The sequence below is a fragment of the Vidua chalybeata genome, chromosome 24 (genome assembly GCF_026979565.1).
Source record: "Vidua chalybeata isolate OUT-0048 chromosome 24, bVidCha1 merged haplotype, whole genome shotgun sequence".
NCBI classification, from domain to species: domain Eukaryota; kingdom Metazoa; phylum Chordata; class Aves; order Passeriformes; family Viduidae; genus Vidua; species Vidua chalybeata.
This window is the reverse complement of record NC_071553.1, coordinates 2,933,134-3,183,301: the sequence shown is the minus strand read 5'-3', so window position 1 is coordinate 3,183,301 and position 250,168 is coordinate 2,933,134. Positions and strand designations below refer to the sequence as shown.

Sequence of the window (250,168 nt, the reverse complement as noted above, 5' to 3'; positions counted from 1 at the left end):
TTTTGGGAAGGAGTTCTTCCCTGTGAGGGTGCTGAGGTCCTGGCACAGGGTGCCCAGAGCAGCTGTGGCTGCCTCTGGATCCCTGGAAGTGTCCAAGGCCAGGTTGGACAGGGCTTGGAGCAGCCTGGGACAGTGGAAGGTGTCCCTGCCATGGGACATGAGATGGTCTGTGAGGTCCCTCCCAACCCAAACCATTCTGGGAACCCTGCTGGTTGCACCCCCTCTGCTCTGAAATGAGAGGCCTTTGGACATCCCCCACGTCCAGCACTTGGGGTGCTCCATCACCACCATTTCACACCCAGTAAAATCCCAAAACTAAAATCTCCCTGGGTTGTTCCCCACCCCGATGGGGTTTTCCTCCTCCTTGCCCTTGTGCTGAGGGTCCTGCTGTTTCTTTTGCTTTGCAGAAGGTCGGTGACAGAATAGAGAGGCTGAGGGACACATGCAGAGACCTGTACAAGGCCCTGGACCCTGATAATCCAAAATTTCCCTCCTGCTCCTGTATCATCCCAGCATCTCTCCTCCACCTCCCCCACAGCCACGTCTCCTCCTTGCCTTCTGGCACTTGGCTGACCCATCCTGGGCGTCAGTTCAGTTACCAAAAGGAAAAAAAAAACAGAAAGAAATCCTTTCATGTCATCTGCCATTTACATAATGAAGTAAGAACTCACTGCCTCTTCCATTGTTTCCTCACCCTGCTGGGTGTGCACCGGGCTCCCGGGAATTCTACCACTTCCTCTGCTTCCAGCAAAACTTTTGCTGCAATTCCAGGCAGCAGCTCCAGGGATTTGGGGGAGGATTAACAGCCCAGACCCCTCCAACACCTCAGCCAGGGCAAATCCAGCCTGCTGCAGCCTGGGCCCTGCCCTCGGGCCGATTTCCAGCGGGGTGAGGGAGGCACGGTGGGCACATCTGGGGCACTTCCAGCAGCCCTGTGTGCAACAGCCTGACTAGCCTGGGCAGAAAATCCATTTGCCTAGTGACAGATCTCCGCTCAAGACTGAGCTTGGTTATCAATAAATTAATTAGTCACCCAGCAGATGCGTGCAGGACAGCCCTGGCCCACAGGCACAAGGTACACCTGCACTGCAACAGGGACACGCTGGGGCTGCTGCTCCAGGAGCCTGCTCCAGAGGCTGCCTCTGGCATTAGAGGGGTGACTTTGCCACCCCAGTGCCCTCCAAGTCCAGCTGGCCATCCCTCCTGGTCCCAGAAACTCCAGGGAGTTTATTTAGCTGCACATTTTTGCTTGTAGACTGAGTGAAGCCCTCTCCAAAAAGGGGTTGCAGGAACATCCAAACCAACCTCGGAGCCAACGGCACAGGGGCCTGGGGTTTGCACCAGCACTGCCACATCCGTGTGACAGCGTGCCCCAGCTGACAAACCCTGGCTCCCTGGGGACAGCCTGGGGCTGAAATGCTGGGAGGAGAACGTGTGTCTGCTCCTTGGCTGCACCAGTTTTGCTCAGCAGGGAAAGCTCGTGGTGAGGTGGTCACGGATGTCACTGTGCCACTGGGCAGGGGGCTTGGGAAGGTGTCAGTGGAATTTCTGTCCTTCTGCAGGGTGACAGATGTGGATTGATCACCTGAATCCCCTCTGACCCTGGAAACCACCTCTTCTGCCAGCAGGGTGGGAGCTGTGTCCTCCAAAACCCCTGACCTCGTGTTTCTGTGGAGATGATGGAGAAGTGTCCAGGAACCGAGGAGATTTGGAACAGCATTCCCTGAACCTGGTAGTAGGATTCCTTGAATCTGGGACCAGGATTCCCTGAAAGTGGCAGAGGAAGGCCACTTGTGCCAGGACGATGATGGACTTGAGTTTCACTTGCCAGAAGTCCTGGAGTGTTGGGACCACTGGCATCTTGTGGGGTGATGCCACTGAACTTCCCACATCCCAACACCTCTGTGAGGAGCTGGGAATGGCCCCTCTCCAGGAGGGGATTGCCAGCATTGCTCCATGTTGGGGCGTTTTGGGGATGTGACCACAAGGACGGTCCCTAATTTTGGGATTTCACATCCCTCTTCCCAAAACAAAACCCACGCAGTGATGCCAGAGTTCCCGCCTCCGTAGGTGAGGGAAACACCTGTGGGAGAGAGAGCTGGTCCCTTGCACGAGCTCATTAATTCAGCAAATTGCAAAGGGAAATACGTGCTGGGAAAAGCAAGAAAAATCCCAAAAGTTAATCCAAGAGTTATTTCCTCCTGGTACGGGATAAAAACGCCTCCTTCGGAGCTCTCCAGGCCAGATGTTGGTGAGAGAGGTGAACCCACACCAAAGAGCAAGGTAAGATACTGAATTTATCCCTTTGCTCTATGTCCTTTTGGGTTTTCCCTTGCATTCCTATCTCTGAAATATTTTTTTCATTAGCGACCTTAATTTTCAGTGCTTACAAAACTTGTGTTTGACTTATGCTATTCCAGAGGGAAGCTGGTTTCTTTTGGGATAAAACTTGGGGATCTGTTACTTTCAGTCAGTTGCCTCCTGTTGCTTCTGTGTCATTAGACTTAAAAATTTAATTTCACTGTATTTGTTTTTCTGATAACATCTTTTCAGAAGATCTCTGTTTATTTAGATGCATTTTAAACTGATATTTATTTTTCCTTTTCTTTTTGAGCTCTTCAGTTAAATATTTGATTTTTTTCTTCTCTTGCTCATGGGGAGCAAAAAGAAGTGGGTAAGAGATAGCAATGAATATGGGGTTTTTAATACAGGTGTACAAGTTTTAAATAAAATATGTGTATTTTCATATGGATCATATGGAGTTGTGTTATTTAGGAAAATAAGGAGGAATATTCTCTTGCTTGGGCAGGTCTCCCAGGCAGCCAACATGAGAGGATCCCCCCTGTTCCTCTGCCTCTTCTCCGTGTCCTGCTGGGTCAATTTGATGCCGACAGCTGGGGACAAAATCTTCCACTTTGGAGCCTGCAGGGTTTCCATAAGCATGACAGAGATCAGGGCTGGCTTCACAGCAATTAAAACCAATATTGTGAGTATTTCCCAGGCTCCTGGGGGGCTGGGGGAGCCCTGGCAGCTCCTGGAGCCCCTCTGGAAGCAGCAGCTCCACGCCCATCTCCGTCCTCTCCGCAGCAATCCAGAGACCCCATCCGGACCCTGAGCATCCTGTCCCACCCTCACTCCCTCCACAAGGTTAAGGTAGGTGGCCCTGGCTGGGGAGCCCTCCCAGGATCCAAAAGCAGGTGAATGTGACTTTGAGAAGTGCAATCTATCATAAATCAGTAATTTTCAGCTCTCTCACACCACAAAGCCCTGGGCAGGAGCCACTGTCTGGGTCTCAGCCTCTGATACGCAGCTGCAAAATCAGCTGGTTTTATTTTGTGAGACTTGCTGAGGATGGATCTCCTGGAAAATCAGCCTAAAATGATTTCCCATCTATTTTATCAGCTTCAATCAAGCACCACTGAAGAAGCTTTCTCTGAGTCAAACTGTCCTGCTGTGCTCAGCTACCACGAGTTTCCTGTCAGAGATGCTTTATCCCAGAGAGCGACTGCAGGTTACACCCCTTTGGAAGAACTTTTAATCATTCAATTAATTTTCTAAGTCTTCAGACAGATGCTGCATCACTTATCAGCTCTTCACCTTCTACGTGGACAAGGTTTTCAAGCACTGCAGGACCGAGGACTCGTTTGTGAACAGGAAAATCAGCAGCATCGCCAACTCCTTCCTCAGCACGAGGAGGAAGCTCGGGCAGTGTGTAAGTGCTGGCTTCTGCTCCAGTGTGCATCTCTTAATATTTCACCTATAAACCAACCTGGGAGATTTATAAAGCTGCAAAATCTCTATTTCTATAAATGGTTTTTTAATGAGAATACGAAGCAGAGTGGTGTGAAGAGCATTCTGTCCACTGAGAGAGTTTTATATTTGCCCACTCACCAGCAAACTCTCCCGTTGGTCCTAAAGCCCAAAATTTATCCTGTCCTTGTGTCTGTCAAGTGAGCTAAAGCCTGATGTAGGGACCTGCAGCCTTTCCCACAGTTCCACAGTGTCTCAGTCTATGATCAAAAAATCAGCAGCAAAATCAGAAACTGAAATCTTATTTTTTAAAACGAACTACCCAGACTAATGAGTGAATCTTGGTTTTCCAGCGTGAGCAGAATAATTGCCTGTGTGGGGAGGAATCCACGGAGAAATTCAAGCAAATACTCGCAAACTATGAAGGGGTGAGTTGGTGACTGAGCCCGCTAATTAGCACAGATATTTAAATTCTCTTTATGTTGCCTTGTACTGACGGTGTCTGCTTACAGCTCATTCCTTTGTATGTAATTTCAGCTGAATGTCACATCTGCAGCCATGAAATCCCTGGGGGAGCTGGACATCCTCCTGGACTGGATGGAGAAATCTCGTTAGCGGGCGGCGTTAATTACCCACGGGCTGATGCTGAGGAGCTGCAGGGGCTTTGCAGAGATGAGAGGGACAATAAATCACTGCATCAGTGCAGCTCCCCAGCAGTTCCAGCTGCATCCAGGCAAGCGTGGAGAGCTTTGCCAGCCAGGGACATCAGCAGAGTCTTCATTAAGACGGAAATAACGAGTTTGATTAAATCGGCATCGCCCTCGCTGCTACCAAAGGATGCTCCCAGGGAAAACCCACAAGGGTTTATATTGCTGGCAGACATAAGCTGTGATAATGTCATAAAATTATTGTCTAAATTACAGATGTTTTGTCTAGGGAATGTGGGGAATGAGTGCTGAGAGCTGGCTGGGAGGACTCTGGTGCAGCTGATGTTGCATAAACCTGGGCTCGGTCTCAGTGCTGCTGCCACCGATGGATCTATCTGAAATGAGAAGCACAGTGTGGGAAATGCTTCCAAGAATAGGTCCTAGCAGGTATGTCAGGCCTCAGAAATCTGTGTTTCCTTTTGAGATGATATTTTCTGCCTTATCAGTAAAAAAGTTTCTGTGCAAGATATGTGGTTGCTGAATAGAAAAAGGTTCTTGAGTGTATTGAGCAATTTACTGATACTCAGTAGTGAGTTTTGTGGAAATTGGTTGTGATGACCATAAATAAACCCAACTTGAAACTGTGCTGAGTCTGTTTGTCAAAATTCTGAGGAATTGTATGATTCTTGCTGGTGAAACTTTCTGAATTCTCTGTGGTGTCCTCTTACAGCAGATGCTGTCACTCCAGCATGCCAGGGCTGATGCATCCTCCTGGGCATGCCAGAACCACCAAACTCAGACCTCAGTGCTGCTAAATCCCCTCAGTTTGTCCCCCAAACTGTGCATTATTTATAGCTCTGGTCTGTTCTCTCCCATTTTGGGTGTTGCTGGTAGCCACTGTGTGCCCAAAATCCCAGCTGGGGGACAGCACCAGCATTTCCCTGTGGCACAAGTGTCAGGCTGGGTGACATTTGGTGATTCACTTTCAAAGGAAAGACCTCTGCTCACTGTCCTCCCTCAGATATTTGCTGATGCCAAAGGAAAGCTTCTCAGGGCTTTGAACGTGTTAATTCACTTTCCCATGGGTTTCATTTGTCCAGGTGTCAGGGCACAGACAGGTGAACACATCTCGCCACGCTCTGGCAGTGCCCAGGAGAGCTGATTGCTCAGCTCCATCACTCTTTCAGGAATGACAGGTGTCTGGCACATTCCAGGATTCTCTGTTGAAGAACAACCCCTGGGAATGACGCTGGGATGCAGTGAGGTGCCACAGCTCGTCCCTGGGCACAGGAAATCAGCTGGCACCCGCTGAAGGAGCAGGAGCTGCTTGGTGAGTTCCTCGTGGATCTTTGTGGGCTCTGGATGACAGCTTGAGGTTTTATTCCACACCTTCAGCTCACGTCACAATCATTACAGCTCATCCCATCCATCGACCTCACCCTGTGCGCTGCACCCCTCAGTCCATGCCTGCCTCAGTGGTTCACCTAAACCAGGCATTTTACACTTCTGTCCCCACTGCAGGGCACGGCAGCAGCCCAGAGCCATCACCCACTTGGGATGGGTAAATATCAGATACCCAGGGCTCTATTCTCTGCTTCTAACAATATTCCTCCCCCCAAAACCATTTCCATTCCAAAATACTCCACCAAAGCTGAGAGTAAGCCCCTTGCTCTCGGTGTCAGCCTCTCCTGCTCTGTACTGGTTTCCTATTTATTAAGATAAGTCCCTGGAGCAAGAGCTCTGAACTTGATCAATGTCAGAGTCCAGGACATCCCTCTGGCTGCCCTGGCTGTCTCCAGACCCTGGCAGGGGCTCGGGGACCTTAGCAAGAAGTCAAAACCACCTGTGGCTTCGATTCTAGCCCGTGGGAGAGGCTGCCAACTCTGTATGAGGAATTACAAGCCAAAAGGGTTTGAGTAGTGTGATAGGTGAATCGACACAGGGTGGAAAAGTAGAATTTTGGGGTTTTTAGAATGTGATTCAGGGGTACAAGATGGAGGAATCTGGGCATGTCCTAGCCTTCTTTCCCTTCTTCTTGTCCTCCATGTCCTGCTGTGATGGTGACACTTTTCTGTTGGTTTAAGGTAGAGATTCACTGTCTGACATAGGTGGTGGGCATTGGCACAGAGCTGTAAATGGGCAACATGTAATTTTGAGTTTGTAATGTGGGAGACACCCGGGACTCGGCAGATACTGCTGTGGCTTCTGTACCAGGCGGACCTCGGCGGGTCAGAGAGAGAAAGTTTTAGATAAGGAAAATTAACAACCTTGAAAACTCGACTTCACACATTCCAGACCTCTTCTTCAGCTGCTGGGCTAGGGGAACAAGGACATTTAGAATTTTGGGGCAAGCAGGCTCCGACAGATCAGTTCTTCACCTGGAAGGTGCCAGATGTTGCCTAAACTAAATGATGCCACACATTGTAATAGGAACAATGAAGTAAGTGGCAGCAGTGGGAAGGAGGGGGGCACAGCAGGCAGTGAGGGCTGCAGGATGCTCAGCCCACCCCGTCTGCCAGCCCCTGCTCCTCTGCCGGGGTTCAGCTCATCCCAGCTGCTCCCAGGGCAGCGAGGGAGGAGCGGAGCTGGGGAAAGGACGCCGTGGGGCAGGCTGAGGAGGAAGAGGATTTACAAAGGGAGAGCGAAAGGGGTTTTCTCCTCTCAGAAATTTCCAAACCCGAGCGTTCTCCTCCCGCTGCTTCCCGCCGGGGATGCTTTCCAGGCTCACGCCTTTCCTGGTGCACCTGAGTCAGGCATTCCCTCCCTTCCAGCGGCTCCGGGCGGGCGCGGACCTGTCCCTGTCCCAGCACGGACCTGTCCCTGTCCCATTATGGACCTGTCCCTGTCCCTACACGGACCTGTCCCTGTCCCATTATGGACCTGTCCCTGTCCCTACACGGACCTGTCCCTGTCCCAGCACAGACCTGTCCCTGTCCCTACACGGACCTGTCCCTGTCCCATTACGGACCTGTCCCTGTCCCTACACGGACCTGTCCCTGTCCCATTACGGACCTGTCCCTGTCCCAGCACAGACCTGTCCCTGTCCCATTACGGACCTGTCCCTGTCCCTACCCGGACCTGTCCCTGTCCCATTACGGACCTGTCCCTGTCCCAGCACAGACCTGTCCCTGTCCCTACACGGACCTGTCCCTGTCCCAGCACAGACCTGTCCCTGTCCCATTATGGACCTGTCCCGGTCCTTAAACGGACCTGTCCCAGCCCCTCTGGACCTGTCCCTGTCCCAGCATGGACCTGTCCCTGTCCCTACACAGACCTATCCCTGTCCCATTACAGACCTGTCCCGACTCCTCCAGACCTGTCCTGACTCCTCTGGACCTGTCCCAGCCCCTTTGGACCTGTCCCTGTCCCATTATGGACCTGTCCCAGCCCCTTTGGACCTGTCCCTGTCCCTACACGGACCTGTCCCTGTCCCAGCACAGACCTGTCCCGACTCCTCTGGACCTGTGCCGGCCCCTCCACGCCTTTCCCAAGACCCAAACCCTTCCCACGGCGCTGCTGAGGGGGTGCAGCCCTGGGCATGCGGCAGGTGAGCCCTCACTCCCTTGGAGGGCTGGCAGGAAGGTGCAATGTGAGAGCTGGTGAGCAGGAGGGAGATGCTGCCCTGCTCATCCCAGCACCAAAAGTCCACAATTCAGGAAATATTTGTGTTTCATCCTCAGGGAAATTCTGGAATGCAGAATTCAGGAATAATTTGTGTTTATCCTCACTGAAATTCAGTGTCAGCCAGATAACCCAGCCTGCCATTGTCACCTCTTCCTACACTGCTTTATCTGTGGAATATTCAACTTTTCCCACCCTTTCTGTGCCTCTCTGGGTGGGCTCTCCTGTGATATTCCACAGAGCCTGAGTTCCCCAGTCTGCTGAAAGCCACTGGATTCTTTATTGTTTGTGCACACAAACATTCCAGACGTGTCTGGCTTGCAGGTGTTGCCCTCAGGTCGGGAAAGCTTAGAGGACTCAAAAGCATCAGACGCTGTTCTAAAGGGTTTTCCAGCTGCCTTTAAAAGAAAATGGGATTTTTTTTTTTTTTTTTTTTTTTTTTTTTCACAACGCTCCTTCTGGCCTCTGAGAGCCCAGTGTAGGAACTGGGGCTGCTGGTCAGATGAGCCACTCGAGCTCCTGCTGTTTCCCAGCACCACCTCCTCACTCCGACCTGCACTTCCAGCCCCCTTTGGCATCGAACCATTCCTCCTAAATCACCACTCGAAGCTGAATTTAAGCAAAAAACCAGGTGAAGCTTTAGCAAATTGTTGGAGCAATGAGCAGTGTTTGCTGACACTGTGATCCTCAAGGTAGAGCCAGTCCCAGGCGCTGCCACCTCCCCTCAGTCCCGCTCCGGGGGTGGGGACAGGTCCAGGACAGCGCTGTCCCCCCCGGAGCTGCCCGGGGCGATGCTGCTGGAGGTGACGAGGAAGGAGGAGTAGGCGAGCTCAGCGTCCTCCTTGGAGCTCTGGGAAGGACAGGAGGACACAGTCAGGGGGTGGGGATGGGCAGCAAGGGAAAGGCAGCACTTTGTGGGTGCCCCAGGATAAAACAGGGACACTGCAGGAGTGGGACAATCCAGCGGCTCACACTGGTGCCGATGTGAGCATCAGCCTGGGGAGACCCCAAAAGCTTTTAGGTTTGGGATTCCTTGGCAAGCCTGTCCCTGGATGTTGGCATCCAGCTCCCCTGTCCTAAAGCTGCTGGGCTTTACTGGTGTCCTGAGAGTTTCCTTGATCGCTCCAGCTCAGCCCCTGGCACTTACAGCACCCACGCCTCTCCTGTTGGTAGGGACTTAGAAAAGCACAGGCTTGAATCTGGCACCTGCAGCTACTGCCAAATGGGGCCACTGCACCACGATCTTACCCAAGGGCAGGGGAGGGGAGGCAGAAAAAACTGGGGAAAGGCAGAGATCACAGCAAATCTTGGCCCTTGCAATGGCAGAGCCCTCCCTGCCTCCCTGTGCCCCTGAACCACTGAGAAGTGGGGTGTGATGTTTTCCAGCCATCTGCTTATCCCAGTGATTCATATTTCTGGTAACAAACCCAATCTTCCTGACCCTGCCTGGGGCTGCCTTGGTTTATTTCTTGAAGCAAAGTGGCTGCTGTTAATGCCTCTGCTAAAACAGGGAGTGAGGACAGGGATGAGCCTCCCCCACCCACGGGGGCTGGATCTGGGTAAAATGGAGAGCACCTGGGTATAAATAAAGCCCCTGGGAGGAGACAGCCCCTCTGGGGCAGAGTGCAGGGCTGTGGCCACATTTCCCAGGTCAGTGGCCTCTCTCCTGCCTCCCCTTACCCTTTTTGCCTTCGTTGTGTCAGCAGCACTTTCCGGAGTGTCCGTGGTGGTGATGAACTCTGCAGGCAGAGAAAGGAAGGTGTTGGGGAGGGGGCAGTGGCTGGCAGGTGCTTCTGGGGCTTTTGTGGGGTATTTCAGCAAGGAAGGGCTGCCCCTGACCCCGGGGCTGGGCTGGGGTCAGCCACTCACCGTCCCCTCCCATGGGGGTCTCCTGGCTCTCCTTCACGCTGTTGCTGGCACTGAAGTCCCTCACGCTCTCAAAGTCTGACATGCTGATGTTCGTCCTGTAGCTCCCCACGGACACCAGGTCTGGTGAGAGGGAGGAGGAAAATCCCTCAGGTCTCGCTCAGAGTGGGTGGGAGCACATTAAGGCCCAAACCCTCTGTGCCAGGTGATGCTGTGGCACAATGGGCAAAGCCCACGGAGGGCTGGGCTCTGTCCCAGCCTGGACACTCTGGGATGGAGCTCTCTGGGTGGGTCAGTGTGAGGAGCAGGGGTTGGAGATCTCTGGGTGGGTCAGTGTGAGGAGCAGGGGTTGGAGCTCTCTGGATGGGTCACAGGAGGAGCAGGGGTTGGAACTCTCTGGGTGGGTCAGTGTGAGGAGCAGGGGTTGGAGCTCTCTGGATGGGTCAGTGTGAGGAGCAGGGGTTGGAGCTCTCTGGGTGGGTCAGTGTGAGGAGCAGGGGTTGGAGCTCTCTGGGTGGGTCAGTGTGAGGAGCAGGGGTTGGAGATCTCTGGGTGGGTCAGTGTGAGGAGCAGGGGTTGGAGATCTCAGGATGGGTCACAGGAGGAGCAGGGGTTGGAGATCTCTGGATGGGTCTGGGTGAGGAGCAGGGGTTGGAGATCTCTGGATGGGTCAGTGTGAGGAGCAGGGGTTGGAGATCTCAGGATGGGTCACAGGAGGAGCAGGGGTTGGAGCTCTGTGGATGGGTTTGGGTGAGGAGCAGGGGTTGGAGCTCTCTGGATGGGTCAGTGTGAGGAGCAGGGGTTGGAGCTCTCTGGATGGGTCTGGGTGAGGAGCAGGGGTTGGAGATCTCTGGATGGGTCACAGGAGGAGCAGGGGTTGGAGCTCTCTGCGTGGGTCACAGAAGGAGCAGAGGTTGGAGATCTCAGGATGGGTCACAGGAGGAGCAGGGGTTGGAGATCTCAGGATGGGTCACAGGAGGAGCAGGGGTTGGAGATCTCTGGGTGGGTCACAGGAGGAGCAGGGACCTCCCTGCCCATCCTGGTGTGTTACCAGGAGAGCAGCTCAGCCCAGCACCTTTAACTCAATGCTGCTGCTGTTTCTTGAGAGCCCAGAGAGGCAGGGACTCACCAGATCTCTTCAGCTGCCTGTATTTGACAATGGCAAAAGCTGTCACAACAACCAGGATCAGGCCAGCAAGAGGGCCCAGCACTAAGGCCAGAGTGTTGGAGCCATGGCTTTCATCAGAGCTGGAACAGAGGGAGAGAGATCTCACTGAGAATGATGCACGTGAAAATGCAGCAGGCTAAATTTGGGTAGGATGGTAATTCTGAGTGAGCATGATGCAATTCAATCAATTAACTGGATTCCAGCACACAGAATAAAACAAAACCCAAATAAAAATATAGGCTTGAGGTTGGGCTGAAACAACTACATCAGCAGCTGGGTTATAAATATGTGAAGGAAAATTCTCTGATATTAACAGAAGTACTTTCAAATAGTTATTTTGTACCTGGAATTTCTAATAATTTCCTTCTGATACTATTTTCTTGAATTGGAGATTAATTGTGAGTCATCTTGCCCTTTGCTGTCATTTTTTATCTTCTCTGACATTTAGAGCAAAGTTCTTTGGGGACAAGATTTTTTTTTGTGTGTTGCTAAACAACACACACAGGGTGTAGAAACACAACGGGTTCATATAAACCCCACAGAAATGACAAATGGCAGGGGATGGAGAGAACCAACCTTTCTGGGGCAGCTCCTTTTCGCACCTCAGCATCGCTGTGGGCTCCTCCTGGGGGAACAGCTCCGGGGTCACGGCTGGAATCAACATCCAGGAACTCCGGGCTGAGCTTGGCATCTCTCCCTGTGTGTCCCAGGGAAGGAGGGGGGTTAGAGAGCAGCAGCATGAGAACTGCACACAAAAACTGCCGGGATGTGTTTGGTGGACATGGAGCTGCTGTGGGTTTTGGCTTTCCATGAGAGGCTCTTCAAAAGGAGGCCTGAAATGCTCTCACACCAAATAATTTACTGCAAAAATCTCAAGTAGGATCTCTCTGCCTATGAACTTTTGGAAAGCTCTTGCGTTTCTAAGTTCTGCCTCGAATATTTCCAGATCAAATCTTGCCTCCTTGCTTTGCTTTTATCCCTGGCTCTTTGCCCACCAAAGGCAATGAAATGGGGCTGGTTTACCCTGTTTTCACTTTGGCCATCACCCACTTAGGGTGGGTAAATATCAGATACCCAGGGCTCTACTCTTTCTTTGCTTCTAACAATTTTCCTCCCCCCAAAACCATTTCCATTCCAAAATACTCCACCAAAGCTGAGACTAAGCCCCTTGCTGTTGGTGTCAGCCTCTCCTGCTCCTTACTGGTTTCATGTTTATTAAAATAAGTCCCTGGAGCAAGAGCTCTGAACTTGATCAGTTCTTCACCTGAAAGGTGCCAGATGTTGCCTAAACTAAATAAATATATTATAAAACAAATAATATATTATAATAAATTATTATAGTAGTATAGATTATATTATTATAAAATAATATCAATAATAATTGTTAAACAATAATATAGCAATAATTATATATAATTAATTATATACTTATAATTATAGATTATTATAATTAATTATATAATAATTATATATAATACTATAATAATTATATATAATTATATATAATAGAATATAATATATAACGATATGCTAAGTATTATTATTTATTAAAAATAAAATATTATAAAATAAGATATTACATTGTAATAGGAACAATTCATCAGCACGGGGTGTAAATTCATCAGTAAAACTGATGAACAATTCATCAGTAAAACTGCTGTGGAAAGAGGTGAGGTTTAGACTGAAAGAGGTTTTTTTTTTTATGAGTGGGAAATCAGAACGGAGTGAAGGAAGACGCTGAAGGCAAAGTGCGCGAACCGGGGCGCTGCCGGCCCCTCGCCGGGAGGCTGCGCGGGGACAGCGCTCCTGTTTTGAGCTGCTGCAGCCTAGCGGTGATGGAGAGCCCTCCCAAGGACGAGCAGGGACAGCCCTGCCCGGAGCTCACCTGCGCTCACCCGCAGCTCCACGGCCATGGATTCCCCGAAGACCCCGTTGCGCTTCAGCCCGCACCAGTACCAGCCTTCATCTTCCTCCGTCAGCGGGCCCAAGCTCAGCACCACCGTCCTGGTGGTTGGGTCGCAGGTGTCACCCGGCTCTGGCAGCCCCTGCTGCTGCGCTGGCAGCATGGCACAGCCCGTGTCGTTCCACTTGCACCAGTACTTCTCGTAGGAGGTGTACGTGCAGGGGTAGCAGCAGGTTAAATTCACCCGCGAGCCCACTTGTGCCTCCACTTCCTTCTTTCCCGTCAGAGCAGGTTCTCCTGCAAGGGCAAACAGGACATCAGGGCTGCTGGCAGAGGTTTCAGGGGTGGCAGTCAGCAGGCAGGGACGGAGCTTGGAGGGAAAGTGCTCCTTGCGTTGCTAAATTAAAATTAAAGATGCTGTTTATGGTTCTTTTCTTGCAAGGCTTAAGCAATACTTCATGAGAATTTTCTGTGAACGCATTCCCACAAAACTGAAACTTTCTGTCGCAGTTTTAAAGCTGCTGGGGTGAGTCCAGGCTTGGAGCTCACGTCTGCTCCCAAAAAGCCAGACTGCTTGCTTGGGGTGGTTCTGTGCCTCCTGAGCAGGCAGAGAGCTGCCAGTGCACGGCTCTTACCTGCGACAACCCTCAGTTCTGCTGATGACTGCTGCTCCCTCAGCTCATTTGACATGCACCAGTAAATGCCCTCGTCCTGGTACTGCAGCTGGTTCAGGACGACAGTGACGGTTTTGTTTTTGGGGTTCTCGAACGTGGCCACTCTTCCTTTATAGGGTTCGTCCACAAAGCCAGTGTTGTCTATGATCCTTGTACATTTCCTGCCATCCCGCTTGCACCAGAACCTCGTGGCGGAATTAATTAGAGGCTCATAGGGGCACTCGAAGGTTGCTGAACTTCCAGTTTTTGCAGTTATGTTGGTCTTTAAGTGAGGGAAGTTTTTGTCTGTTGGTAAGAATGAAATGAGCAGTTATGAGAGTCTCACTCGTGTCCATGGGGCACCCACCCAAGAAAATCAACATTATCAGATCAAACAAAGTTGCTGCGGCTAAAGGAAGGCCAGGCAAAGCTCAGGGGTGCAAACATCAGGAGATTGTCCTGGCACTGGTGGGAATTCATCCTAAAGGGTCAGTCAGGCCTTGCTTTTTCCCAAATTCACTGAGTGTTGTTGGCTTTGTGGACAGATATTCCAAAGCTTTGTTCCCTTTGCTAGAGGGACCATCTACCTCTGTCAGTTTGAGATTTAAGGAACTGGGGGCTTGAAGAGACAGCTTGCTTGCCTCAGACTGGGGGAGTGGAATTTGTCTCCTGGGCTGGGGAACAGAGCTATCCACTTCTGGGAAGGTGAAGTCTGGACACAAGCTTTATTTGGTGATGGTTTAGTACGTTAAAGGTGGTTAAATTAATTGAAAGAAGTCTATAGATGAGAGAATAGGATAATAGCAAAGAGAAATTCAAATTCTTGCTAAATAAAGTGACAGTGCTGGTGATGCTTCTGAAAAGCAGGAGAGAGGAAGGGGAAAACAGCTCACCCTCGTAGATAAACACGTCCAGTTCCTTGCTTGTTTTGTCCTTCCCATATTCACCGGCCCCACAGTAGTACACGCCGGCATCTTCCCAGTCCATCTGAGTCATCGTGACACGGAACGAGCCTGGAGGGTCCTCAAAAGTCAGCAGAATCCTCCCTAACTCCTGATAGCTGTTAATAATGTTCCGGCAGCCGTCCTTCTCCTTCTTGCACAGGTATTTCTTCATGTCGGCTGTGTCCTCCCCAAAGCCGCAGGTCACGGTCCAGGTGCTGCGGAGCTTCACGTAGAAGAGCTCAGGTGTCTCAGGAACAGGTGGGGCTGTGCACAGAGACAGTCAGGGGCTGAAATGAACCTTTAGGGCAACAGGGCTGGTGAGGGGCTTGGAACACAAGCCCTGTGAGGAACGTTTGAAGGAGCTGGGGTTGTTCAGCCTGGAGAAGAGGAGGCTCAGAGGTGACCTCATTGCTCTCCACAGCTCCCTGAAGGGAGGTGCAGACAGGTGGGGTCGGTCTCTTCCACCAGGCAGCACTGACAGAACAAGGGGACACAGCCTCAAGCTACGTCAGGGAAGGTACAGGTTGGATATTAGGAAAAAAATTCACCAACAGAATAATAAAGTACTGGAATTATCTTCCCAGGGAGGTGGTGGAATCACCATCTCTGGATGTGTTTAAAAAAAGACTGGACATGGCACTTGGTGCTGTGGTCTAGTTGAGGTGTCAGAGCACGGGTTGGACTCGATGATCTTAGAGGTCTCTTCCAACCTCATTATTCTGTGATTCTGTGATTCTCCCTGAAAGCACCTGCAGCTCTCACACACCAGACAGGCCAGCGGTGGAGCTTTGTTTAGAAGGGAGAAGGGGGAAAACTCAAAGAAAATGGTATTTTAGGGAGTCCCAAGGCTGTAATTACCTTCAGCAACACTGAGAGTGACTGTGTAGGAGAGCCCTCTGCCATTGACCCCCACGCCGCACTGGAAGGTGCCAGCATCCCCCAGCTCCAGCGCTGAGATGTTGATCTGGAAGTGTTCTGCCTCGGGGTGGTCGGTGAGGGCGATTCTGCCCTGGTAGCCAGGAGCCACGTACTGGGTGGACACCACGGTGGGACAGCCGGAGCCCGCCTGCCTGCACCAGTACTTCCTGTCGTGTCTGTTCACCGGGGTGGGTGGGTAGAAGCATTTCACGGTGACCGAGCCGCCCAGCACGCCGTAGACCTGCCGGGGGCCGAACACGGGGCTGGAGACTGCGGGGAGAACAGGCTGGGTCAGCGCCCTGTGTGCCCCCAGGGCTCTGTGCCAGCGCGTGCCCGCGAGGTCCCGGGGCAGCGAGGGGCACCTGGGAGGTAAAGGTGCTCCCCACGATGCCTTCGGGTTTTAGCTTTTCTATTTCTCAGACCCTGCACTGCGCTGGTGTGGAACTCTGAGCTCCACACGGAGTGTTAGAAGCTCTCTTCACATTTTGGTCAGATAAAACAATCCCTCTGGGCCTGCAGCTCAAGGACACCCTCTGCCTCAGGCCCCAAAAGTATCAACAAAAGTGAATTTTGGGGGAGCATTCTGGGGGTATCTGCCTTCATTACCTGAAGCTGGAATTGCAGAATTAACCCCTGATGTGCAAATGGACCAAACTTATTTCAGTCTGAGAAACTTGTGACTATTGTCCATTTTGGGTGTAGCCTCCTGGGAGGCTTTGTCTGCCCTCAATGTTCCTGAAGGCCCTTCATTAAATACATCCACTTTTACCTTTTTAACTTTTTGTCTGGCCTCTGTTTTGAGAAAAACGTGACCACTGTCTCTTTTGGGTGTAGCCTCGTGGGAGGCTTCATCTGCCCTCAATGTACCTGAAGGCCCTTCATTAAATATATCCACTTTTATATTTTTAACTTTATCTTTTTATCTTTTTAAGCCTGTTGCAGACCAGACACAGATCCTCCTCCTCCCTTCCCAGGGCCACCTCTGGTCCTTGGCCACCCCAAAACCCGTGCCCCAGGCAGGTGACACTCACTGGCTGCCTTGGGGAGGTGTCTGCCTCTTGCAGACTCGGCTGGGACCACGGCGAGCAGGAGGAGGAACGCCAGTAAAGTCATTTTTCTTGCATTCCCTGGAAAACACGTGGAAGATCTTGAAGAATAGCATTTGCAAAATGTTAATCATCTAATAATCTTTGTGCTTGGAGGATATGAGGGTTGTGGCTACGTGAAGTAGAGAGAAATGTGGTTTTTAATTGCTCCTGTTGAGGAACTGGATGGGAGAGAGGGAGTTGGTGTCTCTGTTCTTGCCTGGGTTGCTGCACAGGAACAGGACTGCCCATGGATCTCATCCCAGCACCCCAATATTCCCTCTGTCACAGAATTCCTGACTGCAGCCTGTATTTACTGACTCTCTTTGTTTCCCTGGCCTCTCCAAGGACACACGAAAGAGAAAAAGGATGATATTTTCACCTCTACTTTTTAATTCTTTCCTCAGCTGCCGAGTAATTGAGTGAGCTGTAGGGATTTACCTCAGCTCTGCTCCTCCAAAAATCAGATTTTATATGCATTTCCTGAGCACACATCTTGATCTCCCTGCCTGTTCCAAGTTCATAGAAGACACCCACAGGAGCTGATGAGGGGTGCCAAGGAAAACCCTTATAAACAATCAGAGGAATTTGATTTCAGGGCATCAAGTGACACAATTTTATTAAGGGTAATTCCCGGCAGAAGAAAAAAGCTTTTATTTCCCTGTTAAGATGAAAGGTGCTCTGTTTTGCCTCTTCCTTGTGTTGTGATTTCTCTTTGCTCAATGGCCACTTGTCCATGGCTAATAATTAACTTGCTGAGCATGAAAAATTCTCTTTCAAACACATCCCAGGGGTAGCCAGCAAGGCAAACATAACAAATTCTGCAGAAAGCAAACAACGTGGTACAAAGAGGGCCTTGATGTTTGCCCCTGGCTGACAGCAGCTCCTCTGCCTCATGGTCACCTCACTGCCCTCCAGCCTGTGGTGCAAAGCAGGACCCAGCTCAGCCTTGCCCATTTTGGCAAAGCTGAAATAATCTCTTATTCTGATTTCTTTCAAAAAGTTCAGCTGGTTTGGGGGTACAGCCCACGTTGTTCTGTCAGGTCTGGAAGGGTTACTGAGATCTCTGCCCACCCAAACCTGTGGTTCCTGTGCTCTTGCACCACCAACACCTACAGCTCCGAGTTACCTCCAGCCCTGTTTTCTCAGACGCTCTTAACATGTAAATGGAAAAATTACAACATAATGACCTTTCCTCTTGCTTTTCAACTCAGGACAGATAATTTTGTTGTTGTTGTTGTTGTTGTTGTCTTTGTGTGGTTCTGAGAATCAATAACACTCTTTTGATTTGGTGCTGGGCTCTAAACCTCACTGCAGCTCCACTGGGTGACAAGGACATTTGAGTGCTGTGTGTAAAGCCCTGGGGAGGGCAGACCCCCCTCAGCCAGTCCCTCTTTATAGATGTGTTTTTAATGTCTTTACCCTTAAAACTGGCTGATGGTCATTTCCAGGACACTTCTCTGGACCTGGCCTGGGACCATTGCCTTCCTCTCCAGCGTTATTTTATGCCTACATTTTAGTATTTTCCAGGTTTCCAGCAGCAGTGCTCTGTGGCCAGGCTGGCTCTTCCAAATCTCATCCATTACAAGACTTTCCCCATGTTTCTGTTGTGCTTTTGGGATCCTGTCAGTCCTAGGGAGAATTATCTTCAGATGTATGATGATTTGGAAGAGACCAGGACCTGACACCCAAGTTGTACAAACCTGAGCCTGCAGCTGCTCTGTCTGGGTATGGAACACCAGAGTTCAATCCCCAAATTTGGCTGAATTCCTGCTGCAGGAATTGCCAGAGATCAGCCCAGTCCAGCCCATTAGATATTAACTACTGCTCCTGACAATGACCAGCATCAAGGCCGTGCCATGGGATGGACAAAACACCAAGGTTTAATTGTGACATTTGTCACTCCAGCCCGGGATCCCTTCTGGCTTTTGGTGGAATGTTTGCTGCTATTCAAATACTTGAGAGATAACAACATAGATGTAATATATTGCATACATTCTATATATTTTTATATATAGGTAATATTTTCTCCCTCAAATCCTTTTGACCCATGGGGAAACTGTGCAGATGCAAATTGTTGTAGAGAGAGTTGTGCTGTGAGGAGGTGCTGGAGGCTTCTGTGCCCAGAAAAGGGGCACAGCAACAAATTTCATCCTGGATTATTCACATCTTCAGCTGCCCATCAAGGTCACTGCTGGTCTTGCCTTGCCAAGGGTTTTATTTGCTGCAGTGGAATGGGGAAAAGCCATTTCCATGGGGTTAAGGATGAGTAATCAACTTCCAGATATAAGATCGAGCTGACCCAAACACGTGCAGAAAACAAACTTTTCCAGTTCCAAGCAGATGCCTCCTTTACAATAATGAGAGAATAAATAAGAGGGGCTCGTCTGGTGATGCAGCGAGCAGAAACACTTAGGTAGAACTTGCTGAAGATTATCAGGATTTACCAAGAAATCAGCAGCTTTTAGGAATGCCTGCAGTGCTTGGGACCCTCTGGACTAAGAATGTTTGTGTCAGTTAAACATATGAGCAACATATTTCAGAAAAGAAATAAGGTAGAATGAGCAGGCAGCTCTCATGGCAGTGACTGAACTCCCAGCTGAGGTTGTGCTGCTGGCCCAACCTCCATTTTATGCTCCTTTCAGCTGTTGGATCCACTCTACACTAACCTGAGACCTGATTTTATGTTCCTTTCAGATCCTCCATGCACCCACTTGTTGCTTTTCAGATCAGACCTTCACGGTTCATTTGTTCATTGGGCTGGAAAGTGAAACCAACTTCAGCACCAGTAAATTATTTTCATTTCATTCTCCTCTGCCTGCAAGGGGCAGGAACATCCCATGGCCCAAGAGCACATGTTCACCTCAGTCTGGAAGGATGGATGGTGCCACTGTGGATTCATTAACAATTGCAATTAGATGATGTTCATTTGTACTTCAGAAATGTATTAAATCTATAGGGATGTTCCCTCTGCAGAGCAGGAATTCAGGTGTGTGGGACCCACACCTTCACGGGCCTGAGAGGGACAGGGCTCTGCCAGGCTCCTCTGATTGCACTTTTAGGACACCACATCCAGTCCATTCATTGAAGCTTCAGGTTCTACTTATCCTCCTGTAACTGTACAAACTTCTCAGGGAGCTTCTAAAGCAGCTCCTTTAGGACACAACTGCAGCAATTCTCTTCTAAAATTTCAAAATCTGCCTGTAGGGGTTCAAAAGCCAGTAACGACCTCAAGCTGAGTCGCAAAATTTAGATTACTACAGTAATAAATACTAACTTTTATTTCCTATATTAAAACTTAATGCAAATATTGTAAGGATAATTAATGTTGGGTTGTTTTTTTTTTTTTTCAGAAATTAAATATTAAAAATTCCGCTGTGGAGAAGAAACCATAACTGCCACAAGCTTGTTCCCATGGTTCTTTCAGAAGAAATCAGCCTCCCACCAGTGAGCTCTGAACATGAAATGGCTCCAAATCGCTGCTTCCCTCCCATGTGAGGAGGGCTCCTCAAAAGTGGCTCAAGACTCGTGTTCTTCTCCTTCCCCATCCCAGCATGGCCCTACAAAAGGTTGTGCACTCCCAGAGATGCCAAAGCAGCTTTACTTACACTCCAGGCTCCTCCTGGCACTTCTCTGTTTCCCTCTCAGGCCGGCCCAGGAGCTGCTGTCCCGTGTCCCCGTGGGGCTGTGGCAGTGCCAGCCTGTTTAAATAGTCCCTGCACCTTCAGCCCTGCCTTTCCACCTGTTGTGCCTTAAAGGAACAACATCCAGCAGCGCTGCCAGGTGAGCTCTGCACACGTGGGGCTGGGAGCCAAAGCCCGGCCACTGCCCAGCCAAAGCCCAGCCAAAGCCCGGCCACTGCCCAGCCCATGCCCAGCCAAAGCCCGGCCACTGCCCAGCCCATGCCCAGCCACTGCCCAGCCAAAGCCCGGCCACTGCCCAGCCACTGCCCAGCCAAAGCCCGGCCACTGCCCAGCCACTGCCCAGCCAAAGCCCGGCCACTGCCCAGCCACTGCCCAGCCAAAGCCCGGCCACTGCCCAGCCAAAGCCCGGCCACTGCCCAGCCACTGCCCAGCCACTGCCCAGCCACTGCCCAGCCAAAGCCCAGCCACTGCCCAGCCCATGCCCAGCCACTGCCCAGCCCATGCCCAGCCAAAGCCCAGCCAAAGCCCGGCCACTGCCCAGCCACTGCCCAGCCACTGCCCAGCCAAAGCGCAGCCACTGCCCAGCCAAAGCCCAGCCCATGCCCAGCCACTGCCCAGCGAATGCCCAGCCACTGCCCAGCCACTGCCCAGCCCATGCCCAGCCACTGCCCAGCCCATGCCCAGCCACTGCCCAGCCCATGCCCAGCCATTGCCCAGCCCATGCCCAGCCACTGCCCAGCCACTGCCCAGCCACTGCCCAGCCACTGCCCAGCCAAAGCCCAGCCACTGCCCAGCCCATGCCCAGCCACTGCCCAGCCACTGCCCAGCCCATGCCCAGCCACTGCCCAGCCACTGCCCAGCCCATGCCCAGCCCATGCCCAGCCCAGCTCTGCTGGCCCTCCAGGGTGTCCCCTCCTGATCACAGCCACCCCAGGGCTGGAGGACTCCCAGGAAAGGTCCAGGGCTCCTCATCCTCCTCCTTTGGGAAGGAGCTTGGTGGCTCTGTGGGGTCAAGTCCATGGAGAGTCTTTTGGGTACCTCTGTGCCAGCTTTTTGCCTGGGCAGGACCCGAGCAGCCAGGGCAGCTGTGATTCCTTGCTTTGCTCCATTTTAATGATGCAAAAGCAGGAATTCCTTCTGACTGGAGCTGTTCTCATCCACTCAGTGCAAACTGATGTGTTTGAACAGGATGGCAGCTCCTGCATTGTCTGGGAGAAGCAAGAGCCTCATCCAGAATTGGGATCTTCAACAGATTTGTCACATCCTAAAGCCAGCTTTGGAAGTACCTTTCATTTAGCTGAGGGTGTTGAGCTCCATTTTTTCCATGAATGTCCAGCTCTTGGGGTGAGGAAGGATCTCTTGGGGTGAGGAAGGAGCTTTTGAGGTGAGGAAGGATCTCTTGGGGTGAGGGAAGAGCTCTTGGGATGAGGAAGGATCTTTTGGGGTGATGAAGGATCTCTTGGGGTGAGAAAGGAGATCTTGGGGTGAGGAAGGAGCTCTTGAGGTGAGGAAGGATATTTTGGGGTGAGGAAGGAGCTCTTGGGATGAGGAAGGAGCTCTTGAGGTGAGGAAGGATCTCTTGGGGTGATGAAGGAGCTTTTGGGGTGAGAAAGGAGATCTTGGGGTGATGAAGGAGCTCTTGGGGTGAGGAAGGAGCTCTTGGCTGTCGCTGTGCTTGGCGGGGATCTTGGCCTGAGAGAGCAGCCTCCCCCACCTCTCTTCGATGGGAACAAGCCCTGATCCCCTCCAATTTCCCACCAGTGCTGCTTCCCTGGGCATTCCAAACATTCCCCAGGCAACGCTGGCAGGACTTCACTTGCTCATGGCCACCAGTTGTGCTGCCTGGGCCAGGGTGGACACAGCTGTGTTTGCTCTCCTGGAGCTCCCACTCCCGCAGGCCCGGATCCCTGGGGATCAGCTGCCCTGCTGGATCCTGCACAGGGATGGAAATGTGGTTTTAAGACCTTGCAGAGGAAGGTGGGATGGCCACGGGCAGAGGAAAACCTGGCAGAAATATGGGAACCTCTACCTGCTGGTGCATCTCAAGGAGCAAAAATTAATCCAAGGTGAATGAAGAGGTTTTTTTTAACCAAACCCCCCTTTTCACCCTCAAGGTTTCCAGTAAAACCAACCCCTGCCTCATGCAAATATATTTGAAATGTGTTTCCTTGCTTCGGCACACGAGGAAGCGTTTCCCTGCCAAGTCACAGGTTCCAAAGCATTTTGGCATCCCCAGAAAACAAACAACCTTCGGATTGCTTTTATTTGGGGAGTGCAGGTTGCAGCATGGGCCCCGATCTGAGCGTGAAACCAACGCTGCAGCTCGGGGCTGGGCTGCCTTTGGGCTGAATTTCAGCTGGTTCTGAAGCTGTGGACATCCCTGCAGGAGAGGTGAAGGAAAAACAGCACTTTGGGAATGTGGGTGTCTGAGAAACTGAAATGAGACGTGCTTTATGTGTTGGGAAATGACTCCATGGATCAGGATTTAAAAAAAAAAAGAAAAAATAAAACCACAGAAAATCCTTATTTTTTGAGCAGCCTGATCCTTCTCAATTCTGTGATTCTCTGATATGAGCAACGCTGAAGCCACAAAGGTCCTTCCTTCCCCAGCTTTACTTTTCCCTCAGAGAAACAACCCACAAATAGGTCAGGGGTGTTATTTTATTCTCTCTTCTGCAAAACACGGAGCAATTTGGGCAGCGTGGGGGTTCAGCTCTCAGTAAAGGGGATTTGGGTTCTGAGGAGTGCAGTGGGAGGTGTTGGGGGCTTGGCTTTCCACAAAGAAAATTCCCAGCTCAGGTACCCAGGGGCTTTCACAGAAGGTTCTGGCTCAAGTCTTCATCAGGCACCTTGAAAAGTAATTTTTCCTCATAGGGTAACTGTAAAATAATGAAACAGAGAGAAGCTGTGATCTGGCGTAGCCTCTCTGTGGCATTTGTAGAAGTAATTTCATAGGTATTTCTGGGTTTATGCCAAACTTGGTATTTAAAATGATATTTTAAGGAGTTTTGAGAACAGAAAGGTGGAAAAACCTGGGTCCAGAGGGGACTTCTGGAGTCAAGCTCCTGCTTGGTTTAGAGAATTATCCCAGGCTTTACCCCAGCCCAGACATCTGGGAAGAAAAGGCACAAATAATTTCTGGGTTTCATTCTCCCTTTTTGGAGTTTTTCACAGAATGTTGATAGTTTAGTTGATTTTCAAGGTTTTAGGGGAAGTGTAATTTTTCTTTCTATTATTTATATTTAGGACCCTGTTGGCTCTGAGTGCATTGGAGTGAGAACATGAAATCACCAAATTTCTGAGCCACTATTCCACTAATTTTTTTTTCAGTGGAGTCCTTCTCACTGGTGCAAGTTCCTACAGATTAGATACCCTTTACAATATTTGCTCAGACGATTTTTGCAGCTTTTCTCTAAAAAGCATCAACATTCTGAGACTCTTACATAGAAGTTGGTCATGCTGATATTTCCAAGGATAGCAGAGATTGCCCTGCACAATAGAACAAAAGAGAATGACATGGTTGCAACACAGTGAACAATAATTACTTCTGTGTAATGCTGAGACAGGTGATAAGAAATCAGAATTTACTGAAAGAGGCAGGAAGTGAGATAACAGCTTTACTGCTTACAATCAAAAATTATAATCGGCCCTGCAATAAATATATAATCTTGATGTAGGATTTAATCCAAGTCTTATGAAATCCATGGCTTAAGGTTTCTTGGTAAGGAGTAAAGGCAGGAGTTTGGCAGCAGAATGTGGTTCTTGGGCTGTGGGCTGTAATTCCTGGACTTCAGACCTGGTGCCTCTCCTGTGGAGGTGTTTTCCTCACTAAGCCACAAATTCCCTGCTTAAAATGTGAGTTTATTCTCTTCTATCAAGGGAGACGACACTTGCAGTGCCAGTTTCAGCAAACACCCACCTACATTTGCCAGAGCCCATCCTGAATTCCTGCTCCTCTCCTGGGCTCGGGTTCTCCTCCATCCTTTCCTCCTTTCCAGGGCTCAGCCCAGCACGGGCCAAAGCTGGCTCCAGGCTCCCCGTGGGGTTTCTTTCCCCTCCTTTAAAACAAAACACACGGATGCACTGCAGGGAACACCCCCACTAGCACCTCTTGAAGTATTCCAGCGTGTCAGACACCAAATCAGGCCATTATTTCACAGTTCCCCTTCTTGTGAATGACGTGTTTCCCCTCACCGCTGCCATGGCCGAAGGTTTTCTGTCCCTAAATTTATTTCTATGGATATAACATGGTCTGGATTAAGATAGATGCATGAATCTTTGCAGATTACTTCTTAGAAGGGATTTTTTGGGCCTGTCCTTGCCAGCTTTGCATGGAATGAGCTGGATTTGGCCCCAGAAGCTGCCCAGAGTGAAGCCACTCACACCACACAGGTCCCTCCCTCCAGGATTTTCTATCACCCACGGAGCCACAAATCCTCTATACACAAAAACCCAGCCTTGCTTTCAGCAGGGCTCCAGGATTTCCATTTCCTTCATTTGCTTTGCCTTTGACCAGGTTTAGAACAAAACCAAACAACCTCTCGAGGACTTTGCTTGCAGGTCCAGCCACGCTCTGGGGCTGCAGAACGGACACGTGTCTGGGAGATGGAAATACTGCACGGGTCAGACTCCAGCCCTTGGAAATCACAAGCAAAGCCCTTGCAAAACAACCACTGCAGCCCCAAAAGGCGTTGCCTGGCCAATTTACCTGTCTGCTTTTGAAGCTTGATTTTGGCCAGGGTGAGGATGGTGATGGTGATGCAAATCAGCAAAAGCAGAGCTGGTAACACAACTGGGAGCAGCTGTGGTTCACCTGAGGAGCTGGGAAGATGAAGCACCAGGATTAAATTAGGTTTGGAGTCACCTTTGTGGTGCATGTGGTTGTTTTCACACTGAAGAGTACCAAGGAGCTGTAAACTCTGAATCAAAGCAAAGTCAACAGAGTCAAGGAGCGTTGAAATCATTTGATCTGGAGTTTGTCTTATGAGGAAGTGATTTCTACAGCTGCTGTGTGGGATTTCTGCTGCCAGCTGAATTCGCCCCTCCAAAGGGAAAATGAGCTGTTTACACAACACAAATTCACAAGCACAATACCAATTCACAAGCAATACATCCTTTTGGTGAGTTGTTACAACCCTCACATGTTTGGAAGGTGTCTTCCCTCTTTCTGCCAGGATGCTGTGGCTTGGGGGAAGCTGGGGATGGGGAGGATGAGGGTGGATGAGAATCCGAGGTACTGAACTGGATTTGTGGACTTTGCCCAGCTGGGTTCTGGCTGGCCCTGCAATTCCTGGTGCACCTGATCCCTCCAGCAGGCCTGGCTGGTGGCCACACCTCGGGGAGAAGTTGGAGCTGCTCACAGGAGGGAAATCCACTGGGAAGCCACTTGCACTGAGGTGAGACACAGGAACTGGCTTGGAGAATGACCAGGGAATAATTCCCTGGAGAATGACCCTGGAGAATGTCCAGGGATATGTCCAGAATGTCCAGAATGCCCTGAATAATGTCCCTGGAGTATGACCAGGGAATAATTCCTGGCCAAAACCCTCCCAGCCTTCGGATGAGCCTTGCCCAAAGCTCACTCCTGGTTCAACAGCGAGCTCCCAGCAGTGCCCGTGGGCTCCTGGCTGCTGCAGGGCTCGGGGAGGGCTGCCCTGGGCTGTGCAGCAGCCACACGTTCACCAGGGCTCTTGCTCAAACCTCAGCAACATTCCCCAAGGTCCTGGCAGCGACCTGAGCACAGGGAATCAGGCAGGAGCACGGCTGTTGACTCTGGCATCTGCTCCACAGGAGCAGCCAGCACCAGGAGGGTCAGAGCCAAGCTCCAAGTGTGCACAGACATGAGGTGATCTCACCACCTTCTCTCCCTCCTCGTGTCTCCTGGAGGTGTTTTCAGCTGTGCACAACTTCCACAGGGCCCTGGGAATGGGGCAGCCAGGCTGTGAAACACCAGGGGTGTGGCTGTGCACTCACCTCTCCTGAAAGGTGTCACCTGGGGAGGCTGCAGAGGTGCCAGGGGTGGCAGTGAGCAGCGGGGAGCTGGTGCCCTTGGGGACAGTGCCTGTTGTGGTGTCCTTGGGGACAGTGCCCATCACGCTGCCCTTGGGGACAGTGCCCATGGTGGTGCCATAGGTGACAGTGCCTGTTGTGGTGTCCCTGGGGACAGTGCCCATCTCGTGTGCCGTGCCGCGGTGCCTGGCTGTGCCGTGGGCAGCAGGACGTGGCGCCGTGGCTCTCACAGGAGTGGCTGCTCCAGGGCCCCGTGAGGAGCAGGTTTCTACAGAGAACATTAATTTGAGGCTTTACTACCCAGCCTTTGGCAGGGGCAATGTGTTTGTTAGATTTAGCACAGATTTACACATTTCGCCTGACATCTTGTGTGAAAAAACACCAGAGTCAGGCGTTCCTGCTCTCCCTGGAGTGCTGTAAAAGCACTAATGAAAACCTGGATACCTGGCAAACATGCCTGCTGTAACCCCACTCGTTCTGCCACTGCCAGAGGAGCAGTTCCATGGATCTGTCTGTTTACACTCTGCAGTTTCTCAAACTGCAAGATAACCTTCAGCTTATCTTCAGAGCCAAACACCTCCCTGTGCTGCATTTGGCAGGACCAGGATGTCACATCCTGGGGGTTTGCATCATAACTAATCAATAATATCACCCAAACCTATTACATTTCTTTGGAAAGTTCAGCTCTCTCACCCCTGAAAGCCTTCACCATCACACCAGCTGCTTGCTGATAATGAAAGGAAAATGCAGAACAGTTTGGGGACCACCCAGGTGTCCCAGACTGCGGGGCACGATGAACTCCATTTCCATCTGTAGGGCAGCTGTTTTCTGTTCAGTGAGCAGCTTTCCTTAACTTCCACAACCCATCCTCCCCCAGGGGAGCCATCTGCTGATAAAGTGACTGCTAAGAGCGAGAACATCCCATGGGGAATGCTGCGCCCAGGGGGAGGAGCCGAGCATTCCTGCCTGGATATAATCTGGGGCATGGGACACCAGACTCAGGCTTTTCCTGCGCTGCATTTCCCAGAGGAACAGCTGCCTCTTCCACCGCAGGAACTGCACCCTGCTACAGGAACTGCACCCTGCTACAGGAACTGCAGGAACTGCACCCTGCTACAGGAACTGCACCCTTTTGTATTCCACAGGAACTACATCCCTTTCCTACAGGAGCTACACCTTTTTCTACAGGATTTACATATTTTTCTGCAGGAACTACACCCTTTTCTACAGGAACTACACCCTTTCCTACAGGATCCAACAGAACCACACCTGCCACTCCAGGAGGACTGCAGCCACAATTCCCAATTGGACTGCCACCAACACCCTGACCAACAAGGTGTCAGGTTGTATTCTGCCTCTGGCAGTGTTGTTTTGCTTCACTGCATTGTTTATTTTATCTTTTTATTTCCTTCCCTAATAAAGAACTGTTATTCCTGCTCCCATACTTTTTGCCTGAGAGCCCCCCTTAATTTCAAATTTATAACAATTTGGAGGGAGGGGGTCTACATGTTTTGTTGTTTTTTTTGGTTTTTTTTTTTTTTGGGTTGTTTTTTTTTTTGGGGGGTTGGTTTTTTTGGTTTTGTTGTTTTTGGTTTTTTTTTTTTTTCCATTTCCAGGGAGGCTCCTGCCTTCCTTAGCAGACACCTGTCTGTTCAAACCAAGACACCAGGCCATGCCACCACCTACCCTTGCGGACGAGCAGCTTCAGGGAGGCCGTGAGCTCAGTGTCCCCACTGCTGGCCCCACACCAGTACCAGCCTGCGTCCTCCTCCCTCAGCTGCCCCAGCACCACCGTGGAGCTGCCGAGCCCGGGCTGGCTGCTGGACATCCGCGCCCGCCCTCGGTGGGACTCCAGCACGAATCCCTCGTCGTCCAGCAGCACCGGGCAGCTCCCTCCCCTCCACCTGCACAGGTACTTCTTCTCGTAGGTCCCCTTGGGGTCGTGGTGGCACTGGAAGGACAGCGAGCCCCCGACCATGCCGCTGAGGAATTTGGGTCTCCTGGGAAGGGCGGAGGCTGCAGGGGAGGGCACAGAGTCAGCGTTTCATGCCCCTCACCCAGCACTGAGCCCCCCATGCCCTGTCCTACCTGTGGCCACCTGCAGAACCACCTCCTGTGGGTTGTCCTGACCCCTCAATCCTTGCGTCCCACACAGATACAGCCCCGAATCCTCCTCCTTTAAGTCATTTATCAGGACTTTGAAAGCTCCAGAGCTCTCCGGAGGGGTGATAACGATCCGTCCTTGGTACCTCCTGCCCACAAAGCCATCAGAGCTGGCGATGAGAGCGCAGCTGCTTCTGCCCACTTTGCACCAGAACCTCTTCTGGTCACTTTGGGTGTCCCCAGAGGGGCACAGGACTGTGACAGAGCCGTGGAGCTCCCCTCGGATGAGCTGGGTTGGCCTCGACACCGTGGTGTCTGTAGGGAGAGAGCAGGACAGGGACTCTCAGCACACAGAGCCCCCCAAAACCTGTCCCATCCTTTTGGCTCTACAAGTTATCTCAGGCCGTGCTCCTGAGCTCTGCTCTAGGATAAGAAATATTCATCTTTTTAGCTTATAATAACTCAAAAATAGCCACACATATAGTTCACACTCTGCAATTCCATCAGTTATTTCCTTTACTTCTCCATTCACTCAGACATTTCCCCTGTGCCCTTCCCCAGAACCTCTAAAACCTGTGTTTCCAACAGGCAGGAGAAGGAGAATCCTTTCACATTTCTGAACAGCTGATTTGGCGAAACCTGCGTGCTTTTACACCCCAACATTATAAATATCTGTCTAACAGAAAAAAGCTGAGGCACCTGATGCCAAACCTCTCCCAAAATCCTACCTGCCAAAACAGTCAGGTTGAGGCTGGCGTAGAGCCCTTCGTTGGTGCTGCCAATGCCACACCTGTAGGTGCCCGAGTCGCCGCTCCTCAGCCCCGTCATTGTCACCGTGAAGGTGCCGTTCTGGGGGACATCCCCCAGGGCCACCCTGCCCTGGTACTCGCTGGAGGTGAAGCTGCTGGAGATGATGGTGGAGCAGAGCCCGTCTGCCGCTACTTTGCACCAATATTTCCGCCCGTGTTTGTTGGCCGGGGTGGTGGAGTAGAAGCACTGGTGGGTGATGGACCCTCCGAGGCCTCCTGCCACAAACCTGGAGCTGTAGAGGCTGCTGGCAGTGGGCTCTGAGGGACACACACAGAAGGGTTTGGTTACTCCCAGCCAGCCAGCAGAGCCCAGCACGGCTCCTTCGAGGCAGGGCTGTGCTTCTGAGGGGCACCAGGGGACACAGGGCTCAGAAAATCTGCTTTGGGTGTGGTGTTTCCTCTCCCTCAGTGCCCCTGGTGCCACAGAAAATCTACGTGGGGTGTGGTGTTTCCAACACCCTTAAACATCTCCAACCACCCCCAATCATCTCCATTTTTAAAATTAAAAAAAAAAATTAAAAGTTTTGTTCCCTGCCATTTATCTTTGCACAGATTGTTGCTGCTGCTTTTCAGATCTGACCTGAGTGCCCCTGGTGCCACAGAAAATCTACTTGGGATGTGGTGTTTTCAACACCCTTAAACATCTCCTACCACCCCCAATCATCTCCTTTTTTTTTTTTTTTTTACATTTTTATTTTTATTCCCTGCCATTTATCTTTACACAGATTGTTGCTGCCCCTTTCCAGATTTGACCTGAGTGCCCCTGGTGTCACAGAAAGTCTATTTTGGATGTGGTGTTTCCCCCACTGAGTGCCCCTGGTGCCACAGAGCCCCTGGCACAGATGGGGGGACCCCTCACTGCCCCTTACAGGACCCCCCCAGCCTGAAGTTAAAGGTCAAGGGCAGAAATAAATGGAAAATCCCTTTGGCATTTGCAAACTCTGCCTGACCTGGCAGCATCCTTCTCCCTGGGGATGCTGCTGGGGCTCTGCTCCCAGCTCTCCCAGACCTTGCTGCTCTCTGCAGACAGGGGGAGGTGGGACTGGCTCCCACACCTGCAGCTGTGTCAGAGTCCAGGACATCCCTCTGGCTGCCCTGGCTGTCTCCAGACCCTGGCAGGGGGCTCGGGGACCTTGGCAAGAAGTCAAAAACACCTGTGGCTTCAATTCTAGCCCATGGGAGAGGCTGCCAACTCTGTATGAGGAATTACAAGCCAAAAGGGTTTGAGAAGTGTGATAGGTGAATCGACACAGGGTGGAAAAGTAGAATTTTGGGGTTTTTTAGAATGTGATTCAGGGGTACAAGATGGAGGAATCTGGGCGTGTCCTAGCCTTCTTTCCCTTCTTCTTGTCCTCCATGTCCTGGTGTGATGGTGACACTTTTCTGTTGGTTTAAGGTAGAGATTCACTGTCTGACATAGGTGGTGGGCATTGGCACAGAGCTGTAAATGGGCAACATGTAATTTTGAGTTTGTAATGTGGGAGACACCCGGGACTCGGCAGATACTGCTGTGGCTCCTGTACCAGGCGGACCTCGGCAGGTCAGAGAGAGAAAGTTTTAGATAAGGAAAAATAAACAACCTTGAAAACTCGACTTCACACATTCCAGACCTCTGCTTCAGCTGCTGAGCTAGGGGAACAAGGACTTTTAGAATTTTGGGGTCATTCCAAGCAGGCAAACCCCGACACAGTGGAGGTGTTGGGGGTCCCACACCGCTGGTGGAGGTGTGGGGTGTCCAGGGGAGGGTTCAGCCGTGTCCCCAGTTCCAGCTCTACCTGCTCCTCTCAGGGGCTGGGACTCGTGTCCTGCTGACTCACCTGGCAGCAGAGCTGCTAAAAGGAACAGAAGCACCATGTCCAGCCCTCCTGAGTGTTCTCTCGGCAATCCTCACAAATCTCACGCCGGGGAGGGGATTTTGCTGATTTCTGTGTTATCAAGCAAAAGGGAGAGATTGTGGCAACCGCTGGAATGCTCCGCTGGCCACTCAGGGCAGGGCGCTGCCTCCCTGCCGGCCCCGCGGCTCTGACCTGTCCTGGGCCATAAAGAAGGGAATTTTAAAAGGAAAAAAGGTGCTGATGGTGCTCTGCAGATCCCACTCCTGCTCTGAACCCTGTGCTGTGGGGATGGGGGGCTGGTGAAGGCATTGCTGGCAATGAGGGGTCAGTGACAGCCAAAAGGTGTGAGGGACCTGCCGTGGCATCAGACCTCCCCTTCTCCCTTCTCCCTTCTCCCTTCTCCCTTCTCCCTTCTCCCTTCTCCCTTTTTCCTTCTCCTTCTCCCTTTTCCCTTCTCTCTTCTTCCTCCTCCCTTTCCCTTCTCTTCTCTTTTTTTTCATCTCAAGAAAATACAGCAGAAGCTGCAGATCTCAGGGTGCCAACACCCTTTAACAATTCCTGCCACCCTCCAATCATCTCCTTCTATTTCTATTTCTATTTCTATTTCTATGTATATTTATATTTTATATTTATATTTATATTTATATTTATATTTATATTTATATTTATATTTATATTCCCTGCCATTTATCTTTGCACAGATTGTTGCTGCCCCTTTCCAGATCTGGCCACAAACAGTGCCTGCACGTTCCCGTTTAAGACAGGGATTATTTCCTTGTTTGAGTTCAAAACTTTGGGTTGCTGCACCTGAAATTTTTTTGCCTGAGCTTTGCCTCAGCCCCGGTGCTGCTCAAATGTCCCGTGGTTCATTTCACACTTGGCCATGCACTGGAAGCTCTTCAAGCCCTCAGGAAAGGGGAACAAGGACACCCCAAAGGCCATCAGGAGCCTGATTCCTGCTGAGTCCCGGGCTGGGTGCCACAAACCCCACTGCTGGTCCCCTCCACCCCGAGCTGGTGGGACACAGAACTCTTTGTAGTCCTTCATTAACGAGGTACAAAATGGTCAACCATCTCTTGTTAGAAGGTTTTTTTAAGGTTAAACTATCTAATTAAGAAATGACACTTAAATTATTTTCACTTTTAACTCAGTAATTAATTCTTTGAAGTCCGCAGTGTAGACTTTTCTGTCTAATTAGAAAATAATATTCAAACTTACAAAGAAGAAGGAGGAAGAAAGTGAAGAAGGAGGAAGAAGGTAAAGAAGAATAATTGCTTCTGCCTTAAAATATTTAACTTGCTGTATTTTAAAACTCTTTGTTATCTTGATAACTTATTATATTTTAAAACTCTGAACTTTAAGTTTTCTGCTTTGTGATATCACACACTTCTAATTAACTACACACTTGTAATCTCAGTGCTATTAATCAAATTTGGATGTTTCTTCTATGGGAGAGGGCACAGCTGCAGTCCCCCCAGTTTGGGCTGGTTTGGGATATTGGGCACAGCTCCAGTCCCCCCAGTTTGGGCTGGTTTGGGATATTGGGCACAGCTCCAGTCCCCCCAGTTTGGGCTGGTTTGGGGCAGTGGGCACAGCTCCAGTGTCCCCAGTTTGGGATGGTTTGGGGCACTGGGCACAGCTCCAGTGCTCCCAGTTTGGGCTGGTTTGGGGCACTGGGCACAGCTCCAGTGTCCCCAGTTTGGGCTGGTTTGGGATATTGGGCACAGCTCCAGTGCTCCCAGTTTGGGCTGGTTTGGGGCACTGGGCAGAGCTCCAGTCCCCCCAGTTTGGGCTGGTTTGGGATATTGGGCACAGCTCCAGTGTCCCCAGTTTGGGCTGGTTTGGGGCAGTGGGCACAGCTCCAGTGTCCCCAGTTTGGGCTGGTTTGGGGACACTGGGCACAGCTCCAGTGCTCCCAGTTTGGGCTGGTTTGGGGCACTGGGCACAGCTCCAGTGCTCCCAGTTTGGGCTGGTTTGGGATATTGGGCACAGCTCCAGTGTCCCCAGTTTGGGATGGTTTGGGATATTGGGCACAGCTCCAGTGTCCCCAGTTTGGGCTGGTTTGGGATATTGGGCACAGCTCCAGTGCTCCCAGTTTGGGCTGGTTTGGGGCACTGGGCACAGCTCCAGTGCTCCCAGTTTGGGCTGGTTTGGGGCACTGGGCACAGCTCCAGTGTCCCCAGTTTGGGCTGGTTTGGGGCACTGGGCACAGCTCCAGTGTCCCCAGTTTGGGCTGGTTTGGGATATTGGGCACAGCTCCAGTGTCCCCAGTTTGGGCTGGTTTGGGATATTGGGCACAGCTCCAGTGTCCCCAGTTTGGGCTGGTTTGGGATATTGGGCACAGCTCCAGTGTCCCCAGTTTGGGCTGGTTTGGGGCACTGGGCACAGCTCCAGTGCTCCCAGTTTGGGCTGGTTTGGGGCACTGGGCACAGCTCCAGTGTCCCCAGCTCTGCTCACTAGGGCAAAGCCTCAGCAGTTCCCTCGCTGGAGTCAACAGAGACAGAATAGGTAAAAAATGAGGATTTTCTCTCAAAGTCACAATTCCCACCAGACTGGAGGACTTGGAGCAGTGAGGAGCTAACAAAAAATGCCCTGTAAAGAGCTGAAAGAGCTGAATGGCTTTTTTTTTTTCATAAAAACAAACAAACAAACAAAAAAAAAAAACAAAAACACAAAACAAACCAAAAACAACAACAAAAAAAAAAGTAAAAATGTGATTCCTATGCTTATTTAATCTTTTCTGATGTCCAGCAGTGCAAGCCCTCTTTTCCTTATTTCTGCTCTGCAGGACAGAACCCTCAGCTCCATTTTAATCTCATTTAATGTTAGTTTTTAGGCAAGGAGTTGTTTTTTAATGCTGACCCACAAATAGGCATTCAATATAAAGCAGAAAGAGACAAGGAAGGGCCAGAGAAATCCCAGGAGTAAAACCATGTGTGGCTGGGTTTTTCCTGTCTTTATTTCAGTCTTATATTGTGAAAATGTTTATAGGATCCATTTTTGGCACCTGATTAAACCATTGTCCTGCCACCATCCAGAACTGGGGTGCATTTTACCTTGTCCATGTCTTTTTTTTTTTTTTTTTTTTTTTTTATTTTTTTTTTTTTTATTTTTTTTTCTTGGCCAAAAAGGGCAGTAATTCAATTTATAGCTTTAAAAGGAAAAAAAAAAAAAAAATAAGGGCACAGTGGGGAGAAAAATCATCATAAGTCACTACCTTTATTTTTATAGAAATAATTATGTTGAATTTCAGAACTGTTACATCCTGTAGGTGAAATCTCTCTCCTGTAATCACTCTACAACAGCACTGTTCTCAAAAAAACAGTATTTTAAGGGCAAATTGAGACTCACCTACCTTCGATTGTGATACTTCTGGTGCTGGAAATTTTCTCTTCCTCCACCTCCAGCTCGGATTTTGTTTAATGAAGTTGTTTTTGCAGCTTGCAGCTCAGTTAGTCTTTGCTTTTCTCTTGACGTCTAATTCTTCTTTTCATATATTGATGTGTAGATCTTCAAATGGGCACACGAAAAATCTTCTGAGGTCTTGCTGTGCGTTGCTGAGCAAAGAGGAGATGGTCAAAATGCTCAGAGGAGTGGCAGAGATGTCATCAAAAAGACTCAAAATGGTCTTTTTTAGCTATCTAGGGATGTGATGGCATCATAGAAGGGGGAAAAAAAAGGGGTGAAGAGGCCAGGAGAAGAAATTGCAGAGTTTGAGAGGAATTCCCCTGCTCTACAGACAAAATGCTTTACTATAAAACACGGAGTATGCCATGAGATGGTGTTTGCTGTGAGCCACTTCCAGGCAGAACTTCACATCAAGAACTTTGTGAAAGGTTCCTCAGACACCTGTGGTTTGTCTGGCCCTTCACTGAGCTCATGTCTGTGTTTTGATCCTGTTTTGGGGTCAAAAAGATGATTTCTGCTTCCATTTTGGCCCTAAACCAGTCCCTGCAATGTGAACAAGGTGGGTTCAGGCCACAGGGTGTGAAGGTCTGAAGAACAAACAGGGTCTGAAGAACAAACTCAGGGCAGTTTGTTCATAAACACAATTCCTCTTTTGCATGAACCAAAGAATTGAGAGGACTTTGGAAGTGCTGACAGCTCCAAAGCTACGGAGGCTTTTCAGCTACTGCCAGGGGCTTGGGGCTGCTTTGCCTTCCATTCAAAATGATTGATTAAAAACCCACCTGTGGCTCCTCTGAGAGGCCCTGGGCTGGCTCCAGCCCCCTGAGCGTCCCCAGGATCTGCAGGACAACATTCCCTGGCTGAGGAGTGTCAAGGCTTCAGAGGGAGATTTAGGGAATTATTTTCTTCTCAGTCCTCTGGGGTCCAGGGCCTTGATCTCCCGCTCCGGGGTCAGCCAGGGCGTGAAGAGCAGATTGTTTGGTGTGTAAAACAATCCCTGAGGCACTTTGGAATCTCCCTGGCTGGGGATAAATCTCCACGGAGCAGTTTTGTGCCGTTAATGGTGATATGATTAATTTTGTATTGCAGTAATTGTTGTGTTTTGTACCAAACCCGTGCCATGAATTCCCCACTCTTGGCTGGGCTCCAGCAGAACTGAGGGCATTTTTTTGCCCTGAGAGCAGCAAAGCACCAGGATTGGCTTTGTGTGAGCAATAAAATGGGATACAAGTGCTGGTGGGAACCCCCTGGCAATACTCAGCGTTATTTCAGAAAATCATAAAAAAATGGAATTACAGGAGAGCCTCCTGGGCAGTACCACTGCCTCGCACCTAAAGGAGAGTTAAATTTAATTAAAGTTTAAAAAGTTTAAAAGTTATATTTAATTTAAAAACTTAATTTTAAGTTTAAAATTAAATTTAATGCAGTTAATTAAAGGAGACTTAAATTCTCCTGGGCTGTGCTTGTAAAGGAAATTCCTCTTCCTTCCTCTGACAAAGGTGCTGGAGGGGGAATCTCCTCCCTGGGAGCAGCACCAGGACAGGCAGAGGCTCCATCCCACGAGCTCCATCCCTGGGCAGATGTGGAGGTTGCTGCCAGCACCTCAGCCCAGCCTGGCTGTGCTCAGAGCTGTAATTAATTAATGAGAACAACCCCTGGCCGCTCCTCAGTGCCTGATTAATGATTAAACTCCTGCTTGGGGCCAGCCAGGGATGGTTTTGGTGCACACAAACCCCTCTGCAAGGAACAACACTGCCCCTGTCTGTCTCTTCCTGGACTTCCAAATCCGAGCTGGAAGAAAAGAGCTGAGATCTCGGGGAGGTGGAGACCCTCACCCTGCCCTGCAGGGTGATCCCAAACCCACGGGGGTTCTAAGAGCAGGAACATCGGGTCTAGCTCTGGTTTAAGGTATTATCAGGTAAATTGGCATCACTGGCAAATGGAGGAAAGCAAAACCCAAGGCAATAAAGCCTGGCTGCTTTAACTCAGCAGCAAGAGGCTGCAATGCCCCTGGTGGGACTCCTCTTTGCAGGTTGTTGGTTCTGTGGGGCCAAGCAGGGCACGGGTGGGAGCTGCAGCGACGAGGTTGGGCCTTTTTTCATTTGCAGTTCCATTAGGAACAAAGAACAGGGGCACAAAAAGAAAAAAATTATAACGGAGAGAAGCATGGTGGGCTTGGAGAGGGTCCTTGTCTCCTTGTGAGCAGGGAAAGGGCAGAGCCTCAGCTCCTGGTTATTGCTCAAACCATGTTGGAACGGGGTTAAAAAGCCTCAGATATTTCCAGCATCTTCCCCAGAGCTGCAGTGAGCCCAGCTCAATCCTGGAGCCCAGCTCGATCCTGCAGTGAGCCCAGCTCTATCCTGCAGTGAGCCCAGCTTAATCCTGCAGTGAGCCCAGCTTAATCCTGCAGTGAGCCCAGCTCAATCCTGGAGTGAGCCCAGCTCAATCCTGGAGTGAGCCCAGCTTGATCCTGGAGTGAGCCCAGCTCGATCCTGGAGTGAGCCCAGCTCAATCCTGGAGCCCAGCTCGATCCTGGAGTGAGCCCAGCTCAATCCTGGAGCCCAGCTCGATCCTGCAGTGAGCCCAGCTCGATCCTGGAGCCCAGTTTGGGGTTTCCCAGGTTGGCTCAGCAGCATCCAAGACTCCTTCCCCACTCTCAGCCCCAAGGCTCCCCTGATGCCACCCCAGAGGCACAAGAGCTGTTATGAACACAAATCATTTCAGTTTTCTGCTGTGGCCTGGTGCAGCTGCTGCTCCCTGACACTGCCAGAATGCCACCAGCCACTGCTCCTGAATTTGATGTTTGTAATGAAAGATGTGCACGAGGATGTTTTTAATTGACACAGGAGGTCTTGACGGGCTCATGTAGACATGGAAATGACAGGTCTGAGCCAGGGTGGGACTGATGGTTAGGAATTAGATGAATATTCTGTGCAAAATGCAAGGCTGGGTGTTTTCTTTGTTGTTTTTAACATTGTTACCACATAAACTCAGTCTGGATAATCTGCATGAAGACACTGAGGGTGCATTTACCAACCCTTCAGAGACTTGCTGCTTCTGCAAGGCTGTGATCTCTCTTCGTGGCTGTTGTGTCTGGGCTCTGCTGGGATTTTGCCTTCCGGGCACAAATCAAGTTAAATATGCCCAGAATTAGATTCACAGAATCACAGAATGGTTTGGGTTGGGAGGGCCATTAAAGCTCATCTCATTCCACCCCCTGCCAGAGTATGAAGCCTGATTTTGATTTCAGGGGTCCCCAGACAAGAACCCAGGAGTTCTGCTGGGCTCTGCCTGAACCTGGGGGTAGATTTTGTTTGTGCTGCTCCCACCCAGACTTGGAGCAGGCTGGGATAGTGAAAGGGGGATGAAACTGGAGGAGCTTTAAGGTCCCTTCCAACCCAAACCATTCCATGATTTTATGATAATGACAAAGCAAGAGCCTTTGTTCCTTACAGGCAATTTAATTTCCAAACTAATGCAGGCTTTCTTTGGAGAGAGGGGCTGACCCGTGGAGGCAATTGCACTGAACAATTTGCTGATGTTAATTAACTGCTTGCAGCACTAAGCTGCACTCAATCCTTTCCATCCCTGACCTTGCAGCAGCTGCACCTTTCCAGGACAGTCTGTGAATACCAAACAGGCTCAGGCTGGCACAGTCCACAGCCAGGCTTTCAATCCCTCTGCAAATACCCCTGGAGCTGCTCTGCATGGCGAGAAGGGCAGGGCATCCTCCTGAAGAGCTGCACCACAGGAAAGGTGTGCACGAGGTGCTGGCCCTCAGAAGGAATCCAAGGAATGCGAGGCACTGAGGCACAGAAAGAAGCAGGGAAATGCTGGGGTTTGAGCAGTTCCTCGAATTGTCCTGGGGCTGGCCAGCCCGATGCAAACCTGTGCATCAGGAGGAGAGAACTCTGCAGCAGCAGGAGGCAGAGGGGGCAGCAGGAAGGCACCTGCAGGTGCTCCAGGTGGAGCTGAGGTGGCCTCGCTCCCTGCAGGAGCAGGAGCAGGGCAGGAGTAGGGCAGGAGCAGGAGCAGGGGCAGGATCCCTCTGCCAGCAGCAGGAGCAGGATGTCTCTGCCAGCAGCAGGAGCAGAAGTAGGGCAGGAGTAGGAGCAGGAGAAGGAGCAGGATCCCTCTGCCAGCAGCAGGAGCAGGATCCCTCTGCCAGCAGCAGGAGCAGGATCCCTCTGCCAGCAGCAGGGCTCAGCTCTGGGTGGCACCAGGCACAGTCATGGGCCTGCTCTTGCATAAGGTCCCAGCCCTGGGGCATAAACAGCTCAGTTTCTAAGGGCTACAAACAGATCCAGCAGGTAAAATTCCATATTCCCCTGGCAGGATGAAACAGCAATGCCTGCCCGTGGTGAGTGATGCTCTGCCAGCCCAGAGCATCTGGCGGCTCCAGGAAAGGCACAGAAATGTGGAGCTCATTCCCGGAGGAATGACCCTGCTGCTCTCTGGCTGTTGTTTTAATTTGTTCTCTTTTGTTCCCATTTCATACCAGCTCCTGTTTGTGAGCATCACCACATCACAGATTGATAAGGGATCTTTGGGAGTGAGATTTCTCCTTGGAAATCTGAACAAAACTCAGCTTTCATGACACCAGCACACAATGGTTCTGACTAAAGCCAAGGATTGGAAGAAAAGCCTTTTGTTTCCAAAACAATCTGGTTTTAAGAGATGTCTAGGTTCTGTTTCAGGGCAAAAAATGCTTTGAGAGAGTCCTTAATGCTCTCCTCCTTTCTCATTAGATGAACAAGGTGAGATTTCCCTTGGGACTTGCACCGTGCAGGTGCTGAGCAGTCAGAGCAGTGAACAGCTGGAATCAGCCCTGGCTGGGACACAGTGGTCAGAGGAGAGGAGCACAGGGATGAACACGCAGCTTTAACCCAGGCAGGGCTTGGCTGACCCTTTTATCTCCCCCTCCTCTCCTCACGGTGCTCTTGCTGCCTTTAAAGTCGAACATTTGCACGTGGAAGTGCCCAGGCGAGCAGCTGGGGCTGGGTGGAACCTCTGCTGCTGCCTGGCTGCACACGGGGCTGCCTCAAGCCTGCCAGCAAACACGGGAGCACCAGGAATTCCACATTCCCTCTTTGTGCTTGCAGGGAGAGCCGGGAATTACAGAACCATGGAACACTTTGGGTTGGAAGGGACCTTAAAGCTCTCCTTGTTCCTCCCCTTCTCACAGGCAGGGCCACCTTCCACCATCCCAGGTTGCTCCATGGAAGACTTTGCCTGTGCTGATCAAATAATTCCATTTTCTAGGTGGGACAGACCTGACCTGGCTCATCCTTTCTCTCAGAACTCTTTGTTTTAAACCCCCCTAATTAGGGGTATATATTATTTACCACATAAATCTGTACCACACGGCACTTTCTGATCACAAACAGGTTTATTAGGGACATCAACCACCTCTGTTCCCCAAGGTGAGCAGCAAGGTGCTGGCAGCACCAGCTGGGCCTGAGAGGCGCCAGGACAGCTCAGAAGGGATGAGTTGGAGCTGTCCCAGCCTTGCATCTGCCCCACTTTGGGCAGCACTTCTGGATCTGACACCAGCACAGCCTCTGGCCTCCTCAGCTGGCACTTCCTGCAGTTCAAGCCTCTTCCAGGTGCTGGATGCAGGTGGTCAGGGCTGGGTGGGAGAGCAGAGTGTGGCAGTGGGATGTCTGTGCAGCCCTCCAGCCCACCCAGCAGGCAGTGGTGGTTTTGTGAGGCACTTCCATGTGGCAGGTGAGTGCTCAGGCCTCAGAGGCTGTGATAAAATGAACAAAAAAACCCCCAGAAAAATCCTAAAGGAGCAGCAAAGTCCAGCAGTTCTTCCCAGAGACACTTTATCCACAGGCAGCCCCTTTGAAAACAAGCCAAGCCCCTAATTCCATGGCTTCCCTGTTTTGATGAATCCCCAAATGCATTAAAGCCCTTGCAGGAGAGCACACCCCGTCCGTGCTGAGGTGATTTGTATAAATAGCTCATGTACATCTGCTATATACAAAATATTCTGTACACGCGGCGTTCCTCCGTTTGGTGAAGCTCCCAGCACCCCTCCCGAGCCGCCGGGGCAGCAGCTGGCAGCAGATGCTCGTGCCCAAGGCCCCAGGCAGTGCAGGCCGCTGCGTTTGGGGTGAAAAGCCCCTTTTCCAGCAGCCCCACGAGCTATTCCTTCAGCAGCCCCAACTTCTTGAGCGCCTCGCGCCGGTTCTCGTCGGCCGCGCCCTTCGGGGAGATCTTCACGCTCACGGCGGAGCGCGGCGGCCTGGGGAAGCTGGGCAGAGGGTGGGACCTCCTCTTGCTGCTCTTGTCCTTCTCCTCCTGCTCCTTCAGGCCGGCAAAGTCCTTCCCTGCCCCGAGGGAGGCGGGCCGGGGGCGGCTGCGGAGGAAGCTGGGGGCCAGGCGCTCGATGAAGGACATCTTGCCCAGGGAGCTGCTGCTGCTCCGGGCGTTCTGCTCCTTGGTGCTGCCCATGGAGCTGCCCAGCCCCACCCCGGAGCGCTCCAGGGTGTTGGATTTGAAGGTCATCTGCCGGATCTCCGGCACGGAGCCCTCCCCAGGCTGCCCAGGGACGGGGAGCGGCGGCTCCCTGGGGTGGGGATGGAGGTGGGCGCTGGGCTCCCTCCTGTCCTGGGACAGTCCCAGCTTCTCCAGGGCCTCCCGTCGGGCTTTCTCCTTCTCCTTGGGGTCGAGGTGGCCTGAATTCCCCTTTTCAGCAGTGCTGTCGCTGGCAGGGCTGGGGTGGGAGGTGGCTGAGGCTGGAGGTGCTGCTTTTACCTTCTGGTTGTGCTCCGGCACGGGGCTGTTCCTGCTGGTTTTCAGGATGATGTTTGGTGGCAATTTCCGCGGTTTGGGGGCGGTTGGAGGCCCACGCTTGGCATCGGGCTCCTGAGGGGCCTCTTCCAGTGTGGATTTCTCCGGTTGGCCCCACGCAGTCCGAATCTTGGTCTCCTTGGCCGCCTCCCCCTTGGCATCTGAGCGATGGCTGCGCGACCACTCCAGGTCATCTTGGAAGGGGTCTGGAGGATGGATCATCACGGACTTGGTGTGGCTTCCTGCGCTGCCTTGGTCCAGCCTGCCCTCCTTGGGCACCTCCTGTGCAGGTTTTCCTGCTGGCACAGTGTGGACACCTCCTGTGCTGCCAGAAGCTCCGTTGGCTGCAGGGACGCTCCTCGGAAGGCTGGAACAACCTGGGCCTGGAGCAGCTGCCGGGGCCAAGCCGGACGGGGCAGAGATGCTTCCACCACTCCTCTGTTCAGCCCCACGCTGCTGATCTCTGCTTGGAGGGGGAGTCCCGTTCCCCAAATCTGGGAAGAGAGGGAGTTGAAGTCATGCTCTGGACACAGAACACCCCTCAGAATCACAGAATCACAGAATCATGAGGTTGGAAGAGACCTCTGAGATCATCAAGTCCAACCTATGCCCTCACACCTCAACTAGAGCACAGCACCAAGTGCCATGTCCAGTCTTTTTTTAACACATCCAGAGATGGTGATTCCACCACCTCCCTGGGAAGACAATTCCAGTATTTTATTATTCTTTTGGTGAATTTTTTTCCTAATATCCAACCTGTACCTTCCCTGACGCAGCCTGAGGCTGTGTCCTCTTGTTCTGTCAGTGCTGCCCGGTGGAAGAGACCGACCCCACCTGTCTGCACCTCCCTTCAGGGAGCTGTGGAGAGCAACGAGGTCACCTCTGAGCCTCCTCTTCTCCAGGCTGAACAACCCCAGCTCATTCAAACATTCCTCACAGGGCTTGTGTTCCAAGCCCCTCACCAGCCTTGTTGCCTCCTCTGGATGCTCTCAAGCATCTCAACGTCCTTCCCAAACTGAGGGGCCAGAACTGGACACAGCACTCAAAGTGCTCACCCCTTCTGGGCCAGCACAGGGCTCCCCCAGCTCCTCTGATCCATCACTGCTGGGGAAATGGGATCCTTTGGGCCTGACAAAGCCTCGTTAATCCGTGTGGTTACTGACACCAAGCACGATCCCTGCAAGGTATTTAGATATTGTAGAATTTTGAAGCCATTGAGTTGTGGTGTCAGAAAATTCTGTAAAATATTCATGCCTAGATAGGACGTGTATTGTACATATCTGTACTTGAGAACATGGCCTGATTTTTATATTTTATATTAAAATCTTATCTGCAGAAGGATTTCCAGCTCACCCCGGGGCACAGGGCCTTTCCTGGGCTTGGAGGGCTCCCCGTAGTCGGTGTCATCCGTGGACACCCCACTGTCCCCCTCTGCATCCAGGGAGCCAATGGTTTCCTCTAGGAACATCAAACACTCTTTCTCTTCCACAGATAAATAGTCATAGCTGTTGTCACTCTGGAAAAAGGAAGATAAAGATAAAAGAATATATCTATATATCTATATATCTATATATCTATATATAGATATAGATATAGATAGATATATATATATCTAGATATAGATATAGATATATAGATATAGATATAGATATAGATATAGACAGATAAAAGATACAAACTACATATATATTTTTATATGCTATATATTTATATATATACATAAAATATATTTTAAAATATATATTTCTATTAAAATATATTTTATATATTTATATATAAATATATATATAAACATATACAAAACATATATGTAGTATCTATAAAAATATATCTATGTGGTATATATTATATATAAATATATAAGTATATGTATATATTTATTATTTATATATAAATATATAAATATATATGAGAGGTTTACCTTATATTACATACATACTATATATATACATATATAAATATCTATGTCGTATATATAGTATATATAAATATGTATGAAAAAATATATATATTTATAAAATATATGTGTATATAAATAGATACATAAGAGGTTTACTTTATACTCTATATATGAGAAGTTTACATTATACTACACATATTTATAACTTTTTATATATAACTTTAGATATAGATATATAAATACTATATATATTTTAATATATATAATTTTAATAGTTTATATGTTTATATTTAATGTCCAAGTAGTTTAGAGAGCCTGTGACAGCTGCTTGGCCAGTGGCTGTTCAATAATGAGTATTTAGAGCTCCAGAAAACTAGACAACCTCCTCTAAAAATAAGAAATATATATATATATACTTAAAGCCTTTTTTATATTACCCTACTCTGTGGGTCAGAAGGTGGATTATTCTGAACTTGGGAACTTGGCCTCTAACTTTCAGTTCTTTAAATTGAAATGTGAGCAGATGGGTAACAAATCTGTAGGTACAGACACCTGTCCTGCTCAGCAATGCTGAATCTTAGAAAACTCCACAAACACTGAAGGTTTCTGTGCACGTGATGAACTCTCCTTGTTCTCCCATTCATTCCTGAGCCTGAGTTGTTTAATTTTTGTTATATTTGGAGCACCAGGAGATGTGCAATTGCAATATCAGATGTCAAGGTGATTCCTGCAATCTGTCATGAACAAAATGAAGCGCAGGACAGGATGGAATGTGCATCAGATCAACAAGCACGGGGCAGGAATTATCCCAGGTGGAGTTGTTTTGCAGAGACACCTTATCCAAATCTTTTACTGGGCAGTATCACAACCAGTTCTTCCATCCCCATTAAACTCAGAGGGTTTGGTTCTGGTTTGCAATACATCAAATGGAAAAGCTGCCAGGACTGAGCTGCTCTCACACATATCAATTATGCTCCAAGTCAGGCAGGATGTAATTAACCCATCAATCTTGGGATCGGTGTTGGGAGACAAACAACTTTAATGGAGAGATAGTGAAAAATTACACATCTACACCCATGGTCCAAACTCATCCCTGCCTTAACTGGGGAATTCATCTGGTGCCAGGCAGGAGGAGCTCAGCCCGCTGTCTCCTCCAGGTGTTGTCACTCTGCTTGGAGCCAGCGTGACCCAGTTACCCAACTGGTCTGATCCCTGCAGCCCCGGCAGCACAGGAGCCTCTCCAGGGAGAGGGTCCCCTCTGCAGGGATCCCCTCTGCAGGGACAGGATCCCCTCTCCACAGATCCCCTCTGCAGGGACAGGATCCCCTCTGCAGGGACAGGATCCCCTCTCCAGGGACAGGATCCCCTCTGCAGGGACAGGATCCCCTCTCCACAGATCCCCTCTCCATGGATCCCCTCTCCACGGATCTCCTCTCCAGGGACCAGATCCCCTCTCCACAGATCCCCTCTCCAGGGACGGGATCCCCTCTCCAGGGATGGGATCCCCTCTCCAGGGATGGGATCCCCTCTCCAGGGATCCCCTCTCCAGGGACAGGATCCCCTCTCCACAGATCCCCTCTGCAGGGACAGGATCCCCTCTCCAGGGACAGGATCCCCTCTCCAGGGATCTCCTCTCCAGGGACCAGATCCCCTCTCCACAGATCCTCTCTCCAGGGACAGGATCCCCTCTCCAGGGATGGGATCCCCTCTCCAGGGATCCCCTCTCCAGGGATCCCCTCTCCAGGGATCTGTCCTGGCCCAGAGCAGCCCCTGCAGCACCAAGGGCTCTCCACACACGTGGCAGGATGGGAAGGCTGGGAGTACTCTGGGGCAGGAATTCAGGAATTCACCTGGTCCTGCTGCTCTCTCAGGACCTCCAGCTGCCCCCAAAGCACGGCCAGAGAGCAGATTTGGGCTGACATCTGCCCAAAATCCTCCTCCAGCTCAGAGGGGCGAGTTGGGCTGGGCACCCCGGGGTTACTCACCCGCTGCGAGTGGTTGGAGGCCGTGCTGACCATGCTGTCACAGCTGCCAGAGTTGCAGCCAGCCATCCCCAGCTCCTTCCTAGGCATAGCACGGGCTGCCCTGGAGGCGGGCACGGCGGGAATATCCCGGCTGGAGCAGGAGAAAGGAGAAGCATTAAGTTGTGAGGCTCCCCCGGGGGTGACTCAAGCACGCTGGGAGGGAGGACAGGCAGGCTCTGAAGCTGCTGGATGGAGGAACTGTGCTCCATCTTCAGCTGCTGTCCCCAGGAGAAGGCACAGCTGGGCTTTTAAACATCATCTTTGAAGTTTTCCTCAAAATAATTGGGAATGGGGTAATCTCTGCAGAGCCAGCTCGTGTTGGTGGCTCCCTGCTCACCTCAGAGGGGTGGATAAGAAAAGCTGTAAGCCCAGCTCAGAAATCCCAGCACAGCCCCAGCCCCGACTCATGGGACCTCTTTCCTCTGCCACACCCCGTGCCAGCCCTGCAGCTTGAACTTGTGAACGTGCTGGCCCAAAATGCTGCTGGTTACTCACATCCTCGCTCTGTCAGGAGCTTCCTCCTGGCAAGGAGCTGCCTCTGCCACCCTTCCTTGGGGGCCCCGGGGAGGTGTCCCCAGGGAGGTGTCCCCAGGGAGGTGCCCCCAGGGAGGTGCCCCCGGGCCTTTGGGGCACGCCTGGGTGTGTTTGGGCACACGGCTGGCACAGCCTGTGGGGAGCAGGGCAGGCTGGGGCTGTGCCCAGGGGGGTTCAAGCAGCACCCCAATGTCCCCTCTGCTCACAGCAGTGTCCCCCTGATGCAGCCCAGACCTCCCATCACCAGTGGGACCCCAGTGTGGCGGCAGCTGCCCGACAAAGAGCCTGGATTTGGGCTTCCCACACTGGGGCAGGGTGCCAGGTGGCAGAGGGGACAGTTATCCCTGCCCAGAGCTCTGCTGAGCACCCACAGAAGGTGTCATTACTGATGGATGCAAAGCACCGAGCTTCCAAAATTCCTGGCACCAACAATTAAGTCTCCTCCACATGCACCACCCTGTTCTTGGGAAGGGAACTGGGCCGTGGGGGCGAGAGGGAGCAGCAAAACAAACACCAACACCCCCTGCAAGACACACGGACCCACGCGAGAGGATTTGCTCCTCGGGAGACAGAGGAGCCCTTTGTGCTGTAACCTGCAGGCAGGAACACACTGCTGCTTTTTTTTTTCTTGTAGCAGGATCAGGGAATTAGATCCAGCGATAAGTGAGCAGAACTGGCTGCTTGTTCAGAGCGTTAGACCCTGAAAGAATTCCTTTGTAATTGGAATACGCCGCAAAAATCAGATTGCAACACCCACGCCCTGACAGGTCTAATCCCTCCACGCAGGAGGAGTTTAATATTTCAGTCTCAGCTTTGCATTATTTACTGCTTAAGTGACGTTGAAGTAAGTGGTTGCTTTGGAACAGCAGTTCCCTGGATTCTTTGAATTCAGATCTCTTCATAGCCAGGGATTTGAGCTGTCAGGAAGCAGAGCTGAGCTTGGCGGACTTCAGGCCTCTGCAGGGTTTTGCTGTGTGCTGGAGCATCCACAACGTGAAATTTAGATTGATATCAAAACTAGAGATATAGATTTCTAGATTTACATCGACTCCTCAGTAAGAGGAGGCTTGGCCATGGTTGTTGTGCTGCTCCTGGCTGCCTCCCTCCCGAATTTCAGACAGCAGAACCCTCCTGGGGAAGTGAAAGCCTTGCTGGAACTTGAGTGTGCAGCTGGTTGGGGCCAGCAGGGAGGCATTTTCTCCATGAGGATCCCCCCACCACCAGTCCACTGAAGAAATCACCTTCTCTCATTCAAACAGCATTTGCAGGGACCTCAAGCAGCTGCCATGGCTTTGGCACCCACTGAGCCCCAGCTCACGGGAGGCAAAGTCCAGCCCGAGCCCGCCGGGCGCTGCAGAGGATCTGCACCGAAACAAGAAGTTCCTTTTCCTGCCCATTAGTTCTCCGATGTGATTAGAGCTCCAGCACACTCATCCAGCTCGGGAAAGGGGAAAAATCAGTGTTGAAACCCCCAGTTTTAATGATTCAGAAGGATTTTAGTTCCTTCTTTGTGGTGAGTAACAGCCACAAACTAAAAACGCGACTGAGCGTTTGATTTAAAAGACAGGGTACTCCAAAAGCTGTTTTATAGCTGGGTTTCAGTGGTGCAGCTCTCTTCCCCAACTGAAAACATATTTGGAAGAAGCTATTTTTTACCCAAATCCAAAGGCCAGGTCCCTCAGCTCTTGTGGCCGTTGCCATAACTGTCCTTTAAAAGCCATCAAAGAGGTGCCGGCTAGCAATTAATGCTAATTGCTTAAGAGAAGAGGCTACTTTCTTTCAGCCAGCACCACTCCAAGCTCTTCATCCCCGGTTAGAGCACCTCGGTTTTGCTGTCTGGGGCAGAGCAGCCAGACCCCTCCTGCCGGGGAAAGGCTTTGTCCTGGCCAGCCCCAAACACAACCCAAAGCAAACCCCCCTCTGCAGGCACCGGCCCAGCTCTGAGCAGCCCAGGGGGACGGATCCCAGCTCAGGGGCAAATCTGAATTTCCTCCTGTCTCAACAGGTAAACGAAGCACCACAGCAGCTGCCTGAGCAGTTTGCTGTCCCGAGCACAGGTTTCCCCAGCTTTCCTCCCCCCACCACCACCACCACCACCTCCAAACCACCTCGTCCAGCTTGGCTGGTGAATCCCCCACCACATTTCACCCTTGCAAAGCAGAACCCTGCAGGTACCCAGAGCCCCCCACCCCTCACCCGCAGCCTGTCCAGCAGGAAAAGCACAGAGAGCAAAGGACGAGCAGGAACAGAAATTATTATTAATCTGTTTTGCAGTTTTACCAGGCTGTCTGTCGTTCCGTGCTGCCCAATTCCTTGTCCCGGCCGTGCCTATCCCAGGACTTCTTTGCTTTTCTGGGCTAACCAAACACAGCCGGGTTACACATTAACTCTGCTCCCGCTGCAGATAAGGCTGCGCTGGCCAGGTGGGTGCTCTCAGGTACGTCCTGACAGGTGATCCCTGGCCCCTCACCTGCAGCCAGGGCGAGTGGAATTCATCCTGCAGCCCTGCCAGGCACCTTCCCTGCTGCTTCAGCCCGGGTCCCGGCGTGGCTGAGCCCCCAAAAGCGGTCCGTGCCGTGCCCCAGAGCGCTGGCTGTGAGCTGGCAGTGCCCGGGAGCTGCGGGCAGCTCTGCTCGGTGCCACCCAGCTCGCTCACTTCCCTGCTGTCCCCTGCTGTCCTGGGCACGGCTTTGGCCGGAGACTCCTTAATCCGACATCCTGTTCTGCCGCATAGCTGCTCGCTGACAGCGGAGCGCCCGGCTGAGCCCCGAGCCGAGCCTTGCACACAATAATTACGTCCCAGGCTGGGCGTTCGCACCCAGGAGCGCGTCACCCGCAGCAGGTTTCTTCTCTCGGGTGGTTTGTGCGGGGATGCCGGGAGCTGGTTCCTGCTCGGCTCTGAAAGCAGCCTGGGCTGGGACAGGCTGGTACTTGCATTTCACCACAGCTTCCCAGAGGCCAAAGGTTTGCTGCTTGCAAAGGTTGTAAGGACAGGCAGAAAGTGTTTTGGGAGGGAAGCTTCGGCACAGATTTATTTACGTGCTGCAGGACGGGGTGCCCAGGTCTGCGCAGCTCCGAGGCTCCTTCTGCCTGTCCCGACCTGCAGCTGCTTTTGCCCCAGTTGGCACCGTTCCCTGTGGGCACCAAAACCCTCTGCAAGCTCCTTCCCCGTGCTGGGGACTCCTTCCCCAGGCAGCCTGAGGTCAGTTCCTGGAGCTCTGGTGAAAGCTAAAGCCCCCCAAGATGCCCATCAGGCTCATCCTCACACCGACACCTTCTCAGAACCTCGCTGGGGCATTTCTCCAGCAGCATCTCCTGCTCTGAGCCCCCGGGACCCTCTGCTGCCTCCCCCAAAGAGGGGCCCAGATGTCCCCACCCTGTGCAGGGTGACAGCGACCCCCAGTCCGGGTGGAGCTGCAGGGGCAGGCAGAGAACAGCAGAGCCTCCTTCTTACCCTGACTTTGGGCTCTGTTATTGAAATTGGAGCTTTTCCTGCTGATTAACAATGCTTTGGCCATTCCCCACGCACAGCATGGACTTGTACCTGCTTGACAAGGTGCCGCTCACTGCAAATCTACAAACACCCTGCAGGAAATTTCCAGGGCTGACACAGCTGCCGGATTCATTCACATTTCCATGCTCCAATGACTTTTTTTTTTTTTTCCTTTAATTTGTATTTTTAGCAAAAGGCTGTGTTGCCACACATGTTCCCTGCTCCACAGAACGGGGAAGTGGAAACATCAGCTAATTAAAGCCAGGGGAAGACAGAGGGAGAGCAGATGAGCCAGAGGCTCCCACTGGCAATGCTGAGCCCAGCCAAGTGCTGTTCCAGAAGGGAACACGTGCTGGAGAGCAGATCAACAAAGCAGAGGCTGCTGAGAGCCCCAGCTGCAGCAGGTGAGGGATGGGGATGTAGCCAGAGCTGCTGGAGCATTGTTACGACCAGGGATTGAGGGCAGGATTGGTGCCAGTGCTTCAGGAGCTGTGCTGGATGGCACAGCATCGACAGAGTTTAAACGTGGCATTAATTAATGAAGTGGGTCTGATTGTAAATTAATGAATTCATTTCAATTTGAAGTGGAAGCTTTAGAGCTGTGTGGGTTTTGTCGAGTTGTGCCCGGTGCTGAGGCTGCTCTGAGAGAGGGAGGAAACCAAAGCTGGGGTAATTTTGTTATTGCACTGGCAGCAGGGTGTGAGTGAGCAGCAGCACGGGGCAGGGGTGTCCTGACAGCAGCAGGACTCCAGTCTGGGCAGTCCAACAGGCAGAGCTGGCTGCCAGCAGCCCCGTGTGGGTCAGGAAAGTGTCAGGATCCATTAGGAGAAATCTCGAGCTCCTCTGAATCAGGAGCCCAGAAAGAACCTGTTCTTTTTCCACATTCCTCTCCCTCCAACAAATATAAATAGCTCCAACCCAAAATAAGGTGTGATTTCACATAGATGGCATGAAGGATATGCGAGGAGTCAAATGATGCAGAGAAGACTTCCCAGTGCCCTGGAAGGACTTTGGCAACTTCACAGCCCTGCTGAGCCTCACCCTGTTCCTAAACACGAGGGCACAAGTGACTCAGGCCTGGGCCCTAAAGGAAAAGCATCCACACGGTGTCACTGATAAGATTCCTGTCGAGGTAAGGACGTTTATTTGACTCTGTGGGACTCTTGGGCACTTTCCTTCACCCAAATTGCAGGCGCAGCCTGTGTGCTGGCAGCTCAGTTATGGCAAATAGCACGTAGTTAATGCCTCCTGTTGCACAGCACTCATTAAACCTTCCTGTGGCCAAGGAGCTCTATTTATTATCTCTGTTGCACAGAAAGGAGCTAGAGGAGGGAGCTGAAGTGTTCCCATAGCTTGCTTCCCATTAACACCAGAAGTGAGAAGGCAGCTCTCAAGCTTTAACAGTTCCCCAACATTTTCCTCAAGACTTTAATTAAAAATAATAGACAAGGGCAGTGCGATCTTGGACAACCTGACTTTGTTAATTCCTCTGTTGTATTCCTGTTTCAGGGGGGAGTTGGTGCTCAGACAGCTGAAACAGCAGGAGTGATTTCACCCCATTTGAAGGAATTTTATTTGGAGCAAACCTGACAGCAGCTTTCGAGCTGGATGCAAAGGTTGATTTAAAATGCAGGCAGACATTTAATTGCATGGCAGCTGCAATTTTCCAAATAGCAAGCTGACAACTTTTAGTTCCTCTTCTGGAGAGTTTCCTTGGCAGGGAGAGGTTCCCAGGGCTGGCCCATGGGTGGGTTCTGCAGTGAAATCAGCCACACACAGATGATTCAGCACCCGTGTGTCAGTCTGATTTCTCAGAACCTCCCCCAGCCCGAGGCTCTCAGTGCTCCAGGCAGCAGCAGAACTTCTGCTCTCTCCTCATTCAGCCCCAGCCCCTCCCCAGAGGTGAAGGGCAAAGCCAACACTGCAGGCTCAGAGAGGTTTCTGCCTCACTGGGGCCTGGCTGCCCCAGAACAGATCCCAGTTCCAGAGCTGGGATATTCTCCAGGAGAGCAGGATGGGTACAGGACACTGTCCCCAAACTGTCACAATGGCACCCTGTGACTGTGCTCAGGGAAAGGAGCTGATTTGACATGTGCCATGGCACAGGATGTTCCTTTTCTCAGTGCTCTCCCCAGAAACTGCTCTTTGGATAGAGTTTGCTCAGAACTTTGGAATTAGGTTTGTCCTTCAGAAATTCCAGTTATTACTGATTTTCTCCCCAGCCTGCTCTTTCAGTCTATTGCATCCATGGAGTAGATCTGTGTAATGCTGGACACAAATATTTGTGAAGCCAGCTTAATCATTTGTATATTTCAATGCATAGAAGATTCTGGAGGGATGCAAAACTCTCTTTACAGCTGAGTCCTGATATCTCAGGTACCATATTTCACAGAATCCCAGATTTCCAATCATTTGGCTTGGAAAGGATCTTGAAGCTCATCTCATCCCATTCTGATATTCAGAGTTCATCCCACCACTAGAAGGATGCCATTTTTGGGATAATTCCCTAACTGTGTCATTAAGGGCAGGAAAATCCTAGTTAAAAAGTACTAAAAAACACTCTAATAAGAATTTTTAAAAAGAAAAAGAGTTGTACTTTAAATCTATCCAGACTTTACATTTTAAATAATGGAGATACTTTTTGTTTGGGAAAATTTAGGAGTAAGGAGAAATTTTTCTTGCAGTCAAGGACTTGTTCTTTGTCAGCCTGTAACAATCCCAACTTTTACAACCACGAATTACAGGTATATCTTTTTTAATCAAAGAGATTTTATTTTCTAGGCAACAGAAGAGAACATCGAAGCAGTGATAGTGACACACGTCTCCCTCCAAGGGAACTGATTCTCTGTTAGCAGATTCCCAATGCAAACATGATCTAGCAAAGCTCAACACTCTGGATTAAATAAAGCTCATTTTTCAAATACTGCAACTGAGAAATACCAGGAAAAAAAAAAAATTACACACTTTGAGAAATCCATCCAGGGCACAAAGCTAAAATCTAAGGGTTGCTCCCCAAAGTCAAGGCAGACAATAAATATGGATCTTCCACTTGTGTTTCAAAGACACCTCGTGCACCTCTCTGAGGTAGGTATTGTGTCCATGTGACAGATGGCAAAGGGGAGGATCAGCTCCTTGTCCCAGGCATGTCCCCGCTTCCCTGGGAAAGCTGAGAGCACACCTGGGGCTTGCCAGTCTCTTGGTCTCGTTCCTAGCCAGTATTTCAGCTCAAGTAGTTATAACACAGTGTAATCTTCAAGTTCCTTTGAACTGTCAGGTATTCCTGGAGGTTTTTAAGCATCAGCTTCTACAGGGCTGGGTTTAATGTTGGGTTTTGGGGGGTTTTTATCTTCTTTTCCTAATGACAGGCTAAAAGCAGAGTGGGGTTTAATACTGGAAGCTAAGTGGCTTTCTATAGGGAACTCCCAACAGTGCTAATGTGTGTTTTAATACTGAATTAAAAACAAACCCAGTCCATAGTGCTCTGAGTGATCCTAGGCTGTTTAATTATTCATGCCTTAATTCAGCAAAGCACTTAAGTAATTATGTTCTTTCTTCAATAAAACCCTCCTGTATTTCAAGATCCAACTGAGCCTCTGCTGAGAACTAGAAATATGATTTTTGCAGAAAAAGTGGTGTTGTTGCTGCACCAGTTTGGTCAGGTGCCTGAGGGAACAGAGCCCTTTCAAACTGGGTTTTAGGTTCCACCTGGAAAGTGGGTTTATTTCTGCCTCAGCCCGAGGACACCCCTTCTTGTTCCCCAGTCTAAAAGTGCAAGGAAGGTCACTCAAAACAGTAACAGAAGAATGGCAGGCAAAGGATATTTTAAAATTCAAGAAACAAGGACGTGTTGCAGGCATTTCAAAGAAAAAAAAAACCCAAGATAAATCCCCTTCAGTAATATGCACCTTTACAGCACCTTTTAAAAGCCCTCGAAAGCACTTGCTGTTAAGCTTCACAACCCCACTGTGAGGTAAGATATTCCAATTAAACCAATTTCACCTTCCCTGATTCTGAACAGTCCAAGGAGTGGGGCACTTTTCCCAGCTTATTTTCATCTGCATATTCAGCTGCACCTTTCATTATCACAATGAAAGTCTTGCTACTCCACAGTCAGCGGTGGCAAATCAAACACATTAAGGCAGAAAGCAGATGGAATTTCAAGCCTCCCTTCTGGCTCTGGCCTCCAGAGGGCAAAACTTTTTACCAGCAAAGAGTGAGAACTCAACCTTAAAGTGCTCATTCACAGTATTTGGAAACTGGAACAGCTTAGTAACACCATGGCCATGATTGGCTCTACTCAAGTAAAATATTCAATGTATTTAACAGATGCTAATTAAGTCACTTCCCTAACTACTCACTTCCCTCTTGCAGGAATTTCCAATGCTACTATGAAGAAGAATCCCAAGTATTCCAGGAAACATGCTTATGCTCTGATGCAGTGTAAACACCGGGGGGTTGAGAGTTATTTTTCAAGCAACTAAAAACTACCTACGGAGGATTAATAAGTTTTATTCAACACTTATCCATCTACTCATTAATTTAAAGGCTACCTTAAAGCTTAGAGGCCATTGCTTTCCCTAAAGTTCTCTGCACACAAACTACAGTCTATTCCTGATGGTACAGGGCAGCTCAGAGATCCTCTTTCCACTACAAATTGTATTTTGCTATTGTACTTGATATTTCCATTACAAATCATGCACCACACGAGCAGTTTCACCTCTGAGAGCTGCTCAGCCTAATTCTCAGTATAAGTGTGAATGCCTAATTCACTCTCAGTATAAGTGTGAATGCCTAATTCTCAGTGTAAGTGATGCTGATTTGTGTGTTTCCCAAAGCCTCAGATTAACTGAATTACCCTGAAAATGTACATTCAGCACCTCAGAGGTGGATTTTACAGCAGTGTTGGACAAGCCTGGCTGTGTCTGTCTGCTCAGATCACACACACACACAGAGAAGGTGATGAAATCAAGGTGTGGCTGCCACTGTCCACCACCTGCCCAAGTGCCATCCCTATTCCCAATCCCCTATTCCCAAACCTGCGCCTTGGCCGCCACGAAGTTAATTCGCTTTTCAAGCTCTGTGAACGGAATTTTATGATTACAAACAGCTTATCTGAGACTCCAGAATTTGATTCCGGAGCGCTGAGGTAGTCGATGGCACCCTCCTGCTGCCGAGCTCACACCTCCCCGAAGTTGGTGTGTCCCGTCTCCCTGGCGTGCTCCCTGGCCTCCAGCTGCCCCGTCAGTCCCTTCTGGCACACCATGCAGCGCAGGGCGAAGCGATTCACGTCCGTGAACTGCCTCTTCCTGCGCGCCTCGTCCGCCAGCTCCAGCGCCTGCGCCAGCACCACGTCGTCGCTGCTGGGGAAGATGGTCTGGGGGGGAAGGTCCGAGCCGGGCAGGCGCCGCTCCAGCGGGTCGTAGTGGATGCCGTCGTAGATCAGCAGCACGCGCTTGCTGTAGCCCGCGTCCTCGCCGAAGCGGTCGATGCGCACGGTCTGCGTGTCCACCACGCAGATCTCGCACTGGTAGAACTTGGACAGGATGGACACCTCGATGGCTCCTCCCCAGGTCTCCTCCCTGCGGATCCAGTCACAGTATTCCCTGTTGGTTTTGCCCAGCACGGCCTCGCAGTAGGACTCGGGGTCGCTGGCCACGATCTGGGCGATGAGGCTGCGCATCTCCGGGGCGCAGCCGGGGTCGTACACGCCGCCCTCCACCACGTAGGACACGCTGGTGAACAGGCAGGAGTTGTCTGCTGGCACCACCCTCCTGGCCAGCACAGGCACGGCTTCCCTGACAGGCTGGGACATTGCTTTTTTGGCGACCGCCGGCGAGTCGGGCTCGGGTTTGGATGTGTCCTCTTCCACTATGAGAGTGTCACCTGCCAGACGGGAGGAGGGACGGGTGAGAGGGACGTAAAGGGGACGCTGCTCCTCACACACAACAACACGGCCGCGCTGTCACTGCTGAGGATCACGGAGGAGAACCACGGAACGGTTTGGGGTATGAAACACCACCCGGTCCCACCCCTGCCAGGGGCAGGGACACCTTCCACTCGCCCAGGCTGCTCCAAGCCCCCGTCCAGCCTCCGCCCGTTTCCCCCGGCTCGGCATCCCGCCGGGAAACAGCCTCAGCCAACAGCCGCTGGCACCACAACGGTCCCCGCGGGACTCACCTGGCGTGGCCCGGGCCCCGTCCCCTCCAGCCCCGCGCGCTGCTCCCTCCGGACCCCCGGGACGCAGCCAAAGCACCAGCGGCACTTGCGGCGAGCAGGAAGCGCTGCCGAGCCGGGCGCCGCCGCCTCCCCCGGGAGCGGGAACCGGCCCGACCGCCGGCTGATGAGGGGCGTGTGTGCCACGGCCTCTTTAATTAACGTAATTGCAGCCGGCGCGGCGGCAGAGCCGGCAAAGCGCCGCCCCCCGCCCTCCTCCCGCCGGGGCCCTCACCCGAGTGGATGCCGAGCTCGCCGAGCCGCCGCTCGCCGTCGCTGAGGTCGAGGCTGCGCGGCGGGAAGCCGTGCAGGAGGCGCTGCGCGGGCGCGGGCACTCCGGTGAGCGCGGCGAGCGCGGCCTGCATGTCGCGGAGGCGGGAGTGCGGCGACAGCCCCGGCAGCGCGTGCGAGCCGCTCCGGGCCTTGCAGCGCAGCCGCAGCATCCTCGGGGCCGCCGCCGCACCGGCCGCCGCCGCTTCCGCTTCCGGCCCGTGCCCGCCCCGCTCTCGCGAGAGCACGCCGCGTCCCACCCCCTCCCCGGCCGGCGGCCAATCGGAGCGCGCGCGGCTCCCCTTCATTTGCATAGCGCGCGGCTCATTTGCATGGAGCCGGGCGCCGCGCCCGCGTCATCGGCACGGCACGCGGGGCGCCTGATTTGCATAGAGCAGGCGGCGCCGCCCGCTTAGTTTGCATGCAGCCGGACACCGCCTGCCATCTCATTTGCATAACGCCAGGCGTTGCCGTGAGTTGCTGTCCCCTCCCTTCCCCGATGATCACCTCCCATGTGATTTGCATAGCCCGCCTGAATTTGCATAGAGGCGCGAGCTCCGTTCCCCTTTCGTCACCGTCCATCTCATTTGCATGGCGCGCGTGCTCCCGTTCCCCTCTCGCCCCGCCCACCGCCCTCCCGGTCTTATTTGCATACAGCGCGCGGCTGCCCCGCCCTCCCGGTCTTATTTGCATACAACGCGCGGCTGCCCCGCCCTCCCGGTGTCATTTGCATACAGCGCGCTGCTGCCCCGCCCTCCCGGTGTCATTTGCATACAGCGCGCAGCTCTCCCCCCTTCCGGTCTCATTTGCATACAGCGCGCGCCCCCGCGCGCGTGACGCGGGCCCGTTTTCCCGCCCCTTTTCCCGCGTGTGCGCTCCCCGGGACCCGGTTTCCGTCCCCGCTCCGCCGTGTGCGAGCTCCTCCGGTCATTTGCATGCGATTTGCGTACGGCGGGGCGCGGAGCGGCGGCGCGGAGCCATGTCGGCGGCGCCGCGGGGCTGCGCCGGGGCCCCGCGGGGCAGGGCCGGCGAGAAGCAGTGCTGTGAGTAGCCCCGGCGCGGGCGGTGCGGGGCAGGATGCGCGTTCCGTGTCCCGAAGAAACGGGATCAACAGCGGGAAGGGGGGGAAGGCTGCGCGGGTTTGCCCCGAGCCTCGCGTCCCTCCGTGCGCGGATCCCGTCCCGCTGCCTGCCCTGGCTGTCCCCTCCCGCCGCTACCCTGTCCCCAACCTCCCGGCTGCTGCCTCCATCCCCATCCCGTGCTTTTCGCCCCAAATCCGCCTCTCCGCGGGCCCTTTCGGAGCTTGCTCGGGCCGTTTGCTGCGAGAACGTGACCGTTTTGTTAAAAACATCTTTCGTTCGCCCTTGACGGCGCCTGCCCGGGCGGTAAATGCTTTTAACACTAAAAGCCCCATTAGGCAGCGGTGCTGCCGGTCCGCCTCATTAGCAAACACCTGGGAGACCACAGAGTGATCACAGCAGCTCATTAACGGCAAGGACACCACGCGAGCCCGTCCTGGGATGAGCGGAGGTGCTTTATCCACCGGGAGATGGGATGACGCTGTGCTGGGTCTCACTTCATGCTCTGCAGCGCCCCTGATGCTGTTTTGGGGTGGTTTTGGGGTTGGTGTTTTTTTTTTTTTTTTTTTTTACAGCATGGGCTTCCTACATGACCAACTCCCCGACCCTGATCGTGATGATCGGGCTGCCTGCGAGGGGCAAGACCTACATGTCCAAAAAGCTCACCCGCTACCTCAACTGGATCGGGGTGCCCACCAAAGGTGGGTGTGCACGTCTGGGGACGTCCCTGCCCGGGCTGTGACGCCTGCCACTGGAATGCCCTGACCCTCTCCTCTCCTGTGTGTGAAGTGTTTAATTTAGGGGTGTACCGGCGCGAGGCAGTGAAGTCCTACAAGTCCTACGACTTCTTCAGGCACGACAACAAAGAGGCCATGGAAATCCGCAAGTGAGTCCCTGTCGTGGGCTGGGTGGCTCCGTGGAGGGCTGGGGACGCTGGGGTCTTGGCAGGCTGTGGGAATGAGGAGCAGAAAATAACCACGAGTGCCCGGGGAAGGAAGAAGGAACAGCACAGCCTGTGCAGGGATCCTGCCAGGCATGGGCGTGGGAGTCTGGGGCTGCCACAAAGCTCAGGGTCAGGTCACAGTGGAGGTGCCCCAGGATCTCTGGGGCTCTTAGAACAGTGCAGGGGTGCGAGGGAGGTGTTTGAATCCCTCCCTGCTGGCTCAGAAGCTTTGCTGTGGGAATGCTTTCCATTAGCTGTGACCATCCCTATTTCTGTCCTGCAGACGCTGTGCCCTGGTGGCTCTGGAAGATGTGAAGTCTTACCTCTTGGAGGAGTGCGGGCAAATAGCTGTAAGATCCTCTGCACTAAAAATAGTTTCACATCAGGGCAGTTCAAAGCTGCCTGGAGCGCTCGGGGACCTGGTTTGGGGCTGGAGTTTAAAAGTCTTAAGATAAACTTGCTCAGTGCTCATTCCTCGTTTTCTGCCAGGTGTTTGATGCGACCAACACGACTCGGGAGCGCCGGGACCTGATCTTAAATTTTGCTAAGGAAAATGCTTTCAAGGTAGTGCTTTAATTGTGTGTGTGGTTAATTGTGTGTTCAGTTTGCAGTCGCTGTGGCTCCCTGGCACAGGAGCTCAGGAGTTTTGACTGAAATGTGCTTCCTTGCCTCCTCCCCAGGTGTTTTTCGTGGAGTCTGTCTGTGATGATCCAGAGGTCATCGCTGCCAATATCCTGGTGCGTGCTGCCCTTCCCAGGCTGGGCTGCCGAGGCAGCTCAGGCTCTCAGTGCCAGGTCACAGGCTCGGGGAGCTCGTGGGGATCTCTGCAAACGCCTCCCTCTCGTGTTTCACCTGGGGAATAGGCAGCTGGGATTTGCAGGTTTATTAAAAGCCAGAGATGCCGTTATGTGAGAATGTGGAAATCAAGTGGAGCCGGGGAATGGGTGACCTTGAAGCGCTGTCCTGGCAAGGGAGGGAGGGGCAGAGCTCTGAGCCAGCGGTGTCTGTCAGGGCCAACCCCTTCAGTGCCTTTAGAGTCGCCCTTTGTTTTCTCTCCAGGAGCAGGTTTTTCCTCAGGGCAGCGTCAAACAATGTGGATTTGTTTCAAAAGAGGGGAATGTTATTCATCGTGGCTTTTGTTCCCTCTTGAGTTTGCTTAACTCGGCTGTCTGTTGGGCAGGAGGTGAAAGTTTCCAGCCCTGACTACCCAGAGAGGCACCGGGAGAATGTGATGGACGATTTCCTGAAGAGGATCGAGTGCTACAAGGTCACCTACCAGCCTCTGGACCCGGATGCTAAGGACAAGTAAGCAGATCCCTTGGCACATCCCTTTGTCCTTGGGCACATGAGCTGCTTTGCTGTTGGGATGCTCCAACACCTCTGCTCTCCCCAGGTGTGACTGTGTGCAGGTGAATCACAGGTCCCAAGGGAGATTTGAAGGGATTTCTCTCTATGTGCTGCAGAATCACAGGATGGTTTAGGTTGGAAGGGATCTCAAAGCCCATCTCTAAGAGCCATGGGCAGGGACACCTTCCACTATCCCAGGCTGCTCCAAACCCTGTCCAGCCCAGCTTTGGTCACTTCCAGGCATCCAGGGGCAGCCACCCTGTGCCAGGTCCTCCTCTCCCTCCCAGGGAAGGATTTTTAAGCCCAGCAGTTCAGAGCCTGTCCTGCCTTTCCTAGAGGAGCAGTAGCTGGGTGACACCCGCAGGTGCTTGTGCCTCGTTTTTCAAACCACCCACGTGGGTGTTCTTACTTTGTGTCCACTCCAGAGATCTTTCCTTCATTAAAGTGATCAACGTGGGCCAGCGGTTCCTGGTCAACCGAGTCCAGGACTACATCCAGAGTAAAATTGTCTATTACCTGATGAACATCCACGTCCAGCCACGCACCATCTACCTCTGCCGGCACGGCGAGAGCGAGTACAACCTCGTGGGCAGGATTGGTGGGGACTCTGGTCTGTCAGCCCGGGGCAAGCAGGTACGTGCCCAGCAGCCCCTGGGGGCTGTGGCTGTGCCCTGGGAGCCAGGGCTGGTGCCTTGGAGTGGCTGCCCAATACAGATGATGCCTTAAGTTTTAGCTTTCGTGTTTCTCAGGTTCTGTGCTGACTTGGTGTGGGACTCTGAAGTTTGTACTAAGTGTTGTAAGTTCACTTCACAGAATCACCAGGTTGGAAGAAACCTTTAAGATCATTGAGTCTAACCCAGCCCCAACACCTCAACTAAACCCTGGCACCCAGTGCCACATCCAGTCTATTTTTAAACACAGGGCTGGTGACTCCACCACCTCCCCAGGCAGCCATTCCAGAACTTTATCACCTTTCTGTAAAAACTTTTCCCCAACATCCAACTTAAATTTCCCTTGGTGCAGCTGGAGACTGCGTCCTCTCATTCTGTCAGTTGCTGCCTGACACATTCAATTCCTTCAGAATTCCTGACCTTTTCTCAACACTTCTATCATCTATCCTTTTCTCTCTAAACCAGTATCTCCTTCATATTCTGTCCTAATCACTGCAGAATCATCTGCATTGGCTTTCACTACATATGCATCACCTTTTCAGTCTATACAAATTATTGCAGCAAATTCCTCTTCCTTGGCCAGGCTGATCCCCTGATATTCCTTTCTGAAGCCTCACATAACTTATACTTTCAAAATAAGACTCAACTGAAAAATACAGCCCAATAGAATCAGAAAATGCTCCAAAGTACAGTTGAAAAAGCAAAACAGAAATACTGGAAATAATGCCACTAGAACATAGGTAATACCTTAATGAAAATATATTCTGATGTAAACTGTATCTAGTTTTCAAACAGTTAGACAAAAGAGTCCTTTTCCAGCTTGAGAATCAAGCACAGCCATTACCCAAAAAGCATAAACCACAGTGAATTGAGGGGAGCAGACCAGCAGGATGGGACCTCATCACCTGAAGCTGTAATTGGACAATTAACCCCAATATGGAAATGGACCAAAACTTAAAACCAAAAGTGTAAAAACTCAGAAATCCATCTTGAATCCATCCTGGGTGTAGCCCTGGTGGGCCTCTTGCACTGCCCAAGGTGTATCCTTTAAAGGCCTCTCAATAAATACCCACTTTATTGTTTTAACTCTGTTTAGTCTCTGTTCCAGATCAGCCTCTCTAAGCATCACAGAGGCTGGGCAAGACTAAGAGAATAAGAGCAGGTATTTATTAAAGGCCTTCAAGCCTCCCAGAGGCTGCACCCAAGATGAATGATGGTCATGAGTTTCTCAGACTGAAATAAGTTTGGTCCATTTGCATACCAGGGGTTAATTCTCCAGTTCCAACTTCAGGTAATGAAGTCAGATACCCCCAGTTCACTTTTGTTTCCACTTTTCTCCTTGTTCCAAGCCCAGAGGGATTGTTTTGCCTGACCAAAATGTGAAGACGGTAGTTAACACTTTATATGGAGTTTAGAGTTAGGCACTAATGCAGTACAGGATTTGAAAATTATAAAGGCATCTAAAATCTGAAGGCATCAGGGCCCCACATCCCCCAAGGATGCTCTGGGCAGCTGCAGCTCCCCCTGCCCCCTGGTGCCTTAGGATTTTAACTTTTATGTATTTCATATATTTGTAACCCTGCAGTTCTGTAGTGTATAACTCCAAACTCCACACACAGTGTCAGCTGCTGCTTTCCCATTTTGACAAAACAATTCCTCTCCAGGCCTGGCAATCAAGGACACCTCACTGCCTCAGGCCCTGAGAGATGGAAACAAAAGTGAGTTGGGGGGAGCAAACTTGGGGTCAATGCCTTCATTACCTGAAGCTGTGATTAGAACATTAACCCCCAACATGCAAATGGCCCAAACTTATAAAAGTGTGAAAACCTGTGAGCCCTGGTCCATTTTTGGGTGTAGCCCATGGGGGGCTTTGTCTGCCCTAAATGTACCTGAATATTTATATTCAATAAATATAGCTGCTTTTTATTCCCTTGATTCTGCCTGCCCTGTGTTTTTAGTGGTCCCAAAAAGGCATCACCCTCCTCCTAACCTCCTGGAGCTTTTCTCCCCAGTTTTCCCAGGCGCTGAAGAAGTTCATTGAGGAGCAGGAGATCGTGGACCTGAAGGTGTGGACGAGCCAGCTGAAGAGGACAATCCAGACAGCCGAGTCCCTGGGGGTGCTCTACGAGCAGTGGAAGATCCTCAACGAGATCGATGCTGTGAGTGAGAGGCTGCTTAAAAACCTCAGCTTTTCTAGGTGGGAAATCGTGTTTAAAGGCAAATTAGATCACCACGAACGCAGCTGTTCTCTCTTGATTTAAAGCCATGTTTTTGTATCACGGACCTCAGCCTTCCAGGGGCAGGTTTGGGGTGCTTGGGTACAGGGCTGAGAGTGTTCAGAGCTGCCAGGTCTTGCTGGGGACGTTCCAGGTGGTGTGGAGGTGGAAAAGAACACTGAACATCCCAGACATCTGTCACGCCCTCCTGGCTGGGCAAAGGTTGCTGCTCCCACTCTGATTCTCTCAGGAAATTGCAGGGTGGTTGCTGGGGAAGCGAGGGCTCATTTTTCACCCCTGGCAAACACCAGGGATGTCATCCTTTCTGGTTTTGAGATAAAACCAAAGCCCAGCCTCTTCAAACCACCCTGGAACCCACACTGAGGGCAGGGCTGGGTCAGATGCAGCACCTAAAATTTCCATGCCATAAAGGGAACCCTGATCTCAGCCTCTGCTTTTCCTTCCCTCCCTGCTGTGGCCTCCTTGGCCCTCTGATGAAATGAGCTTTGTGGTTTGAGTTTTTCCTTCCCTCAGGGGGTCTGTGAAGAAATGACCTACGCAGAAATTGAAGCCAAGTATCCAGATGAGTTTGCCATGAGGGATCAGGAGAAATATCTTTATCGTTATCCTGGAGGGGAGGTGAGGACCCTAAAGAAACAACAACTATGCACAGTGCAGTGAAACAAACATTTCTGTGTGGGGTTGGAGTTAAAACTGACTCCAGTTGAAGTTACTCTGCCAATATTTGTATGCAGAATGGCAAATTTGCATCCTAATGAAAACATTTAGGATCTCCAGTTCTCTTTTGGGGGGAAATGTTTCTTGATTTCCCTCACGGGGGTGTGCAGATGGTGCTTTTCAGTCCATTCACTTGGCCACGTGCTGGATGCTGCCCTCAGACACGGAGGGGGTTCTGCATCCCGGGCCTGAATTGTCACTGAGAATGTCTGGGAAACAAAATTACCATGGGTGTGGCCTGGAGTCACTTCTGGCTTTACTTCACAACCCGTTCAAATGAATCATTTACTGTTTTATTTGGGTTTTTTTCCTGACTGCACTCATTGAGTTACCTGTAATCTGAGCCCTCCCACGGTCTGAGGGTTCTGACACTGAAATTCACTTTCTGCTGTTGCCTTTTTTGGGTCCTTTTTTACTATTTTTACCACATCACCCATAACCCCCTTTAGCTTTATGCTGCTTTAACTGATATTTCCCTGAATGTGACGCTGTTAATTGCCACCTGTGTTTAACCCTGTGTTTACACAACCCCTTGACCAATTCCTGTTTGGTTTTCCAGTCCTACCAGGACTTGGTGCAGCGCCTGGAGCCAGTAATTATGGAGCTGGAAAGGCAAGGCAACGTCCTGGTTATCTCCCACCAGGCAGTTATGAGGTGCCTCCTGGCTTATTTTCTTGACAAGAGTGCAGGTACAAAAATAAAGGGATGATTCTGGGGCTGGCTCCTCTCCCTGCTTCCCCTCATGGGTTTTTTTGGGAGGGTGGTTTGGAATGACTGGGTGGATTTTTATTTATTTTTTTTTAACAAGGTGAGTTTTTTTAACAAGATGTTTAAAAACGGAAGAAAGGAAACGTTTGAGCAGTGCTTTAACCCTTGCACTGCAGCAGTGCAAGGAGCTCCCTGGGGATGTGCTGCTCTTTTGCTGCCCAGATGTTGTTTCTGGAGCTGTTTTCAGCAGTAGTGCGTACAGAATGTGTAGGGAACTGGTTTTTAATGTAAAGAAAAATAAAAATTCGTCATTTTCTGATAAACTAAAGACCTTAGTGGCCTGGAAGGGTTGGCAGGAGTGCTCCATCCCAGGCAAATGCTGATTTCTTGCACAGCACACACACTGGAAGGTTCCAGTCTGCTGCGAGCTCCAGTGAGTGGCACTAGAGCTTCATGAAACTTTTAATGACGTTAATAAACTTCTAACCAACTTCATAAACTTTTACATGCAGCTCTGAGTAACTCTCCTGTGAGCCCTGGCAGCTGTTGCTGAGGTGCTTTCCCAGCCCTGTGCCCCTGGAGAGGTTTCCTCTGGCTGGCCCTGTGCACTGGAAATGGAATGATGGAATTGTTTGGGCTGGAAAAGCTCTTTTAGAGGGTGGAGTCCAACCCCTCACCCAGCACTGCCCAGTGCTGGAGGGCCCTGAGCCAGCTGGCCCAGCCAGGCTGGGCCCCACTCTCATTTCCAGCTCCTGTATTTTGATTTTCTGTGTCTCACTGCTGGCATCAGTGAATGTCTGGGTGCCATCCACAGGCTCTAAATCCCAGGACAATTTCCATTCAATCCTAGGATGGTTTGGGTTGAAAGGACCCTTAAAAGGGTTTAGTCCAACCCCTGCTGTGGGGCTGGGAGGGGACAGGGGGGCTGTGGCATGCCAGGTGACCCCATAACACCTTTCTCTGCCCTAGATGAGCTGCCCTACCTGCGCTGCCCCCTCCACACCATTCTCAAGCTCACACCTGTTGCCTATGGTAAACAACTGCTTTGCTTTAATTTTTAATTTTAATTCCTGCCCTGGTTTGTGCGTGGGGATGTTATGGGCAGGTTTGTGTCCGTGTGTGGCAGCACCTGGCCATGCTCTAGAAGCTTCTGGTAATACATAAAGAGGTTATTTCCTGGTTAACATGTGAAAAGTTAACACAGGAAAGGGTTCTGGAGGGGTGGGGGTGTTGGGGGAGCAGATGTGGAGGTGCAGGCTCTTCTCCCCTGGCCTCTCTTTTAAACAACTGGATTTTCCCTGTGGGTGAGGAAGGCTGTGCCTCCAAACTTGGGGTGCAGTCAGCTAAAATTGGCTTTTCTGTGCAGCCCAAATAACTCAGGGCTGTGCTCTCACACTTAAAAACCACCAAGTGTAAAATTCTGTTTGTGGGGTGAAGCGTGGATTTATGAGCTCTGTTATTTTTATAAAGAAGAGATTTATTCCTGTTCATTTTCCCTGCTGGTTTTTTAATAAATTACTCACACAAACTTCTCTTTCTCGTGGGTGAAGGCTGCAAGGTGGAGACAATTACCCTGGATGTGGAAGCAGTGAACACCCACCGGGACAAACCCTCCCTGAACTCAGTGAGTTTTGCTGCACCCCTCTGGCTCCACCTTTTCCAAAATAAGTCACAAACCCTCTTAAACACGTGCTAGAGCTGCCTGGTGGCTTTCAGTGCACAGAAGGATTCTCTTCAGAAATAACCCCCAAAAGCAGAATTAATTTTAAGGTGCATTAGTGCTTCCCAGGCCAGGGGGGATATTTTGCAGGGCTGTTGTAGGGAGCAGAATGGGCAAATTTAGGGCATAGATTTTAAACTCCAGGTCTTGTTCTCAGCCCTCAGTGCAGTGTTTGTTGCTGATGATTATTGGTAATTTCAAAAAGACTTGGCAAAAGGGTTGAAGCGGGTTTTTCTCCTTGTCTTGATGAGTTTTCTCTTTCTGAAATCCTCTCTCTGCTGTTGTTTAAATTACTGTTGACCATCTACCTTGTAGCCACCTCCTAAATCTGGGGGAGCTGCTGATCTCTGAGGGCCTTGATTTTGCAAACCCTGTTTTCCAAAGGGACTGTCAGGGAAGGCCTCAGTGATTGCCTCTAATTAATTCCCCCAGTTAGAGAGCACAAACCAGCTCTGCTGGCTCACAGGAAGTGTGAATGCATCTGATTTTAGGTTTTGTACATTTAGGCCTTTTGTTGTATTTTATGAAGATCCCTTGGGCTGGGATCTGATTATTCCTTTTGTGCCGAGGGACTGGGGAAACTGGGAACCTGCAGCTGTGGCTGGAGGCTTTGTGGAGCTGTCAAATGCCAAACTGAGGATATTGGGCATGATTTGTGTGGTTTCCAGCATGTCCCTGCTCACGGCAAGGGCTTGCATTGGGTGATGTTCAAAGGTTCTTCCAACCCAAACCACTCTGGGATTTATCACTTCTCCAACTTCTCTGTGATCTCTGCATGGAAATCATTGCTGCCCACTCGGAGGCTGCTTCTGTTCTTTTTTTGCTTGGGTAGCACAGCTGCTGTGGGGCAGAAGAAACAGGAAGAAGGGAGAATTTTCTATTTGCTTGTTTCTTTTTCCCCCTAAATTGATCGTGCAGAGAGGAAAAAACCTAAAAAAACTAAAAAAACAACCCAAACAGAGCCACCTAAGCAAAACAAAAGTCCCAAAGGGAAGTAAAACTGCTGAAAAATCACTTTCCAGTTGTCTCCAAGATGGATGAAGTTGTTTCCCAAGCTGGGGAAGGCACAGCTCGATGCGGGGGCACTGGGACACTCAAGGTGGGGTGCTGGAGGTGTGTGGCGTGGCTTTAAACTGTGGTTCCCCCTTTTCATTCCTGGTGATTCCCTCTGTGTGGGATCAGCACGACCTCCCCAGCAGGCAGAGCCCTGTGAGGATGAGGAGGAACAGCTTTACCCCGCGGGCCAGCGCCGACACCGTAAAGCGCCCGCGGCACCACAGCCTGGGCAGCAAACCCCTCCATCTGCTGGGGCCTCTCCCATCCCTGGAAGCTCGAGGGCCTTTCCCATCCCTGGAAGCTCGAGAAGGGGCTGAGCAGCCACAGCTGGAAGTCACTGTCCAGGTGGTACCTCCCCTCTGCTCCCCCTCCCCGCCGTCGCCCGTGGTCCTCTCCGAAATCCAGACCCTGCCCAGGATCTTGAGCAGGGTCTCTGTTTCTGCATGGAAATCATCCAGCCTGGATTGGATTAAAGAAAAAAAAAAACAGCTGAAAAACCCCCTCAAAACCAACCCCAAAACATAAAAATCCCCCCTGTCCAACTGGAACTGTGGTGCCAGTCTTTCAGAGTCAGGCTCCACGCAGGCAGGTGTCCATCAGTGCCACAGGGTTTTGGCAGGGGGCTTAATTCTGGATAGGATTTTGCTTCTGGGCTAAAACCTGATTGGAAAAGTTACAAATACCCTCTTTGTCCCAGTTTTTTTACTGCTGTCCTGCCTTCTACCACCTCCTGCTGCGACACAAACCTGCCCTGGGCTGACACGAAATTTTGGGGCTGCCTCACTCCTCCCCTCATTTGCTTTGCTGCTTTTCCTATTTCAGTCTCCTTTAAGATGCACTATGAGCCCTGCTGTGCTTCTCTGTTTCCTTTGCAGCCTCCAGAGGGAAATGCTTGCCTCTGAGTGCCACTGCAAGCAGCTTGGGTGTGCTCTCTTTGGGGTTAGTAAGTCGGATTTCTCTTGATTCGTGTTGCATGGAAGCCACTCTGTGCAAAGACAAACCTGTGGAGCAGAAGGAATCTTATGCTGGATAAAAGCTGAGATTCTGGGGGACCTCAGTGGGGGCTGAGCCTGCTGATCCAGGGGCTCCAGCTGGGCTTGAGCTGGCTGCTGCAAATCGTGGGTTTAGCCCAGCTTGCTCCATCCCTGGATCAGGACATGGGATGGCTCATGGTGCTGAGCAGGGCACCCAGGACAAGGTGTGGTGACATTGCTGCTCTCAGGGATTCTGCAGAGTCACTGGATCGTGGATTTATCTTTGATTTTCACTGAGTGTGTTCCTGGTGTCTGTTGGGCCCTGAGTGAGGCAGAGGAAGGAGTTTTATCAAAGCTCTAAGTATTCATTGTGGTCAGTTTGCAAGATGGTCACTGTGGTGGCTCTTGGGTGGTTCTGGCAGTGTGATTCCCCACGGAGAGGGCAAATAAAAGTGAGCAACCCTGAGTAACCAACCTCCCTCCTTACTCCTGAGCTTCTCCACCTCTCTGAGCTTGTGTGGGCTCAGGCTGCGATGGGAAAACCCTTCAGGGGGGCTTGGCAAGAGTGGAACAGGTCTTTGTGTGTCAGACAATAATACCCTTTTCTGACCCAGAGATGGGGCACCTGAGAGGTGTTTTAAAAACTTTTATTCCATTTTCAGTCTCATTTGAAGGGTGAGACAATGTTACAATTCACACCATCACAATCAGAAGTTAACTATTTCCTGATTACAACACATTGTGTTTCTTGGCCTATCAGCTTTTGCCACACTGTGCTGTAGATGCCTTAAAGCCAAACATCTAAAACTACCCCTCATGGGTCCCACTGCACACAATTCCCACATTTGTGTGCTGGGATGGAAGGGATGAAGCAAATCCTCGGGTGGCTCCTGCCGTGGGCAGCAGCTCCATGGAGCTGGATTCACCTCTCCAAGAGCTGAGCTGTCTCCAGCTTTACCCTCTGCTGCCTTCCTTGCTGTGACCTCTCCTGTTTCTCGTTTCCCTGCAGAGAATGGCCACTTTAGCAGTGTAGGGGTTCCTGCTTTCACCTCGCATCCAGCTGGGAATTCCAGGGCCAGGAGGAGCCGGGACTGGAGCATCCCTGGAGCACCGTGAGCCACCCTGGCCAGTACTCGCCTTGAACTGTGATTTTAGAGCCTGTCTGTGTCTTTTCTTTCCAAATGCTGCAATGTCTGTCCACGGGGCTGGAGAAGATTTCTTGTGGAGATTTTCCCAAGCTGCTTTTAACGCTCGTCGGCCAGCGCGTCCCGGGTGTTGAAATCGTGTTCCACGTCTTTCCTTCTGGCCAGGTGCCAAAATTAACCAGAGTGGGAGGACAAAACAATCATGTTTCTACTCGCTGAGGCAGCTTTTCTTCTGAAGAGGCATTTCCAGGCCAAATCCCCGAGGTTTTATTTCTCCATTTCCACGTTATTTCCAAGTTCAAACTCCATTTTTTCTGCTGTTCAGCCGTCCAGGGAGCTCCAGGTAGGGTTTGACTTTCCCTCCTTGAGTGCTGCTGTGAATCCCCCAGTCTGAGCCAGTTCCTTTGCCCTGGGAAGGCTTTTGCTTGGATGTGACACCCAGGTCAGCACATCCCTCCCAGGGGCTGCCTCCTGTGAGGGACAGATGGGAATAAACCCCCCTGCCCCTCTCTGGAAGCAGCACAGCTCCAGTGCTTGAAATCCCACCTCAAGCCCTATTTTAGCTTCTCCTTCCTACCTAAACTCCATCTTCTCACTCATTTTTCCTGCATTTTGGGGCTGTTTTATCCATTTACCCCAGAAAACGGGAGCATGGCTGGGACCAGCAGGGCTCCTGGGCAGGGTTTGCAGGAAGCACAAGGTTTTTACCAGTTTTCTTTATTTTACACCCAATTTTAGACCCGCAACAAGCTTTTAACTTGCCTATGAATAAGCTGTGAATGTTCCCAATGCTGCCTTTCACAGTTTTAAGCTGTTGTAGAGTTTGGAGCACAGGTGGTGCAGCTCTTGTGTGGCCGTGTCTTAACTTAAATCCTTCCCTTAAATCCCCACCAAACCCCAAATTTTCAGTTCTCTCCCACAAGTCTTGACTTGCATTTTGCCAAACTCCATTTTACCCCACTCCAGCTGTTCTTGCAATAAGGGCAGGACCCTCAGGTTGGGTGAAGAAAGGAACATTTGGGTACAGAGCAGGAGGCTGTTCTGGACCTGCTGTTCCCAGGTGACTCCAGGATTTATCTGAGCAATTCTGGGCCCCAGAAGTTGCTTATTTTAAATGTGTAAATAAATGTTGGATATACCCACAGCAGGGAAATTGTGCCCTGGCTGTGCAGGAGCTCAGCAACCCCAGAGCCTGAGGCTTAACCTGGGCATTTTGAGCTCAAACTTGGTTGTTTTAAACACTCCCAGGGCTGTAATTTGATAAAACTGAGATAGAGAGGACCAAGGCACTAATCTGGAGCCCTCAGGATTTCTGAGGGGCAGAAAAATGTATTGATCTAAAGGGATTGTGCCACAGAGGGGTGAAATTTGGTGGTGAGAAATTAGTTTTTTTCCCTCAGGGTTCTCCCCCCCCACCCCACCCCAGGTCTGGTTTTGGGTTTTAAATGTTTTTGTGCTTAGAAATAAACCAGAAAAAAAAAAAAAAAAAGATGAAATGTTGAAGGAAGAGATTTAGAGCCCGTCCATGGCAGTCCTCACTGTCACACTCCAAAATGCTCTGAACGCACAAACCCGTCCTTGTCAGGCCAGCTCTGACCAAACCCCTCCTGCTCTGTGGAAAAGGAGTGGAAAATGTACTGTAGGATGTTCACGCACAAAAATGCTGGGGTAACTTGCTGAAGAGTTCATTATGTTCATGTCACTGAGCAGAAAATGATTGTAAGGAGACAGAAATCTATATTTTTACCTGCAGGGATTTGTGAATGTCGCTGTTGATGTGTTGGTGGTCGTGACTTTTTTTTTTTTTTTTTTAATCACTGCTGAAAATCAGGGGTTTTGCAGTTTGGGTCAGTGGCTGGGGGTCCCTTTTGGGGGGCTGTGGGAGGGAATTTCATCCTTCTCCGCAGCGTTTGTGCCTCAGTGCTTTAATTCAAGCTTTTTCCTCCTGCATTTTAGCCTTGAAAAGGTTTAAAGCAAACATGTCTGGAGCAGAGCAGCAGCAGATTTGGGAGCAGATCATTGCCCTGAGGGTCCTGCTGAGCCCTCGGGGCTGCAGGGCTGGGGTGATGCCAGTGGGCATCTCCTGGCAGCTCCCTGTGCCAGGGATTTCCTCGAAACCACCTGATTTCCTTGGCACTGGGCGTGCAAACACCCCAGAACAAACAAACGTTGCACAATGGGGTTTTGAGATGGTTTTGGTGGAGCAGCTCAGCAGCAGCTCGTGCTGCCAGTGGGATCAGTGTCGTGGGCAGGGCAGGTGGAGGTGGGTTTGGAGGTGTGGATGTGAGCCTGGCACCTTCCTGAGCATTTCCCCAGGACTGGGGGGGGTTCTGTGGCCCCCTGATTTTCTGTGCCTCTGTTTCAAGCAGCACAGGTGGTGCTGGCTGCTGTCACCTTCAGTGGGACCTGCCTGCCCCTGTGTGTCACTGCAGAGAAAAGGGAGCACTTGGGCTAAAAACTGCTCCATCTCTGGGAAAAACTGAAAAATGGGGGAAAAGAGTTAAACCCAGCCTGGCTGGCTGATCTGTGTACACTGGCTGTGACCTCAGAGCTGTCACCTCTGCCAGGTGTCCCCTTCCTGGCAGCTCAGGTGGGTGACAGTTAAACCCAGCCTGGCCTGGCTGCCAAGGGGCCAAGGAGCAGCTGAGGGAGGAGAGGCACCAGCACCAGCCTGGCCAGAGCCACCAGCCCTGGGGTGTCCCCAACCTCGCCCCGTGCCCCTCTGAGGGGCTCTGGGTGAGCAGTGCCAGTGCCACCCCCGCTGTCCCCCCACTGTCCCCCTGCTCTGTTTGCACTGCAGCTCTGTCTGGAGTGTTTGGTGAGAGGGATCTTGCCCAGCTGCTTGTAAACTTTCCTGCTCTGCTGCCTTCTAAGTGTTTTTTTTTTTTAGGTTTAAAATGCTGCAGTGTCTGTCAGCTCGTGCTGTGTGTTGTGTGCTCTGTGCACTTGAGCATAAATATCTGTCAGCATTTATTTACAATAAAGAGACTTAAAAAACCACAGATAATTCCCTCTGTTCTTTTCCATTGTTTGCTCTAACTCTCCACTGTGTGCTGTTTTTCTGAGGAGCTCGGGGAGTCTCTGGGGTGTGTTTGGAGGAAGAGGGGCTGCAGGGGAGGGCAGGTGTCCTCTGGTTTGGGAATCTGAGTTGAAAATGGGGGCTCTTAAACCCTGCTGCTGTTTCCCTTCTCAGTTTTAAGGGTGTTTTTACTGGAGGTCAGAATCTCAGGGTTTCTGTGGAATTGAGCTTTAAGGTCCTTTCCAACCAAACCATTCTGGAATTCTCTGCGTGTTCAGCTCCGAGCGACGCTCCCGGGTCCTCCTGTGCTGCTGAGCTCCAGCTGGTGCTGCTCCCGTGGGATTGGGTGGGGCTGGCTGAAGAAACCCCTTTTGGAACGCTGGCCATGGCTTTCTGAGGTCACAGGGGATGGACTCGGGGTGTCCTTGCCCTGGGGTGAAGCAGCTCTGCTGAGGACGCCCCTCAGTGTGCCCGAGGTCCCAGTGGAGCAGCTCAGCAAGGATTATTTCAAAGACTTGGCACCTCTACACATAAAAAACCAAACAATTTCAACATCTGCTTGGGTTGCATTCAGTTTTGTAGTGTTTTGCTCTGGGGGGTGGAATAAACTTCCTTCTTGCTCGGGAGGAGTTAATGATTTATGGGTCAATGAGCCAGCTCTGGTTTCTGCAGAATTGAAGCTTCTCTCTGTGGGGCTAGATCTGAGCATCTGCTATAAAACTCCTCCTTTGCCTGGAGCTGGAGCCTGGGGGGCTGGAGGAGAGCAGTCCCTGTTCCATCCTGCAAGTGCTGAACGCGCCAGGGCTCTCCATCTCCTGCCTCCAGAGCTCCAGGTAAGACAAATCCCAGCCTGGCAGCTCCAGGTGCTGCTCCTGTGCAGCTCCAGCAGGCACCCAGGTCAGGAAATGAAATCAGATGAAACCAGGAGGTGTGGCAGGGGTTGAAAGAAAGGCAGAGGAGTGAAACAGGCACGGGAGGTGTTGGGTTTGGGGCAGGGAGCGGGACCCTCATTTCCAGGAGGGAAGCAGGCACTGGGGGATTCTGGAACTTTGGGAGGGTTCAGGCTCATGAATGACCCTGGGTAACACAGGGAGGGCTCTTCCAGCTCCCTAGGGGTGCCAGGTGAGTGCAAATTGCACTTGAACTCCATTTTGTAAAGCAGTTTGGTTTGATTGACCTGTGAGCTTCACAGCTTGAGATATTCCCTTTACTCAGGGAATATTTGCACAGACTGATGGAACTTTTTGCTTTGATACTTCTCTCTCTCCCTGAGGGTGATTCATTGTTAGGGAACTCTTCTGGTGACCCCAGCAGGATTTCTTCTGACTAGGAATTTACTTCCAAGAGATTTATTATTACAAATAAAGTGGTTTAATTGTAAATTTCCAGAAAAGAAATTCAGCTCCTGCTCCTTCTGCTCCTCTCCTGTGACTGTAGGAATTGCTCAGGGGTGGAGAAATCAGACCTGTGCATATAGCTGAGTTTAAATACCCCCAAATACCCCTCTGCTTTCTTCACAGATACTGGCCCAGGACGGGAATGTGGTGACATCTGTGGGACCTCCAGGCAGGAATAAACATGTCAGCTTTGGAGCTGGGGAGGCTGAGGAGCTGTGCAGCTGTCCTTGGGTCACTCCTCGCTGCTGCTCTCATTGTGACTGTCCACAGTAAGTGAACGAGTCCACCAGGATGAACTCAGACCCCCTGGAGGAAAACCTTCTCCTGGGTTTTACATGACTTGGGTCCTTCTGTTTTCCTCACTGCCTGTGCATTTCAAGGGCTCTGTAAATCTTTGTGATCAGAATCCATCTTCCTTTGCCTTTTTTTTTTTTTCCCTTTCTGTGGGAAGCAGGTACAAAACTATTTTAGCTGAAAAAGGGCAATAATTTATACTAAGTGGGGAGAAGAAATGCTTCATCTGGACTTTGTGTCCAGCCTTTGAATCTGCTGGGTGAGGTGTGAGGAATGGGACTGGAGGGGGCAGAGCCCTGCCAGCCACAGGCTGCACTTCTCTTTGCTTTGAGGAGCCTTTGGGGCACTGAGGGGTCCTCCCCTGGAGCTCTGGGGTGAATCAGGTCTGAACCCCCCCTGCCTTTGCTGGCAGCATGTTTCTGATGGGGTGTGAAAAACACGTTCACTCCGCTGTGAAAATGTAAAAAGTTTAATAAAGGACAGTGGGAGACAAGGACCACAGGACAAAGGTTATTAGGGCTGGCACTCAGCCAAGAGCACCCCGTTCTCTTCGGGGACACCCCTTCAATACCTTCCCCTTACATCAGCCTGTTGCACATTCACAGACCCTTATGCACAGTAAGCTTTTCCCCAAACTAGTTTACATTTATTTCCAAGAACTGTTTAGCCTGGCTCCTCCTTGGATCCACCTTTTCAGAGTGTGTGTATTTTTTGGTTGCGGTTTTAGTCCATTCTTGGCACCTCCACTTTTTGGGCCTTGGTCCACACTGCCTTCAGGCAGTGAGTGCTGATGGTTGGCAGATCTGTACAGGTGTCCTCATCCTGTGTTCAGTGGATGTTTTCCCATCCAGGCAGGCATTTTAACACAAGCACACTGATATCAGCCACTGTAGTGAAGAATGCCAGAGTATATCCACTACTATGCAGTGAAGTGTAAGAATTAAGCTTATGCCTAAGCTTAATTAACAACAGAAACAAAAACTATATAACAAAGTTACTTTGACATCACACATCTAAACTCCATTTCCACATCTGTGAGAAGCCAGTATTCCAGCACGTGCCTGTGACACGAGGTCTGTGTCCCCAGGTCTCTGCCGCGCTCCGCCGCGGTCGCCGTCGGCAGAGCCCAAGGAGTGGCTGGAGGGCATCGAGTTCTTCCCCTCTGGCTACAGGATGGAGTTCGTGTGTCGGCCAGGCTTTGGGAGAAATGCTCGCACTCCAAATGTCCTCGTCTGTGGAGCGAACGGGCTGTGGCGTGGATCGAGTGAAATCTGCATACGTGAGTGTGTTTTGGGTGTCCCTGCCCCTGGGATCTCCAGGGTCCCCCCCAACCCAAAGCATTCCGTGGCTTTTGGTTTTGATTGCTGATGCACTCAGCTCCTTCTGTTGGAGCAGTATCCAAAGTGAGCCCTGGGGATGGTGGCAATGAGTGACCTGAAGGGAAGTGTGGCAGCAGCTCTCTGGCCACAGACTTTCTCGGGATTTCCTGAGGAAAGCAGAGAAGAGAATCAAACCCATTACTATCTCACCCATTACTATCTCTGCTCCTTGTTGTTCTCACCTGGAATGTATTCTGGGCATTGTTTGCCCAAGGTGATTGCTTGATTGGATTCTGGTGATGGTGTTTGTGTATAATGACCAGTCAGATGCACAGCTGTGCCAGGTCTCTCAGGAGGCAGTCACGAGTTTTTCTTGTTTGCTAGTTAGTTGTTAGTGAGAGCTGTTGCTACTGTAATATAAAAATATAATATACTATAAGAAGATATAATAAAGCAATTGATCTAGCCTTCTGAACCATGGAGCTGATGCTGATTATTACCCAGCTGAGGACCTGCAGCAACAGGGAAGCACTGGGTTTGTTCCTCTGGGGGCTGGCAGTGATGGCAGGAGCTGAAATCACCTCTGGTGCTGGCTGTGCCTCACTGCTGACTCGAAGGATGTCCTTCTGCTCAGGCACTTTGAGCCCCTGTGTCTGGAGAAGCATTTGAGCTGCACAGGGAGAATCCTCTGGCTGGGAAGAGGCTGGCACAGGTCACTGCAACCCCCAGAGGCAGCAGCTCAGCAGGCAGGTCTGGCCAGCACCAGAACCACGGAATGACCTCGGGTTGGAGGGGACATCTGGAGGTCTCTGCTCCATCCCCTGGCTCAGAACTGGGGGACTCTTTGGCTCTCCTGCCAAGAAGCTGAGCTGGGAGCTGAGTGGAGCCCTGCTGTCCCCAGCCAAGGCGTGCAGCTACCCCGGGGAGCCGGCCAATGGCAGACTGCTCTTGCCTGGAGCGTTCACTTTTGGTTCCACAGTCAACTTCACCTGCAACACCGGGTAAGCCAGGAGCACCTGGGCCACAGGGCTTCTTCCTCTCCAGCCAGTTTTCCAAAGGGTTTTCTCCCCCTTTGCTGTCAGAGCCTCCCCCATGTAGGTAATTGCAGACCCTGACTGAAACGCCTTTTAAGCTTTCCTCTGGGAGCTTTAAGGCTGACTGTGAGTGTCTTAATCTGCTTTGAGGCAGTTCTTCCCAAGCTCAGGTTCACCCTCCTGGCTCTTTTCAAGCCATTCCCAATGTTTCAGTGTCCTTTTGAAGGAAAGATGTGAATACTGAGCTCAGAGCTGTAAGTAGTTTATAAAGTACATTCATTTCCTGAGAAATGTGTCATTTTTTTAAATTAAAAAATGTTTTTGTCAAAAGCCAGCATGTCCTTGAGAAAGTGACACCAATGACCAATTTCTGATCTGCTGGAATTCTGACAAAGGAGCCCAAACCTTGCTGGTGGTGATGTGGGTAACACATCAGGACTGAGTCTGTGGAGCAATTCCCTCTCCCCTGTCTCACACAGGTACAGACTGATTGGACCCTCTGAGATTGAATGTGTGCTCAGAAATGAGGCTCTTACATGGAACAGAGATATTCCCACCTGTCAGGGTAAGCAGAGTTCCTTAATTATCTATTGTTTAATTATCTGGGATGTGGCTGGGGCTGGATAAAGAGCCTGTTGTGTTGTTCTGCTGAGGATTTTGGCATCTCAGTGCATGGTGGAGCCTAGAAAGACATTTTTAATCTGTGTTTTCCTTCCTGCAGAAATCTTCACTCACTCTCTGGGAGTGATGCAGCTGCATTTGAGCCTGGGATATCCCAAACCCTCTCAGTGCTAGCCAGAACTCGGGGCTGGTGCAGCTCCTCAAGACCTACCTTTGATTTCTCACCCTTCTGCTACCTCCTGTTTCCACCTTTTTCTGGCCAGATCTTTGGTTTAAAACAAATTAACTTTTTTTTCCTCTTCTCCTTATTCCCATGATGATCTTCCTCTTCTTCCACAGCAATTCCCTGTGCACCCCCTCCAGAAATAGCAAATGGGCATCACAGTGGGATGGACAAGGAGCATTTTGAGTATGGGGACTCTGTCACCTACCAGTGCCACAGGTCCAGGAGGGGAGAGAGACCTTTCTCCCTGGTGGGAGAGGCCTCCATTTTCTGCACAAGCAGGGACAACCTGAACGGTGTGTGGAGCAGCCCAGCTCCAGAATGCAAAGGTGAGCTGCTCCCACATGGCAGCACCAGCCCCTGCACTGCTGCCTGCTCCTGCTCTGCCGTTTCCTCCCTTGGAACCCCCTCTCCTCTTCATCCTGCTGGAATGGAATCACCTCTTGCAGATGGGACCCCCTGAGTGTGGCAGCTGTGACAGGAATTAGGGTCTCCTCTCACGGTCACGGTGTCAGCAGGGACGTGGGAGTGGGATTTTACTGTGCTCACAGGGCAGGTGATCCCTCTCACCTGCTGTGAAACAGAGCAGCTGCAAAGAACTCCCAAACCTGCTCCCCTGGGCTCTCTTTATGCTCTGCCTCAGAAAGCCCTGCTGTAAGATGTACAAAACCACCACGTCACCCTGCTGCTGTCCTGGCCGTTTCCAGGAGGCAAAAGGCGATGGGGGCTTTTTCAAAACCCTCACCTCCCCTCTGGAGCCTAACTGCTGCTTCCCTGTGTGCTTCCCCTGGCACAGTGGTGACCTGCGAGCAGCCAAGGGTGGAGAACGGGAAGCTGCTGAGCGGGCACCGGCCCGACTACAGCTTTGGGGACACGGTGGTGTTCGACTGTGACTTCCGCCACAGCCTCAGCGGCAGCGGCGCCTCCAGCTGCAGGGACAGCGGCCTCTGGGAGCCCCCCCTGCCCCTCTGCCAGCGCAGTGAGTGTGCAGGGGCAGCAGCCCCTGGGACCCCCCCCTGCTCAGGGAGTATCGGCTCGATTGGAAATGACAGCTTGTTGTAAGGGTGAAAATCGCCGTGCGGTCCCAAATCATAGTCCTGGAATGGTTTGGGGTGGGACAGACCTTAAAGCCCATCCCACCCACCTCCTGCCATGGGCAGGGACACCTTTCACTGGCCCAGGGTGCTCCAAGACGTGTTCAGCTTCTCCTTGGACACTTCCAGGGTTGGGGCAGCTTCTCTGGGCATCACCCTCATAGGGAAGAATTTCTTCCCAATATCTGATCTAAACTCAACCTCCTTCACCTTAAAGCCCTTCCCCCTTGTCCTGTCACCCCATGCCCTTGTGAAAAGTCTCTCTCCATGGGAGAAAAACATATTTGTATGCCTTCATTAGTCTCCTTTGCATTCCCTCTTTACTCTCCTTGAACCTGGATGATTCAATGCCTCTCAGAATGAACACTGTGAGCCCGTGGCTTTTTACCCACATCTCCTCCATGCCAGGCCCTGTGATGCAGCGCTGTCCCTAAACTGCTGTCTCACCCCCAGGCAGCTGTGATGATCCCCCAGATGTGAGGAATGCTGTGAAAGCCAGGCTGGCTGGCAATCTGTTCCCCGTGGACACCGTGGTCACCTACGAGTGCGAGCAGGGCCACCAGTTCAGAGCGGGGAAAACCACCTGGAACATCAGCTGCCTGCAGGATTTTGTGTGGAGTGAACCCCCACCTCCGTGTGAAAGTGAGTGCCTGGGGCTTACTTGTGGCTGCCAGAGTGTGTGAAGGAGCTGCACGTGGGGTGGGGACAGCCTGGGGGACAGGGGGATGCTCCAGGGCCCAGCTTGGTCTTTGCTGACCCTGGAATTCCTTTGATTTATTCCCCAGCTGCAGAGTTTGCTTTGCTTTCTTTGCCAGCTCTTTTTTTCCCGGCCCCTTGAACCTCTGGGAAACATCTTGAGGGTGCACCACAAACATTCCACCCCCCAGGAAAGCCCAGGGATGCTTTTGGGGCAGATTTTATGTCACAATATGTCTGTGCCCTACAAGACATCCATCCTCGTCTTCACAACAAATTTCCTGTCACCCACTTGGCTTTGCTGTGGTTTCACCCTCGCTGATGTTTGGCATTTCCCAGGAATTCCTTGCCCAGATCCACACATCCCAAACGGGAAGCCCTTGCACCCATGGCAAGTGAAAGAGGTTTATGAGAGCGGGGACAGGCTGGAAGTGGAGTGCAGGGAAGGATTTGCTTTCAAAGGCCGTGGCAGCAGCGTCACCCTCCGCTGTGGCAGCGATGGTGGATGGGATCCAGCAATGCCAGAGTGCATTCCAGGTGGGACAGAGTGGAGGGATGATCATGGCATGTTGTTCTGATTTTTAAAAGTGTTAAGTTTTCTTTTATAGCTTTTTTTTTTCCCCTGGTAAGTTTAAAAGAGAAAAAAAAAAAAGAGTTTTATTCAAACATCTGGTATTTATAAAATTCCAAAAGTGACCGTGGATTGGAGGATGGAATTACCACCCCTCCAGCCACACTGGTCCAAAGATCAATCCATCATTTCTCTCTACCCACAGAGAAATATGGAAACTATTCTATTTCTACATGAAGTTGTGTAAGAACCCTAACTCTCAAATATGTAAACATCATCAGAAGGCTAAAGAAGTTTTATGAGAACTTTAACACTTTCAAAAGAACTATAAAAGAAAACTCAACACTTTTAAAAATCAAGGCAGCAATGGCAGAAGCCACGGAGAACTTTCCCCCACTCCAGGTGGCCCCAGATCTTCTTCTCCTGGGTTCCTGTGGAATAGACAGGCAGCAAAAGGTCCAGATGGGCCCCATGGAAAAAGGGCAGAGTTTTGGCAGGGCTGAGCTGGTGTCTGGTGCTGTGTTGGAAGCTTCTAGAGGCTTGGGAGGTTCCTGAGGAACCCTGGGAGACATTTACCCAGCTGGAAGGGGATGTGGTTTGTGTTTGGGGCTGCTTTGCTGACACGAGTCTGGGGAGCAGAGCATGTTCCCAAGGCATTTCCCCTGTCAGGAGAAAATGAGTAAATAACTGACACTGCTCCAACTCCTGAGCCACCACAGCAATATCCACAAAAACTCAGGAAAACCTTGCCAGGAGGGAAAAACCTGCTCCACCTCCCAGGGCAGGCAGCATTAGAGCGTGGACAATTCCCTGTGCTGACCCCTCAGGGTTACAGAGGCAGCCTGAGACCTGCACTGGGCGATGGTCACTTTTCTGCCATGGTTCAGATTTGTTGGGAGCTCTCCTCCATAGAAAACATCACTGGAGTTCTTTTTGGAAACACACAACATCCTTTATTTCCCATTATTTCTAGAACCACGTTGCCCAAAGCCAGGCATCCTTCATGGAGAAGAGGTTTATAAAAGCAGGAGTGACTACACAGTGGGGACCCGGGTGAGGCTGGCCTGTGAGGAGGGCTTTGCCCTCAGGGGCTTGGAGACCATCACCTGTGGGGCTGATCTGAGCTGGGAGCCCGTGATGCCCTTCTGTGACAAAGGTACGTGTGGCACACAGGGGACAAGAGTTCTCCTGCCACCACTGGGTGATCTGCTGCTGGGGACACCAGCTGAGCCAGGTGTCCCCTCCCCAGAGCTGGAATTAGAATCATTAAGGTTGGAAAATACCTCCAACATCATCAGGTCCAGGCTTTGACTGAATCCCAGCGTGGCCCCCAGTGCCACATCCAGTGTCTCTTGGACACTTCCAGGCGTGGGGAGGCCCCCAGTGGAAATATCCTGGTATTTCTGGAGCCCTGAGCTGCTGTAAGAGGCCAGAATCCAGGCAGCAGCTTCTAGTGAATTTGCCTCACACCAACCATGAAATGAGCTTTGTGCTGATTTCACAGAAATGCTTTTGATTCTCAGCTGAAGATGCTAACTGCACGTGCCTTTGTTTCTCAATTCCCTTTATTCCACAGTCTGTGGGCCCCCTCCCAAAATCCCCTTTGGGCAGCACTCTGGCAAAGGTGCCAGAGAGTTCCCTTATGGCACCAAGGTGACCTACAGCTGTGCAGAGGGGCTGTCCCTCATCGGGGACAAGTCCCTCTACTGCACCTCCGAGGATGGGGAGAACCTGACCTGGAGCGGACCTGCCCCGCAGTGCAGGGGTGAGTGCTTTGGGGTCAGACTGTGGGATCAGGGCACGGGACCAGGCTGAGCCGGGCCCTGGGGGCAGTGTCAGCACTCAGAACAGCGGGGTGCAAGCAGCAGGGCTGCCTGCAGATGCTGCTGCCTCCACAGGAGGGGGGATGATCCATCTGGCAGTGACAGAATCACAGAATCATGAGGGTGGAAGAGACCTCCAAGATCATCAGGTCCAACCTATGCCCTCACACCTCAACTAGAGCACAGCACCAAGTGCCATGTCCAGTCTTTTTTTAACACATCCAGAGGTGGTGACTCCACCACCTCCCTGGGAACACCCTGGTTCTCCTCGCTGGGGGCCCTCAGGGGGTCGGGAGGAGCAGCCCTGCCCGGGTTCTGCTGCCCCCAGAGCCCACGGCCAGCTCTGCTCTGCCCCGCAGTGGTTCGGTGCCCCAAGCCCGTGCTGGAGAGGGGAAGGATGACCCCACAGACGTTCACCTTTCCCTACGGGCTGCTCCTGCACTTCTCCTGTGACCAAGGCTTCGGGCTGCGTGGCGCTGCCCAGAGCCAGTGCCTGGCTGATGGCACCTGGCACCCGCCCCTGCCCACCTGCCAGCCAGGTGAGTGCCAGCCCTGCCCTGCACGGCCCGGGGGCTGCTCTGCTGGGCCACAGGGGCAGTTTGCAGGGTGTTTTCTCCTCCATCTCCTCCCATTATTGGAAGTTTTGTGTGTGTTTCCCCTTCAGTTCGGTGCCCCAGGCTCCCGAGGCAGGACGACGTCGTGGTTCACTTCAACCAGCTGTGGTATGAGGTGAATGAAACGGTGCCCTTCTACTGCAAACGTGATGGGGCACCCTCCAAAACCACCTGCTCAGCTGATGGCACCTGGACACCACCACCCACGTGTGTAAGTACCACCAGCTGCCCCGTTTTTCCTATTTCTTGCCCCATTTATAGCCTGGAATAGCTTTGGTCCAGCTTCAGGAGGGGCGGTGGTTTTGTCACCCCGCACTGGAGTCTCACTCTGCCTTTGTTTTGGTTCTTTTAAAGAGGAGGAGTGATGTGTGTGAGAGGGTTCTTCGAAACAAAGCAGCTTTCCAGTGTGGAATTCCTCTGTCAGATCTGAAAACCCAGCTGGAAGTCCAGAAGCTCCTCCTGGAGATCCAGAAACTTGAAAAGGAGCTAAAAAGCACCACCTACAGCTGACTGGTGGCACTGGGATTGTGGGAACCATCCTCTGTGTGTTGGATCGTGATGCTGACTGAGGATTTTTATGACTTTGTAGTTTGTGCTAATGCTGAAGTAGCCAGGACAAAATTCAACAATTGGCCACAGATTTGGTCACATGAGGAGTCAATGACTTGTGGGTCAGTTTTTAGAGCTCACCAGGTTCAGTTTGCAGATCACTTTACGCCTTTTAAAGCTTCACATTTAGCTCTGTTTGCTACACTGGCAGTGCACAGTTAGGAAGGAACTGAGTGGAAAGTGAATTTTGGTGGTAGGAGCAGGGATGAACGTGGTGAGAGCCACTCACCTGCAGCTGCTGCACCTCTCCAGTCTACCCCAGTGCTGCCCAGTTCACCCACGCTGCACTCATTAGTGGGAACAACCCCTTCACTGCCTAATTACTTTTCTCAAGACCAAGAAAACCTCAAAGGTTCTGTCCTAGCAAAGCGAAAATGCCAGGTGTTCTTCCCAAGCAGGATGGAAGTGCCACATCTCTGTGCGTGCCCCAAGGACAAAGAACGGTGTACAGAAAGAAATGAATGGGTTTGAATTTTTTTTTCCTACAACATCCAGTGAAGGAGAAGAGCTGTGAGGGCCACATGTCTTGTGATGGGACCAGAGATTGAAATAAACCTGAAATTGTACTGACAGCTCTGTCTGGGTTTTAATACTCTGTCCTATCTCTAGTAAAGGGAAGTATTTCTATAATACGTATGATGTACAGATAATATATAAAGTGTATATAATAAATAGGTTTATTTGTAGTGTATGTAAATAAACAGCTCAATTAGGTGCTGTTCCATGAGTGCAGGGATGGGGGGGGGGTGTTTCCACAGCAGCCTGACCCCCCACCCCACCTGCCCTGGGTGTAAACCTGCTTCAGACACGAGGCCAGGCTGCTGCAGAGCAGTTTTAGCTGTAAAACACCTTCATTCCCTCTGTGCCCTCCCCTGCCTTGCACATCCCAGGGTTGGGGGTGGTGTCAGTGGCGTGTTTGGCCTGTCCCCAACTTCCCACTGCTGCTTCCCCTTCCCTGGCGGGCTCTGGGGCAGAGCATCTCTCCTTCCCAGGGCAGCTCTTGTCCCACACCATGCCCAGGCTCCTCGGGCCAGGGCAGCTCCTGGCACTGATGGTTCTGGTGCTGCAGCCCACGGGGACTCAGGGTGAGTGTCCTCCCCTCCCTCCTCGGGGTCTCGGCTTCTGGGGCTCTGCTTTCCTTTCACAGGGGCTTTGGGAAGAGCTGATAGAGCCTTGCAATGCCTGAAGGGGCTCCAGGGTGGCTGGAGAGGGGCTTTTCACCAGGAATGGCCTGACAGGGAAAGGGGAATGGGCTTAGGGTGAATTAGGGCAGGGTTAGACTGGGTGTTAGGAAGGAATTTTCCCTGGGAGGGTGGGCAGGCCCTGGCATAGGTGCCCAGGGCAGCTGTGGCTGCCCCTGGATCCCTGGAAGTGCCCAAGGCCAGGCTGGATGGGGTTGGGAGCAGCCTGGGACAGCAGAAGGTGTCCCTGCCCAGGATGGGGTTTAATGTCCCTTCCATTCCAACTTTAATGTCCCTTCCATAATGTCCCCTGGCTGATTCTGTGATGCCTCAGCCCTGGGCAGCCTCCAGAGCTGCCCAAGGCAGCTGGGGCATGGCCAGGCATCCCCCAGGCTGACCTCAGAACTGGAGAAGTGCAAATCTGCTGAGCACTGAATGTCTCTGGGAAGGGGAACAAGCAGCAGGTTCTGTCTGGAAGTTCGGGGTTCAGTTAAACCCAAACCTCTCCAGAAACTTCTCCAAGGTGCACAGCCCTGCACCAGCACTGCCTGTGCACACTGCTCTTATTCTTAATATTTATTGCTTCTACTTCCTGATGCTTCTCAGCTCATTTCCCAAAGCCAAACATTGCTAATGAGGTGCCAATAATTAATGTGAAGGAGGTGCAAACAAGATATTTTCCAAGATATTTTCCATGGGGATGGCACCAAAGGCAGCATGGGTGGCACTGCCCTGGCACGGTGCAGGTGTGGGATGCTGCAGCACCTGGATGTGGACCAGGATGTTCTGACATGTTTTTAACTCTGTCTTGGTGACCTGCCAGCATTTCCAGGCATGAAGAAACCCCAGTTAGAGCTGCTGGAGTTTTGTTTTCTCTGTTATTTGTGATAAGCCCCCAAATATTTCCCATGGGAGACACGGAAAGAGGAGTTTTTGCTGGGACATGAGTGATGTGACAGAGGTCGTGCAGTTGTTGTAGAGGCTCTTTTTCTGTCAGGCTGGAGGGGGCTGCTGCAGCTGGAGTCACCCCCCTGAGCTGAATCACTTGTTCCCTGCAAGGGCTCCAAGGGAAGGGCGGGAAAGGTGTTTGGTTGTGCAGGAAGGGAGCCCCACATGTTTGGGGTCCTTTGATGGCTGCTCAGGATGTTTATCAACCCCAAACCTCTGCCTCAGTTGCTGCAGTCATTACACAGCTCTGTCTCTGATAAACTTTCCCAGGAATTGTTCTGGGGAGTTTTGAGAAGGCTGAGAGAAAGAATTAAAACAATCTTGCCGCTGGTGTTTTGAACAGTTGTTTTCTCGTAAGATGTTTACCAAAGGGCATCTTCTTAATTAGCCACTGGTGATGGTGCATTGATTAAATGACCAATCAGGTCCACCTTTATCAGAGCAGTGTATAAAAAGGGATGGGTTTCTAATAAACTTGTTACTAGCCTGCTGAAGAGAGTTAGAGTTTGTGTCACCTTCACTTCTGTTCCTGACTCAATGCTGACATGTCTCCTCTCACCCCCAGACAGCGCTGCCGTGACACTTGGTCACCGTGGTGGCATTATGCAAGAACACCCCTGAAAATCCCCTTTTTTCTTTTGGTGATCCACAGAGGCGCAGTGTTCCATCCCTATCATTGCAAACGGGCAGCTGAGCTCTGCAGAGAACTTCACCTACGGCAGCACAGCCACGCTGCAGTGCGACCCCGGCTTCGTGGGCACTGCCAGCACGGCGCGCTGCATGCCCGGCGGCAGGTGGCACCCACGGGTGCCCTCCTGCGTCCCAGGTGAGCCCACATCCCCCTCCTGCCCTCTGCCAGGTGCAATCGGCTGCTCCCATTTCCCCAAAAGCACTTGCAGGGGGGTTTGAGGGCGGGCATCACCAGGAGCGCCGCTGGATTCCCTCTGGGATCGCCCCGGGGAGCGTGGCAGGGCTGTCCCTTCCTGCAGGGGACACCCACGAGGTACCACCTTTCTTCTGAGTGAGAAGAAAGATTCTCACTCAGTTCACGTTCTCTGGTGAATTTTCTCCACTGTTCTCCCCTTTCTCTTCACCCCTCAGCCAAGCTCAGGGGTGCTGCTGCCCCTCACTTATTTTTGGGGTTTTCCACCAAGGAAAAGCTCCCAGTGCTGAGGCTCTGTGCTGTCCCTGCTCCGTGCTGTCCCTGCTCTGTCCCCAGGGCAGCGCTGAGGTTCTGTCCTGTCCCTTTGCTCTGTGCTGTCCCTGCTCTGTCCCCAGGGCAGTGCTGAGGCTCTGTCCTGTCCCTGCTCTGTCCCCAGGGCAGCGCTGAGGCTCTGTCCTGTCCCTGCTCTGTCCCCAGGGCAGTGCTGAGGCTCTGTCCTGTCCCTTTGCTCTGTCCTGTCCCTGCTCTGTCCCCAGGGCAGTGCTGAGGCTCTGTCCTGTCCCTTTGCTCTGTCCTGTCCCTTTGCTCTGTCCTGTCCCTGCTCTGTCCCCAGGGCAGTGCTGAGGCTCTGTCCTGTCCCCTTGCTCTGTCCTGTCCCTGCTCTGTCCCCAGGGCAGTGTCGCCACCCTCCCCCTGTGGAGTTCGCCGAGTTCCAGCACCGGCGCGAGTTCCCGGTTGGGAGCACGCTGTCCTACTCCTGCAGAGCCGGCTTCTCCCTGATCCCCGGGGTGTCCCCAACCACCACTTGTCTTCAGAACTTCACGTGGTCCCCGGTGCCGAGGCTGTGCCAGAGTGAGTACATCCCAGCAAAGCACCGATGGAGCGGCGCCGTTCTCGCCCCCTGCCCGTGCTGCTGGGCCAGCGGGGCTTTCTGCAGCAGCTTCGGCTCTCCCCGGCAATCATTTCGCTGCTCAAAAGGTGGCGTGCCTGGATAGGAGAAGCTGCAGCTCCCCCCGGTAATTTAGCGGCTCCAAGAAGGATTCAGGGATGCGGGCAGTGACGAGCCATCCCCCCAGCGCGATTTCTAGCTGGTCACAGGGCTCTCGCGTCCTCCTGCCTTCCAAGAGAAACGCTTGTTATCCTGTAATTGCCGTCCCTGAGCCTGCCAGCTCTGCTTCGAGGTGTCTGGCAGCGCTGCCCGGCAGCTGGGCTGGGTCAGGACAGCACTGCTGCTGGGAACCCTCCTGTGCAAACCTCTCCTCTCTGATGCTGCTGTCCCTCAGAGGTGCAGTGCTCCACGCCGGTCATCCCCCACGGGACAGAGGTCAGCCCCAGGAGAGCCGAGTACACCTTTGGGCAGCAGGTGGAGTTCCAGTGTGACCACGGCTACATGCTCCGGGGCAGCAACAGGGTCCAGTGCTCCTCTGACGGGATGTGGAGACCCCCCGTGCCCTACTGTGACAGGGGTGAGTGGGGACAGCAGCAGCAGGGCTGGGAATTCCATCCATGAGGAGGGACAGCAGGGAGAAAACCGTGTGAGGTGTGAGGGGAAGGTGCCCAAGCCACAGCACTGAAGGCTTTAGCATTTCCATCTTCTACCAAAACTGTGATTGGTGAAATGTGTTGGTTAATGGGACTTGCAGCCACTTCTGAAAGGATTCTTCAAGGGGTTTATGATATTCACCATTCCCTGACCTTGCTTAGGAGCAGCATCGTTCCTCATGGAAAAGAGGAGGGGGTAAGGAAGGGGAAGGGGGCAGGTGCTGCAGTGCTGGGGCTGTGCTGAGGGTGGGTTCATCAGCTGGGATGCACTGGGATCACTGGTACAGCCAAGGCCAGAGCTGGCCAGAGGCAGGGAGGACTGTGAGGAGAGCAACACTTGGCACGAACACGGAGAACCAACCTCTCCTGTTACCTCCCTGCCCTCTGCCTCCCTAATGGAATGAGGAAAACCTGACTTTTCCCTTTACTCTCACACAGTCTGTGGTCTCCCTCCCAAAATCACCAACGGGAAGCACTCTGGCATGGAGTTTACACAGTTCCCCTACAGCTCTGAAGTGAAGTACAGCTGTGCAGAGGGGCTGTCCCTCATCGGGGACAAGTCCCTCTACTGCACCTCCGAGGATGGGGAGAACCTGACCTGGAGCGGACCTGCCCCGCAGTGCAGGGGTGAGTGCTTTGGGGTCAGGCTGTGGGATCAGGGCACGGGACCAGGCTGAGCCGGGCCCTGGGGGCAGCGTCAGCACTCAGAACAGCGGGGTGCAAGCAGCAGGGCTGCCTGCAGATGCTGCTGCCTCCACAGGAGGGGGGATGATCCATCTGGCAGTGACAGAATCACAGAATCATGAGGGTGGAAGAGACCTCCAGGATCATCAGGTCCAACCTATGCCCTCACACCTCAACTAGAGCACAGCACCAAGTGCCACGTCCAGTCTTTTTTTAACACATCCAGAGGTGGAATTGATTCCACCACCTCCCTGGGAACACCCTGGTTCTCCTCGCTGGGGGCCCTCAGGGGGTCGGGAGGAGCAGCCCTGCCCGGGTTCTGCTGCCCCCAGAGCCCACGGCCAGCTCTGCTCTGCCCCGCAGTGGTTCGGTGCCCCAAGCCCGTGCTGGAGAGGGGAAGGATGACCCCACAGACGTTCACCTTTCCCTACGGGCTGCTCCTGCACTTCTCCTGTGACCAAGGCTTCGGGCTGCGCGGCGCTGCCCAGAGCCAGTGCCTGGCTGATGGCACCTGGCACCCGCCCCTGCCCACCTGCCAGCCAGGTGAGTGAGCATTTTCTCCTCCACCTCCTGTTCCTTGATTTTTAATGTGCATTTTCCTTTCAGTTCAGTGTCCCAAACCCCCATGGCAGGAGGATGTAGTGATTCACTAACAAGCTGTGGTATGGGATGAATGAAACTCTGCCCTTCTACTGCAACTGTGATGGGCATTTAGGGATGCTTCCAAAATGTCCCTGCTCAGCTCATGGCCCCTGGGGCAGAGCAGAGGGCTTGGGGTGCAGCATTGCCTGGTTCTGTCTGTCCTTGGGGCTTCCTGAGTCCTTCCCCTCTTTGCAGAAGAAACAACATTCCCAAAGCTGGTGTTTTCCAGGTAATAGTTGAGTTTTTATCGACAGCTGTGTGTCAAGGAGGCTCAAAGACAGGTCAGGAGTTCACTGACTTTCCCTTCCCTTATTGCCAAATGTCCACCCCCACCCTGGGGATGCCTGGATCGAGACACTGCCAGAAACAGCAAATCCATAAGGAATTCACAGCACCTTGCAGGGGCTGCTCTGACCTTCACCCTCTTCTTGAAGAGAAGTATTTTTGATTTCGCAGCTCCACAATTTTAAGTTCCTCTGCACTGGCTCAGCCTTCCCAAATTCCTTTCTGACCTCTGGCTGAGCTGCCTTCTGCCCTGGGCTTTCCTTTCAGTCCTGTGTCCACAACCACGAGTGCCCTTTGGAAGGCTGAAAAGCCCTTTGGGTGGCAGAAGTTGGTACCAGACCAACGAGACTGTCACCTTGGAGTGCCTTCCTGGGTACCAGTTCCCAGACGATGGAATGATGGAAAATGCTTGGACAGCCACGTGCTTGCCTGATGGCAGCTGGACACCACTGCCCAAGTGTGTGAGTACCACAAAATTTCAGCATGGCTGGGGTTGTGGGGAGCCCTAAAGACCATCCAGTTCTACCCTGCCATGGTTCAACCTTCCCAGGTGCTCAGAGCCTCAAGTTACTGAGCCTGGCTGAGTCCCTGGGTGGGTGCTGCCTGATTTCTAGCATGAAAACTGTTTAAACTTCTCAAAAGCTTTTCATTTCTGGTTCTGAGGAGGATGCAGCCCCTGCTAGGACAGGGCAGCCTCGCAGCTGAGCAGTGGGTGGCTCTGCCTCTGCTGCAGTCCATCCTTACAGGGTTTTCTGGGGTTTGTTTTTCTGTTTAACAGATGAAAGAAGGTGATGCTGATGTGTGTCAAGAGGTTCATTACATTAAATCGACCTTTGAATGCGGTGTGCCTCTAGAAGAGGTGAAAAGTCTGCTGGAAATACAGAAACTGCTCCTGGAGATTAAAAAACTAGAGATGGAGCTAGAAACCTAAAATGAACCTGGACCCCTGTAAAAGCTCACCTTTCCTTTGCTGAACTCACAGTTTGTGCAGTCACAGCATCTCTGAGAAGGTTCTGGGTGATTTTATGTTTTTTTGTTTTTTTGGTTTTTTTTTTGCATGCCTAGAGCCGAAAAATAATCACCAGTGCATGGGAGGCTGCTTCTGCTGTGCTGGATGCCAGAGCAGGGAGTGGGTTTTGCTCTAACCTACAAGCTTGATTTGCTCTTTTACTAATAAGTTGTTTCATGTTTCATATTAGGAAGACTAAAAAGAGATTAAATTTAGCTTTTTGAAATCACTGTCTTAACTGTGGTAAGCTGAGGCAAAAGGGAGTGAAGTCCTGAAAAGCTGAGATGAGTCCAGAGTTGGCTCTGAAGGTGATTCTGCTGCCACGGTCCAGCTGAGGCTTGGGTACATTTGCACCCTGCTGCAAATGGTGATGGCAAAAAGTATTAAAGCTGATTTCTGTTCATCCAGCTCCTGGTTTCTGTTCATCCAGCTCCTGGTTTCTGTTCATTCAGCTCCTGATTTCTGTTTGTCTGGGTAAGGGCAGCTCACAAGAAGTGTATTGTAAAGGCCGCCTCACCTCATCCCTGGGTTCAAACAGGTTCCTGGCCATGCCAAATATCCCAGCTGGTGTCATCTTCCACATCCCAATTTTTGGGGGGCAAATGCTAAGAATAATTGTTGGTCAGTGCTCACTGCCAGCCTCAGCACAAAATAAGAACGAAGCAACACGAATAAGGAGCTTGGGGCAGGAGGACCAGGAGGCTCTCCCGGAGCCTGTGAGTGACAGCTGTCCCCACCCTGGCTGTTCTCCGTGTTCCTGACGGAGATTTCAGCTCCTGATGAAATCCTGGGAAGGTTTCCACAGCTCCAGAGGTTTGGTGGAGCCTGCAGTGCCTCCCCTCCCAGCCCTGGAGGGGCACAGCACTCGCTGCAGTGAAGGCTGGAGCACCAGGATGGGGGGGACCCCCTGGCCCCCCGGGCTGTGGGGCAGCCTCTGGCCACTCCGTGGGACCAGGGACACCTGCCTGGATCCCAGCTCCGGGGCTGGGCTGGGGGATGCCACCCCCCAAGCCTGGGGGTCACTGCTGTCACAGACCCAGCCCTGCCTGGTGCCTTTCCTGGCTGGGCCATCCCAACCACGCTCCTGAGCCCAGGAAGGGGCCAGAGAAGGGGCTCCTCACCTGAAGAGGTGTTCTCCTGCCGCAGGTGACTGCGGGCCCCCTCCTGCCATGACCCACTCCAGGCCCTCCAGCAGCTCCAGCAGCTTCCCGGTGGGATCCAGGGTGACGTTCACCTGCTCGGGGGGAGCCCGCAGGATCCCGGGGCTGCCGGACACCGTGGAGTGCCTGCCCGGCGACATCTGGTCCAGGCCGTAAATACCCTCCTTTATATCTGAAACACGGCCCCGGGGCAGCATCCCTGTCCCTCCTGCTGGCTGCCCTGTGCTGGCACCGTCCCTGCCCAGGGGACAAACCCGCTGGGCTGGCACTGTCCCTGCCCAGGGGACAAACCCGCTGGGCTGGCACCGTCCCTGCCCAGGGGACAAACCCGCTGGGCTGGCACCGTCCCTGCCCAGGGGACAAACCCGCTGGGGTGGCACTGTCCCTGCCCAGGGGACAAACCCGCTGGGCTGGCACTGTCCCTGTCCCCATGGGACAAACCCGCTGGGCTGGCACCGTCCCTGTCCCCAGGGACAAACCCGCTGGGCTGGCACCGTCCCTGTCCCCAGGGACATCCCTGTCCCCAGACCTGGACATGGCCAAGGCTCAGGTTGGCCGCTGGCTTTGGGCACCTCTGCGGACAAGGAGCCAGGGCTGTCCCCTCGCTGTCCCCACACTACAGCTCATGACGACGTGTCCTCTCGCTCGGGGCTCCTGCGGCACTCCCTGCACCCCAAACTCCTGCCAGCAGCCCGTCCCCAGTCTCCTGCCCCATCCCCGCGGCTCGGGGGCAGCGCGCTGGGTGGGGCACGAAGGGGTTAAAGCGCCCGGGGCTGGTCTGCGGGGAAGGAGCAGCCTCCCCTCCCTCCCTGTGCACATCTGGATGCAATAAGGGCTGGGGAGGCCGGAGCATTCCTGAGCACTGAGCTGGAGGCTGCTCTGCTGCCGGCCATGGGGCCCTGGCGCTGCCTGCTGCTGCTGCCGCTGCTCGCCCCGGCCCTGCGCGCCCAGCAGCAGCAGTTCATGGAGTACGTGGAGCGCCGCATCACCCTCCTGGAGGTACAGCCCCGAGCGGGGCCCCACACCCGCCCCGCACCCCGAATCGCCCCGTGGCGGGGCTCCCGACCCTTCTCCATGGTGGCCGGCGGGGCTGGGAGCGGGGCTGGGCGAGGAGGAGCTGGGATGGGGACGGAGCAGGGTGTGGGGTGCCCTGGCAGCCCCTGCCGGGGTCCTGCACGGCCCAGCAGGAGGATACACCGGGGCAAGATGGGTGTGGGAGCACTGGGGGACATCACAGGAGAAGGGGCATTGCAGGTCTGAGAACCATGGGGGCATCACAGGAATGGCAACATCAGAACCATGGGGACATCACAGGAGAATGGGAACATCACAGGAGAAGGGGCATTGTAGCTCTGAGAGCCATGGGGGCATCACAGGAATGGGAACATCACGGGTCTGGGAACATCTTGGGAAAGCAGGGGCACTGTGGGTCTCAGAGAACCATGGGGACATCACAGGAATGGGAACATCACAGGAGAAGGGGCATTGCAGGTCTGAGAACCATGGGGGCATCACAGGAATGGCAACATCATGGGAAAGCAGGGACATTGCAGGTCCAGGAGAACCATGGGACATCACAGGAATGGCAACATCAGAACCACAGGGACATCACAGGAATGGGAACATCATGGGAAAGCAGGGGCATTGTGGGTCTGGGAGAAGCATGGGGACATCACAGGAATGGGAACATCATGGGAAAGCAGGGGCATTGGGGGTCTGGGAGCTTCACAGGGTCATCACAGCAACGAGGGCATCAAGGATCTGGGAGCAGTGTGGGAGACGGGGGTGCACTGTGAGTTCAGGAACATCATGGGGGCATCCTGCGGGTGTCACAGGAGAGCAGGGCCTTGCAGGTCTGGGGCAGCACGGGAATGGGGGCATTGTGGGTCTGGGAACATCATGGGAGCATTGCAGGAATGGGCATCACGGGTCTGGGAACATTGTGGAAGCAGCACGGGAGCATCGTGCGTTTGGGAGCACCACAGGAATGGGAACAGGGTGGGATGGGACCCAGAGCCACGAGCCCCGTGTGGCTCTGGGGGCTCCCCCAGCCCGGGCAGGCTGGGACGGCTGCCACTGGTGGGCTGTGAGGTTTGGAGACCTCACTGTCCCCTTGGTCACCCCAGGAGAGGATCTCACAGTGGCACGACCAGAGCAGCCGCTACTCCACGGAGCTGCGGGACTTCAAGAACCAGGTGCTGGGGATGCTGGAGGCGGCTGAGAAGGAGCGGGAGGCGATGCGGGCGGAGGCCGAGAACGTGGCCGTGCGCGTGGACCGGCTGGAGCGGGAGGTGGACTACCTGGAGACACAGAACCCCGCCCCGCCCTGCGTGGAGGTGGATGAGACACTGATGGACAAGCAGGTGGCCACAGCCAAGCAGAGGAAGAACGAGAAGTACACCAAGCTCACGGGTGAGGCGCTGCCGTGGCTCCCCGGGGGGATGGTCCTGTCTGAGGGTTACCCCGACCGTTCCCAGCCCGCCTCAGTCCAGGTGTCCCCCAGCCATGGGCTGGGGCATTTGTCCCAGCAGGGCATCTCAGTGGCACGAGCTCCTGCATCCCCCCTGGCCCGGGAGCTGCATCCAAGCCCCAGCTGGAGCCCTGTGCGTCCCCAAAGCCTCTGGGGCAGGGCTGGGGTGAGGGTGGCTCCCCTGCCCATGGCACGGGAGCACTAGGGGACTTCTCAATGCCACCAGGGATGCACTTAAACCCCTTCAGTGAATTTCCAAGGCAGTTGCCTGAGGACCGGGGTGGGACAGGGTGAGAACCCAGCACGGGGCAGCAGCAGTCCCGCTGCAGGGCCGGGCTGTTCCCAGGCTCTCACAGCCGCCCCTCTCTCGCAGATTGCAGCGACACCATCGCCAGTGTCAGGGCCATGAAGATCCTGAAGCGTTTCGGCAGCGCCTCGGGGCTCTGGACCAAGGACGCCGCGGGGAGCTCGGAGAAGATCTACGTGTTCGACGGCACCGCCAACGACACTGTCTACGTCTTCCCCCGCATGCGGGAGTTCACCCTCTTCTCTGCCACCCGCAAGGCCGCCCGCATCAAGCTGCCCTACCCCTGGGTGGGCACCGGGCACCTCGTCTACGACGGGCACCTCTACTACATCCGCCAGCAGGGCCTGTCCTTCCAGGTGATCAAGTTCAACCTGGCCAACAAGACGGTGGTGGACAGCTCGGTGTTCCCGGCCGAGGAGCAGATCCCCGTCTTCGGGCTCTCCCCCTCCACCTACATCGAGGTGTCGGCGGACGAGGAGGGGCTCTGGGCCATCTACGCCACCAAGGAGGACGAGAAGAACATGTGCCTGGCCAAGCTGGACCCCGCCTCGCTGGACATCGAGCAGATGTGGGACACGCCGTGCCCGCGGGAGAACGCCGAGGGCGCCTTCGTGGTGTGCGGGGCGCTGCACGTGGTGTACAACACGCGCCTGCCCAGCCGCGCCCGCGTGCAGTGCGTCTTCGACGTCAGCGGCACCCTGGCCCCCGAGGACGCCTCCCTGGTCTATTTCCCCAAGCGCTACGGCTCCCACGCCAGCCTCAAGTACAGCCCCCGCGAGAGGCAGATCTACGCCTGGGATGATGGCTACCAGATCATTTACCGCATGGAGATGAAGAAGAAGCTGGAGGTCTGAGGGGCGCTGCCCTGCCCACCCCGGCCCGGCCCGCAGGACGGCGTCTCTGCCCCTTCTCCCATCACTGTGAAATGAGGAAATGCTGGATCCCCACCCCAGCCACCCCCCGGCACCGGGTGTCCCCGCCTGGGAGCACCCAGCAGAGCCCTGGACTAATTTAATGAGGTTTTCTTTTCTGATCTAATGAATAAATACTACGCAGCGAAGTGCAGCCGCCTGCCTGGGGGAGCGTGGGGCGCTGGGCAGGGCTGTCAGAGCCCTGAGCTCCACCTTGCCCCTGAGATACCCCAAAAAACACTTCCCGAGGGTGGGGTATCCCTGCAGGGCTCAGAGCAGCGAGCACAGACAGACCTTGGGTGGGTGCCTGGGCAGGGGGGCTGGGGCTTAGGGCAGGGGTTTATGTTGGGGGCTTTTAGTGAGCGTTTTGGAAGGGCTCAGGGCAGAGATGGAACACGAGGCTTTGGGCAGGCTGCTGGTCAGGGCCAGCTCGTTTTGCATGTACAAAACTGTGAGCAAACAGCAAAATCCTTTAATCTAGGAGGACAGCAGGAGATTTCCCTCCCCTGCTGGGGCGGTGCTCCAGCCAGCAGGCCCCAGATGTTGCTGATTTTCTGAATTTGTTCCTAATGAAGCACAGGCCACTTCCCCTGCAGCCACAGAATCTCCACTTTATGTAAGGCCCTGGCTTGCCCCATCCCTTCCCTTCTCTCTTCCTCTGGCACTGAGTTCCTGCACAGAGCAGCCCCAGAGGGGATGGGGCAGGACAGGGCAGGTGCTGGGAGCCCCTCAGGGGCTGGGGACAGCCCCAGTTGTCCCCTGCTGTGTCCTTCCTGCCCCAGCAGAGACTGTCCCCCGTGCTCCCCCTCACCCCACGCCCCTGCAGGGTGCAGGATTTGCCCCATTTCTGTCCCTAGAAACCCAGGATTGCTGTGGTTTGTTCCCATCACAACATCCTGAGAGCACAGACGATGGATTAGGAGGCGTTTCAGTGCCACGAACGTCCCTTTTTCCCATCAGAGGTCAGTTCTGAGGACAAGCAGTGAATCCATGGGCCAGGCTGGCTGGGTGAGGGTTGCACCCTGCTGGTGCCAGTGCCAGGCTGCCTTTGGGATGAGAGGCCAGGAGCTGCCTGCACACCCCGGGAGGTGCCAGCCCCGTGGCGAGCACCATTGCCAAGCACCTGAGGGGGCCCACCTGCTCTCCCAGGGCTGTGGTGTGGCCATGCCACCCCCCTGCCACCCCAAAGCCTGTCCAGCATCCCTCTGTGCCCAGCTCAAGCCAGACTGTTCTGTGACATGGAGGGCACTTGGTATTTGCCTCGAGTTCTTTGGTATTATAATCAAATTTGTTGCGTAAGAAAAATCTTCAAATACACACTTTGAATGACTGTAATTGGCTGGTGCTGAAAGTTCAACACACAGTGCAAGTCAAGCAGAGAAATTATCCAAGTGTGAAGGACTCTGTGAACTGTCAAGTTAATTTATGGCCCTTTTCAAGATCAATAAGGGCAGTAACAGAAATATAATTTTCAGAAATCTCACAGTAGTAAATAATTACACCGTTGATTTCTCCAGCTTGAATTAAATTTGATGGGGCAGTAATGATTGTGCACCAGAAACCGTCTCGTAGCCTGGAACACGCCCTGCACAATCAGACCTGCACTTCCCTGTGACACCTGGAGCCTTCTCTGCTCCAGGGGAGCACCCCCAGCTCTCCCAGCCTGGCTCCAGAGGGGCTCCAGCCCTGCAGCAGCTCCGTGGCTCCTCTGGGATCTCTGCAGCCTCCTCCCTGTGCTGAGCACATGGGCAGAGGTGCCACTCACTAAACCAGGTCAGTCAGGGCCCCTGTGCTTCTGGGATTTGTTCTGTACAAACACTCTGGGAACGAGGAGGAAAATGAACAAAAGGGCTGCAGCACCCGATGGGCTCCTAGAGCACAGCACTTATCTCACACTCCACATCTTCAAAGTACTTCAGGAAACATCAACTAATTAATGCTTGGAATAACTCCCATCGAGCAGAACAGCCAGATCTCCATCTGCTGACAAACAAGAGACAAACCCCACGTGTTTGATCAGCAGGGGTGGCTCAGCTCTGAGCTGGAGGCACACTGTGACACGGGGTGGGGACCAGGGCCCTCCAAGCTCTGAGTGCTCCCAGCTCGTGGGATCAGGGATATCCTGAGCTGGAAGGGACCCACAAGGATGGAGTCCACCCCCTGCCCTGCCAGACACCCCAAATCCCACCCTGGGCATCCCTGGAGCGCTGTCCCAATGCTCCTGCAGCTCTGGCAGCCTCGGGGCTGTGCCCATTCCCTGGGGAGCCTGGGCAGTGCCCAGCACCCTCTGGGGGAAGAACCTTTCCCTGAGATCCAACCTAAACCTGCCCTGGCACAGCTCCAGCCTTCCCTGGGTCCTGTCCCTGCTCACAGAGAGCAGAGATTGTGCCCAGGCTGTCTCCAGGATGGGGTCACCCGTGTCACCCTGCCAGAGCTGGGTCCCTGCCATCCTCCAGTGCCACGGAGGAGTGTGAGGGACCCCGGCGAGACCTGTGTGCGTGCCTCTGCTGGGGAGACTGGTGGAGGAGAGGAGCAGCAGGGCTGCAGGTTCCTGCTTGCCATGGGAGGGACATCCCCAGGCCCACGGAGCCCTGCAGGTGCCAGAACTCCTCATCTCCTGCCGGGGTCATCGATTCCTTTTTTAACTTCTTTAAGTATTTATTGGCCCCATTAGGAGAAAGCAAAGGCTGTGCCACAGCTGGGGGAGTTGTTGTCAGAGCCCTTGGTGCCCTCAGGGGTGTTGATTGTCCCCACCAGCCACCCTGGCACTGCCCAGGCCCACTCAGGAGCCCCAGTGGGACCAGCAGCACCTCCATGGGACCCAGGAATCCCTGGTGGGATGCAGGGACCCCAGAAGGATGCAGGGACCTCCAGCAGGTTCCAGGGACCCTGGTGGGATGCAGGGACCCTGGCAGGGCTGCCTCAGCTCCCTCTGTCCTGAGTGGAAGTGGATTTTTGTGGCTGCTCCCAGCTGCCCTGCCCTGCCTCTGCCCTCCCAACCATTCCTGCTGCACTGACAGATTTTCGGGCAAACTCAGCCTTGACTCAGGGTCACCAGTGGCAGAGACTGCCTGGTCCTGTGCAGGTTACCTGGGGCTGGCACGGGCAGCCTCTTCCCCACAGAAGGTTGTGGAAAACCTTCATTCCTTCATTCCCCTGCCCGTGGTCCTGTTCAGCCCCCAGTGGGGGCAGCTCCGGGGCCAGGATTGCTCCTGTCCCCCCTGCCAGGGCTGCAGCAGGAGCTGGCCCCACACCCAGCCCGGGCAGGGGCACTGGGATCGTCCTTTCCAAAAGGAGGGGTCGGTGGAAAAGATGCTAATGGGGCTGCTCCAGCCTTCCCTGGAGTCTGCAGCTCCCTGTGCTTTAATTGCCAAATACTTTATCTCTTTAGAGAAGAGCCTCTATAAGTAATAATCCCTTTCATCTCTGCTCCTCTTGAAAAATACTCCTCTTTTGCAAGGCAATTTGGTCAAGTAAATTGAGAAGTTGTGTTATCAGTGGGAAAGAGAAACGGAGATCTTCGGGCTAATTTTTTCTCCTTTGTCTCACTCTCAAGGATATTGACTTTATTCCCCTCCCTGACTCTTTTCCAGTTCACAGGAGCTATTGATAAAGTGAAATGGCTCTGCGTGTCCTGTTGGAAACGGGGGAACTAAAATTAAAACCAGGCAACTTAAACAAGTGCATTATGAAGCTCCCATTGTATTGAAACAGGAAGAGGGGGATAATTCTCCATTTAATACTTTCTTAATGGCTGGTTGGCAACTCTAATCACTGGCTTTTAACTCCAAATAGGTTCTCCTGCCCACGGAACATCTGGCTGAGGTGTAACTCATCACACACGAGTCGGGAGGCAGCAAAGGGAGGCAGCAAATCCCAAATCCCTCCCCAGGGGTTCCCAGCAGGGCTGGGAGGTCTCCAGGGCTTGGGGTGAGCCTGGACACGCCGGGAGGGACAGGGAGAGGCAGCAGCTCCCTGCCACTCCTCGGCATCTCCTAACGGCAGTGCAGAGCAAGCAAAACCAGATTCACCCCAAACGCTCCCTGCCACGGGCATCATCCCTCTGGCAGTGGGATCTGTGGTGGGTCACGGGGGTTTGGGGTGTGTGCTCCAGCCCAGCTCTGTTATTGCTCATTTTGGCACTGCCCAGGCACCTGCAGGGCACTGTGTGCCTTTGGGGACAGAAGGGCCCCGGGGCTGGGGGTGCAGGGACAGCACTGTGGGGTGCCAGGGGAGGTTTCCTGCCACGTGTGCCCCTCACCTGGAGCTCTGCCGGGGGCAGAGCCCTGGGGGCCCCTCACCCACAGCCTGGTGGAGATCCTGGTGCTCTGCTGAGATCTGAGGACGGGCACATTGTGCCCCAGCCGGGCCCAGGCTGTCCCCAACTGCCCCTGCCCCACTTCTCCTCCTCAGACACCAAACCCAGCTCCTGCCAAATCCTCCGTGGCAGGAATTGAGCCCTTCAATATCAATATCAGTGTCAGCTGCCACCTCCTCCCATTGCTGACCTGGGCTTGCCTGGGACATTGAAATGTTCAGCTTGTTAGAGAATAAACGAAGAAAGAAATATAATTGAATCAAGAGACATCAGTACCAATAAATGCCATGGAATTTTGCACAGCTGGGGTGTAGTGTCATCATCAGCTCCCCTGCTCCCTCCCCAGCCCCCCAAACCCTCCAGAGCACTCACACCCCCTGCACTCCCCTCTTGCAGAGATGTGCTGCACCTTCCCAAAGGGAGCAACACAAACTGAAATATCTCTTTAAAAGATGAATTTTGCAGAATGACAGGGGCCCTGCAGATCTGGATCCCCGCTGTCCCAGCCAGCCTGGGGATGCCCAGGCTCCTCTCACCCTTCCCACTTTTGTCTACTCCTTCCTTCAATAAAAATAAAGCCTTCAAACTGGGAGCTCACAGCACTGTCAGAGGAGCGCTGGCTTGTGACGCACCAAATTTCAAGATTTTCTGGACAGTTTCATTTGCTAACAGATTTTTTCTGCTATTTTGGTTCTTTGATCAAGATGGATTATTTTCCCTGAGCTGCTCCCATTGCTGGTAATGTGTCTCCATCCCCTCCAGGAAGGATTTTGCTGACACGAGGAAGGCCCACGCCGTGCTCGCCCCATCCCAGGGATTTCACACACTCTGCAGTCTACATGATTTCACCAGGATTTTCTTTGGGGTGTTATTATTACTAATACTGTTATATCAAAGTTGTTTCCTGAGGACAGAAAAATACCAGCTCAGCTATTCAGCTAAGCAGTTCTTTAATTTCTTGCCTCTCAAAATCAGCTCCCCAGTGCCTTTTTGGAATGGATCTGAATTTTCTGCTTTAATCCCTCTTCCTGAGGCAAAAGTGCTGAGGGGTGAAGTGACTCTCCCTGGGAAAGGAGGGTTGGGGTCACTTTCCCAGTGCTGCAGCTCAGGGATCCTCAGCCAGCTCCAAGAAATATCAGGGAGAGATTTTTTGTCTCTTTGCCCCTGAATCCCTCATCCCCAGCTGGCAGGCAGCAGCAAATTTGGGTTTCCCAGCCCTCTTGATTTTCCATCTGCTGGCTGGGGAAGGGTGAGTGGTGCAGGCAGGGCAGGGGAGGCTGGAGTGGCACAAGGATGCAGAATTTGGCGGGGCTGGAGCAGTTTCCCCCCAGCACAGCAGCCTTGGCTCTGCCATGCTCCTGCTGCGGGTGGCCAAGGTCCTGGAGGGAGATATAACCATGGTAACTGGGATTATCTGGGAAAATTGCTGCCATTGCTGCAGAGGTAGGGTCAAAACAAACAGAAATTATCAATTTTTCTCTTTCTAATAAAACGCAGAAGTGTGTTATTGACTCGCTAATTGCTCAGCTAAATGGATTTCTCCTAAATTACCTCCTAACCCTTGTAAATGAAAATGGTGCAAAGATTAGCACTTCCATGGATTTGCTCAGGGGAGGAAAAATGAAAGGTCTGATTCCCTGCCCATGGCAGGGGGGCTGGAACTGGATAATCTTTATAGTCCCTTCCAACCCAAACCATTCCATGATTCTATGATTCCCTTTTAACCTAAACTTGCTCCAAGCTTTGCAGCCTGGGGGATTCTTGGCACCACACAGGCCATGGAGCCACACTCGGCTTTGTGAGCAGCTCCCGCAGGAGATGGCAGCTCTCAGCTTCAGCTCTGAATTGTCAATTCTCCCCTGAGTGCAGGTTTTCAGGAAATCAGAGGTTTAAATGAGAAGTATTCCTCTCCAACTGAGCCCCCTCCAGTATCAGTGTCAGCTGCCACCTCCTCCCATTGCTGACCCGGGCTTGCCTGGGAAATTGAAATGTTCAGCTTGTTAGAGAATAAATGAAGAAAGAAGCATAATTTAATCAAGAGACATCAGTATCAATAAATGCCATGGAATTTTGCACAGCTGGGGCTGTAGTGTCATCATCCCCTGGGATGCTCAGCTGCCTGCTGGCAAAAACCAGGCAGCTCTGAGCCCGCTCCTCCATTCTCCTCTTCACTGCAAGAGCCACTTCCAGAGGCTTGCAGGGACACGCAGGCTTAGGAAATAATTATTTTAATTGCTTCATCAGCTCCATTCCTGCTGCCAGGAACTTTTGTTTGCATGCAAGAGAACCCCAGGGCAGCACGGCCCTCAGGAGCGGCATTGGCCCGGAGGGATGAGCTTGGGAAGGACCTGATCCACGGCAGCGCCGCCCCTTTAGTCTGGAGAACCCCACACAGCTGGGTCTGCACTCCCGGGGTGGCACCTGAGCAGCCCGAGGCACCTCAGGTGATCCCAATGAGCAGCCCGAGGAGGAGAATCCCCCACATCCGTGCGGGATCCTGGGGAAGGAGGGGAAAATTCCCTCAGCGCTCCAGGAGCAGGTGGAGCATCCCTGCGGAGGCAGCAGCTCCCGAGGACCAGAATTAGAGGTCAAGAGGCAAAGCCGAGGTCAGGCAACAGGCAGGAAGGTGCTCCTGCTTCCTGCAACCATCAGGTCCCAGAAAAACCCCATGAAATCATCACCGGGAGGCGGGAGCTGCTCCCGGTGCAGCTGCCTTTGGAGCAGAGGTGCTCAGGGGGGTTCCACAGCTCCTGTGGCACCGCGGTCCCCCCTGGGCTGGTGCAGAGCAGAACAGGGACAGGGACACCTGGTGGGGCATCCCCGGAGGGGTGGGCAGGGGGGTCTCCAGGAAATCAGCAGCAAAATCCTCCCTCGTTTCTCTCAGACATCGAGAGGAGCGCCGGCAAAGCGACTTAATTAAAAAATTACCGCTCCTCCACTCGGTCCCTGCCGACAGGCACGAACCCTCAAGCGCGGCAATCTGAAATGGAGAGGGATGTGCAGCTGCTAATGGGAGATTAGGAGAAATCTTCCACTTTGGAAGCAATTAACGAGCCAGAAAAGTATTTGCATGCGTGAATTGGATGGCTGGGTCGCGCTCCCATCCCCCGCCCGGCTCTGGGGTGTTTCCCTGCCGATGCCCGGTGCTGCCCAAATTCCTGCCAGGCTGCCCCACATGGCATTCCCGTGGGGCTCCAGCCTTGGCATCGCCACTCGACCGCTCCCGACAGCTCCTCCAGCCCCGGGAGATGGGATCTGGCACAGATGTGCCACATCTGGCACCGCAGCCGGGAGAACGCCGCTGGGATTCGGGCTGGTTCGTCCCCTAATCACATTTCCCCGGTATTTCGGACGCGGCTGCTCTCGGCTTGGAGGCCGGCCGTTCCCACGGCAACGGAGCAGGCTCTGCGTTTGTCCTGGCCCATCCAGGTACTTCATTAGCTTTAAGCAACTGCATTTTTAATAGAAGCCTATACTGGATTTTTGAGATGTACGTGCTTTAAATACCATGTTTTTAATTAAAAATTACACAGGAACGTAAAATATATAATTATATTTGCATGACTAATGCACTGTCTTAAATATATATATATATAAAGCTGTAAAATATAATTACAAATTATCTTTGGGAAAAGTCCAGGGAAAAAAAAATACATTTCTTATACATTTAAGTAGCACTGCTGCTGAAGGCTGGCTGCAGGGTTTGGGAGCCAGGCAGGGCTCCTGGGATGCCTCTGGCTCTTGGACAGAAATCCAGAATATCCAAGCCTGTGCATCTGCAAAGAGGAGACAAATTCCACTTCTCACAGGCTCACCTGCAGCTCTGGCTTCTTGTCAAAGCGGATTTTGGAGTGATGCTCAGCCCAGCAAAGGAGCAAACTGCATCACCAAAAGGATCACGGACTCACAGGATGGTTTGGATGGGAAGGGACCTTAAAGCTCATCCAGTTTCAACCCTGACACCTCCCACTGCCCCAGGCTGCTCCCAGCCCCATCCAGCCTGGCCTTGGGCACTGCCAGGGATCCAGGGGCAGCCACAGCTGCTCTGGGCACCCTGTGCCAGGGCCTGCCCACCCTCCCAGCCAGGAATTCCTTCCTGCTATCTAAACTAAATCCACCCTCCTTTAGTTTAAAACCATTGCCCCTTGTCCTAATCCGGCTGGCATCTCCTGCCCCGTGCAGAGACAGCCCAGCTCTCCTGGGATATCCAGTGCTGGGAGGAGAATCCCACCCCCTGTGCCCCCCGGGCTGGCTCATGCAGCAGCTGAGAGTCCCTGGAAATGGCAGAAGGGTTTGCAGTCCCAGGGAGAACATCCTTGCGTGAGGCACTGGAAGCAGAGAAGAGCTCCTGACCTGGCATTTGAATAAGTGCACAGCTGTACTGATGGATAATCTTAATGGCAGGAAGAACAATGGGGGCCCTGGGGGAGAAAACCTCTGGCAAAATGAGATTGAGAAGTCTGGGGTTGCCTAATTAGAGACACAATTAGGAGAGCAAATAACAGAAGTAGTAAAAGTGAAGAACAAACAGAGGACTGAGATCAGGATCTCGAGGATCAGGGCTGTAATTTTCTCCCATGAGCTATATATATTTTTTCTGTCTAATTTATTATCTTGCAAGCAAAGATAAAATTATCTGGACTGACAGTGCTTGAACTAAAGACTGAAGGAGGACTGGGATGTGTTTGGGACTGAGCCCATTGATTGAATGCTCTTTGCAGGCTAATCAAGAATTATGTGCAAATAAAAGGTTTGTGAAGAAATAAAACAAAATTGAAATCAAAGCACACCAAGCTGCTCCTGCCAGAGAGCTGGGCCCAGGGAGGGGGCAGGGCAGCTGGAGTTGCCCTGTGCCCACAAACCCGTGTCTGTCCCCACTGTGTCCCTGCACTGCCTCTCTGCTGCTTCCAGCATCCCACCACGCTGCACAGAGCTGGGTTTGCAATCCTGAGTCCCAGAACCCCCATCTGTCAGCCCCTGCCTGCAGCTCCTGGCATCCAGGTGGGTTTGGCCACTTTTGTTCCCAAAAACTTCCTGTAGAATTGGTGATTCCCAGCCCTGGGGACAGCCTTGCTGTGGCAGCTGTGACACACCCCCCTTCAACATCAATATTGAAGTTACATTTATTTCTTAGCTGCTATTTTTCCCCCTAAGATAATTAAAGACCACGTTTGTTTATTTCTTAAACCCTTATAAACCCCCAGTTGTTTTCTTCCTCACTGTTTTTTTCTTTTTAGTGTGTGTGATTTGCCAACCTGTGAGTAGCATTCTGTAATTAGCAATTAAAGGCCACATTTGGAGACTAAATATAAATTGTTATGACAAGATTCTTCACTTTGCCAAACAAATGTGTTGCTGATGTATGAAGAAAACCCCATCACACAATAATGGGATCATTGGGAAGCCAGTAGTGGAGAATATCACCCTGGCTGGATATTGGGAAGGAATTCCTCCCTGGGAGGGTGGGGAGGCCCTGGCACAGCTGTGGCTGCCCCTGGATCCCTGGCAGTGCCCAAGGCCAGGCTCAATGGGGCTTGGGGCACCCTGGGATAGAGGAAGGTGTCCCTGCCATGGCAGGGGGTGGAATGAGATGGGTTTTAATGTCCCTTCCAACCCAAACCAGTCTGGAATTCCGTATCTGGAGCTCACTTCCCACTGGATGTTTCCCATCTCTTTTTCTCAGATACAATTTATTTTGTTGTCAGCTTGGTGGGAAGGAGCAAGGCTGGGACAGTTCCCAGCCCTCTGAGCCCTTCCATGAGCTGGACCCGTGGGATTTCCCTTGGCCCCGAGTCCCCACATCAAACCAACCACGGCCACCCTCCCTGCAGTGTCCCCTCCCCTCCCTGCAGCCCGCCAGTCGCTGCTGAAAATGGAGACTGGGAGACTAAAACTGAACAGAAAGGAGGGGGAAAAAATGAAAGGAAGGTCTGGGAATGCTCCATGTGTTTGTTTTGCTTGCACTACTCAATAAAACAGAGTATTCATTTGTGGCTGCTTGCAGCAGCATCCTCCCCTTTGCAATGGCTTTCAAAGGAGCCCCAGCATGGCCAAGGCTCCTGTGGGACGTGGCCCTGGGGTGACCCTCCTTATTTTGCTTGGAAATAATTGAAATGTCTCCATGAGTTGCTATTACAGGGTCAAGAGCAGCAAGTGAGGAGCAAGAAAACAACTCAACAAATCTTGGCGTGGCACTTGTGCTGGGCTCAGCTCCTTCCCAGGGTTCTAATTCCCCCCTGGATGAGAGGGAAGTGTTTGCCCTGGTGTGTGGAGCTCGTCCCCATGAGTGTGACCAATCCCCCCGAGTGACAAACACACAATGGGCTGATTATCCCCTGGCTGGGGGATGTGGCAAAATCTCAGCATTTAAAATATAAATTAAAGGAGGGGGGGGGGTTGAGCCAACCAGGCGTGGGTGTTATTCACTAACATGAGATCCAGTTTTCCAGCAATGCAAGTGACAGCCAGTATTGAGAGGAAATTGATTATCTGTGTGAAGCAAGGATTAAAAATAGCAGCTTTGTGTCAAACCCCACGTATGTTTTGACTAAATCCTCGATAACAAGGAGAATGGATAAAAGATGGAGATTATACAGAGAACGCCAAAACCCAAAAAGCCTGGATTAGAGAAGAAAAGGATTTGAGTGGGTTGCTGCAATTAATGATTGTCAAGTGCCAGCAGCTGGGGCTGCTGTGGCTTCTTCTGGGGACGTCTTGTCCTTTGGTTTGCCAACCTGCCAGAGGCACTGCCAGCTCATTGCCCTGCTCCCCTGAGGCTCCTCCAGCTCAGGCAAAGGTCCAGGGGCTCGTGGCCAGTGTTTGACCCACCCAGCCAATCAGTTTTAATGGCCAGAAACTCATCCCCTTAATTAAACACAGGACATTCCCAGAAAGGATGATGGTCTCACAAAGGTTGTCCTCCCCTTGTTCCCCAGCAGCAGCTCTCAGAACACTCTGTGCTGGGAAAGCAACGCAGTTTTACCACTTTTCTGTGGCAGTGTGCTTGGAATACACTCTTTGCTGCTGCAGCTGGTGCTCAGGGGCTGTCCCTGGGATGGTGTGGCTGTCCCAGCCCAGGCAGGAGCTGCAGAGCTCCAAATGACACCGTGTGCCCCTGCCCAGCCCCACGCCGTGCCAGGCTCTGCCATTATCACATTTTATGGCACCCACTGTGATCACTGTGCCCATCCAAAACCACACAAAGCACAATTCCTGCTCCCACAGGAGGAAATATTCCACCAGACAGGGCAGCACTTACAAATCAAATAATTTTATTGAGTTTCTGCTCCTATAGCATGTGGCACATAAAGAGAATTAAGACACAAGGTGTGATGAGGAATGACGTATTTACCCTTCACTGAACAAAGGATTCATCTCACCCAGGAGCAATGCAAACACCCCTCTGTGCCAGCCCTGATGTGCAGCCAGGGGTGACGTGGTGACATTTGGGAAAATGGAAACTGAAGTTGATCTGAGGATTGTGGCTGATGAGCACAGTCCTGCTAACCTGAGGGGAGGAGAGCCGGCTGCCTCGCTCGCAAATTCTACCTCCAAACCAAAATATTTGCTTTTGCCTGATTTAATTAGGGTGGAATAAACAGCACTAACACACTTCTTAACTCAGAGAAAAATCCAGGATGAGAAAGTGTCCAAAATCCACAGCTGGCTGATAAAGATCAGCTGATTTAGCTGTAAAGCCAGTGCTTGGGATATTCTAACTTCATTCTTGGCCTCTGCAGCCAAGGAACCAGCAAAGCTTTGTTGTTTTTTTTTTTTTTCCCAGAACCTGACCTTCCTTCAGGGCTTGGGCTGAGAAACTTTATTCTTTAAGAAAGTGCTGACAGTCTTTAGAAAAAAGTTTGGAAGCTTTTTTTAGCATCAGTCATGTTTCTGTATTTCCCTTTGCCCCTTGGGTGACCCTTTTATTACTTGGATGAGATAAGAAATAGAGACCCAGTGGTCATGCAGGGCTGCCACCCATTGCTGTAACATTTTCCCCTTTTTTCTGAATCCCACCTGTGGCCACGCCGTTCCCTCCACTCCAGATAACGCGGGGATGTCCTGGGGGATGAGCAGCAGCTACAAAGGGGGCTGAAGGAACTGTTCATGCAAATAGCTCTGAGGAGATTTCAGATACAGGGGAAAAAAACCTCAGGGTTCCCCTCCTGAGGAATCAACAGCATTGTTTTCATATATGACAAAAAGAGTTATGGGGTACACGCTGCACAAACTTCTAAGAGCTCATGGACACCTCTACATGAACAGGAAACCCGGGGACACTCTGCAGGGCTGGGGCTGACCACGAGGACGGAGCTGGTGGTGGCTTGGAAGAGTCTCTTCCATCTTCTGCCACGGCTTTCCAGTGGCCACTGTCCCCTGTCCCGGCCACCTCTGCTCTCTGCAGACACCTCCTCGCCCCTTTCCAGCCTTCGCACACACTAAAAACTATTTTACACATTATTTTACAGACCAAACTCCCAGCACATGTCTCAGTCCACCTTCTCCCTCTGGAAACAGATCCGTACAGCAAAAGCCACAAAAATAACATCACCTTGGGAGACATATTAGACAAAAACATATTTGACCACAAAACGGGTTTCTACCTTTACTTACGCAGGAACAACTAGACCGGAAAGTCCCGCTGCTGCCACCGCCCCTCAGCAACCACTGAGACTGAAGGCCAAGTGCAAAATTTACTTGGTTTAGTCCCATTTTGCTGTCCCTGCTCCGGATCATGGTGTGGGGGGTGGTTTGGGGGAGGGACAGGAGCCCTGGCTGTCAAAGCTCGCTGCCCGGCCGTGCCACTGGGGGAGAGAGGAGAAATCAAGTGAATCAAACAGGAGAGACTGTCTGGGATTATTCCCCATCCTGCATCGTGTTGTCCATCTCCTCTTCCTCAGTAATCCCATCCCATCCCATCCCATCCCATCCCATCCCATCCCATCCCATCCCATCCCATCCCATCCCATCCCATCATCCCATTATCCCATTATCCCATCCCAGCCCTGCCCAGCTCCTGCCCTGCTGTGCTCTCATCTCCTCTACAAGTTCCAATTTATGCAACGGCCGTGTTTAACCACTCAGGAGGAATTGCTGAACAATTTACTTTATTGCTTTGTAAATCAATTCCCAATTCTGAGGATTCCTCACAAAAAAAAACAAAAAAAAACAAAAAAAAAAAAAAAAAAAAAAAAGGAAAATAAACAGTGTCTTTGTGTGCTGTGAAGACAAAGTGCTCTCAGCTCTTCCCTGCTTTATTGCCATTGTCTTTTTGGTTTAAAAATACTGTCTAAGCTCAGAAGTACTTGAGTCTTTCCAGTCTGGTAATTTTACTCCACAGCAGCTCTGTCCAGAGCAGCAAAGACATTTCTCAAAGGGAAAATCAGATCAGAGACTCGGTGGATGGAGCAAACATTTTTTTTTTTTGCCATATTTAGGGGATCATAAATTATTTGTCATCTGCCTTGGGGGCTATTATCATAATTCAAACCCATTATTCCTGAAGCTTTTGAGCACTTGCCCATCTCACCATCTTGCTATATTAAATTCCAGTGACAAATGATAGACATCTCCCAGAGACAATGGGAGGCAGGATTTCCACTGCCTGGATCAATTCCCTCCCCTCCCACATCAGCAGAAACTCTTTGCTGCCTGATATTAATGGTTAAGCATGTATGAACTTCATTTCTCTGGGTAAAAACTCACTTGGGGAACCAGACCTCACCCTTGCCTTGGCAAAACCATCTTAAATGAAAACAAGAGAGCAGCAGCCTGGTGCCTGGTGCTCACAGGGAGGCTTAGCAGGGCAAGCAGGTCCTTGCAGATGCTCCATGGGTTTGGAGTGGTCAAAAATTTGGCCAATTTCCTTCCCCAAAGAGACCAGTTAGTGTAAAGTAACTCACTGCACAGGTTTGCTTTGAACTGCCTCTGTTTCATCAGGGCTGAGCAGAAATTCATGAATGAAGAAGATGAGAAGCTCGTCCTGCCTAACAGCTGCCTTAAGGTAAGGAAACACTTTCCTCTATGTTTCTCATGTCAAAAAAAAATTGTCTAAAATCCCTGAGGAATTGATAATACGGGTAAAACCTCCCCATGAGAATTGCCAGTGAACAGATTGCAGAAATTACAACAGAAATGGGCTTTTGGCAGAGCCTTCCCCATGCTCTTTGCCTCATGCTGCCTGCATGACAATGACAGCGTTGCTGCTCCAAAAATGTGATGAAAACTCCTCCAAGGACAGGTCCAAACAACCAGTGAGGAATCTGGAGATACTTTTCCTTCATTTAATTAGAAAAGGTGAACCATGCATTGTGTAGCCAACAGTCAGAAACCGGGACCAGTTCAATCAAAATCAAACAGGCCCAGAAGTCTGGAAGGGCTTATCTTTAAAGACAAATGATTACTCTTCGTTATGGGCATGACTTGGCTCTCAGGAGAGTTACCAGCTTTAATCTGGAGCAATGTTTTAAACAAATAAATGTGGAACGTCAGAGGCACTTGGCAGCATCAAAGACCCATTTTGCATCGTGCTGATGACTCGACTCCGCGATTCCAGGGTTTGTCTTTCACAGATCACAGGGAAAATCCCCATTTTCAGAAGTTCCCTTCAAATCCTGGAAGAACGAGCTGTAATTTTCTGTTTCCCTTTGTGCAAACCCCCCCTGAACCTGGCTGATGGGTGGAGGAATGCAGGAGGAACACGGGTGGGGTGGCTGAAGGACCCGGGGAGGGAGCAGCTGCCAGCGGGGCCTCGGGGCTGAACACTGGGAACAGCTTGTGCTGAGGGGAAGAATTTATTGTCAGAATAACCCCACAAAGAGGGATTCTCCCTTTCTGCTCAGAAACTCGCCTTCTGAACATCTGTGTGAGGAGGATAGCGCTTAAAAGCCCATAATTAATGATTCATTTGCACATGTTCTCCATGTTCCCTCTTTAATGATGATGGTCATTAGAGAAGTGCAGTCATTATGGTTTGTTATTCACTGTTGAAAAATATGGAGCAACCAAAGACATGATGTGCATCCGAAGTGTTTCCCTTTTCACTGGAGCCTTTTCCAGCAGCGAAAGCAAAGAGGGAGTGGCAGCAGCTCGTGGAGGAAGGGTCAAGTTGCTGTTGGCACAGAAATGAGGGGCTGGGCCATGTTAGCCCAGCACTGTGGCTGCTGGGACAGGCTGGAGCTGCCCAGGTCCTCATGGTGGACAAAGAATCATGGCCCAACACTGGAGGAGGCTGTTGGTCCAACACCACGGACACAACCATCCATCCATCCATCCATCCATCCATCCATCCATCCATCCATCCATCCATCCAACCATCCCTGCTGTGGCAGGGTAAGGGGGTCAGGGCTGGGCCTGCTCTTGAAGCATCACAGCTCTGGTGACATTCTCCTGGTGAATTCACCAAAAATTGTGACTCTGATCTATAGTCAAAATACGGTGGGACCTCCTTCTCCCGGCCAAAGCTTTTCCAAGGCGCACCAGGCAGGGTGTTGGTCAGCAAAGAAATTCCATATTCCCACACTTTTCTCCCCACTGAAGGGTGAGCAGGAGGGTGGGACCCCAACCACAGCCAGGGGAGATGGCAGTGCCTGGGGCAGCTCTGTGTCCTCACACACACCGCTCCAGTTACCATCCCTCCATTTAGACATCAAAGACACAATTCAATGCCGGCTCCCTCGCCTTGGTTTGAGGTCAAGCACTCAATCAGGAAGATTTGGATGGAGCCAGAGGCTGTTACTGATGGTCAGAGCACACAGAGACCGTCACGAGGATCAACCGGGAAGCAAATGCTCCATTTGCTGCTGCCCGGCACAAACGCGCTCGGAGATGAGGATGAAGAGGAAGAAGACAAAGAGGAAGATGGAAATGATAGCTCAGGATGCCAGCACAGCCCGAGTTCACCCCCACAAAGGTGAGGAAGGCATGAAGGGCCAGCAGTTCTCCCCTAGCATCCTCAGGACAGATGGACAGACAGCAAGCAGCCCATGGAGCCTGGAAGGATGGAGCAGCTGCACAGAGACCCAGAGCTGGGATTACAGGACCAAAACCCCAAATTTCTTTTCAAAGATACCCAAACACAAATGGAAAATATGATACAATGCCCTGAAACCAACAAACACCATTTCCCATTAATTTTTCTCAAGGAGCCTGTGCCTTTTCTGTTTGGTTTTTCTTTTAGGCTGCACTGGGGATTTGCAGACAGCAGTGCTAAAACCTAAAAGGGCAAATAAACACAGGGACCATTTGCTTGCTGGCTCTGTGCACCAGTTTGTGGCAGAAATATCAGAACAGATGATCAGAGGGTTTTTTCTTTTCTTTTAAGCAGAGCTCCTGACCTGTGCATTGAGGGGTGAAATGATTCACTCAGTTTTTTTCCAGAGTCTTGGGGGCTCAGCCATGGCTTTCAAAGTATATTTTAGAAGGTGAGTCATTTTCCATGTCTTCCTTGGTTTCTCTGTGTTTCATCATAACAATAATGCCTTTTTTAACTTTTTTCTTACTGATTTTCAAAAACGTTACAGGAAATTCTCTTTCAAACCCCACCTGCGTCTGAAAAATAGTGCAGAAAAGCCATAAAAATTGCAGCCTGGAGAAGGAACTCCTGCTCTTGGATCAGCCATGGCAGCTGGTGTCACACTGTGAGGTGCTACAGACGCCAAGAGATCAAATGAGAGATCAATTCCACTTCTGCTGAAACCTTGTGGCTGCTGGTCCCCAGCTCCCCGTGGCAGTGGGAGGTGACACACGGAGCCTGCCCAGACGTGGCTCCTGCCCAGGGCCAGCAGGGGAGGGGGAATGAAGTCCTGGTGCTGCTCAGCACCCAAAGGCAGAGCTAGCACTGCACACAAAGTGTTTAATTCTGCTCTGACTCACCCCAGCCCTGCACAGCTGATCCCTGTGCTGATTCAAGGTGAGCTCACAGATCACCTCAAACGAGGGAGGGTGAATTTTCAGGTGTCCATTGTCTGATATATCCATGTCTTAAGCTAAAATATCAGCTGCCACGTTTTCCTTTGTGTGTAACCGACCTGGGCTGGGACAGAGGGCACTGAGCACAAACTGACTTCTTAATCATACAATGGTTTGGTTTGGGAAGGACCTTAAAGATCATCCAGTTCCAAACCCCTGCCATGGGCAGGGACACCTTCCACTATCCCAGGCTGTCCCAAGCCCTGTCCAGCCTGGCCTTGGGCACTCCCAGGGATGGGGCAGCCACAGCTGCTCTGGGCACCCTGTGCTAGGGTCTCCCCACCCCTTCTTGTTGGAGGAAAGAGCAGATTTCAAAGAAAGACAGGGTTTATGCAGTAATTCACACTACTGTGGAGTCTCAGCAAGCCCAGTGTCTGCCTTCCAGCGCAGCTCAGCACTCAGCTTCAAGGGGAAAATGAGATGCTTTTTGTTAAGTACTTATTCTGTGGCTTTGAGGGAAAATACCTCCTCAGCCCCAGATACAGTGGGAGGCTTTATTGCCTTTATTATCGTATCACTGGCCTCAAATGCTGGTGCTTTGTTCTCATACTCGAAGTGTCAAAGGCGTGTGTGCCCTTTTCCACATCTCTGTCCTCCAGAAATTATGACCTAAATCAGGCAAAGCCAAAGAGCTCCACAGAAGCGTGAGAAATTGGAGTGCAAGGGGGAAGAAAATGTCAGAGATGGTCGAAATGGTACCCAGGCATTTCAGCCCTATTTTATCATCTGGGGCTGCCTCAAGTCAATCTCTTTCTCTGGAGATGCTTAGAGCAATTACATTTGTTCTATTTATTCTCCCTCAAAGGCTTGGAGATGAGTCAACAGAAAAATCTTTTAGGATGAAAAATTGAAACTTGAAATAGGCAATATCCCTGGACAATTTGTTCTGCAATCAGAGCAGCATTCTCTTTCCTTACTGCTCTCAATCTCTAATTTAAAAAGGAAAAGAAAAAAAAAAAGAGAAAGAAAAGAAAAAACCCAAAATGTAACAGTCACATCTGTAAATACAGTTCTTCTCAGTCTTGCTTGCAAGCTCAAGGAGCTATTTTGAGGCCATACAGAAGTGCTTGTTTTCTAGAGTTCATTTCTGGTGAGAAAATTCCCTCAGCTCTGCTCAGAAAATCCCAGGCGAGAGCAGGAGCTCTCTGAAAGCCTGGAGCCAGCCCAGTCCCGCCCAGCCCAGGCACTGGAAGGGAAGGACAACCCCACACACCTCTTTGAAGGATTTCTTCACCTCCACCAGCGGGTGCCAGTGGGCAATGGGCTTGCGGGGGTAGGCCAGCATCTCATTCCAGTGGTCTCTGCCCAGCCCCTCGGCGTTGACCCCCACGCGGCAAACCCCGATGATCTCGTTGTGGCCCACCCTGAGGAACGGCAGAGAAGCAGCACCATCACCATCCATGTATCCCTCCACCCATCCATCCATCCATCCATCCACCCAACCATCCATCCACTCATCCATCCATCCATCCATCCACCCAACCATCCATCCATCCATCCATCCATCCATCCATCCATCCATCCATCCATCATCCATCCATCCATCCATCCATCCGTCCATCATCCATCCATCCATCCATCCATCATCCATCATCCATCCATCCATCCATCATCCATCCATCCATCCATCCATCCATCCACCCAACCATCCATCCATCCATCCATCCATCCATCCATCCATCCATCCATCCATCATCCATCCATCCATCCATCCATCCGTCCATCATCCATCCATCCATCCATCCATCATCCATCCATCCATCCATCATCCATCCATCCATCCATCCATCCATCCATCCACCCAACCATCCATCCATCCATCCATCCATCCATCCATCCATCATCCATCCATCATCCATCCATCCATCATCCATCCATCCATCATCCATCCATCCATCCATCCTCCATCATCCATCCATCCATCCATCATCCATCCATCCATCCATCATCCATCCATCATCCATCCATCCATCCATCCATCATCCATCCATCCATCCATCATCCATCCATCCATCCATCCATCCATCATCCATCCATCCATCCATCCATCCATCATCCATCCATCATCCATCATCCATCCATCCATCCATCATCCATCCATCCATCATCCATCCATCCATCATCCATCCATCCATCCATCCATCATCCATCCATCCATCCATCCATCCATCCATCCATCATCCATCCATCATCCATCCATCCATCCATCCATCCATCATCCATCCATCCATCATCCATCCATCCATCATCCATCATCCATCCATCCATCCATCCATCCATCCATCCATCCATCCCCCATCCATCCATCCATCATCCATCCATCCATCCATCCATCCATCCATCCATCCATCCATCCCCCATCCATCCATCCATCATCCATCCATCCATCATCCATCCATCCATCCATCCATCCATCATCCATCCCTCCATCCATCCCTCCATCCCCCTGGCTGCCCACACCTGGCCAGGCAGAGCCTGGCCCCCACTGCAGGTGATGCTGGGCTGTGGTGTCTGCCCCAGCACTGCCATCACCACGGGTAATTACAGCAGCTTTTAAATTATTTCTGCAGGTCAGTGCAGACACAGAGGTGTGAGCAGTGCTCTACAGCAAGAATAACCCCAGCTTCAGGAATGCATAATTCATACACCCAGTGCAGCTCGGGCTGACATTATTTGCTTTCTAAAATGTGTTGCAGGACAAGTAAATAACCAAGGGGAACATGGCACTTGCTCAGGGAAATGCCATAAAGCAAGGACCAGCCTTGCCAAGCTCGTTATTTTTCCATAACCATAAATATCAATGTCACTGTAGCAATATATCACCAGAGACAGGTGGCTAGCACTGAGCTCTGCCATCGAGACTACGGAAAGCACTGTGGAAAATTGCATTTGAGCTGGAAAATCTGCACCCAATGGGATGCTCTTCCCTCCAGCTCTCCAGAGCCTCCCACCTACCGATCATAATCCATGACAGAGATAAGGAGGCTGACTTGATCCATGTTCTCGGGAGGAATGTCAAAGATTATTGCTTCATTGTAGGTGGGATTAAGTGTGTTTTTCTTTATGGTGGTTTTCTTCTTTTTCAGTCTTCGCCCGTCACAGAGCAAAGACACTTTGACATATGGATCTAGGGAGGAAGAGATAGAAGACCTTTTGTTGATGGAGACGTGTTTTGTTACCTTTGCAATATAGAAACAGCTTTATCAGAGGATGGGCTGTGAGTTCCCATGAGCCAGAGGTGCTCTTCAAATGGACTTTTAGAAAAAAGTTATTTGCAGACCAGTAAAATCCTCCATCTCTCATACTGGTGTGGGTGGTGACCTGAGCTTCAGGCACCAGAGAACCAGCACTGCACTATTATTATTGCAGAAAGGATGAGCTGGCTTCATCTGAAGCCTCAATTCTCAGACATTTCATATGGCATTAAGCTCCAGCTGAGCAGAAACATTTTCTGCAAAGATCTCTGTTGTTACTGCTTTTTGTACAATGAAATTCAAATACTCTGAAGTTGGTGTCTGGAAAAGAAACTGGGTTTTATGATGAAAGCCAGAATTTGTGCAAGTTAAATTTGCAAGTCAGCTCTTTGAAACTGCAACTGCAGTCTTTAGGTGGCTGTGATCCTCAGGTTTGACTACTGGCCACTGTACAGGGGAATGCACATTGCAGTGGGATTTACCCAGGTGGGCCATGATCCTTTCCTGATCTTGGGGTGAAAGGGTTGATTCTGGCTATAAAGGGTTCCAAGAGATCTAAGTGTCCAAGCCCAGAGATGGATCGGAGTTCTGGCCCTGCAAACGCTCCAGTGGGATGGGAAACAAGCCACAGATTGTCTGCTTTAAAAATTCTGTTTGCACTTAAAACACAGAGAAAGCTTTCTTAGGTATTCTGTGATGGTTCACCCACCATCTACTGAGGGTACAGTGAGGGAAGAGGAGGAAATGTGGATGCAAGGGGGTCGTCCTCAGCCACCAAACACCCACCTGAGTAACCAGTGATGTCCATAGCTTTGAGATTCCTGCATTTAATGACTGTTAAGGTGAGGCGACCTGCAGTTGGCAAATAACAAAGGGAAAACATGATCTCGCCCAGGTCCACGCTTTCCTTCAATAAAGCAGAGAACACATTTTATTGGAAAAGTGCAGAACCAGCCAGGTGCCTCCTCCTCCACCCCAGCATTTCCTCTGTCCTGCCATTTGTAGCAAAGGGTACTTTATTCAAGTGAACCCCAACTGGCTAAAAATAAATACAGAGAATGGGAAAAATAGTTGACACCTTCACATTTTAGTTAAGGACAATCTTCCTCTGCCTCAGTGGAGTCTGTGCTTCCTATTGCAACCTCCCAGCTAATGCACAGCAGATGCACTCCTGCTCCACTGCTCACGCAGAGGAGATGGGATATCTCACACCAAATCAATGCAGTGAGGAAATCAAATTAGTATCAAGTCTTGTTTGAATGTACTGTGCATGTTCTGGTGCCTGGTTCCTCCAGGAATGTGACAAACACAGTGATGTGACAGAAAGATGAGCTCCTGCCATGCAGCCATGCCGTGCTTTCCAGTTGTGCACTGCAAGAATCTCCTCAGAAGCTTTCTGTGACAGCCAGTGCCATCCATTCATAACATCACAGGCTGCTTTGGGTTGGAAGAGACCTTGAATATATTCTAGTTTCACCCCCCTGCCGTGGGCAGGGATGAATTCAGTAGTGAAGGTTTATGACTGACAGTGCCCAACATTTCTGCATAAAATGAAAATATCTTTGAGTAACACAGTGGTTTTCTCTGAGCGTGAGTTTTCGGGCAGTTACCAAGTGGGGGTAAGACTTTAAGCCAGAAGACAGCCAAGAAGGGCCCGTTGAGCTTTGGGTTTGTGACGTGCCTACATTTGGACCACCAAGACCTTTGAGATGCCCTCAAGGAGCAGGCACAGCGTGGGGCTGTGTGTTTGTGAGTATAAATGGGGAATTAACCAGCAGATGGCACTCAGAAATGTTTGGTACTTTAGGATTACACAGAGGCCAACACAATTTACAATTTTAGTGCCCCATCAAATAACTTTTATCCATAGCTCTTAGCACTTCTTGTACCTGCAGCTTCATCGACTACACCTCCTAAAAGCCCTTTCCATCATTGCCTTGCCCATGGGAAGTCAGGGAAAAATAAACAAACCAAATGTCTGATTTAAACTAGAAAGCATCATCATCTGAAGTCAGCAGAAAGATTTCCAAACACCTTCTAAAAATGGATTTAAAAAAAAAATCTTATTTTCTATGTACAGATCCCACATCTGTAGAGCAAACAACCCATTTATTTTCAGAAACAGTATGTTTGATTCCTTTCAATGTGATATAATGATCTGCTGAAGAGAAATTGTGGCTGTTAGGAGTAGAGTGATGGAACTAGAAAGACAAGTAAATGCACTTAAAGCTTTGCTAAGTGTTAGGGGAATAGATCTTGTTGATGGATGAGGTTTTTGCCAAATTATTTCCTGCTCATTCTCAGGTAAGGCAAAGATTAAATCTTTATTCCACTTAGAGGTACAGAATACTAATGAATATTATATAAAATTTTGATTGGGTCTGTTCTTTCATGCATTCTTTGTTCTTAGCTGGTGTGGGAGGGACGAGGGCAGGAGACCTTGGACAAGATGTCAGAAAAGAGCAGCCCTGTGTGAGATGAGGGTGAGAGCACCCTCTGGACACTATCTCATCTTCTATTCCTCTCCTTGCACTGAGAGCACCCGCTCAGGGTATAAAATGAACATAAATTATTCTTTGACCTCATTGTATCAGGTCAAGAGATTTTTCTTTGCAACCATAAATACAAGAGAGCAAAGCGTGTCCTGTGGGTACATTATTTTCTTGCAGATTATAGACATTGGGACATTTCCAAAATTCCTATCAGTACCTTTTAGGAAATAATGGAAGCTCTGAGTCAATAGACTTGAAACCAAAGATGTTTCCCTGATTCACAAGCTGTACAGTCATTAATTAAATAGCTGAGTGCTGGCTACTTGACCAGATCAGCTCTTAAGTGTGTTCCTACCCTCTTAGCCACACCATTGATCTCATGCATTATTAGACACCCAGAGCTTTCTTGGGGTTTTATGCAAACTGTATTTATCCTTCTCAATTTTGATTAAACAGAAATGTCCTTGGGTGTCCAGCTACAGCTGGCTGAGATGTTCCAGGAGCAGCACATTCCTTAAAAATGGCATGGAGAGGACGAGGGGATGGAGCCAAACGTGGAGCTCTGCCAGGCTCCTGCTCAACACATCTTGGGCATGGGGTTGGTTCTGCTCCCCTCACACCTTCTCTGGAGGTATTTCCCTCACCAACCCTTCTGCTGGTGTATCTGCACCTGCTTTTGTGGGTTTTTCCCCCATTAAATGAGGTTATTTAGCCAGGAAAGCATCCACTATCACTTGCAGAACCAACAGGCAGGTTCCTCCAGGAGGCATCAGCACATCAGGTGCACTTTGCTTCCCTTTCCAGCAGCCCCTCTTGGGATGAAGGATGTGCCTGGTGCCTGCTTGCCTCTCTGCCAGCATTTCTGCTTTCATTGCCATCCATCAATCACAACAGCCGTGGCTGTTTGCAGGTTGGAAGCCAAGAGCTGTGAGCACCCTGCTAACTCAAACTGTTGCTTTCCTCATGGTTGATCCTGTGCCTCCTTCCCACAGCCCTCCCAGGCAAGATGCTCAAAAGGCAGCACAGCAGCAGCTCCCAGCACGCTCCCAGCGCTGCCCCAGGGTGCCTGGCAGGCACCACCTCCACCCCTGTGTCCTCAGGCTGGCAGGGCCAAAGCTCTCCGTGCCCTCCCAGGACAGCTCCAGCCCCTGAGCCACCTTCCAGGGTGAGGTGCTGCATGTGCCCCGAGTGCCCTGGGACCCCGTTGGGCACAGCAGCACAGGACACGGAGCTGTGCACACCTGCTGGGCTTCACAGAGCTGTCAGAAAGTTCTGAACACCCTGCAGCAGGAGAATGAGCACTGGTGGAAGTCACCAAGAGGTTCAGCTGGTGGGGAACACGGTGCTGAGGAAAAAAGCACCGGAGTTACAAAGCAAATGTCTTGTGGCACTGCTGGCCACAGTAAATATTTATGTTTGACAGTTCCCTCCTCGGCACAGAAAGCAGGGGAGCAAAGGTATGAGATGAGCTCTGAGGGAAGCTGCAGGACAGATTTTTGCAAGTTGTGGCCTTCTGTCAGTCACCAGGAAAGATGTGACAGGACCCACGCTTCCAGCCACAGGGGTGGGGATGTCTCATCTTTCAGTCTCAGGAATAACAATGTGAAATGACAATGACAATGGCTGATTTAGTGTCCAGCTGCAGAGCAGTTCAATCATTCATTCGCCCTGAGGACCAGCCAGATCCTCCTGGGAGGGCAGTGGAGGAGCAGACAGCTATTATGGAGAGGTTAATGTCACTGCTCTGCACTCAGTGATCAATGTGAGCACTTGGCTTCTCCTGCCAGCTCCGTGTGACACAGAAAGGGCTGGGACTTTCCTCTCTGAGGCTTGGTTTCTCTTCCAGAGGAAATCAACAGAACTATTAAAAGACCCAGACTGAGCTCTGGAAGAGTCGCCAGCAGCACATCCAGCATCTCTCAGCACCAAGGGGCTGGTACTGGCCCCACAGAGCTCTTCCTTACTGTGATCATGTGGTGCCTTGAGTTTTTACCTCTTATATTTTTCAGATCCTGTACTGCATTGGTGTATAACTCTGAACTCCATATAGAGTGTTAGTAAGTTCTCTTCCCATTTTTGTCAGACAAAACAATCCTTCTAGGCCTGAGAACCAAGGTCACTGTCTGCCTCAGGCCCCAAAAGTATAAACAAAAGTGAATCAGGGGGTGGAAGCAAACCAGGGAAATATGACTTCCTTACCTGAAGCTGCAATTGGACAATTAACCCCTGATATGCAAATGGACCAAACTTTAATCTGTCGGAGAAACTCGTGACCATTGTCCACCTTGGGTGCAGTCTCTGCAAGGCTTTTGACTGCCCAAGGTGTATTTATTGAAGGCCTTTAATAAATACTCACTTTATTCTCTTAACTCTGTCTAACCTCCGTTCTAGGTAGCCACTCCAAGGTGTCACATGTGCACGTGGTAGAGAGCTGGGCCATGGCTGCAGGTCCCAGGGGCTCACAGGAGGTGAGGAACCCATCAGCTGGGAGCCGTGAAGGATTTATCCCTGTGGAGAACCCCCACCCTGCCCAGCAGATACTCACCGTCGTGGCGTACTGAATGTCCCTCCAGATGGAAGTCTCCCGGGAGAGGTCCGAGTCCTCGAACAGGTTCTCCAAGATAACTTCTCCAATCATGTCGTGCCTGGAGAACCTGTCAAAGTCAAAGACGCTCAGGTGGAGCTTCCTGCTTGCCAGCTCCTCGTGGGGCACGGGGAAGTGGAAGGACTCGTCGAAGGTGGGGTTCAGAGTCTTCCTGTGCACTCGCGTCTGGAACTTGCGCTTGCGGTCGGGCAGGAGGTAGATCTTCACGTAGGGATCCGAGCTGCCGCAGAAGTCTTTGGCTGGCAAGTCAAAAGCCCTGAGAATTCGGACAGTCAGCGTCTCGTTCTCGTAGTCGTACTTGAGAGTGAAGTTGATTTTCCCACAGGTTTTCTCTGCCTCCTTCTTGGGGTCCTCGGTGTCCACGGTCTTTTGTTTGTAGAGCTCGGGCTTGATGCGGCCGATGCTGGTGGGCTGCTCGGCCACGGCCGGCGGCTCCAGGCCGTAGTCCATGCTGGACACGTGCATCTGCCGGGGCAGGTGCCTCTTGAAGGAGATGTGCCTGCAGGAGGGAGACACCAACAGCTCTGTGGGTTTCCAAGGACACGGCTCTCCTTTTTCGCCCCTGGACTCAAAACCCAGCACAGAACGAGCTCCACAGGTGCTCCTGAGCTCTGCACTGAAACCAGGTGTGCTATGCAGGTGAACAGAGGGGAGCACCTCCAAAAACCTGCAAGGATCCAATCCAGCAAATGTCTTAAATTCCAGAGCATTTGCCACAAGCTGTGTTTTCTCACCTGTGGCACGAGTTACAGCCCACAGCTGAACAGATGGGCCCCAACAACTCCTTACCCAAACCACAGACAGCACCACGTGGAGACTTTCCCCACCCTCAGTCCTTACACTTCCAAGATACTGGCACTAAGCTCTCTCAGACAAAAAAACTTTTTTTTTTTTTTTTTTTTTTTTTGCTTTTTTCTTTTGGTGAGAGAACCACAACCAGTTCAGAAGGTGAGGTTTTAGTCAAAGAACCACAGAATGATTTGGGTTCAGAGTGTTTTAAAGCTCATCTCATCGCATCCCCTGCCACGGGCAGGGACACCTTCCCCTAGATCAGTTTGCTTCAAGCCCTGTCCAGCCTGCCTTTGCTGGGTATTGCTGCTTCCAGACTTTTCCAACAGACTCATCAGACACTGATAGATAATTGTTGACAGGGAGGGAGGCACAGCCTCATCAGGAAGAGTCTCTTGCCTTGAGCTCTCCTCCAGCACAAGCTGTATGTAAGCAAAGCTTTATCTGAACAAAGCATAAAAGCCTTCTGTGGACTGAGGGCATTATTTCAGATTATCTGGTGTTTACAAGAGCAATTTATAGAGTTATTTAACCAAACTAAAAACTCTACAGCCAGAGCATTAGCCTTCAGTGATACGTGGTGCTCAGAGACCTTGGCAGGTTCCTCAGAGGTATTTTGGACAGGGTTAGGCTGGGCTGTGAATCAGAGGAACCTGCCAAGGAGAAAGTGTGTTTGAAACCTGCCCACGTACTGCTAAGTCCCACTTTGTTTGTCCTAATTCAGACTGGCTGAGGGTTTTTTCCTCCTCTGTTGGAAAGGTGTAATAAAAGCAGAAGGAGCGCGTGCATGCAGAGAGGGAATCAGCTGCCCAAAAAGCAGTGTGAATAAATAAAAGAGTGTGGCTCACAAATGCAGGTGGCACCGTGCTGATCTAGCTCAGCGCCTTCAAACAGGGGGCTGCCATCAGTGCCTCACTAATCCTGCAAAAGTGCAGACAATTTTCTGAGCAGTGCCTGATTTCCCTGCCACACTCCTGTGCACATCCCAGGCACGGCCAGCGAGGCAAACAGAAGTGCTGGGGCACAGCCAGGACCCTGTGATCCCTCTTTCCTGTCCCTGTTTCACCTCCTTCTGTGTCAAGGAGAGATGCTGCATTTCACAGAATGGTTTGTGTTGGAAAGGAGCCTCAAAGCTCGCCTCATTCCACCCCCTGCCATGGCCAGGGGCACCTTCCACTATCCCAGGCTGCTCCAGCCTGGCCTTGGATATTTCCAGGGATGGGGCAGCCACAGATGCTCTGGGCACCCTGTGCCAGGGCCTCACCCCACTCCGAGCAGAGAACCCCTATCTAACATCTAATCTAAATGTCTCCTCAGTACCCAAGCTGAGAGGGACTCTCAAGGTTCACACAGCCTTCTCCTGACTTCCTGAGGGTGATGTTGATGTCTCTGACCCCATCTGAGCACAAGCACCGAGCACAGCTGGTTCAGGGCTTGTGCAGCGAGCGATCCATCAATTGTGCTGATCTAATTGTTTCTGCCAGGAGCCACAACAGAGAGAGAGAGCCAAAAGGTCTAATTCTGTCTGACAGGGTACATCATTGATACTTCAGCCTGCCTCTCATATTGGAACAAAATTAAAGTGGCCAAAGCGTGCGGGTGACTTGACACAATGAGGTCAAGTTGCAGTAACAGGGCTCGAATCCCTGATTTTTTAAAAGAGCCACAGTCTTAACACATTCATTGGTTAATAGCCAAACTTTGGACAGTAATCTGGTGTGTAGGTGCTGTCTTTAGTCTCCCTGATGGTATCTGAACCTCTGGCTCTGTCCAACAATCCTCCCACCTCTCCAGCTGCTCACAGAGCATTGTCCCTGCTGAGCACCTCAGCCACACCCAGCAGAATCATGGAATATCCTGAGCTGGAAGGACCCACCAGGATCATCCAGTCCAGCTCTTATCCCTGCACAGACACCCCAAAATCCCACCCTGGGCATCCCTGGAGCGCTGTCCCAACGCTCCTGGAGCTCTGGCAGCCTTGGGGCTGTGCCCATTCCCTGGGGAGCCTGGGCAGTGCCCAGCACCCTCTGGGGGAAGAACCTTTCCCAAAATCCAGCCTAAACACCCCTGGCACAGCTTCAGCCCTTCCCTGGGTGCTGTCACTGCTCACAGAGAGCAGAGATCAGAGCTGCCCCTTGGGAGGAGCTGCAGCCCCTGAGGAACTCCAACCTCAGGCTCCTGCAGGCTGAGCAGCCCATGCCATGCCATGCCATGCCATGCCATGCCATGCCATGCCATGCCATGCCATGCCATGCCATGCCATGCCATGCCATGCCATGCCATGCCACGCCACGCCATGCCATGCCATGCCATGCCATGCCATGCCATGCCATGCCATGCCACACCATGCCACCCCATCCCACGGCATCCCTCACCTGGTGGAAGAGGCTGGCTCCGTGGTTTGCCTCTGGATCCGCGTGCGCCGCATGATGTGATCCTTCATGGACATCTGGACCTCTGCAGGGATGTCCGGGGAGGTGTGGCTGATCTTCACAGCTGCCTCCAGGAAGCTGATGGCCCCCGTGTCCTTGAGCTTGTCTGCCATGCTGTCCTTGTGGCCCGCCTCGCTCCGCAGCACGGCCAGGTGGGAGGAAAGGGCCTTGTTCCTCCAGGGAACCCAGCAGAGCTTCCAAAAGAGAAACACAAACACTGCCACCAGGGCCAGGCCACACACAATGACTATCACTGCAAGGAGGCTGACGGAGAGCTCTGAGGGAGACAAGGACAGCGACAGGGAGGGATGGGAAAGAAGAAAAGAAGAGACAGATGGTGAGAAAATCATAAGTAAAGGAAGAAATGGTCCAAACTGACTTAAATCACAACTAATGGAGAGCTCTTAGCATTTTCAAACCAGAGCCAAAGCCAAGTGAGCACCCCTGACAGGCTCAGGACACACCTGGGGAGAAAATGGGTGTCTCCAGATGGGCAGAGCTGTGAAGTTTTACACCCTGATGCTTAAACTGGCTATAAAATACCATCCTTGGTTTGTTCTGCAGCATCAGCAAACTGCTGAGTCTGAAATCAAGAAGATCTGTACAATTCCATGATAGAAACAAGCTTGGTGCTGCACCACAGAAAGTGCCTTTTTGCTTCGTGTCACAGCTGCTCAGGCAAAGGAATGAAAAAACCCATCTACTAGGGTCCTGGAAGTGGATTGTTATTGTACTATCAGAGCCCACATCTTGTCCCGATGTGCCCATAGGGAATAAAAAGAAAATACCAACACCAAGGAAAAAAATAATCACAAGCTGCTGATGCAGAGAAACAAAACATAGCAGGAGTTTGTACAGGAGGCGCTACACTCTGAACAGCACAGGAGCTGCGGGTGTGCTCTGATGCTCTGAGACACTTTTACCTCATGTGTGCTGAATTTCAGTCTTTTTCTGGAAAGAGCTTCCATACGTGTGGCTGACGAATCAGGAAAAATGGAAAATGAAGATATATATATATGTGTGTGTGTGTATAAATATATATATACACACACATCATCTAGGCTGTGAAATGATTCACAGCACCGCACAAAGAGAAAACATTGGCTATTTTTGCTTCCTTTCCTACAGTGTTTTAATTCCCAGGTCCGTCCTCATCCAGACCAAAACTTGGAGAGCTCAGGATTCCAAGGAATACCAGTCCCTGATGCTGGAGGCAGGATTTGTTCTGGAGGCAAGTCTGCAGAGTCAGGACTATGGAGAATTCCATCATGGATTGCTTTGAGCTCATGGACAATTCCTTAATGGCTGTGTTATTTGTAGTGCCCAGTAAAGCCACACTCCTTAAACTACCCAAGAGCAAGTCAGGACAGAAAGAGAAACAAAAAAAACACCAAAACCCACAAAAGTTTATATGGAACAAGCATTACCTCTTACCCATCCTATTTCTGTCTGTTCTTGGACCATAAATGTTTTGTGTGAATTTTAACTCCCTACCTGAGCCCCAAGGAATGGGGTGGGTGCCCCAAGCATTTCTGAACTGGGGAACTCCCCTCTGGGCTGCATCACAGCTGCTCTAAGTGTGAATCCTGATGTGCTTTACCTTAAACAGGAGCCAAAAACACACCTTCAGTTCCCTTTGATCACACAGTTTAGTTTTGTAAAGCTATAATAAGACATTTAATTATAGAATCACAGGATGGTTTGGATCAGAAGGAACCTTACAAATCATTTCATTCCACCCCCTGCCATGGGCAGGGACGCTTTCCACTAGACCAGGTTGCCCAGACCCCCATTTAACCTTGCCTTGATGAAAAGTTGAGAAAAAGCTGTGAAATATGAGGAAAGACTTGATTTTTAATCTTGAATAAATAGCTGAATTTAAAAATTATGGGAAAAAACCAAACCACAATCACAACAAAACAACAAACCCCCTACCCACCATTGGTGAACCATGACAGCAAAGTGTTCAGGAGCACATTTGTACCATCAGATTTTGCTCTGGTCTCTCAGGGAGTGCAGCAGCCACTGCAAATTTGGGATAAGTGAAATCTCCAGGCAGCACCAGACACAAAATGTGACATCCACAGCCGAAGAAGCCGGCCCCACACAGTGCCTGGGAGCCATCTGTTGTTCCTGATCTCCTGGAGGATTTTGTTTTTCCACAAAATTACTGAGCCCAGCAAATCCAGCAGCAGCTCCAGGCAAAACTCCCTGGCTGCCTCTTGGTTTTTGACTCGAAGGGAAAGGTTGGAAGGGATGGGATGGGAAGGATAAACGTCACCCAGAGGTTTTTGCAACTTCTCTTTCCCTTCCCAGCCTCCTGTACAGGTAATTTATTTTCTGTTGTAGCTCTGAGGTGGAAACACAGATCACTGCTGGGGTGAATAAACAGGTCCCATCTTACTCAATAATAAATAAGGTTGTACCAGCAGCAGAGCTTCCTCAGAGATTTGCCTAAATGTATTCTCACCAAAGCTGAGAGCACAGAGGTTCCACTTTGCTATTCTTTGAGTTAAATCTTGGAATTGTGCCCAGGAAACTTAGTGTCAAACATTCATAAGAAAACTCAAGAACCTGGACTTTTTGCAAATACTCTGTGTTGGTACAAAGGAAATCATTGCAATGCAGAATCTCTCACTGCTGGGAATTGCTGCGTGACAGAGAAGATTTTTTAAAGATATTTCCACCCATTCCAAGGAGTTTTATAGGCTGCATGTCTCTGCCAGCACACCAGGCTCATTAATGGGAACCATCAGAAATAATCAATTATCCTTTCAGAAAACCTGTTGCCAGCTTGAGAAAGATCCTGGCTCCTGTCACTCCTTGCAGGGCTGGCATTCATAATGTCTCTGACAGGATTCACAGATACTTTTATGCATGACCTCCTACTCCTTCCTCTGACAGCTGACACAAAGCACGAGTGGAAGGGATCAGGATTTTACAGACAGTTTCTAAGCATCTGCCTGCTTAGAATACTGGGTTGTTTGAAGATGACATTGAATTCTCCAAGAATTTTTTTTGTGACTTATTAAACTTAAATATCAATTGGACAGAGTTGATCTTCATTGATATAATGAGCTTTCTCTTATGAATTTGAAAATACCTGTTACTTTCTGAAAAATACCTGGTATTGAAAATGCTATGCTTTAAATGTCCTTTAACTTACAAGAAACTGTAAAAACAAGATAATTCCTCACCTAAAACAAAATGCCCTTGGGCCAGAGGCTGCTTTGGTTTTCCTGGCACGGGTGGAAGTAAGGCCAATTCCCCCAAAAGGACACCTCAGCCCAGGGTTGATATTATCCCCCCTTTTTCAAGGTTTGGATCCAAGGTGTGGGGAAGAGAGGGAAAAGAGGGAGGAAGGGCTCTTTCTAACGCAGGAACAGCTCAGAGCCCAGCTGCTCACAAGGGAGACTCACATCATCACTCTGAGCAATGTCCCACCCGGGGAAAAACACAACAAGAACTATGGTTTTGTTCTGTTTCCCTCTTAAAAATTCACAGTTATTTGGCACTCTGTTATCAGGTAAGTGCTGTGGAACAAGTGCAGAGCAGCTCCAGCCCTTTCTCACCCTGGTCCTGTTGAACTCAGTGCTGCTCCCTCATCCTCACCCAGTTCCCATGGGGAACATGGGGGAAACTGGAAAATAGGTCTTATTACAGCTTGTAATTGAAAAGATAAAGCTTAAAAGAATTAACATGGCTGTTTTCCAGCCTGGCTCCCTCTGGGAACAAGCACTGCTTCCCCGAGGAACCTTTGGCTGGAAAATGCTTTTGGCTGCAGGGCAGCAGTGACAGAGCTCCCTCCTGAGCAACGAGGAGCAGGGAAGGGATGGACATGGACACTGACAGGATCCACCCCTGGAAGTGGTCAGAGCCAGGCCAAGACTTTGAGCAACCTGGTCTAGTGGGAGGGGTCCCTACCCACGGCAGGGATTCGGGACCAGATGTTCCTTAAGGTTCATTCCAACCTCTCAACATTTCATGATTCTGTGATTCTATGATCTACCTGCTTGAGCTGATATGTTTAGGATAAGCTATCAAGCCTATATATTTATTATATACCTATTTTATATCCCACTAGTTACCAAAACACCCCAGAAAAGACCTGAAGCTGACAGCAATGGGGACACCAAGAGCACAAACAAGACTGGATTCTCTCAACATCACCCAAAACTGATCCCATTTCTCCTTTGACCTTGACTTCTTGTTTTTACTGATTTTGTAACACCCGAACCCCTTGCTACTGAACCACACCAAAAAGCTCAAACCTGCAACATTTCCAAGGTCACTACTTCCAACTGCCTTTAAATCAAAGACAAACAGCCCAGGGCAGGACAAAGGAGCAGTGGTTTGCAGTTTAAAACTGTGAAGTTAAAGCAAACTGAGGAAAGGGCAAACACTCCTTGGTTAATCCAGCCCTTCTCACCACGGTATCTGTGGATCATAGAGCAGCTCCTCAGCACAACCCCCTTTTTGTTTCATCCTGGATGGGAGCTAATGAAGAGATATGGTCCAGCTGCCTTTCAGCTTGATGTCCCTGCTGACTTCCTAATGCCTAAACTGAGTTACCAAAGGGGATAATTAGCAAAAGTCCAACCCCAAAGCGATTAATAATATGACAAAGTCATGATTAGAGCAGTCTATTAACTGCAAGACAATAGTGGTCTAATTGTGGCAACATTGACTTTTACTGCTGTGAAGTAGCTTGTGCTATCATTAAAGAGATTCATGGATAACTCCAAGTTTAATGTGCAGAGTTATATTTAATATCCCAAGATGTAATTTAGCTTTCCTTCCACCCACTCCCCACAGAGAAAACACAACATGTTTGATGGCTCTCTCAGCATTCCAGCAGCCATTAGTCATTCCAGCTACCTGTTGCATTTAAACAAAGCTGGAATGGCACAAGTGGAAGTTGGAGAGGCTGGAAATTCTCAGTGAGGTGCAGTGCGTGACCAGGGTGATGCCACCAGCCCCCAGGACCTGGCTGTCCCCTTCCTCTCTTGCCACCTGTGAGGGCACAGACACCTCCTCAGGCCCTGTAGCCCCTCACCAAGGCAGTGGTGACACTGACCTGACCTTCTGCCACCTTCTGCCAGACACAGCCACCAGCCTGACCCTGCCAAGAGCCCAGGGACATCTTCCTTGTCAGAGGTTCTTCCTCCTAAGCTCTCTGGTAGTTCATGGAAAATCTGGGCATCAGGGAGAGCTCGGGGTGCTCTGCTGCCTGCTGGGATCCCTGCAGCTGTAAGAGCAGCTCCTGGCTGTTCTGAGCACCATGGAACATCCCCCACAGCCGATGCCCCTGGAAGGGCAGCTCCAGGAGGTGGCAGAGCCCAGAGCAGGGTGATGGTGATCACCTCACTCCCTCCAGCTGGGTGACTGCCTCCCCAGTGCCATACATCACTCCCACCAGCCCAGCAGATACTTGCAGGCTGCTCTGTCCATTTTCTGCTGCGTTTTTCCCTTGCAGGAGTGTTTGTGAGGATATATTGTTCTGTTTCTGCAGGGCTTTGCAGGGAGCACGCACTCAAGTGATGGATTGGTACAAGAGGTGCTGCTGGAGGAGAGCAGCAGCTCTGGGGCTACAACAGACCACGTGAGGCTCCCACCAACTGCTGATCTCATTTTCTCTCAATTGAGGAGCATCAGCAACGTGAGCCTGATTAGCTGAGGGCTGGAAATTGGGCACGGGGGGCTGTGCTGGGTCTCAGAGGTGAGGGCAGGGGGGAGCACAGGGCAGCAGCTGCCGAGGAGGAGGAAGGGTTCCATTAAACCCCAGCCACGAAGATGTTTATTTAACAAAGCTGCTCAGCTTTGGAGGAAGGAATGAGGACTGGATAGAAAAGAAATCAAATATTAGAACCTCACAGCAGCGTCCAGCAGCACCAAAGAGACAAGAGGGAATGTCCCCTTTGGGGACACAGCACGGAGCAAACCCTGAGGGCAGCAGGGAGGGCAGCAGCAAGGAGAGCCCTTTGCAGCAGGGATTCTGGAAAGGAAGCTGGCTGGCTGGTAAATCCTGGGATGCTGCGCTGGGGGAGAGGTGAGCTGCAGTGCAGCACCGTGCAGTCCTCAGCCAGCTCCTCATCCCCCTCCAAGCCTGCCATGGCCTCGGGAACGGTAGCAGAGCAAATGGTACAGCAAATGTCACCCCCACAGCCCCAGTTCCCGCAGCAGCAGGCTCTGTGTTCCCAGAGCTCACAGTCTGTGGGCACTGGGGGCTGCACAGGGACAGGGAAGCACTTCCAGCCCACTCTCTGATTGTCCCTCTTTGCGGGGGCTGTGTCCAGTGTGCCAGTCCCCTGCTGGTGGCTTTCTTGTCACATTTCAGGCCCCCTCACTGCCATTTGGCTGCCATTTGAAACTCCATCAAGTTCTTGATTTGCTGGTGGTGTTCTCCAGGCAGGCAGGAGCTACAGGAATATGTCCTGAAATATTCCTGAGCTAGACGAGTCATTAGGAGCTGTCACTTCAAAGTCTGGCTGCCGTCAGTGGGCTCTTCACAGGCAGCCTGGCAGCGGGAGCTGCTGCTCAAACAGCACAGAGCTGGCTCCTGGCGAGGGGGAAGCATTCCATCAGCTTCTTCCACCAGCACATGTTAAAGGGCCAGGTCAGGACACAGTTCTGGGTGGGGCAGGGCTCCTGCTGCCCCTCAGACGTTTTCTCACGCTGTGGGAGGTGGGAAGGGCTGCAGAGCCCCCTGCAGCAGCACGCCCGAGCCCGTGGATCACTGCGGGTCCCGGGGTCACAAACACGGCTTCTTGGGCCCTCACAGCTTCTGCTGTCCGGGGAGTGATGGCAGGGGCAGGTGTCAGCTGTGCACACCCTGCTCAGAGCGGCCAGAGCCCGGCTCTGCTCAGGGGGACAGGGCCCACGGCCCAGCGAGGGCAGAGCTGCACCCCCACAGGCCGGGGCAGAGGGAAATGAAATCAAGAGTGCTTGGAACCATGACCCATCCAGAACAAAGCACAGAATCCTACAATTACAGAATATCCTGAGCTGGAAGGGACCCACAAAGATCATCCAGTCCAACCCCAGCCCTGCAGAGACACCCCAAATCCCACCCTGGGCACCCCTGGCAGCGCTGTGCAAACACTCCTGCAGCTCTGGCAGCCCCGGGGCTGTGCCCATTCCTGGGGAGCCTGGGCAGTGCCAGCACCCTCTGGGGGAAGAACCTTTCCCAAAATCCAGCCTGAACACCCCTGGCACGGCTCCAGCCCTTCCCTCAGGTCCTGTCCCTGCTGACAAACCAGGTTGTTTTATTCTCTTGGTAGTGAAAGTAAAAACCACTGATTGTTCCTCTCAGCTGGCCAGGGCTGCACAATGGTATGAAACACCCAGGGAGACCCTGACAGACCCCCCCTGCCTCTCTGTGCTCAATCCCAGCACCACAGGACAGATTTTTCCAGGTGAAGGCAGCCAGCCCCAGCTGCTCTGGACATGGCCAAGCCTTGTTTTGTTATTTCATACCAACAACAAGCAATTCTAGAGAAGATAGAACAGGGAATGGGATTGAAAACAAGTTCTCACAGTTTGCTGAGCACTTTCACACTCAGCTCATCACACAGAGCTCAGTGGCCAAGGCCCCTCTCAAAGCAGAGGGCTGGGAATGCTCAGGAGGGGGATGTTCTGAGAGAAGACATTCAGAGAATCATGGAATTGTGGAATGGTTTGGGTTGGAAGGGACTTTAAAGCTCATCTCCTTCCACCTCCTGCCATGGGCAGGAACACGTTCCACCTTCCAGGCTGCTCCAAGCCCCATCCAGCCAGAGTCTCCCTGGAAGCTAAAATGAGATTTTTCCTGTTGCTGTGCTTCCCCAGTCCTTGGACACTGAGTCCTGCATTATCAGCTCCCACCAGCTTCCTCCTGCCAGCACAGGCTCCCCAGGAACCCCAACTGAGCTCCTCATCTCCTGCACACACTCAACCATGAAATGGATCCTGGGAAGGTCAGGACAGGAATGCTCCAACTGGCTGTGCCAAAGTTTCAGTTAGACAGCAAAAAAACTTCTTAAAAATTAATTTGCTGCTACCACAGGGTTCCTGCCATGCAAGAGCTTATCAGAATGCAAACTATAAGCTTCAAAGGGGAGGATGAATCAGAAGCTATTTTGAGAGTAATTATATAAGACTATAAAACTCAAACCATCTCATTATTGCATGTTGAGGATGGAGACAACCCTTCATATGGAGACCTCGCAGGGATCCAGTGTTTCCAGTGGCTGATCCATGGCCCGAGAGCAAACAGCAGCCTCATCCCTCCCAGCCAGGCAGAACTTGCTTCACTGAGCAGTGCCAGGGCTTTCCTCACCATTTGCTGTGTTTCTTGTGGGGATGTGGTTCTGCAGCTGGGAAATGAACTGGAACAGGAGACAACTCCATCCAAAGTGTCAGTCCTTTAATTGTTGCATAATTTAGAATGGCTTGAGTTGGAAGGGAGCCACAAGGATCATCCAGTCCAACCCCAGCCCTGCCAGACACCCCAAAATCCCACCCTGTGCACCCCTGGCAGTGCTGTCCCAACGTTCCTGGAGCTCTGGGGAGCCTGGGCAGTGCCCAGAGCCCTCTGGGGTAAGAACCGTTCCCAAAATCCAACCTAAACACCCCAGGCACAGCTCCAGCTGCTCCCTTGGGTGCTGTCAGTGGTCACAGAGAGCAGAGACTTCTCTGAGAATCCGCTGTCCTGGATAGCAGCTCGTTAGTGCAAATACTTGCAAATTCCCCAATTTTATAAACTCCAAGTTATAATGAAGGAGAAAATGCTTAAACCATAAATCTGCACATGGAATAAAGTTCTATTCCAACATCCCCAGCCACAGCCTCGAGGCTTTCCCACGTCATGCTGGAGCCTGGGGCACTTCACAGCTGGGAGAGGATGAGCTCCTGGGACACCCCCGAGCTGTCACCTGCATTGTGCCCTGCCTGCAAGCAGCAAAGAGAGGTTTTTTTTTGTCCTTGCCTACATATCCAGGCTGCACATGAAGCTCCTGCTGTGTGTTATAGATACATATTATAATATTGGCTTTTTTGCAAATATTAAAATGGATTTTGTAAGTGTAATGTTAAAGTAACTTTGTTATAAAGATATAGTTTTTGTTTCTGTTGTTAATTAAGCTTAGGCATAGTTGTGAAATAACTGATATAAGTATGTTTGTGTTAAAATGCCTGCCTGGATGGGATTACATCCACCGAACACAGGATGAGGACACCTGTACAGATCTGCCAACCATCAGCACTCACTGCCTGAAGGCAGTGTGGACCAAGGCCCAAAAAGTGGAGGTGCCAAGAATGGACAAAAACCACAACCAAAAAATACACACGCTCTGAAAAGGTGGATCCAAGGAGGAGCCAGGCTAAACAGTTCTTGGAAATAAATGTAAACTAGTTTGGGGAAAAGCTTACTGTGCATAAGGGTCTGTGAATGTGCAACAGGCTGATGTAAGGGGAAGGTATTGAAGGGGTGTCCCCGAAGAGAACGGGGTGCTCTTGGCTGAGTGCCAGCCCTAATAACCTTTGCCCTGTGGTCCTTGTCTCCCACTGTCCTTTATTAAACTTTTTACATTTTCACAGCAGAGTGAACGTGTTTTTCACGTGTGTCTTGGCCCGGAGGAGGCAGCACAGAAATGTGGGTGCTGCGTGCTGTCCCTGTCCCCTCTGCACCCCATGCCTGGGTGGGGACTGTCACACCTCATGGGCTGATTAAAGGAGTGCATTAAACAGAGAAAAGACACTGTCAAACCCGTTGCCACCTGGTGCTCTTCAGTTCATGGTTTGATCCTTCCTTCACCACAAACAGGCAGCAAATGCTCTCAGACATGGGAGTGGGGGCTGCTCCAGACCCCAGGGGAGTTTAAAAACCAGAGGGAAATCTGAACAGAGTAATTCAGAGGGACATAGCAAAGGTGATGTTCAAATGCAGAGTCAGCTGTGAGGTACTTCATGTCCCTATGTGAATATGTAACAAAAAAAAAAAAAGGAAAAATAAATCAACACTTACAAATCACAGAATCACTAAGGTTAGAAAATGCCTCTAAGATCATCGAGTCCAACCAAATGGAAGTGCAGAGTACACCAAAGAAAGGGATGTGAGGTAAGATGAGAGTTTGGTGGCCTGGAGCTTGTGCTTTTCCCACTGAAACAGAATGGAAAAGGAGTTAATTGCCCAAAAAGAAGGCAAAAATCCTGAAGAGCTGATGAGCACGGCGTGGATCTCTGGGCAGGAGGAGCCTCCAGCGCAGCAGCCAGAACAGAGCTCTGAAACCCCACAGATGCTGCATCTCTGCAGGGCTGCAACTCCAAATCTGAGTATCCAACGTCCCAGATTCCCTCTGGAATCTGGGCTTTGACTCTGCCCATGGACAGCCCTCAGCCCATCCCCAGCTTCGTCTCCCCAGGTGGAGACAAAACTCCCCTCTCCCACCAGCAGCCACAAACCCCACTGGTGACTGTGGGCTTCACACGGTGCTGAGAGACACCAGGGACAAGAACAAGCCCCAGTGAAGTGGCTGGGCTGGAGGAGACCCATCACAGGCTCCTGAAGACAAAAATGTTGGTTTTCAGCCATTATTGACCGATTTGGGTTTTCCCTCCAGGCTGCAGATTTGTCACTGAAACTTCTGCTGGCGTGTGCAACCCAAAGGGGAACTTTGTGCTGTCAGAAACGCAGCATTTCTGTTATCAAAAGTGACAAAAAAAGAGAAAAAAAAACTTTTCCAAGCCGAAGGAAACATTCCCTGGTGATTTATGTCACTTTGTGACTTAATCAGCTGCTCTCTAGAGCATTATAAATGTGATAGGAAGAGTTGTCATTGCTTTCTGCCTAACTGATGACAAGCTAATGAACTATTATAAGCCACAGTGAATGCAATTATGGCACAGGGCTATGTGCTAATCCCATGACATTTTATCACAATATGCTGTAGCAACATCTGTAAACAACCCGGTGGTGCTGAACACACACAGTGGCCAGGGCTGGGGTTAAATCCCTGCTGAGCTTCCTCATCCCCCTGGCTGTGACCCTGCACAGGCTGAGCCCTGCGTGCCAGGGGAGTCTGGCTGAGGCTGCTCAGCACGGGGGAAGCCTCTGATCCAGAGCTGGAGCTGAGCAGAGCCATGCAGAGAGGAAACCTTGGAAATCCAGACACTTCTGGGATGCAGGAATCCAACTGCGTTTCAGGATGCAAAACGGAACAAGTAAAAGCTTTTCACTTTCTCTCAGTCTCCCTTGAGCAGCCAAAAAACCCTGGGACTTGAAATTTCCTTTTAAAAACTTGATCAAAGCTGTGTCTGCTGTGAGACACCAGCAAGGCTCAGCAGTGCCTCTGTGCCCAGACTCTCCCCCCTGGACCTGCCACCTTGCTGCCCCTCACTTCCTACAGTGGGATTCAATTCTGGGAAAGGCTTCCCCATGTCTCCCTCTCAGACCCCATTTTGGCTCAAAACCCCACTAAAACCAGGCTGCCTTGAAAAAATCCCAGGGTAAAGCTTGGCAGGGAGCAGAACTGGGGTCTCTCCCCATCCCAGTGCTGGAAGTCTCCCACCCTGGGATCCAGGCTCCACAAGAGGACACAGTCTGGGGACCCAGAAAACCTCAGCCAGAGTGGGCAGAAGACCCCAAGCATGGGACAAGGCAGCCCTGAAAAGCTTCCTAGAGGCTTTCCTGAGTGCCCCCTGCCCAGGACACAGAGCCCCTCCATCACCAGGGGCTCCTTGAGCTTCTGAGACATTTTGGATGCATTTATTGCCTGGACCTGTCCCATGGGACACCCAAAACTGGAGGTGCAGGATTCCTCCAGAACTGCCCTGGCTCCAGGTGCTGCAAAGGCCGGGTGATGCCCAGCCTGGTGCCAACTGGAGCCACCTAGACCCAAAACAGCCACACAGACCCACACCAGTCCCTCTTCCTCTGTGCCTCTCCACCAGCACAGAAGGGGCAGAGCAGCACTGGCAGACCCAGGGCTGGGTTCAGATGGAGCAGCCAGGAAGGACTCACCTGCCTGGAGCCCCCAGCTGGTACAGGGACCCTGCACTGAAATGCAGAGGTTTGGAACAGAGCATTTCTTTGTTCAAGCTGCCCTGAGTGAGGAGGGAACTTCTTCCCCATGGCTCTGCTCCTGCCATCAGCAGCTGCTGCTGTTTCCATTAGCTTGGAGCAAAGACAGGGATCTTGAACCCCTCCAATGTGCTGCATTGTGCAGGCTGGGCTGCCTCGTCCTACACATTGATTAAATGGATTCTGAGATGCCCTTTTCCAACAGCTCCTACCACTCCATACCCTGCAGCTCACAATCCTTTCAGCATGAGCATTTTGACCAGAGCCCAGATTCAGAGCTGGGATCAAACAACTCCGGAGTAAACGCTCACCAGCATCCAGGAGATGAAGTGCTGCATCTGGAGAGAGAAACTGAGGAGGTGGCACCTCACGCTGTGCCACACAACTGTATTCATTTCCTTGCAGCAGCTACAAACGCACAGAAAATCAGATTATTACAACACCAGGGGCTAGAATTCCTGGGCAATTATTATTTCAAACGGTCCAGGGCCGTGTGCCTCAAGGATAGTTTGGAGAGGGCTGGTGTGAAGGGAGCTCCTGGCGTGCTGCCTTCAGGCTTCGCTGCACAGTTTGCTGTGATGTTGTCAAACATGAACCTGCTACAGCACAACAAACTGAACTAAACAGAGAGACACCCTCAGTCAGCAGCTGCGGCTCCGCCGCGCGCAGGGCTCCCCGCAGGAGAACTTTCTTGTTTCCCTCAGGCAGGGAAAATGTACATTTAATAGACAATCACTCCAAAAAATCTCCTCCCTGACCCTCCAGGATGCCATTTTGCGAGGTACAAATATAATTAAAGACAATACATGGCAGAGGGACTTAATTGCATCTCTCCCCAACAACTGCCAGGGCGATTGCTCTGTCAAGGAGTCCACTGGATGGAAACACTCACAGACAAGATCCCTGATTTTCCAACACGCAGATGGGAAGGGGAAATATAGATTGTTGTCTTTGAAAGAGAAATAGCAAATATTAAAGGCAGAAAAATCTGCCTAACCAAGATGAGATGGAAACCTGGGGTCCTGAGAAAGAATACTCGATTGTACCTGAAAATGTGAGCAGTGAGAAGAAACAGTTATGAAAAACAAGGGTACTGGAGGGTATAGTTAAATAAAACAATTGGATCAGACACGATTCCCCGTTCTGGGTCTGGTTTATCCCTGCACAATGAACACACACATGGGAGAGGATCCGGCTGCCAGGAGCACACGGCGAGTGCAGCAACTCCAGCACAGCCAGGATGCCAAGCAACAAACACCTGCAAACCCAGAAACACCGAGCACCTTCCCGGAGTCATCCCACGAAACCGCGGGGAAGATCGGGCTGTGCCCTGGTTTGAACCAGCTCAGAGCACACGCCGGCTCTCAGTGCAACGCCGGGAGAATTCTGAGAGCAGGGGAAAATGTTTCAACAGCAAAGGCGTTTGGCTGAAATTATTTTCCTTGAAATTATGAAGATGTGCTTCATATTATGAAAAGAAAAGGCAAAGAATGATTAAAGTAACTTGAGAAATGTGGACTTACCAGAGCAGTGGCAGCTCCTCAGCGCGGTCCCTGCTCGCGCATCAATTAGCGGCGGCAGCAATCCCGCTGCTGTTTCTATGGAGTTGGGGATGCTGAGCCCTGACTATGCATGAGGCTGCTGCAGCTGCATCGGAGCAGGCTCCGGGTCCACACGCATCCACAAACACCAGCAGCCTCCCTGCTCTGCCTCGGGAATGAGGAGCAGCAGCAATTAGGCGGCTGCAAAGCTGCGCCTATGCAGAGAGGTACTCGCAGGGCTCCCGAGCACGCACACTCCGCTCAGCTCCAGAGGGGCATTTTATTTACCAGGACCATCACAGAGCATAGCCAGAGGCAGCTGGAGAGCCGCGGATCCGCACACAATACACGAGCAGAGACACATGTCTGGAGACAGGCGATTTAATCTGTTTTTCCCTCGATTTACTCAGCTGGTTTCAACCCTATTTCAACAGAGTTTTACAAACCTTCCTCTGGCAGCAAGGTTTGAAGCTGGTACCTCCAGGATCCCAGCCTGGTTTAGTTGGGCTAAAGAGCAAATATGCTGCATGTAGCTCTGGCTGGCTTTTTCCTGGGAGGAAAGGCAAGATCCATTTTGCAAGTGCATTACTCTGTGATAAAAAAGATATTTGCCCCAAGGAGCCGCTCCTCACATGCTGGGCCTCTGGAAACCCAAGCTTCAGTGATTAATATTAGCTTTGCCTGGGTGGCTTGGAGCATGTTTACTGTTATATTGACTTAACATACCCTTGAATGGTGATTCAGAAAAGTGTTATTATGCCTGGTGAGTAAATTCAAGACATGCCCATATTTCACAGGTAGTGGCTGAAGGCATCCCATAACCATGAATGAGGGTGCCATCAGTTCTCCCATTAGTCAAGCTAATCTATCAGGAGATAGGTGGGTTTTTTTTCCCAGAAAATACTCCAGAACCAATTTCTTAATAAAAAAATGATCTTTCTGCACCAGCATTCCTGCGATGAAAAATTGCCCAGAAATCCCCCCCTTTTTTCTGCCTGCAGCAAGAAAACTTCTGTGCTTGGTTTAACATTTTAATGGTCTTTGCCAAGTGCCAGGAGGGTGTTCAGCACTGTACAAGCTGTACTGCCTGCACCAGGACCTTCAAAAAGAGCAGTTCACACAAGGGGCAAAGCAGTAAATATGCTCTGCATTACTGGGGGTTGGAACACAGGCGAGCTGACACCATGTGCTGGGGAGCACGGATTATCAGGAGGTCTCCCTGACTCTGTGCCTTCCCCAGCTGTCCTGTTCCCTCCTCTCACTCCAGCACTCTCCTCCTGCAGCAGGAAAGCACAGGAGCATTTTGCAGGGGTGGATCAGTGTGTGAGGGAGGGTTTGAGGAGGGGTCTCAGCATGCTGAGATGAGCAGGGTCTGCTGGGGACAACCTGCAGTCCCTCTGCACAACACCCTCTGCCTCCTGCCCTGGTTCCACTGGGCAGCAAAGCTTCATATAAACAGATCACTAAGGCAAAAAAAAAAAAAAAAAAAACTTAGGTTGTTTAAAGAAAGCCTCAGCACAGAAGTGCTGAAGGTAGAAATCAAACCCAGAGGTTTTCTCCTGGATGTGTTTTGATCCCAGGATAAATTCCTTCCTGTACCCAGGCACTGTCCTTTAAATCAACATCACCAGATGCTGGTTCCAGTCACAGAATCATGGAATCCCAGACTGGTTTGGGTGGGAAGGAGCTTGAAGATCCTCCAGTGCCACCCCTGCCACAGGCAGGGACACCTTCCACTGTCCCAGGCTGCTCCCAGCCCCATCCAGCCTGGCCTTGGACACTTTCAGGGATCCAGGGGCAGCCACAGCTGCTCTGGGCACCCTGTGCCAGGGCCTGCCCACCCTCACAGGGAACAATTCCTTCCCAATATCCCATCAAAACCTACTCTCTTTAGTAACCCTCATCAGCCCTGCAGGATCTTTCAGAACCAGTCAAGCTTCCCCTGTCCCCCACAGGATCTCCTGGGCCGGGCTGGCAGCCTCTGTCCTCAGCCAGGCTCTGTGAACCACGGGGAGCAGGACCCAGCTCAGGGGGGCTCGGAGCAGGCTATGGGGAACCACAGAACCTCCTGAGCTGGGAGGGACCCAGCAGGACCACTGAAACCCAGTTCCTGGGCCTGCACAGCACCCTGTGCCCCAAAGACCCCGGAGCCTGCTGCAGCTCCACTTCCACGGGCACAGGGGACGGGCATCACTGTCCCCACGGTCCTGTGGGGTCCTGCCTGCCCTGCTCCACAGCCAAGGGCTTTGCCCTTCGCCTCAAACCCTCTCAGCTACACCCAAGAGCTCTCACTGTCCCTCCAGGGCACAGAAGGGATGAGTCCATGCTCTTAAGGGCCATCACCTGTGGTCAGTGCTGTCCCCAGAGCCCGGGTGACGCTGCCAGCATCCCTGCCCGGCAGCTGAGGCCTGGCAGGGAGGAGAGCGATCAGATGGAGGCAGCTCCAGGGGAGGACTGGCGACAGGCACAACAAAAGGATGCTGCAGCTCGCTCCACCTCGGGCCAGCCAGGAGATCAGTTCTATTCCTGGCACCGCCACGGGCCCAACCGCAGGGAGAGCTCCCCCTCACAGCCCCCCTGACAGCGGCACCAAAACCTGCCCCAGCCAAACTCCTCGTTTTCCTGACAGGTTTGGCTGCGGGCGAGGCAGCAGCCTGCAATCCTCCTCTGTTGGGTGTGCACAGAGAAATGCTGCAGCTCGGCTGCTCTTCTTGGCTGTGAGGAGGAGATTCAGCTGTTACATAACCAGGGAGTAGAGGTGCATCCACTCCATCCACAGCAGCCCTTTCAGCCACTCAGCCAGAATGGTTGAAAAAAATTAAATCACCGCACAAAAACTCTTACATAAACTATATGGTAGTATTGTTATATTCACAGGTTTTTTCCACTCTTGGATGCAGTTCAGGAAGGCTGATGATACCTGGCTCCACACATTCCCTGAGGATACTGCTCCCCATCCACGCATGAAACAGCAGAAAAGACCAAGCTGCCCCTGTGCTGAGCCGTGCAGGAGCAGCTTTGGCAGTGCTTCCTTCAGCTTGAACTCCAGCAGGACACTCCACAAGCCAAGCTGATCCAGCCAGTAGTTAATAGATTTATCCAGGAGGCCACAAACTGCCCGAGAAGCCGGAGACTCCACATGATGATGACAAATAAGGCCAGTTTGACTCCAGCAAAATTGGCGTTTGGCTGCTGGGGCTGTGCTGCCCACACGGGGACACTCCAGCAGGAGCCAGGGCTCCTCTGCCCTGCTCCTGACACAGCACCTGCCTGGTGCCATCTGCTCTCCTCCACACAGCCCCAGCTTCCCCCTGCCTGCTTGTGAGGATGGATCTGAACACAGGACCACAGCCAGCCCAGAGCAAATCTGCTCCACGTGAGACCTCAGGATAAAATGGACAAAGCATCAATGCAGATAATTAGATCAACATCCAGACACTGATGGGGAAGGCATCGTACCTCTGTGACTGTGTTAGTAAATACTTGATGCAAACAGATTTTTTCCCCTTGCTGGAGCAGCTTTACAACCAGGAACTGAGAAATATTGGTACATGTCAGGCCCAAACTGTGTCCTTTGTGCTGTCTAGACATAGAAATGGGCCCAGTCGTGCAGAGCAGAGACAACAGCCCTGGCTGCTCGTGCAGCCAGCCCAGCACAGCTCGCCCGGGGCGCTGGGGCTGACCACAGCTCAGAGCACACAGACATTCCCCGTGCTAAAAGGCAGATGATGATGATGATGATGTGATCCCAACATGAACACGAGGTCCTGGACAGGCTGCACAAACAAATGCATATCTGTCACATCAGGGTGGACAGAAAAAGAGCAGTGAGGAGTATTTCTGCTGCAGAGTCAGGAAAATGTTCATTTTGGTGCAAGGTAAAGAATTCCAAATTGATGCAATAAGTTTGCAAGCTGTTGCAAACAGCTTGTTGTAGCTGCACGGGATGTGATGTGTAAGGACACAACCAGCCATGGCAAAAGGCCTCCAGAACAGGCAGGTATAAAACAAACTCATTTTGAAAAGAGAATTAAGTTACAGGCAAAGTGGGATGTGGAAGGGGGGTGTTTGCCTGGAGCTATCAGCAAAGCCGTGCTGGAAGCACCACTGCAAACCAAGGGCTGGCAGAATCCTGGTGCCCTGTGCCCTGGGGGTGCCAGCTGCATCCCAGCACCAGATCCCGGCAGAGAGGGGCAGGAGAGAGGGAGGGAAGGTGACACAGAAAGGCTTGGACAGGGATTGATGGGCAGCTGTGCTGCACAGGAGCTCTGCACAGTGTGCTCAGCAGAGGAGGACAGTTTGTGAAAACTCATGGTGTAAAAAGCACTGTGAAATCCACTGGATTTACAGATCCTTGCCTTAGAAGAAAACTTAGGAACCTTAGAGGAAACCCTCTATGAAACTGCTGGAATACACAAACAAACAACTTTGAGCAGGTTACCAATAATTCTAAAAGCTTTGAGATTTGGGGTTTTGCTCCTCAGCACATGAGCCTGGGTTCCAACTGCCCCTGCCAATGTCATCCGAAGTGACAGCAGGAGATCTCTCTGGAGTGAGCAGCTGTGAGAACAGGTGTAGGGAAAATTCCCCACTTTGCAACGCGGAGCTGCCCCTTTGCTCCTGGAGCAGAATTCCTGCTCCTGACTCATCCCTGACACACCAGAGTCCCTCCCTGGCTCTACAGCCTGACCAGGAACAACTCGGGCAATTCTTAGGGAAGGTAGAATACACACATGAAAGTACACCAAGGTCCCTTACTGATGAACAGAAATCCATGCAATCCATGTGATTCCCTCCATTTCTCAAACACCAATCAGTTCCTGCCATCCCAGTGGCAGGATCTTTACTGCTTTTTGTTGGTTTGGTTCTGTTTCATACAGGACTGGAGTCTGTGTTTTTGGAAAAGGAACTTTCACAGGAATTTTATCTCAGTAACTTTATCCCAGCTGTCCCCCCGTGCAGCCATCAACAGGTGAGGCAGGACTTGACCCAAAACTTCACCATGGAACGTGTGGGAAGGGAAGGAACCCTCCCAGAGGGGTGCCAGGACCAACCCCTGGGTCTAACACGGGGCTCCCAAAGCTTTTCCTCCCCTGTAGGGCATGGATGTCCCTCCTGCCTTCCACGAGCACCCTCCAGCAGACGGGAGCAGGGGCCGTACCTGGCTCGGAGATAATCAGGCTCTGGTCAGAAGGCAGCAGGAGGAACTCCCTGCAGGTGTCCAGGTCCAAGCTGGGCAGGCTTTTCTTCTGGCACAGCTCGGTGAGGATGCTGATGGCCCTGCGACAGCGGCCATCCTCCCTGGGACCGCTCATCGCCCCCTCCGCATCCTCCGCTCCCTCTGCTCTCTAGGAAACTCTCACTAGGAGGAGAGGGTGGGCTCGGGGCTCATCACAGGAGCACCTTCACTCCAGCTCCATGCTCGGCCGTGGCAGCACCTGCCGGGACACGCGGAGCTGCCCCAGGGCCGCCGCTCGGAGCCGGAGCCCGCAGCCCCCGGCGCTCCCGGTGCCTCATCGCCTCTGAGATCACAGCTCTGTTTATTGCCAAGGCTGCTCCAGACAAAGAACCTCCTACCAAACTCAGTTTCGTGCCCTCCACACGAGACGCATTAAAGCTGCAGCCCAGATCATTCCCTTTAACCCTTTCGCTGCTGCCCTCTCTCCAGGTGCGCAGTTTGGCGTCCCAGTCCTGGATTTTGCAAATAAAAATGGGCGGTGAAACCTCCTGGCTGAGGACAGCACATCAGCAGAGAGGAGGAACCAGAGTGCTCCCACAAACACTGCACAAACTACTCACAACTGCCAAAGGCACAGAAGAAAAGCTGCGGGGTTTATTGATTTGTTTGTGCTGTCCTGACACACCAGGCTGCAGGTGGCAATAGAGATTGAGAATGCCATTCTAGCTCATAATTAGATTTTTCCCTTTTACTTTCTGCAGTATTTTTTTATTCCTGTTGCAATTTAGCAGGCAGGTCATGCCACGCGACAGAGCATATATTTGACAGGCAATTGTGGAGCAGGCAATTAAAATTATGTACAGCAGGATGACTTCTTGCAGCTTGTACAAACCTAATGAGCACTGTGGAGAGCCAGGGCTGAGGCTGCACGGGTCCCTCAGCCCCACAGCACAGCAGGGCGTGCTCAGATGGTGTTTGTGTTTTTGTTATTGACCTGCTGGAGCACTGGGAGCTGGCACAGCAGAGTATCCCAGGGGTGGCACCAGCACCCAGGACAGCACAGGCTGCCCTGGGCACAGAACCTGCTCCACACCCCATTCCCAGGCTGGACAGTTCCTCCTGCTCTGGGGCTGGTGTGACACAAAGGGTCTGGGTGGCACTTGAGGAGCACAAAGGCCTTGCCCAACACCCCTGGGAAGCTGCATCAGGGCCCTTTTGGCCACCCTGGCCCCTCCTTGGCCAGACCAAGGTTTTTTGGACACGTCACCACCACATCCCTGCTGTCTCCACGTGGCACCTGTGTCTAACAGAGCCACTTACCCGCCAAGCTCTGCTCCTCCCAAAAACTTCTGTTGCCAGGACAACGTGAGTGAAACCTTTTATTAACCCAGTAACTGGTCACAAAGAGAGACTTTTAATTGGACCCCGGCCTGGCCAGTGCTCCATGAGCTGCTGCTGCAAGCAGCTGAGGCAGAACTGCACTCTGAGAACTCTTCTGAAGGTGTTTGTCACCTGTCACCTGCAGCCAGCACCAGCAGCTCCAAAGGTCTGTGCTTACTGGGGAGAGATTCAGGCACTGGGAGCTAAACCAGTAACTTCCCAGAGATGAAGCTCAGGTAGAGTTTGCTTTACGTTTAGATGACAAACTCCATAAAAACACTCACACATTTATTTTTTAAGAAATTTGAGGTTCAAATTGTGCCTCAAACCTGAGATTTGGGTCCATACAACATCTACTTGGCTGGGGAGGGAACAGCTCCTCTTCTCTGCTCCTCCTTTCACTGCCTGCCCTGGGGCTTTTGTGCCAAAACCAAGGGATTTGTACCCAAGGGGATGCAATGAGCCCCAGGCATCACGTCATGTCTCCAGCACAGCAACAGTTTCTGCCTGAGCTACCAAAACTGGCACCAAGAGAGGAGTTCTGGAATATATCAGTCAAGTCTTGCATTTGAAATTTGAATTCATCTTAAAGAGATTTCAACAGACAAAAAAAAAAAAAAAAAACATCGCAGCTAAACTCTTTGAAAAAGGTTAATGCCCAATTGAGAGCTTGTAACACAGAAATCAATAATAAAATTCAATTATTTGGGGAAAAGGGTAATTTTATTACAAGGGTAATACCAAGAACTTTTACTTTTAAATTTAAAGTCACCTTGGGTCAAATATTCACCTTGATTTACATATCAGAGGATTCCAGGCTCACTGGATAGCAATAACAGAAGATCCTGCATCCATACTCTCAACAAATATTCCTTCAGAACAAAAAACAGACTTTTTTTACACCTTGTACCTTTGAATTTATCTCACACACACTCTTTATTGTCCAGCACAGAAGGCTGGGAAAGAGCCAGGTGGCAGCTGAAAATCCAAACTCTGCTTTTCTCAAGGAGGAGCTCTGGTTCCCAAATCTCCTCTCCCACCCCCACACACACCCAGCAGCTCGGGCACAGATTTTCCCCCTCGTGCCCTGCTGAGAAGCTCCCACTTTGCCCCATGGAGCAGCCCTGGAGAAGTCAGATCCCAGCTCCAGACCCTGCAGCTCCCTCCCCCCCTCAGGGCAGCTCCTGCACCACCCACAAATTCCTTTTCCAGCTGCCTCACACTGAGCTGGCACTTGGAGACCAAACTGCTCCCCAAGCTGTGTGTCCACCTCCCAGCGTGAGAAGGAGAGACAATTCCTCAAATCCCAGGCAGCTGGCAGAGCTGATGGGCTCTGCAGGGGCTCAGTGGTGTCTCATCCACATCCCCCTGGCATTTTGGGTTTCCTGTGTCTGGCAGAGCTTTTCCCTGCAGCCGCCTGCCCTCTCCCTACAGGGCAGCATTTTTCTCCCCCCTGCTCCTGTCCAGTGGCCTGGTGTCACACTTGGAGAGGCAGAGCCAAGAGTTAAACACAGCAGCAGCTGCCCCAGAAGGGCTGGCAGTGGAGTAAACTTTGGAGGAAAGTGGCTCAACAGACTCAGCAAAGAAATGAGTTACAGGCAACACAGCAGCTCTTGAATTACCTCTGAAAAAAACCCCGAGGACAGGAGCACAAAATGAATGAAAGCTACAAGGAAAGAAGGAAAACTGCAGCTTGTGGCAGCTGCTCAGTGAGCAAGGCAGGGAGTGGGAAAATTCCTAAAATCCGAGAGCCACAAAAGAGCATCATTTTCCCTGCTGTAAAGCAGAAGCCAAGCACCAGAGACAGCATTGCACAAACATTTGAGGAACTGGGAGGTTTCATAGCACGCTGCAATTGGATTAATGAGGGTGGTGTGCTCCAGACATATCCATTGGAAGGGATTTATTTCAGGGCTGGAGCAACCTGGGCTAGGGGGAGGTGTCCCTGCCCATGGCAGGGCTGGAAGGGGATAAGCTCCAAGATCCCTTCCAGCCCAAACCATTCCATGATTCCACAAATGTGCCACTAAGCTGGAATCACAGATATATTTTTCCAGCTGAGACAGAACACGCTGTTCATTTAATCCACATTAGGATCTATTCAAAGCTGATATTTTTATTTCTTAATAATAACCAAGTCTGGAGAGTGAGCAGCAGCATTTATTTGTGCCAGCTCTATCTAATAGCATGCCATTGTTTACTTTCCCAGTTAATATAATAATTGGAAACAGCTCACAAAGGATCCAGAGCTTCTTGCCAGGAAAAATGACGTGGATCTGGATCCTTTGGCAACGGTGCCGAGTCATCTGTGGATAAACACAACTCTTGGGCATTGCTGTGCCTTCACACACTTCTCCAGGGTGGTGTAGCTGTGTGAACAGAGAGAAAGCCAAAATCTTCACCTCATTCCTGCCTGCACAGAGCAGGGGTGTGCCCCTCACCTGCACGGAGGAGGAGAGCACTTATCCTATGGAGAGATGGCGAGGTAGATTTAGTTGAAGTCCAACACGATTAGTTTAAAAAGCAATTACTTTGTGCTAAGTATCAAATCTGCTGCTCAGAGCAACAGCAGAAATATAAAGGAGATGCTGGTTCCCTCCTCGTGTGTTGTGAGTCGCTTCTGGCTCTTCATTCCTGGAAATGTGGGGTTTGGGAGGAGTTAATTTACTATAGATACTCTGCTCCTTGAATATCCAGGAACGGAGGGAGAAAGGGAGGAAAAGAGGGAGGGAAAAGAGGGAGGGAAAAAGGAAGGGAGGAAGGAAGGGAGGGAGGGAGGGAGGGAGGGAGGGAGGGAGGAAGGAAGGAAGGAAGGAAGGAAGGAAGGAAGGAAGGAAGGAAGGAAGGAAGGAAGGAAGGAAGGAAGGAAGGAAGGAAGGAAGGAAGGAAGGAAGGAAGGAAGGAAGGAAGGAAGGAAGGAAGGAAGGAAGGAAGGAAGGAAGGAAGGAAGGAAGGAAGGATGATGCTGAATTTGTAGCCTAAAATGAAAATCCCTGGCTGCAGCACGAGCTCACTCTGAGATGAGGAGTTTAAAGATAAATAACACATTTCCCTCCTGGGCACAGCCTGGGAGGAAACTGCTCAGCCCAAAGGCCACAGTGGCAGGGGGTGGCAGTCCCTGCTGCCAGCTCCTGTCCTGCAGTGCCAGCAAGGCATTCTGTGCAGGGCTGGCTTCATTGGATTCAGGGCGAGGAAATGTGGCTCTGTGTCCTGAAAAGCTCCGATTCCAAGAGGCATCTTGGAATATGCTGTGTTGCACACAAAGCTGGAGCCAGGGCCAGGGGGATTTGGAGCCGTGTGCATCCAGGCAGGAAGAGTTCCAGAGGCAGGACTACCACCAAAAGCTCTTTCCTGGTGGTGAGACTTCTGAAATACATTTTATTGACCTGGAATCTTTGCATATCCTCAAGGTTAAGAGTCAGAGCCTGACTTGGCAGGGCTGGAAGCTCTAAAAAGCCATTTCTGCTCCAGCAGCATCAGATGGCTGATGGTATCAGCTGAGCTGAGCTCAAAGCCATTGTCCAGAGAGCTCAGGGAGCTCTGACCTTCCACAGCTGCCTTTAACACCAGCCACAGCCTCAATAAAATGAATGAAGTGAGAGCCTGGCCTGGCTGAGGTACCAGGGACCCAGGGAAGGGCTGGAGCTGTGCCAGGGCAGGTTTAGGTTGGATCTCAGGGAAAGGTTCTTCCCCCAGAGGGTGCTGGCACTGCCCAGACTCCCTGGGGAATGGGCACAGCCCTGAGGCTGCCAGAGCTCCTGGAGCATTGGGACAGCGCTCCAGGGATGCCCAGGGTGGGATTTGGGGTGTCTGTGCAGGGACAGGAGCTGCCCTGGGTGGTCCTGGTGGATCCTTCCAGCTCAGGGTGCTCCATGGTTCCAGGACTTGGCAGCCTGGTGCCACCCAGGGCTGTCAGCCTCTGTCAGCCTGGCAAGCTGGGCTGATTTAGGACATAAATTTCAGGAAGATTATGGCAGCAAAGCCCTGGAACGAGCATTAGGCTGGGATTAGACCCATTTCAGTTCCTCTCCCTGACTCAAACAGTTAATCCTGCCTCCCCCAGGTCACAGTGGCTGTTGTTGGTCCAGGGCTGTCAGAAGGCTCAAGCTGGCCTTTGCCTAAATGTTAATGATCAATATTAACACATCCTTTCTCTGAGAGCAGATGAAAAACTGCTGCTTTTAGGGTCTCATTTCAGCCTTCTGTGCCATGGACACCTCCATCAGAATCACTGCATAATTTATTTTTAAAAGACTGCACTTTCTTTGAAGGCCAATAAAGTGCTGGTGTCAGAACTCAGAAGAGAGATTAAAATTTGTCCTTGGTTATAAAGTGCTGAAGATTCCTGGGAAGCCTTTGCTCTCACATCCTGCTCAGCCACTGCAGCTCAGGGAAGCAGGAGGAGCCCTTTGACATTTAATCCCAACAGGCTCCAGGTGGCATTCAGGGTTTCCAGAGCAGGACAAGGCTTTGGCCATTGATCCCCACTTCCAGCAGCCATGAAATGAGGGATCTTTAGGTTTGAAACATCCCCACTCCACACAGCATATGGCTTTACCTCAGCACCATTTCCATCAGGAAAGAAGAGAGGGTTGGATAAAAGGCCCTGGATAAATTCCATGTGTCTGCACAGTCAGAGATTGAACACATCCATCTGCAGCCACCTTCCAGTAACACCTGGCAGGGAGGGCAGGAGGTCCCAAGCCCCACATTCCTTGGAATTAACCCAGGCTTTAAGCCATGAGTGTCTTCATGGAAACCAAAAAGCAAAGCAGGACATCCTTGATCTCAGCCCTCTGGAAGAACCACTCTAAGTTGCTGTCTGTAATGGGAAATAAGGAGTTATAAGCTGGGTTTTTTTTCCCCCCAGTGTGCTAACAAAGTATTTGCTGTATTCTGGTTATTTTTATCTCTCCCAGTGGAAATACAAGCAATAAAAATAGCAGTATTTTATAACAGGGAAAACAAAACCTATGGTGCACAATTGTGCCTGGGAGAGAAAACGCTGAAATGTTTTTATTTCAGGAGAATATTAACATGTGAAAAGAAACCTGAGAGCTCCTTGATTAACCTGCTCCAGCAGCCTCCAGAGAGGAGCATGGATGTGCAGGAGCTGCTTTTCCTGGGCTGGTGCTTCCCACCAACACCCTCAAGGAGCCAAGTCTTTGACCAAGTTCCTTATCCCTGTCTCTCCAGCTCTCCCAGGCACCTTCCAGCCCTTGGGAGTGGTGTGGGTCACAGCCACTCCCAGCTCATCCCACTCAGCCATGCCAAACCTCTTTCACAAGACCCACAGCCAGCAATCCCAGTGTTTTTTTCTGGTTAGAGACGTGTGGATGTGTGTGGAGGAGCTGTTTACACATCCAGCTCACCCTCAGAGCCTCCTCTGCAGGGAGCTCCCCTGGGAGCCCAGAGCAGCATTTGCAACACTCCTATTAATAAAAAGAAAAAAGAGAAAGCCCCTGTCAATCACTTCCCTACTTAATAATCTCCTTCCACAGGTGACAACAGACAGAATCCTGAATGACAGATGTGCTGGCAATCATGTCCCCAAGGACCCTGGTGGAGAAATAACCGGGTTCAGCTGAGCCATGCAGCACGTGGGCCTTTCCCAGCTTTGCTTCCTGCTGCATCTGCTTTCCCAGAGCCCCATACCCCCAAAAGAGGGGCCTCAGTCTGGAATAAAGCTGTCCCTGCCAGCTGCCCATGGGCAGAGCAGGAGAGCCCACAGCAATGGGATGGTTTGGGAGGGAAGAGCCCTTAAAGCTCCCCCAGAGCCCCCCTGCCATGGCAGGGACACCTTCCTGTGCCCCAGGCTGCTCCAAGTCCTGTCCAGCCTGGCCTTGGGCACTGCCAGAAGAAGATTTACAGGGAGCTTTGCCAAACACAAAGGTTCCACCCTACGAGGGCTCACTCTGGAGAAAGGCTGGGATGGGGGGCAAGGGGATGGTGCAGGGGAGCTCTCTGTGGGGTGTTGGCTGCTCCTGCCAGCATCAGCTCCCAGGGCTGAAAGAGTTCACTGGGAATTCTTTTGTTTGTTTGTTTGTTTAAGTATCTTTACTTACTGATAACATTATTTCCCAAGGCTGTAAATGACCAGAGACAAGGGCACCCTGCTGTTAGCTTTCGAGTTGTTTGCTGAGTTTATCTGCTGTCTGACAGTCACACATCCTCCCAGCACTGCCCTCAGAGCCCAGCACAGGGCAGGGCTGCAAAGGGATGGACTCTGAGGTCCCTTCAACCCAAACCACTCTGTGATTCTGTGACTCTGAGAACTCAGGAGCAAAGAGGAAAGAACATTGTCGAGTCAAAAGGAAGAAGTAACTCATCAGGGAACTGAGGATACAGGCCTTGATTTGGATGAAGCTCTGCCACCTTACAAATATGGCCCAAATAAATCCCATTTCAGCCACGATTCTGCAGCCAGAAATCCTTCCTGTGAAGCCACTTGCTGTGCCCATCGCCCAGGAAAGGCAAGGAGAGAGATCCTTGGAACCACAGGGCAGGACAGAGTCTCCAGACCCACCAGCATAACTGAATTACTTTCCACAGAATTTAGTTTTCAACAGCCAGCAGCAAATAAGGTGGCCTGGCACACTGATGTTCTGCTCAGCCACTAGAAGGACCCTGGGCCAGTATCTGCAGGAGAATCAGGCTGGTTATAATTGGGCAGGAGATTAAACTGGTTTGACATGTCCACAGCCACCCCTGAAGCAGCAGCACCAGATCTCCTGCTGGGAAAGGGAACTGGGAAGTGGTGGAGTTAACAAAGAGCACACTGAGGTTTTTCTGGACACCTAACTGGGAAAGAGAACTCCCAGACAGCACAGCAGAGGATTGAATGCTGACTACACACTCTGATGAATCAGGTTTTCCAGAGGGCAGGAGAACGTTGCACGAGGCTGGTAAAAGCAGGAACGTGCTGCAACTTCAACAGGAGACCCAGACCACACACAGGTACCCACAGCCCCACCAGCTCTGCCAGTGAGTAATGAAGGAAAAGCCAAAATGCCTCAGTATTCCCAGTTTTGGCTCTGCCTGTTCCTTGGTGGTTATACCCTTCCTTTCTGTTCAGTGCAGGGCAGCAGGAGAAGAGCTGGACATAGGGAAAGTCCAGCCCACCCCATAGCTGTTATTAACACTCGGTGTCCTGAGCTCCAAGCAGGATCAACACACCCAACATCCATTGCAGGGCCTGATTTGACCCAAAAATCCAGGGCTGAGACCCCTGGCAGGCTGAGATCTCCCCTGGCCTCAGCTCTGCTCAGCACCAAGGACACACAAGGGCAAGAACAGCATCAGATCCTGCCTGCAGGTGGGCTCAGACCTCAGGGCAAATCTGTGCACTGACTGCCCTGGCTACTGCTCTGCTCATGGAAAGGAGCCCAAACCAAGACTCTGAGAGGCAGAAAGTGGCTGAGGAGCATCTCCTTCCTGGCCAGGCCTCAGCAGAGCAGAGAGCACCCAGAGCTACGCTGCATGCCTGGCTAAGTGACAAGTCCAGGGCAAGATTTCAGATGAGAAGTTCCTTGGTGGTGCTCAGCCTGGAGGAGACTGAGGGGAGACCTCGCTGCAGTTACAGCTTCCTCCTGGGGGGAAGAGGAGGAGCAGATGCTGATCTTTGCTCTCTGTGACAGGGACAGCACCCAGGGAAGGGCTGGAGCTGTGCCAGGGGAGTTTAGGTTGGATTTTGGGAAAGGTTCTTCCCCAGAGGGTGCTGGCACTGCCCAGGCTCCCCAGGGAATGGGCACAGCCCCGAGGCTGCCAGAGCTCTTGGAGCATTGGGACAGCACTCCAGGGATGCCCAGGGAGGGATTTGGTGTGTCTGTGCAGGGCCAGGGATTGGAGTGAATGATCCTTTTTGGGTCCCTTCCAGCTCAGGATATTCTGTGATTTGTGATTCTGTAATTCTGTAATTCTGTGATGCTGTGATTTGTGATCCTGTAATTCTGTAATTCTGTGATTCTGTGATTCTGTGATTTGTGATTCTGTAATTCTGTGATTCTGTAATTCTGTGATGCTGTGATTTGTGATCCTGTAATTCTGTAATTCTGTGATTCTGTAATTCTGTAATTCTGTAATTCTGTGATTCTGTAATTCTGTAATTCTGTAATTCTATGATTCTGTGATTCTGTGGCTCTGTCATTCTGTGGCTCTGTCATTCTGCTCCTTGGCACTACCTGGTGACATTCCCCCACCAGCTGTTCACTGTGAATGGTTCATTCACACTTGCCAGAGGCAGGGGACAGAGCTGGTGGCCTGACAGAGCTCCTGCTCGCTGGGAGCTCCAGCAGATCCCTGTGGCCACAGCGACGAGGAGGGGACACAGGGGCTGTTCCCACATCCCCTCCCATCCCCTCCTCTCCCTCCCCAGCCCTGGTGCCCGTGGAGCTGCCCAGGGCAGGAGGCAGGGAGGGGATAGATCATTCTGCTGCCAGCTGTGCCCAGCACAAACATCCCCAGCTTTCCCCATCAGCTCTGCTCACACATGAGGGAGGGTCAGAAATGGAGGAGACTGAACCCCCAGTCTGCAGCCCCCCTCCAGCAGGGCCCTGGGAGGGGGCAGATGGAGCAGGGCAGAGCCCTTCCCTCTCTCCTTGCAAAGCTCCTTCCCAGCCACTCCGTGGGCCACACTGGGGCACCTCTGGGGGTGCCCTCAGCAGGTCCCTGCCCACCTGCAGAACGCAAAGCCGAGAGTTTCTGCCCCAGAAAAGCTCCTGCTCCCTCGGAGCCCGGCGTGCAGAGCTCTGTGTTCACAGCACCATCTGCTGCCGCCATCCGGGCAGCAGATTTTAAGGAATGAGCAGTTAATTTGGGGATTCTTGGCAGGATGGTGCACCTGCCTTCACGGTTATCCAGAGCTCTCCGTGCTTCCCACCCCATCCCTGAAGTACCAGCACCTTCCCTGAGCTCCTGAGCTGACCAACCCCCAGGCTGGCAGATGATCTGCCTCCAAATCTGTCTCCAAATCTGTCTGATTTCAGAAGCAGAATGCACCCTGAGCCTGGGCCCTGCTTGTTGCAACATCTCCTTCCTCTGGAAACATTTAGTGCAAATAGAGAAGATGAAGAATTTTCATTTGGGATTGCCTGGAGACGCAAACTCCGAGAGGAAACAAGACTCAGTTTGGAATTTTGCACCTTGTTCTGCAGTCAGCAGCAAACCCCTGCCAGATCCAGGGCACAGACCGTGTTGCTGTGCCTGGTGGCAGCTGCAGAACTGCACCAAACATGAAAAGAAAAGAAAATTCCGAATGAGGGGGGGTTCCAGGCACTTTCAGAGCTCTCCCTTTCCTGACAGGAAGGTGATCTGAAACAGATGCACACTGCAATGCAGATCCCATTGTCCACAGCACAGCCCAAAGGTGTACTCCAGCCCCATATTCCCACCATGGTGGAAATCTTCAAAAGATGTCATTTCCAAACACTTCAGAGCAATTCTTCCTCCACAAAAGGCTTTTGGTTTTGTCTCTGATATACAAGACAAAAAAAAAAAGGTAAAGGTACTCTCAGCCAGGCAGCTGCTGGACAGGTTTAGTTGGGGTGGTTCATCCTGCCCAGCCTCAGAGGTTCTGTCTGAGGGAGGGCAGGGGCTGAGCTGCAAGTTCTGCCCCTGGGCAGTGCTGGGGTGCAAAAAGGGCCAGGCAGCAGATCACAGAATCCCAAAATAGTTTGGTTTTTAAGGAACCTTAAAGCTCATCCCATTCCTGCCATGGGCAGGGACAGGTTTCACTGCCCCTTCCACTATCCCAAACCCTTTCCAGCCTGGCCTTGGACACTCCCAGGGGTGGAAGATGAACATCAGTGCCAGGATGAAGCAGCAGATAGAGCCCAGCACACTCTGCCTGCTCCTTGGTGAGGGGTCCCCCAGCACCCTCAGCCACTGTGACCCAGCCTTGTGCCATCTGCTCACTGAGGTTCTGTGCTGAACGTGCTCATCTGATGTGTCTGTGAGAGGAACAGGAGTTTCTATCCCAGGTTTTAAATCCTGCTAATTTAGCAAACATTTTGCTATTGCCCAAGCATTAACCCAGATCAGCCAGCACTGTGCTGCAGCCCGTGGGAAGCAGTGGAAGGTAATTTGGCCAAGAGCAGTTTGTTCAGCATTAAGTGCTTTGTTCTGCTCCATCTGCTCCACCAACACTGAGCAAAGGACACAGGAACAGGCAGGAGTCCAGTTCAGCCCCTGTGAGCCTGTTCAGGCACTGGAGAGACCCAGAGCTCACATGGGGAGGGAGATTAATCAGGGGAAGGAAGGCCAGTGCTCTGGAGAAGATCCAGACCCATCATCTCAACCCTCAGACAGCACTAACTCCAAAATCATCTGTGTCTGCACAGATATCCACACCCCTGGAGTGTCCAAGGCCAGGCTGGATGGGGCTTGAAGCAAGATGGGACAGTGGAAGGTGTCCCTGCCCATGGCAGGGGTGGAACTGGATGAGTTTAAAGCCTTTTCCAACCCAAACCATTCTGGGATTCTGTAACAGACGTGAATTCTACAATAGCAGCAAGGGGTTGAACAGTTTAGCAGCCGTTGCTAATCCTTGGTAGGATTTTGGGATGGGATTTTTCACCCTGGGTTGAAATGAAAATTGGCAACTGTGTGATGGGGTGAACAGCTCGGTGTCACTGGAGCAAGCCAGGAGAATTAATTAAAGCCAGGAGAATTAAACCCAGGGCATTAAGAGAAAGAAAATCCAAGCAAGCCTGAGTGGAGTCAAACAGAGGAGCTGCAAATGCCAGATGCCAGCCCAGCCACAAAGGCCAACTGCACCCACCCAAAGAGCTGCAGCAGATGGGCTGGTGGAGCTGGGGCTGCTCTGGACACAGCCAGGCAGCACCTGGAAAAGAGAAACAAACCCACCCTTGATGTCTCAGGTTTGGCTTTTCTATTTTTCACGTTCTGAGCTGCTTTAGTGTGTGGGTCTGGGCTTCACATGAGGGGATGCTGAGCTCTCTGCACAGAGCAGGGAGACAAAACAATTCCTTCCCCAGCTGGGGACCAAGGACAAACGATCCAAATCTCAGGCCCAAGAGCACAAACAACGTGGGCTGGAGAGAGAAAAACAAGCAGGATGGAACTTCATAAGCTAAAGCTGTAATTAACTCCAATTAACTCCAATATGCAAATAGACCAAAACTTATAAAAGTGAGAGACCCTGTGACCAGTTGTGCATTTTTTTGACCATTTTGGTTCATCTTGGGTGCAGCCCTGGCTGGGCTCAGCAGAAGCAGCAGAAGCTCCATTGAGGAGATCCTTCCAATAAATCCCTGCTTTATTCTTTAGCTCTGTCTAGCTCTGCTCTAGCTCAGCCTTCAGAAGGCAACAACCTCCTCGCTGCTGCTCTGGCAGCTCCAGGGAGGCTGAGCAGGGCACTCACACCCCTCGTGCCCACCCAGAGCCAGCACCAGCTGTGCCACCAGGGTTTGGGCTGAAAGTGCAACAGTGCAGGTGCAAACCTGAACTGTGTCAAGCTCTGCCTGGGTCTTGGGTCTGCAAAGAGACAGGGGCAGTTGTTGGGTGGTGTAAAGTTGTTTATTGCATGAATACATCAAAAGTTTTCTGCCATGGAGTCCTGATGTTCCCAGCAGAAGCAGCAGAAGCTACTTCCACCTTTTTTGTTGTTTTTGCGCCCCAATACAGGGGGATTTTATTCATCAATCATCCAATCAGCTAAAATCACGATTCTAAAACATTCTTCCTGCACCTATCCTGGCTTGATTCTCATGTGCGAAAGCAGTGTCAGTTCTTACCCAAAATCTACACAAATAGTTCTGCCTGTTCATGCAAATGGTTCTATCTGTTCTATCTAGAAATGCAAGCAATGATCTGCTGTGGTTTTGTTATGTCTGGAGCTGAGTTAATTTTGTGAAAGGTAACACTACTGAACTTTAAGCTTTGGGGCTTTTACTAACACAGTCTCTTAAGGCACTTGAGATATATTTCTACTTACTTAAAACTAAAACTTACACTCCTACTTCATGTCTGTGTGGTTTAATATATTTCAGTTTCTCTAAAGGCTCCAATTCAATCTCTGCACTCCTTTCTCTCTCTGAGGGACTCAGAAGGTTTTTATTTCATGAATTCCAGCACAGCTGTTCCTCTGGGCAGGAGCAGAGCCCAGCAAGGGCAGCAGTGAGTGCAGGTGTGCTTGGTTTCAGCAAGAACAGAAGCCTCAGTGCAGCTCACTGAACCTTCTCCTAGAACACAGTGCTCCTCAAGGAGCCTCTGTGACACTCAGCCACCTCAGGCACTCAGGGAATAAACAAAGAGCGAGAGAAGAGTTGGAGTTTGTCATGAGCCTTGTGAAATACAAAGCTGTGTTTCGTGTCAGGTAAATAAAGGCAGCCTGTGTGACTGTAATTGTGAAATGTGTGGAGCACGGCCATGGGACAGCTTTAGAGATGAGTTCTAATAAACAACCGAGGAAAGCAGGGAAGAAGGCTTTTGAACCAATCTTTTGTTTGCAAATAACAATTATAAGTCTTAAGCTGTTTTGCAATAAGAACTTTTGAATTATAACTTTAGAATGTTGCTTAGTACTAAGGATTTTAAACTGTAGCTCTAGAATGTATAAAGGATTTAAAGAGAAAGGGAAGTGACCCTGTCTCAAGCTCCTGGAGAAGGAAGATGGATATCAAGGTTGCTGATTAATAATTTCAAAAAGGGAAGCTGGACATCACTACCATAGATTAATGATCCCAGAAAATAGAAGCTGGACCCCATGTGGACACACATCCTGGGATGTCCATCCTGCGATACTGAAACCTGGAATACATCACAACAGAGTATAGAAACTGGAAAGGAACCACACATCACCATCAGAGATTTACGACCCTGAAGTATAGAACTGGGACGTCAAAAGGTAGAAATAGAAACTGCTGAAAGCTGGTGTAAAAATGGGAAATAGAAACTGCTGAGAAGAGCTTAGGAATATGCATGAGTATGATCAATAAATACCAGCAAGCTCAGCAGTGTGCAGTCGGAGGGGAAAACCCCCAGCACTGTACCCAGCGCTGTCTCTGCTCGTACGTGACCATATTAATTAATAAATTAATAAATTGAATTGCTGCTTGATGTGTTGGCTGAGTCAAGCTTCTCATTTCTAACAGCCCAAAGGGAGCTGCTGGTACATAACAGACCTGCCTGGATCAGAGCCTTCACCTGGTTTGGAAGTTCAGACACACCTGCAGGCTGGGAGGCATTCCCGGTTACCAGAGCCCTCCCTCACTGGCTGCACAAAAATTATTCCAGGGGAACTTTAGCTGAGGTGTGTGAAAAACGACCAGATAATATTGGCTTTCACATTTATGTATTCGACTTTGCATGTTGTTAGTGATTATAAATATTTATAATATATGTCATCATTATATATATATATAGTTATAATATATAATATTTATAATATGATATAGACTATAATTATATTTATTTATAATATAAATGAAATATAATTATATTTAATGATATAATTATATATAATATATAATTAAATATAATTATATTTAATTTAGAATATAATAATATAAAGTAATATGATTATATAATATTATAATATATTTATTATATAAAATATAAGGTTTATAATCTAGATATTTATAATAATCTGTAAATATTTATAGCTGATTTTAAATATTTAGAAATAATATTTAAATATTCAGAAATAATTTAAAAATAAAATAATATAATATAATATAATATAATATAATATAATATAATATAATATAATATAATATAATATAATATAATATAATATAATATAATGTAATATAATGTAATATAATGTAATATAATATATATCTTAAGTATGCACTGTGTTGCTCATAGAAATAGTAGTGTAATTAATATAATAAGTGTATCACTTACAGAAATAATAGTGTGATGGGTGTATTTTATTATAGACCTGAGCAAAACATAAGATGAAAAAAAAGGCTTTTGTGCAACTAAAAACATTTTAAGGCATCCACTGACCGACCTGTCCAAGTGACAACCCTGACACAAAGCAGAGCACCAGAGGACAGTTAGAGAATACCATGGGAAATCTCAAGAAGAAACACAGAATCCTTTTCAGAGGATATGAAACAGCAGGATGGAGACACAGGAAGAAATAAAATGTATTGGCCTGACAGCCAGGATGTCACGCAGTGTGAAGAAGTCGAACAAAGGAGTTCCCAAAACATCAGGAAGTTCACGAGAATGTTTGAATAGTGCACGACACACGTGAATATGCAGGTGATGTTATAAAGTTAACTCTGTTTGTAGGTGCCTGTGCGTCCTTTGGCTCAGGAGCACCCCAGCGCTGGATTGTGGGAAATGGATTTGTAGAAAAATGTTTGAAACTTGTTCCTAGTTCCATTTCTCTCTCAATGTTTGTCTTATTCCATGGCATTTCTAAGTCAACATTTCTGATCTCAGTGTTTGCATACAGATGCACACTATGTGAGCCTTGGTTTGGAGAATTTCCTACAAATCCATTCCCCACATTTCCCCCTCTCTCTTGAATGGAAAAAAAAAAAAAAAAAAAAAACAACTTCTCTGATGGTTTAGAAGACTAAAAATAGAGTAAAAGTTTTTAAAACACCTCTCAGTTGTCCCATCTCTGGGTCAGAAAAAGACATAATCCAGCACTGGATTTTTGTCTCTTACCCCATATTAAACTTTACAAAACTTCTTTCTCCTTTATCCCGTTTTCCACAGGTGCAAACTCACTCCCTTTCCTCCGGGCAGGTCTGTGCTCAGCTGAGCACAATCATTCCTGAGGATTGCATCCAGGAGCTGCAATCATTCCTGGCTCCTGCCCAAACCAGCCAGAGCAGTCCAGAGCTGCAGCTCTCTCGATTTCTCAGGGTTCTGATGGTCAGGGTGACCCCAAGATCGTAAAGAGTCTTTGAGTTTGTGAGAGTCCTCGTTCCCTTAGCCTGCCACAGCCAAAGGAGGAGTCTGGAATGTGTCAGATTGCATTTTCAGGGTTGTTTATTTCTCCTTATCTATAACATTCCTTCTCTGACCTGCCCAGCTCTGCCACCATAGCGTTCTGCCCCGAGCCTCGGGCAGCTCCCACCTTATGTACTCAAAACTCCGTGGTGTATGTTTGCAATTTATTACCAATTCCCATCATCTGTGTTAGACAGTGAATCTCTACCTTGAACCCACAGAAAAGTGTCCCATCACAGCAAGACAATGGAGGACAAGAAGAAGGAGAAGAAGGCTAGGACACGCCCAAATCCCTCCATCTTGTACCCTGGAATTACATTCTAAAAACCACAAATTTCTACTTTTCCACCCTGTGTTAATTCAAATATGACACTACTCAAACCCTTGTGGCTTGTAATCCCTCATATAAAATTGACAGCTTTTTCCACGGGCTGCAATCGAAGCCACAGGTGTTTTTGACTTCATGCCAGGGGCTCAGGACAGCCAGAGGGATGTCCTGGACTCTGCCACAGCTGAGCTGGGCACAGCCCCAGACCTGCAAGCCCCAGCTCTGAGCAGGGAAGTCAGGACACTGCTCCAGCAGCAACATCCACACCAAAAATGGGATTCACCAGCGCTGGGGAGCAGCTCAGGGCACACCCACCAAGCTGCAGCTGCAGGTGAGGGGACAGAGCAGAATTGCAGGTGTGCAGCTTTTTCCCTGCATGCAAAAGGTCCAGAGACCTCCCAACCCTTGTGTTTCGTGCCCAGCTGTTGATAAAAGTGACAAATCATTTTTTGCAGCCTCAGCTGGGCTCACCTGGGCTCCTGCAGCCCAAATTTCACCCAATTTCAACACTGCAGGTGTTGTCAGGAAAGTCTTGTGCCAGGTGTGGATCCGTAGCTGATGATGTGCAAGAAAGAAACGCAAATTGAAAGAATGATTTTTCTAATTTAATAGAAATAAGCAACCAAAATGGGTTCCAAACAATGCTTTAAACTGAGCTAATACAACTTCTACAGCACATTCCAGAGCACTTAACAAGAAATATTTACAGGCAGCTAAAGTATTAAATAACCAGGGAAAGAAAAATTTGATTTTAATTACACACCAGCAAAAAAACCACAGGAACAGAACAATTCGAAACAATAACGTTTTTTTAAAAAAAGTTAAATAGGATGATTCAGATAATACAATATCACAGAAACAGCACTTGGGTTTTTTTTAAGAATCATATTAAAAGATGAGGCAAGTTTATAATGTGCAAAATGAGCCAGCTCCAGTACTGGAAGCAGGAAATAATTGAAGAATCGAAGAATGCCATGATTTAACCCTTCCAGGAGAATGTTTACATGTAAAACAAGCTTTGCACTGCACAAATCTGTATAGGATTATTTACATGTGTCCTGGTGTTCTGAGCCTAAAACACCCCCACTGCAGGTGAGCACAGATGTGCCAGGGGAGCTCACTCCAGACTGAATCCTGCCAAAGTCCAGCTCACAAAATATTCCAGTACCTCTCTTTGTAGAAACCCCATAAATTCTAAAGACAGCAGCCTCGAGCTGTGATTTCACTCAACAGAAAAGGCCCAAGCTGCATTTCATACATCTCAGAGTCCACTTCTAATAAAGATTCCCAAATTAACTGCAATTTTGGAAAGCTGTTTCAATCCTGATACATCAGGAAGCACAGAAAAAAGGATCCCCAGAAGCCAAGTGGAAGTAGATGGAAGAGTTACTGCACACACACTTTGAGAAGACAAAATAAATCACCATACCCAAAGATACAATCCATACGTGCCATCTGTGTAAACTGTGGCATTTACATTTTTATTTTAAAAAAGTACCTCCATTATTTGCGCAAACAGCTACTCCTTAAAAAAATATGGAACTTTCCCCAATTTTTTAAAATAAAATGCCACACTCTATATTGTCAGGAACTGCTGCAGTTTGTTTTTAAAAGCTAGGCTTGTGATTTGCATACAAACTTCCCTATAAAATCGTTTTCCTAAGGAAAGGACTCCTGTCATGCTGACAGGCAAATGACAAAGCAGTTTTATTGCTTTTTTTCTGAGGAAGAGAGTGAGAAAAACAAGGAAAAGCCAGCTGGGAAAAGCCAATTCCCAGTACACCACAGACACAGATTCAAAATACTGCTGCAATAACCTAAACTTTTCCAGGTCAGCCAAAACCAGGTGATAAAACAGAAATTTGGGCTCATTTTAGGGACTTTTCCAGTAGCTCAAAATGTTTGATCCAGCATAAAGAGTGTCACAGTGAAGTGTCACAGTGACATCCCACACAGAGGAACAACCTCTCCACACTTCACTGAGCATTTCTGTTTGCAGAAGTTGGGCAAATCCCCTTTTTTTTGGATAGTAGCTCTGCCTTACTCTGCTCTAGGCCCCTTAATTCCAGGGCACAGCTAAATAAAAGCCCCGAGCCCATTTAGCTGTTGAATTTCCTCTCATCACCAGGAATTCCATGGCAGGACAGCTCACACTGGGCACCTTGCACTCTCAGTTCAAACTGCCTTTTCCTTCTTTGGATTAACTTAAAACTTCAAGGGCAACAATAATTCCCAGCCAAAATGGAGACACAAATTTTTGGGAGTGTTTTAAATGAGAGCAGAGTTGCACCAAATGCCAGATTCCTTCTGCCACCCCTGTGGGGTCACAATTTCACAGGATTTCCTGATGTAAACTCTGATTCCCCAGGTAAAGCCACTCACACATTGCACACCCAGCAGCTGGCACGGAGAAGATGCCCAGAAAATTAATGTGTCTCATTAATAGAAACCCTCTAATGAGTTACAGTGAGGCACAAAAAATTGTTTCCACTGAGCAAACCCTTCCCAGTTCTGTGATGAACACCCAGACTACAGGATCAGGGAAGGGATTGGCAGAGTTTATCTGCCCTTTCAAATAATTTCAAACAGAACTTTGCTGCTTTCAAAACAATCACTGAATTGCTGCTTTGGGAGTTCAAAAATGAAGGGGAAGAAGAATAAGAGAATGTTTTGTTTCATTGTATCAAAGAAACACTTGAGATTTCTTGTACACATTGAAAATTCCACATAATCCTGCTGAGCACTGGGGGATGGATGGGAGGAGCAGCTCTGGAGGGTCACTGGGGTCTGAGCAAGGGGAGAGCTCAGGCTCAGCAAAGTCCAGCTCAGCTGCACTCCTGGTGTGCAGAAGATGCTGAGCATGAGCTGGCCAAGTTCTCCACCTGGAGTGAAGTGCTGGAGAGGCCACCTCAAAGGCAAGGCTGTCCCAAACCACTGGGAACTGCTCTGGGGTCTGGGTGGGGAGCAGAGTCCTGGTCCTGCAGCAGCCAGGGGGACACAAACCTCCCTGGAGGGTTTGGGGTGAGTCCTTCCCACTGGGCTCCACCTGGGATCCCCTGTGCTCCACATGGGATCGCCCTGAGCTGCATCTGAGATCCCCCTGGGCTCTGCTGGGATTCCCTGGACTCTACCTGGGATCCTCTGAGCTCCACCTGGGATCCCCTGGGATCCCCTGAGCTATGCTGGGATCCCCTGGGCTCCACCTGGGATCCTCTGAGCTCCACCTGGGCTCCACCTGGCACCCCCCGTGCCCATCCCGTGCTCTGGCTCATCCCCAGGGTCTCTGCAGGATCCAATCCCCAGCTGCTGCCCAGGGTAGAGCTCAAAAGGTGAGGCCTGAAGGTACCAGAAGTGCCACAAAAACAGGAGGCCCGAGTGAAGAGAGCTCACAGAATCTTATTTTCATGATAATTTTAATAATATTCCTTTTGCAAAATGAAGCCGAGAAACTAGAAATGCATAAATAGGCAATACACAGAGCCATGAAATGATCCCTTGTCACTACCAGTGTCCTATTCACACATCAGCTTTTCCACAGGCAAAGTTGTTGCTCTTTGTCAATTTAATATGTTGAAGTGGAATTCCTTTTCCTTTCACATACAAACTGGTAAAAAATAAACTTAAAACAGCACTGTTAATGTCTAAGAAATTAAAAAAAAAACCAACCAGTTTGAGTTTGAAGTGTACCATTTGAGTAAAGAAGTGAGCTGGAAGTTAAAAACATCTTCAGTCCCCTCATTTATTGCAAGAGGGAGAATCCCAAGGTACATAGAACTGGTTCTTATAAAAGAAACCAAATCTGCAGTGATTTGCATAAAAACTGCTGAGAGCATTTCTCAATTTGATATTGTGCTAAAATATTTCTCTTTACCATGATGGTAAAGCGTGAACAATGTCACAGGAATTGCTGTGCTGAGCACACCAAACCCCCAGGGATCTCCCACAGAATTGCTGGATCCACACAAACGATGGCAAATTCAGAGTCTGCCATCTCGAGCTCCTTGGTTACATGAATTCTTCAACTTCCTTTAACAAGATCAATATGAAGGCCAGAAATTGTGTTTATTTCTAGTACTGACTTGTGTCAGTAAAGAAAACAACTGCTGGAGCTGTAACTCCTTGTGATTCCATGATTTCTAACCAGGAATGCTGGGATGGAGGCAGTGCAAGGGAAGGCACTGCAGAGGTGCCCCAGGGGTCACTGAGGGAATTGGGAAATTGTTCTGTTCTCACTCTTGGACCAGAAACCACTCAAGGCCAAACCCTGTGCAAGTGCTTTGTTCAGTGGATGGACAGGCAACCCAAACTCAGACTGATTCCAATCTTCCTGCACATTTCCCTCACAAGCTGCTTCTGAAGAATGTTCTGAGAAGTACTCTAAGAAAAATAAGACAGAACCTCAAAATGAATGCAATGTTAGAAATAGCATATATTACAAATCTTTTCTTGATAGGAACAATCAATAAGAATACATATTAGCTTAAAAACAGTTCAGCAAATGTTGCTGACCTGCAAGAAATCTCAATTCACTATTTACAAATAAGACAAAGTGAATACAGGAAATTTTACACATTTGGTAGTTAATAGGTTATTGTTTGCCGAGTGGTCTATTAGAAACTGATATTTAGGAAGACTGGAAAAACGCCCCAACCAGTTATTACCTCTTCAGTCTATATTTTAAGTACAGAAAAGTAGAGAATGAATACTGGAGAGAACATTCTGCCTCATCAGGGGGTCAGGGACAGATGACAACGCTGAGACTTCTGCCATGGATGCCATTAAAATGTTCTGGGTACAGGAGTTTAATAAATACACCTTGTCCTACTGAAAGGGATTGGAGCCACCAGCTTAGCCTTTCATCTGCCTCACATTCCTGCACTCGCCCATTCAGAACAGTTTAATGATTTTTCTTTCTTCTTCCTTTTGCTCTACATAAAATGGAGTAAAGAAAGCAAAATGTCAACAGTTGGATGGACACAGATCAGTTATTCACAGTCCTGCTTCAATGGGATGATCAAAGCAACGACCAACACACACTTGAGTGGACACAGAGGGGATTTCAGGAGCTCTGCTCACAGTTTACACTGCAGTGTAATGCAAGACACAGTCACTGAGTGGGTCCAGTCCTGCAGGTCGTGTCACTACAGTCTCATCTGTACACGGAACATCTCCTATCAAATCTGCTTCTCTTCAACATTCCTCCACCTCTGTCTGTGAGACCAGGATGAGTGTGTCCCCTCCATCAGGAAAAGAAAGAATATAGCAAGTAATCAAGGAAAAAAAAAATACAAACCACCAAAAATTTACAATACAGGTTTTTTCCCCTTTTGATGCGAATGTTTTTCTGTACAAGTGTTTTTTGTTATCTAATACTGTTTAAAAAGCTATCAGCTTCTGCAAGATGGCCACTGTAGGCATGATAATATTCCAGGAACACTTAAATAACAGTTTTTACAATAAATTTTAGGTCCATATCATTAGATTACTTTATATGCACTGGTCTCTCATCTGATTTTAGGCGTTTTCTACGTGGTTGTATAAAATCTTCATCGGAGTCCTCAGTTATTTCACCATCATCCTCTTCCTGCTCAAATTCAGGCAAAGGCTGGAAGGTCCTGTCTGAGTAGATCTCTGTAAGTTTATCTTCAAAGTACAATGCAACTGCCTTCCCTGCCTGTGCTACTTCTGAATCAGCCTGTGGATGAAAGAAGACAGGAATATTCACCTGTTGGAAATGCACATCCCTTCACCAAGTGTGCATGGTCTGAAACGCTTACCTTCAAATTAATCTCTTGTGTTTCTGCATAAACTTGAACAACTTTCATCATCTAAAAAGGATACCAGAGTCAAAAAAAATGAAATTATAATCCTTTCTAAAGTTACGAGATCGCACAGGATTGGATGACTAAAGTCAGCCATAACAACAACACAGTTTGTTATGGTTTGTAAGCTTTAGTTCCCAAACTTAGGTATAAAACAGTCTTAGGTGGTAAATAAACCTTCAACAGAACACACAACTTTGGTACAAGTGGCTCCCAGCCATTTTCTACTCATCACTGCTTTCCTCACAGTAAACTGGAGTTGCCTGGACACGATTGTGGGAAAGTCTCCTTCGGAGGGAAGAGCTCCAGGAGATTTCCTGGGGATTACCCCACCTGCATTCTGCTTTGGAAAAGCATTTGGCTTAGAGGCACTCGACATGGTGCTGCTGTGAGAGGTCAGAGTGACTCAACTTTTGCCATGAGCCAGGCAAGCTGAAACACGTTTTTTTTTTTTCTTTTTAAAAAAAGTCAGAAAAAAAATCACCACATCCCTCAGTCCTTCCTCCCTCGTTGTACTCTGGTCTCTAAGAGCTGCAGCATGTTTTCCTCTAGAGTGGATGCTTCATTAATTCCCCTGATTGAGAAGTTCACATAATTAAAATTACCTCATGAACCTCCCCTAATGCAGGGACATAAAGGAGTCAGGGCTGTCAAAGTCCCAAGTGCTTGTGGGCACTTCCAGCATCACATCATTGATCCTGAATTTTCCTAGGGAGGTTTTAATTGCAGCTTTGTGCAGTTCCTTCAGTTTCCTTCTGCATGGGGCCAGAAATGCAGCCCAAACATTGCAAGTCCAGGTTACATTTTGCAGAGAAGTAAGAAATATTGGCTGCTTTCTGCATTTTAAGGTCAGAAAAAAGCCATTCCCTGTGATGGCTTTTGTCATCCTTGCTTTAAAGCACCTCAAAGATCAGGAACCCCCTTAACTCCTACTCAGTTTCAGCACAATATCACCCTTTTTTTGTTGTTTTTTTTTTTTTGGATATTCAGATTATTTTTTCCATTGCTCCACTAGCAGTAACATTCAGGTAGTTTATCTCCCCAAGTCACATTTCAGGTGTAAGGGATATTTCATTATCAGATGGCATCATTACAAAATGAGTAAGAAATATGACTCCATACCCAAGTTATCCACTGAAAACTGATTTTTGTGAGAGCCCAGCCACCAAGGAGTTCAAGCAGGAAGGTTAATAAGAGCCACAGTAGCCACAAAGCTTTGTTGGATTCATTTGTGTGAGGTACTAAAAGCAGAATAACTTCAGAAAGGCAGATTTCTCCTCAGTAGAGGAAGTTTCTCAACGGATTCCACCAGGTTCCATGAGTGCAAAACAATTACCTGGGCAGCTTGAGACACTTTGCAAGGACTCTTTGGTTGTCTTTATGGCACTTCCTAAGCACTTCTACAATCAATCTGATGCACAGTAACCAGGTCACCCTGCTCCTCACTCACAAATACCACTGAATACATTTTAGAGGCTCCCTCTGGTCTCCCAGCTGAACTAAAAAATGAGAAGTTATTCTGCAATTGCCTTGAGTTTTGTTTGGTTTTTAAGTGTCTGATTCAGCATCTGCCCCAAAAGCAGAAGTTACAACTGGAAGCAGAGCTTTTCATGGGAGAAGCTGCACAACCAGGTTGAAATAAATCTTCATTTAAAAGGACAAATGGTGTTCAGATTGGAAGTTAACATACTTCATTAAACCTTTCACAGTTCTTGAAGATCAACCGGACATCAGCCACGAAGTCCTCGGGGGTCTGGTAGTGTTGGGAATGCTTCTTCTGCAGTTTCTTCTTCACCGTGGATAAATCCATTGGTTTCTTTATGATTTTGTAGTAGTTTGGTATCTGTAAAAAACCAACAGTGATTTATCACTGAATGGCTACAGAGTTCACAGCTGAATTTCTGCACTGAAGGTGTCAATCCCTTATCTCATTTCAGGCTTGTTCAGCAAAGCAGAACAACTTCCTTTCCTCAAACTGTTTAAAAAGTTCTTTATAAGAGTATGGAGTGACAGGACAAGGGGGACTGGTTTTAAATTGAAAGGGGGCAGATTTAGATTGGATATTGGGGAGAAATCCTTCCCTGGGGGGGTGGGCAGGCCCTGGCACAGGGTGCCCAGAGCAGCTGTGGCTGCCCCTGGATCCCTGGCAGTGCCCAAGGCCAGGCTGGATGGGGCTGGGAGCAGCCTGGGACAGTGGGAGGTGTCCCTGCCCATGGCAGGGGTGGCACTGGATGAACTTTGAGGTCCTTTCCAACCCAAACCACTCTGAGATTCTTCCTAACCTTCCGTGTCTCTCACAGCACAGCAGAGCTTTTCATTACAGTTACTTCTTTTACAGCTGAAAACACAAGAGTCAAAGCAGTTTATTCCCTCCTCTCATTCAAAAGTTTGTCCAAAAAGCAACAAAAAGCCCTCCTAAAGCATTTTGAGTTTCATGGGTACCCTGAGACATCTTGTTCCAATTCAATAACTGCTTATTGGAAGTATTTTTAAATATCTGGTTTTGAGACTGGGAGTGAAGCATCTGCCTGGAGCAGCTCCAGAATCAGCTGCTCACCCTGTCAGACCCATGAAATGCTGGATGACTGCCAGAACTTTTAGACTGATCCTGGTGAAAGCAGTCAGTTCCTTCCCAAATTCAGCTCCAGACCCTCAGGGCTGTTCCACCAAACAGAAATCCCCAGCTGTTTTTTCAGGAGACTCACCGAGGCTGGGACTGGCTCTTGGAACTCAATGCTCAGCTCGTGGCAGTACAGGTAAAGCAGGAGGCGTTCACATTTCTTATAAAGAAATAAACAGGGTCAGATTAATAGTCTTAATTTATCCCTAGCCCACAAATTCATACCTCCCTACTTTAAATAGGCTTGTACTTTAACAGCTTAGTACTAGAAAATTTAAATGCAACCCCCTCAACTTCATTAAAAAAGGTAAAGTTCTCAGGAGGGCAGAGTTGAGGGGCAGAAGCCCATTTGCTGTTCACAAATTTCCTCTTTGTTTTCTCCCTCCTAACCAAAAGCCTAGACATGCTAATATACTGCAAATTTAAAAATAAAATACCAACTACAACCACTTTTACTGCTTTTGTGCAATCACAACCACATGTAAGAGGAAAGGACTGAGCTGCAGACTCTTCTCTTCCCCACAAGACAAAATTGAACAATCTGAAAGCAGAGCCAGAGTGTTTCTATAAATTCCTTGTTGAAATCTTTTTCCTTGCTTTGCTTGTAATTCCTTTAGAGGAATTTGATTTGGTAATACTCTTAACACTACACAGAGGCTGATTGATAAAGCTAAAAATAATTCTGATTGTCAAGGTAATTAAAATTCCCCAAGAATGCACCTGGATCCCAGCACCTCTCACAGAATGCACTTCAACACACGAAGCTCACAAAAATATTTTATGAAGGTGACACCTTCATTGCAAAGGACTTTTAATCAAGTGTGTGTAAAATCATGCATTTAAATGCAGAATTTGTGTTCATGCTGAGTTTTAGCTCCTCAGTGATTACAGTCCCAAGGCACTGGGGCACTCCCAGGGTCACCAACACCTGGAGATGTGGCCACAGCAGGGAAAACCTCATTAATCATTTTGGGTTGTTTGCAAAGCCATAACTACATTTCATTTGCTTCAGCCAAAGCAAAACCAGTCAGTGGGGGGCAGCTGATGTGAGACAGCAGATTTCTGGGAAGCAGATTCCTGCAGGTTTGACACCCACCCTTTGGTCCATGGGACTCAGGCCTTGTGCTGTCTTGCCCTTCTTGCTGTGCTGGGAATTGTCACAATCATATTCCACTTCAGGTTTGCTCAGGTCTCTGCAGAATGTACATATCCACTCTCCACTAAAGAGAAAAACACAATTATTCCAGACATCCAGGGATAAATTCTCATCAGGGATGACTACAAATAGTTTTTACTCACTGTTACAGATTCACACTCTACTGCAGTAAAGACTTGGATACCCAAAGCTAAAGAATGACCCTTAATGCTCACAATAATTCTGCCAGTCAAGGCCATTTTTCCTGCCCTCATATGATGCTTTAATACTTTATAAAAAGTATAAACTTTATAGTACACCCTTCTCACCTTGCCTTAAAATGAACTTTACACAACAGAATCACATTGTCAGACTCTACAGAAACAGATAAACAAAACTGGATTCTGTTATCAAATAAACACTGATCAGCTACACACCAACAACTCAGGCAAGGCCTTGGAAATGTCGTATTTCTGTAGGATAGAAACCACCCCAAACAAGCTGATTTTGGAGGAAACACCACTCTGGGTTCCGTGCACTATCTCAGCCCACGCCGCGACGCTGCAGCCGCTACCTGGGGAAGCTGAGGAGCGTGGGGACGTGGCAGGTGAGGTGGAACACCTTGGGGCACTTCTCACAGCACAGCAGGTCCCCCCCGTTCTGGCACACAGCACACCAGTCCTCGTTGGGGTCGTCATCCTTGTTGTTGCCCTCTCCTGCCACTCGGGCCGAGCGGTGCATGAGGCTCCGCACGGGCGATTTCCCGTTCACCAGGCTGTGCCCAGGCTGCTTGCAGCTCTCACTCAGATCTGCTGGCTCTGTCTTCACGTGGTTTTCCAGGCTTCCCAAAGCTTCCAGTTCACTCTCCAGGTGTAAGTTAGTGGACAGTGGTGGTGTCAAGCTGCTCTCGGGGCTGCTGAGCTGGAATGAAAGCAGCACGTGGAAAATCAGAGTTGATTTTGCAGCTGCATCTTTCTGCCTCTGGTGGAACTCAAAAGCCTCCCACCATTCAAAGGTACCATGCTCATATCCCAAAAACCATGGGAAATCATTAGGCAGAGCTGAGTTGCACACAGTACTGAAAACTGCTTTTTCACATGTCCTTTCTTTGAAGTTCACTCTCATTTCTTCTGATATATAACAAGAGAAATGCTACAAGCCAAACACACTAAGTCATTAAAAGCTGTTAATGACAACTTCATTGTCATTAGGAAAAATCCTCAACTCCACCACCCTGCTCCCTGTACACAATCCTGTTCAATCAAGCATAGCTGGGAAACACTGAAAAATATTCATTTGTTAATTATTTGATTTATACTTTGGTCTAAGAACTTCTGACTGACTGGAGGTTTTCTGAATGCAATTATTACCCACGTGGGAATGTCCACTATCAATGGGTGACTCACAGCTTTTATTAATTGGGGATTAAAAGCAGCAAATACACTCTATAACACTTAATTTCAATCATTAAAGATAAAATTTACATTACAGGCCACTCTGTGCCTGGCAGAGCATTACCAGGGAGAAAATACCTCTTAGAATGAAGCTTTAGAGTAAAAATGCCTTTTTTTTTTTTTCCTTCCTAAATTCTTAAACATGCTGCCAGGAAAACACTGAGCATAAACTAACTTTACCATGCAAGCACTCCTTCTGCCATCCTCTGTTTTCTCCTGCTTTACTGTTCCTGAGAAACTGCAGATCTCTTCCTCTGTGCCTGGCTCTTGCTTTACTTTCACTTGGTCAGCCTTGAAGCCAATGCCAGTTTTGTCAGCAGTCCTGCCCGAGGAGCCACAGCTGCAAAGACATCAGCACATCACAAGATAAATAAGAGAATAAATCAACAGGACAAAGAAATTCAGGTAACTGTTTCCCAAAAAAAGGCAAAGGGTCAGCACATTTACAACAGCTCCAGTTTACAAGACACAGGAGAATCACAGTGGAGGAAAAAAAAATAAAAATATAAATCTTCATGTAAGCATTCTTCCATTCCTCGGTCACAGTTACGACAAAGCACAGTTTGCAAATTCTTTTTTGAAATTATTCATGTCTGATTTTTTTAAGCTGACAGTGTTAATGTGACACTCACCTTCCTCTGCTGCCTGTGCTGGAGGTGCTGGGGGGCCTCACAGGGGTGTGGGAGTTGGATAAACCTGCAAAGAAGCAGCACAGAAGGCGATTTGGTACAAGTTTACATTCACTGACTAGTGCTGAGAAAGCCCAGAAATGCTGCAGGAATATCTCAATTTACTAAGTCACCTAAGCCAGCTGTTCTCTCAGTCTTTTGATCACAACAAATCTAGCACATCACATTAAATAAAATGACAACACACAGTTCTTAATAGTCCCAAAATTATTCCACCTAATCCAAGCAGTGCTAAAGCCTTCAGACCATTACATCCTCAAATTTTATGCACTGAGAGCCAATAAAGTCAAAAAAGCAGCCTCTGCATGGTTTGCATGCAGGTTTGGAGAAACCCAGGAAGCCCCACTGCTGCAGCCATTCATTTACAGGATTTTACAAGTCTTGTAGAGAAAAGCAAGAGAAACATCAAGTCCCAGAATAGTTTGGGTTAGAAGAGACCTTAAAGCCCATCCAGTCCCACTCCCTGCCACAGGCAGGGGAACTTTCCACTGTCCCAGGCTGCTCCCAGCCCCATCCAGCCTGGCCTTGGACACTTCCAGGGATCCAGAGGCAGCCACAGCTGCTCTGGGCACCCTGTGCCAGGGCCTGGCCACCCTCACAGGGAAGAATTTCTTCCCATTGACTGAAATAATCTTCTTACTGATAAAAATAGACATTTTCAATGTTTAAATAACTCAGTGTTAGGTACTGGTGACTTAATTTGCTCACGTGCATAAGAAAAGCTCTACCATTAATTAGTTATACTCAGAATGACCCTGACAGTGTCTCTATATGGATATATATAAATATATACACACATATATATATATCTGGAATACTGCATCCATGTGCTGGCAGTTTGTTACTACAAAGACATCTCTAAAGGAGGGGAAAATTGAAATTTCCAGAATAATCTATTTCTGAGCAAAACAAATTTGAAATAAAACATCACTTCCCTTCTGGCAGGAAATGCTAGGCAATTTTTTTCAACTTAAATACCAGAAAATACCCATCATTTTCTGGAAGCTCTAGAAAAACCCATCAGATTTACCTGATGACCCTGGAGACAGAGCTGAAGGTCCTGGGGAGGGATTCATGGTGCTTGTAGGCTGTGGGGGGAGGTGGCTGCCTGTGATGTATCTACTTAGCAGATTATCTAAACTACTGGAACCAGCATCTTCCAGCTAAGGAGGAAAAACAAAAATCTGAATCAGAGAGGTCTCATTCACACCTTTAAACTGTGATCACTGTCTTTACTGCAATTGTTCCCTCTCCCTTCAAGGATTCAGGACATCAGCAAATATTTTCATCAGTTTCATGCAGAAATCAGGCTTTCAAATCAGAAACTTCAAGTGACCTTTTTTAAAAGCTCCTACATTTGAGGTTTTTTTCCAGTATGATCCTGGGCTGTGCTTACACAAGCTCACTGCAAACTTTGTGGCTGCCAGCTGCTCAGTGTGTCAGTCACACACATGGTGTTGTGTTAGTCGTGAACTACCAGATTTCTGAGGCTGCAGAAGTTATTCCATAATTAAGATATTAAGGGAGGTCATAATCTTGTCTTTCCTTAACATGATGGGAAATCTCCCACTCACTTTTCAAATAGATTTTAGTACTTGTTAAACCCAAGGAAACAGGGACCCTGTTGCTCTAACTGCTTAAATGTGTTAAGTGTGCAAAATGCAATCATATGTTTGAAACACAGGGGTTTTAATGACTGTGCCAGCAGCTTGAAGGACTAACACTTCTATCCACTAAATCCAACTAAAATCCATAACAGCTATTACATGAACTGGTACAAAAAGAAGAGTATCTCAGCAGAATCCTGCATTTTCAGTGCACCTGGAAGTTGCATGGTAATGCTCTGTTCAAAGCCCCAGCACTGCAGACTGCTCACACTGAGATGGGATTCCTCCTTCTCCTCCATTCTCACAATAAAAATGACCTGCAGCCTCCTGAGAACACTGAACACACCAGCCCTGAACATTAAAGAGTTGCAAAGTTGCAGCTGGTGTTCCAGCAGACCATCTTGGATGAAATTTATTTTGTTTCCTGTATGGTGACCAAATCTCCTGGGTTTTACATGGGCATTTCACTGCAAAGGTCCTGTTCTCAGGATGAAGCCATCATCCTCCTCCCCTCCCAAACACTCCTGCAGAAAACACATTCCTTTTACTTTCTTTGCCTCCACATGTACATTCCATTTTGCTTTTCACCTCTCCAAATGAGCTTCAAAATCTACCTCAGCTTGTGTCCCCTCTCTGTGGGACAGTGGGACATGTCCCCTCTGTGCTTCCTTCTAGGAACATCGAAGAGAAACTCCAGGCAGCTTTAACCCTGAATAAATCACCATTCAGGGCACTCAAAATACATCACCATTAATTACTCTACTGATATCTTCCACATGATGGTCTTGTGGAAGAAAGGAAGTGAACACAGTACTTGGGATTAATTCAAGTGTTAATTTTACTACAGGACACATTAAATACTGATTAATCTAAAGGTTAGCAGGTAGAGCAGGTCCTTCTAAGGTTTGTGCTATAGACATAACATATTTCTTGGCATTGGCTTCTCCTTCCTCATAGGTGGCAACCTTGTGGGGCAGGTCAGGAAGGGTAACCCAAACATTCCATAGGGTGACACCCCACGTCTGACCAGGGTTGGGTTCTAACTCTTTCCAAGGCTAGAGGGAGCCATTTGATCCATGACATCTGGGTTTCAATCACCAGCTTAACTAGAGTTCTTTGAAGAGTTTGATTCATGCTCTCCACATGACCAGAACTCTGAGGATGCCATGGAGTGTGTAATTCCCATTTTACTCCCAGGGCTTGAACAACTTTTTGCAATATTTTAGAGGTGAAATGAGTTTAAATTCCACAACTTTAAATGCTAATTACACCATTCCATGGCCAAGTCCTGGTACCTAACCACAAAAGCAGAGAGAAGGGAGCAGCACTGCAGGACTACATTAAATATTGATTAATCTAAAGGTTACCATGTGGAGCAGGTCAGCCCTACATGGATAAACCAGCTGCACACCTAAGAGAAGGGCTGAAGATTTTAATTCCACAACTTTAAATACTAATTACACCATTCCATGGCCAAATCCTGGTACCTAACCACAAAAGCAGAGCAGCACTGCAGGACTAGAGGACAAATTAAATATTGATTAATCTAAAGGTTACCATGTGGAGCAGGTCAGCCCTACATGGATAAACCAGCTGCACACCTAAGAGAAGGGCTGAAGATCTTAATTCCACAACTTTAAATACTAATTACACCATTCCATGGCCAAGTCCTGGTACCTAACCACAAAAGCACTGCAGCACTGCAGGACTAGAGGCCACATTAAATATTGATTAATCTAAAGGTTAGCAGGTGGAGCAGGTCACGGATAAACCAGCTGCACACCTAAGAGAAGGGCTGAAGATCTTAATTCCACAACTTTAAATACTAATTACACCATTCCCTGGCCAAGTCCTGGTACCCAGCCACAAAAGCAGAGAGAAGGGAGCAGCACTGACCTGGATGGGGGGGATGTCCGGCAGGGAGGGCAGGTTCTCCGGGTTGGTGACGGACGGGATGAGCTCGATGGCCGACACGGACGGGCTGGTGGGACCACGGTTGGCGCTGGCCATGGTGGCCGTGGTGGGGCTGGTGGGGTTGATGGTGGTGTTGTGCACGGAGACCACCGGGAAGGGCCCGGCGTGGCCGGGGTTGGAGTGCTGGGGAGACACAGACACGGCGCTGGGTCGCGGGGCCAGCGCGGCTCCCGCTGCCCTGCGAGGGACCTCAACCCAAGCGGGGCACAACTCACAGCACAGCTAGCACAGCACCTGCCAGCACTGAGGGCAGAGCAACTGCTACTCTTCTTCACTTGGAAAGGAAAAAATACTTCACGTGGCTCGATTTTAAACAGACAGCACTTCTTCCACCAAGTTATTTCATATATAGCGGTGTTTTCTTAAAGCAACTACTTCCTCCAAAGATAGCTTTAGAGCGTACATCTCTGATTTTTTTTTTCAACTGTTTCAAGTAATATAAAGTCACTTTTGATATTTCAGTCACATTAACATGCATTGTCAAGGATTTTTATTCTTAATGGCATGCAGAGCTCTGCATCAATGCTTCAGGTGTGAATTTAAAACCACTTCAGCAGCTGATTTAATCAAAACCCCTCAACTACATCACTTTGAACTTCACTACTCCTCACTATTCTCCAAGAAACCTCTGATTGTTCTTTTCAGCTGAATGCCACTGAAAAGTGCAAAAGGAAATGTTTTGCTTCCCAGAACTAAACTGCAACACAAACATTTCATTTCCACCCCTAAGGTTTGAATTTCCTTACGTTCAGCAAAACTGTCACAGCACAGTAATGCAACATGGAAAAGAAGCATAATAAATGTGTGTAGCTGTGAGCTACAGGGGGACAGATAAACACATTTACAGCTGGAGGTACCATCTACTGGAATGAAAGGCTGGCACAATGGCACAAATGAAGCGTGTACACAGGATATACTTGTCTTTGAAGGTGAGGTTGCATCATGGAGTATTGAGGTCCATTGTGGCGTGGGATTCCTGGTATACGAGCAGCATTCTGAGCCATTCTCATCTGATGTGCTTGGAAAGCCCCACAGTTCATGTTACCCCTCTGCATGGTCTGCATGCTGATCAACCTGGGAGGCTGCAAGGGTTTGGGTTTTTTAAAATTTGTGCTTTTAACACAGAGAAAAGAAGCCCATCTCTTTCCACAGCAGTAGTAACATAACATCAAGCAAAGCCAAGAGCTGTCACATTAAAGTATCTCAAATCTCAGAAGATTTTAGTTTATAAATTGCTTTGTAAGTTTAGATCTGACAGGGCAATTTTAAATCTCAGTGTTATGGTGAAATAAAGTGAAAGAAGGTGAAATAAGAACACATAAGGGACTCACCTGCTGCTGCAGGACTTGGGGGCTGCTCTGCCTGGGCACGGATGCAGAGGATGGCTGGGCCATCCTCATCTGCTGCAGCTGCTGGTGTTTTTGGGCATACACTTGCTGCTGCATGTGCTGCAGTCGAAGCTGGGCCAGATTGATTTGTCCTGGAGCTTTGCTGACGTGGTTTGTTCCTGGAGGAGTCTGCCCAACCACTACATTGGGAGTGTAACTAGGGGTTGGTTTATTTTCAATGACCAGGTTACCTATAAAAACCCAAAGAAGCAATCAACAGTTAGATCTCATCATCCTCCAAAGGCTGACATATGTGGAATATTCAGATGTTTCTAATGCAGTTTTCTCAGAGCAATATAAGTTTGAAAGGTTAAGATTTAAGCTCTTTATGTCTTCAATAACCATGCACAATAAAAGCAAAAAGAGAACTCAGCCTACAAGAACTAACTGCAAAATTAAAAATATGATCTGTGAGGGAAGAGTTAAAGAACTGGAACTGCACAGCCTAAAAGCCACAGCAGACAGGAATGACTTCTCTGCATTCACAAGAAATGGACAAGATGAGAAATAAAACAGAAAACAAACACGTTGAGCATAAAGTTTCTATGTCTAAAGAAGCAAAGCCTGGGAAGAGATATCCGAGTGTCCCACCACTGAGTGACTTTGAACAGGTTCTACAAACATAACACAGAACTCTGCTACAAGCAAGTCCTGTCTTGCTGCAATGTCATGGACCATGTTGCCTCTCCAGGTAACTCCTGTCCTGTTTTTATATGTAAAGGCAAAATGCTGATTTTTGACTGTGAATGTGTACTCAAGGGAACCTGCACGTCCCTTTTTACTAAGGTTGGAGGTTTCCTTTCTGCTTCCTGTCTGCCCCAGAGAATAAATACTCTTGACTGAAGACAAGAACACCCAAACCTGGATGGTGGACTCAGAGCAAGGAGTGAGTAAACACAAAAGCTGCTATTTTTATCAGATTTTCCATGAATTTTTTATCCAACAGAGAAGTTCACAAGCAGGTGCTAACAGGTATCTCTGTCTCACTGCACTCTGCCCTCTTCTCTCATCCCAGACCTGTACTTTGCAAACTCTAAGTGATTATATTTAATATACTGGAAATGGCACAGGTCCAGTGTCCAATCCAGAGAAGCTGTGCATGCCACAGCCCTGGAAGTGTCCAAGGTTGGACAGGGCTTGGAGCAACCTGGGACAGTGGAAAGTGTCCCTGCTATGGCAGGGGGTGGAATGAGATGACTTTTAAGGTCCTTTTCAACCCAAACCACTCTGTGATGAGGGCCATTCCTAGAACCAGTCCCAATACAATACCCATTGCATTGGGAATATCCATTTTATCCTGGAAAACAATATCCATTTAGAGAAAGCTTTGCTAATAGAAAGAACAGAGCAGGTAAGGAGGATCAGCAGGGCTGGATGGGTTATGAGAGTTTATGGTCAGGAGAGTTTTTGTCTCCTGCATTAAGAGATGCATTGCACTGCACTCACCCCTGTTGGATGAACACCCCCAATGCAACAGAGCTTTCCCAGCATCAGAGATGAAACAAGCAGAGTTTTCTCACCCAAATTGACAACGTTCTTAGCCCAGAAGGTGGGGTCACAGTGGAAGCGGATGGCTCCGTTGGCAGCGGGGACGGGATCGCAGCGTGCCTTCAGGATGTGCCTCAGCTGGAACGTTATCTGAGAGAAAACAAAACACTCTGCTGCTGACAGAGACACAGAGAGACACAGACAAGGTGTGTGTCTACCCCGAGAGTTTAGGCCACGGAGCACCAACCAGGACTGGCAGCAGCAAGTTTGGTTCATAGCCTGGGAAATTCTCAATTTGTCAGGAAAATCCCACATTGTACAACTTTACTCTGAGGATTGCAGAGCAGCACTGTTACACCACGACATTACTGCAGTGACTCCAGTGAAACACTGAGGTGCCTTCACAGAGCTGACCCCATTCCTTCCACACTAACACTCCCTAAACCCTCATGGTAAAGAGTGAACTGTTGCACAGTTGCTTGGCTCTTTTATAAGATCTGAACTTGAAGGTACCCACATGATGGACCCACATGGCAGAACTGGGTGTATCCTTTGGATTACCAACATTTGACCTCATTTGTGTCTTAATCTTACTCTGGATATATTTGTGACCCCTGTCCCTCTGTGCTTGTGGCTCAGGACATGTTCCCAGAGTGGCAAAGTTGGTGGCAGAGTGATGGTTGATAGCAGCAGTGGTGAGCACACCCCTGGGCCTACAGGTGAACAGCCTGCACGTGTAGAACTGGGGGTATTCATGTCAAAAAAAGTGAATTACCCTTGTGGTTACCAACACTTGACTTTGTGTTTTACCTCACTCCAGGTATATTGGAATTTTTGCCCTCTCTGGACACAGGAATTGGGACAGAATTGCACAGCCAGGTCTGTGCAGCCACATGAGGAGTGGCTGAGGGCACTTTGTTCTGCTGGAGAAGAAGGGCCTGAGGAATTCCTGGCTTGGAATTCCTATCACAGAATGTTTTGTGACATTTCCTGAGCTCTGAGTTTCATTATTGCCTATGTGACTGTCTCTTCAAGTGTGTAACATTTCCATGCTTCACAACGGTGCTGTGTTTTGGGAGCCTCACTGGGGGCTGCAGCTTCTTCCTTGGAGCAGCAGAGGGACAGCTCTGATCTCTGTGAGCAGGGACAGGACCTGAGGGAAGGGCTGGAGCTGTGCCAGGGGGTTGTACCAGGGAAAGGTTCTTCCCCCAGAGGGCTCTGGGCAGTGCCCAGGCTGCCGAAGCTGCAGGAGCGTTTGGCCAGCGCTGCCAGGGATGCCCAGGGTGGGATTTTGGGGGGTCTGGCAGGGCCAGGAGCTGCACTGGATGATCCCTGAGGGTGAGTCCCTTGCAGCTCAGGACATCCCCAGCCCCAGGTGCCCCTCACCAGGCGCTTGCTGTAGAGCAGGGCAGTGCTGCTGCCGCTGGCGATGGCCCAATTAGTGAAGTTCATCACGTGCTTCACTTGTCGTGACAGACCAGTGATGTCGTTCTGCTGCTGGATCAGCTTCATCTGCCTCTCCTTTGTTACGTTCTGCAAAGAAACAGAGACTCTATCACAATGAAGTAACTGTAAATTGTAAAGTGATTTATTACGATGGGGCTTCAGATGTAGGAGGAAAATGCAAACTGCTGGCAGGTTTTGGATCAAAAGGGAAACATCCCCAGGAAATTTTAATAAATGCTAGGTAAATAAGAAAAGCCAAAATTCATGTATTTTTGCATTATTTCTTTTACTAATGATCAAGTTACTCTATTCTTCCAGGAACATTCAATTTCCCTGCCAAATAATTGCTCCTTAACCACAAAAAAATCTATTGTGATTCATCTGATCTTAAATTTTTCATGGCAGGCTGGCCATATGCACTGAACCAACTTACTACAAGGGGTTTCCTCTACTCAGATAAAATAGATTTCCTCTATTCAGATAAAATTTTCACGGATTTTAATGGAAGTCACAATGCAATTATTCAGAACATGCCACCTGGAAAGGATGCTTGAACTCATGGCCTCTGAAGTTGTATAATACAATTTTAAATACAGCATTACACCTTCATGTAGAAATACAAGAGACTGCTCTGACTGTTCTTACGTGAACATTAAAAAGATTTTTTGAGGAAATTATTAAATGATATATGCCTTAGCATTATGTTAAATACAGAAATATGGCAAACAGAACATGAAAAGGAGATTTTCAGCCACTTCTTTACAATGAGCCCAATTTTGAATATGAGGCACAGACACAAAACTGAAGGAGCCACGGGCTCTGATGAGAGGACAAACAAGAGATTTAACTCCAGCACATCCCTCAGAGGCAGTTGCAGTCTGCAACACCTGCAGTCACACCAAACAAACCATTTCAAATGTTTCCCCTCAACAGGGGACTGGAGACTCAACACCACCATTGCTTTTCATTTCAAGTGTACCTCAAGGTGCTGTAGGAGAGATTTTCCCTTTTTATTGATTTCATTGATGAGGGTGAATATAGCCACTTTGATTTCCTGCTCTACTCGTTTGTTGGTTTCATTTACTTCTTTTATCCTAAAAGAACAAAAAATAAAGCAATGGATTGTCAGTCACTTTACACTTCACTGCCAAATACAAACTTACAACTTGTTTTACTTTAAATAATAGGAAAGTCCTTGTAGTTTACACACTTTATAGAGAGAAATTTAGAGAAATAACCAGCCACAACCACATGTGTCTATGTACATTTATAAATTTATATCCAAATTGTGTCACTATGAAAAATTTTATCTGATGTTTTAAACTTTTAAGATAATTTATATTAACCAGAAATCAACCCTGAATTTCAAATTAATTCCTCCCTTGTAACAAAAAAGTTATTGCAGATCTGTAATTAATACACAATAAAGGGAAAAACATTTCACTAATGATGTGCCTGATATTAGTTTAGATTATTCTCTTGTGCTTTAATACTACTGGCTGTCAGACTTTTATACCCTCTTCATCACTGCCATTTTTCCTCAGTTTTAGTGCATATCCAGCTTCTTCAGATTCAAGCAAATCATCTTGAGCTCTGGCCACAGAATTTGAAATACAGCATTTCTTAAACTCATGGAAATGATGGATTAATCTGATCCTACACTGCCTTAATCTAACAAGATCACATTGCAGCAGAATTCTTTGCCATGAGCCAATGTGAAGGCTTGAATTGTCCTTTCTTGGAGAGGTTTTTTTTGCTGCCAGGTCAAGGATCTGATGTCACTCAGCCACAGGACCAACACTCAGTGCTGATGATGAACACTGCTGGGGTCAGAGCCCTTTAAGGCACCTGGGACACACGTGGTTTTTCATGACAGCACAACCTGGTCTCCTACTCCCAAAATCACCCAACCAACCCTTCATTAAGTCCATGGCATCCACCCTTGGCTTTGGCACCCAACAATTATTCCAGCAGAGCTGTTCCTTCAACACTTCAATGCTCCACCATCACAGATGATTTTCTACCATCTGCCAACACTGACAACAAAATTGTAATACCTTTATTTTTCCCAAGCCCTGAAGTTTTTAGGTTGATGGATTTTGTGTCCTACACACCAGCAAAGCAGTGGAATGAATTGTCACTTGGCTCAGCAGAAAATTGAGATCCTGACACACCTCAATCCCAGCTGCAGAAATTCACTGAATTCACTGAAGGCAGAAACTCTTGGGCAAAAAAAACCCCACCATTACAATGTGTTAATTCCATCACCCATTCCTGGCCTGGAATTCTTATGAGAGAATGTTTTGTGACATTTATTGAGCTCTCAGTTTCATTATTGCCTATGTGACTGTCTCTTCAAGTGTGTAACATTTCCATGCTTCACAATGGTGTTGTGTTTTGGGACCTTTCAAAGACTTCCATGGAAAATCAGCACATAAAAATACCAATTTTCATTGCTTCCCTCTTCACACATTTGCCTCTGTCATGCTGTATGTTCTTCCTCCCTTACAGTGCTTTTTTTTTAAATATAGATGGCACCACAAGGAGTTAAAAATTTGCATCAGAACTTCTCTTTCTCTCTGCTGCACATCCTCCTCCTGCCCTCGTACTTTCCACCCCCAGCTGATGTGTCATTTTGCAAATGACCTAAAAGCTGCAGAAGGCTCACAAAACCACTGAGAATCAGGGTGGAATTCCCTGAGCTGCAGCACAACCACGTCACCCCAGGGGGAGCAGAGCCAGCAGAGATCACGTGCTCCCTCTGCCTCTAGATTTGCTATTTAACGTGACGTTGAATTTCAGATAACCCTGGAAATCTTAAGTGAAGCCACCTAAATAAAAACCCAATCAAAACCCCAACCACAATTTCCTATTCAAATTCACACTAAGTTTTTGTTACACAGTTATCAAAGGCCTTACTATGAAACATAAAAATATTTTAATATTTCAACCATTCTGTCACCTGGAGCTAACTTAGAAGAAATTACAGGATGGGTTTTCTTGCCTTTTTTATTCCTTTTTTTTCTCCCCCATCCCCAAAGTGTAATGAATGTGGCACACTTTTGGTTCTGTTCAAAGTTGTCACAAAAGACATAATCTTTAACATTTAGTTCTTGTAAGTGCTTCCAAGAGATGCAGAGTCTTGTAGGGGCAAATAAACATGATGAAAAGTAATTAAGATACAGAATTAACTCCAGTGTGTTATTCTAGTGCCACCATTCATCTTACTGTGACTCACTAAAAAGGCAATGTAATAGCTGAACATTTTGGGGAACTCACCTATTTTGAACTTGGGCAGCTGCAAAATTTACATAATTCTTCTTCTCCAGAAGTTTGGCCAACAGGTTCTCAATTGCACCCTTCTGGTTCTGAAAAGCTTCTTCCAGGAACTGGTACCTTTTCAACAGGCAAGAGAAGACACTGATTACCAAGGGCCAGTGGGCTGGAACTCAGGGCTCCCAGTTCAGCTGCAAAGCCATGATATATTGAAAAAATATGACTGAGAAAAAAAAAATCACTCAGAAAAAGCACTGAGAAAAAAAAACACTGAGAAAAATCAGACTCTGAGTATCTGACCAGTGCTACTGGTCAGGAGACTGAAGCTCTGTGGGAAATGATCAATTCCAACCACACAGGGATGCACTGCCTCGTTTCCCAGGACAGCAGGCTATGGATCAGAAACCTCAGAGTTTGATGAGGAAAATGCATCAATGAAACATAAACTTTAAGAGATTTAGAGATTTTAGAGGAGCTAAGATCTTAGTTAGAGATAAGCCTTACTAGAGTTAATTAAAATAAATGAGTAGGCCTTGATGAAGTTAAGAGTTAGTAATTAACTAATAATTGATTGCTTGTCAGCACAATGTTTCGTTAGCTGGGTTTGTAATGAGGAATACAGAAACTGACAAACAGCTTTTAGGAACATGAGACAATTGTGGGCCTCCTCTGCTCTGAAACCAATTGAAGACAGGGAATGGGAGTTCTACCAAGGTTCATTTGTCATATTTGCATTGAAAAGGCAGAAAGGGCAGAATGAGGAAGACTTCATTTACTTCCTCATTTTGGGACCCCTCCCCATGAACGGGACCACCCACCCATCTCAAGGAACAAACTCTGCATGCTTAATGGCTTTGGGAATGATTAGCACAGGAAGCGAGGAATGGGATGTACTAAATGATGAATATGTATTTGTGTTTTGGGTATTCAATTCTGGTGTGGATAAAAGGACTCTGTAATCATTGGGAAGGTGCAGTGTGCATTTGGGAGCTGTCCCACACGCTGCCTGGTGTCACAATAAACAAACACTTTCTAACTTTAAAACTGTTAGTTTCTGTCCGTCACAGCTGGACATTGGTACTAGATCAATATCCAGATTTCTTTAATAAATCATCAACAGCTTAAACACACATTAAAGGATACCAAAAAACAACCCCCTGAACTATCCTAAATTCCCCTGTTTTCCAGCAAAGATTAAACTGCTCATGTTTGACTGCATTAGTTTAATCTGAAGAAAATTTCCCTATTAAAGAACTTCAAGTTTTTTCCACCTCTGCTGCTTCCAAGTGAAGAATATTCCCTTCCAAGCTCTTCAATTAAATAGCTGCTATCAAAGGTACTTTCCATTACTTCATCTGAAAATAGGGTAAGTACCAACACTGAGAGAAAATAACAGGATTAGGTGCCTTTTCCTAAAATACTGGAATTGAGAATGCCACAGAAGCAAAATGCCTTTGCTGAAAATGGCCAAGGGGAATTAAAGCAGCTCCATGAATTTCCATGTTTTCTCATCAACTGCTCAAAATCCAGGATTCCTAACAGTCACTTGCTAAGTCTTGTCTTGGCAATAAATCAACTTCATGCTTCTGAAATGTAATTTGTTAACAACAGGGAAAACTTAAGGTCCCAGAACACCTTGGCAATGTTTTCCCAATATTCAAATTGGCAGAAAATTGCTGCAATTAATGAAGCATTCTGTAAGGTGCATTAGAAACAACTTGCACAATCTTCCAAAGAAAATGAAGAAGAAATTACTGTTGTTTTCTGTCACAATGTAGAACATTACAATGCAACAGCAAAAGGCTGTCTGGATTGTCATCAAACAGCAAGACAGTTTTTATTATTTAAATGACTCACAACAATGATAACAGGGACTCAGACAAAGAACATCATTCACAACAAAAACAACTCTACTCCTCTTAATTCACTTTGTACCAGCAACAGATAAATCTGAACTCTAAGAGGAAATCTGAACTCCAAAAGAAATCTGAACTCCAAGAGTTCAGATTCTTCAATCTCAGTGTTGGAATTTTCCTTTTTCTAAGAACAGTCTAAAGTTCTTGCAGACAGACAGCAGCATAGGATTTTTAGATACTATAATACAAAAAAGTAGCATTCCTAAAGCCCAAAGACAGCAAAATTTGAAATGTTTGGAAGCTGCTGAATTTCTGAAATTATTTTCATTAAATTTGAAATTGTATTTCCACTTGAAGGAGAAATGAAAGATCTACATTCAATACTGCTGAACTGTACTGCTAAAATTTTGCTGTAGCCCTTGCTACAGCCAAAATACTTTTCTTTTTTCAGTATTGCACTTCCAGCTTCCCAGGTGTGTGGACTGGAAACTACCCAAATTAGAGGAATCTCACAGCATCAAGCTGCTAAAAGAATTGTCAGCTTTCTACAGAATCCCCAGCAATCCCTGCCCCTGACAGGGGTGGAACTGGATCATCTTTAAGGTCCCTTCCAACCCCAAACCATTCTGGAATTCTATGATTAAAACTCTGAACACTGGACCATAGAGGTACTGAAATGGTGATTCACCCTCCTTTGGGGTAAACTATTAGGATTTCAGTTAATAAGAAAACAGGGGATTAAAATCAATTCTTTTTCCACTTGGTATGATTCTCCACAAAATCTCAGCTGTACTTCAGGCAGACAAAGCAGTGCTTTAATCATCTGCAATTCACACCTGCACACAGAACCATATGGAAAGAATATTCTGCAAAAAAAAAGCACATTAATAACAATGAATTCTCCTTCTGGAAGAGCACAGGTAAGGAGGACAAGATCCATCTGTTAATCCATTAGAAACATGCACAGAACAGATGCAAAGAAACCAACTAGACCAAATTAGTGAATATATCCCAGGAGAGCACCCTGTGTGACAAGGGAGTCATCCAGGATATTTATGCCTATGGAAGAACAGAGCAGGAATATTTGAGGGTGCTAATATTTTAATAATTTCAAATGTAAAAGTTCTCCAGAGGCTGCTGTAGCAGTCTGAGAATAATCACTACTCTGAGAAAAACAGAAAACTTAAAAAAAAAAAAAAAAAGGAAGAAAAAAAAAGAAAAACTGAACACTAATTTCAGTATTACACCTTTACAGGGAAGAGTTAAGGAAAAGCAGTGGTGCAGTGGTTGATAAATATGTATTATCCCCAGATTCTCTATTATAACACTGAAAATTATTTGTTCAGACATTCAAACAACTGCACAACAGAGCTGATAAAGAGCAGGAAGTTGGAATGTGTCTTAAAGGGCTTCCAACTTTTTTTCTGGCAGAGGCAAACCCAGCATTTCTTTTTACCTGGAATGAGGCAACTTTTAACCAATTAAACCCAAAAGCATTCTCCCCCTCTGCACAAGAAGAATATTCTAATGTAAGAGGCAAAATTTAGACTTTCCTTTACAAAATTCCCCTAAAGACTGTTGCACAATCAAAAATGCCCTTTCAGAAAATTACCTCACCCATGACTCACTCTATCACTTTTGCTTCTTTTACAGCACCAGGTGTTCAGGGCTGCAGGAATTTCCATTCAAGTCCTGACCACAGTGATAGCACTGGGAACTGCCAGGCAAATTAACACCTGAACCACACCAAACCTCCTCAGCCCATCTTGGTTCACATCTGATCTTAAGAGACTTGACAAAGCTCAACCAACTGACCAAGTTTCCATCACTCCACACAGGCTCTCCTTTGCAAGGGATGGGTTCAGTCCATCAGTTCAGGAGCAAATGCAGCAGAATTTCCAACACAAGCAGCTCACATCAATGCCACTTCATCCTCTGAGACAGCACAGCACAGGAGATAAGACATGGGAATGTTTGTACCTGTGTTCTTTGTGTTCCAGTAACTGACAGTCCCTGCATGTCAGCCTGTCACAGGTTTCACAGAAAAGTTTTAACTGCTCTTGTTTGTGGACAGGGCAGAAAACAGGACGTTGACCAGATGCTCCCACGGCCTCTGTTTTTAAAAATAAACCATTTGCGCATTTTAAAATAAAATTTAGACAATCTGAAGAGCAAAACAAGTAACTTCCAGTAACAACCAAGAACTTGCAAAGGCAGCTCCAGATGTGCTCTCAGGCTGAAGTTACAGTGAGTGCATCAGGTCAGGGGTTGGACTGATGATCTCAGAGCTCTTTCCCAACCCTCATGACTCTGATTTACAGTGCCAGTGGTTAACAGCTGTTCTCACCTTATTTATTCAAGGACAAGGAGGAATTCATCTTTTCTCATGAGCACCCAAAAGCCCTGTAAGACTGCACAAACACCAGCACGGTGTACATGTGTTTATTAGGATTTAATTCCATATAATTTCACCTCTGACACACTGAAGGATGGGTCAAACCTTTCAAACCTTTTTAACCTTTTTTTAAATCCTTTTTAACCCATGGCTTTTCCAGCTTATCCCTTCAAACACCTCATTTAGTCAAACACAGCTGAAGTGGGAACTGCAAAGCAAACATTGCCTGTGTTAAGAGTTAAACTCCCAAATAACAAATAATGCCAAAAAATAGTTCTGGGTTTACTAAAAAAGTGCTGCACAGTGCTCTGAAGGTATTTTGAGCTTAGCAAAGAGAAAAGCAGCCTTTGGGAGGTACAAATTCATTTCCCTCACTCTCCAACATTTCTGAAGCTGGTTATATCATGCAAGTTATTGCAAAGAAAGAGCTGATGAACCTACAGCTGCCACTCACTGAGAGAAATTTAAAGTCTCCAGGGCACATCTTTGAGTCTAAGAAGAAAAAAAAAAACAATGACCAGCCCTTCCCCACAATCACAATAAATAAAATTTCTGATAGAAAGTTTATTTATAAATTTAGTTTATAAAATATTTTACATTTTAGTATAAAATATTAAAAATATTTTTAAATATAAAAAATATTTAGTTTAAAATATAAAAATATTTAGGTAGGTTAACTAACTAGTTAGTTTAATAATAGTTTATTTTATAAACTTTATAAACTTTCTGGTTTTGGAACAGTCACTTCCCAGCAGGTATCAAAGGGAAAGCTGAGCTGAAATATCACAACGAGAGTCACAATTTAGCATTCCTTGTAAAAACATCAGTAATTCTTTCTTGGGCCTTATAATTTGAATTTAAGGGTTTCTCATCGGTAAGGTTTAATACATTTAATCTTAAGTGGATAATATTTCTTATTAAAAATATTCATTAAGACATAAAGAGAAGCCTCTCCAAAATGAGGTTTATTTGATAGAGCAAATTAAATAAGATCCTTGTCTAAAAGAACTAAGCTCAACAGCAAACTTTTTAACTATTAAACAATTTTTAGAAAGAAAAGTAGTGTTTGTTCCTTTGAAAGGATACAACAAGACAATTATGGAGATCTTAATTAATTTTAAATTAATTTAAATGAAGAGAGCAAAGTGTTGAGATCCCTCTTCCTCAATATGATCATTTTCAGACACATCCAGATGGTGGAGAACCTAAACATCTGTAAATCAGAACTTTTAACCCATTTACAAATAGAATTTTCTAATCTAAAATCCAGATAGCCTGGACCTGTTCTGAGATGATTTTCCACATTACCTCAATTGGCTACAAATGATATATGACCAAACAACAGTTTAAGAATTTACTTCTAATAAGGCTGCACACCTGAACAAACCCTACACACACTTCACATATTAAATTTTGCTCACTGAGAGATTAAACCTAAAAAAGATTCAAATTCTACATTTACTTGGCAATATCAATACAAAGTAACACCATATATTGAAGGTAACTATAAACTTACATATACATTTCTACAGGGAGAACTATAATTGCTTCTCATAACAAAATACAGCAGAATGTGTATTTTAGTTTCCTTGGACAATGGGTAAGATTATCAATTTACCACTGCTCTCCAGATTCCCTCCATTGAGTTACTTGTTCTACTAAACAGAAAGATTATTAAAAATGGATCTAAATCCTTTCCAAAGGGATTGCACATCAACCTGCACAAAGCATCACTGTTATAAATTTAGTTCTTCCTCTATTTTTACAGCTACTAATTTTGCACTGGTAACTTTGGGCTGTACTTTTCCCAAATCCTGGGGGGAAAACACACAGAGCTGGTTGTTACCTCCATCATCCCCCCCTGTTATATATGTAACATCTAAAGAGAAAAGGCTCTTGGAACAGGCAGCACAAAGGGATATTCAACACTCACCTGACGACACATCCTCTTTTTTCCTGATCATGTGATCCTTAGTAAACTTTACTCGCTGGTGAGCCTCGATGCAGGTCTTACACAGCCACTCCCCACACTCCACACAGAAACCCACGGCGCTGGCGTTGTCCTCACAGCTGGTACACACCTGTGGGGGAAGGGAAACCACAACTGTCCTGGGGAGCCCCGGAGAGCAGAAAGGGCTGGGGGGAAAAGGCACCAGAATTGCTCTAGGGAGAGCTGACAGAGCCAGAGAGCAGAGCAGGGCTGGGGAAAAAGCTCCACAATCATCCTGGGGAGCACTGATGTCCCAGAAATCAGAGCAAGGGTGGGGAAAAGACACCAGAATCATCCTGACAGGACCAGAGAGCAGAAAGGGGTGGGGGGAAAGGCACCAGAATTGCCCTGGGGGGCACTGACAGGACCAGAGAGCAAAGGAGGGGTGGGGAAAAGTACCAGAATTGTCCTGGGGGGCACTGACAGGACCAGAGAGCAGAGGAGGGGTGGGGGGAAAGCACCAGAATCATCCTGACAGGACCAGAGAGCAGAAGGGATTGGGGAAAAGGCACCAGAATTGTCCTGGGGGGCACTGACAGGACCAGAGAGCAGAGGAAGGGTGGGGGGAAAGCACCAGAATCATCCTGACAGGACCAGAGAGCAGAAGGGATTGGGGAAAAGGCACCAGAATTGTTCTGGGGAGCACTGATGTCCCAGAGAGCAGAAAGGACTGGGGGGGGAAAGGCACCAAAATTGTCCCAGGGAGCACTGACAGGACCAGAGAGCAGAGGAGGGGTGGGGAAAAGGCACCAGAATTGTCCTGGGGAGCATTGATGTCCCAGAAATCAGAGCAGGGTTGGGGAAAAGGCAGCAGAATTGTCCTGGGGAGCACTGATGTCCCAGAAATCAGAGCAGGGTTGGGGAAAAGGCAGCAGAATTGTTCTGGGGAGCATTGATGTCCCAGAAATCAGAGCAGGGTTGGGGAAAAGGCAGCAGAATTGTTCTGGGGAGCATTGATGTCCCAGAAATCAGAGCAGGGTTGGGGAAAAGGCAGCAGAATTGTTCTGGGGAGCATTGATGTCCCAGAAATCAGAGCAGGGTTGGGGAAAAGGCAGCAGAATTGTTCTGGGGAGCACTGACAGCCCCAGAGAGCAGACAGGGCTGGGGGGAAAAGGCAGCAGCACCGTCCCAAGGAGAACTGGCAGGCGCAGGGAGCAGAGGCTGGGGCAGCAGCACGGTCCCTACCTGCTCTGACTTCTCGTCGGAGCTGCTGGGGCTCTCCGAGGTGTCCTTCACAAAGTAGTTGTCCACCAGGTCGATCTGCCGGCACTCCTGGCGGCAGATCGGGCACCGGATCACCCCCACTGCAAAACACAGCACCCCACAGGCTTTTAGGGCAGCAAAGCCCACAGAGCAACGTGCCCAGAAGCACCCAGCACACACCTCCCCTCACCTGGGTAAAGGATTCCACACTTGACACTGTCATTAAAAACCAGCCAGTGCAGCTGTAGAACAGGTTTCACCCCAAAATATACTCCCTCAACTAATCCCAAAAAAACCCCACAAGCCTCTACAGAAAGGGATCCCCCACCTAGCTGGGGATTTCCCTGATTTCTACATCATCCTCAGTTTTTCCTACTTATTTCTTCCCAAAAAAATCCTGTATTTTTAGCAAAGTGATTTGCTGTCCCCGTGCAAATATTTATTTTTTCCCCTGTTGATTTTAGATTACAAAACTCAAGAAACTTGGGGTTTTTTAGATTATTTTTTAGAACAGTCTACAGTCCAGCCTGTCTCAAGACAAGCATTAAGAGGGCTCTGCCCATTTAGCTGGGGTGACTTCAGGGATGTTCCTGAAAATGCCACAGTGTGTCTCAGTGTTCCCCCAGGTAGCCCAGGAAGATTTCTAATATAATCTATTTCCATGAGGTCAGGGAGGCAGATGAAGCAATAAAACACCAGCATCCTGCTTTGTTATCCTTTGTAATCACTAAATTAGTTTTAAATCCTCAGCAGAGCTGCAAAGGAGTCACTACATGAACCAAAGTGACATTTAAAGACGTCTATGAACAGCCCCCATAAAGATTTGAAAATTTATTTATAACTTAGGTAGTGGCTCACACTTCACAGAAGTGTCACTGGATCTTAAATCAAATTCCTATGCAATTTATTAAGAATAGAATCTTCAAGAAGCTTTCCAAGCCATTGGATATTTTTACACACTAAAACAACTTTGAGAAGTGTAATTAAATGATGCTCAGCTCCTTTGTGGATATTCAATTAGGACAGTAGGACTTATTTCAGCAAGATTAATTACATTAGTAGTGGAGTAGCATTAATTTTTTTCAAGTGCTAAAATTAATGATGGCTTCAGAACACAGGAGATTCACTGCAGGGCAGCAATAATCCAACTAAAAATTCCCTGTCTCACCAAACCCAACACATCTCAAGAGCAGGATATGAAAAATAACCAGTACTGCAGCAGCTACACATACAAGAGCTTTCACACACAGTGAAACCTTCCCCATATGCAGAACTTTGAGGTTTTCTGACAACTGAGAGACAAAATTCTTTAGGGAATACCAGCTGAAAGCCATCCAGCAGCTATGTGTATATACTCACACAACAAAAATTTCAGGTTATTTCCCATAAAAACTGCTCCATCCAAACCAAACCAAACCTAAACTTGATGTTTAGTGCTGCCTTGGGTCAAACAAACAAAATATTTCAGGAAAACAACAAAACAGAGGAAGCTCAAGATTTGTAATCTCTAGACATCAGAAAGTCAAATTCTACAGATGAAAACCCCTTCCTGTAAGGCAACTTTTGGGTTGGTTTTACAGTAGCCAAACCAATGAAAGCTAGAAGAAAATCAAGCCTTTTGATCCAAGGGAGAGCCCACAGGCTGGATTCTGGCCATGGGTAACCCAACACCCAAGTTTTGCACCTCCTCCACATTCAAATAAAAACTGCACACCAAGTGCCCCCAGTGTTCTGCACACACCTCAAGAGATCAAAACCCAAATTTCAAGGCCTTGCCATTCTCATTCAGCACATTACACTCCTTTTTCACATCTCAACACTCTTTATTTTTACCTGGAATGAGGCAACTTTTAACCAACAGCAGCTTTCCAATAATATATGAGCCACTAAACATCTCATATTGTGGTCTTTTCATCTAATAAAAAACAAATTACAGCAGCACCATTTGTACTAGAAATCGAATGTACTGAAAAGATACACATCTGGCTAATTTTGTAAGGCAGGAGGGAAAAGTAGAGAAAATCACACTGAAATAGCAATTACATACAAAGAAGATTCTTAGCTGTCGAAACTTGAGATAATTTGTGAGCTAACAAAATTTATTGCAAAAAGTTTAGTGCGAATGTATTTTAGGACAAACTAAGATTCAAATGTTTGTATCACCTCTGTGGAAAACAAGTTTTCACTGTCAGTCTCGATTTTAAAAAAATCTTATCTAGGAAAATAAAAGTAAATATAAAAGTATCATCCTACTTATACTCCAGCTGAACTTACTATGTTATTTTTCTGCATCAAACAAATCAAACACATTAGGCCTGGTACAAACATTCTCACTGTAACTCTGCTTTCCAAAAGCATTAGCACACAGTAAAAACTACTGTTTAAAGATCAATTTTATTTTTTCAAATCACAGGTGAATTAGAATAAGACACATTCATACAAACTCTGAAGGTCAGACTGGTTTATGATCTCCTTCAAGCCTAATTATTACCATCAAGATTTCCCATGTCCTCAGAGATGGCTTCATATGAATTTTGAGCTGTAAATTGTTGCTGCAGAGGTCAAGAGCAGCACTGAAGCAAAGAGCTGAGAAAAGGGAAGTTTCTTTCAGGAAGTTCTGACCACACCACGTGAAACCCTGCACTGAGGGGCTGAAACACTTTGTGCAGCAGTTCCTTTGTGCCTTCCAGAACGCTGTCACCAAAACCCTGCCCTCAGCATTAACGACAGGAACACAGTTATGCTGCAGGTCCTGAAAAAAGAACAGTTCAGAGCACTACAAATGTCACCAGCCACCCACAGGTGCTCCTGTGGATACCAGTACATGAAGAAATTCAGGGAGAATCATGCTTTGGACCTAAAAGGCCACAGGAATTTATGAACTATTTTACAGGAGCTGCAGGGAACAGGAGTGGCCTTCCAAGCTTCTTTAGTTGCACTTTAGAGGACCCACACTGCCCATTTTTTCCACTTGTTTCTATCCCACACCTCAAGTGTGTAAGACCTGTAACAACCATGAGCACACACACTACCCTCTTCCACAACTCTCTGCACCACATTTTCCCTTCCCTTATGTCCTGTTCCCAATTAATGATGCAGTTCAGATCAGATTCTGCTTTTGGTCCCACACTTTTGCAGAACAGCAAAAATATTTCCAATCACACACATTCCCTGTCCCCCACCTGCTGCTACACACAGCACTCAGCCCAAAGGGAGGTTTGTTTTTGCTTTCACCCTGCTTAAGGCTGACTGAAGCAGAAGCAGGAATTGTTTCCTAGCTGGAAATCTGGATTGCCAGTCTCCAATGGGGCAGGCAGGAAAAGCCCTGCCTGGCACTGCCAAGCCTGCTCAAAGGGAGATGGGTTTCATCTTCTCACCTGAGCCATCCCTCCCTGCCAGAACCTGTGATTCAGGGAGGAAAGAGGCTCCAGGAGATTCCATGGAGTCTCCTGAGACAGACAGAGCCTTTCAGGGGCTGAGGAGCAGCACAAAGCACTGACAGAACACAGGAATGTGCTCAGGGATGGATCTGTAGGACCTGCAGGACCCTGCCCCTGGATGGGAGCTGGAGCAGAGCCCACACCGATATAAATGGGAATTCTGGCACATCCCAGGAATGCTCCCTGTCCTGGGGAGGGCTGCTCCTGCCCCAGTGGGAGCTCAGGTCACTGCAAGGCAGGAGCAAGGGTGAAACCAAGGACACAACAAGAACCTTCCTGGAGGCTCCAGGACCTGCCCTTCTCACCAAGGAGCCCTTCTACCCCAGGAGAAGGTTCTGTCCCAGCAGGGAGATGCCAGCACCCAGATTTCACTGTCAGTTATACAACTGCAGGCACATCTCCTTACAATGCACACTGCATCTCCCGATTTGTCAAAGACTTTAAGAACACTAATGAGAGCAGCATCTCTGTAATCCTTTTAACTGCTTATGGTGTAGATAAAGCACGCTGAGCTCGACCACAGACATCAAAGCGTGTCAGAAAGCACGAACCTGAAGTAAACTCAGGAGGAAAGTTGATTTTGCTTTCCGAAAAACAGGCTGCTAAAAACCCTGCCTCATAATCCAGCAGCAAATCACTATGGAACACTGCAAAAACCTTCAGATTTCAAGTGGAAGCTGCTTTTAATCTACCACTCCCAACTCACACCTAAAGCTGCAACACAAGTATTTTTCTTAATTGCAACTCAGAACTCTGTGAATACCTTTTATATATTAAGTTTAACACTTCCCAAGGGTAACTGTGCTCCTCTGAATGCATCCCAAAACAGGTAATTTTTAACAGGTTTCATCTTGAATTAGTTCCAATAAGCCAAGTATTAAAAACCTGCTTTCTCCAGGCTGACATACCAATACCAACAACGCTAAAATACTGCCAAATTTCAAGGATGCTTGAGAGCTAGGGTGAAGGCAGGGGAAAGGTTGATTTCTCTGCATTTCCAGTCCTGTAGGACCAAACCAGAGACACTCATGTCCACTCTTTGGCCACTGTCCCCACTCCAGCTTGATATAAAGGAATCAGTGTGTGTTCCACTCATATCCATTGATTCAGCACCAGAAAAAAACTGGAATTTTCTGACTCTTCTTTGCTCCCTACCCACCCTTCTGGGCATTTCCTTCTGGAATTCCCTCAGATGTTTGAGAGACCAGCTCTACAACAACAAGGCTTCCTGAGCCAGTAAGAATTAACCTGTTCCCCCACCAAACCCACCTACAACCATGCTCTTGATCTGGGTTTTAGTTTTTGTTTACAAACACTACAGAAGCCTCCAGCCCTGTGAGAGAAGGGGAGGTGGGGTGAAAGGAAAGGGGAACACACCCAAGGAGCCAAGGAAACTCATCTGCTGCTTAAACCCACCACAGCAGCCAAAGCAGAATGAGGAACTTCTAGAAGAAGCACCACACTGAGGGCTCCACATTCACTTGTTGGCTTCAGGTCCAAGCTGACTTCAATCAACTTTAAATAAACACATCACAACCCCACTGAAATCTCACAGAGAACAAAAAGCAATACTGGAATAATTAAAAGTTATTGATCTGAATGAGGATGGCATGGATCTGATGAGATCATGGACATGAACCAGGGAGGGCAGATCATGCACATGATGTACGAGATCCAAAAATCTCTTTGCACCTCAGCAGCACCCAGTGGATCCCCTCCATCACTGGACATGGCAGAGAGTCTTTCCAGCAGTTCAAATTTATAAATTCAAAGTTTATTCAAACACTGACCCCAAACACTTGCGTTCCTAAACACCTCTACTTACACACTAGAATTCCTATTTTCAGAAGATACAACTCCTTTAACATCAGCTCTGATGTGTAGCACAAAAATCTTTATCAATTCTTTAGCTGCTTCATAACATTTGGAGTGCTGAAACTATTAAAAAAAAAAAGAGGATAAATAAGTAAGTTTGAGCTCAATACCCTAAAATAAAATGTTTGAAGTGTGTTATGGACAACAAGTTGAACAGGAGCCAAGAGCAGATCCTTCACAAGAGAAGATTGTGTCCCAGGCTGCACTAGCAGGACAAGGACAGCCATCCCTCCTTGTGGGAAGCAGAAACTTCCACAGACACTGAGGGATTTGATTTACAGCCTTGGAAGAAGCTTGGATTGATGTAAAAATACAATACACAGACATTAAGCAGAAAAATCATAAACTTATATTTCTATAGTTGTAAGTAAGAATATGCCTTAAGTATGTGAGAAACTGTATGGGTAAGGTGGTGAAGGGTTATAATGTAGGGGTGGGGTTGTATAGAATGAGCTAGGAGTTTACAAGTTATAATAGAAGCATCTGTGTGCGTGTGAGACAGAAGCCATTGGACAAAAGTATCCACAGTGCAGCAGCAGTGAGTAAAGGTGATAGGTTAGAAAAGCAAAATAAATCCTGTGGCCTTTTCTATTGGTTTAGAAAGTTCTGTATTGCCTTGTAACAAAGAAACTTGTGACTAATCTTGAGTGCTTGCTCCTCTAAAATCTCACAGCCTCTGAGACTGATGTTTATGTGAGCAATAAATTGTTCTTAGCTTGAAAATAGTCCCATCCCTTCATTTTTAGCAGTGACAATGATAGTTCCTCCTGGTCAGCACTCCAGGAGACCACACTGGGCCAGTACAGGGCTCCCAGTATGGGACACCACTGGACCAGTACAGGGCTCCCAGTATGGGACACCACTGGGCCAGTACAGGGCTCCCAGTACAGGACAGACTCCCAAACTGGGGCAAACCCAGCAGTGCTGAGCCCAGGGCTCAGGGCTGGAGCACACAGGGGTGAGGAGAGACCTGAGCACTGCCTGTGGGGCAGGGGCAGAGCCTGGGTGCACAGCAAGGGATGGACAGTGTCACTGTCACTGCTAAAAATGAAGGGATGGGACCATGGCCGAGCTAAAATGCTTTATTGCTCACATAAACATCAGTCTCAGAGGCTGTGAGATTTTAGAGGAGCAAGCACTCAAGATTAGTCACAAGTTTCTTTGTTACAAGGCAATACAGAACTTTCTAAACCAATAGAAAAGGCCACAGGATTTATTTTGCTTTTCTAACCTGTCACCTTTACTCACTTCTGCTGCACTGTGGATACTTTTGTCCAATGGCTTCTGTCTCACACGCACACAGATGCTTCTATTATAACTTGTAAACTCCTAGTTTATTATGTACAACCCCACCCCTACATTATAACCCTTCACCACCTTACCCATACAGTTTCTCACATACTTAAGGCATATTCTTACTTACAACTATAGAAATATAAATTTATGATTTTTCTGCTTAATGTCTGTGTATTGTATTTTTACATCAATCCAAGCTTCTTCCACGACTGCAGATCAAACCCTTCAGTGTCTGTGGAAGTTTCTGTTTTTCTGATTCCCACAGGACAGTGCCAGCAGGAAGAAAGGGATTTCTGCTCCCCAGGGTCCAAGGAGGACAGTCCAGCACTGCTCATGCCAGCACAGCTGGAGCAGGCTGGAGGAAGCTCCTGTCACTGCTCTCACCAGACTGGCTCTGGGCCAGGGGTGGGGCTGGCCACACCTGGCCCTGCCACCCCACCTGATGCCCCACTCCAGCCACGATTGTGCCAAAGAATGGCTTCAAATTCTGCTGATAACGTGGGAGACAGCAATGAGCACAAACCCAAAACTATCACATTATCCCCTGAAAATCAACTTCCCAAAACCCAATTTCTGTCGAGCAAGCAGCACCATCTGAGACATCTGGTTCCACACACAGCCTTGGGTTGGGGGGCAGTACCACACTGTGGTAAAATACGAGCCACTAAACATCTCATATTGGCACCCCCCACAGAAGTACTGAGTGACTGGAAGATAATTAAGGTCCTCTCAGATGTTTACACTGTTACAACTGATGCCCCAGGTTCAGCTTTTCTATTTTTCAGATTCTGTCCTGCTTTAGTGTGTGGGTCTGGGCTTCACATTATGGGATGCTGAGCTCTGTTCACAGAGCAGGAGACAAAACAATTCCTTCTCCAGCTGGGGACCAAGGACAAATGATCCAAATCTCAGGCCTAAGAGCACAAACACCGTGGGCTGGAGAGAGGAAAACAATCAGGATGGGACTGCATGGGCTGGAGCTGGAATGGGACAATGAACCCCAATATGCAAATGGAGCAGAGCTGATCACACTGACAGACCCCGTGGCCAGTTGTGCATTTTTGGGACCATTTTGGTTCATCTTGGGTGCAGCCCTGGCTGGGCTCTTGTGCTGCCCACGGTGGATCCATGGAGGCCTTCTCATAAATCCCTATATTTTATTCTTTAGCTCTGTCCAGCCTCTGCTCTAGCTCAGCCTTCTCAAGGCATCACGATGACAACAAAACTTCCCAGTTCAGGAAATATTTGCAAGCACTTGTGCAATCCAGTAACTCCAGCTTCCGTTCTGGGCTCAGGCCTGGCAGGGCACCAGCCCTCTCAGGAATGAATCTCTGCCAGGTCCCATTTATTGGGTGACAACTCCAATAGTAGTTACTCCATGTGCATAATATTTATTTCTCTGAGCGCTGCAAGGGTCCAAGCACGTTTCTGCACAGCCATACATCAAAACCCTGCTCTAATTTCAGTGATTAGACCTTGAAACAAACCCTCACAGGTCAAGGGAGTGATACAATCAGATTGAAATCTGTCAGAATAAAAATACATTTTAAAAAATTACCTGCTTTCAAGGTCCACTCCTAACTCAGCTTTTTGTTTTTTTGAACAATCCTTGACAATATGGCAATTATTACACACTGAACTGACAATACATTATATTTAATAATAAAAAAATTTACCGCTGCCACAGATATTAATTCTTATAAAAATAACACATGCCTTAATGTTCTCTGATGGAAATATTTTACAATACACTATTCATTTAGACTGAAATTTAAGTTTCACACCAAGATTTTTAGTAAGTCCAGAATATGAACTGAACATTTTCCAGCATATATTCATGAGCCTCACTTATGAACACAGGAGAAAAGTAAAGAATCAAGAGAGTTCAGGTGATGTCTACTCACATCCAGTTTAATAAAACTTAAGATGCTGCATTTACACAGCTTTAAGAGCCTTATTTGATGCAGGAATTTTCATTCTTCTTGACTGAAAATACAATAACTACCACCAAACTCAGTGTGAGGGACATGCCACATCCTCATACACATCAGACCTTTTATGTCCTCCTCTCACAGCAAATTAAAAAAATTAAAAACTTCAGGTGTGATTAATACAACACAGCAACACTGGCTGCAGGAGCTGCATTCAGCACATCAAACCAATTCCTGGTACCACACATCACAGCTCTGGGTAGTAAATGTGTTGTTCCTCAGTTTACACACACAACCAACTGTGGAGGGTTTTCAGCTCATTTGGTTCTTCAGCCTAATCTTAATTGTGACATTCCCAAGGAGCTGGGAGAGCCCTAAGCTCTCTCTACTCAGATAATCTTCTTTAGAGAGATTGTAAATATCTCATCCAGGCAGTGAAACCACAAAACAACCTCTCTTCCAGGAGCAGGAACAGCAGTGGGTGCAGGAAAAGTTGTTTTACAGTATCTGTCACAGTCTGAAATTTCTAACTTAGAAATCAGCTTTTTTTTTTTCAGAATACTGTGATACAAATGCAGGCATTTTCTTGTAACCTCTTCAGCCTGAAAGGAGGAGTCCAGCTGGACAGCTGAAGCACCATACAAAATCATCTATCCACCAAATAAAATGCACATTCCCATAACCAATTAAGAAATTAAACCAAATATGAGATGCTACTTTTCATGTTAAACATGCACATGCTTTAAATATATGAAACAAGACTCTTCTATTTTTTTCCCCAACATAAATGTAATCAACAGCAAAATAAACCTTTTTCACCAGCAAAATAGGTATGACTCACCAAGAACCTGTTTTTAATACAGCAATCCACAAGTTCAGATAATTCTTTTAAGCTTTAGTCAGGGGTTCTCTAACTTTTAGGAACTGAGATGATTCTTCTGCCTTCTTTAGCAGTGGCTCTGAAGGGAGTGGGAGGCTGGCAGGAGCAGAGATGCTGATCCAGACCCAACACCACTCTGCAAGGAGGGCAGAGGGAGCTCCACCAGGAAGGTGCTGTCACTCCAAGAACTGCCCTGTGGGCACCAACTTCACATTCCATTTCCACAGCTTTTACCCAATAAATACATATATCTACTATTTTAAGTCCTGACAGCCCTCACTGAGCAAAGTCTCAAACTAATTAAGAAAGCAGCCACGAAAATATCATTTGTACTTTTCTGGTTTATGTGAAGAGATGCACAAAGATAGCAGGGACACTCCAGCAGTGAGAGCCTGCAGCAAAGTGAGACCTGCCTCAGGTACAGCTACAGGTACCACTTCTCTTTCATTCTTCCTTCATGAAAAAGCACCTGCTTGTCACGAAGGAGACTTGAGAATCAGCAGAAGTGGAAGTAACACTTCACACTTTGTGACTGCCAGAACAGGGAAGGAACCTGCGTGACTAAGCACTGTGGTGCTTCTCAGGAGGCTCAGAATGTCCATTTTCTATCTGATCTGCTGGTAACCATCTCCTGTGCCACTCAACTGATTCCACTCTCAAGGTGCAGAGAGCTGCCCACAAAAATGCCTCAGCTGAGATGAGCCAATCCTAATGTATTTCAGGGTGCACTTTTAATCCTGACTGGAAAGTACCAAATATAAAAGAAACAAATTTCTCCTTAAAAGTCCTTGAGGAGATTCCCTCTAGAAATTGGAAATGCTTGACTCCAGCCAAATTTTGGCCCAAGAGCATTTCCTACTTTCCTAAGGAAACGGGGATTAAATGTCCTAAGAGCCATGAGGACATAGCTGCCAGTTCCTGTGCTCGTGCAGGCTGAGGTGCCACCACAGCTGGATCCACAGCCCACAGGACACTCCCACAACAGCACCTCTGTTGGAAGGCACCTCTGCAGATCACCCAGTCCAGCCCTCTGCCCAGGCAGGGTCACCTGGAGCAGGTGACACAGGAACGTGTCCAGAGAGGGAGACTCCACCCCTTCCCTGGGCAGCTGCTCCAGGGCTCTGCCACCCTCCACAGAAAGAATTTCTTTCTCATTCAGGTGGAACTCCTTGTGTTATAATTTATGGCCATTGCTCCTTGTTCTGCCCTGGGCACCACTGGAAAGAGCCTGACACCGTCCTCTGACCCGGCCTGGAAATATTCCTATGGATTGATGGGATCCCCTCTCAGTCTTCCCTTCTCCAGCCTAAACAGCCTCAGCCCCACAGTCCCTCCTCACATGAAAGATGCTCCAGAGTCCCCTGCACCTTGCTCACATCACCTGAAACTTTTTATCCCAACAGTCCAAACATCATCTCTTTCTACACCAAAGCACACCAACAAGCATTTGTAAAATGCGTACAACAAGAAGTGATATTCCAGTTTGTACACAGTGGTTCCTACACCTGTGGGGAAGACACCTCCCACACACACAGCAGGACTCAAGATAATCCTGGTAATAAAAGAAACCCTGCTTCCCAAGTTCTGTGTATGTCACTGGCATATCACTGTCCTGTGAGGGTGGCAGGCCCTGGCACAGGGTGCCCAGAGCAGCTGTGGCTGCCCCTGGATCCCTGGCAGTGCCCAGGGCCAGGCTGGATGGGGCTGGAGCCACCTGGGACAGTGGAAGGTGTCCCTGCCCATGACAGGGGTGGCACTGGATGAGCTTTGAAGTCCCCTCCAAACCAAATCACTCTGTCACTCTATGATATAACACAAAATGTAGAATCTGGAATTTAAAAACATGGATCACAAAACCATCTGAGTGCTTTACTGAGTGCATTGGCAAACTGTATTTAAATACATCATTTTTTTAAGACCAATGAACTTTCTAATATCACATCCTAGATGGACTTCTGAACAGTCTGGATTAAAAAAATCTCTACCATGCCAGGTTAATTCCTTCAGCAGGGAACACAGGAAGGACTCGAGTGCAAAGATGTCACCAAACAAGGTCTCCCTGACCATAGAGCCCATTTAAGACCTGCAAAACCACTTAGCAGGGCCCTACTTTGCTCTGTACACCACAGCCCATGAGTCACCCCATCTAAAGCTTTTCAACTCCATCCCTGAACGTATATTAGAAACGAAAAATCAAACCCAAGCTGTGGTTCTGCTGAGAACAGGTGGAAGGAGCAGCATACTCCTGTTCCCTGGTACAAGTTCTGTGGAGGCAGAGCTGACAAACAGCACTGCAAGGTTTCATCTCAGTGCACAGCAAAGCAGGTGCAGTGCACACAGCGTTCCCACCTGGGCAGGTAATACTGCAACAGTGAATCTCAATTTAACTAGACACGTTCCACCCAGCACTGTAGAACCCAGCAGCTGCCCACCCCCTTCCTGACTCACCTCTGCTGTGTCACCTGAGAGCCAAACCAAAACAGACAGAAGGAGAGAATGACAGAATATTTGGGGTTGGAAACGGCCTTTAAAGGTCATTAGGCCAACCCCCCTGTCACGAGCAGGGACATCTTAGATTCGAGCAGGTTGCTCAGAGCCTGGTCCAGCCTGACACTGAATGTTTCCACCACCTCTCTGAGCAATTCGTTCCGATGTTTTAACACCCTCATGGTAAACATTTCTTTCTTACACTTACTCTAAACCGATCCTGCTCCAGTTTAAAACCGTGATCCCCAGTCCTATCGCAACAGGTGCTGCTAAAAACTCTATCCCCATTTTTATCACAGACTCCCTTTAGGCACCGGAAGGGGCTTTAGGGTCTCCCTGGAGAGAGAGAGAAGGATCTCTTCTCCAGGCTGAACGATCCCGATCCCCCCAGCCTTCCCTCAGAGCCGAGCTGCTCCACCCCTCCGACCAACTCTGCCCGCTCCAACAGGTCCGCGTCCCTCCTCCCCGCGATGGAAAGCCGCGATCCGCGCTGCCGATCCCAGCAGCTCCCGAGCCGCGCAGCACCCCGTGCTCCGGGACGGGCCCGAGCCAGCCCTGGAGCCCCGCGCTCCGGGACGGGCCCGAGCCAGCCCTGGAGCCCCGCGCTCCGGGACGGGCCCGAGCCAGCCCGGGGGAGCCCCGCGCTCCGGGACGGGCCCGAGCCAGCCCGGGGGAGCCCCGCGCTCCGGGACGGGCCCGAGCCAGCCCTGGAGCCCCGCGCTCCGGGACGGGCCCGAGCCAGCCCGGGGGAGCCCCGCGCTGCGGGCGGGCCGCTGGCGGCGGGATGTCCCGGAGGAGCCCCGCGCTCGCCGCGCTCACCTTGCTGCACGTCGCCGTTGGCGCCGCCGGGCACGGGCACGGTGAGCTGGCGCTCGGGCTCGGGCAGGCAGCGGCGGCAGAAGGAGTGCAGGCAGGGCAGCAGCTTGGGCTCGGCCTCCCGCCGGCTCTGCAGGCTCTGCGCGCACACCGCGCACGTGTCCAGCAGCGAGAACGGCCCCGGCGCCGCGGGCGTCAGCGGCGGCACCGGGCTGGGGCCGGGCCCCGCCGCCGCACCGGGCCCCGCCGCCGCCTCGGCCTCGGCCTCGCCGCCGCCGCGCTCCGCCGCCGCCGCCCCGGGGCTCTCGCGCTCCTCGGGCGGCGCGGCGGCGGACGGCGAGCCGGCGGGAGGCTCCAGGCCGCCGCCGCCGCCCGGCGCGGCCTCGGCGGCCGCGTCCCCGCCGCCGCCGCCTCCTTTGTTTTCCGCCATGTTTCCTCCTTTGAACCCGACCCCGCTCCGCGCACGCTCCGCGTCACCGCGTCACCGGGCGGGACCGGGCGGGAACGGCGCCGCGCACGCGCGCGCGCTCCCGCGGCAGAGACGCAGCCGGGAGGGCGGGTCGTGACGTCACTGGGAGGCGTGGCCCTGATGCCAAGGGTAAGAGCCTATTGGGCGGTGGTGGAGGCAGGGGCGTGGCCACGCCCCCTCGGGAACGGGGATGGGGAACGGAGCTGCGGGATGGGGAATAACGCACCGGGAATAGGGAATAACGCACCGGGAATGGGGAACAGGGCACCGGGATGGGGAACAGAGCCCCGGGAATGGGGAATAGAGCACCGGGAAAATACGGAACAGGGCACCGGGTTGGGGAATAACGCACCGAAAATACGGAACAGGGCACCGGGCTGGGGATTAACGCACCGGGAATAGCGCACCGGGCTGGGGAATAACGCACTGGGCTGGGGAATAGCCCATCGGGAGGGGGAATACCGCACCGCGGTGGGGAATAACCCTTCCGGACGGGAAATGACACACACAGGCTGGGAAATAACCCTTGCGGGAGGGGAAAAACCCACCGGGACGGGGAATAACGCATGAAGACTATGGGGAATACCCAAAGGGATGGGGAATACCCAAAGGAATGGGGAATACCCAAAGGGATGGGGAGTAACGCCCCGGCAAGGGGAATAACCCATCGGGACAGGGAATAACGCACCGGGATAGGGAATAACCCATTGGGATAGGGAATAATGCACTGGGGTGGGGAAATAACCCATTGGGATAGGGAACAAAGCACGGGGATGGGGAATACCCATGGGAAAGGGGTATAGGGCACCGGGATGGGGGATTATGGACCAGGATGGAGAACAGGGCACCAGGACAGGAAACAGCAAACCTGGATTGGGAACATCTCACTGGGATGGGGAATGGCACACCAGCATCGGGAAAAGGGCACCAGGACATGGAGCAGTGCACCAGGATGGGAGTCAGAGCATGGGGACAGGGAACAGGATGATCAGGAATTATGCCCTGGATGAGGAACAGTGCAGGAGGTGGCACATGGCAGCAGCTCTCTGACCACAGAGAGCAACACACAACCCTCCCAGGCCTTCCTGGGAAGCCTGTGAGGAGATCAGAGAACAGAATGAGAAACAATTCTTATCTTCTTGCTGCACCTGGCATTGTGCACATGTGGAATGTGTTGTGCAGATTTGTTTACCAAAGGGTGGTTTCTTCATTAGCCAATGGTGATGCTGTTTGGACTGGAGGACCAATTAGGTTAACCTGTATCATAACTGTTTATAAAAGCAGTGGGTTTATAAATAATGATATAATATAATAAAGAGATTGATCAGCCTTCTGTGAATCATGGAGTCAATGCTAATTATTACCCAGCTGGGGCCTGCTGCAGTGACAGTGGCACCAGAGTGGGCACTGCACGGCCCAGTGCTGCAGAGAGATTTCCCCACCCCAAATTCAAGTTTCCCACCACTTCTCCTGCAGGAAATTCTCAGGGTCCACCTGGCCCAGCCACCTCCTCCACAGCTCCCAGGCTTTGGACATGAAGCAGAAACCAGAAAAATAGCAAAACAGGATTTATTAAAGGCATAGGGGAAAACACAACAACACGAGCGCCTGCTTTAAGTATATAAAAAGTGAAAAAATTCACAGTACATTTAATGGTGCCTGTGACACATTTAAACAGGATGCTTTGAGTCCACCCTACCTCCTCCTAGAATTTAAAATAAGGAAAAGAAATGATGGAAATACCCTTCTACCACCTCACACAACTGCAACTAGAGGTGTCTACAGACACAGCATCTCCAAAGTGTCTGGTTTGTAGTTTTTAACACATGCAGCACTAAGATAAGTCAGGATTAAGTCACTGAAAGTCTTGCTGGATATTCTCCTTGTTTGCTTCCCCATGCTGCTGCTTGATTTGTGAAATTTCATTTTCCAGCTGCACAATAGTTCGTTCAATCTCATAATTTTTACTGACAAGAGAGACCCACCTGGAAGGGAAAAGAAATAAAAAGAGACTTTAGATGTTATGTAACAGTCCTGTGGTTAAAAATCAAAGACAATCATTTCTCCAAGTCAAGCAGAAACACCAAATAAAGCATAGTTGACATCAATGGTCATTAGAACAACCAAAGTGACAATGAGTAATTTTTAACCATGTTAAACCTGAAAACACAAAAAAATTAAAGACTAGGCTCATCCACTAACTGCCAATATTGAGATAAAGAAGAGTTTAAGACCATTTAGGAAATATATATCCTCTTCCCACCTGCTGATTAACTCAATCTCAGTAAATATAATATGGAACCAAACTACAAATACTTTAAAACACTTCTTGCAAAGCAACAATGTCCTACAGCAGCAAAGGATCACTGAATTTCAAGTGGAAGAATTTCAAGTAAATTTCAAGCAATGGAGAAAGCTGTGGAAGGGTTAATGGAGAAATGTCAATACTCACGTGGATTCCATCTCTCTCAGCTTAGCCCCAGCTGTGAGCTGCATGTTCTTCCTCTGCCAGTTCAGGTCTTGAATGTTTTTCCTGGGGAGAAAAGGATGCATTTTTATTTTCTCATTTCTTTGGCATCTGCAGTACCTGTTGCTAATTTCCAGGTACACTCAATCCCTACAAGTACTGCCAAAAAATATTTGTGTAGCCAGGACTGTAATGACAACATCTAGATGGACAAATCTCAGTACAGGGCTCACAGAAAACCCTGAGATAAATAAAAGGCCAAACCCAACATCAGGGAAGATGTCCTTACAGAGACAACTGCACATTAAATTATCAGTAGTGAAATGAAAGCATTGCTACATTTCAGGGAGGATTCCACAAATCCAGAGCAGAGGTTCAAACAAACCAAACACAGAATTTTGAGTAGAACTGACATCATGAATGGGCTTGGGGAGGGCAGGCTCACATTTCTTAATTATTGTTTTTACTGGGTCTTTTTCCCTGTGACCACGGCAGCAGCCAGCATACACATCTTCCTTTGTACAGCTTGGGGGGAGAGAAAGGTTCACTTCTGATTTCAGCACAAAAATATAAATAAGAATGACCCACCTCAATTTCTGAAGCTCTTTCTGGGCTTGTTCTATCATATGAACCAGGTGCCTGATGACAAAATGCAAGCAAAGCATCAAAAACACACAAGGGCTAAGTCAGCCCCATTTCACCTGACATTTAACTTCTCAGAGTTCGGGATTCAACAAGCCCCTGCAGCACCTTGTCCCAGCCAGCAGATCCTTTACCTGCTTCTCCTGAGCTCAGGAACCCTCTGCCTTCTCTCTGAGCTCAGGAACCCTCTGCCTTCTCTCTGAGCTCAGGAACCCTCTGCCTTCTCTCTGAGCTCAGGAACCCTCTGCCTTCTCTCTGAGCTACGTTGTGCAGTCCTTTGGCCTACTCTTCTACCTAAGGCTCAGCCAACCCTTCTCAAAAGTGGGCATTAACATTCTCTGTCGGAAATAGCCCCAGTGCTTCCTGCAGCCATACTCTACAACCTCTTCTTGGCTTTTACAGCAACTTTATTTTATGGCTCCAGGCTAAGCCCAGGATCTGTAGTAACTCATCTTCATTTCTACTAGTGAGTTATTCCTTCACAGGCTATCACTAGCCTTAATTAACACCCACTATCACCAACAATAGCCACAACATCCAAGAGTGGGATGTATTAAAACACATGCTGTTTCTTGGCCACAGAGACAGCTTAGAGATCAGCTTCCTCTTTCACTCACAGCTCTCTCACAGGGTTTCATCTATTTCAGGCTACATTCTAAAGATCCTCACCGGATTTACACCCAATAAACACAGGGAACTTGGTGCTCAGCAGAGCAGCTGAGGCCTTACTCGTTGTACACCTTCCAGGCATTGCAGCCGTGCTGGGACATGAGCTCCAGGTTCTCGATGCGCACGGCCTGGTGCTCCAGCTGTGCCATGGAGTTGTTCACACACTCCTGCCACGCCGTGATGTCGTTCTTCTGCCCGGAGGAGGGGGCGGGCAGCTCGTACCTGCAAAGGGAACGGGGCACCGGGCACGGCTCACCCAGAGCACCGGGCACAGCTCACCTGGGGAACCAGGCACAGCTCACCCAGGGCACCAGGCACCCGGGGCACCAGGCACGGCTCACCCAGGGCACCAGGCACCCAGGGCACCGGGCATGGTTCACCCAGGGCACAGCTCACCTGGGGAACCAGGCACAGCTCACCCAGGGCACAGCTCACCTGGGGAACCAGGCACGGCTCACCCGGGGGCACCAGGCACGGCTCACCTGGGGCATGGCTCATCTGGGGGCACCAGGCACAGCTCACCTGGGGCACAGCTCACCGGGCACAGCTCACCCAGGGCACCAGGCACCCGGAGCACTGGGGCACGGCTCACCCGGGGGCACCAGGCACGGCTCACCAAGGGCACCAGGCACCCGGGGCACCGGGCACAGCTCACCTGGGGCACCAGGCACGGCTCACCCGGGGCAGGCACTGCCCTGCCGGCCCCACTCACCTCTTCATACTGAGCAGCTCCAGGGGTTGCCGGGCCGCCAGGCGCTCGAACTCGTTCCGCATGATCTCGGTCTGCGGGGAAGGCAGCGGTGAGGGCCGGGGGGGAACGGGGCGCGACGCAAGCGGGGTATGGTAGGGAGGACGGGGACAGGACACAAATGGGTAACGGGGGAGGGACAGCCGGGGCAGGGGCGGAGAGACACAGGAGCGGTACGGGGGACAGGCAGGGTCTGTCCCAGAGTGGGGACAAGCGGGGTATGGGGTTGGGGGCCACTGGATCGGGCTCTGGGAGCTGCCAGGCCGCCTCAGCTCACCTCGAAGGCGCTGTAGTCGTGCGCGGGCAGGTAGCTCAGGTAGTTCTTGGTCGGCCGGTACCGCCGCGTCTCCTCCTCCACCAGCGCCGCGGCCTAACGCACACGGGGCGTCAGGCAGGCGGACAGCCCGTCCGCCGCCCCGGCCCCTCCCCGCCGCCGCCCCAGCCCCTCACGCACCGCCTCCCGCACGCCCGGCGCCTCGTAGCCCTGGTCGAAGTAGGGCAGCGCATCCACCACGACATCCCCGGCCACCAGCCCCGGGCCCGACATCTTGGCCGCGGCCGCGCGCACTGCGCGTGCGCACGCACGTCACGCCCGGCGGGACAGCGCACGGCTCGGGCACAAACCCCGCCCCCAGCGATCAAACCACGCCCCTCGAAGCCCAAACCCCGCCCCAGCAGCCAAACCCCGCCCCTCCCGGTTTGACTCCAGCTCCGGTCCCGCCGCTCCCGGAGCGTTTCCAGGCCTTGCCCCGCCCCTCCCGGAGCGTTTCCAGGCCTTGTCCCGCCCCTCCCGGTGCGATTCCGACCCTGGCCCTTCCCCTCCCTGCCCGGTTCCGCCGCTCCCGGAGCGACTCCAGCCCTGGCCCCGCCCCTCCCCGCCAGGCCCCGCCCCCATAAGGAACGGAGACACGTGAAAGGTTGGATCGATGAGCTGTTATTGATCCATGGAACTGGTTATCGATCCAGGAGCTGCTATCAATCCATGGAACTGGTTATTGGTCCATGAGCTGCTATCAATCCATGGAACTGGTTATCGATCCAGGAGCTGCTATCAATCCATGGAACTGGTTATCGATCCATGGAACTGGTTATCGATCCATGGAACTGGTTATTGGTCCATGGAACTGGTTATCGATCCATGGAACTGGTTTTCGATCCAGGAGCTGCTATCAATCCATGGAACTGGTTATTGGTCCATGAGCTGCTATCAATCCATGGAACTGGTTATCGATCCATGGAACTGGTTATTGGTCCATGGAACTGGTTATCGATCCATGGAACTGGTTATTGGTCCATGGAACTGGTTATCGATCCATGGAACTGGTTATCAATCCATGGAACTGGTTATTGGTCCATGAGCTGTTATCAATCCATGGAACTGGTTATCGATCCATGGAACTGGTTATCGATGCAGGAGCTGTTATCAATCCATGGAACTGGTTATCGATCCATGGAACTGGTTATCGATGCAGGAGCTGTTATCAATCCATGGAGCTGGTTATCGATCCACGTGCGAGTTGTTCCCGCAGCACACGCGGAGCCCCCGGCCCGGCCCGGCCCTCCCGGGGTCCCGCCGTTCCCCCTCCCGCCGCTGTCCCGCAGCAGCGCCTGGTCACTTCTTCTGGAGGAATTTCATTTTACTGCCTGCAGAGAAAAAACAGCATTAGGAGCCTTAGGCGAGGGTGGGCAGGCCCTGCACAGGGTGCCCAGAGCAGCTGTGGCTGCCCCTGGATCCCTGGAAGCGTCCAAGGCCTGGCTGGACGGGGTTTGGAGCACCCTGGGACAGTGGGAAGTGTCCCTGCCATGGCAGAACTGGTCCCACCCAAATCACTGTGGGATTCTGTGAGCTGGAGACACTCCAGGACTCATCAGGGCCACACATGGCCACCTCTGCCAGCAGACACAACTTCTGTCCCCTGGGCATGTCCCCAGCCAGGACCAAAGTTAAGGAACAAGCGATCAGAGCAGCAACTCCCACAAACTTTATCTAAAGATATAAAAGCTTGAAAAGAAAAGAAAAACCTTACACAGTGTTCAGTGTTCCCTGAAGGAATAATTGTAAACAAGGGAACCCAGGCGCAGAAGGAGAAGGAGTCTTCCTCTCCTTTGTAACAAATTAATTATTCAATAGTTACAATTAATTAAAAGAAAAAAATTAACTATGAACAAAAGCAAGGGGTGTTCCTTTACCAAGACTGCGAAGGATTTTGTTCATTCCAGTTCGTTCTGTCTCTGGAATACTCTCCAAATACTCCAAGGCACGGACCTCAAAAAGGCCTAAAGAGAAAAAAAAATTAAAAATCACTCACCAAATGAGTTATTCTGTCTATTAGCATGTGGCATCCTGATTAACAAGGCCACAAAAGGGAATCCTGCATGAAGTGTATGTAAACTGCAGGATCAAGGAGAAAGGAGAGAGATGCAGAAATTCTTTGCTTTATAAACTGAATTCTTTTGAGTAATTAGAAGGGTGTGGGGCTATTCCATGTGACAGAATTCCAGCAGCAGAGGCAGGTGGCATCGTAGTTCGAGAGGGAGTCTGTGGAGCAGACTTGAAACAAGAAGGTGATGCCAAAACAAGAAACAAGAGGGTGATGCCACTGATGCCTCAGGTTCAGCTTTTGTTTTTTTCAGATTCTGTCCTGCTATAGTGTGTGGGTCTGGGCTTCACATTATGGGATGCTGAGCTCTCTGCACAGAACAGGGAGACAAAACAATTCCTTCTCCAGCTGGGGACCAAGGACAAACTATCCAAATCTCAGGCCCAAGAGCACAAACAACGTGGGCTGGAGAGAGACAAACAATCAGGATGGGAGTGCATGGGCTGGAGCTGGAATGGGACAATGAACTCCAATATGCAAATGGAGCAGAACTGATAAAAGTGAGAGACCCCGTGGCCAGTTGTGCATTTTGGTTCATCTTGGGTGCAGCCCTGGCTGGGCCCTTGTGCTGCCCAAGGTGGATCCATGGAGGAGATCCTTTGAATAAATCCCCACTTTATTCTTTAGCTCCGTCTAGCTCTGCTCTAACTCAGCCTTCCCGAGGCATCACCTCTGCCCAGGCTCTTGCTGAGCTCGCGGTCCTGGATGAAGCCGGCGAACATCTGTGTCTCCATGAAGCAGTGCAGGAAGTGGCGCACGGTGCGCGAGCCGTGGGACTTGCGGAAGGGCTCGCGCTGGAACACGCGCTGGCCCTGCTCCGTCACGCTCATGTGCAGGGAGTAGTGCCCCACGATCTCCACGAAGAACTGCACAAAAGCCTCCGAGACCAGGGAGTTCAGGGTCGTGTCACCTGTGGGGAGGACATTTGTCACTTTGGTCATTCCTCTCCTGTGGATGTGTGTCCTAGATTGCAAGGCAAGATGCATTCAAGTGCATCTTTAACTTCTGTTAGACATGAGGCAGTTATCTTCTCTTAATTGGGCACTTTTCTTTATCTCTTCCACAAACCAATCCTCCCTCCAGGAGACATCTGCTGTTAATGGCCTATTGAATGTGACTGTGTGACTGAGAAAATTACAGCATCCCATTGGGAAATGCTCTGCTCAGAGGGAGGAGCCAAGCATTCCTACCTGGATATAATCTTGAGTTTCTAGCCCATAAGCACAACTTTTTCTGCTCTGGATTTTCCCAGAGGAATAGCTGCCTCTTCAGAGGAAGACTACACCCTTTTCTACAAGATCACTGCTCCAACAGAACCACACCTGCCACTCCAGGAGGACTGCAGCCACAATTCCAATTGGACTGCTACCAACACCCTGTCTAACAGGGTGTCAGATTGTATTCTGCCTCTGGCAGTGTCATTTTGGTTCACTGCATTGTTTATTTTATCATTTTATTTTCTTCCCTAATTAAGAACTCTTATTCCTGCTCCCACATTTTTGCCTGAGAGCCCCCCTTAGTTTCAAATTTTTAACAACTTGAAGGGAGGGGGTCTACATTTTTTTTTCCATTTCAGGGGAGGCTCCTGCCTTCCTTAGCAGACACTTGTCTTTCCAAACCAAGACAATGTGACAGTCTGGTCAGATAGAGAGAAAGCTAGATTGTGGGATTTCTGCTTCCTTTTTCTACCTCTCTGGGGGTTGGGATTGAAGGCACTTGAGATGATAGTTCATGTTCAGACTCAGGTGTTTCCTATCAATGTTCCAGCCTCACAGCAGTGAGTTCTGCAGTCTTTCATTAACCAGGCACAAAATGGCCAACAATCTCTTGTTACAAGGCCTTTTAAGGCTAAACTATCCAATTAAGAAATGACACCTAGATTATTTCCCTTTTTAACCCAATAACTGATCCCTTGAAGCCTGCACTGTGGACTTTCCTGTCCAGTTACAAAACACTACCCAAACCCATGGAGAAGAAGGTGAAGAAGAACAGCCTGCCTCCACCCTAAAACCTCCATCTTGCTTCATATTTATTTTTATATTCTAAAACCCCAAACTCGAAGTTTTCCACCCTGTGACATTACACACTCGTAACCAGCTCCACACCCGTAATCCCAGTGCTGTTAATCCATTTTGGAAGCCTTCCCCACAGCCTCAGGTCAGTGCAGTGCTCTCTTGTGGGTCTGTGCCTTCCAGCACAGAAAGTTTAAAATTCTCAGCATCTAGAACTCCAACACTAGATAAGCTTTCCCATGAATTGGTCTGAGGGAGCTGGAGAGAAAGAATTAAAACAATCCACAGGTGGTGTTTTGCAATGAATTGTTTTCCTCATAAGATGTTTACCAAAAGGGTGGGTTCTTAATGAGCCAATGGTGATGTTTTTTAATTAAAGGCCCAATCAGGTCCACCTGTAGCAAACTAGAGTATAAAAAGGAATGGGCTTTCAATAAAGTGGTTATTAGCCTTCTGACCTAGAGTCTGTGTCACTTATTACCCATTCCTGACTCAACAGTGACACTCTCCAAAAGCTGATGGGCCAAGAAACACTTATAATGTATTGTAAATAGAAAATAGTTAACTTCTGATTGTGATGGTGTGAATTATAACATTGTCTCACCCTTCAAATGAGACTGAAAATGGAATAAAAGTTTTTAAAACACCTCAGTTGCCCCATCTCTGGGTCAGCACAGGGCTCAATCTGACACTCTCCTAAAGGAGGAGTGGCTTTTTTAGAGAGCTCAGTCACTTTTTGTACTGGCTGTCTCAGACTAGGAGATTGCAGGTGATTGATATATCAAAGAAGTCTCAGCTCAAATATTCAATTTCCCAATGTCAACTTTCTGCTGAAGCTGGGACAGGTTTGGTTCTAAAGCTTTTCCAGAATTTAAAACATCCATAATTTCATTGTCCCTGTCAAACATCTGGTGTGTAATGAGCTCATAACAGGCTAAGTTTAATTCTCTTCAAGAATTAGACAAACTACAGAAGACAAACTCTCTGGAAAACAAACTTTGTTTTTATGGAATTATATAATTTGTTGGTGCCATTCTCTCAAGCCACTCAGAGCTTTTTAAGTTTCTCACACTTCCTTATCTGATGAATCATGTATAAAGCAGTTCAACTTTGAAAATTATCAACCAGATTACCCTCTAAAATACAGAAATCTGCTACATTCTCTGAGAAAAACATTGTCTCTGCCACTTAGAAAAATACAATAAAATTCAAAGCACAACTGAATACAATTCAATTCAAAGCACAATGGAAGTGATGCTGTTGGCCCAAAGGAAAGTACATTTCTGCACACACAAATTGTGAAGAGAAGAACTGTCAGCACAACAAACTTCTCAGAGACATTCACAACATGTTCTCAGCAAGATCACAGGGAAACCGCTAAAGTGTCACTTCTTACTGTTTATTTCAATTTGCTCATTTTTATCAACTCCATGGTAGAGATCTGCTAATGTGAAAATATTTTTCCATAGAAACTTTTTCCACAGAAAGTACCTTGTGTGTCACTCTGCTCATGTGACAGGATTTCACTCCGTTCTTCCAGGATTTGTACAAGTGCAGCCTGGAGTTTATGGGGCAGGATCTCATCCTCATCTGATAGCTACAGACAGAAATGGCCAAGGAAGGACTTTTGTGTTATTCCCATCAGCAAGAGAACCAGGGGGTAGATTAGAAATATTCATATCATGCCTAAAGCAGTTAGAGAAGAGTTACTCTGTGATAGATCTTAAGGGAGACAATATATTTATCTTGCAGCCACAGGAATTAAACACATTTGCTCAGCATGCCCCAAGTAGATTTTATTAAAGTCACACACACAACTGGCCACCACACAGACTCAGGCTTATTTCACCAGTAAAACACACAAAACCAATAAAAGTCTGTTGAGAAAATATGACAGGTCACAATATGGTTTAAAAAAATCCCCCATTCCTTTAATACCTTTCTCCAGTTGCAGGCTGCAATGCAAAACAAAACAGTGAGGCAAGGAAAAGGAGAAGCAAATATCCTGAACTAGTAATAAAATCCCCAGTATTTTTATAGCTACTTGTCTGGGGATGCAGAAGCACTTTTGGGGAAGTTCAGCAGAGAACCCCAAGTGAACTGTGATCATTTGCTCCCTAGGCTGTCACTCCTGGGAAAAACAAGAACCCAAACCAACAAACACCCCCCAGCTGGATGAGAGAGGAGAACAGTGCTGTACAGAACAAGGAGAGACAGACAAAAAGCAGCAGAGAATCTTGGGGATCCCCTTCACATAAGAAACCAAGTAACAGTTTTTAAACTCAGCTCAGATAAGCAGCATCTTTGGCTTTGCAGAGCTCTCCACCTCATGCAACCTCAAACCTTGCAACAAGGATTTGCAAGCCTGTTCCCTTCTCTGTCAGTTCAAAAGGATTACAAGGTGTTTCTTCAGCCACTGAAGTCTCCGTACGAACACCAGCTTCTCCTGATTTCTTTTTATTATTTTCTTTCATCAATGCCTTCTCCTGGCATAAACCCACGAGTTACTGGTACTGTTATTTCACTCACCTCTTGCAAGAACTTGTCAGCACAAAGATCAACAATCAGAACCTGGGGAAACATAGAAAACACACTGACTCATAACCAGGTATGTTGCTGTATAGGAAAAAAACCCAGGTTTTTGATTTGTTTTTTAGATGTGGGATGTTTTTTAAATAGGGCTGTCACACGCAAAACACAAATTTTGCATAGGTGCAGCCTGCCTCTGAGAACAGTGAACACTATTTATTTTTGACAATGCTGGAACACCCTGACACTTATCTGGCAAATTCACCAAGGGCCTCAGAGAACTTTGAGAGTTTATACTCAGACAGAATCCAGAGATTATTCCAGAGAGGTCAACCTCATCCCACTGACACTGTCTGTGCCTCACATATCCTCACCTCTTCTATGGGCAGGTCCGAGAGCTGTGGCAGGCAGCAGGAGAGGATGCCAACGAGGAACGGGGTCGGAGAGCACACGATGTCGATCATGGAAGCTGGCAGGACGGGGATGTAGGTGTGCTGCCAGGTGAAGGGGTAAAGTGTTGCCACTGCAGCGTGCCCACATTTAGACAGGGTGCTGGAGAGGTGGGAGAAGCACAGGGAGGGTGGTCAGTGTCTCCTTCAGGGCAGGCTGGAAGCGCTCAGGGCAGGTGTCACTCGTGTACAGTCTGTGCATCAGCAGAGGCCCCAAGCACCCACTTCTGAACTCAGCTATGGGGAGCTAAAACCACCATCAAGCCAGGCTAAAGAGGCAAAAAGGAAACATTCCCTTATCTCCTCTTGTGTAAACAGCATACTCCCAATTCTAGGCATGCACATGCTGTGTGGGGAGTGCAGAAGGTTTTCAAATGGAACTAACTGCAAAACTAGACAAGCCTGGACATGGGACAGGTCCAAATGCAGAAGAAACAATAACATCCAGTGATAGCATCCTTCAGGTAGAGCTACTCAGACCCATCTCTTACCTTAAGTTGTCAGCCACGAAGATGACCCTCCTTTCCAGCAGGAGAGAGGCAAAGACCCGGATGGTGTGGGAAACACTCAGACACTGCAAGAGGCACTCAAAGTCAACGTGCTCCAGCCTGGAGTCCAAGGGGCGGCACAGCTCCATCACCTGAGAGCACACAGACACGGGGAGAGCTGGGGGAGCAGCCCAGAGCAGGGACCTCGGCCCGAGGTCAGAGCTCAGCAGCTCCTCCCGAGGGGCAGGACCAGGGACAGGACCCAGGCAAGGGCTGGAGCTGTGCCAGGGGAGTTTAGGTTGGATTTCAGGAAAGGTTCTTCCTCCAGAGGGTGCTGGGCACTGCCCAGGCTCCCCGGGGAATGGGCACAGCCCCAAGGCTGCCAGAGCTCCAGGAGAGTTTGGACAAAGCTCTCAGGGATGCACAGGGTGGGATTGCTGGGGTGCCAGGAGCTGCACTCAATGATCCTTGTGGGTCCCTTCCAGCTCAGGATACTCTCTGAATCCATGACTCTACAGAGAATCCCTTGACCCAGACAGCTGGCATGGGGCAGCACAGAAGAGTGCCCCAGAAGCTCTTCATTAAGAAGTAGGGAATCACTTCCATGGCAAATGATTCCCCAGCAAACACATCTCTGGGACAGCCTCCCTCCCTTCCAACTTCAGGATGTTTTCTTCACACTAATTATTTCCAGGCACCACTGTGCAGTTTGCAAAGAGCCTCTGTGCCCCAGAGACCCCAGAGAGAGCAGGCAGTGTGGTGAGCACATTTCTCTCTCTCTCTCAGGATTTTTCATAGAGGTGCACAGAGAGAAAGAAAGAGAAAACCATTTCTATTTCTGCTCCTTGTTTTTTCCCACGTGGAATGTGTTTGGAGAATTGTTTACCTGGGGTGATTGCTTGATTGGATTCTGGTGAGGATTGTTTGAGCCTGATGGCCAATGAAGCAATCACCCCAGGTAAACAATTCTCCAAACACATTCCACGTGGGAAAAAACAAGGAGCAGAAATAGAAGTGGTTTTCTCTTTCTTTCTCTCTGTGCACCTCTATGAAAAATCCTGAGAGAGAGAGAGAAATGTGCTTACCAGAAGGCAGCTCACCCTGACCTGTGTTACCTCATCTCCTGCTCCTGGCAGGAAGCTCCTGACGGTGATGGTGCGGCCCGGGGCGGGGAACGGCGCCTCCATCACGCTGCGCATGAAGGGGTGCACCAGGGCTGGGGACATCTCCCGCCTCTTCTCCACCTCATCCAGGATCTGCAGGGAAACACAGCCTCGGGTCAGTGCTGCTGCTGAGCAGAGGGGAGAACCCATCAGAGCATTCCCACGGAGGAGGCTCCACACAGACACACTGCCCTCTCCCACTTCGCTTGGGAGCCCTGTGAAATTCATCCCAAACGTCTGAACAGTCAAACAGGAACAGCTTCCTGTGAGCACAACTCTCCAGTCTCCTGCTACTGCAAGGAAATGTCTTGTATGTAGTAATCAAATTCTCATTATTTAGAGGAGTTAAGAGGAGGAACACCCATCCCCCTCGCCAAGAAATCTCCCTGCAATGCTGTTCTAGAAACTCTGTGCTCCAACGATCAGAACCATCTTTCATCAAAGCTTGTCCCTGTACTCTGCTGCAATAACTGCCCTTTATCTGCAGCAGCTTTCCCCAGTCTTCACCTCCTTATCTCCTCTCCTCATGGTGCTACAAAAAACCAGGGGAGATCCAACCCTGTCCCAAACTGATTTTCCATTTCCAAGTCACAGAAGAAGAGGATGAAGGGGCACTGTGGCAGCAGCTCTCTGGCCACAGACAGCAGGCACAGACTTCCCCAGGCGTTTTCCCAGGGAAGGCTGTGAGAAGATCAGAGAAAAGAATGAGAAACAATTCTTATCTCCACTTGTTGCACCTGCTGTTGAACACATGTGGAATGTGTCATAGAGGCTTGTTTACCAAAAAGTGATTTCTTAATTAGACATTAGATAGTGTTTGGATAGATTGACCAATTAGGTCAAAGCTGGATCAGACTGGCTGGAATGATTACTGAGTTTCTTAATTAGTATAGTATAATATAGTATGGGATGATAGAATAAAGCAATTGATCAGCCTTCTGCAATCATGGAGTCAATGCTAATTATTACCCAGCTGGAGGCCTGCAGTGACAGGGGCACCCTCAGTAACACCAGGTATTAAAAGGCCCTTCCTGGCAGTAACTGCTGAAGGATTTGTGCATCGGCTGACAAGGCTCAGCACCAGGATTTTATTTCCCTGCTCAAAGCAAAGACAGAGAGGAAGCACCACTCTCCTGGGATGAGCTGCAATCACTAAGCCTGACAGAAGCATGCAGTCACTCTGTGGAGCCTGCAGGCTGTCAGGGCTCAAGGAACAGGCTGTGCCAGCTCACCTTGGAGAAGAGGTTGAAGCAGCCCAGGCGGCTCACGATGCAGTACACCTCGGGCAGGCGCTTCCCTTTCCCTTCTGGCTGAAAGGCAACAGCAACAGCTCTGCTGAGAACAGGGGGGCAAGGAAAAACCCAACACCCACACTGCAGCTGATCTGCAGAATTCCTTCTGCTGCAGGCTCCCTACACTGATGACTACAAAGGTTCTCAAGGAACACCCAGTTCCAGGAGCTGGTTCGTGCCCAGAGCCCATTTTGCTATTTCTGGGCACCATCGTGACCCTTCCCTCTGCATCCCAAGGGCTGGCACCACCACAGCAGCACAGGGTGGGTAACCCACGTGGAAAAGCAGCCCTGAGTCACGTCCTGACAGTGCCCAGACAGTGCTCCCTGCACCCCCAGCCCTCCCAGAGAGGCTCACCAGGAGCTTCCTGCAGTACCCGAACCAGCGGCTGCCGTCCTCCCCCGTCAGCACGAAGGAAAAGGTTTCACTGGGGAACAAGGCAGAGTCAGGGTTAAATTCACCACACAGCTCAGGGGGAGAGACTGACAAAGCACACAAACTCCTTCTGGTCCTGCTGACAACGGTCAAGGCATGATTACAAGGACTTTGGGATCTGTTCAGGGTAAGAACTTGCACTCCATGAACTTTTCCATCTCTCCTCCTTCCCAGCTGCTCCTCAGTGAGCTTTTCTAGCTCTCCTCCTTCCCAGCTTCTTCTCACTGAGCTTTTCTAGTTCTCCTCCTTCCCAGCTGCTCCCCATTCAGCCAAGGAGCAGTAGAAGCACTTCCAGCCCCAGCAGCTGGCCTTGGACAAATTCCTCCTCCTTACAGGAAAGGCAGCAGCAGCCCTCTAGCCCAGCTCCATACCTCATCCTCCCTCCTACCACAGGGATTTCCTGGATCTTTTCCCCTTTTCCCCTGCTCTGGCTGCAGCTCCTCTGGCACAGCCCAAAGCTTTCAGCATTGCCTGTTTCAGTCACAAGTTTTCAAAACCAAATCTTTACCTTTTAAGGTCTGATGAAGGGAACCAGTCTTTGGGATCTGGAAAGCAGAATTTGGGAATGACCTTTAGCCTCTCTTCAGTATCCTTTGATTGTCTGAAGGGATGTTCAGGCTGGAGGGGTAACAGATGCATTTGAAGTCACTGAAGTTGGTGCACAGCTGCAGCATTTAAAATACAGAAAGCATCTTCCTGACACTTCCAAAGGCTGATCCATCCCATAGCTAATGCACAGGTACAGGAGAACATGTTCTGACCATTAGCAGATTCCCAGTTCCCTCTTGCATTTTTCCTACTGATTGGACCTTCGTAAAATGGCCCAGCTTGGTAAGGACAGAGCAAGGATCTACAAGCATGGCTAAGTTTATTGGAAAATGAATGTAGAAATGAGCCCCCAAATGATGGCTGGGTCAGCCTGCCTTGGTTCTTCCCCTGGGACATTTGAAAACACTAATAGGAACAGGAATGTGTTCAGCTTTTGATGTGCAGATCACTCATAACTGAAGTGCAAGAACTGTCCCTGAATCATGTGTTCCAGCCACACCACATGTGGGTTCAAATCAATCCCCTCAAGGACTCCAGGACATTTTCCATGTTCAAAACTGCCCAGAAAGGGAAAAAGAAAGGTGTTCAGATAAGAGGCTCCATATGAAATGTAAGGAAATTTTACACATTTAAGTAGGAAATGCCCCTGAGAAGTGGAAAGTTTATTGCATGAAGTTGATTTTAGGCACTCAGCACATCCAGGCTATTCCAGTGCCCCAAGCTGTGACAGCACAAAGTGTTAGGAAAACAGAACAGCATTTTCACAGAGTAACACTTGTACAAAAGCTTAGATATCCTTGGGCACACAGCCTGAAGCAGAGGGTGACAGCAGATTACTTGGAAGCAAAGCTAATATTAGAAGGGAGACACCCAATCTGACCCACTGTCCCATCTAAGTCACTCACCAAAACACTTCCATTTGAGCAGAGGATAAATTAATGCTGAGAAAATGAGTTTTTGTGGCAGTGCCTTTATAAAAGCCAGTAAAGAGCAGGAGGGGAAGCCTGCAGTGCCCTTCCCAAAGGCAATGGACAGACTGAGAGGCTGCACCAGGGAAAAGCCAAACTGCTGCACTTCTTTCTTCCTCCCAACCCCCTAAAGTTTTAGTAGATATTATTTGGGTGTGTTCAGTTTTACCCACTAAATTAACACTGTGCACTCTTTCCGGCTGTAGTTCCTTATTCATCCAGTGAACCCAGGCATTTACACACTTTAGACACTGGAGTTATTTGCACACAAATCCTTTGGGACACTGTGGGACCTGCTGGGGTCCCACACAACCTCCTTGAATGGATCTGACATCTCCTCTATGTGGATGACATGCAGATTCCTCAATCATCCCTGGCTTTCTGATGGCACAGCCAGAATTGCTCTGTTCTGTTTTCAGTGGAAGGCAGCAGGTACAAGCCCAGACACTGAGAACTAAATATTCATCTCAATCTGGTACCACAGAAACATCAAGGCTCCCTCTCAGCTTCCCAACTTAGTTCACTGAGCTATAATTCAGTCACACACTGGTTTTGTCACCCATTTGGGCTGAACAGCTTCTTTCAAAGGGCTTGGTTTAGCTTCAACTTCCACAGCTCTCCTGGTTTTGGGGGCTTGTACAAACAGCTTTGCCATTTTTTTATTATTCTTTCTCAAAACAGTACAAATAAGCATAAAAGCCCTGGGATTCCAGTTCCTGGGCACCGTCAGTGCTTCACTCCTTGTTTGTAAAGGACAGACTGCCAGGATGAGGTTCCTGCCAGCTTTGGGACAGAGCTCTGCACTCCTTCCTCTCCTTTAGCTGGTATCAAATACCCCATGGCTTCATGAAATTTGAATTAAGTAGGAAAAAAGCAGTTCAAAAGCCACAATAAACTCATTATCAAGACACATATTCAACAACCTCCTGACACCACCCATTAGGTGTGTAACAGAGCAAGGTGCCTCACATTCCAAGCCCAGGTCCTGACCAGAGTAGTTCAGGAGGGGAAACAGAGCTGAGCAGCTGCCTGGGCAGGCTCCTGTAGGAATGTGCCCCTTGTTGATGGAGTAAAGAAGTTACCCTTTGTCTCCTTAAAAAGGACAAAAGCCCAAAAATGTCTCTCCTCAATTTAGTTAAAAGACACCTCATAAGACCTTAGAGACTTCACCTCAAACTTAAAGATAGCTAATTAAACAGAAGCCAAAAAGTCCCACCTAAGCAATTCACTGGAAAAAGAAGAGACCAAAAGAAGTAAATGGCTTTTGTGAAGTGTTTAGCAGGAGCAAGAACCCCTTGCCCTAGCTCAGTTTTTCTCTGCAAAAAGCTTTTTTATTTTGCCTTTTATTAAAACCTTTTTTGTTTCCAACACTGTCACAAGAGTCATCCTGCTTCTTTTATGCCACCTAAAGCAGCTGAACTATCAAAAGTACATTGCTTGTCTCTAAGAGCTTATACAACCAAGCTTAAAGAGAAAAAGCATTAGGTTCCCACACAGCTCCTACCTTGCTGGGGAACTGCTGGATGATGTGTGGTGTGTAGGTGACCTCAGATGCCTTCTTGTGCAGGGACACCACCACGAAGAGCTCGAACAGCCGCTGCTCCTGGAGCTCGATGAGATCCCTCTCCAAGGTCTGGTAGTGCGGGTTCCTCTTGGAGGCCGAGCGCCTCAGGCACCTGTGGCGACCTGGGGAGAGCAATAAACCCCAAACCAGCCTGTGGCTGGCACTGCCACGCTCCTACAGGGCACAGAAGAGGACTCAGCATTGCCATCAGAGGGGGAAAAGGGATGGGTGGATTTACCCAACATCCAAATGCTCCCCATGGGATATGAAACCTGTGTCAGCTCCTCATGCACAGAGCTGATCTTCCCCCAGGGAACAAGTGACAGGAGGAGAGGAAATAACCTCAGATTCCACTGGAAGAGGTTCAGATTGGATATTAGGGACAATTTCTTCACTGGAATGGTTGTTATCATTGGAGCAAGCTGCCCAGGGCAGTGGTGGAGTCTCCATCCCTGGAGGTGTTTAAAAGATGTGTGGATGTGGCACTTGAGGATGTGGTTTAGTGGTGAGCATGGTGGCGGTGCTGGGTTGATGACTGGACTTGATGACCTTAGAGGTCTTTCCCAACCTTAACAATTCCAGGATTCTGTGATTCAGACAGGGACCACTGGCCTGCAAATCCAGAATCCTGCAAATCTGCAGCTCTGCAAATCCCCCCTGACAGATACTGAAATTTCTCCTGCTGCCCTGATGTTCTTACACATCTCAGAGTGGCACAAGAAGGTACCAGGGAGTGAAGGCCAGCTGCACCAGGTCAGGAGCTGCCAGCACTCAGGGAGCCACTCCAAACACCACGGGCACTCAGGAGAGGCAGAGGCAGCTCCCTGGCCAAGGCAGCCCCAGGTTGGGCTGTCCTGACAGGCAGCACAGGCTCACAGGCACAGGCAGAGCCCTCTGACGTCAGGAATTCCTGTGGCCCAGGCACTGTGACACATTCTAGACACTCTCAAACAACTCTTCTGTCAGGTAGTGACTCAGTCTTTCTGAAGAAATCTCAGTATTTCTGCTGAGATTCTTCACTCTCCACTACTCTCCTTAACATAAAGAAATGGAACTTCACTCTTCATTCCAAGTTAAAGCCTTCTGAATGTTTCCCTCCAAGTAAATGAAACACCTAAAATAAAATCATAGAATTCATAGAATGGTTTGGGTTGAAGGGACCTCAAAACTCATCCAGTGCCACTTCCTGCCATGGGCAGGGACACCTTCCACTGTCCCAGGGTGCTCCAAGCCCTGTCCAACCTGGCCTTGGACACCTCCAGGGAACCAGGGGCAGCCCCAGCTGCTCTGGGCACCCTGTCCTTCTGTTTAATCTGTCTTCATATGGAAGCTAAAACCAGCTTGGTTTTTGTTTTTTTTGGGACACCTACTTGGTTTTAGTAGGTGTTTCAGGTCTGGAGTTTGGGTCTATGATCCAGCTCAGGACATTGGAACCAGACAAATACCCAGGTGAATTCTCCCCAGAGGAAAGGACATTTCACAGCATTACATAAAACAGAACCAAGGGAAGAAATCAGGAGGGAAATAACCTCAAGCAGCAGCAGCAGCAAAGGTGATAAGTAACAACCTCCTACCGACCCAAAAATGACTCTGCTTCTGCTGACTGGCAGATTAATGGCATTAAACCTCAAGGGGACAGGGCAGAAACAAGAGGTTGGTTTGTCACAGCAACAGCTCCCAGACTTGGCCATGTGGCCTCTGAGAGGCTCCCTGGCCCTGTCTCAGCAGATCCCCACACGTCAGCTCATCCCACCAGGGCCTGAGCCAAGGGTGCAGTGCTGTGGGACCGGACCAGCCCCTGTGATTCACTCACTTTTGGGCTGATTTTCCGTATCGCTTTCATTCCCACTGGTTTCACCTGAAACACACATAGTTTTCACTTATTAGCCACGCAGAAGGAAGATGGGCAACACCCAAAGTTAGGAAAGAAAGAAAACCTCAGACTCATCAGATCAACATCCCTCAGGGCTGCCCACCAGTCCTGCCCAAAGCATCAGCCAAGGACAGCTGGAAAATGTGGTACAACAGCAAATTGCAAAGAGCAGAGCTGATATCAAGCCAGTGGTGTCAGTGAATGACCTGCAGGTCAGCTGGACATGGGCAGAGAACACAATCCAGGTTGGCTGAGGCTGCTATAAAATTTAACAGTTACCCTGAACAGAATAACTATAAATAAAGACCCTACACAAGCAGAACAAGGCACACAGACAGTAAGTGCAGTAACCACTGGTAGTTCTCATGCCAAGTGGTTTTCTGAGGAATTTTTGCTTTAATCTGCTTTTTTGAAAAAGCACTTTTAACCAGCAGCCCAGCTCTCCAGGCTCAGAATCCTTCCCTTGTGACAGTGTTAAATTTGGGTTAGGCAAGTGTTCCTTGAGCTGAAAGCTCAATTCCAGGCACAAGTGTGGGGTTTGCACTGCTGAGTCAGCATGAGGTGGTGGTGCCAGGCCAGGGGCAGAGGAATTGTGCCACTCAAGGTGTTTAGAGCACAGACAGTGGTGCTGGAGACCCCAGTACCTTTCACTGGAGCTGCTTCTCTCCCAGCAGGACTGAGCAGCTTCACCTTCTTCTTTCCACGCTTGGAATCAAAGATCTCCTGTATTTTTAGTACCAGCTGAAATCCAAAGCAGAAGCAGAGGTTAATGTGGGGGTCCAGAGAAGGCTCCAGGTGCCATCAGGAGGGCAGCCCAACAGCCACCACCCAGGACTTGGGGAAAGCTGCCCAAATCCTGCAGGAACCCTGGCTCAGAGGCTGGAGCCCTTCTAGCCCAGCTCAGTGGATAAAGAATGAGCACAGATTTCTGCTGCAAGAGAGAGAGATCCCTGTCAGCACAGCTCAAAGCTGACACCAGACTGTACAAGCACTCTGGAAAATTTCACACTTGCCTTCCCAAATAGAAGTGACAAACTGTCTGGCATCAGATCTCCATTTTCTATGCAAAGGCACTTGCAAGAACATCTCAAACCCTCCAGCACAGAGGACTCAGAACATGCTCCCCAGCACCCTGACTCCTTCCAAGCCCAGAAAAAGCAGAGCTCTCTCACTGTAGCTTGGGGGTTGGTTTTGGGTTTGCTGCTGCAGTTGATGTCAGCTCAAATCTCCTGAAGCACAAGGGAGGCTGCTGCAAGCACAGGTCCTGCCCCAGCTGTTTGCTGCAATGAGAGGATGATGTACTCAGAGTACCCTGCTCTAGTGGAAGGTGCCCATGGCCATGGCAGGGGGTGCAATGAGGAGGAATTTAAGGGCCTTTCAACCCAAACCATGCTGTGATTTTGCACCAATGAAGACAGCCAGTGGGACAGAACAATGAGCCTGTGCTGCAGGACCACACACCTGGTCCAGTGGAAGAAAAACGTTGGGTAAAAGCACAGCCCAGTGCAGACTAAGACACAGACACAAAAGAAGGGTCAGCACTTTGACACTCTGTGTTGGTAATCCTCCTTCCACTGGTCACAACAGCCCTAAAGTCAAAGTCCTGACACTTTCTGTGTCCCTGTCACAGCCTGCTCTGTGCTTTCTCCTCACCTGCCAGTGCCCCAGGGGCTCCTGACTCCCCACATCAAAGGCGGCTTTCGCTTCATGGCAAGAGGGATTTACCCTAAATGCAGGGAGCAGGTCAAGTTCATTCCTGCCTCAAGAATTCATTAAACTCAACACAGGAGGGTGGGGCCCAGCCATTTGTCATCACAAATACAGCATAAAAAGAACTATATTAAAGAGAACCTGTTTGTTCAGCTCAAGCATTTAATCCCCAGACCAGCAATCCAGGCTTAGGCTGTCCTTTTCCAGTGGATTTCTCCCCATTTTCTGCCTCAGCCAGCCCTCCCAGCAGAAGGAGGCTGCAGGGAACAAACAGCCCACTGCAGAGAGCAGTGTTCCTCCTGCCAAACCTGCCTTCTTTCCCTTTTTATCCAGCCTTACCTAGGAGATCTTCATTTCTGTCCTGATTTTTGTGCAGCTGAGTCACCACCCTGGGTGAGTTTAGGGCAGCCATGTGTTTCTTAGGCAAAAGGTTTTGTCTTTTTAGACCCCAGTTCTTTTCTCAATGTCCCAAGCAATCTTGGCTCAATTCCTCATGAGCCAATAGAGTAAAGTGCTCTTCCTGCATGTAAATTGTTACCAGATTTTTGGAATAGGTTTGCTTTTGGAAAACATTTTATTTTCCCTCTCCAAATGAGAGATACTCTCCATCACAGCATTTTTATAATCTTGCCATCTCCTTCCTGATTTTCCAGACCTAGGGTTTGTTTAAAAACACAGACAGAAGTTACTTGATACTCCAAAGCAGTTTAAAGGTTTGAAAAGTCCTTTGCAGCTGTCCAACTCTACCTCAGAGTCTTGTGCAATCTGAGCAAATACACGTGATTTTCAGATGAAATAAAGATCTCCTGAAGTGAAATGATTTTACCATAGCAAAAAGAAGTCATTCTCACTACCAGAACTGGAATTTTAGTCCCATGCACAAAGTGCCACCACAGTGGCAGCTGCCCTTCTACAGCACGTGGTGCCTTTTGTCACAGAGGGATGTGAGCTGGTAACCAACACGAGGATCTAGAAACCTTCCCAAGGCACCAAACTGAAGAGTCCTCTGTGTGAAGGTGGGTTAAAAGCCTTCCTCACCCCTCTGGCCTCAGCAGCATAATTGTCTTTGCAGCCAGGCAGGAGGGAGAGGCCAGAAGGGACAGCTGGATGAAGGCTTTGTGAAATGCTCTTATCCCTGAGAGTTCCTCTGCACCCTTAAATTACAAAACAGCTGTTCCTGGTGCCAGTCCAGAACTCCAGGCCAACATTCCAAGTAACCAAGGGTCCCACAACTATCCCACAGCTCAGGGCCTGCAGTGGAACACCTGGGAAGTCACTGGGAGCAGGGGACACGTCCACACAGCATTACAGAGCTGCCCCAGAAGCTCTCCAAGAGCACAAACCCAGCACCAATGCTCCATGGAAACACTGGGAACAAGGCTTAGGTGACAAAGCACGAGGAAGGGCTTGTGTTCACACACAGCCCTGACCTCCAGGCCAACACTGAGCACTCTGTCTGCCCACAAAAACACCACTGTGATCCTTGACCAACAAAAACACCACTGTCCCAGCTAGAACTGGCACTCAGACCCCCAAATACCAGCCCTGCCAGTTGGAGAGGGAATGGCTGGTGCAGCAGTGTCAAGCAGCAATCACCTGCCTGGCCCACAGCTCTGTGGCCACTCACAAAGCACTTGCAAAGCAGCAAGAGCTTGAAATGCCAGGCAAGAAGTGAAGTCTCACACTTGGATCTCACCCAGGGCAGGTTCTTTCTCCTGCTGGCAGCCTCCACTGCTTGGAACAGCTTCCACTCAGACAGAGTGACAGGCAGGGAGGTCTCCTTCCCCATCTTTCCCTGGAAACTTGTCTGGGAGGGCTTCAGCTCCAGAGACTTACGACTGAGGAAGGGAGGTTTTGGGGGAGGCTGGAAAACAGAAGCAGAAGAGATAGTTAAGTATGAGATACAGCTTTGGTCCAAGGTTACAGGCAGAGGAGTCAGATTACAGCTGGTAAATCCTCTTCCAAGCTCTCCATCACACCTCCCCACCCGAGCATCTCACCAAATCTCTCTTGTTCCTACTCTTTTGCTCCCTAGCAGCTGAATCAGCTGCCATGGCTGTTCATTATTTACATTATATAGTATTTACATTCATAACAAGCAATAAGACAATAAGGCAAACCAATGACTTGCAGTGTGGAATGTGAGGCTGGGGGAGAGCACAAAGGAGGGCCCTTGTGGGAATGATCCTGCAAACACCTGACCCTTTAATCCCCCCACCCTACCTTGGGAGCCCTGCTGATGCTCCGGGGAGGGGGCAGCTTCCAGACAGATGGGACCTTCCACAGGGGCAAGGGCAGTGCTCTGATATCTTCATAAGGATGTTCTTTTGTAGGACCTGGAAAAAGCATTGGATGGGGCATTTATGAAAGGAGGTAAAGCCCTGTAATTTTTGCCAGGAATATAAGTGGGGAGAGCGTGCCAATAACAGGGTCTGAGAGACCTGTTTAAAGTTGGATGAGGTTCTCACCACATCCTTCTAACCCACTGCCATCAACTTGGCAAACTGTACATGGACTCAGCAGAACAAAACACTTCTTCCCCTGCAGAGCAAGCAGCTCTATTGCAAAGCAGCTCATTTTGGCAGAGCTCACACTGATCTCTGTGCAACACTCAAGCAGAGCATTCCAAGAGCTAATAAAGAAATCAGTTTAGCACAGGCCAACTCCAGTGACCTCCCATGACACCTGAAATCAGGCTGCTCACATGCAGGTGTCACCAACACCAACAAAGAACTCCACATGGGGAAGACCTTAAAAGCCCCAGAGCTGGAAAGGGCCTCAATGCATTCTCACCTTCACTCCTCCCTCCCCAGCACAAGTGCCACCCTTAACCACGGTGAGAGCACCCCCAGAAGGACAGGCACATACAGATAATGTCCTCGTAGATGTTGTCCTCAGACTGAGTGCAGAGCAGCCTGGATCCTGCAGTGCCATTTGTCTCCTCCCGGGGTCTGTGGGAGCCGCTGCCCGCCGGCCGCTTGCGGAAGCCCTGGATGTCCTCAAACTCAAAAGATTTCCTAGAGGAAAACCAGTGTGACTTCTCCTAAAGGCACCTGCTTGAGTTGCTGTCTGCAGTCCAAACACAGTGTGGCCCTCCTTGGGACCATCCAGCACACGGATGCTCCACTCTGGGCTCACATTTCCAAGGGTTGAGGTCTAACCCCAGGCAGCAGCTCAGCCCCTCACTCCCAGTCCATGGGATGGGGGAGGGAATCAGAGGGTAAAAGAGAGAAAACACGTGCATGGGTTGAGATAAAGACAGTTTGGAAGGTAAAGAAAAACTGCACAAGCAAGGAAAGCAAAAGAAGGGATTCATTCCCTACTTCCCTTGGTGTTTGGCCATGTAACATAATCATGCGTAACGGTGACTTGGGAACACCAACTCCAAATTTCCCCCCTTTCTGCTTCTTCCCCTGTTTTTACTGCTGAGCAGAACATCACAGAGTCTGGAATATCCTTGGGGTCAGCTGTCCCTGCTGTGTCCCCTCCCAGCTCTGCGTGAGCCCAGCTCACACACTGCTGTGTTACCAATATTTTCATCACAACCCCAAAACACAGCAGCACACAAGATGCCAAGAAGAAAATTATCCCAGCCAGAGCCAGCACACCAAGTGAGTCCTACTCACTTACCCTGGGAGATTTATTAAGTAAGAAAGGGAGCTGGAGGCTCCATGGCCAAGCAGACATGGCCAGACCCATCCTGTCAGAGGCAAGAACCCAAACCATGTTTTGCAGACTTGCAGCAGCTCAGAACCAGGGCACTGCTTCCTACTGGCCTCTCCTACTCGTGCTCAAGGTGTTCATGCCTTTGTGGGTTGGCATTTCCATCCACTTGGCCACTATTTTGAAATTTGGGCACTGAGGTCACAGAGGAGCTGGCAGGGATTTAGCCCATCATCATCATACAAATTGGGTTGTTGCTGCACACTTAGCCACAGTGGAAGGTTTCAGAACCTCAAGCCAACTCTCTGCTGGTACTGTGCACACCAGTCTAGCACAGGCAGCTCACCTCTGAGCAGGATCTGCATCAAGCCACCTCAGAAGGGTATGGGAAAGAGGGAAAACCAGCCAAACCTACTGCAAGAGCAGTACCCACAGCCTCCAGCCTTAAGTAACAAGAGAAACTTTCACTCCAGAAAAGCTAAACACTCAGCAGCCACAGTGCCCCAAGAGAAAGCTACTCTGCCATCCCCAAATTGCAGCTGAGGGCAAGCAGCAGGCAGGGAGCAGGCAGGGTCCTCCTTGGGGCCAGCATATTGCCACTCCACTCTGTTCTAAGGTGTGGGCTGACTTCTGTTTGGAACCTGGAGCCTTCTTTGCAAGACTGTCAGCAGCAAAAGCAGGATACTTTCACCCAGGAATATCCTTTCCCCATGAAAAGAGGCACCATCACTAGCAGCACCTCCACAAGGACCTCATGCCAAGCAAGCTGCTTAAACCCATCTAGAAAGTGATTTAAGGAAATGTTTCAGACACAAGAGATGGATTATGTACCTCTGGGCTCTCCCTCTGATCCTCCTGCTGGCTATTTTCTTCTCAGGGCTGTTGGAGGATGACACCAAGTCCTTTCCACACTGCTTTTGCAGGGGAATTTCCCTGGTGGCACTGGCATCTCTACGACCACCAGCACCCTTCTCTGCCAGGTAGCGGAAAGTCCTGCGGGGTTTGGGTGGTGGATCAGGAGCTGCCTCCTCCTCTTGCCCCTCAACCTCAGAGTAAATGTTTCTCAAGCTCCTCTCTGCCCTGCAGAGAGTGTCCACTCCTTTGATTTGCAGTTCTCTTTCTGTGGTGCCAGTGCTGCCTCGCTCCCTTTGGAGGTCCAAGGGAACAGGAGAGGTTCTGCCAGGCAGGGGATCTGCTCTCCTCCACAGAGCTTGTGAGGTATAGAAGTTCCCTGGGGGCAGTGTCACCCCGGGGGCCAGGAAGCCTGTTTGCCCCTCTCCTTTCTCCTTGGCTCGGGAAGCTGGGCCACCGCAGCCCCCAGTCTGCCAGCAGCTCCGTGCATCTTCCCTGAAATCCAACCCCAGGCTCTTTGGATCTTTGGACCCAGCCCTTCTGCCATTCTCTGTGCATTCTGCCTTCACTTTGGGTAGTGCATTGCAGCTGGGATCATACTTTACTCCAAAGTCTTTAGGCTGCTGCCTGTCCTTGCTGGGGCAGCCCCGTGCCCTGCCCTCCCACTGGGAGATCTTCTGCTTGATGTTGCGGCAGTGGCTGCGGGACAGGGTCTGGCTCTGCACGGCCACACGGGAGAAGCTGCTGTCCCCAGCCCCCACGGGGTGCATGGCAGGGCCAGAGGGCTCACACACAGCCCATGGCCAGCCCCGGCCACGTCCTCCCGTGTCCTGCACACATCAAAGCTGGCACCACGCTCCAAAGTGCCCAGCGGTGTCACAGAGTCTGGGCTGGCAGCTCCCACCTGCGGGCAAAAACAAGAGCCATCATCAGCTGCACCCCAGCCATGCTCCCCACCCCGAAGTCCCAGCTGCTCCCTGGCAGCTGCTGCAGAACATTCCTCCCCAAATCACATCCATCACGTGCTCAGGACAGGCTTCCAGAGCTCGCTCCCCACAGGGGCTGTTTGTGCACACATCCAAAGGGAGCTGAGGCTTCACCGGCCTAAAAAACAAACACAGCAGGCACAAAACACCCTGAGGGATCCCAGGCATGCAAACTCAAGGAAGTTATTTAATGGCACAGGAACACAGCAGCATGGATCTCAGCCAGCCCTTCTGCAGGAGTGCAGCTCCTCCTGATGCTCAGGCAGTAGAGACAAATCCCTGTGGCACCTGAGCTCTCCACTCAGCAGAGCCACAGCAGGACAGGAGGCACCAGGGCAGCTCTAGAAAAAAGGAACCACATCTGCTTCTCCAGAGAGGGGCTGCTGCTTCACACAGGACCAGAAGAGCTGTGGTGGCTGGGGAAGAGCCTGACTCTGGCAGTGCATCCTTCTCCCAGAAGTGCTCTCTTGCTCCACAGCACAAGTGAAAACCTGCCTGGTGTTCTGTTTGTCAACACCTGACCTAAATTTGCCTTCCAAGAGACTGGAGGGCAGTGGTGCCCAGCCTGTGGCTTGCAGCCAGGGGAGTTTCAAAAGGCAGAAGAAATAGGCGAGTCCTCATCTTCAAGTGAAAAATCACCCCATGTTTAGATCAGCAGAGAAGGAAGAAAGAAGAAAGAAACACTCTGGCTTTTCCTAGCCAAGCAGAGCCTGCACAAACAGGAGCTGTGCTCTTTGAGATTTCCCACACATGTAATCCAGGGGATGCAGCACACATCCTCCAGATAATCCAGCAAGGAATGCAGGTGAAACCACCAGGGAGAACTGCTGTGGCTGTACAGAGTCAGCACCTGCAGGTCCAGCACGGCCTCAGTACAGACACCTCATGTGTGGTGGAATCCTCAGCCTTGGAGCCCTTTGGCTCTGTGTGTAGCTCACAAAGCATCCCAATATTCCCAGATGTGCCAGCACAGGTGAAAACTCATCCTGGACAGAAGACAGCAGCCCATAGGCTCTAGCAAGCCCAGTTCCTCCCTTTCTCTGGGCAATTATCCCATTGCAGAAGTTCCAACCCTCCAGCTGTATTTAACAACCTCCGTTTGCAGCAGGAGATAAGTGCTCAGCTCAGGCCAGGGGCCACTCTGGCTCTGGTAACATTCCCCTGGCACCAAGCAGTGTCCCTGCAAAAGGCAGGGAAACAGCAGAATTCCACACATGCACAAGAGCAGAGGATCCCTGCAGAAAGCAGCCAGACCTGCTCCAGGTGGGACCAGGGGCCAGAGTCTCACCAAGCCTGTGCTCAGGCTCCAGCTGACAGAGCCAGGCAGCTGCCACTGCCACCCTGGGCACGTGTCCTCCACAGCCACTGCCACCACACCCGGCCAGCACTGAGTCACCACAGCCTGGCAGAGTGGGCAGAGCCAGGGATGGGCAGCAAACCACGCTGGGAGCCACAGGAGCTTAAACTTGCCTGGCAAGGGGTCATGTCCCACTCTCCAGGCTGGGTGTGGAGAGCCCCCACCACAGCAGACCTGCACCCTGCCCACTGCTGGGACCACACCTCAAATCCCAGGGCTCAGGGTTATTCCTGGAGCAGCTGATCTGCTTGGCAGAGGCATCTGCAGTGCAATTAAAAGCAAAACACTGGCCTTGGCAGATCTACTTGACAGCACTAGTGAGAAAGCTCACTGGTCAAGGACATCCCAGGGCTCCCAGGCAGTTCAGGGATGGTTTGGGCACACATGGCACCAAGCCTTGGCTCTGCTGCACTCTCCCCCTCTGCCAAAGCAGCACAGTTGCTGTGGGAAACAGCTCCCTGTCTCCACAGTGTGTGTTCCTGCAGGCTGGAATTGCTCAACCCATTGTCCCAGACAGCTGCTGGTAACTCTGCCACTCAGCAGTGAAGGGGATAAACTTGGACAATCTGGGTAAGCCCTGAGCTGGGGATATTTGCTCCATCATCAGCATTCCAGCCTATCCTCAGTGCTTCCGTAGCCACTGGAGACCCTCTTCCCACAGCAGCAAGGGGTCCCTGCCCTCTCCTATAAATAGGCATTGTTGCCAAAACATCCTGAGCCAGAGCAGAGCCATCCTTCCTCAATCCCTGTCTGCACAGCCCTGATTAGCAGACAGGAAAGCAGCTTTCCCTCTGCTGTGCCACTCAACTGCTGCAGCTCCAGGATGCTCCCCAGGACCTGGCTGGCAAAGGACAGGCTCTGCTGGGGACAGCTGGGGGGGACAGGGCTCAAACAGCCTCCCCAGCAGCCCAGCTTCACACCAGGATCCTCCAGGGCCTGCCAAGCCTTCAAACCCAGCACTGCTGGATGCAGGGGCGGCACAGGGAGCAGAACCCAAAGGACCCTGAGGGGTGGAGCAGGGGTTTATCTACAGGACTGGGCTTATCCACAGTCCAGCACCTGCACTCACAGCCCGTGCCCACAGCTGCTTGGTTTCCAACAGCACTGGCTGCTTTCTCCTAAATCTCCAGCTGTGAGCTCCTCTGGGAGCAGCCTGGCAGGGAATCATGGAATATGCCTGGAAGGGAACCACAAGGATCATCCTGTCCAACTCCTGGCCCTGCACAGGACACTCCTGGAGCTCTGGCAGCCTCGGGGCCGTGCACATTCCCTGGGGAGCCTGGGCAGTGCCCAGCACCCTCTGGGGGAAGAACTTTTCCCTGAGATGCAGCACCATCCATGAGGACAAATGACTGCACAGAGGAGGCTGAGTAGCCCTGCACAGCTTTCCAGGTGGGTCCACCCTTGCTGTGCCCAAGCTGGGCAGCTCTGCTGGCTGCCAGCCCACCCCACATCCTTCCTGCCACGGCTCACATCGGGAAGGCTGCAACAAAAACTGCCTGTGCTGCAGCTTCCTCAGACAGACAGACAGACAGCCAGCCAGACAGACAGATCCATTTCTGCTTCCTCATCTCAAGCCATGGCTGAAGTCAAGGCCTAATGCTCCTGCCCTCTCCCCCTGCCCAGGTCCCTGCTGCCATGGTAAGGCACAACCAGGAGCTGAGAAATGTGGAGAAGCTCAGCCTTGGCCAGCACATGGAATTCCAGAATCCCAGAATGGGTTGGGCTGGGTTGGACCGGACTGGAAGGAACCTTAAAGCTCATCTCCTTCCACCCCCTGCCATGGCAGGGACTCCTTCCACTGCCCCATGTTGCTCCAAGCCCTTTCCAACCCAGCCTTGGACATCCAGGAATGGGATCCACAGACAGTTGAGCACAAACATAAAGTTCTCTGCTCAATTCTGCTCCCTGGACTGTCTCTTCCAAAATATCCATGCAAGGAAGAGAGGAATGCAGCTTTTCACCTGCCCAGGCTTGCTATCAAGAACCAGGCGTTTAATCTCAGCTCATCACGTGAGCCCAGGCAAGGGTAGAGACTGATCTTTGGTGAAGAAAGAGCACACTGGGGTGGTGTGATCCAAGTTAAGTAACTCTTAAATGTAGTCCAGGACAGGCTAAAAGACGGTTCAGGGACACAGAGCTGGCAGAGACCACCTGGGTCAGGCAGCCAGCACTTGTATCAAGCACTGTACAAATCACTCCTGTCACAGAATAACCAGACTTGTGACTGCTTCCATCCTGACCTCCCCTTCCAAACTCCTTCAGTGGCCCCAGTGTGCTTCCCAGTATTTCCAGAGAAGCCAAATTTATCATCCTTACTGCATCAGGACTTAGAGGAGATCAGTGAAGTTAAGAATACTGAATTATTTCACTGGAAGCAGCAGTCTGGGGGAAAATGACATAATTTCTAGACAAAACATCACTCATTTCTGCCAAATCACTGCCTCTCTGACCCACGCTGTTTGGAAGCTCCCAAAGCAGAAAAATAAGGCACGTTCCCAGCACATGACAGGTAGCCCTGACTCTTTTTCCAGCCCTGAAATCCAGAGAGCACACTACACATTTTCCATGCAAAGCCTGGAGACAATTCCATTTCCTGAAACCACATTCCCAAGGAGAGAAAGCTGCCAGCTCTGCTGTTCCAGAATAAATCCCTGCCTAGTGCTGAGGTCAGGCCCCCTCACCAGCTGTGCTGCTGGAACCCCCAGCACCCCGAGCACCCTGCAGCAGAGGCACAGAGAGAACAGAGGCACTGACACAGCAGCTTACCTTGTCCTGCTCCTGGGAACACAAACACCGCCTGGACCAGCCCGTGCAGCTCTGAGGCAATCTCAGTCCTTTTGTGAAAGCTGTGCAGTCCTAAACCACCCCAGAGCCCTTGTCGCCAAGCCTCCTGTGTTAGCAGGCAAATAAAAAGCACTTTCTGGTCTTGTGCAGCCTAGGGAAGCTGGCAGCTCATTCCTGGAGGGAAAGGACCCCTTCCAGAGCTCTCAGCTACTCCCATCCTGTTCCTCTCCAGAACAACCCTGAAGCTCCTCTGAACAGCTCTGCCATGCTGATGTCTCAAAGACATGGGCAGTACCAAACAAGATGATTTTATATCAAAATAAGTAACTCTCCAGGAATGCAGAGTGCTTAGTCATTTCCAACTCGATACAAAGCTACTCTAACCACGAGGTATTAACTCCTTCCATGCTGCTGCATCTTCTGCTGAGGCAGTTCTGCCTCATCAGATCCATGGCCACAGCCCCTGGACACAGAAAATGTGCTGCTAATCCCAATTATACAACAAAAGGAGGTTAAGTCTGAGCCTCATGGGTCCTAAGACTTTTCTACTGACTGTCCTTTTCTAAAGTGATGAAATTCAACTTCTTGAAAGCAAGTTTTTCCTCAAGACATAAAAATACCCCAAACCAGAGCACTTCCAACATGTAAGCCCTGAAGGCTGCTACACCAGGGTGCACATGGACAGAACCCACAATGTACTATTTTTAAAGTCGTGGGTTTTTAACCTGACTCACAGTATCTGAATGCCCAGGGTAGCAATACTGACAACAGCAGTTGACTCAGCCCCTACACCCCGGGCTGGCTGCCAGCCCCAGGAATGCTGCAGCTGCACACCAGACATAAGGCACAAGCTGGGCATGGAGTTAAAAATCAGTCATGACTTATCCTGGAGCACTTCCTTGGTGCCACCATCAGAGGTGAGGTTCCAAAGGAAAGTCACAAAACCTGTGTGGCTTTACATGGGCCACCCCCAACAGGCTGTGTGGGGCCACAGCCAACCACTCATTCCTTTGGGAATGTCTCAGCAGCACCGAGGCAGCTGCCCCAGGAGGTTCAAAGGGTGCAGACTAAGGCAGCACCAGAAAACCTCTCAGACACCATTCAGATAATGTGTTCCAGAGCTGCCCACTGAGTCATATCCATATTAGATTATTACAACTGGAAGACTGAGATAAAAATTTTGCCAAGCAGCAATGGACAGCACTAGAACTCAAGGTCACATCCAGGTCAGATCCTTTAGCCACCAGTGCTCAAATACACATTTCCAGGGGCTGGTTTTCCTGCAACTTCCCTACTTTCCTTCCATCACTCGCTGATGCCGGTCCCAGCTGCGAGGAGGAATTGTTGCACCAGTGCCTGGGCTCTGTCACAGCCAGGTACCCTCCCAGGCAGGCCATATCACTGGAACAGAGGGGTGTGTGTGTATGCAGCGAGCTGGAGCTCTGTACCCACCCAGCCCCCGCACCTCAGTGCAACAAAGCACAAACATCCAGTGAGACCTGAACCAGCACAGCCCAGCGGTACGCAAAGCCCCGTTCAGAACCAGAGGGCTGCGGCGGGAGAGACCCTCTGCAGGAGCGACCCGCTCTGCTCAGACAGGGCACCCACAGCAGGACGGCTTTTGGACATCCCGCGGGGAGACACCCTGCAGCAGCCCTGGGCAGCCCAGGCTCCATCGCCCTCACCGCGAGAAGCGTTCCCCGACGGCCAGCGGGGCCCTCCCGTGTGTCCGCCTGCGCCCATCACCGGACACCCTCCCCGCAGGCATCTGCACGAGTGGGGGAGACGAACCCACCCCAACCCCGGCTGCCCTGGCGAGCCGGGTCTCCTGCGGGCAGCTGGAGCAGGCACCTGCTTCCTCCGGCCCCTCAGACACGGGCAAGATGCTGCACCGGCCGCTGCCCGCCTGTCCGCAGCCGGGACACGGGGACCCCTCGGGGCCCGCAGCCCCGAGCTCGGCTGCCACTGCGGGAAGCCCCAAACCCCGGGCCACCCGCTCGCCCTCCCGGAGTAGCCCCCGCCCGGTCCCGCTGCCCCCCGCCCCGTCTCACCGCGGCCTCGGCCCGCTCCCGGCCCCGCTCCCGCAGGGCGCTCCCGGCGCGCACGGAACCACCTCCCATTGGCTGCTGTAGCCATCACTCAACTGGCGATCCCGCCTCCTCCCCGCCCCAGAGCGCCCGAAGCCATTTCCCGTTGGTTGATGTGACCGTCACTCAGGAAGAGGCCCCGCCCCCGCCGCGCCCCGTCCCGTCTCTCCGCGGCCTCGGCCCGCTCCCGCAGGACACACCCGGCGCTCACGGAGCCGCCGTCCATTGGCTGCTGTGGCTGTCACTCATATGAGGTCCACCCCCCCACACCCCGCCCCAGGGCGCACAGAGCCATCGCCCATTGGCTGTCGTGGCTGTCACTCAGACGACGGTCCCGCCCCCTTTCCCTCAGGCGCTCGGAGCCGCTTCACAGACGGGGTTTTACTGCGCTGCCCCGGGGCCTCCCAGTCCGGCCCGGCCCGGCCCGGCCCCGGCCCCCCTCACAGTCCGGCACTGCCCCGGCCCCGCGGTCCGGCCCCCGCCTATTCGCTCTTCAGCCCCTCGGCGATGAGGTTGAGCTCGTAGCACCAGGTCTCGTAGCGATAGGCCACGCGGATCTGGGCCACGTTCGTTTTCCGTATGTCGTTGCCATCGGGCCCGTCTTCCTGGTAGTTTTCACCCAGGAACTTCACTTTCTCCTGCCAGAGGCAAAGACAGCGGTACCGACCTCAGAAGCCCCGGTGGCAGCGCCCGAGGGAAGCCCTGAGCCCACGAGCGGAGCTGGTCGCCATTCTCAGGCCGTGGGCAGGACCTCCCCAGAAGGACACACACCTCGTGTGACAGGAGACACTGCAGGACACCCCCTGCGTGGGAAAGACACCTTCTTCATGGGACAGGACACCCACGATGTGGGAGAGGACACACCTCACGGGACAGGACATACTGCAGGACACCACTGCGTGGGACAGGACACACCTCGTGGGATATGAGACACTGCAGAACACCCAGCTTGAGGGACAGGACACATTGCAGGACACACCTCTCATGGGGCAGGATACACTGCAGGACACACCTGTCATGGGGCAGGACAGACTGCAGGACACACCTCATGGGACAGGACACCCCTCATGGGGCAGGATACACTGCTGGACACACCTCATGGGACAGGACAGACTGCAGGACACACCCCTCATGGGGCAGGACACCCCTCATGGGGCAGGACACGCTGCAGGACACACCTCATGGGACAGGACATCCCTCATGGGGCGGGACACGCTGCAGGACACACCTCATGGGACAGGACAGACTGCAGGACACACCTCATGGGACAGGACATCCCTCATGGGGCGGGACACGCTGCAGGACACACCTCATGGGACAGGACAGACTGCAGGACACACCTCATGGGACAGGATACCCCTCATGGGGCGGGACACGCTGCAGGACACACCTCATGGGACAGGACAGACTGCAGGACACACCTCATGGGACAGGATACCCCTCATGGGGCGGGACACGCTGCAGGACACACCCCTCATGGGGTAGGACACCCGTCATGGGACAGGACAGACTGCAGGACACACCTCTCAGGGGGCAGGACACCCACCTCGTGGGACAGGCCGCACTGCAGGACGCTGTTCCTGGCGATCTCACACATGTCACAGGTGCTGAGCTTGAACACCTGGGCAGCGATGGCGTACTCCTCCATGAGGGGCTCCTGCAGCACAGGGTTAGGGGTCAGCAGCCTCTGCCAGCACAGCCCCTGCTCTGCAGGAGTTATGCCACCTTCAACCAACACTCCCATGCCCACTAAACCATATCACAAAGATATGGTTTTCTCATTTTTTGAAAACTTCCAGGCACCGCTGCCCTGGGCAGCCTGTTCAGATGCTTGACCCCTGTTTCAGTAAAGAAATTTTTCCTAATATCTTACCTGCTGGACCCTCTGCAAGTGCCACTGGCTTCCAAAAAAACCGAGGCCCACACAGTGCCAGCCCCACAGTCCCAGCCCCAGTGCTCAGCTCACACTGTACCTTGGTGTAGTGAAACTGCATGGGGTCATCTGTAGAAAGGGACACCATGAGCCCTTTCTGGTGGAAGTCAAGCAAGGGATTCTTGGCGTACTCCAGGAAGAGGCTGTTGTTGCTGAGTGGGGACATGGCAATGGGAATTCGGGCAAGGAAGTACAGATACTGCAGCACCGGGCTCTGCAGAGAGGAGCAGAGGTACCACCTTAGGGACAAAGTTACTGCACCTTCCACCTCTCCAGGGTCACTCCTCAGATCAGGCCGGTCCCAGCCAGGGAATTGTGTGCAAGGAGAGAGATGGGCCAGCCAGCAATCAATGCTTCAGGCTAAGGAGCACAAGAGGCTGAGCTGTCTGATATCAAACTTAGCTGGCTCCAGTGATAACAATCATATTCTATGATAGGTCTGTGAGGCTAAACCCCCAAAATCTAATACACTGCTCAGCCACATCCCCAAACATGCCTGGAGAAGCCCAGAGAACCACTTAACATCTGCCTGAAGCCAGGCTGCGTCCGTGTAAAGCAGAGGTACAGGTAACTGCCAGCTACCTGAGGCAGTGTGAGCACTTGTGCTCTGCCATGCATGGGCTGCTCCTGGCAGCCTGCTCCACGTACCTTCTTGAGGTTGAGCCCGTGGGAGATGTTATCAGCTGTCATGAAGGCTGCCAGCAGGTGTGTGATGGCCCCGGCCTCGCCGCAGTGCGGGCGGAACAGGAACGTGTTCATGCCACGCTGCCTGGGCACAGGGAAGGAGCACTCAGAGCGGGCAAACAGCAGGGTTGGGTGGCTGGACCCAACTTCAGGCCCAGCTCTGCCCCTGCCATGAGTCCCCAGGAATCCAGCTTGACCTAGGAGCACATTACTCCTTCTCTTTCCTCCTCTGTGTGTGCAATAGATACATCTCTGCAATCCCTGAACTTTCTCCCAGTCCATCACCCCTCCTAACAAGGGGGGTCTGGATTGCTCTGGGATGTGATGCTCCAAATACAGAGTGAGGAGAGCCCCACTTCTTCCACACCAACAATCAAAGAACTGAGGCAAGGCACGAGGCAGCCCCTTGGCAGATCCCAGGCCTCACCTGCGCAGGTTGTTCAGCACCAGGATGTTGGCGTACATGTAGTAGATGTAGTAGGTGTAGGATGGGTTCTTCTGGGAAGTCCACTCCTCTGGCTTTGGGCTTTTAGTGCTGAACATGTGCCCACTGTGCTTGGATTCATCATCCACACTGTCAAAGCCCGTGATCTGCTTGGCAAGGGGACAAAAGAGGTGCATCTCACACTCCCCACCTCATCATGCCCAGGTGGGCTCACTCTGCCTCACCACAGCTCACCAAAGCCCAGCTCTGCCCCTGTGCCCCCCAAGGGCAGGGTCGGGCAAGGCTGCAGACCTCGCTCCTCACACCCCCCCCCAGGCACTGTCCAGGACCAGGAATAAAGCTCACACCTCCCCAGGAGATGAGTGGACGACAATCCACAGCCCCGCAGCAGCCAGCCCAAGCAGTCTGACCCCTCCCCGCACTTCTGGCCACACCTCCCTTCACCAGACTGAGGCAGACCCCGGCCCACTGACAGCGTTTCCGCGACAGGGCCAATACCCCATTTCTTGTGCACCAACAGGAATGTGAGTCCTCCCCACACCTGACAACATCACCTGGTGACACTCACGTGGCGTAGAAAGACACTCAGCTCTTTGTGGGCTTGGGGATTGACAGTTGCCTCAAACACAGGAACAAAGATATATTCCAGCATTTTCCCAAAGTGGGGAAGGAAATTCTTAGACCTGAACACATCACTGTGGACAGAGACAGGGATTAATTGCTACCAGAGGGACAACACAGCCCACTGTCCCCACAATCCTTTCAGGGATGAGGGATCTATAAGGCACTCCCTCAGCCCCATAGCCCGTACTAAATCCTGGGAACTTGGATCATCCACTTCATGTTGGGGGAATAGACCCGGTGGGTGTTGAACCAGCTGGCCAGCTTGGCCCACTCCTTAGGCGAGCGCCCGTAGATCGAGAGCCGGGGCTCCGTGTGCTGGTACTTGGCATCCTCCAGGTCAGAGCCAACCTCCTGCAAACCAGAGCACACCATGGCAAATGAAGCCACAGCAGCAGCACAGCTTCACCCTGTTCTCCTCCCCTCTCTCCATACCTTGATGATGGTAGCAAAATACTCGCCGTTGATGGCGTTCTCCGTCTTCAGGTAGAGGTCCCGCAGCTCGCTGGCCCCCACGGGGTTGTACTTGTCATTGAACTTGTCAAAGCGCTGAAATGTCTGCCGGCCCTGGGGCAGGGAGATCAGGGTCAAACACTGCCCTCACAGCTTGGCAGGGAGCAGGGGCTGAGCCAAACCACCAAAAACGGCATAACCAGGAGCTGCTGCACCCTGACACAAATATTAATGCATGCAACAAGTGTGGGTGCATAGGGAAGGTAAGAGCCATGGGGGGAAGAGTGGCCCAAGAGTGATCTTACATTAGATGTCCTACCACTTACAGCATGGACATCCAGGGAGTCCACTGTCAGGTCGTAGGGGTGCAGTTTGAGCTGCTGGAAAAGCTGTTTCAGGGTGAGCTGTTTGCCCTTGGCATCATAGACCACACGGTCAGCATCCACACAGTAGGACTTCTTGATGAAACGCAGAAGGTGCTTCTGGTTCATGCAGGCTGCGGCATGGATGTGTGTGTCCACCTGGGAAAACAGAGGAACAGTGTGGTATTCACATGTCCTCTGCACAGAGAGAGACTTGGCTTTCTCAGGATTTCTCCTGAGAGAAACTGCGAGAGAAGCAAAGAGAATCAAAACAATTCTTATCTCATTGGTTGCTCCTGTTTGTGCCCATGTGGAATGTGATATGGAGACTGTTTACCCAAGGTGACTGCTTGATTGGATTCTGGTGACGGTGTTTTGGATTCATTGACCAATTGGATCCACGTGTGTGTCGGGACTCTCAGGAGAGAGTCATGGGTTTTCTAGTTAGGTAGTTAGTGATAGTTCTTGTAAGTGTAATATAGTGTAATAAAGTTATAGTATAATATAGTATAATAAAGTAATTAATTAGCCTTCTGAAATCATTGGAGAGCTGCACATCAGTCTTCGCAAGTCGGGGATCCCAGCACCGATAGAACAGCTTCAAGCTGGGATGCTCAGGTACCATCCCAGGGGGGTGAACAAACCCCTCAGGTGAGCACGTTGTGTGGGGAGCAGGGCTCAGCCCAGCAGGTGAACACAGCCAGAGGGAACAACTTTGCCAAGAGCATCGAAGGCAGCACATCCCATTCACAGGAGCAATGCTGCTGCTACAGACGTGGACTCTAACATCAGTTCCCAGGGAGGGGCAGGCACCATAACAAACAGCTCCTCTCCAGGGTCCCTGGGCTCTAAGCCTTGCCTTTTACCTTCCTGCAGTTGTAGAAGTCACGGTGGGGGTTGTTCTTCAGCTCCTTCATCTCCTCCATCTCATTGAGCATTTCATGCACTTGGAACTTGGACGAGAGGAACTTGAGGCGCCGGTGAGCGTAGGTCTTCCTGGTGAGAGCAAAGGGCAGAACAGTCACTGGGCTCTCACCCCTCGGCACGGGGACACAGATTCCACCTGGAGTGGAGGAGCTCATGCTGCCCAGCCCTGCTCCCCTGAGGTGCCTCCCTTGGCTCCATTACAGAGCTCTGAAGGAAGGCTGGCCAGCTGGGAGCCTACCTGCAGGTCCTGTCTCCAGCCCCTGAGTGCTGCTTTGCTAAAGACCCAAACCAGGAGGGCTGACAAGTGCTGAGGACACTTGCACGGCCAGGTGTGTCACCAGCAGGTTCTTCCCTCTTGCCAGGAAAGGGAGGGGTTGCCCTGACTTCCCTCTGCCCACCAAGGCAGAGCCTGGTGGGTTGTGCACTTACACAGGCCCCTGTGCAATCAGGACCAGGAGGAAGTTCATGTCATCAATGAAGTGCTCGAGGCTGGGGTAGGGCAGGTCCTTTGGCTCATTTCTCTCAGCTGCTGCCTTGTCTGCGTAGACATAAACTATCCCATCCTTCATCTGCACGTGGTATCCCAGGTCCTCAGGGAGCTTCCCACTGTCAAGGGGATCCTGTCCATCCTTCACTGGTGGGGTGAACACTGCAGCAAAAGGAGAATTCCATAAGGCTGCCAGCCCAAACCTCCCAGGCCTGCCTTGCTCCCCCACTCCATGCAGCGGGCAGGGACACCCCACCACCATGACACCAAGGAGGGGCCTGGGAGTCCTGAGTCCTGCCCCATGCTGAAGGCAGAGGAAGCCCCTGGGGTGCCTGGCTGTACCTGGGCCAAGGTCACTGGGTTTCCAGGGCTTGCCCTCGATGGCGCGCAGGTACTGCGAGGGTGTCTTGGGGAACCTCTGCAGCGACTGCTGCATGTTCTTCTCCCGGATGCACAGCGCCCGGTACAGGCCCCTGCACACCACTTCAAAGTCTTCCACTGTCACCTGCAGGGGAGGGGATGCTGAAGGCAACCACACAGCTGGAACATGAGTGTGTCCAAGAGACATCCTGGTGCACCCAGGTGGAGGGAGATTTTGGTCACGGCAAGATAAATGTCAAAAAACAGTTTGGGCTGGAAGGGATCCTAAATCTCATCTTGTTCTAGCCCCTGCTGTGGGCAGGGACACATTCCACTGTCCCAGGGTGCTCCCAGCCCCATCCAACCTGGCCTTGGACACTTCCAGGAATGGAGCAGCCACAGCTTCTCTGGGCAACCTGTGCCAGGGCACCCTCACAGGGAAGAATTCCTTCCCAAGATCCCATCTAACCCTGCCCTCAGGCAGTGGGAAGCCATTCCCCCTTGTCCTGTCACTACATGGTATTGTAAAAAGTCCCTCTCCAACTTTCTTGCCATATCATGTAATCATATCTCATATATCTCATCATTTCATATATCGTATCATATCAATGTCCCACAGCTCTGCCTGAGCAGGGCGAGGAAGGGATGATAGGCAGAGACCCAGGCATGACAAAGGGAAGCTCCTGGTTGCAGAACCAGGGAATTTTGATGTCACCCCCTCTTACATTCCTCACTGCAATCAGTAATTGACCCTGAAATGGAAGCCAGGCCTGGGCAAAACATTAAAGCTATTTTTGGAGCCTGGGCTGAAACTGAAGCAGGAACAACAACATGCACTAACCCTGTGTGTCAATGGTTTTTGATTTACTGCACAGACAAGTGTTTTGGGCAGTCAGAAGAGACTGGAATTGAGTAGGTCAGGAAATCAGCACTCCCAGCTAGGACAGTCATGGCAGAGGGAATGTGCTCAGTGCCTGAGCAGGGAGGGATTTCCACATCCCCTCTGTTAGGCAGCTCCAGGCTGAGCAACCTTCCAGCAGCTTCTTAGAAGCAGCACCAATGTAACAGGAGGCTGAGGAGGAGAGGGAGGCAGGATTAGCCTGGGATGTGATAACAGTCCTGGTCAAGTGGCTCTAGGTGACCCTGCCTGTACCAAGGGCTTGTTGACTTCCCTCAGCTGTTCTGGGATCCTTGGACGTGCACAGACCTCAGACAGAGCTGTGTGCAAGCAGAGAGGATGTGACAGAGTGAGCACAGCCTCCCCTGCCAGGCCCTCCCTGGAGAACCCCATGGGAATATGCAGCACCCCACAGCTCCTGCTGAGGAATTCAGCTCTGGATCCCCAGGGATGCAGCAGGGCACCCCCAGATGCTTATGAGGCACAGACTGAGCTGGCAGACACTCTCCCCACTGCAGCTGGTACAGACTCCTGTAACTGACCCTGAAAGTGGGCACTGGGCACTGCTGAGGGACAGGCAGGGACCAGAGGGGTGGCCAGTGTGGAAAGGGAGCAGCCATGGAAGTACCTACCCCAGAGGCGTAATCCCCAGTGATCTGCACCCGCTGGAAGTCGGGCACAGTCTGGTACTGGGGGCAGGTGGAGCTGGCCTCCTCGGGGACAGCCAGGCTGGGTGCTGCCCCCGGGGCCGCGGGCGGTGCCAGCACAGTCGTCTTCATGCGGATCAGCTTCTTCCTGCTGCAGAGAAAGGCTCAGGCAAACAGCCCCGTTCCATGGTCACACAGAGCTGCAGGGCCGGGGGCACTTCCCACAGCCATGTTCCAGCTGTGCACATCATGATCCCGCTCACTGGTGATTTCTGAGCACCTCAAACAGGCGCTGCCAGAAGCACTGGCCACAGCACACGAAGTAGCCACAGGCTTTGGAAGTTGCATCTTTCCGGAGTCCCCAGGTCTCCCTCCCCAACAGCTCTGTGGCCATTACTGTGCTGATGGCCCCAGAACGGGCCAAGGGCGTCTTCCTGTCCAACAGTGGAAGCAGTTGGAGAGGAAATCCTGGAGTACCTGACAGATGCCCTGGGATTATCAAGGATTTATTCCACAGGTGTGGTGAGCTGTGCCCAAGGGCCTTGATTTACATCCCCCCTGTTTGCTCTGGCCGGGAGGTGCAGGCTGTGCTCCTCCCCTTGCCCAGGCTCCTGGGAACTCACCGCATTTCCACTGTGGAGCTGGCCTCCTGGAGCATCATGTGCATTGTCATTTCCTGGCGGGAGATGGGGCAGATGTCTTCCACATCAAAATGAGAGATTTCTCCCCTGACCTCCTCATCCTTCACCTCGGAGGCAAAGACCTTCTCGGCGAAGGAGCGCAGGGACTCGTCCATCTCTGTAAAGAGGAGTTCAGTGTCCCACAGGCAGGTGATTCCCAGCCACTGGAACAGGCAGGTGCCCCTTGCAGGCAGCTCCGTGCTCAGCTGCCATTTCCTCGTGGCCCTCACACCCTAGAGAAGACTCTGAGCCACCTCCCAAATTTGCAGCAACCCACACCTGGTGGGCTGGAGACATACCTTGATACCCTCAGTACAGCAGGACAAGTAAATACAGTGCAAGAATGCTGCCAAAAGGCCCAGAGAGAAGCAGGTCCTTGGGAAGAGCATGCACTGGGAGGAAGAGGGGAAAGTTGGCAGAGCCCTTACAGCTCCAGGGAGCCCAAAATCCACTTGCTGCAGTAGTCAGGGGGAGACAGAGGTATGGATGGGGGCAGAGCTGGCAGCCCGAGCACTCAGCTCCCACCATGCCAGGGCATTCCCAGCTGGGCACTCCCTGTCCACCATGTGCATCGTGCTACAAAGGTGCCGGGACCACCATTGCCACAGGGCTGGCTGGAGCTTTATGGAGGAGGACAAGGAAGGTTAAAAGCCCTTCCTCTGCCAACAGAACACCATAAAACAAGAACCCAAGGGTTCTGCTGGCAGCAGCTCCCAGAAGCAGATGTTTGCATGGCAGCACAGGAGCGCTGACGGGGTTTTGGCAGCTCGGCACAAAGCGAGGTGAGGATCAGTGCCCAAGGATGGGACCTCACCATCGAGTGTCACACAGGACATGGTCACAGGTGAGGACCAAAGCAGAACAAGACAGAGGGTTCTCAACAGCACTCAGGGTGCCAGAATGATATTTAACAAATTGCATATTTTGGTGCTGTATCAAAGGACCAAAAGTTGGGACCATTCTGTGTAACACCGATGGGCAGGAAACAGCATTTCCCCAGCTGCTGAAGGATCACCCTGATCATGATCTTCATGATCTACATGATCTTCACAATCTACATGATCTTCATGATCATGTAACTGCTGCTTGGTTCCAGTGATCATGTCTAGGCAGTAACACTAGCAGAGCATAGAGAAACCCAGCAATACTCACGTTTCTGTTCTGCTGTTTGAGATAAAACAGAGACAAAATAAAAGCTGTTGTGATCAGCCCCTTAAAATCTGAGCCTTTTTGCCTTATCACCTCATCAGTCTTTAAAAAGGGATTTGCAAAGTACAAGTTTAGCCAAACCCTTCCCCTTATAAAAAAAATCAGAGCATCCTAGAATGGTTTGGGTTGGAAGGGACCTTAAAGCTCATGTGATGGGCAGCGACACCTTCCACTGTCCCAGGTTGCTCCAAGCCCTGTCCAACCTGGCCTTGGACACTTCCAGGGATCCAGGGGCAGCCACAGCTGCTCTGGGCACCCTGTGCCAGGGCCTGCCCACCCTCACAGGGAGGAATTCCTTCCCAATATCCCATCTAAACCCACCCTCCTTTGGCTTAAAACCATTCCCCCTTGTCCTGTCATTCCCTGCCCTTGTGAGAAGTCCCTCCAGCCTTCTTGTAGCCCCTTTAGGTACTGGAAGGAAAAGGCAGAGAAGAAGTTGTCACTTTGAGGAACACAAAGAGGGACGCTGCACCTTGCCAAACCAAACCCCACTGCAGCTCCATCCCACCCATCCAGCCCAGTGTGGCTCTGGCACAGCTCCTGCCTGGCACAGTCCCTGCTTTCCCTGCAGTGCCCAAGGTGGAGCATCCTCTAGAACCCAGATCCTCTCACTCCACACCTGAGAGGCAGCAGTCCTGTGCTAAGGCCGAGCTGGGCTGGAAAGGGCTCTCCCTGCACCTGCAGGGACACAGGGAGGGCAGCACAGCCTTCTGCTGACCAGGCAAGCAGTTATTCCAGAGACTCAGAGCACCAGGCTTTGCTGTTTTTTGCCCTTGACTGCCCTCCTCTGTGGCCCTCAGCATGGGTGGTCATTTCAGAGATGCCGAGTTCCATCCCCCTGTGGTCACAGCTCCCCTTATTCCCCAACAGGGTCAGACAGCTGGGGCACTGCAGTCCCACAGATCCTCTCTGCTGCTCAGGCAGGGTGGCAGCAGCATTCTGAGGCTGCAGCTCCTGCCCTTTCCCTCTGACCCAGCAGCTCAGGCTGCAGCTCTGGCATCACAGCTGCTGACTTCCCAAAGCCCAGCCTGCAGAACACACACTCCAGAGTCCTGACTCCACGTATTATTTACCTACAAAACATCCCAGAAATGTATAGTTTGACCTTTCATCTCTTTAGTGGATGGAAATTACACTCAGGAAGGTTCACAACCTCCCACTGATGGTGCAGGGCTAAGCTTTAACACCAGCTTCGTGTGCTGGGACAGCGTCTCTGGCACCACAGCCCTGCAATTCCAAACATGCTCCTATCAGGGCTGTTTGGTGCTGTTATCACTCAGGGCTCTGCAGTCACCTGCCACATGTCCCTCTGCACTGTCCTGCAGAGCCTGGCTGGCCCTGCTCCTGCTGCCCAGCTCCTGCTCCCATCCCCTTGGGGCTGCAGCTCCCCACAGCTGAGCTTCACCAGGGTGACCAGAGATTCCTGAAATCCCTCTGAGCCCTTCCACAGGGATTTAATGATGTCATTACAGGACACATTACACTGCAGGAGAGGCAATATTTTCCTTCAGTAAAAGCAGAGGAAGATTTAAACAATAACACAGTTTTTTTACTGCAATATCCAAAAATGTCTCCAAGCAGGAAGAAAAATGCCCAAAGGCCCCAGTGAGGTCCCCTGGACACCACACATCCAAATCTCTGAGGCTGTGGGCCTGGAACCTGCCCTGTGGCCCCTTGGCTCACACTTGGCTTTCAGACCTACCTGGAATTCTCACCCGGGACATCGCAGCAGCGTTTGCAGAGACTCAGTAACACCCCAGAGTTCCCGAGCACAAGGGGCCAAGTGACTGCCTGGCAGCCCAACACTAATTTTACTGCTTTCCCTTCCCTGTAATCAGACTCTCCCACTCTAAAAGGAGTGGAGATCAACTGTAGCACTATTTAAAGTGCAGCCACAAGCACTTGCACTGAAACAGGTGAAAGCAGGGCTCAAATTTAATTAAATTTTATTTAATTTAATTAATCAAATTTGATTAATCTTTTTCTTTAAGTAAGGTTTGCATTTTACATTTTGTGAAGTGTCACCTGGTGTCTGGCCAGATTTCTGCTTTCCAGGACAGCTGCACCTTTCTAATGTGGTCTGTGGAATTCAGTCTTTTAAGGAAGACTAAACCTGATGTCTTCTATGCTGAACCAAAGGTTTAAAGGAAATTCCCAAACAGAATTGGCTGTGGATAGGTACAAACCACTGAGCTGCTCAGAGGTTTTTCCTGAGGGAGGGATGTGTTTGAGAGCCTGGATTTTACCACCAGGGCTGCCCACATGTCCTCACTTCTTCACAGCTGAATCCAACAAACAAAAGGAAGCTGCAAGGAGCCTCAGTTTGTTCCTGAGCTTTTCAGGAACTGCCTTTTGCAAGCTTTGTGTCCTAATGTTGATCTGATAATCAGTTCTGCACGTGCTGAGCCACAGCCAAGGTGTATCTGAGAGAGAGCAGCTCTCAGCCAAGCCCGAGGTGGGTCAGGCAGCTCCTGCCTTAGCTTGGGCCTGGCAGAGCAGCTCTCAGGCTGGGAGGCACCTCCTGGCTTCATCTGAAGCTCGTTGTTTCCAGCATTTTGGCTTTGAGGGCTGTACCCTCCTTTAGAGTGTCCTCAAACCTTCCCCAGATCTCACCTGCAGCTGGAAAACACCTCCTGTGTGAAGAGAAAGGCCAGAATTTGTTGTGTCCTGCTGTTGCCAGGATAACTCTGAGCTCCTGATTCAGATTCCTGATGGGAAGTGGTGAAACTGAACTGGTCAGGAGGATAAAATAGTTTTGAGGTGAAGCAGAGTCTCTCTCTGTTTGTGCTTTGATTCTTGATGGCGTTGAAAAACTGTCCTGGAATAGGAGAAAGCATTTGGGCAGAGTCTGGCTCTGGTTTAAAGGGTGGCTTTGGTCAGAGCATTGAAGGGAACAGAAAAACCACCTGGAACAGACAGCATTATTTGGAATTATATTTGCATCCAAGGGATTTCTGTGGCACATTTTGCAGGAGCAGCTGTGGAAAGCTCTTGTCCAAGAAGAAGGCTGGAATAGGTGAGAGAGTCACCTGCACAAATAAAATAAAATACAGAGCTGGAAGTAACAAGCCATGGATTTTGTCCTTAGGAGCACAGGAATCCCGTGGCACAGTGAAGTGAGGTGAGCTGGTGCAGCTTCTCCAGCTGAGATAATTTCCACAGCATCCAGAAACTCTCTGCAAGAGATGTTCCCATTATTTGATGGGCACAACTTCAAAATTAAGAAATTAAGACAATTAAGAAGGTGACAATTAAGAAATTCTCCAGAATTTAGGAAATTTTACCCCCCCTCCTTCCCTGTTATTCCCCAAAAATATAAATTTCCCTCCCTTCAGCTGCAGAGGTGCAGCACCAGGGCAAAGCTGGGATGATGGTACAGCTTTGGTCTCCCTCTCATGCTAAGAAAATTTTCAGGTTCTGAATTCTTCTTGCTCTCACCCATCCCCAAGTTTGAGAGTCTCCACACCACATTAATGTTTAACTGTTTCATTCAAGGTCTATAAAATCTGTCTCCTCTTGTTTGCTCTCCCACAAGGACTATATCAGCCCTTAACCCTCCTCGGGATCTTGGGATTCACATCTGAAACCAAAAATAACCTTTAGGATACAGAGGTCATCTTCCTCAAGAGAATCTTGATCGTGTCTTGAGCCCTCAGCTTTTTTAATCACGGGGTTAGCTTGGGTGGGCTCATGGTGGAAATCTGAGTAAAGCCTGGGCATGCTGTGCTAAAGTTAGATCCAGGGCCTGTGCAAACTCAAGGACTGACACAAACAGCCTGTCTTCCCACTCTTTTTCAGCTGGAAAGTGAGTGATTCACACCCAGAGGCTTTGGAGTACCTGCACACCCCCCACTTTTACCTCTGAGCTGCCCTGCTTCCACCCAGGTCCAGCCAAGAATGGTTGGACCAGAAATGTGGCAGCTTGGGTCTGAGCAGGGTCTTCCTCCAGCTTGCCTGGCCTTGCACCCACAGCACAGGGGCAGCGCCACACACCTGCACGTGCTCTCACCTGAGCTGCTCAGAGGTTTTTCCTGAGGGAGGGATGTGTTTGAGAGCCTGGATTTTACCACCAGGGCTGCCCACATGTCCTCACTTCTTCACAGCTGAATCCAACAAACAAAAGGAAGCTGCAAGGAGCCTCAGTTTGTTCCTGAGCTTTTCAGGAACTGCCTTTTGCAAGCTTTGTGTCCTAATGTTGATCTGATAATCAGTTCTGCACGTGCTGAGCCACAGCCAAGGTGTATCTGAGAGAGAGCAGCTCTCAGCCAAGCCCGAGGTGGGTCAGGGAGCTCCTGCCTTAGCTTGGGCCTGGCAGAGCAGCTCTCAGGCTGGGAGGCACCTCCTGGCACGGGCTGTGGGGCAAGCTTTGCTGGAAAATGCTTTCAGTTCCTGGAGAGGAGGAGTCTGACCAGAGAGGGGATAAGGTGGGTCCCACCAGGGCATCCTGGCTCTGCTGGGCCTTTGGTCAAGCTCTGGGACACCCTCAGCAGATTCTCCTCTCCCCACCTTGCTCTCAGTCACCCCCTGCACTGACCCCATCAGTTCCAGGGCACAGCCAAAACCAGCTCCTCTGCAGGGAGCTGCTTTGTAGGGCCAGGGAACAAACCCATTGCAGGGAACCCTTCCCTGCAAGCCACGAAACCCTCGGGTTTTCAGCACCCACCCCAGGGTGTGAATGCTCTGGGGTCAGGCTGGACCTGCAGTGGCAGGAGCTGTGTGTCCCTGTTCCTGGGGGTCTGTTTGTAAATTCCTGGCACAAAACCCAGGTTGGACTCCAGGTCTCAGATGCCTGGCACGAGGTCTGAGGAGAAACACCCTTGAAGCACATTTACTGACTGCGTGCTCTCACACAATTTGCCTTCTTGCAGGAGGGAAGGCAACAGGGGAGTATTTTAGAAGATTGAATCAAGCAATTTAAAAGCCTAACAGAGCATGATTTGGGCACAGCAGTAATTTAATAGCTGGTTTTGCCATTGGAGTATCAAGTAAAGAACTGATTTACTTTTTTTAATGTAAATCAGCGTCAGGGACCCCACTGCAAACAGAGATTCAGCAGCAGCAAGATGCAGATTGGTGAAGTCATTAATTCTGGACTCTGGACCAAGCCTGTGGCAGTCTCAAGGCCACTCTCACTGCTCATTGATGCTGTAGGGCACATCTGTGATAGAGCTGAGCCTGCCCCGTGACAGAATGGACTAAATCCCAGCCCACAGACAAAGCAGAGGCACTGTGATAAACCTCCTGTCAGCCACTCGTGGATCCCATGCCCAGAACCCAAACAACCAAAGAACTCAAAGTTTATTCTTTAAAAAAGTTATTTAGGAAGCAAAATAATTTACTTCAATTCAAACCAAAAGAGATGCATTATTGAAAGCAAATAATTAAACAAAGTAACAACAAATTAGCCCTTGGGTTAAAAGTCCAGATCCCAACATTTCCCCACCATCCTGGGGGTTACACACAGGCACACACTCAAGGTTTGGGGTTTTTGTGGAGCACAGACAGGT

General features: G+C 50.2%; 12 protein-coding genes across 18 annotated transcripts; 4 read left to right on the top strand and 8 right to left on the bottom strand.

The window, feature by feature from the left end:
- Positions 1-2,791: 2,791 nt before the first annotated feature.
- On the top strand, positions 2,792-4,612 carry LOC128799620 (interleukin-20-like). The gene is made up of 5 exons (XM_053964167.1): positions 2,792-2,986; positions 3,088-3,153; positions 3,560-3,712; positions 4,104-4,178; positions 4,288-4,612. The coding sequence occupies exons 1-5, from the start codon at positions 2,828-2,830 to the stop codon at positions 4,363-4,365; spliced, it is 531 nt and encodes a 176-aa protein (XP_053820142.1). The 5' UTR covers positions 2,792-2,827; the 3' UTR covers positions 4,366-4,612.
- A 3,662-nt stretch (positions 4,613-8,274) lies between these two features.
- Positions 8,275-20,269, bottom strand: LOC128799483 (polymeric immunoglobulin receptor-like). Its single transcript, XM_053963943.1, is given in 13 exon segments — positions 8,275-8,868; positions 9,699-9,757; positions 9,888-10,007; positions 11,014-11,106; positions 11,109-11,132; positions 11,629-11,705; positions 11,707-11,749; positions 12,938-13,252; positions 13,591-13,914; positions 14,502-14,816; positions 15,411-15,740; positions 16,502-16,597; positions 20,164-20,269. Coding segments are annotated over 12 exon segments (1,908 nt in total). The 5' UTR covers positions 16,584-16,597; positions 20,164-20,269; the 3' UTR covers positions 8,275-8,742.
- Positions 20,270-39,733: 19,464 nt separating this feature from the next.
- Positions 39,734-48,548, bottom strand: C24H1orf116 (chromosome 24 C1orf116 homolog). 2 transcript variants are annotated; one of them, XM_053964198.1, is made up of 5 exons: positions 48,090-48,107; positions 47,900-47,976; positions 45,047-45,176; positions 42,515-42,677; positions 39,734-41,655 (listed from the first exon to the last, which is right to left on the bottom strand). In XM_053964198.1, the coding sequence occupies exons 3-5, from the start codon at positions 45,131-45,133 to the stop codon at positions 40,514-40,516; spliced, it is 1,392 nt and encodes a 463-aa protein (XP_053820173.1). In that variant the 5' UTR covers positions 45,134-45,176; positions 47,900-47,976; positions 48,090-48,107; the 3' UTR covers positions 39,734-40,513. The 2 variants fall into 2 exon arrangements, with proteins under 2 accessions (XP_053820173.1, XP_053820172.1); XM_053964197.1 differs by lacking the exon at positions 47,900-47,976 and having other exon boundaries at positions 48,090-48,548.
- Positions 48,549-51,861: 3,313 nt separating this feature from the next.
- On the bottom strand, positions 51,862-55,806 carry YOD1 (YOD1 deubiquitinase). Of its 2 annotated transcripts, none has more exons than XM_053964125.1 (2): positions 55,561-55,806; positions 51,862-54,995 (listed from the first exon to the last, which is right to left on the bottom strand). In XM_053964125.1, exons 1-2 carry the CDS (start codon positions 55,766-55,768, stop codon positions 54,289-54,291), a joined length of 915 nt encoding a protein of 304 aa, XP_053820100.1. In that variant the 5' UTR covers positions 55,769-55,806; the 3' UTR covers positions 51,862-54,288. The 2 variants fall into 2 exon arrangements, with proteins under 2 accessions (XP_053820100.1, XP_053820101.1); XM_053964126.1 differs by lacking the exon at positions 55,561-55,806 and adding an exon at positions 55,290-55,442.
- Positions 55,807-56,114: 308 nt separating this feature from the next.
- Positions 56,115-71,192, top strand: PFKFB2 (6-phosphofructo-2-kinase/fructose-2,6-biphosphatase 2). Of its 3 annotated transcripts, XM_053963950.1 has the most exons (16): positions 56,116-56,638; positions 57,250-57,375; positions 57,464-57,560; positions 57,901-57,967; positions 58,107-58,181; positions 58,298-58,354; positions 58,798-58,922; positions 59,390-59,597; positions 61,648-61,794; positions 62,386-62,490; positions 63,149-63,278; positions 64,267-64,329; positions 64,848-64,921; positions 66,200-66,418; positions 66,949-67,012; positions 68,057-71,192. In XM_053963950.1, exons 1-15 carry the CDS (start codon positions 56,575-56,577, stop codon positions 66,973-66,975), a joined length of 1,584 nt encoding a protein of 527 aa, XP_053819925.1. In that variant the 5' UTR covers positions 56,116-56,574; the 3' UTR covers positions 66,976-67,012; positions 68,057-71,192. The 3 variants fall into 3 exon arrangements, 2 of the variants coding, with proteins under 2 accessions (XP_053819925.1, XP_053819926.1); XR_008434737.1 differs by having other exon boundaries at positions 56,115-56,638; positions 66,200-67,012; positions 68,057-68,090; XM_053963951.1 differs by lacking the exons at positions 66,200-66,418; positions 66,949-67,012 and having other exon boundaries at positions 56,477-56,638.
- A 694-nt stretch (positions 71,193-71,886) lies between these two features.
- On the top strand, positions 71,887-89,087 carry CR2 (complement C3d receptor 2). The gene is made up of 22 exons (XM_053963712.1): positions 71,887-72,044; positions 72,732-72,877; positions 73,990-74,181; positions 75,123-75,222; positions 75,735-75,820; positions 76,216-76,428; positions 76,896-77,078; positions 77,647-77,835; positions 78,229-78,426; positions 79,434-79,616; positions 80,037-80,225; positions 80,643-80,822; positions 80,948-81,108; positions 81,252-81,402; positions 82,499-82,591; positions 84,288-84,461; positions 85,191-85,370; positions 85,802-85,984; positions 86,499-86,687; positions 87,108-87,287; positions 87,939-88,132; positions 88,450-89,087. The coding sequence occupies exons 2-22, from the start codon at positions 72,790-72,792 to the stop codon at positions 88,600-88,602; spliced, it is 3,459 nt and encodes a 1,152-aa protein (XP_053819687.1). The 5' UTR covers positions 71,887-72,044; positions 72,732-72,789; the 3' UTR covers positions 88,603-89,087.
- A 1,608-nt stretch (positions 89,088-90,695) lies between these two features.
- Positions 90,696-93,677, top strand: OLFML3 (olfactomedin like 3). Its single transcript, XM_053964267.1, has 3 exons — positions 90,696-90,839; positions 91,967-92,252; positions 92,684-93,677. The coding sequence occupies exons 1-3, from the start codon at positions 90,732-90,734 to the stop codon at positions 93,469-93,471; spliced, it is 1,182 nt and encodes a 393-aa protein (XP_053820242.1). The 5' UTR covers positions 90,696-90,731; the 3' UTR covers positions 93,472-93,677.
- Positions 93,678-105,100: 11,423 nt separating this feature from the next.
- SYT6 (synaptotagmin 6) lies at positions 105,101-141,593 on the bottom strand. The gene is made up of 7 exons (XM_053964158.1): positions 141,088-141,593; positions 122,271-122,604; positions 119,047-119,605; positions 114,796-114,916; positions 113,771-113,942; positions 112,029-112,179; positions 105,101-106,650 (listed from the first exon to the last, which is right to left on the bottom strand). The coding sequence occupies exons 1-7, from the start codon at positions 141,239-141,241 to the stop codon at positions 106,579-106,581; spliced, it is 1,563 nt and encodes a 520-aa protein (XP_053820133.1). The 5' UTR covers positions 141,242-141,593; the 3' UTR covers positions 105,101-106,578.
- A 16,875-nt stretch (positions 141,594-158,468) lies between these two features.
- Positions 158,469-201,245, bottom strand: TRIM33 (tripartite motif containing 33). Of its 2 annotated transcripts, XR_008434780.1 has the most exons (21): positions 200,819-201,245; positions 188,073-188,191; positions 186,831-186,978; positions 184,483-184,615; positions 180,650-180,766; positions 178,350-178,464; positions 177,311-177,457; positions 175,957-176,074; positions 174,380-174,627; positions 173,966-174,130; positions 172,971-173,171; positions 170,498-170,630; positions 169,411-169,474; positions 168,959-169,118; positions 167,899-168,245; positions 167,286-167,409; positions 166,275-166,349; positions 165,260-165,412; positions 163,525-163,575; positions 162,409-163,442; positions 158,469-162,124 (listed from the first exon to the last, which is right to left on the bottom strand). XR_008434780.1 is itself a non-coding variant. In XM_053964152.1 (20 exons), the coding sequence occupies exons 1-20, from the start codon at positions 201,243-201,245 to the stop codon at positions 163,230-163,232; spliced, it is 3,258 nt and encodes a 1,085-aa protein (XP_053820127.1). In that variant the 3' UTR covers positions 158,469-163,229. The 2 variants fall into 2 exon arrangements, 1 of the variants encoding a protein (XP_053820127.1); XM_053964152.1 differs by having other exon boundaries at positions 158,469-163,442.
- Positions 201,246-202,837: 1,592 nt separating this feature from the next.
- On the bottom strand, positions 202,838-206,408 carry BCAS2 (BCAS2 pre-mRNA processing factor). Its single transcript, XM_053964154.1, has 7 exons — positions 206,265-206,408; positions 206,088-206,180; positions 205,775-205,845; positions 205,123-205,284; positions 204,340-204,390; positions 203,737-203,817; positions 202,838-203,269 (listed from the first exon to the last, which is right to left on the bottom strand). Exons 1-7 carry the CDS (start codon positions 206,355-206,357, stop codon positions 203,140-203,142), a joined length of 681 nt encoding a protein of 226 aa, XP_053820129.1. The 5' UTR covers positions 206,358-206,408; the 3' UTR covers positions 202,838-203,139.
- Positions 206,409-206,728: 320 nt separating this feature from the next.
- Positions 206,729-234,988, bottom strand: DENND2C (DENN domain containing 2C). The gene is given in 20 exon segments (XM_053964153.1): positions 206,729-207,454; positions 208,001-208,087; positions 208,862-209,101; positions 211,695-211,800; positions 212,733-212,774; positions 213,107-213,284; positions 213,673-213,821; positions 214,785-214,925; positions 216,065-216,142; positions 216,482-216,551; positions 217,068-217,177; positions 219,581-219,762; positions 221,454-221,498; positions 222,158-222,254; positions 224,920-225,087; positions 225,447-225,559; positions 226,092-226,240; positions 227,718-228,516; positions 228,519-228,642; positions 234,920-234,988. Coding segments are annotated over 20 exon segments (2,979 nt in total). The 3' UTR covers positions 206,729-207,422.
- Positions 234,989-235,299: 311 nt separating this feature from the next.
- Positions 235,300-246,385, bottom strand: AMPD1 (adenosine monophosphate deaminase 1). Of its 2 annotated transcripts, XM_053964163.1 has the most exons (16): positions 246,364-246,385; positions 244,605-244,616; positions 243,396-243,570; positions 242,758-242,923; positions 241,210-241,372; positions 240,810-241,029; positions 240,320-240,449; positions 239,418-239,612; positions 239,074-239,205; positions 238,829-238,992; positions 238,586-238,712; positions 238,000-238,163; positions 237,537-237,657; positions 236,929-237,102; positions 236,502-236,612; positions 235,300-235,593 (listed from the first exon to the last, which is right to left on the bottom strand). In XM_053964163.1, exons 1-16 carry the CDS (start codon positions 246,383-246,385, stop codon positions 235,438-235,440), a joined length of 2,232 nt encoding a protein of 743 aa, XP_053820138.1. In that variant the 3' UTR covers positions 235,300-235,437. The 2 variants fall into 2 exon arrangements, 1 of the variants encoding a protein (XP_053820138.1); XR_008434781.1 differs by lacking the exons at positions 237,537-237,657; positions 238,000-238,163; positions 238,586-238,712; ... (8 more) ...; positions 244,605-244,616; positions 246,364-246,385 and having other exon boundaries at positions 235,506-235,593; positions 235,727-236,999.
- Positions 246,386-250,168: the final 3,783 nt, after the last annotated feature.

Excerpts from the sequence above, each read along its gene's own strand:
- OLFML3 (XM_053964267.1), top strand. The coding sequence starts at position 90,732 with ATGGGGCCCTGGCGCTGCCTGCTGCTGCTGCCGCTGCTCGCCCCGGCC. Across the intron at positions 90,840-91,966 it reads GCCGCATCACCCTCCTGGAG|GAGAGGATCTCACAGTGGCA; the intron begins GTACAGCCCCGA and ends TGGTCACCCCAG. Across the intron at positions 92,253-92,683 it reads GAAGTACACCAAGCTCACGG|ATTGCAGCGACACCATCGCC; the intron begins GTGAGGCGCTGC and ends CCTCTCTCGCAG.
- PFKFB2 (XM_053963950.1), top strand. The coding sequence starts at position 56,575 with ATGTCGGCGGCGCCGCGGGGCTGCGCCGGGGCCCCGCGGGGCAGGGCC. Across the intron at positions 63,279-64,266 it reads TTTTCTTGACAAGAGTGCAG|ATGAGCTGCCCTACCTGCGC; the intron begins GTACAAAAATAA and ends TCTCTGCCCTAG. Across the intron at positions 66,419-66,948 it reads AGCTGGAAGTCACTGTCCAG|CCTCCAGAGGGAAATGCTTG; the intron begins GTGGTACCTCCC and ends TTTCCTTTGCAG.
- SYT6 (XM_053964158.1), bottom strand. The coding sequence starts at position 141,241 with ATGAGCGGTCCCAGGGAGGATGGCCGCTGTCGCAGGGCCATCAGCATC. Across the intron at positions 122,605-141,087 it reads CCTGATTATCTCCGAGCCAG|AGCTCTCCGTCAGCCTCCTT; the intron begins GTACGGCCCCTG and ends TGTCTCCCTCAG. Across the intron at positions 119,606-122,270 it reads GAGCCAGCCTCTTCCACCAG|GCACATCTCCTTCAAGAGGC; the intron begins GTGAGGGATGCC and ends TCCCTCCTGCAG.
- TRIM33 (XM_053964152.1), bottom strand. The coding sequence starts at position 201,245 with ATGGCGGAAAACAAAGGAGGCGGCGGCGGCGGGGACGCGGCCGCCGAG. Across the intron at positions 177,458-178,349 it reads CTCTCCTACAGCACCTTGAG|AACGTAACAAAGGAGAGGCA; the intron begins GTACACTTGAAA and ends GTTTCTTTGCAG. Across the intron at positions 174,131-174,379 it reads CCCAAGTCCTGCAGCAGCAG|CCTCCCAGGTTGATCAGCAT; the intron begins GTGAGTCCCTTA and ends AAACCCTTGCAG.
- AMPD1 (XM_053964163.1), bottom strand. The coding sequence starts at position 246,385 with ATGTCCCGGGTGAGAATTCCAG. Across the intron at positions 242,924-243,395 it reads AGCTCCACAGTGGAAATGCG|CAGGAAGAAGCTGATCCGCA; the intron begins GTGAGTTCCCAG and ends CTTTCTCTGCAG. Across the intron at positions 235,594-236,501 it reads AGTGCGGCCTGTCCCACGAG|GAGAAAGTGAAGTTCCTGGG; the intron begins GTGGGTGTCCTG and ends TGCCTCTGGCAG.
- CR2 (XM_053963712.1), top strand. The coding sequence starts at position 72,790 with ATGTCAGCTTTGGAGCTGGGGAGGCTGAGGAGCTGTGCAGCTGTCCTT. Across the intron at positions 79,617-80,036 it reads GATGCCCTTCTGTGACAAAG|TCTGTGGGCCCCCTCCCAAA; the intron begins GTACGTGTGGCA and ends TTTATTCCACAG. Across the intron at positions 87,288-87,938 it reads CCTGCCCACCTGCCAGCCAG|TCCTGTGTCCACAACCACGA; the intron begins GTGAGTGAGCAT and ends CTTTCCTTTCAG.
- LOC128799620 (XM_053964167.1), top strand. The coding sequence starts at position 2,828 with ATGAGAGGATCCCCCCTGTTCCTCTGCCTCTTCTCCGTGTCCTGCTGG. Across the intron at positions 3,154-3,559 it reads ACTCCCTCCACAAGGTTAAG|TCTTCAGACAGATGCTGCAT; the intron begins GTAGGTGGCCCT and ends TAATTTTCTAAG. Across the intron at positions 3,713-4,103 it reads GGAGGAAGCTCGGGCAGTGT|CGTGAGCAGAATAATTGCCT; the intron begins GTAAGTGCTGGC and ends TTGGTTTTCCAG.
- BCAS2 (XM_053964154.1), bottom strand. The coding sequence starts at position 206,357 with ATGTCGGGCCCGGGGCTGGTGGCCGGGGATGTCGTGGTGGATGCGCTG. Across the intron at positions 204,391-205,122 it reads GCCTGGAAGGTGTACAACGA|GCACCTGGTTCATATGATAG; the intron begins GTAAGGCCTCAG and ends TTTTGTCATCAG. Across the intron at positions 203,818-204,339 it reads AAAGAGCTTCAGAAATTGAG|GAAAAACATTCAAGACCTGA; the intron begins GTGGGTCATTCT and ends TTTTCTCCCCAG.
- YOD1 (XM_053964125.1), bottom strand. The coding sequence starts at position 55,768 with ATGCTGCGGCTGCGCTGCAAGGCCCGGAGCGGCTCGCACGCGCTGCCG. Across the intron at positions 54,996-55,560 it reads CGAGCTCGGCATCCACTCGG|GTGACACTCTCATAGTGGAA; the intron begins GTGAGGGCCCCG and ends CCCGTCTGGCAG.
- C24H1orf116 (XM_053964197.1), bottom strand. The coding sequence starts at position 48,115 with ATGAATTCCACTCGCCCTGGCTGCAG. Across the intron at positions 45,177-48,089 it reads TCCACTCGCCCTGGCTGCAG|CCGGGATATTCCCGCCGTGC; the intron begins GTGAGGGGCCAG and ends CTCCTGCTCCAG. Across the intron at positions 42,678-45,046 it reads CCTCCAACCACTCGCAGCGG|AGTGACAACAGCTATGACTA; the intron begins GTGAGTAACCCC and ends TCCTTTTTCCAG.